This window comes from Aquarana catesbeiana, linkage group LG09 (genome assembly GCF_042186555.1).
Source record: "Aquarana catesbeiana isolate 2022-GZ linkage group LG09, ASM4218655v1, whole genome shotgun sequence".
Lineage (NCBI taxonomy): Eukaryota > Metazoa > Chordata > Amphibia > Anura > Ranidae > Aquarana > Aquarana catesbeiana.
Window position 1 is genome coordinate 207,383,690 of NC_133332.1, and position 288,358 is coordinate 207,672,047.

A 288,358-nucleotide genomic window follows, 5' to 3' on the forward strand; every position below is an offset into this window, starting at 1 on the left:
GGAGGTGAAACACCCTCAGTATTATGCAAAGCATGTGAGGAAGTCAACGCTGGAGAGACTTCTGTCCTTTGTCCAGGCGACCATCCCGGAAGCAACAATGGAGACATTGCTCAAGAAAATTGGGGTCTTGAGGAACATGTATAAGAGGGAGCATAAGAAGATCCAGGAATCAAGGAGATCAGGAGCATCAGCAGATGATGTTTATGTACCCAGGCTGTGGTACTACAATCAACTCCGTTTTCTGGATGACCAGAATGAAGCCAGGCCATCACTTTCAACCCTTCCCTCCACCCTTCCCTCCACCCTTCCCTCCACCCCAGCAGAGGCTGATGAGGAGCAAGCTGGGTCTTCCATCCTGGATGAACCAGATATGACCATCTGGAGTCAGGTAAATTATTTTAACAAATATTTACTGTACTAATATTAATGATGTTAACTGGATGTTATAATTGTCTAAAATAATTTTGCACTCAAAATTGTGTATACATATCAATTGACAGTAGTGGCTAAATATGTTTGGCACCTGCTTGAAATAATTAGGGTGTCTGATTAGACTCTTTTATTAAAGAGATGTATTCAAATTGAATTTGCTATTCATGAGAAGCAAACTGTGTGTCATTGATGAACCCAAAAAAATATACTCAAACTATTGTCCTTTTTTTATACACAGGATGAGTCCATCCAGGAGGAATGTGGGGAAAGTGGCAGGCAGGAGGAGACCGGGCCCATGGACAGCCTGGAGGAGGCCGGATTCACCATCATCCTGGAGGAGGCTGGGCCCAGTGTCAGGCAGGAGGTGGCTGCTCCCAGTGAGGTGGCTGCTCCCAGTGAGGTGGCTGGGCCAAGTGAGGTGGCTGGGCCCAGTAGGAGCCTGACCGAATCCCAAGTGCCTCCCCTCCACCTTCCCAAAAAAAGGGCCAGGAAGGGGATGGTCACACAGGACGCATCCCTGCGCCTCATGCAAGAGGCCACCCGTTTTTTAAGGAGCCCCCCCGAAGCGGAAGAATCCTATGGCTGCTACTTAGCCAGCAGGCTTCTTCAGATGGATTGGGAGCAGCGCCTCATTTGTGAGCGCCTATTTGGGGAAACAATCCATAAGGGGCTGCAGGGCACGCTAACACAAAACACCCAACTACATGAGGCAGCCCCTCCTCCTCCTCCTCCTCCTCCTCCTCCTGCCACAACTGAAACACCAGAGCCACAGCCTCAAAAGAAGGCTACAGGGAAGGCTGCAGGGCAGCGTGGAGGAAAGGCTGCAGGGAAGAGAAGAAAGTGATGACCTGGGTTCAGTCTGGTCTGACAGAAGACGCAGGCTGTTGTAGGACCACAGTCTGGGGACATCTAGATCATCTGCTGGTGCTGTTGATCTCTGGGATTCTTGGACCAGATTGTGCTCCCTCTTATATGGACTCCGCAAGATCCCAATTTTCTTGTACACCGACTTTTTCCAGCGTTGACTTCCTCTTTATTTTATTTTGACCATGAATAAATGGATCTTTTTTGAGTTTAGCAAAAGACTTTATGTGTTTTCTTTTAAATCATTGATTTTACACACAATGTTAAATTAACAAGGGACAACAATCTCATTGAGTTTGGAAAAAACACACCAAAAATACATTACTAATGTTAATAATGTTCAAGTGGTAAGTCTTGAAAATAAAAAAATTTACATAACCAAAAACGGTGCTTTGGGTTAACTTTATCTAAAAACTAAAAAATAATCACTAAAAAAAAAAAAAGAATAATGGGTTCTTTGTGGTAACTTTACAAACCTAAAAAAAAAAAAAAAAAAAAGGGGAAAAAGTATTATTAGTATGGAAACCTTGTTTTTAAAATGCATACTATATCATTCATGAGATCAAAGAGAAAAAGAATCCAGAAATCAGTTTGGGAGAACTCTGATTATGAACAGCAAAACACCTTCGTTCTTTAGAGCATTCGTAAAGAAGAAATAAAATGCGCTGCATTCAACGATCAGAGATTTTGCAGCGTGATGAATGTGCTACCTACAATACGAACACTAGTTTTACTAGACCGAGTGCTTCCGTTTAGTTTTTGCTTATGAGCATGCGTCGTTTTTTTGTCCGTCGGACTAGCATACAGACGAGCGGACTTCGGGGTCCGTCGTAGTTACGACGTAAAGATTTGATGCATGTTTCAAATCTAAAGTCCGTCGGATTTGAGGCTAAAAAAGTACGTTGAAAGTCCGGAGAAGCCCACACACGATCGGATTACCAGCCAGCTTTAGTCCGTCAGCGTCCGTTGGACTTTTGTAGACGAAAAGTCCGACCGTGTGTACGCGGCATAAAGCCCCACATTGCTCCCATCGACTGTTTCCACACATTTTTACTGCCAATGCCCCAGTCAAGAAAAATGGCATCCTTATAGCCATTAACTCTTTAGAGGCCTTTACAATGCAAGAAGTCCACAAAGATCAAAAAGGACAATATATCATTTTAATTTGTAGTATTAATAATGTTCTTTATACAATCATCAACCTATATGCACCTAATGTTGGGCAACTTAAGTTTTTAAATGCTCTTTACAAGAAAATAGAGACGATCCGGAAGAGCTCTCTCCTGCTAATGGGAGACTTAATACTATACAGGCAGTCCCTGGGTTAGGAACACCCGAGTTACGAACGACTCCTACTTACGAACGCCCTCAAATGCCGGCCACTTGTGCTCCAAGTTGGTCCTGGATACCTCTGGACACATCCCATACTGAGTACTACATGTACTGCATGGCCAGAAGAGCCCCAGATAACATAACAAGTGCCCAGAACATTCCACATCCATGCACAGGCGGACGTTACACTTACGAATGCAGTGTTCCGACCGGAAGTTACACTTACAAATGCAGTGTTGCGACTTACGAACAACTTTGACTTACGAACAAACCTACAGTCCCTATTGTATTCGTAACTCGGGGACTTCCTGTAATAGACCAAAAAATTGATGTGTCAAATCCTAGTTCCCCAGTTAGAAAAACACTACAAGTCTTTCTAAGAAGAAACCTTCTATATGACCCGTGGAGGTGTATGCATGCCAATGAAAAAGATTACACCTACTTTTTTTACCTACCTACTTTTTTTTTAGTGTAACTGCAAGACAAAGTTATATTTTATCTTGTTTACTACTTACAGGCTGATTGTAACAGTTTTGTTTCAACTTGTTCATTATCTACCTGCTAATTGTAATTGCAAGGAACCACCTTGTCATCTTATATTGTGTTTGGGCAATTATCTTGTTCTGTGAAAAATACCCAATAAAAATGATTTTAAATGAAAGTCCGGTCCCTGCTTAGCTGGCATAATTTCAATACATCTATGGCCAATTTAAACTGCTGCGCCACTGAAAAACGATCTCTGCTTGGGACACTTTTCAGAGATGTTTAACAGGAAGTGAGGAGGCATCCTTGCTCAACAGAAATTGGTTGTTTGATCAACTTCTGTCAAAGAAGAACAGCACCTGCCACTAGAGCAGGTAAAATTTTTAGGCTTGGCTGGCAGCCAAGCCTGTGTTTTATCTAAGTCAAGTGAGTGATCCAGGGAGGGCTGGTATGACTCAGCAGGCAGCATCTCTGGTACCTCTCCCTACTTCTGGAACTTGCTGGAAACTTCCAGTAGAATGGGAGGGAGGTTAGGAGGAGCTTTCTGGAGTATTCATGAGGGCCCTGACCAGTCCCCAACAGATGGGCTGGCAGGGAGCAGGCCCCCTCAAATACTCTGGGTCAGCCCAGTTGGGGCAGGAGAGTTCAAGTGGAAGATTGGAAATGGAGTGCTAGGAGGCTGTCAGAGACCGTTGAGGGTAACCCCCTAGTCTGGGGGGATGACCTCGGGTCTGAGAGCTTGGGTGCAGGAGGGATCCTTTGAAAACCCAAGGAGGAATCCTGCCCAGTGGCACGGGGGCAAGTTTTTTTTTTTTTTTTTTTTGAAAGCCTATGGCGTGCAAAACACACCCAAAAACTTCACCCGGTGCATAAAAAATGTGCACACACATAAAGAGTGCTCACAAAAAAGTGCAACGGGTACACAAGACGTGCCAATTCCCTGATCCCCCGGGGCGTTAGGCTCCTGCGGGGACAAAGGTACTTACTATGGTCCATCTGGCCGAAACCAGACAGACCCCGTTCTCTGGAGGGCCTGCCGAAACAGGACCCACCCAAGTACTAGGTGAGGCTCCCCCGAAGGGAGACCCCATGAGAGAGGGCGAACTAAGCCAAAAGGCCATGTCCACCCCTTCCCAAGACTTTCAGGGCTGGCCCGAGGACCCGCATCCTTACTCATCACACAGTGAGACAAACGTGACAAAAACAAGACGTGAGACAACACAGGTTTCCAATCAAAATAAATAAAAAGTGGGGGAAGGTATAGTGGAGAGGAGAGTGAAAAGAAGTGGCCATTGTGTAACACAATGACCAGGCCCTCCGGCCAGGAATAAAAAATTCCTCTGGTCCTAGCCAAAAGGGCAAGTGTGAGGACAGCAGGAGCCAGTGAGCATGCCCCAGAGATCTCCAAGCAGAAGACAGCCAGGTGGGCTGGTGAGTGTTACAGTCGGAGAGGACTGGGTGAGAGCAGTCTGAGATTAATGCAGAGTCAGTCTGGGAGGACTGTGGAAGCTTAGCTAGGAGTGCTAGAGAAAGGGGCAGCTGCAGCCAGGTGGACTTGCAGTGCCTGAAGAGGTGGTGCTGGGATCAGCAGCCACAGAAGGACAGCTGGGCACTAAGACTTTGCTACACTACCAAAGGGGCCCGAGGTCCTTGACTGTAAAGGGCATTTGCTACCAATCTGACTGAGCCTTATTGTCAGATTGCCTAACAGTGTGCCAGCTGGTTCTGGGAGTTGCAGTGCTTCAAGCAAGTGTTGTGCTGGAGGAAGCTGAGGAGTGTAAATAGTCTGTACAGAAGAAGTTGTCCCTGGAAAGTTGTACTTAACGCGGAGTTCCACCCATTTAAAAGACAGCAGCTACAAAAAGTGTAGCTACTGACTTTCAATAATCAGACACTCACCTGTCCCACGGTCCAGCGATGCGGACGCACAAAGCCCTTATCCTCTCCCCCTCCTCTCCGAGGCGCCAGCATTCTAACTGTGGGCACTGTGCATGCTGGCTGGGACGTGTCCCAGAAGATTGCAGGGAGGGAGGGGGTAGAGGTGAACTTCCTTCTGGCTCAGTGGAGCCAGAGGAGGAAGTGGGAGCTGGTAGCCCATATAAACAGGGTACCCGCTCCTCCCCCAGAAAAATGACATGCCAAATGTGGCATGTCAGGGGGTCACCTGCACTTAAAGTGGAAGTTCCGTTTTTGAGTGGAACTCCGCTTTAAGTCAAGTGGTCATCCCATAATACCCTTAACCCCATCCAAGTTCAATAGCCCTAAAAATACAAAAAGCTGCAACGACTGTTTCCTGACTCAAGAGTGCTGTGGAAAATTCTGTGTGCCTGGCTGTGCAGGTTGCAATCCCTTATTCACCAGCAGCTCCTGTGGGGGTAGCGCTACATACAGTTCATAAAAGCTATTTTTTCCCCCCTATGTTATCATAAAACAAAATAAGAAAAAAACAATCCAGAATTCTCAACTACAACTTTTGCATTGTAAAAAAAATAAATTTAGCCAACTAAGCTAAGCAGCTGGTACATCGACTAGCTGAACTGGTGCTGTCATATGCAGTTAACTGCTCTCATCACACATGCAGCCTGTAACTGCAGTGTATCCAAGTTGTGGGGTTACATGCTTGAGCGTTCAACAGATGATATATCTACATGAAATCCAGGTATTGATTTTAAGCAGTTCCCATCTGTGAGCTTTATGTTATTCCTATTGCTATAAGGGAACCTGTAAGTGAAGATGTTTAGAGTAAACTGTGAAAAAAGAAAGGGACCGAGAGGGAATGTGGTCATGATGACTTCTAGCTAGAAGCTAGCTAACAACACAGGCTACAAGTAAAAGGGTTCTACATGTCCAATGAAGGGAATATCACTTCCCCAAAGAATTAGAAGCTTAGCCTGTGTGGAGTGTTTATGAAGGAGCTCTACTGAGGATTTTTAAAATGACCCTGTGGAGAGAGACCAGGAAGGAGCTCCAAGTAGAAAGTGTTATCCCTGCCCATGGGAAGAGATTAGGACGGAACTACCCTGAGGAAGTGCAAGCTTAGCCTTTGAAGAGTGTTCACGATGGAACTCTGCCAAGGGTTTGCAAACTCTTGTACCTGTGGGGAGAGATCAGGAAGCAGCTCCCATGGAAAGTGGGAGCTCTGCTTCTAGAAGCAGATCAAGAAGGAGATCCCCCAAGAAAATATGTAGAAGAAGTAACGTGTGTGTGTGTGTGTGTGTGTGTGTGTGTGTGGAGGGGGGGGGGGTGTTTGCCATGGTGTCAGAAAGAGACTTGGCTGCCACATCTGGGCTGAGGAGAGATCCAGTGAGCAGGAGGAAAAGAATATCACTGGTTCAATGAGAAATCGTCACTACAAGGTCCTGAGTTGCCACAAATGCCATTGGTTCCTGATGTCAAAGAGCGGGAGCAAGCTTAATTACAGACTGCAATGTGGTGAGAGGCCAACTCTGTTATCTAGTTCAGTGGTTCTCAACCTTGTCCACAAGTACCCCCAACAGGCCATGTTTGCAGGTTTTCCTTTATCTTGCACAGGTGCTTTAAATCAGAGTCAATGGCTTGGTATTTTGGACAGCTAATTTATCTAAGAGAAATTCACAAAACATGGCCTGTTGGAGGTACTTGAGGACAGGGTTGAGAACCACTGATCTAGTTCACAGACAGCATTTTGATGAGAAGTTGCTGGCCACAACTTGCTTACCCACTTCTTAGACAGTGCAACCTTGTTTTGGGATACAGTTTGGGCATTTACACCCTGTACCATGGGATCCACTTAAGCCTGAGTGCTCCAACGCAAGCACTTTGAGCCCTAATGATTAATAGTACACTGACCAGTGGGAGGGGAAGGACCTTTTAGCTCCCAATACCACCTCTTTAGTTAGGACCTCCCTAGATTTAGAGTTCAGGTGCAAAGATATTTTAAGAGGTCCTCTCATTGTTTATTTGTTTTATGCATTTATTTCAGGTACTTGTATAGCACTGTCAATTTATGCAGAGCTTTACACATATATATTGTACATTCACCTTAGTCTTTGCCCTCAAGAAGCTTACAATCTAAGGTCCCTAACTCATATTCATACATACACACACTAGGTCCAATTTAGACAGAAGACACGTAACCCACCAGCATGACTTTGGTGTGTGGGAGGAAACTCATGCAGGAACAGGGAGAACATGAAAACTCCAGGCAGGTAGTGCTGTGGTTGGGATTCAAACCAATGACGGCAGTGCTAACTACTTAGCCACTGTGCTGCTTGCGGCATTATACAAAATTGTTACCTGCCATTGCTTGTTACTATTTGCATTCTGTATGTTGTTTTGTGAGGAGTATTTCCCAAAAGTAAAACATCTTTCTTTAGTCTTGGTGTGTCAGAGGGTGTGGCATTGTCAGAAGGGTCATTGTCATCTGGAATCAGGGGACTCATCCATCAGTGGCAACCCCAGGGGTAAGCACTAAATGTGTTTCCCAGAGAAAGTAGGAGCTCAGCTAGTGGAGGGAGATTAGAAAGGTGCTCCACTGAAGAAGTGTGAACTTAGCCTTAGTAAAATTTTCCCTCAAAAAAGTGTGAGCTCAGGCTGTTGAGAAAGATCAGGAATGATCTTCTCTTAGAAAGTGTGAGGTCACCCTGTGGGGGTAGGGGGGAGCGATCAGAAATGTGCTCAATTGGGGGAGTGTAAACTTAGTTTGTATAGGTAGGAGAACAGAAAAATGCTCTAGTACTGAAAGAATGAGAGCCTCTTGAGCCCATCGGGAGAGAGAGCCCTGACTGATGGGGGCATGACCAGGGAGGAGTTGCAGTAAAGTTGTTATAACTCAGGATTGGTACAAAAGGGGAAAAGGGTTGGGCCTGAGCTCAGGAGTTTGGCACCCCAGGGGATTATGGTCCTTTTCGGACGGAAGCATGGAAGAGCTGCCCACCCTCCCGCCCTAATTTTGATGGTATGTCACAGCGTGTTGCGGTTTTGGTAACCTTGCCAGCAAATATGGCACCCCTTTGATGCCCGGATGGTAATTGGGAGATTGACGGCCGGTCCAGCACTGATGGTAAGGACAGGCCCCTCCTTCATCTCCCTTTTACATTGGTAGTTGAGTGCTCACAGTACAACTGTGACTGGCACGGTCCAAAAGGTTAATGTTAAGGTTAATGTTAATGTTGTTTTAAATAAAGCTGTGGCCTTGCCCTTTCCAACGTTATTGGTTGTATGTGTGGTTCTTATTGGTTGAGAAGAAGGGGTAAGGTATGACAAGTGATGGTTGGGACCTGGGCTTATTGCACCTCAGCAGTCATGTTTATTCTCAAATACAAATAGCTTACACATACAGTATGTAACACATGAAGTGTTAACACCCAACATTCTCTATAAACACACTGCTATATACACTTACATATTCTAGCAAACCTTTGCATAAAAACAGAGATTCTTGGCTTGCATATACTGTGATTCTTGTGCAAGCAGGCCAGTGGTGCCAAATATCCCCCTCTGGCCAGCCTCTACTGTCTGAAAAACTAGGCAGGGGCCATCTGAGGTCAATGATCGATCTGGCTGGAATAGGCATCTGCTATGTGCATGGTAAATGGCAATAAGGGAACTTTCACACTGCCACACTTCAAAAACACGCTATGCATTTTTAAAAAGCATAGTGCGTTTTAAATGTGTTGTGTTAAAATTTAACGCAAACACATATGCAGTGAATAGCTGGTTGTCAAGGATGCCGTCAGATTCTGGCTCCTTAATAACCAGCTATTTACTGGATGTTACTCCAGTGCCTGCTCTGCTATTCACTGGTTGTTAAGTATCTGGTATCCACCAGCATCCTTTACAACCAGCGGATAGCTACACATACAATGCCCACCCCCATACCTCCATGGTGATCACCCTCAGCTCCTCTATGCTCTTGGCCAGGAGTGGTTGTGCAGGAGTCAGTCTGGCTGGCAGTACAGAGAACAGCCAGGCCAGAGCAAACATGGAGTGGCCCCTGAACACTGTGGGAGGGGAAGGAGCCAGGAAGACTGGGTGGGACAGCCAGGAACAGCTCCAGCGGCTCTGTATATGAGAGGGCAGTTGGACTGGCTCCTCTACATGAAGAGCAGAAAGGAGCTGGGAGTGACCACCATGGAAGTAAGGAGGGGGGCAAGGTATGTATGCTATCTGCTGGTTTTTAAGGATGCCAGCATGTGACCCCAAAAACGCACCTAAAAACACACCCTCAGTGGGTTTTCAGTGCATTTGTGGTACATTTCCATTGACTTTGGTTGTATTCACACAGGAACAGACAGCTGCTGAAGACCTCTATCTCTCTGCCAGCTGTCCATTCCCAACTGCGGTAGAGGGTAGTGTGGTGCGTGATTCAGTGCATCACACACAGCTCCCTTTTTTTTTATTTGCACAAACAAAAGTACACTTCATTCATGTCACTGTAGAGCAGTGTGACAAAGCCATGCAACTCTGTACAGCATGTTCCGATAAAATGCAGAATGTCTGCATTTTATCGTAGCATGCTGCGATGCAGTTCCAGGCTGCATTGCAGTGTGAATGAGACACATAAAAAACAATAGTTTTTTTGTGTGTCCTTGCGGTAACAGGCATGTTACAATGCAGAAAATGCTTAACACAGCACTATGTGTGACTAAGCCCTTACAATGGAAGGTACGCTATTGAAAAGCACACAAAAGATTCAGCATGCAGGACTTTTCAGGCCGCAGCCCAAATGCAGCGCAGCAATGTGAAAAGTAAAATTTTTTAAAGGGGAGCAAGAAATTCCGATGCACTTTTGTCACGCTGGAAAGGTGCTTTCAAGCAGAGGTAAAGCACACCATTGGGAAAGGGCCCTAATGCCGCGTACACACAATCGGAATTTCCGTCTGAAAAAACTTGGATGGTTTTTCAGACGGAATTCCGCTCAAGCTTGCCTTGCATATACATGGTCACACCAAATTCCGACCGTCAAGAACGAGGTGACGTACAACACGTATGACGGGACTAGAAAACAGAAGTTCAATACCCAGCGTGCCACCCTTTGGGCTCCTTCTGCTAATCTCGTGTTTATCTTCTGTTAGTAGAAGTTTGGTGAGAGACGATTCACTCTTTTCAGCTTTCGTACTTTTCAGTCCATTACTGCTCTTCAGTTGGTGCTTGTGGGTTTGTATCTGGTTTTCAGTGCGTGTAGTCAGTTCGTATCTGTTTTTCAGTGCGTTCTTGTCTGCTCATTTCTGATTTTCAGCTCGCTCTTCACAGGCCTTTCTGTTCTTCAGTGCATTCTGTTAGTTCGTTCTGACCAGCTGACCATTTTGAAGCCTTGTTGTGGGTATATGCTCGTCGTAGAATTCGTGCTGTGCAGGGGCATGGTTTTGGGGTTCTTGCTTTGACCCAAGCCCAAGAATTGGTTGCTCCAGCGTGACCAATTCTCTCATATGCCTTTGCTGCGTGAGATCCAGGAGAATAACCCTGATGATTTCAGGAATTTTCTCCAGATGAGGGACCCGCTTTTTCACCGTCTGTTGACTTTGCTGTCCTCCTATATTATGAAGCAGGACACCTGCATGTCATCACTCCGGAGCAGAGGCTAGTCGCCACGTTGCGGTGCTTGGCGACGGGGAGAAGGCTACAGGGCCTCAAGTTCTCTAAAGGCATCTCCCTTCAGGCTCTGGGGATCATTATTCCAGAGACCTGTTCTGCCATCATACAGGTCCTGCAGAAGGACTATATTAGGGTAAGGTTTCTCCTTTAAAATCACATTCTATGTATTTAATGTATGCTAATGTTTTGTATTTCTTCCATCAATCCCTAATTACCATGATTGTAATATGCTGTGAATGTCCCCTTTGTCCTCATGCATGCTGTAAGCTTTTAATGCTCCTTTTTTGTCCGTCACGCATATTTGCCTTCACTAACCTCCCCAGCATGCAATCCTGGGCCCATACACACCTAGCCTAGTCACTTAACAATGTATTTTGTCAGCTCCATTGTAGTGCTTTACCCTAAACACCCCCTAAAATGTGTCCAAATGTTATTGTTGTCCTTAAATTCAGGCAGAGTACCAGAGGCTTTTTTTGGGGGGTCCAAAACTCATTTAAAACCCCCCCCAAAATTTTTCCAATGGGCCATCTGAGGGGGTGAGGAATCTACTAAGTGGACCTTATATTTTTGTCTTTAAATACTCGTTAAAATAAATTATACTGATGTTGGCCAAGAATGTTTGTGTCTAATCTGCTTCAATGCCACAAGAATGGCAGACTGTGGCTTCCCAATATGCTGATTGTTGGGACTTTCCCAACTGCATGTTCACATCGTCCCACCACCCCACTCGGGGTCATACTATTTTAACTATAAGGGGTTTCATAGTATTGTGCTGATGGCGGTGGTGTTGGCGACATACGAGTTTCTCTATGTGGACGTGGGGAAGAATGGCCGGATGTCGGATGGTGGAGTCTTTGCCCAGACCAAGTTCTATCGACGTCTCCAGAGTGGTGGCTTGGAATTGCCACCTGCGGAAGAGAACGTGGAAGGACTGCCATTTGTTTTTATCGCTGATGAAGCATTTGGTCTGAGTGATCACATGATGAGGCCATTCCCCCAGAGGACCCTCACCCCGGAGAAGAGGGTTTCTAATTACCAGCTGGCCAGAGCCAGAAGAGTCGTGGAGAATGCCTTTGGGATAATGGCCAGCCGGTTCCGCCTATTTCTTACCGCAATAAATATGAGTACAAACTTAACCACATAGTTCTAGCATGCTGCATACTTCACAACTTTTTGAAGAGAAATGCTCCGAATTATGTTGCCACAGTTGGGCCTGAGGCCGGACTTCCAGAAAATCCACTGACAGCCCTGGAAACTGGCTGTCCTGGCTTGCCCCCCCAAAGTGCCCGTAAAGTGCGTCAAAAATATGTCGATTATTTTACGGGTAGGGGGGCCATTGCTATGCCAGCAAATTTGTAATTATTTTAGATATTAAAAAAAAATTTGATCTGATCAAATCTTGATTTTGATTTACTGCTTGTGTTTCTTTTAGCTGTCTCCTAGGTTCTCCTAGTGCACTTGTAGTGCCAAGTGGTTTTTCCATTATTAAATAACACCTATTGTCACTGTAAGCACCAACTTAATACAAAAAATGGTATTGAGCATTGAAAGAAGAAGCCACACATTGTTGAGTATAAAACCTTTTACTCCGTGCACATTCACATGTGCGTTGTAAAACTTTTTTTTTTTTTAAATAAACATCTTTTTTTTTAAGTTTTACGTTGAAATTTTTTTTTTTAGTACATAAACAGGCATGTTTCAAAACATAACATACACAACTCAGGAACTTACAAAGTTCAACAATCAGCCCTCAAGCCCTCAAACTGAAGGCAATATCAGACATTATAGTGTCAAAATGTCTTGATATTGCCTTCATCAGATGGGGTGATGTCCCCCTGTAAAAGCCAAATTTTGAAGATGCATACATATTGGGAGTCAAACTGGGGATTTCCCTCCTGATCCCATGCCTAATGTTAACATGTGCTATCTCCCATCATGGGGGATCAATGGGCGTGTTTTGGGGGTGCCTCTCACCTACTTGAGTTACGAGGAAGGGGTTGCACCCACAAAACGTGTACATTGATATCCCCTGATGGCAGATAGCACATGTTGACACACCGTGTGCATCTTCAAAATTTGGCTTTTAAAATGCGTAAAAAAAATTAAAAAATTGATCCCCAAAAATAGAAAATGGTGTCATTTTGTTGTTCTTTAGATTCTTCCTAGTACATCAATCATGTTCTTCAGTTTTTTTTCTATGTCATTTGTTTTTTGCTTGAAGAGGTCTAAATCCTGACTACAAAACATTATGTCCTGGATTAGCCTTTGTGCACTGTCACTCGTGAAATGAGGAGATTGTTCTTCCACAACATGCACATCACCTAAAAGAAAAAAATACACACCATGTATTATAAATATGCAGGCATACATCTATTACCTGAATCTGTGGTGTCAGACACTCACCTGTTGTGGTGACAATCTCAACCACCTCTCCTTCCTCCACATCCTTAGGTTGTGGTGTCCTCTGTTCCCCTTCTTCAGGAGGTGGGGGTTTCCTGGTGTCCTCAGAGAGTCTTTTACTTAGCACACAGATATTTGAGGCCAGAAATAGGAATATGAAACATTGTTTGGAAGTGGGGTACAATTGTCTGTTTTGGCAGAGTTCCAAGCTGAAGACATGATTTTTTCACTTACCAAAGCTGGAATACTTACCTTTTTTGGACAAGTTTCACACATGGAGACACCCAAGTATCCACTGGAGTACCTGTGTGGGACACCCTAAAAAGTTTATTCTTGTGTCCCACACTAGTGCTCCTGAGTCCAGATGTGTAAACAGCTGCTGAGTGTTCTCTCCTTACATTACACTTAATCAAGTATGCAATTCTTTCTAGTTTCAAACACATCTAGACAACAATGTCCTTAAGTTCTTTTAATACAAATTAGCACGATCAAATGTAGTTAACCCTGTATCTGCCCAAAACAGTTGTACTTGGCAAACGAACAATGTTTCCTACGACCGATTACTGTGCCCATGAACATTAAAGTAGCCATTTTAAACTGTACAACAGTAAAGAAAAGTATATGGAGCAGCATGCAAGTAATAATAATAATAATAATAATAATAAATCGGAACACACGACAACTACTTACTTTTTAGAAGCATTTTCTTGATCCTTCTGTACTGATCCTGCTCCCTCAATTTCAGGTCTGACCAGCGTTTCCTCAATTGCTCCTTGGATCGTCGTACCCCAAAATTCCTGTGCAGACTCTTCAAACTTTAGTCATGATCCTGGCTTTTCTCACATTTGGGTTTAGGTACGGTCCATACTTCCCGTCATAGTCAGCCCTCTTCAAGATCTCCACCATCTCTATAAAGGCCATATTTGAGGCCTTAAATCTCCTGCGGGATCAGGATGTTTCAGGCTCCGGACGCAGGTCCCCGATGCAGACATCAAGTTTGTGGATAAGAAAATTGGTAGCTTGAGAAGCATGTATAGGAAGGAGCTTAATAAGGTCCAGGCTTCCATGAAATCAGGAGCAGCAGCAAAGGATGTGTATGTACCCAGTCTGTGGTACTACAACAGGATGCGGTTTTTGGAAGACCAGATTGAAGCCAGGGAATCACTTTCTACACTTCCATCCACCCTTCCCTCAACCCTTCCCTCAACCCCAGCTGAGGCTTCCAAGGACCAACCTGGCCCTTCCATCCTGGAAGAAGTTGAGGAGCCCAGCTGGAGCCAGGCATAGTATTTTTGAACATATTTATTGTCCGAAAATTATTGTTGTTAACTAGATGTTATTATTGCTAACAAATGAATGATTGAACAAAAAGTATCATCAGACAGTAGGGGCCAAAAATGATTGTGACAAGAATGAAAAATGCTGGGATCAGAATGAAAGTCTTTTCTATTTATTAACATTCAATTTGTAACAGTCATGAGCTGAAAATTGTGTGTGTGATTGATGAACCAAAAACTAAAATTATGTCCCTTTTTCATACACAGGAAGACCTCAGCTAGGACGAGGCTCTGGAATGTGGCAGCCAGGAGGAGGCAGGGGTAAGTGTCAGCCAGGAGGAGGCGGGGGTAAGTGTCAGCCAGGAGGTGGCCAGGCCCAGTAGCCTCACCCAATCCCAGGTGCCTCCCCTCCGCCTTACAACAAAAAGGGCCAGGAAGGGGAATAACGTGGAGGAGGCAGCACTGGGCCTTGAAAACACCCCCCGATGCTGACGAGGCCTATGGCTGCTATGTAGCTGCAAAATTGCTGCAAATGGAGGAGGGACAACACTTCATGTGTGAGAATATTATTTTTCAGACCCTTCAGGAGGGGGTTGAGGGGCCAAATTAGTGAGAACATGCACTTATGTGTGCTCGCCCATCCTCCTCCTCCTCCTCCTGCCACAAGTCCACCTCCAGAGCCACAGCCTCCAAGGAAGGCTCCAGGAAAGGCTGCAGGGAAGCGTGGAGGGAAGGCTGCAGGGAAGACAAGAAAGTGATGGCCTGGGTTCAGTCTGTTCTGACAGAAGACGCAGGCTGTTGTAGTACCACAGCCTGGGGACATATATGTCATCTGCTGCTGTTCATGATCTCTGGGAGTCCTGGACCAGATTGTGCTCCCTATTATAAGGACTTCTCAGGCTACCAATTTTTAGTTATGTTTAAGAGTTGATGTGTGGCCTGGGGTACAAAGGCTTTGCAAATTCAAGCAGTTTCTCCAGCGTTGCCTTCCTCCTTATTTTGTTATGAGACAGAATAAATGTAGATTTTTTTATATGAAAATACTTGCCTATGTGTTTTTCTTCAAAAAGGACAGTTTGTTTGTGAGTAGGCAGGTACATTTCAAAAATACAATGTCAAATTAACAAGGGACAACAACCAACCTCCTTGAGCTTTAAAAATACAAGATAATAATGTTGTGGAAACTTGACACACAAAAAAACAAAATTATGGAGATCACAAGAAAATAATTTAAAAATAATCAAAAAAACAGGAGATCTTGATTAAAAAAAACAAAACAACAAAAGATGACTATAAAAAATAATTCTAAACATTATTATGGAGATCTGGCTTTAAAAACAAAAAAGATTATTCAGGAGATCACGAGCAATAATAAAGAAATAAGTTTGTGAGAACTCTGTGTGAATATCAGCAGCAAAACAAATTCATTCTTCTAGCATTATAAAGAACAAAAGAATGCCCTGCATTAAAAGATCCAAAAATTTACAGCGTGACGAATGTGCTATCTCCATTACCAACGCTCGTTTTACCAGAACGAGCGCTTCCATCTCGTACTTGAATCTGAGCATGTGTGATTTTTTGCGCGTCTGAATTGCATACAGACGATCGCATTTTCGGATAGGAACTTTTCCCGACCGAAAAATAGAGAACATGCTCTCAATCTTTTGCTAGCTGGAATTCCGCCAGCAAAAGACCGATGGAGCATATACACGGTCTCATTTTCCGACAAAAAACTCTCATCTGAGTTTTGCTGGCGGCATTTCTAATCGCGTGTATGTGGCATAACAGTTTAAATGCTTTCTACAACAATAATCTGCAGTGTTAAAGAAGATATATATTCAGTGCCATATTCAAACTTAATAATAATGGAAAATAGTGCAAAATAACTTCAGATATTAAGTAATACTCAATAATTCAGTATGTTAGCCTACTAATGGGCTTAACATGATTGCTGCCAACACCTCTCAGAGTGTATCCACATGTGACTCTTAATATTATACTTTAAAACAAATTCAAGTGTAACGCAACCAAAAATAATAATAATAACAATAATAATAATAATAATAATGAATCAAGTCCTCATAATAAGCAAATTCCACCATTGTGCAACTTTAGGTGACAGTTCATAATATCCAGTGACTTCAGTGACCACCACCTTTAGCTTAAATGTCTGCTCACCTCCAAGAGTTGACCCCACTACAGTCATGGATGCCTGTTGTTATATCACTCACTCAGGATACCACGGGAAAACCTCCTCCTGGCAATCCTGGCTACACTGACCTCCTCTTCAACTTCTTGAATGTAGATCCCGCTACAGAATTACACACGCCTGATGATCTCTCTCTTGGGACACCCCAGGAACATGAACATAAGTCCTCTTCCTGGTATCTCTGGGCAGCGCAGACCTCCCCTTGTGATCTCAATCAGTCATGTGTGGCCATATAATGACAAAGACAAACCATAGTGCTCTCTGGTATTGGCATTTATGAAAACTTAACCACTTGCCGACCAGCGCACGCTGATGTACGTCGGCAGAATGCGCTGGCAGGCAAAAGGGCGTACAGGTACAAGTGTACAGGTACAGGCATACAGGTACAGCCGCACGCCCACGGCAGTCTCCATAACCATGACCGCGGGCACCCGGCGGACATCAAGCCCACAGATCGTGTCACAGAGAGGAAGAACGGGGAGATGCTTTTGTAAACAAAACATTTCCCTGTTCTGCCTAGTGACAGGACAGTGATCACAGTTCTCTGTCATAGAGAGCTGTGATCACTGTCCTGTGTGTTGTAGCCCAGCCCAGCTCCCTAACAGTTAGAATCACTTCCTAGGACACACTTAACCCCTTCACTGCCACCTAGTGGTTAACCCCTTCACTGCCAGTGTCATTTACACAGTAATCAATGCATTTTTATAGCATCGATTGCTGTATAAATGACAATGGTCCCAAAATAGTGTAAAAAATGTCCGATGTGTCCGCCATAATGTCGCAGTTCCGATAAAAATCACAGATCGCTGCCATTACTAATAAAAAAAAAAAAAAATTTAAATAAAAATGCCATAAAACTATCCCCTATTTTGTAGACGCTATAAATTTTGCGCAAACCAATCAATATACGCTTATTGCGATTTTTTTACCAAAAATATGTAGAAGAATACATATCGGCCTAAACTGAGGAAAAAAATTGTTTTTTTATATATTTTTGGGGGATATTTATTATAGCAAAAAGTAAAAAATATTGCGATTCTTTCAAAATTGTTGCTCTATTTTTGTTTATAGCACAAAAAATAAAGACCGTAGAGGCGATCAAATACCACCAAAAGAAAGCTCTATTTGTGGGAAAAAAAGGACATCAATTTTGTTTGGGTACAACGTCGCGCGACCGCGCAATTGTCAGTTGAAACGACGCAGTGCTGAATCGCAAAAAGTGCTCTGGTCAGAAAGGGGGTAAAATTCTCTGGGGCTGAAATGGTTAACAAAGGAATTAAAAATACTCACATAAATATGTGACAAACAAGCATATCATCAACTTTGATGTGAACAGAAAAAACGTCCCAAATGGCGGCACCTCGCACCTGTATGCATTTCACTCTCCAATGAGCTTCTTCAGCAGGTGAGGAGCCATCAGTAACTAGAGGAATATATAAACTTCTAACCTCTCATCAATCTCCCACAAGTGTGGACACCTGTGTACTCAGTTGAGGGGGATTACCATCAGTGAAACCAAATTCTGTGTCACATTACCTCATATCCTCTTCCTCCCTGCTCTGTGTCCAACATGTGAATATTTCTGCCCTACTATCAAACCGGAAGTGGTGAATCATCACTATAGACCTATCACCTAGTACTCAGGGAAAACCGGAAGTGACAAAACCGGAAATGACATTCCGGACTGCGCTCTAAACCGGAAATGACGTTCCGGACTCAGTCATAATACTACTATGTACTTCCGCCCATATAGGCAGTCCCATTCTAAGAAAACTGATAGACCCCAAGAGTTACTATGTTATAGACGTTATATAGACGATATTTAAGAAAGGTATTGCCTTAAGCACAAAAACTGTCTACAAACCCACAGATAGGAATAGTTTAATTTCATTAGACAGCTGTCACCAAAGGTCCTGGCTTCTGAACATTCCGAAAGGGCAGTTTATTCGCCTCCGGAGGAATTGTATAGATCCAGAGGACTTTGTGAGACAGTCTGGTATTTTAGAGAAAAGATTTTCAGAGAAAGGTTATGTTTAATATCAGACAGGAAATAGAAAAAGTTAATAATATGGACAGAAGTACTCTTATTAAAGATAAAGACCAAGTAGGGGTAGTCTGTAAACCAGAGGACCAATTTAGGATTATTTTGGGCTATATTGCCCAAAATAAAAAAGTGGAGAACCTTATTAAAAGGTATTGGGGTATTCTACAAAAAGACTGAATCTTGGAAAAGCTCCGGCATTGAGGAATATGTTGGCCCCAGGAGTTGTAGACGCCCCCCCAAGCCGAATAAAGGTATGAACGTTTTTCCTTCTAAGGTGGGTTTTTATGCGTGCGGCAAATGCAAATCTAGTAAAACCTCAAAGTGTAACGAAAAAAGAAAAAAGAATATACAGCCTCGGCCACAGGAAAGACATATATAGGTTTAGAGATTTTTGGGGACTAGAGAAGGTCACTAAACACCGGAGAGGTGGCAATTACATTAGGCAGATCAGCCAACACGAATCCTTCTGGATCTATGAGACTAAGGTCCTAGCCCCCTTGAGTATCAACACAGAATTTGATCTGAATTATTTAATTAGCACAAAATAATATTGCTCTAAAAAGTAGTGCTTCCTAGAGAGATATATGTTTAGGTGGTAAATGTTTTAGATTATTATATCATTTTTTTACTGTATATGTTATTGTATATTTACTCCATATTTTTATTGTGCAGTTCTGATAGCTACCCCAAGGGAGTGGACACTATGTGGACCCGGCTCAGTGTTGAGGATGTTTACAGGGTATGTCACACACCCCTACATCTGAAGCCCTTTAGTGAATGAAGGGGACTGAGATGGAGTGGTTTTGCAATTAGTACTTTTTATAGTTATTTTAGGCATTACATCCATTTTCTTAGAATGGGGCTGCTGTATGGGTGGAAGTACATAGTAGGTAGTATTATGACTGAGTCTAGAACATCATTTCAGGTTTAGAGCCCAGTCCGGAACATAATTTCCAGTTTTGTCCCTTCTGGTTTTCCCTTAGTTCTAGGTGATAGGTCTATAGTGCCGATTTGTCACTCCCGGTTTGACAGTAGGGTGGAAGTGTTCAAATGTTGGACACAGAGCAGGGAGGAAGAGGATATGAGGTAATGTGACACAGAATTTGGTGTCACTGATGGTAATCCTCCTCAGCTGAGTACACAGGTGTTTACACTTGTGGGAGATTGATGAGAGGTTAGAAGTTTATATATTCCTCACTGGAGAGCGTAATGCATACAGGTGTGAGGTGCCATCATTTGGGACGTTTTTTCCATTCACATCAAAGTTGATGATATGCTTGTTTGTCACATAATTATGTGAGTATTTTTAATCCCTTTGTTAAGTTTTAATAAATGCCAATAGCAGAGAGCACTATGGTTTGCCTTTGTCATGATATGGCCACACATGACTGATTGAGATCACAAAGGGAGGTCTGCACTGCCAAGAGATACCAGGAAGAGGACTTATGTTCCCAGGGGGGCCCAAGAGAGAGATCATTGTGCGCGTGTGACTCTGTAGTGGGGTCTACATTCGGAAAGTTGAGGAGGAGGTCGGTGTAGCCCAGGAACGCCAGGAGGAGGTTTTTCCCATGGTATCTTGAGTCAATGATATAACAAAAGGCGTGCAGGACTGTAGTGGGATCAACTCTTGGAGGTGAGCAGGCATTCCAGCTAGAGGTGGTGGTCACTTAAGTCACGGGATATTATGAACTGTCACCTAAAGTTGCACAATGGTGGATATTGCTTATTATGAGGACTTGATTCATTATTATTATTGTTGGTTACACTACACTTGAATTTGTTTTAAAATAATCTGCAGTGAGTGCTGTAGGCACTTCATAGAGGAGGTGTATTATAAAGATATTATACACAGTAGGAGTAAAAATCCACTTAGAGATAAAAACCAATATATGCAGCCAAAAATCCTACAGCTGCATTGGAAAAGAGCCAGAACAAGGCTGCAGAGAATATTTATCTTGAGCTCATGAAGTTAAAAAACACATTATAATATTATTAAGTTCTGTATCATGCCTGACATTATTTTACTGATGGCAACAGTCTATGAATCTGTATATAAAGAGGCCGCCCCCATCAGTCTCAGATTTTCATTTAACAAAGCCCCCAGCACAATATTCTTTTTGTTATTCATTTGTTACAAAAAGAGTTTGAGGTGACTGTGCTTTATTATCACAAAAACACTACTTGTATATAAAATTCAAGTTCAACTTCAAATAGTAAGAAAGTAGTTATTGCTGCTGCTGACTAGTGTACACATAATGTGCTGTTGAGTGTATTCTGGAGCCTCCGTATCTGGGTTGCAAATGGAGTCGAGGACCTCAATGACTATGCTCATTTAATGAGAAGGCAGGTGATAGGCAGCTGCAAGGCTACAGCTTTACAGGTAATGTCACCTCCTGGCTCTGCAGTTTGGTAATCACAAGAGTGGTTTAATAAAATTATAGATATTTTGGCAAGTAAAATAATTCACATATAGGTAGTTATATAGTGTGTTCAGATGCTAACTTGGAGTTACAGTTACATTGAAAATAAAAGTTTGTGGAATCAATTGTAGTTATGCTGCTCCAAAGTTGCCTCTTTCCTTGTACCTCCAGGTCCCATCAGGATCTGAGAATCAAGTCACTTTCTTTCGTTCAACCCGCTGGTTGAACGGAAAAAAAAAAGACTCATGCATGGCCAGCCCTCCCCTCATTTTTTAATAGAAGGGTTAACTCAGTACTTCTCCAATCTGAAAATGAGAGACCTGGAAAATCATTGTATTATGCAGCTTGCCCTAATGCTTTGTGTCGATTATTTGCATGCAATTACCTTATATCACAATATGTACTATTCAGCACAACCTTAATTATAGTAATCAAACATAATTGTGTAGCCTGTATCTGAGCCGGCAGTCCTTCATTCCTGCTAATTGAACCTACAATAAAAGCACTTCTTGAAGCGCTGAACGCAGACCTGCCTGATTATGGCAAGGTACGCGTAATTACAGGGTGTACTAGGAGAATTTATTGAGCCAGATTAAGTTGAGAATACGGCTGCTTGAAACTGAGGCGGCTGCTGACTTCTCTGTAACCTGCCACATTACGACAGAACCCTGCCGTAGAGCACATTAACAGAATGCAACCATAAAAAACGATCGCTGAAATGAAGGGGTGACGGCACCTATAAAAGAAAATGCAATTAATATTTATTATCGCATTTGCTCTCATCTTCCAGCATTAAAGTTTTTCATTAGGTAAAATGCAAGCAAATTAATTTTTATAGGCTAAAATTCACTGTGGTCATTGCTAAATTTATTTAAAGCAGAACTGCAGGCAAACAGCTAATAGATATGTGAACTGTATAACCGCCATTTTTTTTGTAATTCCATTCAACCAAAACATTCCTACAAAGCTTAAGGCATGCCATAGATAATGTGATTTTTTTCCTGTAACCACAGGTTGCAGGAATGAAAATCCCTCAATTCCCCCGTCAACACATTAAGTACCTCTCCTCATTAGTGTCCACTTGTGTCATGGGTGGAGACCTCAAAGTTCTCCCATATAGAAGAGTGTATTGCTCTCATGGTTCAGAGAAGTAGGATCTCCCAATCTATGGATAGTGTAGGACCCACTAATCATGGGGTACTTTGTCACAGTAAGTGGGCTTAGCACCATATAGCAATATGGTGTGACCAAATCCCCATATTTTTTGATAATATTTTTTGAAATTGTCTAGGTGTTTTAAACTAGCCCTGCTGGAGGTAAATGTCTTTTTTGCATGTGTGCGCTGTAATATTTTGCTCTGCTGTATGGTGTTATGGCTGCACTAGCTTTAATGCATCTTTTAGGGTGTGCCCCCCAAATATCTTGTTTGTCTGCTGTGAAACATGACTGCCAGTTTCTTGTCCTTCTGTGGCACTCCCTCGGTGAAGCGAGCGGGCTCACTGTTTCTAACAGCATGTCAAACAACAAGTCCTGCACTCTTAACCCCTGCGGTGCTGCACACTGATAATGCTCCTCCCGCTGATCATACCGACAAGCTGCTCCTTAATGCGGTGTGCTGGCAGCTTTCCTCCATAGATACAGCACTGTTTTGCTTTCAGCCGCCTCGTCAAGGAGGGAGGGGAGGAGAGAACTGGGGCTGCATGGGGAGGGGGATGCTCCAGAACAACACCACCGTACTGGGCGGCACCAGGGGCCAGGGGCCCATTTTCGGCACCGTTATTGGTGTGATTTCCTTTTCGGCATTTTGCCGAAAAGGCCATTTTCGACCGATATGTTTCGGCGGCCTAAAAGTGCATTCCTAGTATTAGATACTGTGTACACCACCAGAAGTGTATTAGGAGGTGTACAACGGCTGCCCTGTATTGTGTACTGTGTACAACACCAGAAGTGTTGTAGAAACTGTACACACTATATTAGATACTGTGTACACCACCTGCACTGTATTAGCAACTGTACAATGGCTGCACTGTATTGTATGCTATGTACACCACCACCTGCCTTTGGCCAATTATGGCTCTCTCAGCAGAGCGCTCTGTGATTGGCCAAAGCATGCAGATCAGGTGCATGGTTTGGCCAATCATCATACAGCAATACACTGCGATCTCGCAGTGGATTATGGGGCGTTCTGCGGTGCTCGAATTTTCTGAAAATGCCCCATATGTTTGGTTTGTTTTCGAAGAAACGAACACCTGATGTTCGATTTTAACTTATGTTCAGTTTGAACAGTGGGCTCATCCCTACTGCTGAGAATTGAACCATCTATGGCCGGCTTTATTGTCAGCAAGGTGACATCACTATTCAGCAATGCAACTCCACAGCTTCCTGTGCCACTTGCCTGTATGATGGATAATAAAAAAAATATTATCAAACTATTGGGCTCACAACCCGCTTTCCTATGCATTCAAGTAACCTTAAGATATGAGTGGACCCCTTAATGCAGCTTCAAAATGGACCTAGGTTCACTTTCAGTAAACCCTTTGAATGGAATTGAAGGGGATTCTAGCCTTAATTAGCCCATAATTAGCCCATAATTAAATAATTCTCAGCTGCTATAATATATTAAAAGTGCTCTTCAGTCAAACTAAAGGAAATAATATCATGGCAATACATACAGTAAACTACCTCCCCAGGGCCAATACGTTGTGTAACAGTGACGGTCTTTCCAGGAACACCTATTTGTGCATTTGTGATTCTGCAAGGCCGGAATTTCCAACTCTGCCTGTTCAGGTCCATCTGCAACCTATGCTCCCCTGATGTACACATTGCATCATGTATATTGGTCAGTAAAAAATGTTTCTTATGGCATACCTTTGTAGTCAGTGGAAACCGCTCCCTGTGTATAGCACATTGGTGGTAAGTGGGTATTGTTTCCTATATACCATACATTGGTACTCATTATGTACATCAGTGGTCAGTGGAAAATGTGTATGAATTAGAGCAGGGGTAGCCCCCACACATTGTAAAAGATGGGAAACATTGTTTGGTTCTCTAACTTTGCTGTAGCTTCGATCGTCAGCTTTTGTGATGGGGAAGAGATTGAGTGCAGTTCTGCTAGGGGGAGGCAGTCCCTGTTTCCAGGAGGAGGAGGACTGTCATTGGCTACTGCTAAAGCCAATCACAGTCCTGCTAGCCCCGTCCACCATCTGGAGGAAGATGACTCACTTGGTTGCCAGTACCGATCTCAGAAAGAAAGGATTTCACTGTGATTGAGAAAACCACAACCAGGTGACAGTTTGTGGAATTATTGTTGAGCTTCTGGGAACTTTGTTGAAATTATTCCTGAACCTTTGTGTCACTTATTACTGAACCCCTGCACTCTGTGTCCCTTTAAGCCACAGCCAGTATTCCGCAAAATGAAAATCATACCCAACTTTTCCTGTGGCGCAGAGCGCTGCACTTTTTCTTAGCTGCGGGGGCCCAACTTATGATCCTGCACACAGGCCCACTGCTTTCAGAAAATGCCCCTGACCTGAGCTCATCATTGTGCATCTATTCCAGATGCTTGTATGTGACATCACATACATCACATACAAGCACGTGGGCTGGATGCGAGAGGTGGATCAGCAGGATAAGTGTGCCAGGATAGGTAGATGTGTTTCATCTCTGCTTCCTTTCACCACTGTGCATATCACGCAGATCATAGATGAGAAGAGGGTACAGCGGTGGAGCAGATGAGCATGAGGGTACAGCGATGGGGCAGATGTGCAGGGAGGTACAGTGGTGGAAGAGATGAGAAGGAGGTTACAGTGTTGGGGCAGATGAGCAGGGGGGTTCAGTGTTGGGCCAGATAAGCAGGGGGTTCAGTGTTGGGCCAGATGAGAAGTGGGTTCACTGGTGGGACAGAAAAACAGGGGGGTATAGCAGTGGGGCAGATAAGGGAAAGGAGGTGTATGTATTGGTGGGGCAGATTAGCAGGGGGTTACAGTGGTGGGGCAGGAGAGCAGGGGGAACAGAGGCGGGACAGAAGAGCAGTGGGGTACAGAGGTGAGACAGATGTGCAGGAGGTACATTGATGGGGCAGATGAGAAATCGGGTTACAGTGGTGGGGCAGATGAGCAGATGGGTTCAGTGTTAGGACAGATGAGAAGATGATTCAGTAGTGAGACAGAAGAGCATGGGGATACGGCGGCGAAGCAGATGTGTAGGGAGGTGCGGTGGTAGGGCAGATGTGTAAAGGGGGTTCATTGATGGGGCAGATGAGCAGGGGGTTACAGTGGTGGGACAGAAGAGCAAGGGGAAACAGTGGTGGGGCAGATGTGCAGGAGGTACAGTGGTGGGAGGGATGAGAAGGGGGTTCAGCAGTGGGACAGAAAAGCAGGGGGGTACAGTGATGGGACAGATGAGCAGGGGGGGTTCAGTGTTGGGCCAGGCGAGAAGGGGGTTACAGTGGTGGGACAGATGAACAGGGGGGGTTCAGTGTTGGGCCAGATGAGAAGGGGGTTACAGCGGTGGGAAAGATGAGCAGGGGGGTTCAGTGTTGGGGCAGAGGAGAAAGGAGGTACATTGGTGGGACAGATGAGCAGGGAGTTACATGAGCAGGGAGTTACAGCGGTGAGGCAGAGGAGCAGTGGGGTACAGAGGTGGGGCAGATGTGCAGAGGGGTACAGAGGAGAAAGGAGGTACATCGCTGGAGCACATGAGCAGGGGGTTACAGTGGTGGGGCAGAAGAGCAGGGGGTACGGAGGTGGGACAGGTGTGCAGGAGGTACAGTGGTGGGGCAGATAAGAAAGGGGGTTACAGAGGTGGGGCAAATGAACAGATAAGTTCAGTGTTAGGACAGATGAGAAGATGGTTCAGAAGTGAGACAGAAGAGCATGGGGGTACGGCGGTGGAGCAGATGTGCAGAGAGGTACAGTGGTGGGGCAGATGAGAAAGAGGTAACATTGGTGGGGCAGATGAGCAGGGGGGTACAGTGGTGGAACAGAAGAGCAGGATGATACAGTGGTGGGACAGAAGAACAGGGTGGTACAGTGGTGGGACAGAAGAGCAGGGTGGTACAGTGGTGGGACAGATGAGCAGGGGGGTACAGTGGTGGGGCAGATGTGCAGGGGGTTACAGTGGTGGGGCAGATAAGAAAGGGGGGAAATTGGTGGGGATGAGAAAAGGGGTACATTAGAGGGGCAGATGAGAAAGGGGCTACATTGGTGGAGCAGATGAGCAGAGTGGTACAGTGGTGGAGCAGATGTACAGGGGGTTACAGTGGTGGGGCAGATGAGCAGGGTAGTACATTGGTGGGGCAGATGTGCAGGGTAGTACAGTGGTGGGGCAGATGAGCAGGGGGGTACAGTGGTGAAACAGATTTGCAGGGGGGACAGTAATCTGAGGTGTGAAGGTGCATGAATTGGGGCTGATCTGAGGTGTGGAGTTGCAGGAATTGGTATTGATCTGAGGCCTGAAAGTGCAGGATCATGATGTTAATTTCTCACTACTAAAGTAGTTTACAGCATTTACTTTACAAAAAATCCTTTTCGTGATTGATAGTGTGAAGTTGCCATTTTTTGTTAAAAAATCAGCACGCTCAATTTCTTTGAAAACATTTTTCGGCACACTGTGCTCAAAAGGTTGCCTACCCCTGAATTGCAGAATTCTCAATTCAATTCATAAAAACACTAGTAAATGAAACAAAAGTGTAAATATTGCAACACACTACATAAATGTGTAAGTACTGAAACAAACCCTAAAATATATTTATAAATTCCATAAATCAAAGTGTGAAATAAACAATGCACTATAATGCCTAAATGGTGCAAAATCAAAAGTCTATGCAATGTGTAAAAAGTCCAAAATATCCAAAACTCTGTGTAATGGTGCACTTCAGGTGAATAGCCACCACCATCCCCTTGAGGATAAACACTCATAGTAATTTACACAGAAATGGCAACCCTCCAGTCTGCTTCAGCCAACATGACTCAATTAAGCTCATAAGGAACAGCTTCAGTAAATATGCAGCAGGGTAAACCATCCAGGGTAAGAATCCCAGTGATAAGGCTCAAAAAATTATAAAAAGCATCATAGTGTTCACCGCCTAAAACCTATTATAATAACATAAAATAGAGCTCTCTTCCCCTGATGACGTTAGCCTGTGATGTCATCATGTCTGCAGGCTGGTTAATAGCAGTGCTATACTTGCCTAGCCTCTCAAATCCATTGTGAGTTTTATTCTATTTAACAAATCCATTGGCTGAAACGATATTATGCTATGCAGTTTCCCATTATTTTATTACTCCATGTGTAGCACCCTCTAGTGTGTGCTAGAAGTAGTGTAGGTTATGTTAGAGTAGGTAAATTCTAGTTAGTTCAGGGCTAAGCCTGAGCTGTGGAATCTGGTTCAGGGTTCAGTGAGTCAGGGCTGGATCACTCATTCTGACAACTCCTCTGGTGCCTCTCCCTGTTTCTGGGACATTGGAGAATGTTCTAGAACTTGTGGGTAGAGGTTAGGAGAAGCTGCCTGGAATATTTATGAGGCCTTGGCCAATACCCAGTAGTGGGCTTGCAGGGGCAGGGCTTACCTGATAAATAGCCATGAGCCATACCAGCAGGGGCAGTCCAGTGCTGAGGAGGCTGTCAGTGGCTCTCAGGGGTGCCCCCTAGTCTGGGAGGAGGGTGCCCTGCCTTGGCCCGGGGCTCAGGTGCTGGAAGGATTCTACCACACTACACAGGAGGAAGCCCTTCCTAGAGGCACGGGAGCAAGAGAGGATAGCATGAGTAAATCAGCACTGCTGGGGGAGACTGCCACATCTAGCCAGTCTCCCTGGGGACAGCAGTGTGCGTAAGTCTTCATCCTTCCCCAGGAGATGTCCTGAGAGTCAGCCAGGTGGGCTGGTGAGTCAGCCGGGTGGGCTGGTGAAGAGTCAGTCAGGAGGACTGGTGTGGAGAGTTAGCTTGGAGAGCTAGTGAAAGGGGCAGCTGCAGCCACGTGGGTTGGCAGTGCCTGAAGAGGTGGTGCTGGGACTAGTAGCCACAGAGGAGAAGTACAAGCTGTTCACTGTATTTTGCTACTCAACAAGGGGTTACAAGTTCCTGCCTGTAGAGGGCCATTACTAAATCTGACCGAGAGCCTGTCAGATCAACTAACAGTGATTCAGCTGGAGCCAGCGTGCAAGTGCTGTGCAGGAGGAAAGTAGAGGAGACTGTATATAGACTGTATATAGGAAGATGTCCCTGAAGTTGTTGCTGAAGTTTTGCTGAAGTTAAGTGGGCATCCCATAACCTCCCATCCCCATCCAAATTAATAACCCTCAATAAATAACAAAAACAAAGTAATGGACTGTTCTCTGACTCTGGAGTGCCTGTGAAAATTTGGTGTGCCTGGCTGTGCAGAAGTGGAGGATCCAAGTTCATCAGCAGTCCTAACGGGAGTGTGCAACACATGTATGATGTGAGTTTCCAGGTTGTTGCTAATGGCTCTGGAAGATCGCATTTGAGTGCTGGTGCTGAATTAATTGTTCTCCTGTGCTGCAGATCTCCTTAAAGCAGACCTTCAGTAATTTTTTTCAACTTTCTATCTATTAAATCTTTTGCACTTGTTGTTTTAATTTTCTATAGTAAAACATTTTTTTCTGCCAGTAAATACCTTATACAGCCCACTTCCAGTTTCTTGTCTGGTCATTAACCTAGGCTTATTACATCATGCACAGCTCTCTCTCTCACTCTTGTGAGAGTTTGCCAGGAAGGGAGGGGGGGGGGCAAAGAAAACTGCAGAGCTGCAGAGCTGGCGGTGTGCCTCTGTGTGTCTTCATAAATCCAGGAAGTGAACAGGCAGCAGCTTCAGCTGCCCACAGTTAAAATGGCTGACTTAGTGGAGGGAGATTTCTGCAGCATATTTAGGAAGTACAGAATCACAGTATATATAAAATAATATGCAAAGTGGTTGGAGGGAAGCTTCAGAATGTCAAAGATATTTTTATTACAAATTATGTGAGCAAACTGCAGTTCCTCTTTAACTAGAGATCATATCCGTCTGATAAGAAGTTGGCCACTTTATTGGTAGTTTGCACAGAGGTTGGTACTGGATTGAATTTATAATTTTTACTCTCACTGGCCACTTTTTAGGTACACCTTGCTAGTACCGGTTTGGACCCCCTTTTGCCTTCAGGACTACCCTCATTTTTCGTAGCCTAGATTCAACAAGGTGTTGGAAACATTCCTCAGAGATTTTGGTCCATATTGACACGATAGCATCACTCAGTTGCTGCACCACATCCCAAAGGTGCGCTATTGGATTGAGATCTGGTGACTGTGGAGGCCATTGAAGTACAGTGACCTCATTGTCATGTTCAAGAAACCAGTGGTGAGATGATTTGAGCTTTGTGACATGGTGCATTATCCTGCTGGAAGTAGCCATCAGAAGATGGGTATACTGTAGTCATAAAGGGATGGACATGATCAGCAACAATACTCAGGTAGGCCGTGGCATTTAAACAATGCTCATTTGGTACTAAGGGGCCCAAAGTGTGCAAAAAAAATATCCCCCACACCATTACACCACCACCACCAGCCTGAACCATTGATACCAGGCAGGATGGATCCATGCTTTCATGTTATTTACGCCAAGTTCTGACCCTACCATCTGAATGTTGCAGCTGAAATCGAGACCCATCAGACCAGGCAACATTTTTTCCAATCTTCTATTGTCCAATTTTGGTGAGCCTGTGTGAATTCTAACCTTGGTTTTCTTAGCTGACAGGTGTGTCACCCGGTGTGGTCTTTTGCTGCTGTAGCCCATTTGCTTCAAGGTTCGATGTGTTGTGCATTCAAAGATGGTATTCTGCATATCTTGGTTGTAACGAGTGGTTATTTGAGTTACTGTTGCCTTTCTATCATCTTGAACCAGTCTGTCCATTCTCTTCTGACCTCTGACAATAACAAGGCATTTTCGTCCACACAACTGCCGCTCACTGGATATTTTCTCTTTTTTGGACCATTCTCTGTAAGATGGTTACATCTAAAGTTAGATCTACAGATGGTTGTGTGTGAAAATCCCAGTAGATCAGCAATTTTTGAAATACTCAGACCTGCCCGTCTGGCACTAACTACCATGCCACGTTCAAAGTCACTTAAATCCCCTTTCTTCCCCATTCTGATGCTCAGTTTGAACTTCAGCAAATTGTCTTCACCACGAGTTGCTGTCATGTGATTGGCTGATGACCAATTTGTGTTACCAAGGAATTAAACAGGTGTACCTAATAAAGTGGCCCGTGAATGTAAATGAACTGTATATTTTCACTTTTGCACCACATTGAAAGGGGTATACGCCTTTTTTTGTATGATATACACTTTTTGCATTATATGCATGTTTTATTTTGATTATTTGGTGAGCTAATAGGAATCCTTGTTTGCATTGTAGTTTAAACAAGCAGCACTGACTACATTACACACAGAGTGAGGCTGTTGTATTATGCCTCATAGGAATTTAGTCATAAAAATTGCCTGAAGGAATGTCACAAGCATTTGCCTACTAGTCACAAATTCTCACTGTATTTTGAGCAATACAGTTATTTGCTATGCTCGCCATCTCCATCTAGTGACCATAATGCGACAACTGGGCAAAAAAAAAAATCAAAAGAGACAGTATCTAGACCCAGAGATATGGGCGACTGAAATTATATTCAAATAATTGACTCTTCTTGTAAAAGTTAGGCTTTTCCTTGCCCCATCCAAACTCCTAAGCCTACATACTGGTCCTTGTTGGCAGCCTTATGTAGGGAGAGGGAGAAGAAAGGAGGGGGAGAAGAAGGGAGGGGGAGAAGAAGAAAGGGGGAGAAGAAGGGAGGGGGAGAAGAAGGGAGGGGGAGAAGGGAGGGGGGGAGAAGGAAGGGGGAGAAGAAGGGAGGGGGAGAAGAAGAAAGGGGGAGAAGAAGGGAGGGGGAGAAGAAGGGAGGGGGAGAAGGGAGGGGGGGAGAAGGAAGGGGGAGAAGAAGGGAGGGGGAGAAGAAGGGAGGGGGAGAAGAAGAAAGGGGGAGAAGAAGGGAGGGGGAAAGGGAAAAAGGGAGGGGGCAAGAAGGAAGGGGGAGAAGAAGGGAGGGGGAAGAAGGAATCGGGAGAAAAAGGGAGGGGGAGAAGAAGGGAGGGGGGAAGAAGGAAGGGGGAGAAGAAGGGAAGGGAGAAGAAGGGAGGGGGAGAAGGGGGGGGGAGAAGAAGGGAGGGGAAAGAAGGAAGGGGGAGAAGAAGGAAGGGGGAGAAGAAGGGAGGGGGGAAGAAGGAAGGGGGAGAAGAAGGGAGGGGGAGAAGAAGGGAGGGGGGAGAAGGGAGGGGGGAGAAGAAGGGAGGGGGAGAAGAAGGGAGGGGGAAGAAGGAAGGGGGAGAAGAAGGGAGGGGGAGAAGAAGGGAGGGGGAAGAAGGAAGGGGGAGAAGAAGGGAGGGGGAGAAGAAGGGAGGGGGAGAAGAAGGGAGGGTTGGGGCCAAGTTTGACTTTTACAAGAAAAGTAGAGATTTCCATACAACTTCAGCTCTTTATATCTCCAGATATATGTGTTGTTTTCACTGATGGCAATTTTCCCTGATAGATATTTGTCATCACATGATCATTTTAAACTGCCCGGGTTTGTGTTGGATTTATTTAAAGAGACAAACGAGGAAACAAATTTCTTGTGACAACCACAAGAAATAGAGAAGGTAATTATGCTGCCAGGGAAAGGAAGAAGAGAGCGGGATATTCTGTGTGACCGATCGTCTCTCTCTTTGGAAGAAGAACAGCTCTCTTCTGCACATAAGGATTTTATGGCAAGCAAACACTTGTGTTAGCCCGCATTACTAATTCACGAGGCATCTGAGATCTCAGCCTTTCTTGGTAATGTTCTCTGGTTCAATATTTTATATGCAAATCTCTGTAGATTTCCATTACTGCTCTCCATTAAGTTTCTTGTTTTTCAGAAGTCAGCCTCTGGGGGGAAGCTGCAGCCCAGATATTAATTTGTTGGTTGCCTTTTACAAGTTCACTTTTACACAGGCAATCCTTTCTGCTTTCAGAACTTAAATAACAACTCACTGAGGTAGTTCAAACAGCGATGATGATGTGTAAACCACAGTAACCAATAGCAACCAGTCTGTAACTATCTTTTATTACAGTACATTCTCTGAAAGAGAAAGCCAATTAATTAGACATGATAGGAAGTCACATGATAATAAAAGGGCAGCTCCATTTAAGCCCTGGTTCACATTGATGTGATTTGGCATGCGATTTGACATGTCAAATCGCATACCAAATCAGCGGCAACTGTCGGCAATGGCACCGCCTGAATCGGCGTGACACCGCATTTGCGGTACCGCACCGTTTCCCAAAAGTAGTTTCTGTACTACTTTTGGCGATTTGGGGGGGGGGGGGGATTTCCATTGACATCTGTGCAGGAACCCACACAGATGTCTCTGAAATCGTCCCCGAAATCAAGACTGACATGCAGGGATGAAATCGTGCGAGATTTCATTCCTGCAGTCAGCGTGAACGAGGGCTTAAACTGAAATTTCAGAATTGCAGGGTTGCTGACAAAATTTTATTTCCCCATTCTAAAATATGGGTGTTTTAGTATGCAGTGCCTGGATTTCATCTTTATGTAGTATCTACTGTGTTGCCTCTCAACCCTTTTGCTGCTAGAGCCATTTTTGCATTTTTTGAGCACACGTGTATGAACAAAAAATATATAATTTTACACCTGAAGATTAGTTAAAAACCCCAAAATATTATTCTTCTTCTGAAACCAGAGACCCCAGAGAATAAAATGCCTGGTAGTTAAAAATTTTTATGTGACACAATATTAGCCCCATGGTTTATCAAATGCAATTTTTCAGTAAAAAAAATGCATCAAAGGTCATTTTAGTCCACACAAACGCAATGTGTTACCCAGTTTTTGAAAAAATGTAAAAAGTGTGCTGAGTAGATAGATACAAAACTTGTTAAACCTTAAAATTGCTCACGCCCATGAAATGACATTGAACGTTGGGACCCAAAATTTTCCAAAGGTTTTAGAGCCACTACAGGTGATCAGTTTAGAGTTAACCATGAACAATGACCCATTAGGCCACTTAACCATGAATAATTATTGCTCTCACTCTTGTATGCTTGCCAACATGTAACGTGTAGGGCAATTGACATTTTTTATATGTAGGCGCCCCAACGCATGAGCTTACATTCATATGTGCATTATCATGGGCTTGGCCTTAAAAAAAATTTGGGAGGGGGGGTTTGAGTGCTTGGGTGTAACTTTAATTTTTTTTATGCTTTTTTTCACTTAATTTTCTTTTTACCATATAGGGGGCCAAAAGTCACCAACTGTATGTGATAGCATTTTGCAGTGACTGGTTCTCTTTAAAGAGACATCAGGGGCCTGCCACTAAAGCTACAGCTGATCAGTGACAGCTCATCTCAGATGTGACATAATGCATGTCCCTTCCAGGTTCATGGTATAGTAAGCTGTAGGCAACAATAACTCTAATATTAAAATCCTAATTACTATAAAAATAATTTAGATTAATTTGAAAACAAACCGCTGAAATGTAACTTTATTATTTTTTTTTTTTGCAATTTACAAATAAAACATAAGCAATAAATACTTTTAACCGCTTCAGCCCTGGAAGATTTTACCCCCTTCCTGACCAGAGCGTTTTTTTGCGATTCGGCACTGCGTCACTTTAACTGACAATTGCGCGGTCGTGCGACATGTCTCCCAAACAAAATTGATGTCATTTTTTCCCCATAAATAGAGCTATCTTTTGGTGGTATTTGATCGCCTCTGCGATTTTTATTGTTTGCGCTATAAACAAAATAAGAGCGACAATTTTGAAAAAAATGCATTATTTTTACATTTTGCTATAATAAATATCCCCCAAAAATATATAAAAAAACATTTTTTTCCTCAGTTTAGGCCGATCGTATTCTTCTACATATTTTTGGTAAAAAAAAAAAATCGCAATAAGCGTTTATTGATTGGTTTGCGCAAAAGTTATAGCGTTTACAAAATAGGGGATAGTTTTTTGGCATTTTTATTAATAATTTTTTTTTTACTAGTAATGGCGGCAATCAGCAATTTTTATTGTGACTGCAACATTTGTCAGACATTTTTTACACATTTTTCGGACAATTGTCATTTATACAGCAATCAGTGCTATAAAAATGCACTGATTCCTGTATAAATGACACTGGCAGTAAAGGGGTTAACCACTAGGGGGCGGGGAGGGGTTAAGTATGTCCTAGGGGAGTGATTACTAACTGTAGGGGGAGGGGCTAGCAGTGTCATTACACTGATCACTGCTCCCGATTACAGGGAGCTGTGATCAGTGACACTTGTCACTAGGCAGAACGGGGAGATGCTGTTTACATCAGCATCTCCCTGTTCGTCTTCTCCGTGAGGTGATCGCGGGTATCCCCGCGGCGATCGAGTCTGCGGGACCCGCGACCCGACTCACGGAACTCCCGGCCAGCGGTGGCACGCACGCAATGGTACGGCGGGAAATTCAAATGGACGTACCTGTAAGTCCATTTGCCCAGCCGTGCCATTCTGCCGACGTACATCGACGTGCGCTGGTCAGGAAGGGGTTAATAATCTATCAAAGTACCGAATATTTCAACGCGACCCAGCCACTACGGCTCAGGCCTAATAATTCATTACTTTTAACAAACGTTATTTCTTCCCCCCCCCCCCTCTCTTTCTACTATAAAAGAGTAAGGGGTCCCACCTCATGATAAGCCACGACAAGGCGATGTGGGGGCGGGGAGCTGTCCTGTTAATCCCCTCTGGTGACTGGCAAAAGCCTGTGTCCGGAGCCCCTTTTTATAGGCGTCCCCAAGAATTCTAGAATCTTCCAGGGGGTCATGTGGCCTTTACTGACCAATCCTGAATGATCCCCTTAGATTTCAGAATGTTCTTGGGTCAGCTGACTTCGATAGCCTATCAGAACCTCCCTAATATTTCGGCTACTTCGGGGAGCTAGAAACTGCCATCGCCTCAATCTCATGAGGAAATGGGAGGGCCTTGAAACCAGCTTTCCCCCCTTTTTTTTCCTTACATTCTAGCTAGGATAAATAGATGTTCACTGGTCTCCCAGACCTTTACCCAGTGGCACCCGCCATGCAGGTCTTAGGTGGAAGAGCAGAGTTAAAACATACGTGCTTCCTTCTTTACAGATTCCCAAGTTTCACTACTCATGTTCTCCATTGGTCTATTAACCGTTGCCACCGTTTGAAAAATGTAACACCATGCATTGTTACTGAGAATGCAGAAAATTATTCATCCACAATATGGCAACATTTCACACTTTTACTTGCCATAGCTTAACCACTTTCCGCCGCCATATTGCAATATTATGTGCGCAAAGTAGTCAAAACATAGCCAAAGTTTGTTATCCTGACTGGATGTCATATGACGTGATCAGGATAACAACCCGGCACACGTCCGCAGGGGCGCGCAGCACGGCGATCATTGGTGCTGCGTGTCAGTCTGACACACCGCAACCCAGCAGTGAAACCTTTCAGTGCCCATCAGTGTCGCCTATCAGTGCCATCAGTGCCACCTATGAGTGGCAATCAGGGCTGCATATTAGTGCCACATATGAGTGCCCATCAGTGCTGCCTATCAGTGCCGCATATCAGTGTCCATCATCAGTGCCACCTCATCTGTGCCATCTCATCAGTGCCCATAAGCGCCGCCTTATCAGTGCCTGTCAGTGCAGCCTAGTAAGTGCCCATTAGTGAAGGCGAAAACTTACTTATTTACAAAATTTTATAACAGAAACAACGAAAAACTTATTTTTTCAAAATTTTTTATTTTATTTTATTTGTTTAGCAAAAAATAAAAACAGCAGAGGTGATCAAATACCACCAAAAGAAAGTTCTATTTGTGGGAACAAAATTTAAAAAATTTTGTTTGGGAACAGTGTAGCATGACTGCGCAATTGTCATTTAAAAAGCGACAGCGCTGAAAGCTGAAAATTGGCTTGGTGTCAGGGCTGGGCTCAGCCCTTCCTTCTCTGAGCTGGCCACTTAGCTGTCGGTTAAATTGCCAGCTCATATCTCTCCACAGTGACTCACCACCTGTTGATGATATCCTGCTCGTCAGTCCTGCTTACTTAAGTTGTCCAGCCCAGATGATCTCTGCCTTCGCCTTGGTCAACATCACAGAGACTTTCTCCTGTGCTCCTGTTAAAGACTTGCTTGGCTGACATTCCTTCTGGCTCCAGATCCTGCTTGCTGTTCCACTACGCTGATTCCTGGCTTCCTGACGTTTTGGCTTGTCTGGCTTTCCGTTCCGGTTACCGAACTTTGGCTATGTTTTGACTATGTTTGTCCTAAACAAGTGTGATTTAACTGTACTTCTGTCTCGGTCTGATTCATGGTTTCTGACAGTAGGCAAAAGCCATGAATTCAGAAGATGCAGTCAATCCACTTGTTGGTAATATTTTTTCCAGATTGGATGAGCAGGATCACCGCATGGATCAGTTTGCCATGACAATACAAACGCTCCTGAGTCGCACGGCTCATCTGGAATCTCCCACTGTGGCTGCCCTGGTACAACCTGTGTTGCAGGCCATCCCTGCTGCTGCTCTAGTCTCTGTGCATGCACCCGCCTTGAGTATTACCTCTAATAGAGGTATGTCTGGTTCCGCTCCACTTCCCCAGCGATTTGGGGGCAATCCAGTCCAATGCAGAGGGTTTCTTAACCAGGTTGATATACTTTGAGATGCTGCCCCTGGTGTTTCCCACAAACAGAAGCAAAGTAGGTTTTGTTATATCTTTGCTTTCTGAGAGAGCTTTGGCATGGGCAAACCCTCTATGGGAGATGCAAAAACCCATTGTCCTGAGTTGTACAAGGAAAAGGCGCAAAAAAACTGGAAAATATCATGCAACATCACAGTAAGCAGAAACTAGAAACTACAATTTTAAAATATATTTTAAAATATTATATATAATATATATTTTAAAATATATTTTAAAAGATACATGTGCAATGTAAAAAGGAAAAAACAACATGAATAGTCCATTAAAGGTCCATGTAACAAGTCTATGTAAAAGAGGATAAATGTATAGTCCACAAGCAGGGCTGCCTTCCAGGGAACTGAAACCAAGCTCCAGAATCTATAGAAAAAAATTGCTTTTAAAAATTAAAAACGGCCTTTTATACTACACCCGGAGGCGCCTCCCTTCCTTGTGTTTTTTCCATTGTCCTGAGTTACCCAGAGTTTGTGGCTTACTTTAAAAGGGTATTTGATGTTCCTGCACACTCCGTTTCTGCTGCCAAGTACCTCATGTCCATCAGAGTACGAGAACTGTTGCTGATTACGCCATTGAATTCCGTACTCTGGCAGCAGAGGTTGCTTGGAACAATGAGGAAGCCTCCTGTACATTTGTCTCCAAGCTTTGCAGTCCCACCCTTGCCTCCCTCACCTCCCATGCCTCCTGGTACCGAGTCGGTCAGTCAGCGAAGGTGAACCCATGGACTTGGGCTTCACGCATCTTTCTGCGGATGAGAGAACCCTTAGGAGGAGGGAGAGATTGTGCCTTTATTGTGGCCAGGCAGGTAACTTTTTGAAGTCTTGTCCTACCCATCCAGGGAACGCCCGAACCTTGAGGTCCTGTCACGGACAGACCTTAGGTGGCGTTGTTTCATCCCGTTATCCAGAAGGATAAGCCCCTGGTTCCAGTTACCCTTTCTTGGGCGAAATTACAGGCTCTGGGGCGGCAGGCCTGTTCATTGATGCTGCCTTTGTATCGAAGCACTCGATTCCGCTGCAGCTGCATGCCACTCCACTTGCCATTGAGGCTCTTGACAGGAGACCTCTACAGCCTGCCCATGTGACTTATGAGACGGTTCCATTGTCCATGGCCGTAGGGGCTCTTCACCATGAGATAATCCAATTCCAAGTTATTTCCTCACCTAAGTTTCCGCTGGTTATTGGTTATCCTTGGTTACAGAGGCACAACCCCTCTTTTGATTGGCTCAGTGCTGAGGTTCTCTCCTGGTCGCCACAATGCAGTAAGACATGCTTCTAGAAGATAGCCAAGGTCCTGTGCACCTCTGCACTCTCCTCCCTGCCGGAGGAGTACCGCGATTTTAGCAATGTCTTTGACAAAGTTCAAGCTGGTAGTTTGCCTCCACATCGGTCGTATGATTTTGCAATTGACCTTCAACCTGGTGCCATACGCCCTCTTGGCCGGGTTTACCCTTTGTCGGTCTTGGAGGATAAGGCCATGGAGAAGTATGTTGCAGACGCACTTTCTCGTGGTTTCATCCACAAATCCTTGTCTCCTGCTGGTGCTGGTTTCTTCTTTGTGAAGAAGAAGAGTGGTGAACTGAGACCTTGTATTGATTATAGGGGTCTCAATCGTTTCACGATTAAGAATGCTTATCCGACTACGTTGATTACAGAGCTATTTGACCGCCTCAAGGGATGAACGGTTTTCACGAAGCTTGATTTGAGAGGGGCATAGAATCTCATGAGGATTAAGGAGGGCGACAAGTGGAAAACTGCATTTAATACCAGAACAGGCCATTATGAGTACCTCGTAATGCCATTTGGCCTTTGTAATGCTTTGGCAGTTTTCCAGGAATTTATTAACAATATCCTTCGAGATTTGTTGCACTTATGTGTGGTGGTTTATGTCGACGATATCCTCATATTTTCCAAGTCCCTGGAGATCCACCACAAAGATGTCTGTCGTGTGCTTCATAAACTAAGAGAGAACAATCTCTATTGTAAATTGGAGAAGTGCGAATTCCATCGTGAACAGGTTAAATTCCTGGGTTATGTCATTTCCACTGCTGGTTTTTCGATGGACCCAGAGAAACTTTCAGCAGTCCTACAGTGGCCCTGACCCATGGGTTTACATCCTCTGCAGCGTTTTCTTGGCTTTGCCAACTATTATCGGAAGTTTATTCATAATTTCTTGTCTCTGGTCAAACCCCTGACTGATATGACCAGAAAGGACGGTAACCCACTGAGTTGGTCTCCAGAGTCCATTAAGGCCTTTGAGAGTCTCAAGGTTGCCTTTGTTTCCGCTCCTGTGTTGGCACATCCTGATCCTACGTTACCTTTTATCCTTGAGGTTGATGCCTCTGAAACTGGAGTTGGTGCCCTTCTGTCTCAACGCCCTACCTACCTAGCGCTATGCATCCTTGTGGCTACTTTTCCAAGAAATTGTCACCTGCGGAGTGCAATTACGAGATTGATGACAGAGCTGTTAGCGATCATTTTAGCCCTGAAAGAATGGAGACATTTCCTCGAAGGTACCACTGTGCCGGTTCTCATTCTTACTGACTATAAGAATCTCACATTCTTGTCTGAGGCTAAACGCCTCTCTCCCAGAAGGGCGCGATGGGCTCTTTTCTTGTCAAGTTTAAATGTCATTCTTGTCATTCTTACCTGGTACTAAGAATTAAGGGCTGACGCTTTGTTGCAACAATTTTCCTCCACATCCAAGATGGAGTCTGTTCCGGTTCCTGTGATTTCTCCTGATCATATTCTGGCTACGGTTTGCAGTCTCACTTCTCCTTTGGGTGACAAAAAACTTGCTGCTCAAGTCCATGCTCCTTCTGAGAAACCTTGTGACTGCTGCTTTGTCCCAGAGAGTCTCCATACTGCTGTGCTCCAGACTTACCATTCTTCTAAGGCTGCTGGCCACCCTGGGTTACCGAACTTTGGCTGTGTTTTGACTACGTTTGTTCTATTTACTTTTATTATTAAACAAGTGTGATTTAACTGTACTTCTTTCTTGGTCTGATTCATGGTTTCTGACACTTGGGCAATGTATCGAAGTGGTTAATACAGGTATCCAGAGACTTCTAGGAACTGTAGAATGAAAGCAGAACTTTCTTCACAGTTTAGATGAAATTAAACTTCAGAACACATAAGCCATCCCCAAGGGCGGGAGTATGTAAAAGAAAATAGCCGGGAAGACACAGGGGAGTCAGAGAGAGACTTTGCAAGAGAAAGGAGTGTATGAGTGCTTGTGTCAAGTCGTGTGGCTGAGGAAGTGACTGTCAAGCCAAACACCATGTGTAAGGAACTGCTTCAGGGAGACCTGCCTGCTGCAGGTGCACTGAGTTGCAGCCACCACCGTTGCATTGTCAATTAAAGGGGGCCCCCCATTAGAGGATACCTGTGTCATTCCAGATTGTCGCATAAGGACTGGGTGAAAAGGTCACTGACCCATACATTGGTGCTACCAGTTACAGCTAGTTAGTTGCCAGCCATGTTTTCCAAAGTTAGACGCATTCTTCAGCATGGGCCTTGTATCAGAGACAAGTACTTCAGCACCCTTTATTGCTGCATACTGCCATTCCTTAGCTGCCAATGTGACCACTGTCCACAGGTTGCTGAAATTAGTCAACCCCTTGATAAGCAGAATCTTTTCCATGTGGCCGCATTCACGTTGGCCCAGGTCATTAAAAGAAGGTGCTTGTCAGGAAGATCCTGCCAGTAACAGGCAATCTACACTTGCTGGTGCGCATTCACGGGCGCCAATACGCTTGGGCGAGGGCCCACTAATGCCAGGGGGGCTATTTAAACCAGACTGACACACAGGGACTTTGCTGTCTGCTCTACAGCATTCGGTGTGTTCCTGATATCTTAAATCTGTTCCTGTACTTTACCTGGCTTGCCTCTGACCATACCTGCCATCTGCCTGCACCTGACTCCAGCCTGTCTGACTTCTCTTCTGCCTACTCCTTTGGTCCTTCTGCTGCCTTCCTGTTAACCGACCCAGCCTGCCTGACCCTTCTGAGTTCCTGAAGGAATCTTCCTGCAGTTTTCTGCACCTGTTTGCTGATCCAGCCTGTTCTAGGTTCCAGTCTGCTGTCCAGCTGTAAGCCAGCTGTTCCAGTTCCAGCCTGCTGCACCTGTCAGCTGTTCCAGGTCCAGACCACTGTTCCAGTTCCAGCCTGCTGTTCTCCTGTGCTGAGCTTCCTGAATTCTGGACTTACCTCCTGCTGTTGATCCTGCCAGGCGCTCGTGCCACTCTTTACTCCTGCGCCTCCTGTTTACTCTACCAGGGGCCTCGAGTCGGAGGCGCAAGGGAGGCCTCCCCCTGCAGTTCAGGCTCGTCTACTAGGTACGTGATAGTGCTCTTGCTGTTTAAGCCCAACCTCATCTCTTAGAGCCCTTTCACACTAACAGCATGGCCGCATAGTGGTAAAGCGTTTTAGTTTAGTCGAAAGTTTTAGCAGTGCTTTACCGTCATTTTAGCGGTGCTTTTCAGCCGCTAGTGTGGCATTTTAACCCCCAAAATAAAGGGTTAAATGCGCCTGAAAAGTGCCGCTGCCGAATCGCTTTGCATGCGCTTCTGCAGCGGTGCCCAGTGATTTCAATGGGCAGGGGCGGTGGAGGAGCAGTGTATACACCGCTTCTACACCACTCCAAAGATGCTGCTTGCAGGACTTTTTCTAATGACCTGTAATCGCACCGCTCCAGTGTGAAAGCACTCGGGCTTTCACACTGGGGCTGCAGGGGAGGCATTTTTCAGGTGTGTTACAGGCGCTATTTTTAGCCTTTTAGCGCCTGAAAAATGTCTCCAGTGTGAAAGGAGTCTAAAAGTGATCCTAGACAACAACCTCATCGCTTAAAGTGAACAGTGTCAGCAGGCTTATCTCTTAAAGTGACCTGTACCAACAACTATGTCTCATAAAGGGAACTATGTTCATTCCACAACTTAAAGGGAACTATCCTATTCATTCCACATCCTAAAGGGAACTATTCTGTTCATTCCACATCTTAAAGGGAAAGCATCTTACATTGTGCACCAACATAACGGCCCCAACTAAGCCAGCAGGGCCCCAACTAAGCTGCCAGACTGCTTACTAATCAGGGTTTATCCAGCTAGCCATATTGGTTTGCAGGCGGTCTAACTAATTTATCAGGCTTAAACCTAGACCCTTCTGACTGAGGGACTACAAGTCAGCTAGCCAGTTCATTTACTTGTTTATTTATACATGTCTCACTTGAGAAATCTATCGTTTATACCCTCAGTCCTGCAGGACATAGGTGGCCATGCTTTAAGGTGTACTTGTCTGTATTGAATTGATTCACTGTATCTATTGTTTAACCTTTTGAACTGCTTTATTGCTTTACTGCTTATTGCTTCCAATACAAGCTGGCTATTCCCTTCTATGATAGTTGGTGTGAATCCTTTTTTGGGGGAACTGGTATTATGGTCAAGGTGTTTTGGTAGTGCCAGCAGAAGTCGGGCTCTGTTCAGGGCCAAGGAAAAATCAGAGGACCCTTCAGGGGGTAGCACTATGAAAAAGCCGTCCCGTGTGACACATGAAGTTATTGTTAGGCTGAAGGAGAAAGCCAGCCATTGATAATGTCCTGCATCTCATCTTCGGCATGCGCTATTGATGGGAGTAGAGTTGGGCAAACGGTTCGGGCTGAGCAAAAGTTGAGCCCCAACATCGCCTGTTTGTCCAGTCAGTGAACACCCAAATTTTCGGACGAACATCCCGCCGAGCACCCCACAATGCACTGCCCGCTGCAGAATGCATTCTAGGGCCCTAATTGGATGAAGCGGTCAGGTCCACCGCAGCTACTCCTGCCATAGCCCCAGCATCATGCATGGAGGAGTCAGCTTAATTATTTGAACACAGCGTCAGCCACTTGCTTCTTGAGGATACACAGACATTACTTGATTACAATGTTGGTTCTGAGGTAGAGTAAGGGAGTAACACGAGCCTACAGAGAGGGGAGAACACTGATAAACAACAAATTGGCACTCATGTTCCCCCAGCTGCAGCGTATTGCCAATTTAGTGCCAGTGATGATGGAGGGGATGATGATGATGAAGTCACTGATGTGATTTGGGTGTTGGGTAGAGCAGAGGAGGAAAGTGAGAGAAGGGAGCAACACGAGCCTACAGAGAGGGGAGAACACTGATAAACAACAAATTGGCACTCATGTTCCCCCAGCTGCAGCGTATTGCCAATTTGGTGCCAGGGATGATGATGATGAAGTCACTGACGAGACTTGGGTGCTGGGTAGAGCAGAGGAGGAAAGTGAGAGAAAGGCACAACCCCAACAAAGCAGTCATCATGGAAGAGTAGAGAACAGCCACCCTATTCCATCAGATTGTAGAGCTGTTATCTCCCGACCCACTTCCCGCAGCTCAGCTGTGTGGACTTTTTTTAAGCACATGTGCAGCCGATTGCACTATTGCAATTTTACTCATTGTGAAAGTAAATAAAAGGTAAAAGCAAAAAAAAAAGCAAAAAAAAGGCTGACGGAAATTTTATTGAAAGGGGGGAAATGTCTGCTTCAAGTCTTGATCTCTTTGGTGAAGTAGTCCTTTAAGCTATTATATAAGAACTGGTCCCTTTCTGGTATATAGTAAAGGGTGTCTAGAACCTACTGCAATAAAAGTAAAAGCAGGAAAAAAAACCCTTCTGATATAAAATTATCCCACATGTTTAATTAAGCAAGGTAGAACAAATAATCAATTTGAAGCTGTAAACGCCCTTGTGGCACCTCGCCGGAGAGGTCCGTTTATCCAGTATTTGTTGTTCCCAGCAGGGAGATTGGATGGGCCTGGTTGAGTCCCCCCCCCCCCCTCCACAATCACAGACTCTTGTAGTGCAGGAAACATTTATATCAACTAGAAATGTCACAGCAGAATGGATGAGGATTTAGCGTGATTGAAATGTTAATATTTTCTCATCAACAGACAGCGGGACGGGAATTAAATTGAATACACAAAATCCGCCATCAAGCAGGCATTCAGCGTACAGATGAACTCGGTGCTTGCCTGCCTTCAGCCACTTTTGGCTTTCTCATACAAGTGGCTTAAATAATTCAGCACGCACACAGAGTAAAAAGGGTTTTAGTTTACAAGTAATGTCTCCATGATACATATAGATCACAAGGCAAAGAAGGTGAATTGAAATGTACAGCATTTTTCTCCATCTCTGCGGAAGGCTGTAAAACACAAAAAGTACATCAGGCTCGCTAAATCTGCAAAGATTGGATATCTTTTTAAATAATGGCAGTAACTTTAAACAACCTCAGCAATCTCTGAGATGTATTTTGTTTACGGTTGTCGACAAAAGCTTTAAAAGGACTCTGCTCTTCGGAAAATGACTTACACCTCAGGTTCTTTAGAAGCGATTTAGCATTCTGGCTTGGTTTGCAAATTACCTATAGTATTTCAGGGAAAATGCCACTGATCCAATTTGAATGTGTAAATGTCTTGGTGCTGGCTCTGTCCCTTGCTCTGTAAAAACAGATATTATCCCACTGAGAATTACTTACAGGAACAAGTGTTAAATGTGGTGCTTCAGTAAAAAGCTGGCCATACACTTATTTTTATTTTTTTTTTGCAGGCAAAATGAAAGAAAACTGGCAGATTCCTCCATCCATACTATACAGGGTGGAATGAACTCCCACTGTGGGTATTGAAGGATAGTTGGATGCAGCTGCTTTTGATGGATGGTTGATAAATGTATTGAATGAACATTGGATGTAGTCACTTATCGGCCAACAATTTTCCACCCAGCTTAAATTTTTATTTTAGGGATGTTGTGTGGGAGGCAGCCAACAGGATATTTTTTGGGACATGGGGAGGAGGTATACAAATTTACAAAAAGGGTTGCTCAGCAACAATTAAATCACTTGACAATAACGCCAGAAATCTCTGCCCATGCCCACAGATCAAAGACCGGTGCCCATTTCAGCCAAAAATGTGAGGATCAATTCATATAGAGCTTATAGGAAGCATTAAACAGTCTGGGTGCCCATTTACTCATCAGGCGCAGACACCCTTAAAAAACAACTCTACCTTTATACACAGTTTACATAGTTCGTTTGGGCCAAGCTGGGCAAATCAAACTATGTCCCTCACTAGTCTGTGAGGCCGCGGGATGTACGGTATAAACTGTATGTAGCTTTCTCATCCCGGAACACAGAAGAGTCTACCGCAGGGGCACTCAGACGCAATGAATACAAAGCTTCCTCTGACTGGCTGAGTCAGAGAGGGGGGCTGATGATGTCACAACCTTTGACTCAGCCAATCAGAAGGAGCTATGTATTCATTGCTAGAATACATTGCTTGCTCTGAGCTGCTGAGCGCCACTGCAGTAGACTCTTTTGTTTTCCGGGAAGAAACAGCTACATCCAGCGGCCTCACAGGTTAGTGAGGGACATAGTTTGTGTGGACCAGCTTGGCCCAAACGAACTATGTAAAGTGTATGGAAAGATGAAGTTTTTCTTTAAACGTGACATTTAACAATATCCTTATTTCCAAAAATATCAATAATCCATAATTTAATGACCCTGTATTCTATTTTCCATAAAATTATTTCTTTGCCTTTCTGCCTCCTTGTAATGTCCCAAACCTCTACTTTTCCCCCTCACTTGCCTTGCAAAAGTATTCACCCCCCTTGGCTTTTTACCTATTTTGTTACATTACAGCCTTTAGTTCAATGTTTTTTTAATCTGAATTATATGTGATGGATCAGAACACATTAGTCTAAGTTGGTGAAGTAAAATTTTAAAAATATATACATAAAACTATTTTTCAGAAATAAAAAAATTATAATTGGCATGTGCGTATGTATTCACCTAAAAAGCTCTGGTGCAACCAATTACCTTCAGAAGTCACATAATTAGTGAAATGATGTCCACCTGTGTGCAATCTAATGCCCTGTACACACAATAGGATTTTCTGACAAGAAAACCGTGGATTTTTTTCCGAAGGATGTTGGCTCAAACTTGTCTTGCATACACACGGTCACAAAAATGTTGTCTGAAATTCCGAACGTCAAGAACGCGGTGATGTACAACACGTACGACGAGCCAAGAAAAATGAAGTTCAATGGCCAGTGCGGCTCTTCTGCTTGATTCCGAGCATGCATGAACTTTTGTGCGTCGGACTTATGTACACACAATCGGAATTTCCGACAACAAAAAATTTGAGAACCTGCTCTGAAACATTTGTTGTCGGAAATGCATACACACGGTCGAACTTTCTGACAACAAGCTCACATCCAACATTCGTTGTCGGAAAATCCTATCGTGTGTACAGGGCACAAGTGTCACATGATCTGTCATTACAGATACAAACCTTTTTAAAAGGCCCCAGAGGCTGCAACACCTAAGCAATGTTGTTGAGAAGTACAAGTCAGGGTTAGGTTATAAAAAAATATCCAAATCTTTAATGATCCCTAGGAGCACCATCAAATCTATCGTAACCAAATGGAAAGAACATGGCACAACAGCAAACCTGCCAAGAGACAGCCGCACACCAAAACTCACGCACCGGGCAAGGAGGGCATTCATCAGAGAGGCAGAACAGAGACCTAAGGTAACCCTGGAGGAGCTGCAGAGTTCCACAGCAGAGACTGGAGTATCTGTACATAGAACGACAATCAGCCGTATGCTCCATAGAGTTGGGCTTTATGGCAGAGTGATCAGAAGAAAGCCATTACTTTCAGCAAAAAACAAAATGGCACGTTTTGAGTTTTTGACAAGGCATGTGGGAGACTCCCAAAATGTATGGAGGAAGGTGCTCTGGTCTGATGAGACTAAAATTGAACTTTTTGGCCATCAAAGAAAACGCTATGTCTGGCGCAAACCCAACACATCACATCATATCACCCAAAGAACACCATCCCCATCATCATGCTGTGGGGATGTTTTTCAGCAGTCGGGACTGGGAAACTGGTCAGGGTTAATGGAAAGATGGATGGTGCTAAATACAGGGATATTCTTGAGCAAAACCTGTACCACTCTGTGTGTGATTTGAGGCTAGGACGGAGGTTCACCTTCCAGCAGGACAATGACCCCAAACACACTGCTAAAGCAACCCTTCAGTGGTTTAAGGGGAAACGTGTAAATGTGTTGGAATGGCCTAGTCAAAGCCCAGACCTCAATCCAATAGAAAATCTGTGGTCAGACTTAAAGATTGCTGTTCACAAGCGCAAACCATCTAACTTGAAGGAGCTGGAGCAGTTTTGCAAGGAGGAATGGGCAAAAATCCCAGTGGTAAGATGTGGCAAGCTCATAGAGACTTATCCAAAGCAACTTGGAGCTGTGATAGCTGCAAAAGTTGACTCTACAAAGTATTGACTTTAGGGGTGTGAATGGTTATGCACATTGACTTTTTGTGTTATTTTGTCCTATTTGTTGTTTGCTTCACAATAATAAAAAAAAATCTTGAAAGTTGTGGGCATGTTCTGTAAATTAAATGATGCAAGTCCTCAAACAATCCATGTTAATTCCAGGTTGTGAGGCAACAAAACACGAAAAATGCCAAGGGGGTGAATACTTTTGCAAGGCACTGTAAATGAGCAGTGAGTGTTAGTTGCAGTCACCTGCACTGCTTTATGCATTCTACAAATCCCATATCCCATATCAGGAGCAAGCAAGAGAAAGTGGCTACATTCCTACATACAGTGGGACAATAAAGAATGAGCGTAGCTACCCTCTAACAGAAAGTCAGATCACAGCAGCAAAAAAAAAAAATGAACTTGGAGATTTGAAGGAGGCTGAGAGCAATAGAAGGTCATTTGTGAGTTAGGTTAGGGAGTCAGTCACCCCTGCATACCGGGACTGCTCCAACAATGTAAACTGAGCTGCACAGAAAAGTTGATTTGCTGGGTAAGACCGTGCGCAGGCAGGTAGGTGTAAAAAGAGCCTGCCTTCTTGTAGTTTGTGACAGTAGAAATGTAGTTCCGCTTTAACTCTTTCTCCACAACTCTGTGGATTCCTGGACAACCCGGGAGAGATATGTTTATCCGTTTCCCTCCCTCAGTAGCTCAGAAAGGCCATACTAGATGAGGCAGTGGTAGCTAGGCAAGTGGTTCGCAACCAGGTGCATATCTCCCAACTTTTTGAGATATCAATGAGGGACACCTATTAGCAAAAATATGTAGACATAGGGCAACCCCCCCCCCCCTTTAAAGAAGAATTATTTTAAAAATGATCAGTTAAACCCACAAGTGTTTTTTTTTAACACTACTATTCCTTTATACTGGCTTATGACATTTACAAATGCAGCAATTTAGAAATTGGATGAGAGGTTTAGCACTGGGAAACATTTTTTGAAACATAAATATTGTTTTTATAAACAACTATATAGATTAGACCAAAATGGGGGACAAATGAGGAGGAAAAAGGGACAGAAGGACTTTGTTCCAAATCAGGGACAGTCCCTCAAATACAGGGACAGTTGGGAGCTATGCAGGTGAGAGACCCTCTGCTGCCAGAATAGGATGAAGACAGCCACATCAGAGCTTAAAGTGGAATTAAACTCACCAATGTAACCATTTCCCAAAACAGTTACATTTAAGGCACCCCTTGAATGATAACTGTAATGCCCCGTACACACGGCCGGACTTTGTTCGGACATTCCGACAACAAAATCCTAGGATTTTTTCCGACGGATGTTGGCTCAAACTTGTTTTGCGTACACACGGTCGCACAAAGTTGTCGGAATTTCCGATCGACAACAACGCGGTCACGTACACCACGTACGACGAGACTAGAAAAGGCCGGTTCAGAACCAAGCGCGGCACTCTTTGGGCTCCTTTTGCTAATCTCGTGTTAGTAAAAGTTTGGTGAGAGACGATTCGCGCTTTTTCAGACTCGTGGCTTTCAGATCGTTTTCTGCCGTTCAGTTTGTGCTTGTGGGTTTGTATCTGCTCTTCAGTGCGTGCAGTCAGTTCGTATCAGAGTTTTCTGTGTGATCTTGCCCGCTCGTTGCTGTTTTTCAGGTCGCTCTTCACAGGCCTTGCTGTTCTTCAGTGCGTTCTGTTACTTCGTTCTGAGCAGCCGACCGTTTTCTAGCCATGTTTCGTATGCGTACTCCTCGTACAGTTCGTGCTGTGCGGGGGCTTGGTGTTGGGGTCCTGACCTTGACACAAGTCCAGTCCATGAACAGGGTGGGGAGGAGTTCATGGACCAGGAATTGGTTGCTTCAGCGTCACCAGTTCTCTCATATGCCTTTGCTCCGTGAGATCCGTGAGAATAATCCTGATGATTTCAGGAACTTTCTCCGGATGACGGACCCCGTGTTTCACCGTTTGTTGGCTTTACTGACCCCTTATATTAGCAGGCAGGATACCTGCATGAGGCACGCCATCACTCCGGAGCAGAGGTTGGTCGCTACCCTGCGGTATTTGGCCACAGGGAGAAGCCTGCAGGACCTCAAGTTCTCGACAGGCATCTCCCCCCAGGCTCTTCTTTGTGGACATTTACTGCTTGTGTTTGTTTTAGCTGACCCTGACAGAAATGTGTGGAGTCCAGAAAATGTCGTGATTGTGTAACCTTATACAAAGCACTGTTGGCTGTTATTTACTAAATGCAAAGACACTTTTCACTACAAGTGCACTTGCAACTGCACTGAAACTGCACTTGTAGTGCAAAGTGGATTTGCCCTTAGGAAATTACCCCCATTTTCTCATAAAACAACAATTACATCACCCCAAAAGTGTTGTAGCGTGAGACAATAATCCACACATTCTTGATGAACAATCTTAATACCTGCACAATCACATGTGCATTTACCAAAGGTTTTTCTGACAAACCAACATGTTTGTTGTATAACAATTTTTGTGGTGTCATTATCCAAAATCAAAATGTGCATTTTATAGAAAACAGGCCTGTGTAAAACCAACAAGAAAGACACAAATCTTGATCTTATAGGGCGTCAAAATGGTGGCCAAATGCATATGGCCTAAACAATGGTATTTTATCGTCCGAAATAAAAATGTTTGATCGGAACGAATAATGTGCCCATGAACATGAAAGTTGCCATTTTAAACTGTACAACAGTTCCTAAAAGCACATGGAGCAGCACGAACGTCATAAACATAAAGAATAGGAACACAGCACAACTACTTACTTTTTTGCAGCACTCTCCGGATCTTTCTGTACTGCTCATGTTCTCGTAATTTCAGGTCCGACCACCGCTTCCTGAGCTGATCTTTCGATCGTCGTACCCCGAATTTCCGGTGCAGACTCCTGACCACTTTCGCCATGATCTTGGCGGACATTGGGGTTGGGGTAAGGCCCATACTTTCCATCATAGTCGGCCTTCTTCAGGATGTCCACCATCTCCAACATCTCCCCAAAGGACATATTTGAGTCCTTTAATCTCTTTCTGGATCGGGACGTTTCAGGCTCCAGCCTTTCCTCCTCCTCCTCCTCGTTGCTACAATTAGCACAATCCTGCTGTCTATCCGCCATGTGCTCTTCCCCCACTGCGCCGAACGAAAAGGGGCGGGGAATAGATTAGAAAGAACGTCAGGGGCGGGCGGAGTTATACGCATGCGCAGTGTGTATAAATCGTAACGCGCGCGTCTTACGTACGATCTGTGAGCGGAGGAAGGAGCATCGGAGACGCCGATCATGCTAACGAAGGTAGGATCTAAACTTGGGCCTATACTGCTTCGAAATGGAAGCCTATATTGTAACAAGATTAGGGGAGTTTGGCCTGACATTAGGCTTTGTCTTGTGTTGTGTCTTACAGAGAAAATGGATGGGTTCAACGACCACAATTTCCTGCCCCTGTTCATAGACAAGTACAGGGAGCTGCCCTATCTGTGGCAAGTGAGACACCCCCACTATAATCACAAACAGAAGAGGCAGGCAGCGCTGGAGAAACTGCTGGAGTTAGTGAAGCCGGTGGTCCCCACAGCAACCATCCCTTATTTGAAAGCTAAAATTGGTGTCCTGAGGAGCACATATCTTAGGGAGCGCAAGAAGGTCACAGATTCCCAGAGGTCCGGAGCTGCAGCAGATGACGTTTATGTCCCCAGACTGTGGTACTATGAGAGACTGAGATTTCTGTCAGACCACACTGAAGTCAGGGAATCCCTCTCTACTCTTCCTTCCACTCTTCCTTCCATACCAGCTGAGGCTTCCGATGTCCAACCTGGGCCTTCCAGCCAGGAAGAAGTGGAGGAGCCCAGCTGGAGTCAGGTATAGCATTCTTCTACTGATTTCTGGGCAATAAATAAATGATGTTTATTAGATGTTATTATTGATCACTAATTGCTGATTAAAAAAAGTGCTTTACATATCAATAGACAGTAGTGGGCACCCAAAATTGGGAAAAGAATGAAAACTGCTGGGCTCAGAAGCATAGTCTGTTATATTTGTTAACATTCAATTTGCAGCAGTCGGGAGGTGAAAATTGTGTGTGATTGATGACTAAAAAACTAAAACTATGTCCCTTTTTCATACACAGGAAGACCTCAGCCAGGAGGAGGCTGTGGAATGTGGCAGTCAGGAGGAGGCGGGGATTATTAGTGTCAGCCAGGAGGAGGCGGGGATTAGTGGCAGCCAGGAGGAGGCGGGGCTAAGTGGCAGCCAAGAGAAGCCTGGGACAAGTCGCAGCCTGACTGAGTCTCAGGTCCCTCCCCTCCGCCTGCCATATAAACGAGCCAGGAAGGCCACTCCAAGTCCCGTGCAGGATTCAGCGTACAGGCTGATCCAGGAGGCTTCAGCGTCCCTCCGAGTCTTCCCCAGTCCTGAAGAGGCCTTTGCCTGCATGGCTGCCACAAAATTGCAGGGCATGCAGGAGGGTCAACGCAAGATCTCTGAGGACCTGATTTATAAAGTCCTTCGTAAGGGGGAGAGTGGGGAACTAACACACAAGACGGATGTCATGGAGAGGGACGATCCTCCTCCTCCTCCTCCTCCTGCTGCCACAACTCCACCACCACAGCCAAAGGCTGTAAGGAAGCGTGGAAGGAAGACCAAAGAGTGATGGCCCTGGGTTCAGTCTGGTCTGACAAAAGCTGCAGTCTCTCGTATGACCACAGCCTGGGGACACAGATGTCATCTGCTGCTGTTCATGATCTCTGGGACTTCTGGACCAGACTGCCCTCCCTTAGATAAGGACTCCTCAGGCCACCAATTTTGCTTTAAATAATTGATGTCTGCCCTGGGGGTCCAAGGCTTCGCCCACTTCTGCAGTTTCTCCAGCGTTGCCTCCCTCTTTGTTTATAGTTGTGACCCCTTAATAAATTTTTTGGGTAAATTCTACTCTCCTGTGTGTGTTTTCATCCAAAAAGGACAGTTTGTTGGTGACGATTCAGGTACATTTCTAAAGTACAATAAGGGACAACAACACCAAACAATCTCCTACAGATTAAATAGAACAACATATTAGTGGTGTTGTGGGAACTTGTCACCAAAAACACACACAAACATTTTCGGGAATACAAATCAAAATCACCAAAAAAAAAAAAGAAAAGAGAAACACAAAAAAAGAATCTACATTAAAGTCCAAAAAAAACAAAAAATGTTGTTGTCAGATGTGAGAAATCAAAATATATTGAGGGAATCCTGATAAATAGTAACGAAATAAGTTTGTGAGAAGTGTGTGTGAATATGAGCAGCAAAACTACTTAATTCTTGTCACATTATAAAGAAGAAGAGAGTGCGCTGTATTAAACCATTTTGAACATTGCAGCGTGACGAAAGTGCTGTATCCATTCCGAACGCTACGTTTACCAGAACGAGCTGTCCCGTGTCGGAATTTCTTCTGAGCATGCGTGGCACTTTGTGCGTCGGAACAGGCCACACACGGTCGGAATTGACGCGATCGGATTTTGTTGTCGGAAAATTTTATCTCCTGCTGTCCAACTTTGTGTGTCGGAAAATCCGATGGAAAATGTCCGATGGCGCCCACACACGGTCGGAATTTCCGACAACACGCTCCGATCGGACATTGTCCATCGGAAAATCCGACCGTGTGTACGGGGCATAACTGTTACTAATGTGCTTATGTCAGCTTTCAACCAAACTGTCAAGCCATCAATTGGCTGGCGTTGTAGCTGATCACATATGCAGCACCATGACAACTGCAGATCAAACAGAGGCTAAGATTGCTGTAACCTTGTCTGTAAAGGGTAGGAGAGTTTAGTTCCACTTCAAAAACATGCAGCTTCGCTAGAAGACCCAACTACCTCTCTTCGAGTAGTCCAGTTTCAGTAGGCTGGTTCCTTGATCTTGAATCCCTCCACCTGTGTTACAAGGTTTTATAATAATCCCAATTCAGATGTCAGATGCTTGTAGGCAGTTGTTAAGTGTGTGTCATGTTCAAGGGGTTAAGGTGGGGTGTGTCATGGGGATGGGTCACCTGGTTGTATGTGTAATACCTTTTTGGGGTGGTGGCTTAGGAAATTGGACAGTTCTGTTAGAAGGGACCTAAATGAAGGACTGCTGTTTGATGTGACAAGCCATTACTGTACATAAGCCATGTTTACTGAAAAGACCCAGCAGAAACAGGATACACCACACAGGAAAAAGTACAAAAGAGATGCACCATAGAGTTGCATTTAAAGAAACATATCATCCATAACATCTCCACCCTTTTAGTGTTAATAAATGAACATTGTGAAATTCAAAAGAGACACAGCAATAACACATTCTATAGGTTAAGTCTCATAGGTGGTTTTGAACATCTACCACTGCGGGTGAAGACTGGCCCTTGTGCAAGGATTCCTTTAGCTCTCTCTGCAGTTACTGGGCTCCTCTCATCACGTACTAGCATGCTCTGCGCTTGACAGCTATCAGGTATACTTGCTTGCTCAGAACTGTCACTGCCATTGGTATGAGGCATTGCCTCTGTACATGCCTCACTGTCAATGGGTGAGTATGTCCTTGTGATACTGGATGAGTATGATCTATCAACGGGATACTGAGATTCAGACTGCTCTGCCACTCTCAAATCCACTTGAATGCGGCGATAGAGAGTTCCTTCAACGTCCACAAGATAGAAGCATGGTGCAACCTTTTGCAGACAAGTACCTATTCTCCAACGGCCTGTGTGATCACCAGGTAATGGTTTCATACGGATTTGTTCCCCAATATTCAATTCTGGCAAATCTCTGGCTGAAGTGTCATATCGTGCCTTTGACACTTGTCTCTTAATCCTTAACTTTTCTGTAACACCTTGTATGACAGAGGGTTCAAGCAGCCTATTTGCTACTGGTAAGGAGGTCTTTAATCACCTTGACATCAGTCTTTGTGTCGGACTACTATCCATGCCTTCAGTCGGAGTGTTTCTCCAATGTAAAATGGCCTTCCATGGGTCTTTACCATCATTTTGTGCTTTCTTGCATACAATTTTAACAATCTTTACAGTTGATTCAGCTTTGCCATTAGCCTGTGGATGACGTGGTGAGGAAGTAACATGCTCAAACTCCCATTCAGTGACAAATTTTCTCATTTGTAAGTTTGCAAACTGAGGGCCATTGTCGGAGATCACTGTAGCTGGTTGGCCATGACGTGCAAACTGAGCCTTGCATCTCTTAATTGTAGCTTCAGTGGATAAGTCAGGAAGAAGGTCTATTTCCTAGAAGTCTGAATAATGATCGACTAATAGCAGGTATTCCTTGCCTGCATAGTTGAATAAGTCCATACTGATAATCTGCCATGGACATGTAGGTATCTCATGTGACATCATGGTTTATTTTTGTTGTAAGTGGGCATATTCATTGCAGGTGGGAAAATTACTGACAAAGTCTTTCATTTCATCATGCATGTTGGGCCAGTAAAGAGTATCACGAGCTTGTCTGTAGCATGCTTCACCACCAATATGACTGAAGTATATGCGTAATAACATCTCTGCTCTCAGTGACTTCGGTACAATGACCCTTGGACCTTTGTACAAGATACTGTTTTGTATGCTGATCTCATCTCTAAAGGACCAGTATTCCCTTACAATTCCAGGTACTGCCTCTTTTTCCTCTGGCCACCCACTCAAAACTTTAGACTTCAAAGTTTGTAAAGTTGCATCACTGAATGAATGAATGATTTGTATAGCGCTGCAGTTGCGAACTGAATCGCCTCAAGGCGCTGGATCCGTCCTGTGTTGTCAAGCTTCTCAGAAGAGGTAGGTCTTGAGTTTCTTTCTGAAGGCCTGATGGTTTTCTTCCATGCGAATGTGAGTAGGTAGAGCGTTCCATAGCTGTGGTCCTTGGACTGCGAATCCTCGTTCTCCCTTTGTTTTGTAGCGGGTTTTTGGAATATGGAGGAGGTTATGGTTATAAGATCGAAGACTGCGATTCGGTGTGTAGCTTTTATTTTCTCGCATAGGTATTGAGGAGTATTTCCGTATATGCATTTGTGGGTGGGGCAGAGGGTCTTGAAGGTGATCCGATTCTTTATGGTTAGCCAATGTAGGCTCCTCAGGGAAGGGGAGATGGATTCCCAGGGTTTTTTTCCTGGTAACAGTCTTGCCACCGTGTTTTGGATGAGTTGTAAGTGCGCAAGCTGATATTGGGGTAGTCCTATGTAGAGGGATTTTGCGTAGTTGAGTCTGGAATTGATGATTGTTCCAACTACTGCTGCTTTGTCCTCTTCTGGCATGAATGGGATGAGTCTACGTAGCAGGTGGAGGAGATGGTGAGATCCGCTGACTACTGATCCTATTTGTGCATCCATTGACATTTCTGAGTCAAAGATGACTCCGAGACTCTTGGCTTTGGTGCTTGGCAAGATGGTCTGTCTAAAGATGGTGGGAGGTGTCCATGGGGTCTTAGTTTTGGAATTTTGGTTTCCGTGTAGGAGAAGAAGCTCTGTTTTTGATCCGTTGAGTTTGAGAGAGCTAGTAGTCATCCAGTCATCTATCAGAGTGAGGCATTTTTCTAGTTGCTGAAGATGGACTTTTTCTCCGGTGATGCGGAGGTAGAGTTGGGTATCATCAGCGTATGAGTGGAAGCAGAGGTCCGATTTTCTGATGATTTTGAGGAGTGGGTAGATGTAGATGTTAAAGAGCACTGGTGACAAGGGTGATCCTTGAGGGACTCCACAAGAGATTGCGCAGGTTTCAGAGTAGAATTCTCCTAGTTTCACTGTCTGAGAGCGATTCCCTAAGAAGGATGCGAACCATTGTAGATCTGACCCTGTGACTCCTGCTACCTCTGTGAGGCGGATGAGTAGAGTATTGTGGTCCACTGTATCAAACGCTGCACTGAGGTCCAACAGTGCCAGGAGACAAGATTCTCCATCATCAGCTGCTTCGAGGGCGTCGTCCCATATTTTGAGGAGTGCCGTTTCTGTTCCATGGCCTGGGCGGAAGCCTGATTGCAGAGGATCCAGGAGATTGTGTGTGTCCAGGTGGTGTTGTAGCTGTTGTACTACTACTTGTTGTACTACTACATCAACTCATACAGCATCACTGTCAGTGTGCTGTATGAGTTGATGTAGTCACTGATCTGTGACATTAAGATCTGCTTGACTGATATCAGCAAAGAAATTTTGTTCCTGTTGCAGCAGACAAATTGTACGATGCTCATGCTCACCTCCAGGTGCCACATTATCTGACGTAGCACTGCTCAGGGTATTGCTGATATATATTTCACATCCTGGCTTGTAGACAACATTGAGGTTGTAATGCTGCAATGTAAGCATCATGCTCTGCAAACGCTTGGGAGCACACAAAAGGGGCTTTTTGAATATGGCTATCAGATGTTTGTGATCAGTTTCAGCTGTAATTAAATCCCGTCCATAAAGATAATGATGGAAACGCTGGCAAGCAAATACAATGCTTAAACATTCCTTCTCAATTTGAGCATAATTTTGCTCAGCTGAGGAAAGAGCTCTGGACGCATATGCAACTGGCTGACCTTTCTGCAAAAGGCAACAACCTAGACCATTTTTACTGGAGTCACTTTGTATCATAACAGGCTTTGCGATATCATAGTATTTCAACACTGGGCCAGAGGTGACCAAGCGTTTTATATCCTCTACTCCCCGATCATGCTTGGGAAGCCAGTGCCAAACTGCATCTTTGTCCAGAAGTCGCCTTAATGGCTCACACACCTCAGATAAGTGTGGCAGGAATTTTGCTAGGTATGTAACAAAGCCAATAAATCTCTGTACTGCTTTGGCATTAGCAGGCTGTGGCATGTCCACAATGGCTTTAATCTTATCCGGGTCAGCTTTTAAGCCTTGTGAAGACAGGATATGTCCATGGAAATGGACTTCTTCCACCTTGAACTGCAATTTCTTTACACTAAGCCTCAGCATCACCTGCCTACAAAGATCCAGTAGTCTAATTAACTTTTCATCATGGTCACGCTCAGCCTTCTCATCTGTATTACCGCAGCCAACTATAAGAATGTCATCAGCTATTGGCTCAATTCAGTGAAGACCACCTAATAGTTCATGCTGCTTTCGCTGGTATACCTCAGGTGCTACAGAGACTCCAAATGGTAGTTTGAGCCATCTCTTTCTGCCCCAAGGAGTCCAGAACATGGTCATGTAGCTACTTTTTTCATCCAGTTTGCACTGTAAAAAGGCATCTCTAGCATCAACAAGTGTGAAGACATGTGGTTTAGGTAGTTTGTGCAAAATATCATCGAGTGTTGGCATTAGGTAGTGTGACCATTTCACGGCCATATTCAGAAACTTGGGATCAATGCATATTCTCATCTTCTCAGGCTTTCTGATAACAACCATGTTACTGAGCCAATCTGTAGGCTCTGATACTGAAGTTAGATGTCCCTTAGCTTCATATTTATCTAGTTGAGCTTTAACCTGTGGCTTAATGGCGATAGGCACATTGCGTGGGGCACATTGTACAGGTTGAATGGTAGGATCAAGTTCAAAATAAACCTCTCCTGGAACAAAGGCTATCGGGCCCTCAAACACATCACTGTAGGCATGAAGAATTTGCTGTTTTGTCAGTGGCCTAGTCAGAGATTTTGCAGGCTGATTATCAATTAGCGGTTTCCGATCGGCGTCAACAATTTCAAAGTTCAGTTTGTGTATACAATCACGTATGCTGCATTCTGTTTGGATAGCCCTAATGATTCCATTAGTTCCCCTGAATACAACTTTAGTTTAGTGCTACTAGGCTGAAGGGGTGCTCTGGGTGCCAGTTTAATTTTGTCCTTTATACTCATGACATCACACGTTGCACCCGAGTCCAGCTGGCGGGGTTGGATTATATTGTTTAATCTGAGGTTTACAAACCATTTTTTGCCCTTTGTGTTTACAGCACCAATGCATTCTGAGGAGTAAACCATATCAGTGCTAAGCAGGTGTGCGTCCTCCGGATCTGACATTTGCTCAGTTGTGTGCAGCTTCCTTGCTTCCCTTTTACTGGACAGACACACTCTTGCAAAGTGATTTGGTTTACCACATGCAGTACAGATTTTCCCATATGCAGGACACTTTTCTTTCTCTCGTACATGCACTTTGCCGCAATACTTGCATGATGCAAGCTTTCTCCCAGGTGAGTTGTGTAGGTGACCCTTGTGCTGAAACTTATGCTGGTGGTTTTTGAAGCTTTGCTGTTGTTTAGAGGTTGCATTGATATTGTCAATCAGTTTATTCTGCTCCATAGCTTTCATATGTTTGTCAGTAAGTTCTGCAGTGTGACATATCTCAATTGCTGTTTCTAGATCTAAATCATGTTTCCTCAATAGGTGGCGACGTGTGCTTTCACTGGTGATACCCAAAACTATTTTATCACGAATAAGTTCATCTCTCAGAGAGCCATACTCACAGCTTGCAGCTTTTTCTCTTAGCCGTGTGACAAACCTGTCTATTGATTCAGTCTTCTTGCTTACAGCAGCCAAATGTATATCTTTCATATATGACATTTTTGGAGGGTCTGAAGAAAGCTTCTAATCCATCCAGAATGGTTTTGGTGTTACTCTTTTGCTCCTCTGTGAGGTTCAGATTATGCTTGTATACATGGAGGCATTCACTGCCCAATACCCTTCTCAGTGTGGCTGCTTGCACTGCTGCAGGCTTCTCATTTAACCCTGTGGCTAGGGAGTAGTCCTCTGCCCTGAAATTGTCCCAGTTACTGCTGACATCTCCACTCACCCTCATTGTCTCAGGCAGTGGAATGCTGTTAGCTGCCATGATGCTGTTTTCCTTGCTGCAAATACTCAGCATCCAGGACAGAACTGCAATTGTTAGGAGGCACAATCAGTTCCTTGAACACTCACATCAATGCTAGCAGGCTCCCAGCATCAAGTGTGTAGAAAGAGCATGGATCCAGAAATCTTCTGACATCATGTTTGATGTGATATATGTAAAGAGACAGCACAAGCCATTACTGTACAGAAGCCATGTTTACTGAAAAGACCCAGCAGGAACAGGAAACAACACACAGGAAGAAGTACAACAGTGATGCACCATAGAGTTGCGTTTAAAGAAACATATCGTCCATAACAACTGCTACTTGAGAAATTTGGTTTTATGGGAAGACTGCATTGCCCCCCTCCTCCTGTTCCTGTAAGCTTTGGTAAAGTAATGGAGAAGAAGGAGGAGTCTTGGCAATGTGCTGTGTTGTTGTAATAGCTCAGTGGGGTTCACGTAAAGCATAACTTTCAGCTAACGGTGTAGAAAATAATTTATTTCAAGAAATCATCAGGTATATGGTATACAGGCCTCAGGCTGACTATGGCTCAGGATTAGGAGCAGTCAAGATGGCTCAACGGCTTGCCAATTCAGGTACAGTATCTCACAAAAGTGAGTTCACCCCTCAAATTTTTGTAAATATTTTATTATATCTTTTCACGTGACAACACTGAAGAAATGACACCTTGCTACAATGTAAAGTAGTGAGTGTACAGCTTGTATAACAGTGTAAATTTGCTGTCCCCTCAAAATAACTCAACACACAGCCATTAATGTCTAAACCGCTGGCAACAAAAGTGAGGGCACCAGATCGACAGGTGGTGCCCATGCCTAACCAGGATGGTGGCTTTCCTTCCAAAGATGAATGGCAATTATCGCCCGAATACTGGCAGTGGGGTCAGAAGGGAAGCTATGAACAAGCCCCTCTGGGGTAGGCTATTGGACACTACTGTTAGAAGGAACCTAAATGGAGGACTGCTACTGTTTTTGTAGGTTTCAGAAAAGTAATTGAGAAGATGGAGGGGGCCTTGACACTGTGCTGTGCTGTTCTAATGCAATGTATACATGGTCGGCCTTGCCAATGGGATAACCTCCGTCGGCATTTCCGACAGAAAAATTTAGAACATGTTCTCTATCTAAGTCCATTGGAAATGTCCACAGAAAAAGTCCGATGGGGCATACACACTGTCGGAATATCCGACCAAAAGCTCCCATCGGACTTTTTCTGTCGGAAATTCTGACCGTGTAAACGGAGCATAACAGCTGATTGTGGTTTAAGTAAAGCATCTGAAAAGCTAACAGTGTGGACAACCATTTATTACAAGAAAGCCTCAGGTATATTGTATGCAGGCCTCAGGCCTGGAGATTATAATCAACCAAGATGTCAGAACGGCTTCCCATGTCAGGTATGTGTGTTTCCTGCCCAAGTCCTGCAGTTAGAAAGGAAAGGAGCCCCACTCGCCACCATGATTGAAGCTGGCAGCGACATGCTATGCATAGGAAGTGATGTTACTTTCTTTCAGTGATGTGAGTCATGATAGAGCTACTTCTTCTATCAATGTCAGGTTGTTGCAGCATCTCAAATCTGAATAGGGATTTTTTTTAGCAAGGTTCTAATAAAAAGCCTTTAAATCTTAAAGGATAATTACATACTGATATGCTAATAATTTCTTTGCAAAGACAGCATAAAGACAGGCATGCAAGAACCTTGTTTGGGTTTCTCTGAACCGATACTTACTAAGATGTAAAAAGGGAATACCATCCAAGTAGGTCATATGAGTTTCCACCATCCCTAATATCAGGAAAAAGAGAGATAACCCCTCAAGAAATTGGTGGGACTTTGAAGGCAACAGAGTAGTAAAAAAACAATTTTATTGATACAAATATACAAAAATACAAATATACAATATAGGAAAAGTATAATACAATTCACTACATAACCAATGAAATTAATAAGGATATGAATATGCTGATGTAGAATTCAAATGTATATTCATGTAGTCTTCCACCTTAGGCCTACGCGTTTCGGGACTACCTATAGAGTCCCTTCATCAGGGGCAACTTGTAGGAGGAATCACACTACATAATAAAATGTAAATTTGAGATAATTAGAGATCATGTGCATTAAACATATTGCTTGCATCCTAGACCATTCTGTATAATTGGACATTAAAAAGAAAATAAAAAAGAAAATAAAAATAAAAATACATACCCTAGCATATTCAATCAAAGAGACTCACTGCCAAAGTCCCGGAGGCGAGTACGTACAAGGCGCCCTAGACATCCAAAGGGAAGTCGGGCGTGTTACTGGCCCCGCCTTATCCGCATTAGTCCCCCTGTGTGACCCCAGAGGAGTGGAGCTCAATGGGGGCAACACTATCCCAGAGGAACCCGGATAAAATGAGAGCCAAAAGGGGGTATCTGAAACAAAGAAAAAAACAAAAAAACACCCAATAGGCTGGTGTCCCTCTGCTAATGAAGAAAACAATATGAAACTGACGACCACAGCGTGGACGCAGATCCACACATCTACCGTGCAGATCCGCGTTCAAGTGGGGCATACAAGTAAAATGAACTTATACATATAGCTTACCCTAATGATGGTGCATAGCAGGAATTAACGAGGGTAGTAGAAAGGGAACCCCAAAGTCAAAAAGCTGAGTGGGAAACCATTAAAAGCCCAGGAGAACCCTTAAAAGCGCAGGAGCTGCCTGTGCTTTTAAGGGTTTCCCACTCAGCTTTTTGACTTTGGGGTTCCCTTTCCACTACCCTCGTTAATTCCTGCTATTCACCATCATTAGGGTAAGCTTTATGTATAAGTTCATTTTACTTGTATGCCCCGCTTGAACGCGGATCCGCACGGTAGATGTGTGGATCTGCGTCCACGCTGTGGTCGTCAGTTTCATATTGTTTTCTTCATTAGCAGAGGGACACCAGCCTATTGGGTGTTTTTTTGTTTTTTTCTTTGTTTCAGATACCCCCTTTTGGCTCTCATTTTATCCGGGTTCCTCTGGGATAGTGTTGCCCCCACTGAGCTCCACTCCTCTGGGGTCACACAGGGGGACTAGTGCGGATAAGGCGGGGCCAGTAACACACCCGACTTCCCTTTAGATGTCTAGGGCGCCTTGTACGTACTCGCCTCCGGGACTTTGGCAGTGAGTCTCTTTGAATATGCTAGGGTATGTATTTGTATTTTTATTTTTATTTTCTTTTTCATTTTATTTTTAATGTCCAATTACACAGAATGGTCTAGGATGCAAGCAATATGTTTAATGCACATGATCTCTAATTATCTCAAATTTACATTTTATTATGTAGTGTGATTCCTCCTACAAGTTTTCCCTGACGAAGGGACTCTATAGGTAGTCCCGAAACGCGTAGGCCTAAGGTGGAAGACTACATGAATATACATTCGAATTCTACATCAGCATATTCATATCCTTATTCATTTCATTGGTTATGTAGTGAATTGTATTATACTTTTACCTATATTGTATATTTGTATTTTTGTATATTTGTATCAATAAAATTGTTTTTTTTACTACTCTGTTGCCTTTAAAGTCCCACCAATTTCTTGAGGGGTTATCTCTCTTTTTCCTGATACTTACTAAGAGGCTTTAAGGTTACATGAATGCCACTGATCCACCAGGGAGTGTCTGGTCACACAGGTACTGCATACAGTTGCCCATAGAGAGCAATGGCTGTATGTGGCTATATGTTTGCACCTGTGCACAGATGCAAAACCCTGTGTCCAGGGTAATATGCCTATACTCATGTGTGTGTTTACGCAAGTACTGGTGTATAACTGTGTAGCGAAGGAGCTGCTTGGTAAATTTGGGTTCTCTGATCTCCACCTCAACCCCAAGAATGACCTCAGCCCCTCTGGCACACCTGGTTAAATGACTGCAAATACATTTAAAGACACATGTGGAAAATACTGTTATCCTGGCTGTGGATTATCACCAAAAACAATCACACACCTGATAGTGATAAACAAATTGAATATATTATCACGGTTTAAAGCATATGGAAGCTTACAACACTGTTAAACCTTTCGGCAAAGAATTAATACATTAGAAAAGCCAACCTTCAATACTTAGCAACTGTAAATTTAGAAAAGGGCAGTAATCTATATGCCCATAACACAGACGCTGAGAGGGAGGAGAGAAGATCTATCAACTTCTCAGCTCCTTCTGGGCCACAAGCACCATTGAAAGTAACAATACAAAAAGAAGAAATTGGTTAACAGGTACAGTAAGCACAGTTCTGTAACGTTACAGGTCCTGTTGAAGTTGAAGGATACTAGTGTCTTCTGCTAGCAAACGTTGGGGCCTTTTGTAAAGAGAGTAGGTTTAATCAATCAATAGTGAGACAGTAATCCTCTAGGAAATCCCGTTAGGTAGTGGTTTTTAAGAACAGAATGGCTAAAAGTGGCAGCTCCAATCAAGCATCCTCTGACAGTAGAAAGGGGAATAGGTGTCTCCATGCAGTGTCTACTGTGCTAAGTAATATGTTGGGTTTACACCCGCTCACCAATCCTCTGGGTGATGACACAACGGAAGTCCCAATTGGTGGTTTAGGCTCCTGGCAATGTTGTAAGGCACTGGATCACCTCCTGTTGGCTGATCAGGGTGGCTGGTAACTGAACTGGCAGGGTGATGGGACAACGGCCAACAGGACACCTGAATGGGTCTTGTAATCCCCGAAGTGGTGTGTGGATTATCTCCGCTGGGCTAGATGGCGCTGAGTTGCTGAGCAGGGTCCCTGGGATGAACGGTGGAGGACCGTGTGGGTGACACTGTTCCTGGCTCCTTTATCCTCTGTCTCTTGGCAGCAGTCTTGGGAAAAGCGTGGCTCATTCTCTCATATGCTGGTAGACAATGTGGCCCTCTCTTTCTTAGGTGGAGTTCCACCGCACAGTCCTGTCACTTCACCACTCCTGTCCTCTATCCCCTCTCCTCACTGTAATTCTCCCCAGTAGTCTCAAGAGAAATGTGGCTTTCTCTCCCTCTGTTGGGTCACACAGTCCCTGGTGTCAGCGTGTGTCTCTCCCCTCCATCAGATGCTGGTACCTCAGACTGCTCTCATCACTCTCCTCAGACAGCCCTCCTATTTACCTTAGCACTTCCTGAAACTCCCCTTTTTCCCAGTGTGGTTTGTATCTCTGAGTTTTCTGGAAGGACAAGTCAGCATCTCTCTGTCTCCATCTTGTGGTCAAAAGGAGAAATTGCATTGCGTCACATAACCTGCTACACCTGCATATAGCCATTTCGCAATATGATTTTTTTTTTACTTAGGAGTGTATTTTTAAATAAAGATTTTTTTTAGAAAGAGAAGGATGGAATTTGTGGAAAAAAACAATTATACTCACCTAGGTGGGTGCAGCATTGGCCCAGTGCTGCATTTGTCCCCCTGTCGGCTCAAGACTGAGAACTGAGTGATCAAACACTGCTGATCACTAAGCTCTCAGTGTTCAGACACTCTCTCCTCTGCCCCTCCAATGCTCACTGGAGCACTGGGCTGTGCAGGGGGGTGTGAGCGGCTGGCCTAAACTCTTAGCAGCTCACTGAGAGGCTGAGCCAGCTACTGGTCCAGGCTTCTGGGTAGATCCTGACTGTAAAGTTGGGATCTTTCCAAAGCCTGAACCAGCTCTGTGATGTTAGCCGACAGTGAGCTTTATCCCTCTGTCCTCTGAAAATGGGTCAGAGCAGTGCAAAACAAACTGCACTCCTGTGATCCATAGGAGATGTACAGCCAGAAAAAGCTTTGGCTTTACTTCTCCTTTTTTGTACATTACCTTGCAAGTGATCAGGTATTTTTTGCAAAGTGAAACTTTACCACATTCACCAAGCAAATTCCCTTAGAAAATGCAATTTCCCTTGCAAGGTGAACAGACTTTAGTAAATCAACCGCTTAGTGTCATCTAGAGTCCAAATGCAGTATTTTACATTTTAAATGAAAGACATTGATCCAACACAGGACATAGCCTAATAACATTTCGTTTTTTGCCCCGTTTGCACTTTCACTTGACAAATTGCATTACTTTTATTTTATGCTGTAAATACGTGCCATTAATGTAATATTGATAATGTGTTACATGATGGGTATACTGTAAATAGCGCTGGAACTTGCTCCTACTAGTCAGACACTTGTTTATAATTTTTAACAGACACTGATGTAAGTTCCTGGCTGCCCAGTTAATGTTAAGTGGATAATCTGCATGTTATCATCACCTGAGCCTTCAGCTATTTACAACACTGTAAGCGCTGACAAGATGGGACTTGTTGGACTGTGGCTGGGAGGAATCTCAGAGGATTCTGTGCGGAACAGGTGAGTGCAGAGGAGGGGGACGTGACAATGTGCACCTGTGTATCTACTTGCACACATAGCCTGAACTCTGCTGACCTCTGCTGGTTGTTCTGACTTGCCCCTTTCTGTTCATTGTCACAACAGTCAACATTTTTAATGGCTACCTGAGGTCAAAGGAGATCGCCATCTTATACCATGATTGTTTCAAATCAATAGAGGTATAAAAAAAAAATAATCACACTTCATCAACATGTATTTTAATGATTGGAAACAATACGCAGCAGCTAGGTCTTCAACACAAGATAGGTATATTAAAATTGACAGTGTACATTCCCTTTATGGATATTTTACTGGACTATACTCCAGGCACCCATTTATTACTGTCACCTGCAGCCTTAGAACTTCACGGGGTCACCTTTACTTCATATGACCTTCTATTTGCAGCAGCATGTTTAGCAGCTATAAAAACACTTCCAATAAGGGTATTGATTGATTGTTTTTCTGTGAGAATCCCAGCAATGTTGTAATAAATAAAAGGAGTGATAGATTGTATCTGTTTTTACACACATTTTCAGCACCTTTCAGATTATCATTAACAATACCAATAACAGAAGTCTTAAAAGGACAGCAAGGAACTAAAACCTTTTCAGACTACATTTATAAATACATACATCATGGGCATTGCTAAATTCCTAAAACAACTGGGCATCCCCAGGGCACCTAGTCTGAACTATTGTGGGCTTGTCATATAACAACAAAAGGCAGTGACCTGCATTTTATTCCTCTTTTAAGTCTCTATCCCTTTTCCTTTTGCACACGCTTTAAACTGAGCCCTAAGCGTAATCACTAACATTTTTACACACACACACACACATATATATATATATATATATATATATATATATATATATATATATATATATATATATATATATATACACACAGTATATATATATATATACATATATGTGTGTGTGTATATATATATATATATATATATATATATATATATATATACACACACATATATACACACACACACACATACATACAGTCAGGTCCGTATATATATTTGGACACAATTCTCATACTTTTGGCTCTGTATGCCACCAGAATAAAATTAAAACAAAACAATCCAAATAAATTTGAAGTGCAGACTTCCAGCTTTAATTCAAGGGATTGAACATAAATATTAAGTACAAATTTTAGGAACTGCAAATTTTTATACACAGTCCCCCTACTTTCAGGGGCTCAAATGTAAATGGACAAATGAATATAATCATAAATAAAATGTTCATTTTTAATATTTTGTTGAGAATCCTTTACTGGCAATGACTGCCTGAAGTCTGGAACCCATGGACAATTTGGACATTACCAAAGACTGTTTCCTCCTTTCTGATGCTTTTCCAGGCTCTAACTGCAGCTGTCTTCAGTTCCTTGTTTGTGGGTATTTCTGCCTTTAGTTTTGCCTTCAGCAAGTGAACTGCATGCTCAATCAGGTTGAGATCGTGTGATTGACTCGGCCATTTCAGAATATTCCACTTCTTTTCCTTAAAAAGCTCCTGGGTTGCTTTTGCAGTGTGTTTTGGATCATTGTCCATCTGTACTGTGAAGTGCCGTCCAATCAACTTTGCTGCATTTGGCTGAATCTGGGCTGACAGTATATCTCTAAACACTGCAGAATTCATCTGACTGCTTCTGTCTTCTGTCACATCATCAATAAACACCAATGACCCAGTGCTTTTGGAAGCCATGCATGCCCATGCCATCACACTGCCTCCACCATGTTTAACATATGACGTTGTGTGCTTTGGATCATGAGCTGTTCCAAGCCTTCTCCACACTTTTTTCTTCCCATCATTCTGGTACAGATTAATCTTAGTTTCATTCACCCAAAGAATGCTTTTTCAGAACTGATCTGGCTTTTTTAGATTTTTTTTTGGCAAAGTCTAATCTGGCTTTTCTATTCTTCAGGCTTATGAATGGTTTGCACCTTGTGGTGAACCCTCTGTATTTGCTCTCGTTAAGTCTTCTCTTGATTGTAGACTTTGACAATGATATACCCACCTCCTGGAGAGTGTCCTTCACTTGTCTGGATGTTGTGAATGTTTTTTTCTTTACCATAGAGAGGATCCTGCGATCATCCACCACTGTTGTCTTCTGTGGACATCCAGGCTTTTTTTATGTTGCTTAGCCCACCAGTGCATTCTTCTTTCCTCAGAATGTACCAAACTGTTGATTTGGCCGCTCCTAATGTTGCTGCTATCTCTCTGATGGATTTGTTTAATTTTTTAAGCCTAAAGCCCCATACACACTATCAGATTTTCTGCAAAATTTTTCCTTCAGATTTACCAAAACCATATAATATGAGGTCAAACCTTAGGAGTTTCAATTTGTATGCAATCAGGCAGGCACTTGCACTACATGGTTTTGGTAAATCTGAAGACAAAAATCAGCAGAAAATCTGATGGTGTGTATGGGGCTTTACAATGGCCTGTTTCTCTTGCGTGGACAGCTCCTTTGAATGCATGATGTAGGTTCACAGCAATAGATTCCAAATGCAAATACCACACTTATGCCCCGTACACACGGTCGGATTTTCCGATGGAAAATGTCCGATCAGAGTGTGTTGTCGGAAATTCCGACCGTGTGTGGACTCCATCGGACATTTTCCATCGGATTTTCCGACACACAAAGTTTGAGAGCAGGATATAAAATTTTCCGACAACAAAATCCGTTGTCGGAATTTCCGATCATGTGTACACAAATCCGACGGACAAAGTGCCACGCATGCTCAGAATAAATAAAGAGATGAAAGCTATTGGCCACTGCCCCGTTTATAGTCCCGACATACGTGTTTTATGTCACTGCGTTTAGAACTATCGGATTTTCCAACAACTTTGTGTGACCGTGTGTATGCAAGATAAGTTTGAGCCAACATCCGTCGGAAAAAATCCTAGGATTTTGTTGTCGGAATGTCCGAACAAAGTCTGACCGTGTGCACGGGGCATTAGAATCAACTCCAGACCTTTTACCTGCTTAATTGATGAAGAAATAATGAAGGAGTAGCCCACACCTGACCATGAAACAGCTTCTGATTCAATTGTCCAATTACTTATGGTCCCTTGAAAAAGAGGGGGTGGCTATTCTTAAGAGCTATAATTCCTAAACCCTTCCTCCGATTTAGATGTACATCCCCTCAAATTAAACCTGAGAGTGTGCATTTTTAGCCCATATCCATTGTATATATATATATTTATTTGTAGGTACTTATATAGCACCATCAATTTACGCTGCGCTTTACATATACATTCACATCAGTCCCTACCCTCAAGGAGCTTACACTGTAAGGTCACTAACTCACATTTGTACATACACATACTACACATCCATGTGTTCCTCCTTTTAGGAGGAACACATGGAGTCTTCTCACCTCGGTTGTGGAGTGTTCGTCTACCTCTCAGCAGACACATGCGTATATGACCTCCTATAAAGAGAGGTCCACCTGATCTGCGGTTGTGGAGTGTTCGTCTATCTCTCAGCAGAAACATGCGTATATGACCTCCTATAAAAAGAGGTCCACCTGATCTGGTAAGCGCATCTGTTTGTCTGTGGTGGAGGATATCGTCACCAATTTATTACAGAATAATTTGTTCCCCTTCCTGTCACGAGGGATCTATCATCTTCCCTTGAACTCTTGAGTCCTTTTAATGTGTTATGGACTTTGTTCTTTTTGAAATTTTTGCGCTGCACTAAATTTGTTTTAACTAGTATTTTTTAGGCTTTGTGATTACCTATACAGTAGTGTTCAGCTTGCATCCAAATTGACGTTTTTTCAGGAGCAGTGATTTTAATAATGCTTAAAGTGAAACAATAAAAATGAAATATTCCTTTAAATACCGTGCCTGGGGGTGTCCTTACTCTGCCTGTAAAGTAGCGCATCTCTCCCGTGTTTAGAACATTACCGCAGCAAAATGATATTTCTAAAGGAAAAAATGTTGTTAAATCAGGTTAGGGAGTCTCCAAACAAAACATTCAGATGAGATAATAGATCCAAATCTTGTAAAAGAAAATTAGGTGCTTTATTCATAAACTGCAGTGGAGAGACACAACACACACCGATATCCAGCTCTACCGGGAGAAGGAAGAAGGAAGTGTCTCTGACTTACAAACATCAAGTTTAACACCATATACTTATGAATATGCACGAGGTCTAGGCATGTTATAGGTGGGACTGTATAGTTTAGTCCAATCAGCATTCATATCTAGCAAGGGAACAGTTAAATGGGTGTATACATCATGTAACTGGCAAAAAAAGAGATTCCAGCAGTATTTGGTAGGTTCAGACTGGTTTTGATAAGAAAGTCATTTTGAGTAGCTTTCTGGGTTCTTATCAGTAGTTTGTGTCGTCACATATCCAACAGTTTCCTTTTCCCAGGAATAGAAACAAAAAACACGCCAAGGAAAGTAAAAGCAGCACAGTGCATTACAAATTCTTAAAGTGATAGTCTCTCTCTCTATATATATATATATATATATTACTCAACATTATCAGACCCCTATAATTCTACACATTTCCCTACTCTTGACCCCTATGGAGGGGTCACTACCATATCTTCCCTACCTAGTATGATACCAGAAGGGCCACAGTACTACTTCACATCTAAGTGGAGTAAAGCTCTTAGGGTGTATGTGGATACATATCTTTACTCATTTACATCACCCATCTCGGCATCATATGAATCTGCTAATCTGATAACACTCTCTCTTCATTGGGGTCATCTTCCTCAGTTCTAACTGTCATTGTAATAATCCTTGTATTTCACATTTAGCACACCTAAAAAAAACAAATAACAAACAATCCTATAACAATGATTCCTATGAGGACAAAAGAATCTGTTGAATCCATGAAAATCTACCATTTCTAAACAAAGTGTAATCTGAGTTTGTCATATTTCCTATCATAATATCACATTGTATACCTCTTCCCCTTACTAAACAAGGGTATATTCCCAAAGGCCTTAAGTTATATTTAGCATAAAATGTATTTTCACAATAATAGAACATTTGTGGTATTTCTAAACATACTGGTATTTGGGCAGCTTTATATTGCTTAAAATCAAAATGAAAGTAAATGAGTACTATGTGTGTGCCTTTTTTTGAATTGTCTGGCCTATGTGAACAGATCTAGCAATTACTCAAATTACTCCTTATGCCTGTTAGCATGTGCAATTTGAACAGGTGATTTTCCTCTATAGCCTTGACTGTTAAGATCAAGCTAAGGCATAACAGTAGTTTACTCATCTTTTGAAATGATTTGTACTTTCTTGCAATGGCTGGCATGTATCCACGTCACTTTACAGCTGTAGCAGTTGTCAGGAGCACTTGGAAGGGTCCTTCAAACTTTGGTCCCAAAGGTACTTTTACATGTTCTTTTACTATCTGGAAGCCCCCTTTAACAAGGAGACCCCCAGATCTTGCCCCCCCCTCCATGGGAATGGGTATCGGTACATTGTACCCCTACACATTCATCCAAAAAGTAAAAATGACAGTAGACAGTTTGGGACAATTCCTTTATTAAAAAAAAAAATGTCCCGCGATGTCCATTCATCTTCGATCACAGCGCAGATGACCCAAGAAAAAAAAAAAAAATACCTGAAGGGCCTCATATGGATTTTTTTTTTTGGGGGGGGGGTGGCCCACGCCATTTTTTTAAAAATCTTGCTACAGGTTCCCCTTAATATCTATACCAGACCTGAAGGGCCTGGAATGGATTTTAGGGGGGACCCCCACGCCATTTTTTTTACATTTTGGCACAGGTTTCCCCTTAATATCCATACCAGACCCAAAGGGCTTGGTAATGGACTTGGGGGGGGGACACCCATGCTGTTTTTTTAATGATTTTTATCTATATTGCCAGGGCCCGGCAATACATTACAGCCGCAAGCAGTTTTAAGTGACATTTTTTCCTTTACAAATGTAATTTTGCTGCTCTCATTCATAAAACTATGTACGGCCGCTATGTAAGCAGCCTAACATAGTGTGGGGCGTGGACTCAGCCCCCTGAGCCATGATTGGCCGAAGGCACCCAAAAGGGCCAATTCCCTTTTTTGGATCTAGAAGGGGAAATTGCACATATATATATATATATATATATCAATACACATAGACATGCACATCTATGGTAAAATGAACAAAATATCATAAATACCAAACTAAATCCCCAGTGAATCAATAAGTACCTGTGTACTCATTCTGTGCTGTATTCACAGTGAGGCTTGGTTTATCCACCCTTCGCTGTGAAATGTATGTCCTGTTGCCAGCATTAGTGCATCGGCAGAGGTCCAACACATGACGTCATCACGCCCCCAGGGGTGGGGCTACACTGCGTACCACTCTGCCGGAGTTTTCTCATCATTAATCAGACCCCATTCACAATGGGGCCTCACGATTGATAATGGTGGAGGGCTCACCTGTGGAGGAGCCTTCCCATTGGCTCTCCCCCCTCTTAAGCATCCATGCAGCAGCCGTCCTCACACAGGGCTCTCTGATCTGCTGGATGGTTGTTTGTTTTTTGAAGCTCATTTAGGGTACGTCCCCTCTCCACACTGTATTTATGCCATGATTTATAGACATGTACTCATGTGTATCCTGTGATAATAGTCATCACAGATATACAGTATATATAGATTCTACATTTATTTATATATAGTTTTTCAGAGTGGATGTTTATTGAGCTTGCAGTACCAACAACCTGGCCTCATTACATATTTGGACTTATCTCCAGCTTGGACTATGTGAATGAAGTGATATTTTACATTCACAGTTGTCCTTTGGGTAGCTCCTTTTTAATTCACTGGCGATTTTGTTTGGTATTTATGATATTTTATTCATTTTACCATACATATGCATTTCTATGTGTATTGAGACATATATATACATATATGCATGCAATTTCCCCTTCTAGTTCCAAGTTCCCATTTGTGACTACACCCATTTCTCAAAATCATACAGCTCCTGTCTCTCTAAGCTGCATTTTGGGGGAATCTCTGCGGGACGTTCTTGAGTAGACCTCTTTGTAATCTTCACGACATGGTTTCATGACATATAACTCAAAATTTGGGTCAGTGCAGTTGCATTATTTGGTTCTGCTCATACAGTTTATATGCTATCATACATAATTGGATATTGATATTAATATGTAACTTTATCCTGTAGAAAGTTATATGTATTGTCAATTCAGGACACCTCTGAAGAAGGAGTTTTGAAAAGAGTCTGTATTCATTCTTTTCAAAATCTGTGTATTGTTGTCATCCAATACCATTTTTACTTGATGTTTTGTATATGTATAGTTTGTAATAAAATTTGATATATTTCACTATCCCATTGACTTTATTGACCAGTGCCGCTATAGTCCCACCCTTTGAGGGATTTCTCCATTTCCATTTAATAGGGATGATGGCACTTATCCACTATAGCCATATTCCTTATCGCCTCACGGTAGGAGTTGGAGCCTGGAAATGCCCAAACACTGATCAGCTGCAAGAAGAACTAGGGGAGGAGGGGTGTCTCAGCTTTGGTGGCTTGTGTGAAGGCAGCACTTCTTTGTTGCAGAGAGCCGTTTATTCTCTTGGGACATTGGCTGGCTGCCGAAGTGCTTATGCTGCTGGAGCCCTGATCATCACATCCGCCTGTCACTCAGCCACAGACAGAAGAAAATGCAGCCCGAGCGGCCGTACTTCATTCAGCCGCTTGGGCAGCTCTGTCTCCTGTCTGTGGCTGAGTAAAAGGCTCAGCCAGGAGGTCACCCGACGCTCGCGGGTGTCTGGGAGCCCTCAGCCAAATGCGGGAGACTCCCATGACTTGCAGGAGACTTGGGATGTCTGTGTTGGCTTTGTATGATGTGACGACTGTATAGTCTGTATGTAGACTGAGGGCCTTCCAGCCACTTCCTGCTTCATCTCTAGCCTAAAACACACCCCTCTGTAGTTTTTCAGACCGTGCAAATGATGTAACTTCCTTCATAGCTCTGATGGTGGGTGGGAATGAATACATCCTAACAGATCCCAGCATCAATAAAAAAGTAAAGCCCTCAATATATACAGTATATACACAGCCTGCTGGGAAAGCTAACTGTGCTGATGCTGGGAGGGATGAATAGACAGCCCTGGTACACAAGCACCACATGAAAGTCACGTGACTTCCAGTGCCACTATCACTATCACACAGAAAATGCTTATTCTTGCAGATTGCCCTGCATTCGGAAACTCGCAGATGTGAAAGAATGATAACCCAAGCACGACGTGCGTTACCACGTGTTTTCAAAATGCACAGCAAAGTACACGTTTTCTGTGCGGGTTGCTGCTCGTTTGGAAATGCACAGATATGGATGCAGCCAATATCACAAGCATGTCGCACATTGCTACACATTTCCAAAACACATGGCAAAGCATGCGTTTTCTTGTGGCTTTCTGTGCATTTGGAAACACGCAGATGTGAACGAATGGTGATGAAAGCACACTGCACATTTTCTGAACGCACAGAAAAGCATACATTTTCTTGCGGGTTGCTGTGCATTCAGAAACACGCAGATGCAAACAAATGTTAACGCAAGCACAATGAGCGTTGCTGTGCGTTTTTGAAAAGCATGGCATGGTGTGCATATTCTTGTGGGTTGCCATGCATTCAGAAAAGAGCAGATGCAAAAGAAAAGTAATGCACGTGCATGCCATTTGATTTTGAAAAGCATGAAAAAGCACATATGTTCTTCGCTGGTTGCTGCGCGTTTTTTTTTTATATGCATGGCAAAGCGTGCATTTTTTATTGCAGGTTGCTGTGTGCTCAGATACGCACAGATGCAAACAAATGGTAATGCAATCAAGCAACACATTGTCTCACGCTTTCAAAGCTCTCACCAAAGCGTGCGTTTTCTTGCGAGTTGCCTGCATTTGGAAACGCGCAGATGCAAACAAATAGTAACATAAGTATAATGCGAGTTGATTTCAAAATGTGATTTCAAAGAAAAGTGCATGTTTTTGTGCAGGATGCAGTGCATGCGTTGCTATGTGTTTTTGAAACGCACAACAAAGTGTGTGTTTTCTGTGCTGGTTGCATTTGGAAATGCGTAAATGAGAATGCAGTCTAAATGGTAACGCAAGCGTGAAACACATTGCTGCTAATTTTCAAAACACATGGCAAAGCATGTTTTTGTTTTTTTTTAGCAGGTTGCTGTGCATTTGGAAACGGGCAGATGTGAACGAATGGTAACACAAGTGTGATTTGCGTATTTGCGTTGCCACGCATTTTTGAAAAACGTGGCAAAGCACGCATTTTCTTGCAGGCTGTCATGCATTCAGTGACGCACAGATGAGAACGCAGCCTAAATATGAAGTGTGGTGTGCATTGTCGCAAATTTTAGAAAGGCACAGCAAAGCGTGTGTTTTCTGTTCGGGTTGCCATGCATTTAGAAACACGCAGATGTGAACCCAGACTATGTGGCACCGTGAGAGCGACGCATGTTTGGTGGGTGTTGTCATGGGTTTTTTCTGTGCGGGTTGCATGAGCAAGCATACATGAGTGCCCTCTTAGCAAGCGACGATGGGAGAAAAGGAGGATCGGGGCTGCTCTCTGCAAAACCATTACACAGAGCAAAGTATGACATGTTTGTTATTTTTTTTTTAAAATTAAGAAAATTGCCTTTAGAACACTTTAACTTTCTGACTAAAGTGCCACTTCTTTCTTCTTCCCTATTCACTGCACAGAGGAATAGAGTGTGGGCGGGGATAACATAAATCCATTACTCCCCAATCACCACCCACATGATGGCCCAGAAACACCCACATTAATTCTTAGACCCGCCCACATCAACTCCCACAGCTGCTCCAAAGTGACATCCATAGGCTGCCCTGAAACTACAGGGGCTCAAAGTATGATGGGACATGTAGTATCAGGACTGGCAAAGGAAGTAAACGTGGAGTCAGAGAACTCTGAAATCTAGGTAGGTGGAGGAGTGACATCACAGACACAGAAACCTGCTGTATTCAGCTAAAGTAGGTAAGTTATACACACACTGATATTGGGGTTGTGATTCATTTACATGCACAATGCATCTTTTGTTTAGGGGAAGAAAAGCTGGAGTTCTTCTTTACGAAGGAATAAAATCTGGAAGCTGTATCTCAAAAAAGGCAAGGAAAGGCCAATGGTGTTATCACAGGTATTGACTGTAGTTTTCCTGCAGCTGATCTTGTCCCCATTACTGATATATGATGTGATGCCTTGTTCTGCACTTTGTCTTTGTGTTATTTTGTTAGAGGCAGGGCTTTGCTTCCTCATGTTAGAGGATCAAGCAGTAAGAACAGTGAGCAGCACAGGGGGGATATCACCAACTAGTCAGAGAAAGCAGTACTTTAGATGACCTCATGCTGCAGATATACAGCTATAAGACTGTGGATAAGGAGTGCCTAGGCACAGTCACATACCAGGAAGTGCACTGCTTTTTTTTAGGAGGTATTTTAGACAGAAAGATACATATTGAAGGGTACTGCTTAGGCACAATTAGCATTTTAAGAAGTGTTCCCAATAACATAGCACATCTTCACTGTTTATGTTCAGTTCTACTTTAAAGTGGTTGTGTAGCAAGGTCTTTTACCTCTTTTGGTCTAATGAGGACCTCCAAGGCCAAAGATAGCAGACATCCTTCAGAATGTGGTGGGATGTGAGGCATAGTGGGTGCAAAGATGATGAAAGTCATTGGGCGCCAGACAATTCTTGGATGTAAAAGAGGTTTTATTTCTTTTGGCAGTCCTTTTTATATATTTTGGGGGAAAGAGGGTTAGGGCCAGGACACCCTTAGATAGTTGCAAACTCAATTGGCAGACTCCAAGATATCAAAAGAACAACTGTACAGGGAAAGGCCCCAGCAAGGCGCCACTTCTGCACGTGCAGGATTGCTGTCTCCTATGGTAACAGTCCTTTAACAGATCCTAATTCAAACGTAACAGTTCTCTCAGCTTTACTACAACTTCTACTTGTAGTTCCTCAGCCCCTTGAGTTCCTGGTCTCTCACTGGACCCTCTGATTCACTGACACTGAATCCCGGGAGCTCCTCAAGGCTTTTGCGGTGGTATCTCCCTCAAGCGTCACCCACGCTTCCCTGCTGGGTCCCTAGCTTGGCACTTCGGAAACCTTCAATCTGCACCCCTGCTGACCGGCTCGGTCCCTATCTTGGCACACAAGGCTGCTCTGCAAGTGTCACCTCTGCTGGTTGGGTCCCTGACTTGATCACCGCCACTTTGCCCTTCATTGAGAATGTGTCTCCGGTACTTGCTTCAGTTACTCACTGTGGTCCCCGTAAAGGCGACTGGTCCCTTCATGGCGATAGCTTCCCTTCTACCTCCGACCACTGACAGGTTCTCCAGTCGGCAGAACCGTCACTTTTGGTTGGACTGCAAGTCGCAGTCCCAACCCTGCGCTGCCCTCTTACTTCTGGATAGGCCCTCACACAGCCTGGCAGCCAGGTGCCCCTGGGATAGGCCCAATCTCCAGCCTAGCAGCCCTGGGCAGATGACACACGTCTAACCAGAACACACGTGTGGCACAGAACACAGATCACCTGACCTCACCCGAATATATAGGCTCTCCCAGCAGGCCAAGGGATTAAAGAAAACCCCTGCCTATTGGCCGGGACACCCACATACCCATAACCTGACCTTTGGTTGCCCTTCTCATATCTAATACCACCAAGTGCCTGGCCACCTAGTGGTAGAAGAGAAAAGTACAACAAACTTAGGGAGAAATCAATGGATCTCTAACAAATTAACTATGGTAGCTACCCCTGACAAGGAATTTGGTGAGGAGCTCCCTGACTAAACCCCATGGCGCCACAGTTGGAAACTCCAAAAAAAAAAAAAAAAACCTGCAAGACAAAGGCATAATGAGCTAGTATGCATCGCATACAATCTCATTATGAAATACTTACCTTAGATCAAAGCTGTTGCAGCAGTCCCGCACACTGCTGTGACCGGCAACATGTCTCCCGGAGTTATTTCTGGGTTTGCGGGCTCTGGTACTGTGATTGGCCAGAGCCGCGATGACGTAACTCCCACGCATGCACGCGACAGCCGCCGGTCACGGCACAGCTCCTGAAGAAACGGCACGAGCGGACCATCTCTTCAGTGCGCATGTGCCGATAACCTCGGCATATGCGGATACAGTGAATATCTTCTAAACAAGATTAGGAGATATTCACGGTACCTACAGGTAAGCCTTATTATAGGCTTGCCTGTAGGTAAAAGTGGTGTAATAGGGTTTACAACTACTTTAATGACATCTCCTGTGAGTAAAGATACTCAGTTCTGTATTTTTGCATGGATGAACACTCCAACCCAGTAGAGATACCGCCTCTGAACCTCTTCAAGCTTTGCTATGTCTGTCTTGTACAGCTTATTTAAGTCCTGGCAAGCGAGAAAACTATAATGAGCGGTTTTATTTGAAATTTTTTCAGCCTGGGGAAAGGGGAACTACGAAACCTATAACCTGCAGTTTACAAACATCATTCAGCTTTACAGCGGTACAGAGCACCACCTGGGTATAAGAAGGTGATGGAAGTGCTGAATATTGCAAAACGCCTCTGGAATTCTGCTGATGCCAACCCAAAACAATGTTATTAAGGATCTGCTTCCTGTCATTTGTTCCCAGAAAAAGATCTTCACTTTAAAGCTTTAAATTAACAGTTAAAATGAAACGTGTCTGTTACAGCAGCAATTATTTCATACTCCACATTATCTTGGGGATGGGGGAGAAGCACATTAAAACTATTCTAGCAAAACGCAGCCACATGGATATGTAGGGCGTAAGAGGCACTGAGGGATACACATTAATAGTTGTGTTTTGGAAAATCTGGTAGGAAGAAAATAACATGGAGCCTGCTGTGGCTATAAAGCTCTCATTTGTAATTGTCTAATCTGACTGACTGGATGGTACTGGCAAGACGCACTTCATCTATTACTATTAAAGGGAAGTGAGTAGGGCTGAAACAACTAATCCATTAATCGGCAACTAATCGATTATGAAAATAATCGATTACTATTTTCATAATCGATTAATCGGCCAGTAACATCATGGGGTTAAAAAAAAAAAAAAATGAACCCTTTATAGTACAAAAAGAGCAAATAATCGCTACTGTAAATATTACTTTCACAGTTCTACAGTAAAAAATGAACCCCTTACAGTAGTGATTATCTGCTTTTTTTGTACTATAAAGGGCTAATTTTATTTTTTTTAACCCTGTTATTTTACTAAATGTCTTACACCTGGTTCATATCTACAGTAAGTGTGTTTTTTGGTGCTTTTTGCAGAAACACACTACAGTTCATTTACATGATTTCCTACAGGACACGTTCACATCTATACTTTTTTCAGCCCCTGCGTGTTTGGAAAGGGTTAGGGACTTTTTTTAACGCAAAACGGTGCTTTTTTGGTTCAATATATTTCAATGGAGAAGCTGCAGAAAAGCATGTAATGCGTTTTTGCAGCAATTTGTGTTTTTTAATCTGCCCAACAACAAATTGGCCAAAAAAATGCAAAAACACAAATTGCAGCAAAATCACGTGTGCAGAAACAGATCACAAGCAAACTGCATAGGTGTGTACCGAGCCTTATGCTGGCCACAAGGATCAATTTTCAGACGAGAATATTCAGACGACAAATCTTTATACATTCGCTGAATGAAAGAATGTTGTTTGAAATTTTCACTTGCTTTTAACATTTCTGTTTAAAATGAATGTAATCTCTGAACGAAAACCACATACACTGTCTTAAAATTCCTTTGACCAAGAAGTTTTCTATTATTTCCAAATTTTCCCGTCGCTGTGGTTGAAAATGAACGTCAATTTGACCTCACTAACAATTAGAAAATCGAAAACGAACGTTCTTAAAATTACATTTTTTTTTGAAGGAAGACATTGTTTGTTTTTTTTAATACAAAAATTTGATCTCTGAGTCTGATATTTACCAGATTCACTCTTTAATAGTATATACAGTATATCTCTTCTGTCTGTTATTCTCAGAGTGGATTAGAGATTTTGCTCCCTAACCATATAGTTGGTTATTTATATTTTATTTATATATTTATATTTACCACTGCATAGAGATATTTAAGAATAAATTGCCTTTTTTTTTTAAAAAAAACTTTACATATTAACTAAATTATACACCACACTTTCTTTTGATGTTATTAACCGATTAATTGATTAATCGAAACAATAATCGGCCAACTAATCGATTATGAAAATAATCGTTAGTTGCAGCCCTAGAAGTGAGTGCCCAAACAAATATATTTTGTGCTTAGAGGGCCTTTTTTAAATTTCAGGGTGATTAGTACAGCAGTCACTTATAGATCCTCCATTGGTAAGCTTTGTTTACAGCATTATTTGAACAAAAAAAAACCCACAAAGTGTAAAAACAATGGGCATCAAAACACGTTACACCATCACCCACATTCCCTATCCCAATAGTAAAATATAACAGTTAAGGATATTTCTAAAATTATGTACAAATGCCAGGCAGGCCTGAAAGCAACAGCAGTGGGGCTGGGTGTGGAGGTAAACAGCGCCAATCAACTACACACGCAGGTACTTCATGCTAAAGTGGTAGTAGTGCTGCTTACAGTGCAGGCCAGGCACTTGTGTAATTTCTTGGTTTGAGTGGTCAACCAATCCAGCCACAGTATGCAGTGGAGACAACTGACTGGCTTACAAAGTCTATGGCATCTTCCTCCAATGGGCACAGAGAAGCCAGTATTTAGATATTATTGATGATGCACCCTCTTTTTCGCCTTCAATAATCCCATCAAATGCCTTTAAGCCAGCTATAAGGTGTCTGCAGAATTAACACTGTAGCAATGCCCAAGTCTTCTTTTCTTTTCAGGGGGAGAACTGGCAGTGGAATGAAAAGGAAGAGAGCTGGTTGAAGACAGTGTGTCAGTGCATACCAACACCCTTGAGGAAACCATGCTGCAGGCAGGGGCACCAAGAAGATAGTAGCAGCCACAGGAATCAAGGGACCAATGGCTGGCATTCTCTGCAAGGTGAGCTCCGAAGTGGTAGTAGCTGATGATGTGGCAGACCACACATGGGTGCCATCGAGCGGGAAGTAGAGATGGAAGCGGCACAGCAATAAAGTGCTGGAAAAAGGAGAAGGTTGATTAAGGGCAGGGACACTTTGGAGTTGACATTAAGGAGGAACTGTTAAAAGTCATATGTCAGCACAGGAAAAGCAGGAGCCAGTGCTACCTTCAAAAAGTTCATGCTCGTGAGAGGCACTAGTGGGGATGATCCAGCTCTATCACCTCTACTTTCTCCTCCCTGTTGTCCTTATTGAAGTCAACATGATGCATTTTTCATTCAGTTGTGTCTCTCTGTTACATGTTAAGAATAAATAACAAATAACAGCAAAATACGCCAAAGCCCAATAAATCCTACAGGGTCCTGAACCTGCATTTCTCAAGGTGCTATATTCCCAAGTATGTAGGCAGGCTGAAATATATGTGTAGTTATTTATCTAGCAGCCGGCCCAGGCAGGGGAAAAGGTTAAACATCTTGGGCTCAGTTCCCGGGCTTTTGGTTTTGGCAGGCCCACCTGTTATATCAATAGGGGGACAGCTAAGCTCAGGGCTGGCTAGCAGCTGGAGAATAGGACGTGGTATAGATAGGGGGTACAAAGACTCACGTGTGGCGCTGAAGATACCAGGAGTCATGGACAGCATCCAAGTCATGGATTTTGCCTATATAGACTCTCGCCTCACGGAGGTATGCCTCGGCCACTATGTTATGTTACGATCAGGGACGTTGTATGTTATTTGTTTTGTATTGCCATGCTGCATTTCAACAGTAAAAGTTACGTTAAAAGTTCTATGCCTGGTCTGAAGTTATTCAAGGCGTGCATGTTGGTTTTGGCATATTCCAAACAACCTTGATCTGTAAAGCACATGTGAGGTAGCATCACTACAAAAAGGTTGAAAAAGAGAGGTGTTGGGATAACGGCGCCAAAGTATAAATCAGAATAATTCCAGTGCTGCACTGAAAATTAGTATAAACGCATACGTCATGAAAAATATAAATAAAGGGCGCAAAGGACAAATAGAACAAGTACCCAGTATAATGAGTTTACAGTGCTATCCAATTAGTAAAGGGTACAAATAAGTAATACATCAAAAATGTCCATGACAAATATATGTGATCAAATCTTCTTGTGTATGCTCCAACACCATGAATCATAAAGTGCACATTGCACTTTATAATAATATACAACGATACTGCAATTTGGGCTGCCTAGGAGGGAAAGGGGAGGGGTGCGGGATGAGGCCATCAGATTACATACAGCGAGAATCTCCTGTTTACTCAGCGGCCTCTGTAATAGGAAGTCCCGTCTCCTGGGCCGGCATTGGACCACTGTTCTGTCTATCATAGAAGCCGGTCCAGGAGGCGGGACTTTGTATTAAAGAGGCCACCGAGTAAACAGGAGATTCTCGCCGCCCCCCTCCCTGTTCCCCCCGAGGCAGCAGTAATCTGAGGTGAGGCTGCAGATGGGCATTGTTCAGGCTGCGTTCATGGCAATGGTCATTGTTCAGGCTGCATATGGGCATTGATCAGGCTGCAGATGGGCATTGATCAAGCTGCATTGATGGGCAATTGTGAGGGTGTAGATGGCATTGATCAGGCTGCAGATGGCATTGATCAGGCTGCAGATGGGCAATGGTGAGCCTGCAGATGGGCAATGGGCAGGCTACATTGAGGGGCACTGACCCTTTTTTTTCTTCAAAGTTCTTTATTTAAAATTCCATTTTTTTTCCTGAAACTTCCCTCCTAAAATGAAGGTGCGTGTTATACCCCTGTGTGTGTTATATGCCGATAAATATGGTAAATATGGCTGTGTACACATTTATATGGAATAGTCACCTAGACTCCCCACATTGTACCTGGCTGCTTCCTACCATAAAGTTGTGTTATGTTGCCATTGTAGAAATAAATGTTGATTTACTTCTTTTTTAAGTCTCTTTAACGAAAAAGCACAGCCCCTTTGTACTATTAGAGTGCCACCTTTAACATGGATACTGGTATTTCTATCATGATGTTATGCGTAAATACAGAATACAGCATTCAGAAGAAAAACATTTTCAGGAGCCCATATTGCTACACAGTGCATTCTCAGAAATATATTAAAAAGCTTCCCCACACAGACAGCAAAATGAATAGCAATAATAACTTAGCTACAAACAACAGCTTTTTATGTACTGTTTGTCCATAGGTCCAGCACAGCGAACACAAGAGGACACAAAGCTATTAAAGTGAAACATGTGCCTTTAAAGGCCATCCTTCCTGAGCTCTGACAAAGCCTTTCTGGATGAAAAAGTGAGCGTTTTTCTCTCCCTCGAAAATGCAAGAGAAGAATGATCTGCTCTCTGTGGGGGCCGGTTCCTGCGCTTTTTGAAGATGGTGCTAAAAACACGGTCCTCCCTCCAATGATTTTCCTACTGCAGCTCAACACAGCACAATTATTTGACATTTTGGATGGTTTAACATTTTTATTGCCTGTATGTAGAAGCGAGGAACACACAGATTAAACACACTTACTGTTCCACTTGTCATGAATATATCACGCATATATAAGCAGCTATCTCATTTATTGGCAAGTGCTAATTAAGAGCTTAGAGCCCAGGTCTGCATTGCAGTTGCTATGGCAGTGCAAGAAAGACGTTCGTTAGATTGAAATTCCTAATACGACACACTGCGCACGCTGAGCATAAGGCAAGGCTGAGATGTATACCGAGTTCCTGGTATGCCAGAGACAACAAACTTTGAGGATAAATGTCTAGAAAAAGAGCCTATGTCTAAATAGAAGAGACATGACACCATGCTAACATACTCCATCATGGGGTATTTAAAAGGCAGATGTGGGTTGAATCAACACAGCATTGGCGCATTTTGTATAAAGTTGATACGGGGGGATCTTGTTGATTAAGAAGCTGTTCAGCTAAAATGATCTACTGTCCAAAAAAAGCAGAAGAAATGGTGATGTGGTCTTCATAGGTTGAAACAAAATGTGCAAGTTGTTGGTGAAGATTGGGGAGAAAGAATAGAGACCTTTAACAAAGTTGGCTGAACCCAAAGAGTGGAAGAAGGAGAGGATTGTATTACAAGGAATTTTGTTTGCAGCTCTTTTAATTATACTAATGCTGCAATTAATTTGTTTTTTATTTCCACAAATAGAATATCTAAAAGACAGAAGCAGGGGAGTGCCTCTAAGGCCTGGTTCATACCTATGCATTTTTTAGTGCATTTTCAGTTTTGCAGAAACACACTACAGTCCATTTAACCTGGTTTCCTATGGGTGATGTTTACATCTGTGCATTTTATGGAAAGGGCCAGGGACTTTTTCAGTTTTTTTGTTCCATAGACTTCAATGCATGAAAAACGTGTATTGAAAAATGCACCTGGAATGTGCAAACTGCAACCTGCATAGGTTTGAACCAGGCCTAAAATTAGCCAGATGGATGCATAATAAAGTGAATCACGTACACTGCTCATCTGAGCTACCTGTAGGCAGGTTGAAGTTCCAACTGCCAGTTTACACTGCCCAGTCAGGAAGCTATAAGATAAGTGTGTTCCCGGGTTTTCTTTTTAGAGCAGTGATTCTCAAACTGTGTGCCACAAGAGATTTGCAGGTGTGCCGTGGGAGTTTTGAAACCTCGAACATATTGAAAAATTAAATGGTAAATCATTGTCGCAATAGGTAAAAAAGTAACAGGAAGGAAGTATACAGGCACAACATAAATAGAAGGTGCTTCCGTGACGTTGATGAAGTTGGTACAGGGCTCGCGCTCTTGGGGGGCCATCTGCAAAGACTGTAACAGCGATCAGACCCAGGGTGGGAGGACTTAATGGCAGTCTGCAGGTGTTGGAGTGCAGCGTGACACACAGCGCCTGCCGTAAGTGGATCACCGGGAGGAAATGACGCCACGCATTTTAGAGCATATGTGGTAGTCCATAGAGAGGCTGCAACGCTCGTTTCTCAGACTCTCTGAGAGCACGAGCCCTGTACCAACTTCACCAGCATCACGGAAGCACTTTCTATTTATGATACTTCCTCCCTCATGTGAGTGGATATTTGTTGATTCTTTTAATAAATGTTGTGAGATACTACACTTAGAGCCGCCTGTCCCCTTTGGTCTACACTACAGTGTTAAGTGTCTGCTTCAACTCTTGCACCAGCAGTCCAGGTGGTTTCTCTCTTTTTTTCCGTCCTTATGAACTTTTAAGAACTGGTTACAAAAATAGATTTTAGCCACATTTAACTGCCGCAGACCTAAGGGGGCAGTGCTTTTTTCTCCTCTTTATTTGCTCTAATTATAATTCACATTAAATTTAAAATTAAATATATATGTAAAAATAAGTAGTTAGTTCATCACAAAAATGGTTAAATCTTTTCAGGTGTGCTGTGAAAAATGTTATATTTTTTTGGTGCGCCACAAACAAAAATGTTTGAGAAACACTGGTTTAGCGGGTTTTGTTGGGTTCGGCCCACTCGTTCTATGTGATATAAAAGGAATGGATGGTCCACACCTGTGAGGGGAGAAGGCCTGAGCCTAAAATAGGAGAAGAGAATAAAGGACGGTCGGAGTGGGACAAAGATGTGGGAATGGAATGCTGCCATGCTGTCATCAGAGTCTAGAGGACCAGAGAATTGACAGAATCCGAATTTAATCCACTATGGATTAATTCAACTATAAACCTAAACTAAGCAGGTATGCTGGGGCAGCCACAAGTCTGTAGTTAGGGACTTAGGATGTTAGGGGAATGTTTGCACTTTATTCCGAACTGTTACCTGTAATGGTCATCATGTTAATTTATTCTTCAGTAGAGCTGTTTGAAACTTTGCCTTTGCCTGGTCTGAAGTTACTAAAAGAGTGCAATGTAAGTAACTGGCACATGTAGTCTACAGCTCGGGTCACACATTGGGGTATGAAGACATCAGTACAAGGAGTTCATACTGTGTGATGACACAGTGGATTCCAAGGGTAACAAAGGTTTCACATGCAGCTTGTGGCTAAGTGTGTACATGTGGCAGGTGAGGGAAATGTTGTCAGCACTCCTTCGACCACAATCCATCTCCCATAGCAACAGGAGCAGATCTTGACCGCATGGGCCCTTAGCGCTAGGTGCATGGTGGGACCCCATACCGTTACTGGGAGTGAGGTAGGGTCGATACGCTGGACAGGTGGAGAGGGCATTAACTCTGTGTGTCCCTCCTAAATGCGCAGGTGATCGTGGTGATGCTTAATACGTCAAAAGAGTTTACTAGAGTTCGTGCATGTTAGTCATCTACCGGGTCGTTAGCGTGGCTCAAGTAAAAGTACCCCATGTGTATGGCAGTGACCCTGTATAAAGTGCCTAGTGTAGCCCAGAAGAACCCATTCTGGGGTAGGCCCCTCATGTGACCTTTGCTTAGAGCCCAATGAGGAGGGAAATATGGAAGACGTCATGACCACATAACCCCCCTACCCTTACATACCAAGGTGGACCTGCCTAAGAAATTAAGAATTTTAAGCATTCATATGGTGGCTCTCGTCAAATACAGTGTTTGTCAATAGTTACTTCTTACTGGGACCTCTGAGCTCCCTTGCATTAGTAAGGTGGTTATAATTACTAAATACATACTTTTTACTTCAGAACAATTAGAATATCTGAACATGGTTAAAAAATAGGGAAAGCTAAAGGATTGAGGTAATGATCAGAAACTAGAGCTTGGCCTTCCAGAAAATTAATGTAAACAAAATCATTTGTGGAAAAAAAATTAAAATGACCATTTAAAACTTTTCAAATTTGACCTCTAGTTAGCTATTAGCTTGTGCAGGCTCTTCCTCTTTTTGTATCCATACCTCCCCGATTGATTTAACCTTGTAAATGCTACACTACCACGCTGCAATCACGTACATTGCATGACGGTTGTTTGCAGTCTTATTGATCTCAAATCGACAAGTTTGACAAGCGGTGACACTTTTCAAACTCTGCAGCCCAAACTAAAAATGCCACGGCGATGGCATGTAGACAGTCCTGTCAGACTATAATGGTAAGATTCATGTGGGTGGTAAAACCACAGCTCAGCTGCCTGTTTTTACCACCGTCCTCTGGCTGTCTGTGTGAAAGAGTCCAAATAGACTGTATGCTCTTCTGCCTTCTATATCCTTCCCTTAAACCCTAATAGATTGTAAGGTTTACCACCTTCTGTTTCCCTCTCTCATACCCTAACCAATTGTAAGTTTTTCACCCACTGTATCATTATTAATGCCCTAATAGACTGTAAATCCTTCCATCTTCTGTATAGCTCCCTTATAGCCTAAAACTGGCTTTACACTGATCGAAAGTCAGCCAGTCCAACAGGGACTGGCTGAATTTCAATCAGTGTGTGGGCTCCATTGCTTGACAGAATCAATTTTTTAATCAACTTCTTTTAAAGGGACTTGTTGGAAAATTTTCAGCCGATCAGCGGCTTGCAGCTACTGATTAGTACATTTATGGGTGCTGCTGTCAGAATACAATGCCCCGGTGGGGGGATTCATCCACTTTGTCTGTGTGGATAGAAGAATCGGTCAGTATTTTTTCATTCCTCTCACTGTGACTAATGAACCCAGAAGCGAAATGTATTATGTCACTTCCAGGTTCACGGCTGTCATTCTTCAACTACTGTAGCATTGGAGGGCATGGGAGACATCTGAGGTCTAAAAGGCTAAAAGCTTCTCCGCCATCTGTATGTCAACCTTATACCCTTATATATTGTAATCTCTTCCACATTCTGTATCCTCAAGTATTCCCTAATACATTGTATGCTCTTCCACCTTTGTAATTCTTCCCTTATACCATAATAGATTGTAAGTTCTTCCACCTTTTGTATCTCTCCTTTATACCATAATAGATTGTGAGCTCTTCCATCTTATGTATCCTTCCTTATGCCACCACATATTGTAAGACTCTCACTAAAAGAATGCATACAGCTCACTTTTTTGGTTTTTGGTTTTTACATGGACCTTCCACTCATAGAAAAGCATGAAAAAGAGCCTTCTTTTTTGGCAAATTACTGTGTAAGCAAAACAAGCCCGATCCCGGCCCCTTAATTCGTGATCAGCTGTCAGCCAATGACAGCTGTTCACGTGATGTAAACAGAAGATCAGAATCGCCTTTTTTTTCCCTCACGCTAACAGCACGAGCAGGAAAAAAAAGCTGATTACTGGCTTCAGTCAAGAGGGACATCGGTCCCGCACACGGAGAGCCATGCAGCTAAGCAGTGCCCACCAGTGCCACCTGCCAGTGCCCACCAGTGCCACCTACCTGTGCCCATCAGTGCCGCCTATCAGTGCCCACCAGTGCCACCTATCAATGCCCACCAGTGCCACCTATTAGTGCCCAGCAGTGCTGTCAATCAGTGCCTCATCATCAGTGCCACCTATCAGTGCTGCCTATCAGTGTCACCTACCAGTGCCTATCAGTGCCACCTATCAGTTCTGCCTATAAGTATCACCTATCAGTGCCGCCCATCAGTGCCACCTCTCATTGCCGCCTTATAAGTGCACATCAGTGCACATTAATGTAGGAGGAAAGTTACCTGTTTGCAAAATTTTATAACAAACTATTTTCAAAATTTTATGTCTTTTTTTAGCAACCCAGCAGTAATTCAATACCACCAAAAGAAAGCTCTATTTGTGTGAAAAAAAGATAAAAATTTCATATGGGTACAGTGTTGTATGACCGCGCAATTGTCATTCAAAGTGTGACAGCGCTGAAAGCTGAAATTTGGCCTGGACAGCAAGAGGGTTTACATGCCCAGTAAGCAAGTGGTTAATAATAAAAAAAAATAACTCTACCAGATGTGTGGGTGACAAACCTCTCATTTGTCAACAAAGAAACATTGCAGAAAAATCATAATTGTAGAAGAAACACATTCCCAAGTACATGTCACTTTACACAATTTCCATACACAGAGTGTTGACACCCAACAACATAACACATTGAAAACCACATATGCCTTTTTTCAATTTTTCTAGTGGCTGTTTTTCATTTAGCAAACATACAGTATTTCTTCTATTAAAACAACTGGTCCTTTTCTCTTAATATAACCTCTACCTAGAATTTGTGTTTCTGACTGTTCATCTCTGTTATAAATAATATGTTCCCAGAGGGCTGTATTAAAATATTTAGCATTCACCCTTAAGTGCCATTGCACATAAAATAAAAAAACTGCGCGGCACACAGCCACATTCCCACTTCAGTCAGCCCCAGGCAAAATGCATGTTAGTGCATCACAGAACATCAATTATGAAGATTATATAAAATCAATTGCCTGTACAGCAGCAATATATAACCTGGACTTGGAGAAAGAGTGTGTTTAGACCATTAACGGCACATAGCCAATAAATCACAGTGGTAATTACTTCGGGTCAGTGCTGGACATGGTGTACATATGTATCATGCTGGATGGTTTATTCATTTTAAGACATCTAAACAATACGAACAAGCTAACATTTACTAGAATGACTTGTTATGTGAATACCTGAGATGGGAAGAAGGTGTGATTTTGTTCTTGCCCCAATATCTTTTAAAGAAGGGAAACACTTTCATTATTGTATCTATAAACCCAACCACTAACATTTAATGTAAACTTTAACACATTAAATAATCAGTATAAACATACAAAGTCACCTCCATGCTGCAGCATCTACAGTATATGAGACTGCAGCTGTCCCACAGTGGCTCTAAGACCCCTTTCACACTGGGGCAGTTTTCAGGGGCTAGAAATAGCTTCTGCTAAGCACCTGAAAAACACCTCCCATTCACTGCAGTATGACTTTTCAGACTCAGGTGGTGCGCTTGCGGAACTTTACCAAAAGTTCTGCAATAAACATCTTTGGGGTGGGTTGGGAGTACTGTATTTAGCACTCCCAAAACACCCTGCCCATTACAATGAATGGGCAGCGCTTCCAAAACACCTTAAAAGTGCTTAAAAGCACTGCACACCGGGAGTTTTTTTGGGGTCTGCTAGCGGCAGAAAAGCGATGCTAAAATAGTGCTAAAAGGCCGCTAAGACAAGTGCCGCTTTAGCGCTAACAGCGGGCACTGTCAGTGTGAAAGGGGTCTTAGACTGAGAACTGAGTGATCACATGACTGCTGATCACTCAGTTCTCAGTCTGCTCTCTGCTCTGCTCTTTCAGCAGTCAGTGGAGCACCAGACTGGGGAGGAGGCGGGCACGGCTGACTACAGTCTTTGCCACATGAAGAGGTGGATCTGTTGTCAATCAAGCAGTGGTGTGTATGCCAAAAATATTGTTGGGATTCTTCCCAAGCCTGGCTCTGTGCCACCATGCACCAGCCCACAATCATCTGACTCTAGGTCATTCCTGTGACCCACAAGAGAAGTACAGCCAAAAAAGCTTTGGACATACTTCTCTTTTAGCCCTGGTTCACATCAGTGCAGCTTTGAAGTTGCGCTACCTCGGCGCGACTTCAAATCCAACTACCAGTGCAATGTAATGTGCCGCTTGCTGACATCTGTGTGACTTCATTTACACAGATGTCAATGGAAATCGCACATAAATAGTGTGGGAACCTTTTTCAAAGTTGCTGCAACTTGTGTCTCAGCAATTTAAACAGTTCCATTGCTGCAAATGGGGTGCAACTTGTCAATTCTTTGAACTGTTAAGTCGCAATAACAAGTAGCACTGGTGTGAACCAGGGCTTAATGTAATTCAAAAGCCATTTTAGTGATTTTAAATTTCATGTAATACCTGGCAATCCTGCTGTGAAGGTCCTTGTTCAGGTATTTTCTCTTGTAGGGTAAGAGCATTCTGTGCCTGTTTCACATTTGTCACCCTGTCACATGGGTTTCTGATGGAGCCCATGTTGTCTCCATCAAGAAACACACACCAGGAAATGGAATGCATCACGAGAAGTGGCTGCAGGAGATCAACACAGCAGTGAGATGGAACAAAGGCTACAAAAAAGTGAAAACAGTATTACATCTTTAAATCTTTAAAAATGACAATTGTTTATTATGTACAGTGGTTTGGCAAAAAGTATATGTAATTCTGTTAACAGTTTAAATCTACTTTAGGACAGAATAGCCCCTCAGGGGGTATTTTGTAATTGCAAACACCTACAATAGTTCTATAATTCTCCAAGCAGGGAACCCAGGGCTCACAATAAATTGCATATTATCTGAGTAATATCTCAAATACTTGGGTTGAAAAGTCTCATTACCGATGCAGAGCTGACAGCACTGTTATTTTTTATTAACTGATTACTGTAAGATTGTGAAGCCTAGATGGGGAAAAAAAATAGTATGTATTATAGACACAAAAATAACAGACGGAGTCAAAGACACCTGCAGCTTGTGGCACAGGGATCTTAAGTTTGATTTCCACATTAGATTGTAGGTTTTCCAGGGGGTAAGGACCGCTATTAAAACCCAACTTCAGCCCAAACTTTTAAACCATGTTTCAGTAAAGTGGGGGAAGCATTAGAATCTATTTTTTTTATTTTTTTTATTTTTTGAAAAATCTTTTTTTTATTGATTTTCTAGGTGTATTACACATACAACAGTAGCCATCGCAGTGGCAAGACCAAATGGTCTCATTTACAAAATTACAGTAAAACACAAAACAAAAACTGAAAACAATAATTCCTAAATTCTTCCCCAATGTGAAGAGTGCACTGTAAAAAATATTGTGCTGGGTCTACTCAAAAAAATTGAGGCAACTATTTGCATCAGCTTTCTAAGTACTGTCAACTAAACTTATTTTTGTCTGACTCATTAGACTTTTCATGTTTTCAACTTTGCTGTTTTAAGTAAAGCCAACTCAATTTTTTTCAGTTTATAGACCATGGTGTTTTAAGTTAGAAATACATACCTTAACTTGTCTGGAACTATAGTTTTAAGTAAAGCCAACTACATTTTTCCAGTTTATAGACCATAGGTTTAAGTAAAGCCAACTAAATGTTTCCAGTTTCTAGACTATAGGTTCAAGTAAAGCCAACTCAAATTTTCCCATTTATAGACCATAGGTTTAAGTAAAGCAAACTCAGTTTTTCCAGTTTATAAACCATAGGTTTAAGTAAAGCCAACTCAATTTTTCCAGTTTATAGACCATAGGTTTAAGTAAAGCAAACTCAATTTTTTTAGTTTCTAGAAAAGTTTAAGATAGGAACACATACATTAACTTATTTAAAATCAGACAGACAATGTGATTGTCTGGATTTGTTTCCACATTTTGTCTCTCATAGTTGAGGTATACTTATGATGACAATTACAGGCCTCTCTCATCTTTTTAAGTGGAAGAACTTGCACAATTGGTGGCTGACTAAATACTTTTTTGCCCCACTGTATAGCACCGTCAATTTACACAGTGCTTTACATATACATTCACATCAGTCCCTGCCCTCAAGGAGCTTACAATCTAAGATCCCTAAATCACATTCATACATACACATACTAGGGCCAATTTACACAAGAGCCAAATACCCTATCAACATGTCTTTGGAGTGTGGGAGAAAACCTACGCAGACACAGGGTAGAACATGCAAACTCCAGGCAGGTAGTGTCGTGGTCAGGATTCGAACCAGCGACGCCACTGTGCTGCCCTATTACACAGTTACTTCGTTTAAGTGATATTAACTTGTAACTTACTCAATTTTTTTAAGTTGATAAAACTTATTTTCCAAATGTATTTGATATATGTTTGAAGTATTTTATATTAAAATAATACAATAATATGTTTTTTAAAAAAGGAATAGTCTCATGAAACAGGCTTTCAAAACAAATTAACATTGAATTTTTTATAAAGTGTTACAAATGTAATATTATTAAAGCAGCATCAAATGTAAATGTAAACATTAAAAAAAAAAAAAGAAAAAAATGCCTCTTTCTCAACTAAGGCTTAATGTACATGGAACATTTTACAACCTCCCCTGAACGATTTAACTTGACAGATAGTAAACAATGTTTAAAAACAACAGTTATGCCGCATTTACCTGCCCCATTTAGCCTTGTTTAGCCGCATTTGTGTTTAGAAGCGTTTTTAAAAAAAAAACATTTAGTTACTACGTTTACATGTGTTTACAAGCTGTTATAGGCATTTGGCGTTTCAAATGCCTCTGAACTTCCGCCCTGAATGCATTTTTTTGCTTTCCAAAAAATGCTTCTAAACTCAACTGCCTAGAAACGACTATAAACGACCTTGTGTACATGTACTGATAAGATAATATGGAGGAGAGTTCAGGGGCAGCTGAAAAAATGCCCAACTGCTCCTAAACATCCATTTACCAGCTGCAGTGTACATGAGGCCTAACAAATCAAACTGAAACACACACATGTAACATACAGTATACCTGTAAAGAACATAGAACACAGAATGTATTAACTTTTTTTTAAGCCTTTTAAGAAAGTAATTTGCACTTTAAAGTGTGAACTTTTGAAGATAGATTCCCCACATCTAGCTCTACAAATATCATCTAGAAAAACTTCAAAGGTACAGTGGAACCTCGGTTTGCGAGTAATGCGGTTAACGAGCGTTTTGCAAACCCAGCACTGTATTTCTAAAAATCCTAACTCGGTTTGCGAGTGTTGTCTCGCAAAACGAGCAGGATTCAGGCCAAAAGCAGTGTGCAGTACCGCTTTTGGCCTGAGGTGGGGGGCGCCGGACCTGAGCAGAACCGAAAGTCGCCGATCGGCGCCGTTCAGAAATGCATGGAAAGGCCCGAGGACAGTTCGGCTGACCGGAACGGAATCTTTCCGGTTTGCCACGGTCAGCCGAAGTGTCCTCTGCCTTTTTTGGCCGTTTCCGAGGCTCTCCGGCGCCCCCCGCCTCTGACTGCATGCAGAGTTGCATCCCATTGAAGTCAATGCAGAACAAATTATTTTCGTTTCCATTGACTTCAGTGGGAAAACTCGCTTTGATATGCGAGTACACTGGTTTACGAGCATACTCTTGGAATGGATTATGCTCGTATTCCGAGGTTCCACTGTATATTTTAGGTTTTCAGGGTATCTCAGGCTAAAAGCATAAAGGAGTCCCATAATTATTCTTTCTGATACAAAATGAGAGTGCTATGTGAAAAAATACACTATACCAATATGCTTGTTTTTCCTGCCAATGCAGCATAAATATGGTATATTTGTTTTTGAAATTTAATAACATAGTGCAAAGTGGGCAGGGCTTTAGGTTACATAATCTAACATTAAATATCCAATATTTCAAAAACCGAACAAACAGAAAGTTTGTTTTTGTGGTACAAATCAGCACAAATGCAGCACAAACAAATTGTATAATTGTTTTTAAAATGTAATAACATGTGGTGCAAAGTGGGGGGGTTCCATCAACTATAATGTGCAATATCTCCGAAACCAAACCAGCACATGCGTTCATTTTTGCAGCACAAATCAGCACAGATGCAGTGCAAACGAATGCTATCTTTGCTTTTGGATTGTAATAACATTGGGTACAAAGTGGGCGGGGCTTGATGTTACATAATCTATATTTGAATTCCAATATCTCAAAAACCGAACTGGCTGAAACATTCATTTTTGTGGCACAAAATAGTTTTTAAGCTTAACAGCTGGCGGTCCGTCACCCTGCATCTTGGTTGCATTCTGCCGCATGCAGTAAGCGCAAACTTTGCGTGTGCCAAAGTGAGTTGCCCCAATAGGTGTATACAACGTACGTATGTCCATTTATTAGACATATATTAATCGGCAAATAAAATAAACATTTTGGATGGTATATTAAGCAACATTTAAAGCATGTGAAAGATAGTTTGTTCAATGTTCATTCTTACCTTTCAGTTGCATTGCATGGCTTTGTAGTGACTTGGAAAAATTCTTGTCACTGGTGGCGCTCTTCTGTCCTGATGGGCCTCAAAAGTATATGGGAACTGCCTTGTGCAGGCTTTCAAAGTTCCAAAGGACGTCAAACTTTTTAAAATATACAGCATCAAAACTTGTGCAGTTGCACGTTTGGAAAATGTATGCGTCCCGCCATTTCAGTCAAATGAAAAGATTTTTTTTTTTTAAGTAAATGTAACTCAATTAGAATACGGAAACGCACTTACCTTAAAAGTTTTGTCTAGGTTACTCAATATTATGCATTATTTTTGTAAATGTAAAAGGTGTGGGGAAAAGTAGTACAGGAAGGAAGATTAAAATCATTTCAGGAAATTAGCGAAGAATATGAAATTTCAAACTGATTATTTTACAGATACCTACAAGTTAGGCACGCCCTGGACACACAATTTAGAAGGAAGGTACCAGAGTTGAGTGAAATGCCCTCTCCTAGGAAATTGGTTAATGCTAAAACATCTGAAGGGTTAATATCTGAAATGTACATGGTAACAGGGTTAAGTGGGAGAGAGATGTGGGGCCAAAAACAGAGGAACAATGGAGGCGGGTCCTGGCTCTAGGACCTAAGGTCTCGCTCTCATCCTCACAGATCGTATCTCACTTATACCTGATACACAGGTCCTATTATACACCTGCAAAGTTGCTTTTGTTTGGGAGGAGACCGAATGCAGAATGCCAAAGATGTGGAGACAGGACAGGCGACTTGGTACACATGATTTGGCGATGCCCCAAGCTGCATAGATACTGGAGGGGAATAATAGGAAAAATAAATGCTGTGTTTGGGACATCGTTGGATACAGAGGCCAATATATGTCTTTTAGGCTTAATGGAAGAGGAAGGAGTACTGGGATCTATGCAAATTGCAGTAACTAGATGATTGTTTCAAGGAAGGAAGTTAATTGCAGGTAAGTGGCAGGATAAGAACCCCCCAACAGTAATAGAATGGGTGAAAGCGGTAAAAGATACGATTGAGAAGGAGAAATATATATACAAAAAGAGAGGTAATTATAGGAAGTTTGTCAAAATATGGAAGCAATGGTTAGGGCTGGAATAACTTGAAACATGTTGATGTGAATGAGTAAGAAAGGAAGTTTGGTTGAAAATGAAAGTTGTATGTAAGGATGTATGGGGAAAGAGGAGGGGTAGGGGGTAGGATGATAAAGGAGACCACATGGTTTGATTTCCTGACCCTTTTTTCCTTTTCTTCTTTATTTTTTTCCCTTTTATCTTCTTTTCTGTTGTTCTTGCACTTTGTGGTGGGAAATGTATATTGACTAAATAATGCGATTTTAAGATTGGATAACGAATGTATTTTTTCAATAAAAAGTATATTAAATTAAATGTAAAGGTGTGTTTTAAGAACTAATACAATTAAGTAAGGTACTGAAAATATCAAAGTAAATGAATTAACATTTATTTATATATTGAAAATGATAACATTTTTATGTTAAAATTACAAGCCAACAAAATCATTTTTATCAGCGTGGGGTCTGCTCTGGTGTATCAAGGCTCAAACAGTGGTGATGAAATCTATTTTAAGCTTATGCTTCTATCTGTGTTTCTGTTTGGAGATGTCTTCTCTCTTCCTATCAGTCAGATAGAGGAGAAAGTAAAGGGAAATCTCCCTAATGGGCACAGAGTCCACAAGTAGAAACAAAAGTAGATTAGATCATCTGGCGTTGACAGACTTTTGAGTTACCAGCGCCACTATAAAGACCTTTCTTTACTTCTTGCTCCGGTAAAGGGAAGTCTCCCCAACAGGGATAGTACAAGAAAGGTTTTAAATCCTCCACACTCCATCCAAGAATAATAAAATGGCAATATATACTGACACTGCAGGCTAGCAGTACATTTATTCAAACATAATGAGATGGAAGTATATACTGACACCACAAACTGGCAGAATATTTACCAAGCATACTAAAATGGCAGCATATACTGACACAAGAGAGTGGCAGAAGATTGACTGAGCATAACAGGGTGGCAGTATATATTGACACTGGGTACTAGCAGTATTTACCAAACACAATGAGCTTGTAGGTAGGTGCAGTTAGCTAGTCTGCCACTAGGTGGCCCTGTCCCAAATTAGTGTGGTAATAGAAAATTATGTAATTGAGTGTTAAAAAGGGGAAGCTCTGCTTGTCTGCCTTCTCCCCCGCTCTGCTGCCACATTTGGCACCTTTTGGGGGGAGCAGGTACCTGGTTTTGACAGGTACTAGCTCCCACTTCCGGCTCACTTTGCCATGGCGAAGTGAGCCAGAAGTTCAGCCCTCCCTCCTTCCCCCAACAACCGGCCCATTCCTAAAGCGCAGTGTGATTGGCCCACGTAGGAAACCGGCTGTGAAGCTGCAAGGCCTCACTGCCGGTTTCCCTTAGCCAAGATGGCAGCGCCAGCACCCAAGAGCTGATTCAAGAATCGGCTATGGAGAGAACACTGCTGGATGCCTGGACAGGTAAGTGCCCGAATAGTAAAAGTCAGAAGCTACGTTCTTTGTAGCTGCTGACTTAAATTTTTTTGGGAGGGGGGCCAGAACTCCTCTTTAAAGCAGAGTTCCAGGCTTTTTTTTACATTCTTTGTAGCTGCTGACTTTTAATAAACAGACACTTACCTGTTCCACGGTCCAGCGATGCGGCCGCACGGAGCCCCACGTTTCACCCACGCCTCTCTTCGGCACCTCCATTGAAACTGTGGGCACCAAGCCGTGACAGCTTGCGGCTTCACGGCTGGGCGCGCACTGCACATGCGCGAGTCGCGCTGCGCTCTCCCAGTGGACAGGCAATCTTCTGGGACCTGTCATGTGTCCCAGAAGATTGCCGAGAGGGAGGGGCCCCCTAGGAGCAGAGTTACTGCAAAGGCCTTTTTTTTGGTATTTCCATAATTTTGTCCAACTCCTATAGATACAAAGCTCAAGGAGATGACAGTAAATACCAACACCATGACCTGGCAGAATATTCACCAAGCATAAGAAGGCGACATATACTGAGGCAGGAGAATGATAGAATACTTGCTGAGCATAACAAGGCAGCAGTATTTAATTTTACCAGGGCCTGTCATTTATTTACCAAGCATAATCAGATGGCATTATATACTGACACCACATCTGGTAGTGCATTTCACAAACATAATGAGATTACAGTATAAACTGACATCACAGACTTGCAGAATATTTACCAAGCATAGGATGGCAGCTAAGATAAGATTGGCAGAATATATATTTTTGAGCAGAACAAGATGGCAGTATATACTAACTCCAGGTCCTAGCAGTGTTAGAATAATTACAAAGCATAATGAAATGGCAGTATACTGACACCGGATATTGACAACACATGTACTGAGATGGCAGTATATTTACCAGGCACAAAGAAATGGCAGTATGTACTGACACCAGAGACTGCCATTGTACTTGTTTAGTATCAGGAATATGCATTATAGTGTCAGAGACACCAGAATTTGCATTATTCTGTTTAGCGATGACAGTGATCAGTACCATACAAGTAACAGGACATTTGGGTCACATATTTCATATTCTACAATCAGTATGAACACAGTTGTTGTGTGAAATATCTCAGGTTGTGTAGAAATCAGAACAGAAGCTGGAAGTTCAGGAATCCACCTTCTCCGCACAGAGATTATTTTTATCAGCACTATAATAGCTTGGATGGAGGATTGCCTTCTGCAGATCCAGCTCAATATTTCTCTTAATAAAAACACAGCCCAGAACGACAGAATTAATAAAGGGAAAACACACATTAAAAACTCACTTAACGTTATTTGCTTTGCTATATCTGGCACAGCGCTGGAAAGTCTTTTTTTTTCTAGCCGCAGAACAAACCATGTTAATAGACGTATTCTTCCCAGTAGGCACAAAAAAACATTTGACAAGGATAAAATTAATGTTCCTGAAATTTAATTAACAACATGCTACATGGAGGAGATTAAATGATGCATTTTATAATCACTGCTACTCTGTCCAGTGTTTCTAATTAAATCTCCGTCTGTTAATCACAAAGACCTCCTCCGTTACATCTCTGTATTAATGGAGAAGAGGGGGAAGTGAATCCCATCAGGTAGGAGTATCACTAGGATATGTCCCATCATTGCTGGCCATGCTCATCCCATTCTGCAGGGATTCAGCTGGTATTATGCAGAAGAGCAGTGATATTTTGGGTTTGGACCTCTTTGCATGTGTGAGGTACTGGCTCAAAGATTGTGCAAATTCTGGTGTCTGTGCAGTTCTTGACTATGTTCACAAACGTCTGACACAGGTGAGCCCTTGTGTTAGCCTCTCACTTTCTGACTTGTTACAAAATTACAATATATAGATCACTGCAGGAGAGGAGACTCAGGAAATGTATTTTTATTTATATATTACAGGTACTTATATAGTGCAGTTTACACAGTGCTTTACATATACAGTATATTGTACATTCACATCAGTCCTTGCCCTCAAGGAGCTTACAGTCTATGGTCCCTAACTCATATTCATACATACACATACTAGGGCCAATTTTGGCAGGAGTCAATTAACCTACCAGCATGTCTTTGGAGCATTCTGCTACATATTTTTGTTAAAAAAAATCCCAATAAGAATATATATTACGTATTTTAGAATAGTGGGCGGAGCCATGCAGATCATTTTGTTCTCAACTGTACATCCAGAACTGCTGGTTTATAGCACAGATTCAGCTAAATATTATAGAACCATTTATTCCACCCACATAAAATACTTTCATGCTTGTCGGCTATCATTTCTGCAGTGCATGGAAACCCTGACATCACTGGAGTAGGCTTTGGGAGCAATGGGTAGATATAACCTAAGCTCTAACAAGCAGGACCCTCTGATTCCTACTGTATTAAAGTGTATTGCATTTGTACTGTCTACCTTCAAGTTGTAAAGCTCTGCGTAAACTGTCGGCGCTATATAAATCCTGTATAATAATAATAATAAAACCTGACAGGCTATGATAAAGTGGACCAAAAGGAATCAAAAACCCCTCCACTGAATCAATGTAAAGCACAGTGCAACATTCTTAATTAATAAGAGCACTTAAGGTGTAACTAAAGGCAAAAACTTTTTTTGTTGACATGTACAGTGAGGCAAAAAAGTATTTTGTCAGCCACCAATTGTGCAAGTTCTCCCACTTAAAAAGATGAGAGAGGCCTGTAATTGTCATCATAGGTATACCTCAACTATGAGAGACAAAATGTGGAAACAAATCCAGACAATCACATTATCTGATTTTTGAAAGAATTTATTTGCAAATCATGGTGGAAAATAAGTATTTGGTCACCTACAAACAAGCAAGATTTCCGGCTCTCACAGACCTGTATCTTCTTCTTTAACCACCTCAATACAGGGCACTTTCACCCCCTTCCTGCCCAAGCCATTTTTCAGTTTTCAGTGCTGTCGCACTTTGAATGACAATTGCGCGGTCATGTTACACTGCACCCTAATGAAATTTTTATCATTTTTTTCCCCACAAATAGAGCTTTCTTTTGGTGGTATTTGATCACCTCTGTGGTTTTTATTTATTGCGCTATAAACAAAAGAAGAGGGACAATTTTGAAAAAACACAATATTTTTTACTTTTTGCTATAATAAATATCCAATTTTTTTTTTTTTTAACAAATTTTTTCCTCAGTTTAGGCCGATATGTATTCTTCTACATATTTTTGGTAAAAAAAAATCGCGATAAGCGTATATTGATTGGTTTGCGCAAAAGTTATAGCGTCTACAAAATAGGGGATAGATTTATAGCATTTTTATTTATTTATTTATTTTTTACTAGTAATGGCAGCGATCTGCGATTTTTATTGTGACTGCGATATGGCAGCGGACATATCAGACACTTTTGACACATTTTTGGACCATTCACATTTATACAGCGATCCGTGCTATAAAAATGCATTGATTACTGTGTAAATGTGACTGGCAGGGAAGGGGTTAACACTAGGGGGCGATTGAGAGGTTAATGTATGACCTAGGGAGGTGATTCTAACTGTGGGGGGAGGGGACTGACTGGGGGAGGTGACCGATCGGTGTCCCTATGTACAAGGGACACACCATCGGTCTCTTCTCCTCTCTGACAGGACGTGGATCTGTGTTTACATGCACAGATCCACGGTCCTGCTCTGTTACCCGGCAATCGCGGGTGCCCGGCGGACATCGCGGCCGCCGGGCACGTGCACCGGGTCCCGAGAGACGCAGCGGGCACGTCATATGACGTCCACCCAGAACAAGAGAAGCCTCATCCCACCGTCATATGACAGTGGGCGGTGGCTTAGTGGTTAAGAGGCTCCTCTGTCCTCCACTCATTACCTGTTTTAATGACACCTGTCCACAACCTCAAACTGTCACACTCCAAACTCCACTATGGTGAAGACCAAAGAGCTGTTGAAGGACACCAGAAGCAAAATTGTAGACCTGCACCAGGCTGGGAAGACTGAATCTGCAATAGGCAAGCAGCTTGGTGTGAAGAAATCAACTGTGGGAGCAATAATTAGAAAATGGAAGACATACAAGACCACTGATAATCTCCCTCGATCTGGGGCTCCACGCAAGATCTCTCCCCGTAGGGTCAAAATGATCACAAGAACAGTGAGCAAAAATCCCAGAACCACACGGGGGGGCCTAGTGAATGACCTGCAGAGAGCTGGGACCAACGTAACAAAGGCTACCATCAGTAACACACTACGCCGCCAGGGACTCAGATCCTGCAGTGCCAGACGTGTCCCCCTGATTAAGCCAGTACATGTCCGGGCCCGTCTGAGGTTTGCTAGAGAGCATTTGGATGATCCAGAAGAGGATTGGGAGAATGTCATATGGTCAGATGAAACCAAAGTAGAACTGTTTGGTAGAAACACAACTTGTCGTGTTTGGAGGAGAGAGAATGCTGAGTTGCAACCAAAGAACATCATACCTACTGTGAAGCATGGGGGTGGCAACATCATGCTTTGGGGCTGTTTCTCTGCAAAGGGAACAGGACGACTGATCCGTGTACATGAAAGAATGAATGGGACCATGTATCGTGAGATTTTGAGTGCAAACCTCCTCCCATCAGCAAGGGCATTGAAGATGAAACGTGGCTGGGTCTTTCAGCATGACAATGATCCCAAACACACAACCCGGGCAACAAAGGAGTGGCTTCGTAAGAAGCATTTCAAGGTCCTGGAGTGGCCTAGCCAGTTTCCAGATCTCAACCCCATAGAAAACCTTTGGAGGGAGTTGAAAGTCCGTGTTGCCCAGCCACAGCCCCAAAACATCACTGGAAATGGACGAAGTAATCTGGATGGCTGCACACCGGACAGATAACAAGTGCCTTTATTAATAAATCTGGATCATGGAATACACAAGACAAGATGAGTAAGCACTTGTCATAAGTGTGAAATGTGTCAACTGATTCCTGTACGTCCCTGTCACAGCGTCTTGTGTATTCCATGATCCAGTTTTTTTAATAAAGGCACTTGTTATCTGTCCGGTGTGCGGCCATCCAGATTACTTCGTCCATTTTCATTTGTCTCAGCATTAGCCAGCACCTGGGGCTCTTTCCACTCAGAGGATTTGAAATTTTTACATCGGTCTGTCGGCCTGGACCTACCTGAGCGGTGGAGTATCTTTCCCAAAACATCACTGCTCTAGAGGAGATCTGCATGGAAGAATGGGCCAACATACCAGCAACAGTGTATGACAACCTTGTGAAGACTTACAGAGAACGTTTGACCTCTGTCATTGCCAACAAAGGATATATAACAAAAGTATTGAGATGAACTTTTGATATTAAAAAAAAATACTTATTTTTCACCATAATTTGCAAATAAATTCTTTCAAAAATCAGACAATGTGATTGTCTGGATTTGTTTCTACATTTTGTCTCCCATAGTTGAGGTATACCTATGATGACAATTACAAGCCTCTCACATCTTTTTAAGTGGGAGAACTTGCACAATTGGTGGCTGACTAAATACTTTTTTGCCCCACTGTATGTACCATTTGGGAGATTTCCCTTCACTTCCTGTCCCATAGCCAAAACAGGAACTGAGAGAAAATCCCTCAAATATGAGGGAATTGCAGTGCGTCACCAGGGTCACCAGAACTAGTGTTCCCATTGTAAGATTTCACTTCTATTATTGTTCTGATGTTAACCCAAAAGGTGAGATTTTTTTTTACTTTCATTTTTGATGATAATAAGAGACAGGACAAAAAGAGAGAGTGAATCTCCCTAATGGGGGTCACAGACAGAAAGAAAAACTGACAGGTGTTCTTTCTCCATCCTATCTAAAACAAAAACAAAATAAAAGGTTTTGCTTTCAGTATTACACTTCGAAACAAAATGTATTTCTCTTTTTTTGTCGCTGTGTCCTGATCTAACCAATTCCACTCTCACCCTTATTAGATGAATACCTACCTAGAACTGCCAGCCATGGCCTTCAAGCATTGCCTACATCTAGTGTTGCAAGCCCTCTCTGTCCTGTCCACACCTGTGCATTACAGCCCCATAAACATCTGTGGGGCTTGTAGACCTGTGCCTCTGACGGAAGACAGCCCTGTAGAATATGGAGCTGCAATAGGCAGGCATGGCCAGGACAGAGAATACTTGAGGCACTGGATGTAAACTGTCCCCGGAAGCTGAGGCTGTCATATCTCAGTATGCATCCGTGGACGGGTAGGGTGGGTTAATTAAGGTCAGGGCACAGGGGCAAAAAGGATATTTATTTCATTTAATAAGGGAATAAAGCTGTTCAAACCTGCCTGGCTATGTGAAAAAGTAATTGCCCCCTCCCATGCTGAATCATGAATGAACTGTGATTAACCACAATTTTTTGGAAAGCTGAGTTAAATTTCACTTGCCACCCAGGCCTGATTACTGCCAGACCTGTTGAATCAAGAAATCACATAAATAAAAGCTGTCTGACAAAGTGACGCATGCTAACAGATCACAAAAAGCCACACATCATGCCACAATCTAAAAAAATTCAAGAACAAATTAGAAACAAAGTACTGTACATGTATTGGTCTAGGACGGGTTTCAAAGCCATTTCTAAGGCTTTGGAACTCCAGTGAACCACGGGGAGAACCATCATTCACAAATGGAGATAACTTGGGACAGTGGTGAACCTTCCCAGGAGTGGCCAACCTATAAAAAATTACCTCAAGAACATGACAATGACTCACCCAGAGAGGGGGAGGAATGAGGAGTAGAGAAGTGACTGAACATAGTTCTTATTTTATAAATATGTGGCGGTGCTAAGTAGTTATTCATATTTGGCCACAAGCATTGGAATACTGTTGGAATTTCTTTTCTTTTTTTTTTTCTATTTTTTCTCCTGGGGAGTAAGAAATGCTCCACTTGTGAGTTTTCTTGATTTTTTTCAAATAGGATGGTCCCAGGATAAGGGGCTTTAAATTCTGCGAGATTATAGATGGGTGGGGGGCTCCAGGTATGGGCTGTATGCCCCTTCCCGGACTCATCTAACCCTTCATTAGTAGATCCCATATGGTAGGATATTTTGTTATTTTTTTACTGTTTTTGTGTTTTTTTGTCTTTTTTCCCTTTTTTTTTCTTTTTTCTTTTTTCTTAGTTTTTGCTTTAGATATGTTTACTCTTTTTCTTTAAGTCTTTATTTTTTCTCAGGTGCATTTGAGGGGGAGATTGTGGTTCAGAGTCAGCCATGGTATTGTATAGGGGTCGTTTCTTTCTTGTTGATGGAAGGGAATGGTATTAAGCATAAGAGACCATATAGAGAATATGCATTTATTTAAGAGTGATACATTAAAAATTGTGTCATATAATGTGAGAGGTCTTAGTTCACCTTATAAGAGGGGTTGTCTTTGGCAGGAACTACTTCGGTTAGCTGCAGATGTTATTTTTTTGCAGGAGACGCACTTCGTGGCAGGGTTCGACCCCACGTCTGCCTTTAGAGCCTTACAATCAATGGTTTCATGCACCATCCCCTATTTTGAAGGCTAGGGGAGTAACGATAGCTTTTCGTAGATCATGCCCCCTATCTCTCATGTCCTTACAAATTGACCCAGAAGGTCGCTACCTTTTTATTAAAGGGAGGTTGAAAAGCCATTGTTATACTTTTGTTGCTGATAGAATTGATTAATCCGAGTAGTGTATGCTATTGAATCTATCACTATTTCAGATCACTCCCCTATAACGATGACCATTCGCCTAATTACAGCGGGGTATATAGAGCAGACATGGCGAATGAATCAATTCTTGTTAGATGATAAGAAGGTCTTAGAAGCTTTATTACAGACTTTGGCAACATATTTTGAGGTAAATGTTCCTGGAGATATGTCTAACCAAGCAGTATGAGAAGCCCATAATTAGAGGCAAATTAATTGCACATGGTTCCCGCATTAAAAAAGAGAAATTTATCGCAGACCTTTTAGAAAAAATCCACAAACTTGAAGTCAGACATAAGGCACACACTGATATCGTAGAGGTCCAACAATTGGAGACTTTGTGATCTAATCTGTCTCAATGTTTGGATCGAAGGACAAAAGATGAATATAGATACTTCGCCCATCGTTTTTATGAGCGGGGGAATAAATGCGGTCGGCAAGATAATTAAAGAAACAACAAGATTCTTGTCATAGACACTCTTTATTGGTAAATAAGAAACAAATAGTAGATACCCAACTAATAGCGGCTGAATTCCACCGTGTTTATACACTGTGTTTATACATCTTTATATAATATTCCCTCTTCTTCTTTGGATGCTTAAGGGGGAGGGCAGGTAGAGGTGATTCGGGCCTATCTTAAAGACACTACACTGCCTGTTTTACCATCTGCGGCCTTTGAAGAAATGGAACGTCCAATTACTATGGAGGAGTTAGGTAAAGTAACAACTACATTACCACCGGGGCCAGGTGGCTTCACGAATATATATTATAAAAATTACTCTCCACTTTAGTATCCCCTCTTTGCAGCTACTTTAATTCTATTACCGCTTCTAACCCGTTACCCCCAAAAGCTTTGGCCCTTTGGCCCATGTGGTGTTTCTTCCGAAACCTGGGAAGGATCCTCAACTTTGCGCCAGTTATAGACACATCTCCTTTCTTCACTCAGATACTAAACTTTTCTCTAAAATATTGGCCCTTAGATTGCAGGATCGCGTAGTGAAATTAATCCATTTGGACCAGAGAGGCTTTATGATGAGTCGTGAAGCCAGAGAAAACACGACCCTTCATATTCTTCACTGGGCACAAAATGGACCCGAGCAAACCCCATGAGTGGTAATATCAATGGATGCTGAAAAAGCATTTGATAGGGTAAATTGGGCTTTTATGATAGAGGTGTTGAGGGGGATGGGCCTAGGTGACGTATGATGGGATGGGTCTCAGCATTATACACTGGTCCTAGAGCAAGGGTTAAGGTGAACGGTACACTTTCGGAGTATTTTGGCATATGCAATGTGACTAGACAGGGGTGTCCTCTGTCCCCATTGCTGTTTGCCATGGTTTTGGAGCCCTTTCTTCATGTGGTCAGGGGAAATTAGGATATATTCGAGGGATTCGTATTGGTTCAATGGAAAATAAGGTAACAGCTAATGCAAACGCTCTATTATTTTATCTTTCCAACCCCCGGGTGTCGCTACCTGCTCTGATGTCCAAAGTCTATAGATATGGGCTTTTGTCTGACTTCAAAAAACATTTTGAGAAATCTTTGCTCTTACCAATTCATGTGCCTTCAGATGTGGCAGCATCTCCGCAGCATTCCTTTTCTTTTATTTGGTGTTTAGACTATCTATTATATTTGGGAGTCTATATTAACCCAGACCCAGGGCTTCTATATGACCTTAACTATAGTCCTTTGTTAACAGGTATAATGAAGGATTTGCAGGGATGGAAGGGAAAATGACATGGTTTGGGAGAGTGAATGCTCTTAAAATGATAATACTACCTAGGCTAATATATACCTTATATACAGTGCTTAGTGCAATACCACAAATTTTTAAGCGTATGCGCAGAGCGTTTTTGACCTTTGTTTGGAATGATAAACAGCCCAGATTGGCTTATGATATATTGCGTAGACATAAGTGGGAAGGGGGGGTTGGGTTTCCTTACATAGCTCTATATTATAAGGCTATGTCCCTAGTACACATGCTAAATTGGTGTCATGCTACTACGAGCAAAATATGGGTTTCTTTGGAGAAAACACTGGCAGGCAGGAATTTGGAAGGGGCACCCTGGATTCCGAAAGCTTCCAGGGGCCTTTTGAAATGGACATCTCCCTTAACTCTGGCATCCTTGTCGGTATGGGATAGAATGAATATAAGGGGCAAATTGGCCCCGCCGACATCCCCTTTGGTCCCAATGGGAGGATATCCTTGGTTCCCCCCGGGGGAAGAACTTAGATCATTGGGATTATGAGGTATAGATGGGAATACTGCATGCGCGAGGTTTGTTCCAGGGGGTAAATTGTCTCCCCCTTTGGAGCTGACTTCGTCTCTTGAGAATATTCCTTTAACCTCATGGAGATATCGCTAGATGGCAGACTTTTTTGATAAGTTGAAACCTAGAGTAAGACCCCTGAGCGCTCTCACCACTTTTGAATCGCTATGTGTCCATATCCCAGAGTCTAGATACCTATTAGCTCAGATGTATAGATAGGTCCTTAGTGGACAATATACTGTACTTTAAGTCCACACTTCATCAGAATATGGGAAAGAGAGCCGGGGTGTAATTTTACATCCTCACAAGTTAAAAGATTGATTAAATTGACCCATTTTTCCTCTATAAGTTCCCATACACAGGAAGTGCCATATAAATTTTTAGCTAGATGTTATGGGACTCCTGTACACCTAGCACAAATATATTCAACAAGAGATGATCGATGTTGGAGAGGCTGTGGGCAACGGGGCACGTACATCCATTTATGGTGGACCTGCCCCAAGATCAAACCATTTTGAGATTCGATTGTGCCATGAATTAAACGATTGACCCATAGAAGTTTCTCCTTTACATTTCCTGTTTCATGGGATGCCCTGCTCTAAAAAGTTCTATAAAAAAGTATTACACCTTATTTGTTGAATGCAGCAAAATCATTGATACCAAGGTTTTGGAACCAGGCGATAGGCCCCACTTTGATGAATTGGAAAAAAGAGGTTAATGTAATAATGGAGGCGGAACGATGGGTACATACAGTCAAGGACCAATATAATAAATTTAAACATACAGTGGGGACGGAAAGTATTCAGACCCCCTTAAATTTTTCACTCTTTGTTATATTGCAGCCATTTGCTAAAATCATTTAAGTTCATTTTTTTTTCCTCATTAAAGTACACACAGCACCCCATATTGACAGAAAAACACAGAATTGTTGACATTTTTGCAGATTTATTAAAAAAGAAAAACTGAAATATCACATGGTCCTAAGTAATCAGACCCTTTGCTCAGTATTTAGTAGATACTTTTGATCTAATACAGCCATGAGTCTTTTTGGGAAAGATGCAACAAGTTTTTCACACCTGGATTTGGGGATCCTCTGCCATTCCTCCTTGCAAATGCTCTCCAGTTTTGTCAGGTTGGATGGAAAACGTTGGTGGACAGCCATTTTTAGGTCTCTCCAGAGATGCTCAATTGGGTTTAAGTCAGGGCTCTGGCTGGGCCATTCAAGAAGAGTCACGGAGTTGTTGTGAAGCCACTCCTTCATTATTTTAGCTGTGTGCTTAGGGTCATTGTCTTGTTGGAAGGTAAACCTTCGGCCCAGTCTGAGGTCCTGAGCACTCTGGAGAAGGTTTTCGTTCAGGATATCCCTGTACTTGGCCGCATTCATCTTTCCCTCAATTGCAACCAGTCGTCCTGTCCCTGCAGCTGAAAAACACCCCCACAGCATGATACTGCCACCACCATGCTTCACTGTTGGGACTGTATTGGACAGGTGATGAGCAGTGCCTGGTTTTCTCCACACATACCGCTTAGAATTAAGGCCAAAATGTTCTATCTTGGTCTCAGCAGACCAGAGAATCCTATTTCTCACCATCTTGGAGTCCTTCAGGGGTTTTTTAGCAAACTCCATGCGGACTTTCATGTGTCTTACACTGAGGAGAGGCTTCCGTCGGGCCACTCTGCCATAAAGCCCCGACTGATGGAGGGCTGCAGTGATGGTTGACTTTCTACAACTTTCTCCCATCTCCCGACTGCATCTCTGGAGCTCAGCCACAGTGATCTTTGGGTTCTTTTTTACCTCTCTCACCAAGGCTCTTATCCCCCGATAGCTCAGTTTGGCCGGACGGCCGGCTCTAGGAAGGGTTCTGGTCATCCCAAATGTCTTCCATTTAAGGATTATGGAGGCCACTGTGCTCTTAGGAACCTTAAGTGCAGCAGAATTTTTTTCTAACCTTGGCCAGATCTGTGCCTTGCCACAATTCTGTCTCTGAGCTCTTCAAGCAGTTCCTTTGACCTCATGATTCTCATTTGCTCTGACATGCACTGTGAGCTGTAAGGTCTTATATAGACAGGTGTGTGGCTTTCCTAATCAAGTCCAATCAGTATAATCAAACACAGCTGGACTCAAATGAAGGTGTAGAACCATCTCAAGGATGATCAGAAGAAATGGACAGCACCTGAGTTAAATATATGAGTGTCACAGCAAAGGGTCTGAATACTTAGGACTATGTGATATTTCAGTTTTTCTTTTTTAATAAATCTGCAAAAATGTCAACAATTCTGTGTTTTTCTGTCAATATGGGGTGCTGTGTGTACATTAATGATGAAAAAAATGAATTTAAATGATTTTAGCAAATGGCTGCAATATATTGGTTAATGGTTATTTTATTTTAATTTGAGATACCCTTTATTGAAGGTGACTATCTTCCAGCCACCTATTTAAATAGATACATGAGGTTAAAGGTAATATGATTGTAAGTAATATGTTGGTTGGAGGAAAGATGAGGTAGATGGGGGCTGTCTTCGAGGATGGGGTCTTGTTTGGGCTGCACCTTCCCACCTTCCCAGTTGCATCTGTAAAGGAAAGGGTGTGTGTGTGTGTGTGTGTGTGGGGGGGGGGTATGGTTGTAGACCCATTGGCGGGGACACCTCCATCTACAAGGGAAGGAGGGGAAGGAGAAGGGAAAAGAAAAAGGGAAGGGGGATTTTTTTATTTTTATTTTTTTATTTTTTATTTTGTGTTTTGTGTTTTTTTTTTAACTGCATTCATCCTTAATTATAACACAATAATTTTTTTTTTCTTTGCAGTACACATATGAGTTTTTGTAGATGAACTGCTTTCATCCTTAAAGCGGAGTGCCGCCGAAAATTTTTTTTTAAAAGTCAGCAGCTACAAATACTGCAGCTGCTGACTTTTCCCTTCTCCTTCCCCTTCTTCCCTTGTAGATGGAGGTGTCCCCGCCAATGGGTCTTAATGCCTACAACCATACCCCCCCCACACACACACACACACACACACACCCTTTCCTTTACAGATGCAACTGGGAAGGTGGGAAGGTGCAGCCCAAACAAGACCCCATCCTCGAAGACAGCCCCCATCTACCTCATCTTTCCTCCAACCAACATATTACTTACAATCATATTACCTTTAACCTCATGTATCTATTTAAATAGGTGGCTGGAAGATAGTCACCTTCAATAAAGGGTATCTCAAATTAAAATAAAATAACCATTAACCAATATATTGCAGCCATTTGCTAAAATCATTTAAATTCATTTTTTTCATCATTAATGTACACACAGCACCCCATATTGACAGAAAAACACAGAATTGTTGACATTTTTGCAGATTTATTAAAAAAGAAAAACTGAAATATCACATGATCCTAAGTATAACACAATCGTTTTTGACACATTAAAGGAAATTGGTAAAGTCAAGAAAGGGGTACAACTCCATTTTTTTTCTCCCTTTTTCAGGTGGGTTGGGGATGGTCTAATTCAACCCCCTATTTTTTTGTGGTTTTGTTTGTTATTTATATATAAATATAGTAGAAAATTATGAGGTATTTGTAGATATTAAAATTTTGTATTAAGCAGACCGACTCACACACCTATACATTCTGCATAGGTCCTATCTCACCCCGACTCGCCTATCTAAGTTCAAACCCGACTACAGTCCGGCCTACCCCAAGTGCGGAGATCCCAAGGGCACATTTTACCACCTGCTATGGGCCTGCCCACGCTCCAGGATTCCTGGTCACAGGTGGTTAAGTTCTTCCATGATCGCATGGGCTCTCCCCTATCTCTGTGCCCTCGCCAATGCTTACTTGGCATCCTCTCTATTTCCGAAGAGGAGAAGTACCTTAACATATTCCTACAAGAATCTCTATTCCTTGCCAGAATGCAAATAGCCTGGATCAAAGTGACCCCCCCCTACCATTCAGCAATGGATAGGGGCAGTGAACGCCACCCTCCCCTTAAAAAAGGTGTTGTACTTGCATAGAGGTTGCCCAACCAAGTACAATAAAATTTGGGACAGGTGGTTGGATGACTCATCTACATGCACGGTTGAATGATAATCCCTAGTTGAGGCACTGCCTCCAGTGTAGCTCACGCATTTGCTTGTTGCCCCTTAATCCGACTGTTTTTATGATCTTGAGTACAGTGTTATATGCTCCCTGCTAACCCTATGTCTATATGGGAAAGAACTACGTGCTACCCCTCCACATGGGCTCATTGGGCCTAGTGGTTGGGCTCTCAGGAATGCCCTAATTAATGTGATCTGACATATGCATCGCTTCTCTGTAGGTTATGTCAAATGTGTTACCCTTTTGTTTAGTGCCTGTTGCACTTAATATTTGTGTATGTACCCTTTTTTATGCTCAATAAACTTCCTTTTGATTAAAAATAATAAGGATTATATGATAATGTATATTAATGGTCTCCTAATTGGAGATATTTATTATGGCACCTCAATTTAATAAAGATATAAAAAAAAAAAAAAACTGCAGGCCTCACTTGCCTCAGGTAAGAGCAGTGTTCATGATTCAACAAAAAGAAAGAGACTGGGCAAAAATGGCATCCATGGGAGAGTTCCAAGCCCAAAGCTACTGCTGACCAAAAAGAACACATAAGCTCATCTCACATTTACCAAAAAACATCTTGATTTTCCCCAAGACTTTTAGACAAATATTCTGTGGACTGATGTAACTTTTTGGAAGGTGTGTGTTCAGTTACATCTGGCATAAAACTAATACAGCATTTTATAACAAGAACATCATACCAACAGTCAGACATGGTGGTGGTAGCGTGATGGTCTGGGGCTGCTTTGCAGCTTCAGGACCTGGACGACTTACCATAATTGATGGAACCATGAATTCTGAGCTCTACCAGAAAATTGTAAAAGAGAATGTCCGGCCATCAGTTCGTGACCTCAAGCTCAAGTGCACTTGGGTTATGCAGCAGGACAATGATCTGAAACACAACAGCAAGTCCACCTCCAAATGGTTCAAATAAAGCAAAATTTAGGTGTTGGAGTAGTTGGCCTAGTCAAAGCCCGGACTTAAATCCAATTGAGATCTGTATCATGACCTTACACAGACCGATCATGCTGGAAAACCCTCCAATGTGGTTGAATTAAAACAATTCTGCAAAGAAGAGGGCCAAAATTGCTCCACAGCAATGTGAAAAACTCATTGCCAGTTATCGCAAATGCTTGATTGCAGTTGCCGCTAGGGGTGGCACAACCAGTTATTAGGTTTAGGGGGCAATTACTTTTTTACATAAAGCCAGGCGGGTTTGGACAGCTTTTTTGCCTTAATAAATGAAACCATCATTTAAAAACTGCATTTTGTATTTACTCAGGTTATCTTTGTATAATAATAAAATATGTTTGATGATCTGAGTCATTTAAGTGTGACAAATATGCAAAAAAAAAAAAATAAAGAATCGGAAAGGGGGCAAATACTTTTCCACAGCATTGTATATAATATTTAGAAAATCCAGCCCTCCAATCCCTTTAAATAACTGTAAGTACTCTATAAAGCCTCGTATACACGCTTAGATTTTCAGACGACCGAACGTCCATTTTTTGTGGCAAGCTAGTCTCATGTTGAAAGTGAAGAGGTTACTACGAAAATTTTCATACAACAGAATACAATGTCAGAAGCAACGTAATGTGCTGAATAGTTTTGTATGTATTTTTTAGTTTCCGAGCATGCATAGTCTTTTTTTTTTTTACGAAAACCGTACTAATGAAATGAAAATCGGACGTTGAGTTCACATCAGATAAAAATTTTATAGTCTGCAAATCCAGCTTTTGTCTGACAAATAAGCAAAATCGGCTGCCGAAACCACCGTACTAATGATCCGAAAATCATCAGACAGCTCGTCATACGAATTTTTCCATCTGATTTTCGTATCGCGTGTAGGACCTTAAGTCAGAACAGAATGAAGGTTTCCAACAAAAACTTGTGTATTCTCACTGTGTGTTTATCAGACTATGCAGACAGTATTTTAATTTATGATGAGAATCCAAATTCCAAATATCCATCACATCCCAAAGTGTTTATGTAAATAACATCAGGCACTCGATACTTGTCAGACAATTTGTAAAGTTTCAGAGAAAATAAAACACTTCCTGACTCCCAAATAGTCTGTGAGCATTCGCGCCTGGCAAGGCAGCCTGACAATTAGTACGGATATGCTAATAAGAATCAATTGTATCATAATTAGACTATTGCTGAGTTCACGTGTTTGCTGCAGCCCTGTCTGGCTTATCAAGGCTGCAAAGGATGGCAAATACATAAGTCAGGCAGTTTAAAGTTAACAGATCTGCCGTTTTAGCATAAGAATGATGCAAAATGTGTTACTATGTTAGTTTTCAACCTCTTACAATTGTATTGGTTAGTTTACTTACTTACAGTTCCCCAACTTACAAAGCATCACTTATATCTCCTGCAAATGTCGAAGTGCACACATCGCCACACATAAATCAGAAAATACACCCTCATTGCCATAGCTGGGAACTCTCCAAAACTGGCCCATATACTCTGACTTACCAATTTGATTACCAATTAACAGACTGGAGTAGTGATGTCATTGTCACTACTCCAGTCACACTCAGCACCTCAGCAAAAGTTGTCACAGCAAAGAAGAGAGCCAGAAGGTAAAAGCTGGAATCTCCCTCTGTTCACTTGTGAGTGGCCAGAGAAAGAAAATTTCTGGAGCCTGGACAAAAGGTGTTGAGGAAGGTAAGCTGTACTATTATTATTATTATTATTATACAGGATTTATATATATATATATTTATATATTGCCTGTTTCTTGTCCACGCATTGTCACAATTGCCTGTTTATTCCTCGCATATTACCATGACTGCCCGTTTGTTGCCTACATATTGTCACAATTGTCTGTTTGTTACCTATTGCCAAATAGCACTCATTGTTTCCTACTTATTACTTCTTGTTTTTTTGTGTACCTATTAAAAAGCTCCCAACTGTTCCTGATTTTGAGGGACTGTCCCTGATTTGGAAGAAAGTCCCTCTGTCCCTCTTCTTTCTTCCTCATTTGTCCCTCATTTTGGTCTCATCTACAGTATATAGTTGTATATAAAATGCACTTTCAAAAAGTGTTTTACCTTTCATCCAACTTCTAAATTCAAAAGCAAGTATAAAGGAATAGTAGTGGTAAAAAAAAAAAACACTTTTGTTAAAAAGTACAATTATTAACTAATAACTTTTTTGGTAGAATTCTCCTTTGAGGGGGCGTGGCAGGGGGTGTGTCCTATGCTACATACTTTTGCTAATAGGTGTCCCTTGTTCCCATCTCAAAAAGTTGGGAGGTATGTTATTACCACAACTGCTTGTTTGTTGCCTTTGTATTGTCAAGTTACCAATGTATTACCCATCTACTGTCAGGATTGCCACTGTGTTGCCTGCATATTGCCATATTGCCACGATTGCCTATGTGTAGCCTGCATATTTCCACATTTGCCCACACAAAGTCAAAAAATTAACAAAACACATTGCAGTGAATCAGTATGAAATAGTACGTATGACAGTTGTGTGTGCTATCATAGCTCAAAAACAGTTGTAGGCGTTAAGTGTACAGAACCCAGATACAAAGAAACACGCATCAGCAGCTTACACATGCCATTCACACCATGCTCTCACCCCCAACTGACTGATATCAAATGTCCGGTGGCCAACACACATTGGACCCCAATTTTTGATTGAAAAATGTATACTTTATTTTGCAAGAAAATATACAAAAAAAACAAATACTTAAACAGGGTACATCCAATCTGTACTGCGACGCAGCGCATAAATACACTACGTAACAATACATCGCCAAGCATACCAATAAATTACATTCATCCTGCGGTATGATGCCTAATGTGTTGTGCAGAGTAATAATACCCCGAAACATCACATCATGCATGACGCCGCATTACCCTGAAAGCATTACTTCAAACATATGTCACAAAAGTCAGGTCATACAGTCTAAATAACATTCAAATGTGCAACGGGTGTGTTGGGGGGGGGGTGGAGAAGGTGGGGTAGGGGAGGGAGAAAAGAGTTCACAGGCCCGAAGCTTTATTTGAACTGCCAAAGGATACATGGGGGGGAGAGGGGGGGTAAATCTTCAGACCTCCTCTTCCTCCTTGAAGTCCATCAAGTGATAGTCTCTGAGCAGACTGTAAACCAGTCTGTGACAGTCCTCGATGGACATCCTCTCCTGCATTGGACAACCTAATACTTCACTTAAAAGATATTTCCACGGAATAAAGAAACAAAGCGTGCAACTGAAAATCAGAGAGTTTGAGAGGCAGTAATGTCAAGCCAGGGCTGCCATATTATAGTGAATTTCTTTGGACATTCTTGACCCTCATAAATTATTTTGTATGTTGGTAACATGGTGTTGGTGACAAACAAAATGTACAGTAAGAGGAGCAGGGTTTTTCCAATTTTGGGAAAAAGAACAGCTGTAAGATTGTGGAACAAAAATATCCAAAATGCAGAGAAGACGGACCTCAGGGGTTTTCAGAGCTGGTAATGCAAGGACATTTTCTAGCAAAAAGTGAAATTTGGACCAGAAGGTAGTTATATTCGGACAATCCCAACACATACATATGTATAAGATTTGCAGAAGGTTCTTCACATCTAGGACAACATGCCCCAGTTTTTGGGGGTGTTCTGTGCTACCTTGGCAAGGGTATAATAGAGATATTGTATAAATTTGAATTGAGATATTTTGTCTGCTGTGCTAATAATATCTTAGGCCCCTTTCAGACTGGGGTGGTGGGGGCGTCGGCGGTAAAACGGCGCTATTTTTAGCGCCGCTTTACCATCATTTTAGCGGCAGTATTCGGGTGCTAGCGGTGCAGTTTTAACCCCCTGCCAGCGGCTGAAAAAGGGTTAAAACCGATCGAATAGCGCTGGGATTTCAATGGGCAGGAGCGGTTTAGGAGCAGTGAATACACTGCTCCTTCACCGCTCCAAAGATGCTGTTTGCAGGAGTTTTTTTTCTCTCCTGCCAGCGCACCGATTCAGTGTGAAAGCCCTCGGGCTTTCACACTGGAGACACAGCAGCGGCAGTTTCAGGTCGGTTTGCAGGCGCTATTTTTAGCGCAATAACGCCTGCAAACCGCCCCAGTGTGAAAGGGGCCTTAGAAACAAGATCCACTAACTTCTTCCCATTCATCCTCTGTGAGAGCCAGAATGCAACGGAGCCATTTCCTGTAAGACAATGCAAAAGGGTTGGAGCCCTCAGTCTGTAGCCGCTCATAGAAGGTGCTAACCAGCTTTAAGTAGTTTATAGTATACATGAGACGTTACGGGGGGGGGGGGGGGGGGGGGATGAGATAATTCTACTCCTACTATACCAAACTGTGCTTTGATAGCATGCCTCAGTAAAAGATATTTGTAGAAAAACATATTGTGAAGATCACATATCAGATTTTCAATGAATACATGAGATACATACATTATTCCTTTGCTAAGCCACCAAGGCGCATTGGGGTGTCTGTAAAGTTCTTTTGAATTCATGATTATATCATAGGAGGGCTCAAGGTGAAACACGGGCGGTGATAAAATCTTTTCCCATGCAAACCATGCCAAAAAGCACATATCCTACGGAAAAAGATTTTTTACACTGGGAGGCCATTGATCTATGTAGGTCATCTCTAAGAATCCCCAATGCCGCCAGCACAGCCAACAGAAGTTTACAGGAAGGGTTGGGCAAGGTTGAGTGTAGCCAATCATAAATATATGTGAGTTGAGCACAGATCAAATAAAAGTAAAAGTTAGGACTGGCTAACCTACAATCCATACCATTTGCCTGGTAGCCCTAAGGATATAAAGTCGTTTTGGTAAATAAATCATTTTTACCAATTTTACATTCAAAATGTATTAATGAAGTTTAACAAAGTCAGTGAATAAATCAAGAAAAATGTACACATGGTCAGCCATAGGGATGGGCCGAACACCCCCCGGTTCAGTTCGCACCAGAACATGTGACAGGCAAAAAGTTAGAGCGAACATGCAAACCCTATTAAAGTCTATGGGGCACGAACATGAAAAATCAAAAGTGCTAATTTTAAAGGCTTATATGCAAATTATTGCCATAAAAAGTGTATGGGGATACAGGTACTACCCTAGCCACTTGACAACTGGGCACTTAAACCCCCTTAATAACCAGACCAATTTTCAGCTTTTGGTGCTCTCACATTTTGAATGACAATTACTCAGTCATGCAACACTGTATCTATATGAATTTTTTGTCCTTTTTTTCACACAAATAGAGCTTTCTTTTGGTGGTATTTAATCACCGCTGGGTTCTTTATTTTTTGCGCTATAAAAGAAAAAAGACCGAAAAATCTGTAAAAAAATTAATTTTTCTTTGTTTCTGTTATAAAATTTTGAAAATTAGTAATTTTTCTTCATATATTTTGGCCAAAATTTATACCGCTACATATCTTTGGTAAAAATAACCCAAATTAGTGTATATTATTTGGTCTTTGTGAAAGTTATAGCGTCCACAAGCTATGGTGCCAATATCTGAAAATTGATCACACCTGAAGTACTGACGGCCTATCTCATTTCTTGAGACCCTAACATGCCAGAAAAGTACAAATACCCCCCAAATTACCCCTTTTTGGAAAGAAGACATTCCAAGGTATTTAGAAAGATGCATGGTGAGTTTTTTGAAGTTGTCATTTTTTCCCACAATTCTTTGCAAAATCAAGTTTTTTTTTTTTCTTTTTTTTTTTTTCACAAAATTGTCATATTAGCAGGTTATTTCTCACACACAGCATATGCATACCACAAATTACACCCCAAAACACATTCTGCTATTACTCCTGAGTATGGCGATACCACATGTGTGAGACTTTTACACAGCGTGGCCACATACAGAGGCCCAACATGCAGGGGAGCACCTTCAGGCATTCTGGAGCACCCAGGCCAATTCTGACATTTCTCTCCTACATGTAAAAATCATCATTTATTTGCTAGAAAATTACATAGAACCCCAAAACATTATATATGTTTTTTTAGCAAAGACCCTAGAGAATACAATAGCGGTCATTGCAACTTTTTATCTCGCACGATATTTGCGCAGCAATTTTTCGAACGCGTTTTTTTTGGAAAAAAAAATGTTTTTTGCTTTAAAAAAAAACAAAACAGTAAGGTTAGCCCAATGTTTTTGCATAATATGAAAGATGAAGTTACGCCGAGTAAATAGATACCTAACATGTCACCTTTCAAAATTGCACACGCTTGTGGAATGACGCCAAACTTCGCCACTTAAAAATCCCCATAGGCGACGCTTTAAAATTTTTTACTGGTTACAAATTTTGAGTTACAGAGGAGGTCTAGGGCCAAAATTATTGCTCTCGCTCTACCGATCGCAGCGATACCTCACATGTGTGGTTTGAACACCGTTTTCATATGTGGGCGGGAATTACGTATGTGTTTGCTTCTGCATGCGAGCACACGGACAGGGGCGCTTTAAAAATTTTTTTTTTTTTTTTTTATTGTTCATTTTACTTTATTTATTTTAGTTTGACACTTTTTTCCCCCAAAAAAATTTTTTGATCACTTTTATTCCTATTACAAGGAATGTAAACATCCCTTGTAATAGGAATATGGCATGACAGGTTCTCTTTACAGTGAGATATGGGGTCAATAAGACCCCAAATCTCACCTCTAGGCTGTGCCTGAAATTAAAAAAAAAAAAAAAAAAAAAAAAAGATCCTGGCATCGATCGTAGCGGTGAGTCGGTAGAAGCACCGGAGGGCGGCGGGAGGGGGGGACATCCCCTCTCGCCTCCCGTAAGAACGATCAAGCAGTGTAACAGCCGCTATGATCGTTCTTATGGTGTAGGGAATCGCCGGTTGAAAAAGATGATATCTGAATGATGCCTGTAGCTACACCCATCATTCAGATATCCCCGCACAAAGTCAAGGACGTCGTATGACGGAAGGCCAGAAGTGGTTAAAACGCTTTTTTTTTTAACACAAAGTTGTCCATTTATACAATATTTATACAAAATAGATTCTCCTACTCCTCCTGAGTACGGCGATACCACATGTGTGAGACTTCCACAGCCTGGCCACATACAGAGGCAGAGTATGGCTGAGCATGGCTGGGTATGGCTGAGCATGGCCGAGTATGGCTGAGCATGGCTGGGTATTGCAGTGTATCGCCGAGTATGACTGGGTATGGCTGAGCATGGCTGAGCATGGCTGGGTATGGCTGAGCATGGCCGAGTATGGCTGAGCATGGCTGGGTATTGCAGTGTATCGCCGAGTATGACTGGGTATCGCCGAGTATGACTGGGTATGGCAGAGTATGACTGGGTATCACCGAGTATTGCAGAGTATGGCTGGGTATTGCGGGGTATTGCAGAGTATTGCAGGTTATGGCAGAGTATTGCAGATTTTTGCGGGGTATTGCAGAGCATGACTGGGTATGGCAGAGTATGGCTGGGTATCACTGAGTATTGCAGAGTATGGCTGGGTATCACTGAGTATTGCAGAGTATGGCTGGGTATCACTGAGTTTTGCAGAGTATGGCTGGGTATCACTGAGTATTGCAGAGTATGGCTGGGTATCACTGAGTATTGCAGAGTATGGCTGGGTATCACTGAGTATGGCTGGGTATCGCGGGGTATGGCAGAGTATTGCGGGATATTGCGGGGTATTGCAGGGTATGGCAGTGTATTGCGGGGTATTTCAGGGTATTGCAGGGTATGGCAGAGTATTGCGGGGTATGACAGAGTATTGCGGAGTATGACGGGGTATTGCGGAGTATGGCGGGGTATTGCGGAGTATGGCGGGGTATTGCAGGGTATGGCAGAGTATTGCGGAGTATGGCAGAGTATTGCGGAGTATGGCGGGGTATTGCGGAGTATGGCGGGGTATTGCAGGGTATGGCAGAGTATTGCGGGGTATTGCAGGGTATGGCAGGGTATTGCAGGGTATGGCAGAGTATGGCAGAGTATTGCAGGGGTATTGCAGGGTATGGCAGAGTATTGCAGGGGTATTGTGGGGCATACCAGAGTACTGTGGGGCATTGCAGGGCATGCATAGTAGTGGGGATGGCTGAGCATGGATGGATGGATGGCTGGATGTCTCTGTGCAGCGCTGTGGGCACTACACATGCAGCCCACAACGCTGCAGCCATCCATCCATCCCCCTCTCCGCTCACAGCGTACCGATCGGTACACAGAGGGGAGGAGAGGAACCGGCGTCATCAGATGACGCCGGTTTGTTTACATGTGATCGCTCCGTCATTTGACGGAGCGATCACATGGTAAACGGCCGCGATCAGCGGCCATTTACCGGGATCTGTGATGCGCCGGGTCCAGAGGATGCTCTCGAGTGCGCGCCCTAGGGGGCGCGCGAGAGCAGAATTCTGGGAGGACGTCCCTGGACGTCCTCCCAGAGTTAAACAACCGCCCTGTAGCCGTCATTTGGCTATGGGCCGGTTGTTAAGCGGCTAGAGGACGTGTATCAATGCAAAAAAAAAGTTTTTAAAATGACTGTTTTTTTCAGATGCAGTGATTTTAATAATGCTTAAAGTGAAACAATAAAAATGAAATATTCCTTTAAATATCGTGTTTGGGGGGTCCCCTTGGTCTGCCTGTATAGTGGCGCATCTGTGTGATATGTAGAACAGTGCCACAGCAATATGATATTTCTAAAGAAAAAATGTCATTTAAACCTGCTCGCGGCTGTAATGTATTGCCGGCTCCTGGCAATATAGATAAAAAATCAAGGAAATCAGAAAATCAGTGTGGGTCCCGCCTCCCCCCCCCAGTCCATACCAGGCCCTTCAGGTCTGGTATGGATTTTATGGGGAACTCCACTCCAAAATGTAAAAAAAATTGGCGTGGGCCCCCCACAAAATCTATACCAGACCCTTATCCGAGCATGCAGCCTGGAGGACAGGATAGAGGGGGTGAGCGAGCGCCCCCTCCTCCTGAACCATACCGGGTCACATGCCCTCAACATGGGGAGGGTGCTTTGGTGTCCCCCCCAAAGCACCTTGTCCCCATGTTGATGGGGACAAGAGCCTCTTCCCAACATCCCTGGCCATTGGTTGTCAGGATCTGCAAGTGGGGGCTTATCGGAATATGGAAGCCCCCTTTAACAAGGGGGCCCCCAGATCCCCCCATGTGAATGGGTATCATTGCACCCCTACTCATTCTCCAAAAAAAGTGTCAAAAGTAACCACAATAGACAGTTTTTGACAATTCCTTTATTAAAAAAAGGAAACAAAATGTTCCAGGAGGTACTCGAAAAATAGAAAACTAAAAAACTCCGACAGCTGTTATATAGGCAAGGGCGGGGCCACCCGCTGATATAGCGGATGACCCCACCCCCTCTGACATCACATGAGGTCAGAAGGGGGCGAGGTTACTCAGTTATGTCAACGGGTGGCCCCGTCCTTACCTATATAACAGCTGTCACAGCCATGAGACAGCAGTCGCTGGGAGGCCTCCCATCAAGGCAGAGCTTTTTTTATTTATTTTTTTTCGGGTCCGTTGCGTAGCATGATTGAATTTTTTATTTTTTAATAAAGAAATTGTCAAAAATTGTCTGTTACCTGATACCCATTCATATAGGGGGGCCTGGGATCTGGGGGTCCCCTTGTTAAAAGGGGCTTCCAGATTGCGATAAGCCCCCTGCCCGCAGACCCCGACAACCAATGGCCAGGGTTGTCAGGAACAGGCTCTTGTCCCCATCAACATGGGGACAAGGTGCTTTGGGGGTGCCATGTTGAGGGCAAGCGGCCTGGTATGGTTAAGGAGGAGGGAGGCTGCTTGCTTGGATAAGGGTCTGGTATGGATTTTTGGGGGGACCCCATGCCAATATCTTTTTACATTTTGGCATGGACTTAAAATCTATGCCAGACCCAAAGGGCCTGGTATTGGTTTTGTGGAGGAACCCCCACTGTTTTTAAAAAAAAATTGGTGTGGAGTTCCCCTTAAAATCTATACCAGACCCAAAAGGCCTGGTATGGATTTTGGGGGACCCCATGCTGTTTTTTTCTTAATTCAGTCATAGGTTCCCCTTAACCACTTGAATGCACTGTATTGCATACTATACACTGACTTCACTATATATATATATATATATATATATATATATATATATATATTTATACTGTCAAGGCTGGCTCAGCCCTTCCTTCTCTGAGCTGGCCGCTCAGCTGTCGGCTAATTACCAGCTCTCATCTCTCTCCACAGTTAACCAGCTGTTGTGGATCTGCTCATCAGTCCCGCTTACTTAAAGATCTCCAGCTCACTTCATTCCTGCCTTCGCCTTGGTCACATCACAAGAAACCATCTCCTGCGTTCCTGTTTAAAGACTGGCTTTGCTGACATCCCTTCTGGCTCCTTATCCTGCTCGCTGTTCCCCTACTTGGATCCCTGACTTCTGGCCTGGCTGATTACCCGTTCTGGTTACTGAACTCTGGCTTGGCTGATTACCCGATCTGGTTACTGAACTCTGGCTTGGCTGACTACCCGATCTGGTTGCTGTGCTTTGACTACGCTTATTCTATTTACCTTTTTATTTTTATTAACCACTAGGCGTCTGCGCTATAGCCGAAAGACGGCTACAGCGTGGACTCCAATTGCCGGGAGGGCGTCCCTGGACGTCCTCCCTTTTACTTCCGCGTTGCGCGCTCCGGGGAAGTTTTGTGCTGGCCGTGTCCCTCGGACACAGCCAGTCACAGATCGCCGTAAACGGCCAATGACAGCGGCCGTTTACAGTGCGATCACTCTGCCAATGAGAGAGGATCTCATATGTAAACATATGAGATCCTCTCTCATCGCCGGCTCTCTCTCCTCACACAGAGACAGCATGTGAGGAGGGAGAGCGGAACCGCTGCGGCGGTGAGTAAACAGAAAAAAAAAAAACGAAAAAAAAAGTGTCAGCACAGTTATCTGCCCCAGCCATCTGCCCCTGCCATCTGCCCCAGCCATCTGCCCCTGCCATCTGCCCAAGCCATCTGCCCCTGCCATCTGCCCCTGCCATCTGCCATCTGCCCCAGCCATCTGCCCCTGCCATCTGCCCCAGCCATCTGCCCCTGCCATCTGCCCCAGCCATCTGCCCCAGCCATCTGCCCCAGCCATCTGCCCCTGCCATCTGCCCCTGCCATCTGCCCCAGCCATCTGCCCCTGCCATCTGCCCCAGCCATCTGCCCCAGCCATCTGCCCCAGCCATCTGCCCCTGCCATCTGCCCCTGCCATCTGCCCCAGCCATCTGCCCCAGCCATCTGCCCCTGCCATCTGCCCCTGCCATCTGCCCCAGCCATCTGCCCCAGCCATCTGCTCCTGCCATCTGTCCCCAGTGCCATCTGTCCCCAGTGCCATCTGTCCTGCCATCTGTCCCTGCTGTCATGTCCCTGCCATCTGTCCCCACTGCCATCTGTCCCCAGTGCCACGTATAAATGCCATCTGTCATCAGTGCCACATAGTGCCATCTGTCATCAGTGTCACGTGTCATCAGTGCCATTTGTCATCATCGCCACGTGTCATCAGTGCCACATATTAATGCCATCTGTCATCAGTGTCACGTGTCATCAGTGCCACGTATTAGTACCATCTGTCAGTGCCATGTATTAGTGCCATCTGTCATCAGTGCCACGTATTAGTGCCATCTGTCATCAGTGCCATGTATTAGTGCCATCTGTCATCAGTGCCACGTATTAGTGCCATTTGTCATCAGTGCCATGTATTAGTGCCATCTGTCATCAGTGCCACATCAGTGTCAGTGCCACGTATCAGTGCCATCTGTCACCAGTGCCACATCAGTGCCACGTATCAGTGCCATTTGTCATCAGTGCCACGTCAGTGTCACATGTCATTGTCCTGGTTCTCCAGGGCCTTCAAAAGTGTAATAGGTAGTCAACAAATTTGATGTGTAATTTATGCTCCTAGAACACTTGATGGCGCTCCCTGCATGTTGGGCCTCTCTATGTGGCCAGGCAGTGAAAAAGTCCCACACACGTGGTATCGTAATACTCAGGAGGAGTAGCAGAATGTATTTTGGGGTGTCATTTGTGGTATATACATGCCATGTGAGAGAAATAACCTAATACAATGACAATTTTGTGGGGGGGGGGGAATCTTCATTTTGCAAAGAATTTTGGGAAAAAATGACAACATCAAAAACCTCCCCATGCATCTTACTAAATACCTTGGAATGTCTACTTTCAAAAAAGGGGTCATTTGGGGGGTGTTTGTACTTTCCTGACTTGTTCGGGTCACAAGAAATGAGATAGACCGTCAGTACTTCAGGTGTGATCAATTTTTTATGATTTGCACCATAACTTGTAGACTCTCTAACTTTCACAAAGACCAAATAATATCCACTAATTTGGGTTATTTTTACCAAAGATATGTAACATTATAAATTGTGGCCAAAATTTATGAAGAAAAATTACTAATTTGCAAAATTTTATCACAGAAACAAAGAAAAATGCGTTTTTTTTTCAAAATGTTCGGTCTTTTTTCATTTATAGCCCAAAAAATAAAAAACGCAGAGGTGATCAAATACCACCAAAAGAAAGCTCTATTTGTATGAAAAAAGGACAAAAAATTCATTTGGGTACAGTATTACATGACTGAGTAATTGTCATTCAAAGTGTGAGAGCACTGAAAGCTGAAAATTGGTCTGGTCACGAGGGGGGTTTAAGTGTCCAGTTGTCAAGTGGTTAATAAACAAGTGTGATTTTACTGTACTTTACTGTACTTCTGTCTCGCTCTGGTTCATGGTTTCTGACATATACACAGTTGTGCTCATAAGTTTACATACCCTAGCAGAATTTATGATTTCTTGGCCATTTTTCAGAGAATATGAATGATAACACAACAACATTTCTTTCACTCATGGTTAGTGTTTGGCTGAAGCCATTTATTATCAATCAACTGTGTTTACTCTTTTTTAATCATAATGACAACAGCAACTACCCAAATTACCCTGATCAAAAGTTTACATACCCTGGTGATTTTGGCCTGATAACATGCACACAAGTTGACACAAAGGGGTTTGAATGGTTGTTAAAGGTAACCATCCTCACCTGTGACCTGTTTGCTTGTAATTAGTGTGTGTGAATAAAAGGTCAATGAGTTTCTGGACTCCTGACAGACCCTTGCATCTTTCATCCAGTGCTGCACTGAAATTTCTGGATTCTGAGTCATGGAGAAAGCAAAAGAATTGTCAAAGGATCTGCGGGAAAAGGTAGTTGAACTGTATAAAACAGGAAAGGGATATAAAAAGATATCCAAGGAATTGAGAATGCCAATCAGCAGTGTTCAAACTCTAATCAAGCAGTGGAAAATGAGGGGTTCTGTTGAAACCAAACCACGGTCAGGTAGACCAACTAATATTTCAGCCACAACTGTCAGGAAAATTGTTTGAGATGCAAAGAAAAACCCACAAATAACTTCAAGTGAAATACGGGACTCTCTGAAAACATGTGGTGTGACTGTTTCAAGATGCACAATAAGGAGGCACTTGAAGAAAGATGGACTGCATGGTCGAGTCGCCAGGAGAAAGCCATTACTACACAAATGCCCCAAAGTATCCCGCTTACAATACACCAAACAGCACAGAGACAAGCCTCACACCTTCTGGCACAAAGTCATTTGGAGTGATGAGACCAAAATTGAGCTTATTGGCCACAACCATAAAGGCTACATTTGGAGAGGAGTCAACTATGATAAAAGGTACACCACAGAGAAACAAGGAGGTGGATTGCTGATGTTTTGGGAAAGTGTGAGCTACAAGGGCACAAGAAATTTGGTCAAAATTATTGGAAAGATGAATGCAGTATGTTATCAAAAAATACTGGAGGAACATTTGCATTCATCATCCAGGAAGCTGCGCATGGGACGTACTTGGACATTCCAACATGACAATGATCCAAAACACAAGGCCAAGTCGACCTGTCATTGGATACAGCAGAATAAAGTGAAGGTTCTGGAGTGGCCATCTCAGTCTCCTGACCTCAATATCATTGAGCCACTCTGGGGAGATCTCAAACCTGCAGTTCATGCAAGACAGCCCAAGAATTTACAGGAACTGGAGGCTTTTTGCCAAGATGAATGGCAGCTTTATCTTTGAGAAGATGAAGAGCCTCATCCACAAATACCACAAAAAACTTCAAGTTGTCATTGATGTTAAAGGGGGCAATACATGCACCCTGCCTTTGGCCAATCATGGCTCTCACAGCAGATCTCGCAGTGCATTATGGGGCGCTCCACTGCACCCGAATTTGGCGCGAACGCCCCATATGTTCGGTTCGTTTGCAAACAAACGAACACCCGATGTTCGAGTCAAACTTATGTTCAATTCGAACATCGGGGCCATCCCTAGTCAGCCACATGAAATAGCCACTATAGTAGGTGGTTCTAACTAAATAGTAGGCAAAAAACGCATTCTGGAAGCCATCATGGTTCTCACAGTAGAGGACACAGTACTTGCGGAATAGGCTGATCTTAACAGTTATGCAAACATAAATCCAAAGAACAGAGGAGAAAAAGACATGAGACCTAGGACTCTCAAATGGTCAAGACAGCATACAATCACAGTTGAGAAGAAGGCAATGGCACATTCATATAGTTTGTCCAAGGTTGCCAAGTTTGGTCAAACATCGATAGTTTACCATTAATCACTCTAGCAATTCTCTCATGTACCATGATTCAAGATACCTTATGTTTGAAACTACATATGGAAACAAAAGAGGACTTCCACGCACCCGCAATGGTGATTATAGCTGCCAAAAGGACAAAGTAAACCAAGCACAGCATAGGTCATGGCAAACCTGGCGGTGGATCATTAAGTAATGCAATATAAACCTGCTGGGCAATCAGAACACCCATCAATTTACACAGCATACAAAAACCCTGTTCCAATATCTGTGTGACCTGGGGCATTTCCACCAAATATGAAGCATAGTGCCCCTCAACACACATCCTCTAAAACACTCCACTGATGCTGTAGGATACATGCTGGCCAGGCGATTAGGGACCAAATACCACCTCGTCAGGACTTTAATACTAACCTCTATCAAAGAGACATTTAATATTCCTTTATAAGAAATCTGAAGCCTGGTATGCCAGTCCTCCGGTTCCAACTCACAAGCAAGGTCCCTCTCCCAGACCATCATATACAGTATGGGTGCTATTGAGGAGAGGTCAGCAGGGATGCCTATGCCATAGAGATGCTGCCCCTGTAGCCCTGATACACCACTTCTCGTAGGCCGTTAACCACTTCAGCCCCGGAAGATTTGGCTGCAGAATGACCGGACCATTTTTTTGCGATTCGGTACTGCGTTGCAACTGACAATTGCGCGGTCGTGCAAGGTTACATCCAAACAAAATTGATGTCCTTTGTTTCCCACAAACAGAGCTTTCTTTTGGTGGTATTTGATCACCTCTGCGTCTTTTATTTTTTGCGCTATAAACAAAAATAAGCGTCAATTTTGAAAAAAAACAATGTTTTCTACTCTTTGCTGTAATAAATATCCCCATTTTTTTTTTAAAAAGCAAATTTTTTCTCAGTTTAGGCTGATATGTATTCTTCTACATATTCTTGGTAAAAAAAAAGCAATAAGCGTATATTGATCGGTTTGCGCAAAAGTATTAGCTTCTACAAAATAGGGGATAGATTTATAGCATTTTTATTATTATTTGTTTTTACTAGTAATGGCGGCGATCTGCGATTTTTATTGTGACTGCAACATTATAGCGGACACATCTGACAATTTTGACACATTTTTGGGACCATTGGCATTTATACAGCGATCAGTGCTATAAAAATGCATTGATTACTGTAAAAATGTCACTGGCAGTGAAGGGGTTAATGCTAGGGTGCGATCAAGGGGTTAACTGTGTTCCCTGGGAGGTGATTCTAACTGAAGGGGGAGTGGACTGACTAGAGGAAGTGACAGATCATGGTTCCTAGCTAATAGGAACACACGATCTGTCATTCCTCTCAGAACAAAACACGGATTTGTGTGTTTACACACATACTTCCGTGTTCTGTCCCTTGTGCTCGCGATTGCTCGTGGCCGGCGGTCATTGCGACCGTCGGCCACGAGCATCGGCACCCCCACTGTGCAGCGGGCGCACTAGCGGTCGAATAGCGCCACAAAATTGATGGTAAAGCGCCACTAAAAATATCGGCACTTTACCGCCGACGCACCCACCGCCCCAGTGTGAAAGGGGCCTTAAAGAGGAGCTTCAGGTTGTAAACAAAATTGTAAAAGTCAGCAGCTACAAATATTGTAGCTGCTGACTTATAAAAAACACACACTTGTCCCAGGATCCAGCGATGTAATCACCTGACACAGGATCTTTGCCTGTCTTGTGTCTCTGCAGTTTTTTATTGGATAAATATTTCTTTCTACTCATTTTTTCTGGCTGTAGCTTTAATAGCATTACAGACATCAATTATATCAGAAATGGGCAGCTAAAATGGAAACGTAGTCTTCATTCCCACAACCTGTATTGGTATTTATGGGAACTGACCTTACATTTTTGACAGAAAGTGATGTTTATGCTCTCTTATAGACCCCTCTATTCCCCACGCAGTTTGAAGGTTAACCAGAGGTTGTGTCAGCAGATTCATTATATAGTCTTCCACAAAATATGGCTTTTACCAGTATAGAGGCCGATTGTGTCTAAAAAATATTCTCCACTGGGATTCGGTCTAGAAAAAACAGTACCATAATTTGGAACTGAGACATACAGTAACACACAATAGAAGAATAGAAGTACAAACATTTAAACAAAATAAAGTAAAAAAACATTAGTAGAGTCTATAAAACAAAATGTATTCTGACTCGAAAACTGTTTGTGTCAATTTGCTTGATTTAGGTGCCATGAATCCATCCCACAGTAAGATGAAAATGTCAATTATTTTGCAGTTAAAGACAAAACTTTTTTTTTAATTGTCTGCTGGGCTTCTGATTTCAGTAACAACATCCCAGTTACACAAAAACTACAAAACAGACAAAAAAAGAAAAAAAAGCAAGAAGAAATATGTGTGTGTTGGCTCGTGTTTAACTCAATATAACAGCAATAATGGCAGATGACCCAGGCCCCCTAGTTATCAGGATACAATCAAGGAGCAAAAAATCATATTCTTTCCCAACCTCCATGCCCAGTCCCAGTTATATACAAGGACTATGCAGTAGGGTCATCTTCCAACAACTTGGCCCAGATTTTGTCGAACTTCCAGAAGCAGCCCCTATTGGCATAAGTAGTTTTGTAGAGTGATAGCTGGGAATTTACTAGTTGTTTCCAATAAACAATTGTAGGGGCCAAGGTTTTTTTTTCCAGTGAAGCATGAGAGCCTTTAAGGCCCTCAACTAAATCCAGCAAGCAGATTTTCTGAGAAGAGGTGAAAGGTATCTGTGCAACCTTGCTGATAATATCAACCACAGCTTCCTAGAATGGCTGAGTAACTGGATATTTCCAAAAGATGTGAAAGAAGTTCCCCTCGGCCCTGTCACAGCGCCTGCATGTGAAAGGGATGGTGAAGTTAACCAAGAGGCGTGTAAAGTAAACTCTGTGGAGGATCTTAAACTGTATTAGCCGATCCCAGAGTGAGACCAATTGTTTGAATGGAGCATCTGAAATATCTGTCCCGTCCTCATCATCCATATTTGGGATATCAAGTAGCCACTCGGGCACTGCCACCATTAAAAGATGAGAGTACAATGTTGAGCCTGGTTTGTCAAGTGAGTATGAAAGAAGGAGGGCCTGTAGATTGGAACACTTTAGGTGTATGGACTGGTGAGTATTTTGGCTGCCTGAAAGCTTGAGCAAGCTGCAGGTGTCTGAATAAATAGTGGGATGGAACATTATATTTGGACCGTATGAGAGCAAAGGACATCAACTCTCTATTATCTACTATGTGTGAGATGGATCTAATATTATCTTTAGCCCAAATCTGTGCATCTGGCATGGTGTAGAAGTGCTACAAGAGGGGGTTGTTTCAGAGGGGAGTATGAGGGGACAGAATGAAGGAGTCACATTTTTCTAGACTAAGCCCCAAATTCCAGCCTTTGATCGTGGTCATCATGGAGGGGGTACGGGGCCTTAAGTTCACGCTATAATAACAGTTGCAAGGCCTTTAGTGAGCCCAAAATAGCAGCTTCTAGCATCGAACAAGAGTTAGATAATTCTGGTTGAAACCACCAACGGGCAGTTACCAGTTGCGTTGCCAAGAAGTACTTTTGACTATCAGGTAGTGCTAGCCCCCCATGCAAAGTTGGTTTCATTATTTCATTAAAGTAGTGAGTTTATAGTGTGGAGCCTGGGGGCCCCATAAGAAAGAGAAAAACTGTCTATTTAATTATACAAAAAAGTATTTAAGGATTTTAAGTATTTTCATTTTCAGAAGATTGATATGCCCTATTAGTGGCAGCGGCAGCTTGCCCCATGCCTTCAGCCTTGCCTTGACCTCCTGCATCACCGGCAGTAAATTGAGAGAGACATAATTAGAAGCTTTACAAGAAACAATTACCCCAAAAAAGCAAAATTTATGGACCCACTGTAATGGAAGATCTTTTGGAGTGTATATTAAAGCACCATCATCAATAGGAAATAAAACTGACTTCCCAAGACTGACTTGCAAATTCCCCTTTAGGCCAGTGACATTTGAGAAGGTATCAAGGATCCAAAGTGCTCCCAGGAGGTAGGGGCCCGCATCATGTAGGAACAATAGCATGTCATCAGCATACAAGGCCACCCGCTCCTCTCGTCCTGAGCCCCCGAATATCAGAGGAGATGCGTAAAGCCTCTGCAACAGGCTCAATGGCAAGGATGAAGAGGGCTGGGGAGATAGGGCAGCCCTGCCTGCTGCCACGGGCCAGCCAGAAAGAACTTGACAGGCTACCTTCTAGCCTAATGGAAGCGGTAGGCTGGGAATACAGAATACGTATCCACTGAATAAAGCAGATAGGCAGTTCCATTCCAGAGATAAGACCATTCTATCGTATTGAGTGCCTTTTTGATGTCTATTGATGCTACTACTCATGTACCAGTGTGAAGATGTGCATGTATATTTGTAATAAGTCTGCGGATATTTATATCTGTAGACCTTCGAGTCATAAAACCTGTCTGATCTGAATCAGAGAACTAGTGGCCTTGCTGAGTCTGGAATTCAACAACTTCTTTAGAATTTTTAGATCACAGTTTAAGAGGGCTATAGGCCTATATGAGGCGCAGTGTACAAGGTCCTTCTGGTTTTTATAAATTAATGTGATGTGTACTGCCTGCATAGAAGGGGGCAGAGAGTCTGCCCCTAAGCAAAGTATACAGCGTTGCCAGTCTTGGGGCCAGAACATCACTGTGGGCCTTATAAAAATCCATAGGGATGCCATCATGGCCAAGAGCCTTCCCCGAGGGGAAAGACATAATTTTACATCGCATCTCCTCTGTGGTAATGGGGCACACTAGGTACTTCCTCTCCCCATCTGATAGCCAACCTAGACCCAGTGGGTCAAGCAATTCCATGAGTCGTGATAGTTCAAAATGAGGGGGTATAGAGGAAGTGTACAAATTACTATAATACTTGAAAAAACTCTTCTAAAATCTAGTCAGTAGAGGAGACAATAGTGTCCTTTGGGGTATGAATTTCAGAAATAGGTATGATAGGTTTATCATTTTGAGCAAGCATGGCTAAAAAAACTTTCCTGTTCTTATCCCCTTGTTCAAAAAATGCCTATTTACTGGCTTGTAAATCTAATCTAGTAACCTCAGTCATATGTATCTGCAGGTCCCTCATGTCTACCTGAAGACCTCTGTCCTCTGATGTAGGCCTTAAATGCATCCCACACAAGACATGGAGAGTTAGAACCCTCATTTATCTGCCAATAAAGCTTAATCGCTGCAGGTACTTCTGTTATGGCCCTAGGGTGTATGATTCACTGCGAACCCAACCCCCACAAGGACGCATTATGTGTTTCTTATGACCTGATAGTCAAAGACAGTGGATTATGGTCTGACAACCCGATGGGTAGGTATTCAGCTGCTTGAACATCTGCTAACATAGAGGTATTTGCAAATGCTAGGTCTATGCAGGATGTTGTTTTATGGGATGTAGAGAATCAGGAATATGCCCTAGTAGAGGTATTTTCCCACCTCCACACCTCTGTCAAGTCTGCTACCTGCGCCTAAACTCCAAGCTTTGCATAAGTAGACCTCGGAGGTTGAAGTCCCATCAAGTTCTTGGGATAATGTAGCATTAAAGTAACCCATAACTAAAAGTTTAGCAGGGAAGTATGAGGAGATCTTTTTCTAATACTACATCAGCAAAAAGGGGCAGAACATAAAGAGACACACATCACAATCACATATTTCTGGCCCACATTCTTAGAACCATTATAACATATTTAGCCAAAGGGTCTGTGTGAACAGCATCTACCACGCAAGAGAGTGATTTGCTTATTAACACAGTAACACTCCTAGCAAAATTTGAATAATTGACCTGGAACACCTTCTATATCCAAGGCTTCTTAAGTGCCATAATTTTGCTGCCCAAGAGGTGCGTCTCCTGGAGTAGTAATATCTGCGGGCATAGGACTTGACATAATTAAACATCAATGCTCCTTTGAATTTAGAGTTAAGCCCCAGCCATTCCACGAGAGGACAGTAAAAGTCCCCAGGTCTTTACAAATCATGGGTGTCCGAGGGGAAGGAGAGTTGGAACAGCAGAGAGGATAAAGGACGGGGGGGATGTATCAGAATATTTACCGTGAGGAAAATAGGCAATGGTGCCTGTTTAACGAAAAGAGCTATAAAAGGATTTCAACAACGAAGGGTATCAAAACATTGAACATAACTATGTATGAAGAGGCTCCATAGGAACTTAGTTACCATCCAGCCAGGCCACAACAGCATCTGCAGTTTCAAAAAAAAGGGAACCGTTGCTCTATCAACTACCCAACTACTAGCTTACTTGGAAAAAAAAGGCTGTATTTGACACCTTTTTCTTGTAGTTTTTCGGACCTCAGTAAAAGTGCATCCAGGAAGATCGAGATTTTCACTTTTTTGTACCGAAGGTCTGGTGAGTTTCTAACAGCTGCTAGGATCATATCCCGGTTTCTGTAATTAAGGAGCCGGAGAAGAAATGGGGAGATGTTGTACCAGGTATTAGAGGTGTGGGGGCACTCGGTGGGCCCGCTCGACCACAAAGGTAAGTGGCAAGTTTTGTAAACCTAATGCCCTGTACATACGGTCAGACTTTCCAACGGAATATGTGCGATCAGAGCTTGTCGGAAATTCCGACCTGTGAGGGCTCTGTCAGACTTTTTCCATCGGAATTTTCAACACACACAAAGTTTGAGAGCAGGCTATAAAATTTTCCGACAACAAAATCCGTTCGCGTAAATTCCGACTGTGTGTGGACAATTCCGACGCACAAAGTGCCACGCATGCTCAGAATAAATCAAGAAATGAAAGCTACTGGCTACTGCCCCGTTTATAGTCCCGACGTACGTGTTTTACGTCACTGCATTCAGAACGATCGGATTTTCCGACAACTTTGTGCGACCGTGTGTATGCAAAACAAGTTTGAGCCAACATCTGTCGGAAAAAATCCATGGATTTTGTTGTCGGAATGTCCGATCAATGTCCGATGGTGTGTACAGGGCATAAGAGGTTAGTCAGAAATATCTCTGCAAACTCAGCAGGCTTTCCGCCTTCCGCCTTTTCTGGAAGGCACAAGATCCTGAAGTTATTGTGGCGTAGGCGATTTTCGGTGTCCACGGCTTCCTCCTGTAGGGCCTTAACCTACCTTTGCAGGGCATGCATTTCTGTAGAGTCTGTGTGGACCACATCCTCCACCTGAGCAATCCAATCCTCAACCTCTGACAGGCAAGAGCAAAACTTATTCAAATCATTGCTGATAAGGCTGACGTCAGTGGAGACATATTCCGACAGGCAGGACCGAAACTTATCCAAATCATTGTGGATAAGGCTGATGTCAATGGAGACATATTCAATTTTAGTGTCTCTTTACAAGCAGTGATAGCTGCTAGGAGATCAGCAGAGGAGGGTTTCCGGCGAAGCTGCGTCAGAAGCAGTGGTTTGTGTGCCTACAGACACGGTGGACTTCAGGGACCTCGTGGGCAAGATGGCCATCGCGGCCTTAGTGTGGGGAGTACTCACGGATGAGCGTCCGAAGCTGGGCTCGCCGGGAGACGTAGGCGGAGCCAGTTGTGAACCAGAATGTCAGAGAAAGATGCCGGTGTCCAGTGCTCAAAAAATAATTATAGGCGCTGACAGGATCAACATAGGAGAAGTACAGGAGCGGAGCTCATGAGCTGTGTGGCTTCTCTGATTCACATCCTGGCCAGGCCCCACCAACAAGTCTCTTCTTAACTGCCTTGGAAGCTCCAAAGACCAGGGCATTATATACGCAAAATCTTACTTTTAAGCCAAATAGCTGAGGCCTCATTAACACACACACTTCTTACACATCTAGTGGTTTATAAGGATGCCCATTGTATTGATGCAATGCCACATCAATGTATCAGTGCCTTACATCTCTGACTATAGTGAACATCAGAAAATGATAGTATGTGGTCTCATACACAACACGACTGAGCTGGTGAAGAGGATGACTTTACCAGCTGACTTTGAGGAAGTGTTTCTTTTGGTAAATTAAAAATAAATATATGAATAAAAGCCAGAATACTGCTAATTCCAACGCCTTTGAAATGTATGGGGTGCAGATTTAGTCAGATTTCCAGAGAAGCAAATTACAGACAACTGGCTCATCTATAGTTATGAAAATCCTCTACATTCAGAGAGTTTTCTGTCAGCACTACAGTTGCCTAGCCTATGGCCCTTATTCAATTCTGCTCTTTTTTGACTTGCTCTGTTCAGTTGTGCTCTTATAACTTTCTTACTATTGATTTTTCCAGCCATGTAATAGGAGCTGAAGAATTCATCATAAACGAAAATATACATGTTCTTTTCTGAACAAAACAATTATAATTTATATTGATTGTGAATGCCGGAAATGATAGGGGATATGTACCCAGATGTATGTAGGTTAACCACTTCCCAAGCATTGTAAGTCTTTTTATGAGACTGGTGGAGGCCCCCGGGGCTCCATGTGCCCTTCTATGCTACCTTGGCAGCCCTTGTGATTATGGTCTTTTTTGAAAATATGAATTCTGTGAATCTGTTTTCAAGCTTTTGATACAGAGATTTCTGTGTGGATAGAGCTAGAGTGAACCTTTAACAGAATAGGTAATCTATTGAATGACTGGGAGTAACTGTAACTTGCAGTGCAAAGTAGATCAATAATGCAAAACAGGTTCAGGATGGAAAAGAGCATGCAGTAAAATACAAAAGAGATTATGAAAGCTGTACAAACAATGGACTTTTCACAGCAACAAATCTATGGTTCAATAAGTGTCTGGTGCTTATCCCAGAAGAAGCTGCTGTGTCCTTGGGTTCCCTGTTCCCAGTACCCACAACTCTGAAAGCAGCATTGCATTTCCTGACCCACCTGTGGCTTTAAATTGGTTTCATGAACAGGCAAAAGCCCTGCAGGATAGACACAAGTGGAGCAACCAACGATAATAGTACTCAATAGTGCATCTAAAAGCAACACACAAGGTGATCTGAATGAGAGTTAAAGAAACACTATCTAAACCACTGGCCAGGGAGTCTGGGTGGCGTAAGCTGGCGTTGGAGCCCTAGCTATCCCGTTGGAGCGTTCACTCTCTTACACTAGAGTTTTTATGTTCCGATGGGAAAAAAGTCAAAAAGTCCCACAGTCAAAAATGAATTCATTTGCATCTTCAGGAGGCATGTCAAGGGGTCATGCTACATGCCCAGGGTTTCCCCCTCAGTACAGTGTTGGATGAAACTGCAGCCTTTCCCCACCTTCATTTTGTGACAATACATTGTCCCAGAATTGCCCCCAGGGCCGATCTGATGCCCCCTAAAAATGCCGCTGCTGTCACTCACTGCCCGGTGTACTGCTGGCCGAGACCCGCTTTATTATTAACCACCAGGCACTGTCTGACTCACTGCCCATACAACTGGTTGCAAGCCGCAGCCCGCTGGCTTCTAGAAGCCAGTAACATCATGACGAGGGGGAGAGCGGGGCCCCAGCATTCAGAGCAAGTCTGAGGAGGATTTAACTTCCTCCTCATGCCTAAGCGCTACAGTCATCCGTACCTAGGACCGCCAGCTCCGCCCCTGACTCTGTCCCCTGACTCTGGGTTTCGCCTGAAGGCTGTTCCTGCCGCTGGAAGAGAGATAGGAGAAATGCTCCCTGCAGTGCCCCGAGGATGCCCATGGCCACTCTGCTCCCTCCCATACACTGCCCCCTCCAGTCATGCTGTACAGTTCCCCCATACTGCCCTCCACTATCCCCCTCCCACCTTACTGCCCTCCACTACCCCCTCCCATCATACTGCCCTCCACTGCCACCCCTCCCATCATACTGCCCTCCTCTGCCCTCCCTCCCATCATACTGCCCTCCACTACCCCACCTCCCATCATACTCCTCCCATCATCCCATCAGTAGGGCAGTGGACATGGTCAGTAGGGCAGTGGAGGGCAGTATGATGGGAGGCGGGGTAGTGGAGGGCAGTATTATGGGAGGGAGGGCAGTGGAGGGCAGTATGATGGGAGGGGTGGCAGTGGAGGGCATACTGCCCTCCACTGCCACCTCTCCCATCATACTGCCCTCCACTACCCTGCCTCCCATCTTACTGCCCTCCACTGCCCTACTGACCATGTCCACTGCCCTACTGACCATGTCCACTGCCCTACTGACTGACACCATTCACAGTCCACACTGACAGAACTACCACTGGTGGAACTACCAGCAAAGGTCGCACTTGCAACTGGGCCCTGGCCTTCTGCCACCATGGTGGGGCCCAAGACTGCAGGACTGCACGACATGTGATGGGGATCCACTGTGGGACCATAAAGGGTCATGGGTTCAGTGGGAAGGGCTCTGGGCTTGGAGGGAATGGCCCAGGCCGGAGGTCGGGGGCCCCTTATGGTTTCTTGCACCAGGGCCCTGAGGGATCTAATTTTGCTTCTGCTGCACCCTGTATAAAGCTCATCCCAAAACCCTGCACCCTGTATATAGCTCATCTAAGAACCCTGCACCCTGTATATAGCTCATCTCAGAACCCTGCACCCTTGTATATAGCTCATCCCAGAAGTTGGGAGGTATGGACATGAGCAGCACAGAGCTCCCGGCAGCCTTTCCAAACACAGATCCTGGTGACCAGCACTTGCAGGCAATGATAGCAGCTCCTCAGTCCTCACACCTGTCAGCACACAGCAGGTTTGGACAAAATGAGTCTCAGTACTCACTGTTTCCCTCACTGGGTCCTGTAACAGCACAATAGTAGACAGGCCAGGAAGCTGGTCTCCCTACAGCAGCTCAGTCCACACAGGCAGGTGGGCAGCATAGAGCCCTATGCCTGGGTTCACCTACCTTCTCTCCAGCAGCAGCCGGCCAGAGATCCTCTTCTGATTTTCTCCTTAGTCTGCAGCACCCTGCACAACCTGTGCCTGCAGCCTCTGTATCCCCACATGTGCTTTTTTTCCACTCAGAATCTCCTTCTATTTCTTCTTGCTTTGCCACCTCTCCCTAAGCACCCTGGGTATTTTAGTTTGTCCTTTCCAGCTACCACTGCTTTCCACAGGGCTGCATCACAGCATGAAAACTACATCTCCCATCAGCCCCAGGTCCTTCCTGCAGGCATTTTTCATTCCCAGGAGGCACAGCAACCTATATCTTCTTTCCATGTGTTCTCTGGGTGGTAAGTGGCGCTTAACCCAGCTTCTCGCAGCCATATAGTGACAGTGTTCTATCTTTCTTACTGCAACCACTCTTGTCCCTCTGTCAGCTGCAGCGGGGAAGGAGGGGGGGGGGGGTGTAACAGAGACACTGTAAGCTGACAGCAAACCTCAGGATCCATGGCATCTTTTTGGAGCCTTGGATATTAATGTGGAAGTTCAGGAGTCAGCCACCACTGAACCTCTGGTAGCAGAGACGTTTATGGCTCACAAACTTGGACAGGTTCTCTAAAAATAATTTTGTCGGCCTCTTTGAGGGGCTCAATGGATTTGAGGAGTTTACTGGGCAGGCATCTCAGATTTTCTTGAGTTTATTCTCCAAGGATATCATAGATTGGCATGCTTGAAATGTGCTGTTGTAGGACAATCCAGGGACTTCTTTCCATTATGTTTCCAATTTACCCTACTGGTGTGCCCCTTTATGTTGGACTAGCATTCTGTCCTCAGGTTGAAGGTCTGATGCTTCCAAAGTCTAATGCTTTCAACTCTCCTTGCTCCACACAACAGGTCTTTAAAAACTGCTGGATTTCAGACAGGTGTTGTTTCCACTCCCAAATCCAGGAAGTCAGAGTGTGTTGGAGTTCGTCTGTGGGCACTGAGGGCCAAAGTTCTGTGGGCCCCTTAAGAATATGGCCAATCATACCATGGCAGAGTGAGCGGCCTGTCAAGGAATGTACTGTATGTTTGTGATTCCAGACCACTTTTAATGAGTAATGGGTCCATTTACTTAGTTACTCACAAGCTAGGCTTCTCAGCAGATGTATCAGGGTGAGATTGAACCTTTTACTTGCACCATTGCCTTGCGGGTGGTACAGGCAATGTATGACTTTTAATGCTTAACTCACTGTGGTGCCATTTTTGGAACAACTCACTTTGGAAAAAAAATACCTGGTCTAGATGTATCTTCTGCAGGCAAGAAGGAAGGAGAAGTGTTTTCACGCCTTCTAGTAGACATGGGCCGAACACCTCCCTGTTCGGGAATTCTGCCCATTTTGAAGGCTTATATGCAAGTAATTGTCCATAAAGGGGATATGGGGGTATGGGTACTGCCCTGGGGGACATGTATCAATGCAAAAAATATTTTTAAAAACAATCGTTTTCTCTGGAGCATTTAATTATGCATAAAGTGCAACAATAAAAATGAAAACTTCCTTTAAATACAGTTGTGCTCATAAGTTTATATACACTGGCAGAATTTATTATTTCTTGGCCATTTTTCAGAGAATATGAATGATAACACAAAAACTTTTCTTTCACTCATGGTTAGTGTTTGGCTGAAGCCATTTATTATTAATCAACTGTGTTTACTCTTTTTAAATCATAATGGCAACGGAAATTACCCAAATGACCCTGATCAAATGTTTACATACCCCAGTTCTTAAAACCTGTATTGCCCCCTTTAACATCAATGACAGCTTGAAGTCTTTTGAAGTATTTGTGGATGAGGCTCTTTATCTATTCAGATGGTAAAGTTGCCCATTCCTCTTGGCAAAAAAGGCTCCAGTTCCTGTAAATTCTTGGGCTGTCTTGCATGAACTACATGTTTGAGATCTCCCCAGAGTGGCTCAATGATATTGAGGTCAGGAGACTGAGAGGGCCACTCTAGAACCTTCACTTTATTCTGCTGTAGCCAATGACAGGTCAACTTGGCCTTGTGTTTTGGATCATTGTCATGTTGGAATGTCCAAGTACGTCCCATGCGCAGCTTCCTGGCTGATGAATGCAAATATTCCTCCAGTATTTTTTGATAACATACTGCATTCATCTTGCCATCAATTTTGCCCAAATTTCCTGTGCCTTTGTAGCTTACACATCCCCATAACATCAGCGATCCACCTCCGTGTTTTACATTAGGAATGGTGTACCTTTCATCACAGGCCTTGTTGACTCCACTCCAAATGTAGCATTTTATGGTTGTGGCCAAAAAGCTCAATTTTGGACTCATCACTCCAAATGACTTTGTGCCAGAAGGTTTGAGGCTTGTCTCTGTGCTGTTTGGCGTATTGTAAGTGGGATATTTTGTGGCATTTGTGTAGTAATGGCTTCAGGGCCGATCCTAGGGTCACCGGCGCCTGGGTGCAGAAATATTTCTGGCGCCCCCACATGGGCGTGGTCATCTTACCAACTCCTCCCCTTTACAAACGATTCTATGGCAACGACTCAAATACAGGGCTGCTCCTCTAAGAAGTCTTCGTTACCCTGAAATCCTCCCATGATCTCTTAACAATAAAGAAAATACAGGAAGAGAGAACACTAATGAGACCTGGAGGGGAGTCTCTCTGATGCACACAGAGAGGGCTTCTGTTAGAAAGAGTCCCCAGACATAATACAGGATACGGTCAAAGACTGCAGACATGATACAAGAGATGGTCAGAGACTGCAGACATAGTACAGAAGATTATCAGAGACTGCAGACATAATACAGGAGATGATCAGAGACTGCAGACATAGTACAGGAGATGATCAGAGACTGCAGACATAGTACAGGAGATGATCAGAGACTGCAGACATGGTACAGGAGATGATCAGAGACTGCAGACATGGTACAGGAGATGATCAGAGACTGCAGACATGGTACAGGAGATGATCAGAGACTGCAGACATAATACAGGAGATGATCAGAGACTGCAGACGTGGTACAGGAGATGATCAGAGACTGCAGACATGATACAGGAGATGATCAGAGACTGCAGACGTGGTACAGGAGATGATCAGAGACTGTAGACATGGTACAGGAGATGATCAGAGACTGCAGACATGGTACAGGAGATGATCAGAGACTGCAGACATGGTACAGGAGATGATCAGAGACTGCAGACATGGTACAGGAGATGGTCAGAGACTGCAGACATGATACAGGAGATGATCAGAGACTGTAGACATGATACAAGAGACAGTCAGAGACTGCAGACATAGTGCAGGAGATGGTCAGAGACTGCAGACATAATACAGGAGATGATCAGAGACTGCAGACATAGTACAGGAGATGATCAGAGACTGCAGACATGGTACAGGAGATGATCAGAGACTGCAGACATAGTACAGGAGATGATCAGAGACTGCAGACATGATACAAGAGACAGTCAGAGACTGTAGACATGATACAAGAGACAGTCAGAGACTGCAGACATAGTACAGGAGATGGTCAGAGACTGCAGACATAATACAGGAGATTATCAGAGACTGCAGACATAGTACAGGAGATGATCAGAGACTGCAGACATGGTACAGGAGATGATCAGAGACTGCAGACATGGTACAGGAGATGATCAGAGACTGCAGACATAGTACAGGAGATGATCAGAGACTGCAGACATAGTACAGGAGATGGTCAGAGACTGTAGACATGATACAAGAGACAGTCAGAGACTGCAGACATAGTACAGGAGATGATCAGAGACTGTAGACATGATACAAGAGACAGTCAGAGACTGCAGACATAGTACAGGAGGTGGTCAGAGACTGCAGACATGGTGCAGGAGATGATCAGAGACTGCAGACATAGTACAGGAGATGATCAGAGACTGCAGACATAGTACAGGAGATGGTCAGAGACTGTAGACATGATACAAGAGACAGTCAGAGACTGCAGACATAGTACAGGAGATGATCAGAGACTGTAGACATGATACAAGAGACAGTCAGAGACTGCAGACATAGTACAGGAGGTGGTCAGAGACTGCAGACATGGTGCAGGAGATGATCAGAGACTGCAGACATAGTACAGGAGATGGTCAGAGACTGTAGACATGATACAAGAGACAGTCAGAGACTGCAGACATAGTACAGGAGATGGTCAGAGACTGCAGACATGATACAAGAGATGGTCAGAGACTGCAGACATAATACAGGAGATGGTCAGAGACTACAGACAAGATAGAATAGATGGTCAGAGACTGTAGACATGGTACAGGAGATGATCAGAGACTGTAGACATGGTACAGGAGATGATCAGAGACTGCAGACATAGTACAGGAGATGATCAGAGACTGCAGACATAATACAGGAGATGGTCAGAGACTACAGACAAGATAGAATAGATGGTCAGAGACTGCAGACATAGTACAGGAGATGATCAGAGACTTCAGACATGGTACAGGAGATGATCAGAGACTTCAGACATGGTACAGGAGATGATCAGAGACTGCAGACATGGTACAGGAGATGATCAGAGACTGTAGACATAGTACAGGAGATGATCAGAGACTGCAGACATGGTACAGGAGATGATCAGAGACTGCAGACATAGTACAGGAGATGGTCAGAGACTGTAGACATGATACAAGAGACAGTCAGAGACTGCAGACATAGTACAGGAGATGGTCAGAGACTGCAGACATGATACAAGAGATGGTCAGAGACTGCAGACATAATACAGGAGATGGTCAGAGACTACAGACAAGATAGAATAGATGGTCAGAGACTGTAGACATGATACAAGAGACAGTCAGACACTGCAGACATGGTACAGAAGCTGGTCAGAGATTGCAGACATGATACAAGAGATGGTCAGAGACTGCAGACATGATACAAGAGATGGTCAGAGACTGCAGACATGATACAGGAGATGGTCAGAGACTGCAGACATGATACAAGAAATGGTCAGAGACTGCGGACATGATACAAGAGAAGGTCAGAGACTGCAGACATGATACAGGAGATGGTCAGAGACTGCAGACATGATACAAGAGAAGGTCAGAGACTGAAGACATGATACAAGAGAAGGTCAGAGACTGAAGACATGATACAGGAGATGGTCAGAGACTGCAGTTCCTATGGACGTTAGTAGATAATGGCCGATCGCCCCTCTCACCTGACCCAGCGATGGTTCCTCTGATCAGGAGTCAGCTCACTCTGAATTGCCCATGGTGACTCCGCTGGGTAGAACCCAGATTTGTATTCTGTCAATGACTGCATTCCTTTCTCTGCCAGGGATGGCACCAGGCTGTGTGTCTTTCCCTCTGCTGGCGCAGGGCAGTGGGGTTTCCTCTCTGATGGTGTTCCCTCAGCACTGCCCTCTCCCTCTGGAGTCCTGGGTGTACTTCCCTGAAAGCTTTCCCAGGCTCCTGTATCTCTCTCTCTCTCCCATTCAGCTGAGCCTGCTGTGTGGGCTGCAGTTTCCGTGTTACAGTGGGGCTGCCAGTCCTCGGGACTACATGTCCCACAATCCTCTTCTCCTATTTCTATTCTATTTTTCCCTGGCTGTTATAAAGGCGGGGGAAGAAACATAGTGGGAGGCTGTGCTGGCCAGCGCCGCTCACTAGTATAGCAGTGCACGTGCGGTGGGGAGGGAGAGGGAGGGGAAGGGGCGAAAGGAGAGCCCGCAGTTGCAGTGACGTCACTAGGGTTGGTGTCACCAGGTGCGGTATAACATGGTGTCACCCTCCTTCCACCAACTTTAGTCGCCCCTCAGTACAGACTCCCCCTCCACTAAGTATAGACCCCCCTTCGTCAGTGCAGACCCCCCACTAAGTATAAACCCCTCTCTCAGTACAGACCCCCTCTTCATCAGTATAGACCCCCCAGGACAAACCACCCCCCCTCCATTAGTAGACCCCCACCAGGACAACCCCCCCTCCATTAGTACAGATCCCCCCCAGGACAAAGCCCCCCTTCATTAGTACAGACCCCCCACCAGGACAACCCCCCTCCATTAGTACGGACCCCCCACCAGGACAAACCCCCCTCCATTAGTACAACCCCCCCCAGGACATCCCCCCTCCATTAGTACAGACCCTCCTGGACAAACACCCCCCTCCATTAGTACAGACTCCCCCAGAACAACCCCCCTCCATTAGTACAGACCCCCCCAGGACAACCCCCCTCCATTAGTACAGACCCCCAGGACAAACACCCCCCTCCATTAGAACAGACCCCCAGGACAAACACCCCCCTCCATTAGTACAGACCCCCAGGACAAATCCCTCCATTAGTACAGACCCCCCAGGACAAATCCCCCCCTTCATTAGTACAGACCCCCCAGGTCAACCCCCCTTCATTAGTACAGACCCCCCCAAGACAACTCCCCCTCCATTAGTACAGACCCCCAGGACAACCCCCCCATTAGTACAGACCCCCAGGACAACCCCCTATTAGTATAGACCCCCAGAACAACCCCCCCATTAGTACAGACCCCCTAGGACAACCCCCCCATTAGTACAGACCCCCAGGACAACCCCCCAGGACAACCCCCCATTAGTACAGACCCCCAGGACATCCCGCCCATTAGTACAGACCCCCCAGGACAACCCCCCATTAGTACAGACCCCCAGGACAACCCCCCATTAGTACAGACCCCCCAGGACAACCCCCCCATTAGTACAGACCCCCCAGGACAGCCCCCCATTAGTACAGACCCCCAGGACAACCCCCCCATTAGTACAGACCCCCCAGGACAGCCCCCATTAGTACAGACCCCCAGGACAATCCCCCCATTAGTACAGACCCCCAGGACAACCCCCCATTAGTACAGACCCCCCAGGACAACCCCCCATTAGTACAGACCCCCAGGACAACCCCCCATTAGTACAGACCCCAGGACAACCCCCCCATTAGTACAGACCCCCCAGGACAACCCTCCCATTAGTACAGACCCCCCAGGACAGCCCCCCCATTAGTACAGACCCCCCAGGACAGCCCCCCCATTAGTACAGACCCCCAGGACAACCCCCCATTAGTACAGACCGCCCCAGGGACAAACCTCCCTCTATCAGTACAGACACATAACACCCATGCGGCAGCTAGAGAGGACAGTGTGAAGCCGCGCCGCCCGGGTGAATAACAGATTGAGACAGGCAGCAGCTTAGGCGGGAGTGAGAGACAGAGGAGAGAACCTGTGTCAGGCTGCAGGCACGGGCCGCCCCCCCCTCCTCCCCCCCCTCCTCCCCCCAGTGAAGTCACTGCGCGGCTGGTCTCTCTCAACACAGAGACCAGCGGCTCCGATCTCCGGAGGCTGCTCTCCTCTGACAGGAGGAGGAGGGAGGGGGGACGGGCTCTAGCAGTGAAAAGCACAGCGGCCGCTCCGCGGCGGTGACCTGCGGACAGAGCTATCCAGAAGTAGATCCAGAAGTGTCCAGAAGCACGGAGGGGAGAAGGAGGAGGGAGGGGAGCACTCTGGCGCTTCAGCGCCCCCACCTCTCTGGCGCCTGGGTGCACTGCACCCTGTGCACCCGCCTGGGACCGGCCCTGAATGGCTTTCTTATGCAGCCCATCTTTCTTCAAGTGCCTCCTTATTGTGGATCTTGAAACAGCCACGCCACATGTTTTCAGAGAGTCCTGTATTTCACGTGAAGTTATTTGTGGGTTTTTCTTTGCATCCCAAACAATTTTCCTGGCAGTTGTGGCTGAAATTTTAGTTGGTCTACCTGACCGTGGTTTGGTTTCAACAGAACCCCTCATTTTCCACTGCTTGGTTAGAGTTTGAACACTGCAGATTGGCATTCTCAATTCCTTGGATATCTTTTTATATCCCTTTCCTGTTTTATACAGTTCAACTATCTTTTCCCGCAGATACTTTGACAATTCTTTTGCTTTCCCCATGACTCAGAATCCAGAAATGTCAGTGCAGCACTGGATGAAAGATGCAAGGGTCTGTCAGGAGTCCAGAAACTCATTGACCTTTTATACACACACACTAATTACAAACAAACAGATCACAGGTGAGGATGGTTACCTTTAATATCCATTCAAACCCCTTTGTGTCAACTTGTGTGCATGTTATCAGGCCAAAATCCAACCCGCAGGATCACCTAATAGGAGGACAGGATCTTTGTTATGCTTGGAAGGCCTTCTCTCATGCCAGTATATTGTTCATGGCATTCCTTATCCCTAGTGATTGTGTTGGTCTGTTCATTGTTTCCTGAGCTGAGAGTTTGATTACTCCCACCTACCTCTAAAAGAAGTTTTCAGAGCATAGGACAGGGAGATTCAAGTGATCAGTTGAATATTTATCATGCCCCAGCCAATCACTGGCAGGAGGCATCCAAAAGGTGGCTGGGGAAGTGATAGGATGCCTAAGCTGATGGAACTTTCCCTCAAGGGAGGGATCCATTACTCTTGGGGCTGCTGTAGGTTTTGAGAGGCGTTTTTCAGCTGTAAAAACGCTCTAACTCTGAAAAACGCCAAGAAACACCGAAAAACATGGCTATTCTGTGTTTATCAGTATTTTTGAGCCATAAGCTATTGTGCGAGTATAATTTTGTTAAAAAAAGCTAAAAAAAACGCTACAGCTAAAAACGCTGAAAAACTCATTCTACAGCTACAGCTTTCTACAGTTAATGCTACTGGCTTTTTTTTAACATCCAGTGTGCATGAGGCCTAACACGTAATACGTATTCCCTAAAAATACAGTATACTGTCCCTTTAACAGTCATCTTCAGTTGGGAAAATTTGTATCAGAAATTGAAGCACTAAGAAGAGTGTGTCTGTGTTATCTTCATCTGCTATGTGAAATGTTCAATTACTGTTTTAATAAAACTGTGCAAGGATAGCGACAAGAGCGTCCTTCTGGGAACAAGAGACTGAATTGAATCAGTGTGTGTTTGGATGAAAATTCTCATCTGGGAGGATCAGCTGGAATAGAATATCAGCGGGTATATTTCAGAAAGTTAAAGCAGGAACTTTGTAAGTCTCAATTTTATACATTTCTACTATGTCACAATATGGAGAAAAAATATATTATTTGCCCAAAAAAGTACCCTTTACTGTAGAAAAAAAAGTTCCTGAGCTCCAGGCAAGTGCCTCTCCCAGGAATGTGAAAGAATGATTTTTATCATTTTTTTTTGCACAAAATAAGAAGCATTTCCTTAGTCTCCACTCCCCTAGTGATCCCTGTACCTTGGTATATATGTTCGTACCAATTTTTGTACAAAAAATTGTGAAAAAATCTACTAGTGTATTGCCCAGTATTATGCCCTGTACACAGTCGGACATTGATTGGACATTTCCGACAACAAAATCCGTGGATTTTTTCCGACGGATGTTGGCTCAAACTTGTCTTGCATACACACGGTCACACAAAGTTGTCGGAAAATCCGATCGTTCTAAACGCGGTGACGTAAAACACGTACATCGGGACTATAACGGATTTTGTTGTCGGAAAATTTTATAGCAAGCTCCCAGACTTTGTGTGTCAGAAATTCCGATGGAAAATGTGTGATGGAGCCCACACACGGTAGGAAATTTCCGACAACAAGGTCCTATCACACATTTTCCGTCGGAAAATCCGACCGTGTGTACAGGGCATTAGACATTTGTCACCAGAAATGAATGTTGAAAGATTTTCACTTAAAGTGATTCTAAACACACACTTCATTTACATTGTCCATTTTATTTCTGTATGTGGATGATAGCACTGTAATTATTTTAATAAAAAAAAAAAAAAAACCTAAGTACCTTTTTCCTAATTGATATACAGCTGTCACATGACCCAGATCTTTCCCAGCCTTTCTGCAGGAAAACATAAGCAGGAGGAGCTTCTACTTCTTTGCTGCTGGTCACATGTTCAAAAAAACAAAAAAAAACAGCCTTTGGAATACAGAGTGAAAATAAATAATTAATATTAGTAAACTGTTTTAAATCGTCATACTCATATATATTTGAAATGAAATTGTTATTATTTTGTAGCAGTAACATGGTGTGGGCATATTTTTGCCAGCCACAGGCTGTGTCACGCCCCTCCAGCCTGTGTCTTAGAATGAAGCCTCCAATAATCTACATGTGATACCTGCCTCCATTCTGTTAGTTGGTTAGTGGGCATGGAGGAGGAGGGAGGGAGTGGGCTGTCATTTACCACTGTGTATAAGCCCACATATGTAACTCTGTAGTCACATGAGCTGCTCAGATATGATAAGGAGGAAATGCTCAGCATAGATACTCACTGAAAACTGAGCATGTGCATAGTTGGCACCACAGCTGCAAAATCCCTAACAGCAGGATCAACCAGGTTTTGTGCAGAATACAGAAAATAAATCCCATAGTCACTGAGTGATTTTTTTATGATGTGGGTTTAGTGACACTTTAACTCCTGTTCCAGTGACACATGTAAAATAGTACTGTAGAAATGGTTTCCGAGACAAATAAAGAGGGTGAATCTTCACAGCAATGACAAAGACAGTCTTACAAAACAGACAGGATTTCTGATTGTTCCACACTCCATCCAAAGCTGCATTTACAATGATTGAGTTTTCAGAGTGGTTAGATGCAAAATGTTTATGTTTGATTATATTGCCTACAATTTCTAAAAACAAAATGCTGAAATGAACGTTTCGCAGCAAAGCCAACATCCTTTCATCCAAACATCATTGTTCCAGACTGATCATGAAAAACACGATGAAGCACAAGACTCTTTAAAGTGGGAGAATAATACTTGACAAGCCCAGTGAACCTGTTGGGTGTTGATACCAAGACTGACCAGAAGGTATCTGATCTCTATCTTTGTTCTTTAAAAAATACAATAAAAAGCTTTCAGAGGCAAAAAGGTTAATCAGATAAATCATCAGTTGGCATGTGTCATCTATCTAATGCATATTTAAAGCAACCAGGGAGGCGATGTTATCCCAAATGCAATTTCCACACGTTAATACGTTTTGCAGCCCTGTACACAAAATGTGTAATTCCTTGGATCATCCCGACAGTATTTCAGTTACTAGAAACTTCCAAGGATAAATAAATCTATACATAGATGTGAGTTCACACCCTGGGGCAGTTTTAGATCTTCAAATGTAGGAGAATGTTGCTCATTGCCCCTACAGGTTACAGAAGCCCGGAAGGAGCCAAAGGTTCCAGCTCAACTCTAGAGAAAGTAAAAACATAAATCTCCTGAGCAACTGTAGCCAATTATGCCAGAAAAAAGGGGCATTATAGAGCACACAAATGTATCCAGACTGTTTCCTGGATCAAAACATCTTCAAGTTATCCTTCAGTGGTTATAACTGTGGATACTCTACCTGCAATCAGGAGAGGAAGCAGGGTGTTATAGGCAGCACAAAGACAATTATCCAGCAGCATAGAATATTTCAGATGGGGATAGTTGACAGAGCAGAGCTCTTCAGCAGTGCAGAGTACTTAAAGCTGAACTCTAGGAAGAAATACAGTGCCTTGAAAAAGTATTCATACCCCTTAACATTTTCAAAATGTTGTCATGTTACAGCCAAAACCGTAAATATATTTTATTGGGATTTTATGTGATAGACCACCACAAAGTGGCACATAACTATGAAGTGGAAGGAAAATGATAAATGTTTTTCAAATTTTTTACAAATAAATATGTGAAAAGTGTGGCGTGCATTTGTATTCAGCTCCCTTTACTCTGATACCCCTAACTAAAATCTAGTGGAACCAACTGCCTTCAGAAGTCACCTAATTAGTAAGTAGAGTCCACCTATGTGTAATTTAATCTCAGTATAAATACAGCTATTCTGTGAAGCTCTCAGAGGTTTGTTAGAGAAAACTTTAGTTAACAAATAGCATCATGAAGTCCAAGGAACACACCAGACGGGTCAGGGATAAAGTTGTGGAGAAGTTTAAAGCAGGGTTAGGTTATTCAAAAATATCCAAAGCTTTGAACATGTCACAGAGCACTGTTCAATCCATCATCCGAAAATACGAGTATGGCACAACTGCAGACCTACCAAGACATGGCCGTCCATCTAAACTGACAGACTGGGCAAGGAGAGCATTAACTCAAATGTAAACAAAATATCGGTAATCGATTTTTTTTTTCTCCTCACGCTGACAGCATGAGGAGAAAAAAAAAGCCAATCACCGGCTTCAGTGCAGGGGACATCGGTCCCGAAGAGGAAGAGGTGAAACCGCCTCATCTGTGCCCACAATACCGCCTTCCAGTGCCTTCTGCCAGTGCCCACAGTGCCACGACTCTGCATAAGTGCCAGCAATCAGTGCCACCTATCAATGCCCACGAGTGCCACCTATCAATGCCCATCAGTGGTGCCAATCAGTGCCTCATCAGTGCCACCTATCAGTGCTGCCTATCAGTGTCACCTACTAGTGCCAATCAGTGCCCATCACTGCCACCTATCAGTGTCCATCAGTGCCAGCTATCAGTGCCACCTATTAGTGCCCTTCAGTGCCACCTATCAATGCCCTTCAGTGCCGCCCATCAGTGCCACCCATCAGTGCTACCTATCAGTGCCCACCAATGCCACTTATCAGTGCCACCTCATCAGTGCCCATCAGTGCCGCCTATTAGTGCCCACCAGTGCCGCCTATTAGTGGCCATCAGTGCCGCCTTATCAATGCCCATCAATACAGCCTATTGGTGCCCATCAGTGCAGCCTATCAGTGCCCATCAGTGCAGCCTCATCAGCTTACATCAATGAAGGAGAAAAATTAACTGTTTGTAAAATTTATTAACAAAATATAAAACGGTTATGTATTTTTATTAAAAATTTCGGTCTTTTTTAATTTTTTTAACAAAACATAAAAACCCAGAGGTGATCAAATACCACCAAAAGAAAGCTCTATTTGTGGGGAAAAAAATTATAAAAATTTCATTTGGGTACAGTTTTGTATGACCGCACAATTGTTGTTGACAGCACTAAAAGCTGAAAATTGGTCTGGGAAGGAGGGCGTTTAGGTGCCCAGTAAGCAAGTGGTTAATCAGAGAAGCAGCCAAGAGGCCCATGGGAACTCTGGGGAGCTGCAGAGATCTACAGCTTAGCTGAATCTGTCCACAGGACAATTTTTAGACATGCACGCCACAAATCTGGCCTTTATGGAAGAGTGGCAAGAAGAAAGCCATTGTTGAAAGAAAGCCATAAGCCATAAGAAGTCCATTTGCAGTTTGCAAGAAGCCATGTGGGGGACACAGCAAACATGTGGAAGAAGGTGCTCTGCTCAAATGAGATCAAAATGGAACTTTATGGTATAAAAGCAAATGCTATGTTTGACAGAAAACTAACACTGCACATCACCCTGAACACACCATTCCCACCGTGAAACATGGTGGTGGCAGCATCATATTATGGGGATGTTTTTCCTCAGCAGGGACAGGGAAGATGGTCAGAGTTGATGGGAAGATGGATGGAGCCAAATACAGGGCAATCTTAGAAGAAAACCTGTTAAAGTCTGCAAAAGAGAACGGTCAGAGGTTCACCTTCCAGCAGGTCAACAACCCTAAAAAAATGCAGCCAGAGCTACAATAGAATGGTTTAGATCAAAGCATATTCACGTTAGAATGGCCCAGTCAATGTCCAGACCTAAATCCAATTGAGAATCTGTGGCAAGACTTGAAAATTGCTGTTCACTGATGTTCTCCATCCAATCTGACAGAGCTTGAGCTATTTTTCAAAGAAGAACGGGCAAAAATGTCACTCTCTAGATGTGCAAAGCTGGTAGAGACATCCCCAAAATGACTTGCAGCTGTAATTGCAGCGAAAGGTGTTTCTACAAAGTATTGACTCGGGAGGGCTGAATACAAATGCACGTCACATTTTTCACATATTTATTTGTAAAAAATGTTGAAAACCATTTATCATTTTCCTTCCACTTCACAATTATGTGCCACTTTGTGTTGGGCTATCATATAAAATCCCAATAAAATCCATTTATGTTTTTGGTTGTAACATGACAAAATGTGGAAAATTTCAAAGTGTTTGAATACTTTTTCAAGGCACTGTAAAAGACACACATTACTATAGGTGTCTAATCATTAATGGATCACTAAATGTATTTTTAAACGCAAGCAGTGTGAGTGCCTGACCTGGTATTAGTGACCTACATTTCCTGCAAAACATGGCTGGAGTGCAAGAAGAAGTACAAGGAGCCAATCAATGCATGTGCTGGCAAAAAGCAAAAAGTTGACAAGTGGAAAGAACAGAGTGACATAGAGATGAGCTCATCACTGTTCTGCTTCTCTTTTTACTGTCCAGTCACAGGCTTGGAGCAGGCCCAGGATGGCCCTGGGTTTAGAGGATATAGGTTGAATAATGCTGGCAATTAGATTGAGGACATCTAGAAGCAGCAAAAAAATAGATAATGAAATTGGAGGTAATTAAGACCTACTTTAAGTTGGTGTACAGAAACAAGCAGAGTGCCTAACCCTTACACAGTGTAGCAGAGTTGTCACTGCTACCCTCTCCCTGGCACTGGTTGCTTTTTTTTTTTTCAGGAAAAAAGCTTTATTGAAACAATTATAAAGTTTACAAAGATAAACCATGCATTCCAGATCATACAGTGCAGTTTTTGAGACTATACCAGGACACAAATAAAACAAAAGTACATGAACCAACAGATAGCTGTTCAAATACTGATTAGGGCAGTGCCCTGCTACCCAGTCACAGAAAACTCCCCCAGCAATCTGCCACTCATACGTGTACCTAAACAAAAAAAAACCTTATAATAGTTGAGCCCAAAAAGGGAATATGACACTGTAAATAAATATATGTAAATTAATGTCAACCAAACAATCAATCCATAACCTAACACTGGTTGGTAACAGCCAGTGACACTGAAGTGGGCGGAGCCTGATAGGGAAGCTGAGACACTAGTTTCCTATCAGGTCTGCTCTCACCTTGTAATTGACAGCAGGCATGACGGCAGGTGCATACATAGTTATATTTAATGTTGCCCTGTTAATTATTGGCTGGTGCTACAGAGTTTACATATTTCTTTCCGTGACATGTCTACCCCGTGCACATTATGTGCCACTTCCCTTCTGGAAGTGATAAATAGAGGGGTACACTAACCTCATCAGCATGGGTGTGGTGTCGCGAGGACCAGTGCTATTATGTGATCTGTTTTGGTGGCAGTGTTATCATTTAATGCATGTGTCAAACACAAGGCCCGCGGGCCATTTCATGTGGCCCTTGCACCTTTTCTGCAGCTGCAGCACCCCCCCCCCCCCATCTCAGCAGTCAGCAGCAGAGAGGAGGACAGAACTCCTGCTACAGATCCTGCATCTCTCTGTGCAGTTGCAGCATCCCATCGTCTCCCCCTCACCTTGTCCAAGCATTCAGCTAACTCCAGCCCTCCTCCAGACCCTGCACTTTCTGCTTTCCAGCTCCACCCCCAGCTTCTTCCTGGCAGTAGCACAAGGTAAGGGAGGTGCGATGTGATGTAAGGCAGGATGGGGGACTCTTGACCTCTGATGGTGGTGGGGGGGGGGGGGCGCTCTGGACATTTATTGTAAGGGGGAGGGTGCTCTGGACATCTGCCTATAAATATTTTGAGAATATAACAATTTTCTGACAGTTTAAAAGGAGAGTCGCACACCACTGATACCATAAGTTAATACTAAAGCCAGTAATAATCAAATGCAGATGCAATTATTTAAAATAATAAAGAGTAGATACATTTATTTAGTCATACAGATTTTGAGGGTAACCATAATACTGATGGGGCCCATGATGAAATTGAGTTTGACACCCCTGATTTAATGGGACCTAATGACAGGCTCCCACAAAAATGTATTCTAAGTTCTAAACAATTGGAGAGAGACTTTATTCTTAATATAAGGTAAGGGCAGCCCCACAAAAGGGGGATAGCACAGCCAATCGCAAAGCCTAGCCAAATGTACTGTAATGCATCTTAAAGACAGTGCTGTGTTCAAGAATGTTTTGTTGTCTAACTATAGTCTAACTATATTACCTCAGCATGTAATTACTATTTTTTTGTTTACAAACTTTTTTATTTGGTATAAAGTGGTGGTACAAGCATGTAATTATTATGTGTATTGAGTAAATTCAGTTCTTGTCAAAGAAGCAGTTGCCTGGTCTCAATGATTTAATAAGGAAACCAAGTATGATAATAACAGGTGTACTCATGGTGTATTCGAAGAACTGGGGAATAGTGAGTAACAGCCATGGTTTTCCCGCTGGGTTATAAAGAGTGTACAGCAAAGTTAACCCTGTGAGAAAACAAAACAGTGAAGGGACAGAAAATGCCACTGAATCAGTGCAGTATTTTTTACACCATCTGTAAAACAAAAGCAAATGCACTCACACAATAAATAAAGCGTAATCATACAGCAGATGGCAGTCCAACCTTCACCCAGCAGTGGTGGATCAGCTCTATGAAGGAACGCTGGGAAGCCGCTATGTATAGGATCGCTGGAAGCTGCGGAACAGCAAACCAACCTGAACGAACAGGATGACGTCACATGCTGTAGAGGGTGGCTTTACAGTGATTTCTCTCCCTTCTCTGGTTTGCCAGCAGGAGCAAGAGCAGGAGTCACCCAAGATCCTGCTCATGAGGAGTGGATGCAGACGCTGTCAGTATTTAACCTTATCCATTCCAACCAATTTATGGACTTTTTAAAATTCTATTAGGACTTTTGGCAATTTTGTATTTCACTCTTGGGTGATATACAGTGGGGCAAAAAAGTATTTAATCAGCCATCAATTGTGCAAGTTCTCCCACTTAAAAAGATGAGAGAGGCCTGTAATTGTCATCATAGGTATACCTCAACCATGAGAGACAAAATGTGGAAACAAATCCAGACAATCTGATTTTTGAAAGAATTTATTTGCAAATTATGGTGGAAAAAAGTATTTTGTCAATATCAAAAGTTCATCTCAATACTTTGTTATATATCCTTTGTTGGCAATAACAGAGGTCAAATGTTTTCTGTAAGTCTTCACAAGGTTGTCACACACTGTTGCTGGTATGTTGGCCCATTCCTCCATACAGATCTTCTCTAGAGCAGTGATGTTTTGGGGCTGTCGCTGGGCAACACGGACTTTCAATTCCCTCCAAAGATTTTCTATGGGGTTGAGATCTGGAGACTGGCTAGGCCACGCCAGGACCTTGAAATGTTTCTTACGAAGCCACTCCTTCATTGCCCGGGCGGTGTGTTTGGGATCATTGGCATGCTGAAAGACCCAGCCATGTTTCATCTTCAATGCCCTTGCTGATGGGAGGAGGTTTGCACTCAAAATCTCACGATACATGGCCCCATTCATTCTTTCATGTACACGGATCAGTCGTCCTGTTCCCTTTGCAGAGAAACAGCCCCAAACCATGATGATGCCACCCCCATGCTTCACAGTAGGTATGGTGTTCTTTGGTTGCAACTCAGCATTCTCTCTCCTCCAAACACGACGAGTTGTGTTTCTACCAAACAGTTCTACTTTGGTTTCATCTGACCATATGACATTCTCCCAATCCTCTCCTGGATCATCCAATTGCTCTCTAGCAAACCTCAGACGGGCCGTGACATGTACTGGCTTAATCAGGGGGACACATCTGGCACTGCAGGGTCTGAGTCCCTGGTGGCGTAGTGTGTTACTGATGGTAGCCTTTGTTATGTTGGTCCCAGCTCTCTGCAGGTCATTCACTAGGTCCCCCTGTGTGGTTCTGGGATTTTTGCTCACCGTTCTTGTGATCATTTTGACCCCACGTGGTGAGATCTTGCGTGGAGCCCCAGATCGAGGGAGATTATCAGTGGTCTTGTATGTCTTCCATTTTCTAATTATTGCATAGTTGATTTCTTCACACCAAGCTGCTTGCCTATTGCAGATTCAGTCTTCCCAGCCTGGTGCAGGTCTACAATTTTGTTTCTGGTGTCCTTCGACAGGTCTTTGGTCTTCACCATAGTGGAGTTTGGAGTGTGACTGTTTGAGGTTGTGGACAGGTGTCTTTTATACTGATAACAAGTTCAAACAGGTGCCATTAATACAGGTAATGAGTGGAGGACAGAGAAGCCTCTTAAAGAAGAAGATACAGGTCTGTGAGAGCCAGAAATCTTGCTTGTTTGTAGGTGACCAAATACTTATTTTCCACCATAATTTGCAAATAAATTCTTTCAAAAATCAGACAATGTGATTGTCTGGATTTGTTTCCACATTTTGTCTCTCATAGTTGAGGTATACCTATGATGACAATTACAGGCCTCTCTCATCTTTTTAAGTGGGAGAACTTGCACAATTGGTGGTTGACTAAATACTTTTTTGCCCCACTGTATATACACTATATTACCAAAGGTATTGGGACACCTGCCTTTACACGCACATGAACTTTAATGGCACCCCAGTCTTAGTCCATAGGGTTCAATATTGAGGCGGCCCACCATTTGCAGCTATACCAGCTTCAACTCTTATGGAAAAGCTGTCCACAAGGTTTAGGAGTGTGTCTATGGGAATGTTTGACCATTCTTCCAGGAGCGCATTTGTAAAGTCAGGCATTGATGTGGACAAGAAGGCCTGGCTTGTAGTCTCTGCTCTAATTCATTCCAAAGGTGTTCTATCGGGTTGAGGTCAGGACTCTGTGTGGGCCAGTCAAGTTCCTCCACCTCAAACTCACTCATCCATGTCTTTATGGACCTTGCTTTGTGCACTGGTGTGCAGTCATGTTGGAAGAGGAAGGGGTCATCCCCAAACTGTTCCCACAAGGTTGGAAGCATGAAATTGTCCAAAATGTCTTGGTATGCTGACGCCTTAAGAGTTCCCTTCACTGGAACTAAGGGGCCAAGCCCAACCCCTGAAAAACAACCCCACACCATAATCTCCCCTCCACCAAATAATTTGGACCAGTGCACAAAGCAGGGTTTATGAAGACATGGATTAGCGAGTTTTGGGTGGGGGAACGTGACTGGCCTGCACAAAGTCCTGATCACAACCTGATAGAACACCTTTGGGATGAATTAGATCAGAGACTGCAAGCTAGGCCTTCTCAACCACAACAGTGCCTGACCTCACAAATGCGCTTCTGGAAGAATGGTCAAACCTTCCCATAGACACACTCCTAACTAGACATGTGCATTCGTTTTCGTCCAAATGCATTTTCGTCCGAATTTCAGGTATTTTCGTTATCGTTTTAACAAACGATAATGAAAGTGCAGAGTTCGAAAAACGAAAGATCCGACATAAACAAATGCTTTATTTTCGTTTTCGCTGCTACAACAGTTCGATATAGATAGGAGATTCGACATGATGATGACAATAACAATCTGTGTCCATCAAACCTGTGGTCGAATGTGCCTAACCTTAACTCTATTAGTCCAAGATTATTCTACATAGAGAGAAAAGATTCGACGTAGAGAGAAAAGATTCGACGTAGGGGAGGAAAGATTCGACGTAGTGGAGGAAAGATTCGACGTAGGGGAGAAAAGATAAATAAAAATAATGATGATGATGAATGTTATTGGCTGATTGTAACCAAAGAGGTGGAGCAGTAAAATAGCTAGAACTAAGTACACACGTACTTTGGCTTATGGTGTCTGTTGAAAGTTCTAAGAAGATTCGACGGAGCAGGTAAACTATACGGCATTGTACAGTTTAGCTGCTCCGTCGAATCTTCTTTGAACATTCGACAGACACCATAAACCTTCAATGACAGATTCGACCTTAATTTGGATTTTCGGACGAATGCAATTTTTAACGAAAAACGAAATAAATTAAAACGAATTTCGGGAGTAACTAAATAAATTTATTTTTCAGACAAAAACGAAATTCCGAAACGAAATATTTCAGTGTGCACATGTCTACTCCTAACCTTGTGGGCAGCCTTCCCAGAAGAATTGAAGCTCTTATAGCTGCAAAGTGTGGGCCATTAAAGTCCATGTGCTTGTAAAGGCAGGTGTTTGAACAAAGTTAACCCTTGAGGTTATGGAGTAGAGTATAACAAGAAGGAGAAGCAGCCAGCTTGGGAGAGGAAGCGGTGGTGGCTGGTGACAGAGGTTCTGTCATTGAAAAGTAGCTTTGTATTTTGTGCACCTCACTAAGGGGCAAGGTCTCTATTGTGAAGCCCACTGCGGAACAGAACACTCCTGGAGACACTGAGCCTGTAAACCACAGTGTTCAAGACCTTGTAAGTAGAAGAAAAGTGGCTTCCCTCTATGCCTTGGGGCTGCACAAGGTTAATGGTAGCGTGTGGGAGGGGGTCCCCATGACACCTACTATGACCAGTACCATTATAGCAATAGGGATGAGGAAGATTATATGAGGACACCATATAACCATCACTACTCGGGCCCGCCCTAACCTTTGGGTTTTCACAGGCCTACCCACAACACCTCTCGAAGAGGCTCCAGAGGGGGGTGGCGCCTCCAAAAGAGGAAAAAGAAAAAGGACACACTAGGTACGGGCATTCTAAATCTTAGTAAGTCTGCCCTCACAGTGGAAGAGAAATACATTTTGGATAAAGGACTGAAATACATTCCCCCTAGGAAACTGAATAAATTTTCAACTTTCGTTGACATACAGAAGTATGTCCGAAAGCTGAATATCCTGAGACATTTTTTGTCCTCACTTTTGGGAGATACAAGAGAGGAGGGACAGGGTGCTATTTTGCATTCTGGTCTCTCCAATCCATCCCTCTTTAATCCCCCCGTAACACATCACATTCGGTTAACGTTTTAAAAAATTTGGTCTTACAAGACTTGGATAGACTACCCAATAAAAGACCTAGGACCCAGCTATCGCACAGGGACTAAAATCCCTATGCGATAGAAAAGATCTTATCATCCGCTCCACGAATAAAGGGGGTGGAATAGTTGTTTTAGATAAGGAGGATTATGTTAAAGAAATGAAAAAACTGCTGGACGATCACGTTACCTATAGTGTACTTCCCAAAGACCCTACTAAGGATTTCAAAAGGGCTTTGACTGAAATAGTGGATGAAGGCTTTTCTCTGTCCATACTCAACAAGAAGGAGAGAGATTATCTCATTCCTTTGGCCCCTCAGATACCCACCATCTACTATTTACCGAAGGTACACAAAAATCCTGTTACACCCTCCCGGTCGCCCAATCATTACCACGATCGACTTGGTGACCTCTAGGATCGAACGGTACATAGACTTTTACCTTCAAGCGCTAGTTAAACTTGTTCCATCTTACCTTAAGGACACCCGGGACACCTTTAAGTTGTTGGAACGTGTCGAATATCAAGATGACCTTCATTTGGTTACAGCGGATGTTTCTGCGCTTTATACGTCCATTCCACACAACTTGGGTCTTTAGGCGGTTGAGCTGTTTCTGTCCAGGAATTCCACCCTTCCCCTGATTCATAGAAATTTCATTATGGAGCTGCTGTGTTTTGTTACTGGACACAACTATTTTTGGTTGCAGGGTGTGTTCTATTCACAAATCAGGGGAGTGGCCACGGGGGCTAAATATGCCCCCAGTTTGGCCAACTTATTCATGGCCTAGTGGCAGGAGGATGTTGTCTATGCCCTCAAGAGACCGGAGCTGGTCTTGTGGGCTAGGTACATAAACAACATCCTCCTCCTCTGGAGGGGTGACAGAGATTACTTGGACAATTTTATGTCTCTATTGAACACCAAACACCGTGGTATAGTTCTGAAATGCGAGGCTAGTCTCACCACCATCAATTTTTTGGATTTAGAGATTTCAGCCATCAACGGTCATTTGGTGTTCAAGACATATTTGAAGCCAACCAATAGAAATGGTTATATTTCGGTGGACAGTTGCCACCATAGCCAGTGGTTGAATTCCATCCCTCGAGGTCAGTTCCTCCGCCTCAGGCGGAACTGTACCAATGTCAGTGTTTTTCTTTTGCAAGGGATATAGACCCACTGAGCTTGATGCTGATATTCAAGCGGTTTCTCAGGTGGACAGAGTCTCCCTATTAAATGATCGTCCTAAAGCAGAAAAAGAGAATACATTTAAGTGGTTTTTCTTCACCTCCTACTCTATACAACACAGAGAAATCAAAAAGATTCTTAACAAACACTGGAAAATACTGTTGAATGACAAGGTCCTGGGGTCTTCTCTCCCTGATTGGGCTGGCATCATCTTTCATGGTGCTCGCTCCATTCAGGGTGAGATTGCCCCTAACACTCTGGATCCCCCATGTGCTGTTTCTTTCTTCCAAGATTGTAAGGGATATTTCCCATGTAGAAAGTGTAATGTGTGCCTGCATAACATTTGTGGCAGACGTAAATCTACCACTTTTGTCTCTATGGTCATCATGCAGAGCTATAACATGAAACACTTTACTACATGTGCTACCAGGTTCATAGTATATCTAATTACATGTCCATGCAAAAAACAGTACGTGGGTCATACGATCAGGACCTTTTCCATCAGAGTAAATGAACACATAGCTAAGTTAAAACAAGGCTGCATTAAGCATAATGTTCCACGCCACTATTTGGAACATCACAACAGAGACCCCACTCGCACACAATTCCAGGTTATAGACAAGTTTGTCCCCCATTGGAGGGGTGACTCATTTCTCCAGAGATGTCACGGCTCGAGACATATTGGATCTATGAGCTCAAGTGTTACTCACCCCACGGTATGAATGTTGAATGGGACATTAACTGTTTCAGTGGATGCTCTAGTCGCGGTGCCCTCACTGCGAGGCTTGGAGCGCCGTGGTTCCGTCCTGTCGTTTCTGTCTCGGCCAGCTCTTATTATATGCATGTCCCCATGCGGATATCAATATCGCTGTTGGGGATTTATGTTATTATGAGGGAGGGTTCATGTCCAGATAGATGTATTCTAATAAGGTTTTGTCATAGAGGCTTGAGACGCACGCCGTCCTCGCTACTTCCGGTCCCGCCATGATGGGGGCGGTCCCTCCTCTTTTGTAACATTATAAATTCAGTAGCAATGTGGAGAGGCAAAATGATGCCCCAGTTGAAGACCTCTTGAGCTGAAACGCGTCAGGATTGCACATTTTTGCCTCTCACATTGCTTTTATATACTTTTTATCGCATCTGTGATCACTTTTTTACTGTTTATCTTGCAAATCCTTGTAAGATTTTTTATGCCCAAATAAACCATATCTGGTTGACCTGCACCATATGGAGCACCCTTTTTCTTTTATTATTCACTTTATATTTTGACACTGCTGATCATCCATCCATCATCATTACGTGGATGGGTCTTGGACCCCTTTGGCTGCCGGTTGTCGGTCCTTTCCGGTTTTGCGATTTGGAGTCGCTTATTCATCATCGCATCCAGCGTGATATTCCCAGGAGGACTACGAGCTCGTTTGACCCACTGCCGTACGGTATGTGTGTCCACCATGGCTGGTAAGAGTACCCTACCTCTTACATCTTATCCTTCGGAAGTGTCCATAGGCATACCAACTGGTTCACCAGGACCATATATTAGTCAGCTCATTTGGAAAAGGGGCTTTAAGAACTTTCTCCACTTCTCATGCACTCATCATATGGACTATGTTCTACATCCCATTGTGTCTCACCAGTACAATTAGTGTTTATATCTTCTTCATTTCACATTACTTCATTTTTGTGTATTGATTGTTTTATATCTATCACAATTGTATTAGCATCACTATTATTTGTTTATGTGTACTGATTAACTTTTGGTCACTCAATCTCATGTTTTCACCTACATGGTCACATGTTTTTAGCGCTACACATATTTTTCCACATAATGGTAGCATGTACTGTGTCATGAAGAGCTAGCTGGTGGAGACAAATTAGTGTTCCCCGCTACTTTCTCTAAATAAACATCATAGTCTAGGAACGGACCTATGTTGCTGGTTGAAGAGAAGGCATGGACCAAAGAGTGTAATTAACCCACACAAAGTTTATATAATCTGTGAAAGGCTCAAGTGTGAAGCTCCCTGAAGTGGCCTCTAGGGGATTCTATAGCTAATAGCATGCTGTCTATTGACTAAGGATCCGTCCACTGCTTGCTATCATTCTCAGAGAAGACTTGATGTGGAACTAGTTTCTGAAAATCCACATCAAGCTGCACCCCCCCAATACAAAATTTTCATCCACTGTGGTATGTGGTCCATATGGACACTCCGGCTTCGGTGTGCCTCCACATGTGGTGCATACCCTAGATTTATACACTTGTCTACAACAAGTACACAAATCTGTTATCTGCACTCACATTTGTTGTGTGGAAGCACATCAGAATTCTGAATTCCCCTGACTGTTCTGTAGTAATTAAGTTAACACTTTTTATGCTTCTATGTCATTTTCATGGAGCAATAAACAAGTATTAAAGCTGTTGTATACCCGCACATCTAAAAAAAAAAAAAAACCCTTCAAGGCTAAGGCATAACGAGCTAGTATGCACCGCAAGCTTCCAAAAAAGATTACCAACAAAATAACTATTAAAGAGCAGAGTTGCTGATGGCTAATTACCAGACCATTATATGGAAAAGCTCTTTAATGCACTCAGGATAAATGATAATGACACTCTCATTATCGATGGACATTTCCTAAGAAGGAAAAAAGATATGAGTAATAGGATCAGGAGAAAAATAATTCTTAATTGTACAGAATGAACCATTTTCCTTTTTAAGAAGAACCCTAGGAAGAAAAAGGTTTTCCACAGGCAGATGAGCCTACTTTGTTAATCTCTGCTTCTTATTTACAACCTACTATTATACCACAATTGACATTACCAGCGGTGTGACAACCCCAAATCAGGAATTAAATGGCCATAAACAGGTTTCAGTGGAGAAAATTGGGATAAATTGGCCTGCTCGTTACACTGAGGATTTTCTCATACTGAGTTTTGTTGCATAGTCAATTCAAGCATTGTGATTTCATTATTTTCCTTTAATTGGTCTACTAAGATAAAACCCTCTTTTCCATGTAAATTCTGCATAAAGTAGAAGGAAAAAACTAATAAGATGCAAAGGGAATTCACTGATATATATAACCCTCTAATCACATTTTCTGGACCAAGCCATAGTAATTTTATTCACTTCAAGTATATTTGGGGTAATGAATATATAGCAGCGCACAGTAATCAGTGCGAGTTATTTTCTGCTCTGGGCCTTCATATATACAGATAAACTTGTGAGAATGTTAAGGTTTAACTAAAGGCAAAAATTATTTTTTTTTGGACAGAGTGCAGGGGGATTAGAACACATGTGGGAGGGTGCAACATGGTGCAGCGGCAGTAACTCACACACAGTCCAGTTGCAATAGAGAGAACTTGTATTGTAGTCAGAATATAACAATCCACAACAAGCCCATCGAAGGGCACCCTGACTGGGAACACTCAGCCGAACTGACAGCGTCTGTCTTGAGGGGTGGAATGCGGCTTGGCCGGTCCCAGCCCAAGCGAGGAGGTTTCCAGGAGTAGTGGCGGATCCCTAGTCTTTCTCCACCCATCTGGAACCTTTCCCTGCACTATTACTGTCCCTGACAGGCAGGTGACCTGTCCCTACATTACCCACACGCTAAATGTGCACCAAACTCAGAAGCCAGGATCTTAAATAGACTCTGCCTGACCCGAGATGGCTGCCAGAGTCACATGGGCTGTCATTATCCAACGGGATTGATGCCCCAAAGACCCAGGAAACCATAGAGGAGCCATGTTCCTCATGACTTCCTCTCCCTCTGCACTGCCACTGCAGTTGAGCGCCACCTACAGTGGAGAAAATAGACTGCCTATTAGGTTTTTATTGCTGTCTGTGTCCCCGATAGGGAAATTCACCCTCACTATTTGTCCTGTTTACCATTATCATTGAAAGTGAAGGTACAGAAAAACCCAAATTTTGGGTTGTCCCCAGAAAAAGTAATAGAGGGGAGATCTCCAAGGGATTCCCATTTATTTGCAGGGATTTCCTTCATTACCTTTTTTATCTATGGGACAGTGAAGGCAAGTGAAGGTAAATTTCCCCAATAGGACACAGATGGCAAAAAAATAAATAAAAAATAAATCTGAAAGGGGTTATAATCCTCCCTAACTCTATCCAAAATGAAAAAAAAAGTTTTGTCTAAAGCTCTACTTTAAGACTAAATCCAGGCGAAAATGTAGCTTTCAGTAGGTAATGCCCCGTACACACGATCGGACATTGATCGGACATTCCGACAACAAAATCCATGGATTTTTTCTGACGGATGTTGGCTCCAACTTGTCTTGCATACACACGGTCGCACAAAGTTGTCGGAAAATCCAATCGTTCTGAACGCGGTGGCGCAAAACACGTACGTCGGGACTATAAACAGGGAAATAGCCAATTGCTTTCGTCTCTTAATTTATTCTGAGCATGCGTGGCACTTTGTCCGTCGGATTAGTCTACACACGATCGGAATTTAAAGGATCGGATTTTGTTGTCGGAAAATTTTATATCCTGCTCTCAAACTTTGTGTGTCGGAAAATCCGATGGAAAAAGTCCAATGGAGCCCACACACGGTCGTATTTTCCGACAACACACTCCAATCGCACATTTTCCGTTGGAAAATCCGACCGTGTGTACTGGGCATAAGAGCCAGGACCACTGTCATTTTTTTTTTTCTGTATTTTACTTCAATGAGGAGATTTTATCTCACTACCTGTTTTAGTGGAACCAAAAAGAAGAAATGAAAATGTCTTGGTGTCACTAGGGAAGGAAAACAAAAGCAACCTGATGGTTTAACTCCTCTCTGCTCTACTAAATAAACGTGCTTTTGTTGCTGTCTCTGTCTCCATCAAAGAAATATCTCACAATGTTCTGTCTTTGTTACCTGCTGTCATTGGGATTGGAATTTAGAAGTGAAGTTAAATCTCCCAAACATGGACAAAGACAGCAAAAAAAAAAAAAAAATCTGACTGGTTTTAACCAATCCCTCTCTGTATAAAACTAAATTCAAAAATATGTTTGCTCAGGTTTACTTTTAAGGCCTCATGCACAAAGGCATAAACAATTCTGCTTTTACAGGGGTACAGCATATTTTTTTATGCCTTTGAGCGCAGTTCTATGTTAGCCTATGTGGCCATGAACATTACGCATTTAGATCTGTATTTTAAGAATAGCGTTTAAAGACATGAAAAAAATGCCCAAAGATGTGTTCGAAGAGGAGTTTATGAGCATAACTGCGCATACATTTATTCCAGTGGTCAGGATAAATTCATATTCTGGCCAGTAGAATGAGTTTAAGCTCAAAGCCATGTGCTTGTAAAACATGCATAAATGCTCGTAATTGCGCACCAAAGCAAGTATTTTTTATGCTTGATTTTTTTTAATCTCCTGGCAAAAGAATAAGCATAGATATGAGTATTTTAATACAGCCGTGTGCATAAGGCCTAATGCCTATTTCCAGGATTCCAATATTAATGTAAATTTAAATTGCCCATTGCAGTTATAAGTAAAAGCTGGATTTGGGCTTCAACATTTTTAGCTTGCTTTCAATTGTTTGACATTATTGTGAGTCTAATACAGGGGTCTCCAAACTTTCCAAGCAAAGGGCCAGTTTACTGTCCTTCAGGATTTAGGGGGCCATACTGTGGCTAGTGGGAGTAGATAGTGCCCCAATGTTATCAGTACGATAAATCGTGTTTTGATGGTGTCAGTATGGGGAATGGTGCCCCATCATTTGTGTCAGTTGCTGGAATAGTGCCCCAAGGGTCAGATAAGAGCAAATCAAAAAATATTGCTTAGTTGCCTGGATCAACCTCCAATAATTACCTAAAGTTGGTTAACAAAAATGTACATAAACATTCATCCACACGACTGACGTGGGATGCAGTTCAGGTTGCCCTATTAGCATACAGGAAAAACTAAGAGAATAAAGTTCTCTTAAGAGGGCAGAGAAAACCCAAACACTATAGAAAATACAACTTAAATTTTATTGTTACAAAAGTTATGAACACCACACTAATAAATCAAATAAGAAAAAAAAGGGGGCAAACATAAGTGGCTATCAGAGACCCATTAAAATAAAGACATTGTTGTCTAAAAATTAAAAACAGGGGGAGCCGCGTGTGTACATCACGCATGCATAACACAGTCACCATACACAACTGCCGATGACACAAGGGTTAAAGGGATATAAGTGTACAAATCAGACTCCTGATGGTAAGGGTTCCCTTAATCATCAGTCATGAACATGGTATATAGAGTATATGGGTGAGTGGATGCAGTGTGCTAGTGGAAGTTCATAAACGGTATGAATTCAGCACGGTCTGTTAGGCATAAAAACCCAGACAGTAGTTAATGATCAGAGTTAACAGCAGATACAATCAGCAAACCAGCTAGTTCGAAGTGCAGACATTGGGTAAGTAGCAGAGAGACAGCGGCATAATGGTTATAGCAGAAGCAGCAGGGGGAGTGCTAAGAGCTGACACATTCATGTAAGCAGATGTAAACTGGATCAATACTTTCTCACCAGCTGGAAGGTGTCCGTAGTCCTCATATAGCAAGACTCTACCCCAGGAAACTTGTAGCTGAAGATATCAGTCCGTATTTAGCTGTGCTGCTGCCAAAAGGTATCGCCCCTCGCTGTGTGTTGATTACCGCACCTAAGGTTGCGCAACCGTCCGAGGTAGGGAAAAGCCGGTCGTCAGCTGTTCATATCATGCTGACACTCCATCCAGTACGTCCGTGGTTCTGGAGTGACGTGCTGACGTCACATAGCTGACGCATTTCTCCAGCCAATAGACGCTGGTTTCTTCAGAGGGCAAGCAAAGGGCAACACTGGTCTAATACATATCAATAGGCCCTCGCATTACATGTGTAGCATGTGTGGTGTGCTACTAGAGTTAGTGCAGGCAAACCTATGTTTTGACTCATGGTTAACTTGTGAGTCTGAATTAGGTCAGGGTTTACTGCAGGTCAGACTGGATGACTCACAGAGGCAGGCCTCTGGTGCCTCCCCCTGGTTCTGGAAATTTGGAGAAACTTCTAGAAGTTAGTAGGCATAGGCCAGGAGGGTTGATCTGCATACTTAGGGGAATTTGGCCAATCCTCAAGCAGTGGGCCTGGCAGGGTGGCTGAGTCAGCCCTCAAACATGGATGAGCCATGCCAGCAGGGGAGTTGGGTGGAAGATGGAGTGCAGAGGGAGGCCTTGGAGGTGGCCTTGGAGGGGGGTCCCTGTGTCTGGAGGAGGAGCTCTGCCTCAGGCTGGGCTCAGACTGGCTTGGGAAGATTCTGACAGCAGTGCAGTTTGAAAGGAATCTTGCCTAAGAAACAGCAAGGAGGACAGTGGGAGTAGATCAGCACACCCAGGATTCACAAGGGGAGAAAATGACATATGGCAAGTGGCAAGTAGCAAGTAGCAAGCCTTTCAGGAGGACAGCATTGTGCATACCCTTTCCTATTTCTTGCCCTGGGAGATCTTCGGAGCAGCCGGGTGGTCTGGTGAAGAAGCAGTCAGGTGGGCTGGTAGTTCCTACAGGCAGTAGAGCTTGGATCAGTCTCTACAGTGGAGTTGGAGATACTCCTGGTATGCAGCCTACAACACATTGTGCTACTTTCTAAGGGACTGAAAGTTTCTAGTCCTTATTTTAGATTATCAGAGACTGTCAGTGTCCAGGAAGGAGGACAGTTCAGGATCGTGTACATAGAGAGGAAGTTGTCCCTGGTTATTGTTGCAGTCAAGCTGGGCATCCCATAATTCTGTTTCCCCATCCAAGTTATTACACCTAATAAACAACAAGAAACAATCTCAAAGTCTGTTTCTTGTGTCTGGATGGAAGTGGAAAATGCTTGTTGCCTGGCTGTGCAGGAGTAGGGAGACCAGTATCACGCAGCCCACACGGGGGTGGTGCTACACATGTTTTATCCTGGCTTATGACTGAACATACATACGCCAAATATACAGTATATGAGTCATTTTGAAGGAATGTGTGTGTGCGTTTACATTTTTTTCCTACTATATCATAATTTTTATTATACCCCCAAGTGATAGCACCTCCTCAGTGCAGTTTATATACAGGAGGAGCAGCTGCCAGGAGGCTGGGCTTTCATGCTATACAGGGAACGCTCACACAGAACATGACACCCCAGCCTCCTGGCAGCTGCTCCTCCTGTTCTGAGAACTGAGTAAAAAGTAGCTGGGTGTGGGTGGAAAAGATCTGTGCTGGGATTTGGAGGGAGCGTTGTATTGGGGGAGAACTCTGTATTGAGGAGGGGGATGGGCGATGAGTATTGATGAGCTCGAGTGTGTTCTGACATGAGTCTCAACCCACCTGAGCTATCCCGCTGGGAAGCTGTCAAAGTCAAACCATAGCAAATCATAGGCGGCAGTGGATTCCTTATAGGCACAGGGAAGCACTGGTGAGGGGACGTGCTGGACATCTTTACTGCCATGCTGCTGTATGTTGGGAGGCCAGTGCACCCCCGTGCCTTTAAGGAGGGGTGGGCTCCCTCCAGCTCACCTGCCCTCTGCCTATCCTTTATAATGTATGTGCTTCCACTGTGGAGGCTCTCAAAATTTAGAGTTAGGACTACAGATATTGGGGTGCCTTGACAGGGCTCCGCAGCTTATGCATGTATTTGCAAATGTATGCAAACTAAACCCCTGTTTTTAACGCACACTGTTAGCCAGGAAAATTCGGTTGGTTAGCAGACTGGTCGGAAAGTTGAGCCGGGAATTTCTTTGGTTTTGTTATATATGTTTTCCTTCTGTAATGTTAGCCTCATATATGTGCACCGATTTTAAACTTTTCAGTTCATTGCAGTGTATCACAAACATTGGTACTATTACATTGCATGCCACAAATATTGTGGCATACACCGCTTTTGGCCCCATTCTCTTCTCTATCTAAGTCTAAGCCAGTGCACATGGCAGCATGTATGTGGAGGGACTGCTGGTAATTCACAGAGGAGGTGCTGCCTCTACGGATCCATTTGGCAGATCCACGTATGTGAGATGGTGAGGTCTGGCCAGATATTGAGAGTAAATTATGGGGGGTATGGCAGGAAGGTCGGAAAAAGTCTGAGTGTGGTGGGGGGGCTTAGGTTGCAGGAGCTGTGCTGCACTGTATCCTACTGGGGGACCTGAAATAGGGGTATTTAAATAATAATGAATAATTAACCACTTCCCACCCCCCATACAGCAGAATGATGGCTGCAAAGTGGTCAAGTTATCCTGACTAGGCGTCACATGACGTCCAGCAGGGTAAGCCACTCGTGCACACCCACGAGGGTTGCGCAGCACGGTGATTAGTAGTGCAGTGTGCCACTCTGACACACCGCATCTCCGATCCTGGTAAAGAGCCTATGACGTAGGCTCTTTACTATGTGATCAGCTGTGTCCAATCACAGCTCATCACATGCTAACCAGGTAGTGCTGTTTATCGCAATTTTCTCTACTCGCGCTGACAAGATGCGAATAGAGGAGAGCCGATCGGCGGCTCTCCAGACAGGGGGGGCCTGCGCTGATAATCAGTGCCTTGATTATCAGTGCTGACCCACCAGGGATGCCCACTAGAGCCCACCAGGGAGGCCAATCAGTGGCCATTAGGGATGCCTATCAGTTTCCATTAGTGATGCCTGTTAGTGCCTCCTCATCAGTGCTGCCTATCAGTGCCCATCAGTGACGCCTATCAGTGATGCCATTCAGCGCTCCCTTTAAGTGCCCATCAGTGCAGCCTTTCAATGCCACCTATGAGTACCCATCAGTGCCACCTATGAGTGCCCATCAGTGCTGCATATCAGTGCCACCTATCAGTGCTGCTTATCAGTGCTGCATATAAGTGCCTCATCTTTAGTGCCAACAGTGCTGCCTCATCAGTGCCCGTCTATGCAGCCTCCTCAGTGCTCATCAGTGAAGGAGAAAACTTATTTACAAAATTTTATAACAGAAACTAAGAAATTTTTTTTTTCAAAATGTTTGGTCTTTTTTATTTGTTTTTTTTTTTTTTTTTAACAGAAAAGTTTTTTATTGAACAAATCAGTATCACAATTCAGTCAGCTTCCGACAATCAAATCTTGCTTAGTTACAGTATCTGTTTGAAATATCCATATTTAGCATCCTACAGAACCATATAAAATATTACTTTTCCCATTTCTCAACCAGTGTTGATTCCCAATTAAATTCCCATCTAGATCCGACCCATTACATCTCTAGGGTACTCGATACCTTTCCCCTGTGGGGGGGGGGGGAGGCCGCCAGCGTCTCGGCCAGTGCATTAGAATGATTTCCCTTGGCATGGTCGAGTGTCACCCGGTGGGAAGGGGGGGGGGACAACCCCCTTGTGGAAAAGGGGGGGAATCCGTCATTTGGTCCCCCACCTCTCCGGCTCCTCACCCACTCGCGTCCACCCATGCAGCCCACACCTTGTCAAATTTAGCCGGACATTGCCTGTTCTCGTAGGTGAGCTTGTACAGAGGGAGTACTAACGCAACCGCTTTTTGCCAGGATTTCAGCGTGAGAGGTTCGGCTGACTTCCAGTGGATCATTATCTCCCTCCTGGCATAAAATAGCGAGAAAAAAACGTAGAGTTTAGCATACCTGTCCCCCTCAACCTCTCTCAAGTAGCTCAGCAGGAGCACCATTGGTTCCCTTGGCACCAGAGTCCCCAGCAGTTCGCTCAGTTTCCCTGCTATGTGTTTCCAGTAGGTTTGAATTTTAGGGCAGGCCCATACCATATGCCAGAATGTGCCCACTTCTGTTTTGCATCTGGGGCATGAAGGGTCTAAGTTTGGGTATATGTTGGCCATCCTATGTGGGGTGTATCTGTGAATAAACTTCAGCTGTATAAATCTGTCCTTGGCCGCTATCATAGATGGGATAAAGGTTGATATACAGTCCTCCCATTCGTCTTCACCAAGGGCTGGGATGTCTCCCTCCATTTGTCGAATGTGTGTGTGGGTCTGGTGTCATAGGCCACCGTCAGGTACAGATATAGGGTGGAGAGGGGTTTTCCCATTACACTGGAAATGAGCAGGCGCTCAATGGAGTCGGATTCAAGTGTCAGTACCTCCGGGAACTGAGCCTTCATGGCATGTCTCAGTTGTCAGAACCTAAACTCTGAGGTGTTGGGAAGAGAATAAGTGCGCCTCAGTTCCGTGAAAGGCATAAGTTTCCCGTCTTTTATAACGTGTTTCAAGGTGGTTATTCCCCGCCCGGCCTAAAATGACGGGTCTGGAATATCGTTTAAATGGGGTATTGTGAGGTTGCCCCATAGTGGAGTATGTGGGTATAAACAATTTGGCTTGCGATAAACTGCTCTGGCCTCCCTCCATACCCTAAGCGTTGTTTTCTTAGGTACTGTCAGGTCGTGTGGGGCCCTGAGCCCCCTAAATGCAAGGTTGCTCAATGCCGCATAGGACCCCAGTATAGCCGCCTCTAGTCTCACCGCTGGATTTTGTCTGGGCTGGGAGAACCACCACCTGACCGTGACCAGGATTGCCGCCCAGTAGTATATGAGGAAGTTGGGCAACGCCAGTTCTCCTGCAGAGAGAGGTAGATACAAAATGTGTTTTGCCACCCTGGGTGGCCTCCCAGCCCACACAAACGAAGTCACTATACCCTCAAGGCGCTTAAAAAAGGCCCTGGGGATGTGCGAAGGGGTAGTTAGAAAAAAGTATAAGAATTTTGGGAGATATACCATCTTCAAAAGATTGACTTTGCAGACTGGGGTCAGTGGGAGTGTACGCCATGCTGCACATTTTGCTGTCATCTGGGACAGGAGGGGTTTGACATTACGTTCTATGAATGATTCCGTCGTGCTAGCATGTGCCCCGCTCCAGGGGAAAACTATCCGAGAGACAGCTATTCATGCGTATTCTGGCCCTCGGATAAGCATACAGCATCCGTAGCCACTTCATGAATCTAGGGCCAAATCCAAACCTGGAAAGCACCTCCCAGAGGTAGCCCCACTTGAACGAGTCAAAAGCTTTCTCCTCGTCGAGTGAGGCCACCACTCCTGCCGTGTCTGGATGGGCTCTGGCCATGTGCGTGAAGAGTCTCCTAATATTGATGTCTGTGCCCCTCCCTGGCATGAACCCCATTAGGTCCGGGTGCACCAATACAGTATAACTGTATTCAACCTGGTGGCCAGAACTTTGGCCAGCAGTTTTGCATTAACATTTATCAATGAGATTGGGCGGTATGAGGAGCACAGAGTGGGGTCCTTCCCAAGCTTAGGAATCATTACCACCTCCGCTTCGCACAGAGAATTCGGGAGTTCCTCTGTCTTGTGTGCCTCCTGTAGCATGGTATGTAATCTAGCCACTATTTCCTCAGCGTACTGTTTATAAAATTCCACTGGTATGCCATCAGGGCCAGGAGTCTTGCCAGATTGGAGTGATTTTAGGGCCTTTAACAGTTCTTCTACCGAGATAGGCGCGTCAAGCGCATCTCGGTACTTTTTTGTCAGGACCAAGATGTCAATAGGGGCCAAGTATGAGGTCAGTTCGTCCTGTGTGTAAGTCGCCTTGGAGCTATAGAGGAGGCGGTAGAAGGAGACAAAGCGCTCATTAATTTTGTCGGGGGTATAAAGGGGTGCATCATTTTGGTCCTGTATATGAGATATGCATATCCCTCCCGCTTGCTCCCGTGCCAGCCAGGCCAACAATTTACCTGATCTTTCACCCTGCTCAAAATTGCGTTGGGACTGGACTAGCATTTGCTTCTGAGTGAGAGTGGTGCGTACACGCAATACCTCACCAGTCAGAGCCTGTAGTCTAATGTAATCCTGAGGGTCTCCAGTCCTGATGAATCTTGCCTCCTGTAGTCCCAACACCCGTTCTGCGTTAATCAGTTGAGCCCGCCTCTCTCTGCGAACCTTGCCTAGAATAAGTTCGTATTGGCCCCTAGTATAAGTCTTGAAGGCGTCCCACACCACCAGCGGGGATGCTGAGCCGGGGTTGGTCACCCAGTACTCCCAGAGAGATCCCTGAAATTGACCATCCACCGCCTCATCCCACACCCAGAACCTGGAAAGCCGCCACAATGTGGATTCTGGGGCGGAGGATAAATCCATACTCAGGAGCAGGGGTGCATGGTCAGATATGCCCCTGGGGAGTATGTCCTTTGCCCTGGGGAGGACCGCCCTCCCCACATAGGCCAAGTCTATCCTTGATAGGGTGCGGTGGGACGCAGAGTGACAGGTGTAAGCCCGGGTCTGAGGGTGCTTCCAGCGCCACACATCTGTCAGGCCGTATGTCTCCGCCCACTCCACCAATCCCGGATGAGAACTACCAGTCATGGATAATCTGTCCAGGCGGGGTCAGGAACCAGGTTAAAATCCCCCAGAATAAGGATATTGTCATTAGCAAGTTTTGAGGTGATTTGAGTTAGAAGAGTCAATGATGCGGGTGGAGGCAAGTAAAGGCCTGCTATGACCCACCTCATTGATCCCACCTGAGCGTGAATTAATACGTATCTGCCCTCCGAGTCCAGCACCAGGTCCAGAAGTCGAAATGGGATAGACTTGTGTACTAGTATACTAACACCCCTTGCAAAGGTGGAGTACGTAGAATGGTAATGATGGCCAATGCAGGGCTTTTTTAGGGACATGTTTCTACCACCCACTAGATGAGTCTCTTGTAGAATGCATATGTTTGGGTTGTGGGCCTTGATAAACTGGAACACCAGGGGTCTCTTAACTGGCGAGTTTAACCCCCTGGTGTTCCAGGACATAACGTTAAGGGATGTCATCTTCAAATTGTTGTATGTGGTTATACGGAGTAATCGTGTGTGCCCTTCTGTGGGGCCCTAGCTGGACCCGGAGGGAACTGAGAAAGCAGAAACTCAAAGCTGGTAATTGTAATACAGTAGCAGGAATTAGCAAGGTGATTGGCAATACTGACACATGAAACTTAATAATCATGAATTTTAAAAAGACATTTGGGTAAAAAAAACAAAAAATAAACATAACCCCAAAAAGGAACAAACTGGCCTGGATCGGGCAACAATCCCCGCCCCCCCGCCCAACTCCTTAAAACTGAGGAGGGCATTCATCCCAAACAATTTCAGCTAGCCGGCTGCAAAGGGGGTCCGTGTAAGAGGCGAACTCAACCCCCCCTGACACTTCCAGGGGGTCAAGCAGCAGTCCGAGCAGCTCTCTAAGTGTTAGACATCCGCTGACTCTATGCAACAAGCTGTAAGGGACATGGGTCCAAGAGGAGAAAAAGAAAACTGGAATGCGTCCCTTCAGTAAAATCGATCCATTAATAGGTGGGCATACATAGTATGGCCCCTAATGCCACAGGAGGGGAGGGAAGCGGCAGGCTGCAATGTTCTCCTGACTATGTCTCTGTCAGGGGTGCTAACTTGGATTCCCCCATCAGGAGGGGGGCTAACCTCCACTATTGGAGCAGTGCACACCATGGATACAAACTTAGCACAACAGGTGAAACAAAGGTGTGAGCGCCCCTCCTGTGGGCTAGTCTGTGATCTACACAGGCCTAGGCCCGAGCAAAATTCAGTGCAGGTGAGGTTGTCATGTGGTACATACCATGCGCTCGATCAGCAGGCCTGCAGCAGTGAATCCAGCCAGATGGATGCTTCTCTGGGGGTGTTGAAGAAGCGGGTTGCCTCTCCGTCTTGGACTCTTAGACAGGGTGGGAAGAGGACACTATAGCGGATGTTTTGCGCCCTCATTGCCGCTTTAACATTGTCGAATGACTTCCCGAGTTTCTGGGTCTCTACCGAGTAGTCAGGGAAAATCATCAACTTGGCATTCTGGTAGCGTAGGTCCCCCACATTCCTGGATGTGTGAAGAATTTCGTCTCTGTCCCTGAAGTTGAGCAGGTGGAGAATGAAGGTTCGCGGGGGGGGCTCCAGGAGGTACCGGTTTAGGTGGTATGCGATGCTCCCTCTCCACCGCATAGTGGGGTGACAGGTGGGCGTCAGGGAGGAGGTCACGCAGCACACCCTCCGTGAAGCACGTGGGATTGTTCCCTTCTGCTCCCTCGGGAAGACCGACTATGCGAAGGTTGTTACGGCGGTTTCTATTTTCAGCATCTTCGGCTCTATACTCCAAGGCCTCCACTTTGGTTTGGAGAGTGCGGAGCGCTGCGCCATATTCTGCGACCGTATCTTCAGTACTGCTCATTCTTTGTTCGGTCTCTGTGACTCTGGTTCTGAGTTTGTCCATATCTTGGTGAATGAGGCCCACGTCTATCTGTACTGCCTCTATTTTCGCTGTCAGCGTGGATTGGCAGGTGGCAATGGCTGCCATGATGTCCGCTAGCCAGGGGGGTCGAGATTCAGCCGACTCCATGAGACCCGTCTGTGAGGCCCTGTGGGTCCTCCGGGTGGTACAGACCTCGACTCGAAGTTCAGTGGGGGTTCTGGTTGTGATGGGAAGGTTAGTCTTTTGCCCCCTTTGCTGAACTTTGCGCCTGAACTCCGACGCCTCATTCAGGTGTCTATACTGCAAGCAGCGTGGAGGGGGTCTAGTAGTGGGGTCAGCGGGTTCCCGGGGGAGTCTTTTAGGTGGATGGGGCCCCCAGACAGTTAATCCCCCCTTACCACAAGCCCGCAGATAGAGCGGTGCGGCTTTGTCCCATTCCGAGGCTCCAGGGACTGTCAGGAAAGGCTGTTCGCACCACGTCTGCAGCCTAGGCACACGAGGGGGATGAGCCGCCACCGCCGGAATTACAGCCACCTGGCCCGGCGTATGTATCCTCCATCTGCCCAGAGGCTCCCGCAGCGCAAGGAAGGAGTGCAGAGGATCTTTTCTCCGCCCCGGAGCCCGTCAGGAAAGGCCGCGGCTGTGGCCTAGTAGCACGAGGGGGCCGGGATGCGCCCTGGGACGAGCCGGCAACGCCGGAGTTACAGCTTCCGGCCCAGCACCTGTGTTTTCCGCCTGCCTTGGGGCTCCCGCAGCGCTAGGAGGTGCAGAGGGAGTCTTTGCTCCGCTCCGGAGCCTCAGAGCCGGTCAGGAAAGGCCGTGGCTGCGGCCTCGCAGCACGATGGGGTCATGGAGCGGTCAGGGAAGAGCCGACGGCCTCCGGTTTGGCAGCTTTGCTTCCCGCCTTGTCTCCCCTGCCTCTCTGTGCTCCACCCGGTTTGCAGGGGTGGATAAAACGACTTAAATCAGCCCAGGATCTGGATTTTTGCTAAAATGCAGCGGAGCTCTCCTAGAAAGCAGCCGCTCACAGTGCCATCTTGGCCATGCCCCCCCCCCCTTTTTATTTGTTTAGCAAAATATAAAAAACCTAGTGGGAATAAAATGATAAAAATTTAATTTGGGTACAGTGTAGCATGACCGCGCAATTGTCATTCAAAATGCGACAACGTTGAAAGCTGAAAATTGGTCTGGGCAGGAAGTGGGTGAAAGTGCCCTGTATTGAAGTGGTTAATAATGTATTTATATTTTTTTTAAATAAGTAATTATTTATTACAAGATGCCCCCATGAGACTAGGGAATCTAGTAACCAGCACTGTAGGCTTTTTAAAAATAAATCACTGCAGGGTCTGTTAACTCTTAGACATTCTGTCTTTAACAGACTCATCAAGTCAATGGAAGGGAGTAGGAGGAATTATTTCTATGTCTCATCAGCTGTTTGTGTAAATTTCAGCTTGAACTTAAAGCGGAGTTCCACCCAAAAGTGGAATTTACGCTTTGAGCATTCCTTGCCCTAGTACATGCCACATTTGGCATGTTTTTTTTTTTTTTTTTTGGGGGGGGGGGTACCTGTTTGACAGGTACCCAGCTCCAACTTCCTGTTCTCATCGCCTTGCCGCCTAGGCGACTCCTCTTCTCCTTCTCCGCAATCTTCGGGACACGTCACAGGTCCCAGAAGATTGCCTGGCCACTAAGAGTGCGCAACGCGACTCACGCAGTGCACACCTGCCCGTGAAGCTGCAAGCTGTCACAGCCGGGTGCCCACACTTGCAATGGCGGCGGCGTGGAGAGGTGGGGGAGAGGAGCAAGGCTTCGGGTGCCCACATCGCTGGACCGTGGGACAGGTGAGTGTCTGTTTATTAAAAGTCAGCAGCTACACTTTTTGTAGCTACTGACTTTTAATAAACTTGCAAACAAGTGAAACTCCACTTTAGGAGCTTTATAAAAAGTAGATTTTTATTTTTCAGAAAGGAGCCAAGGAGTCCCTAGAAAATACCAGAAAAAAAGCTAAGAGCCAAACCTGCTGGTTGAATATGAGAATACACAATATTCAAACCTGACCTATTTTTTAAGTACATTCTATTAGAGGAATACTAATAGCTACATTTAGGTGGGAAAATGGACTGAACAACAGAAATACTAAATTATTCATGGGGTGTAGCCACTAATAAAATTTGAATAAAGGTGATGTGTACAGCTGCATGAAACTGACACTTCTGTTTTTGAAAATTATTAGGAACATTGCTTCCCAGGGGCTTTAAACGCTGCTTAGGTATGTGGCAATACAGGGAAAAAAGGCAAACTTACAGTTGCCTTTAGGAGGACATTGTAAAAAGAAAATGCAGCTATGAAAGAAATAATGAAAAAAGTGCACAAAAGAGCTGAATAAAACTCATACAAAACTGTCTGTCTTCTCAAATACAAACAGAGAATCTCTACAGCCAGCCAGCAGCTTGATTCCCGGAGCAAAGCTTTTACCTAAACTTGTCAAACTACACAAAAAAGGATTTTTAACATTTAATACAATTTGAAATATGTCTTCTTCACCAGATATGATCTACTATCTCCTATTCTGTGTTCTGATTTTAAGAGCCTCGTTCTTGTTCTATGCCTGAGGCTGCTGTTCTTTGATATCAGAGGGCAGGTACGTTCTTCTCTGTCAATACAAAAGCTTAAACACAGGTGAATATTCTGCAGACCTTTGAAAAGCGTTCCCTTTTAAATACCATAGTGGATGCGATAGAGCCCTGCTGAGAAAAAAAAGTGCGGTGAGCCTCCAAAAAAATCTCATTATTCCTTTCCGGTGTCAGCCCATTGCCTGGAACTGAACAGCCTTAAACTCGCAGGTCTGCGGGGATGTGTTGAATTAGGTCAGCGCTCAGCATTTCAGCGCAGCACGAGGGACCAGATTGCTAACATGGAGACGCATAAATAACCAACGCAGAGGCCCTACGCTATTTTACCACGTATGATCAGAGCAAAGAGACTGAGCTCATAGAGCACATAGAAAAAAAAAGGAAATGTAACTAGAAATCAAATAGCCACAAAATGAAAAGGAAAAAATTAACAAAAAGAATGTAAAGAAAAAAGTTTTATTTTTCTGCTTCATTTTATTAGGGGATTCTCTGGAATTTAGGAAGCTGCTATACGCTATGTTATCCAACCAAAAGCATGATAATATTGGGAAGTACTCCATAGCAGTATTCGTATAAATGTGTTATCTTGTCAAAGTTTAAAATCCCGGTGCAGAAAACTTTAGAACACATCAGCATCCTTTGTAATTGGAGAAAAATAGCTTAAACTCTTCATGCAGAAAGGGTTCTTTACCGTTATGACCCGTACACACGATTGGACTTTCCGACAACAAAACCGTGGTATTTTGTTCGAAGGTTGTTGGCTCCAACTTGTTTTGCATACACACGGTCACAGAAATGTTGGCCAACATTTACGAACGTTGGAAAGCAGGTGACGTACAAGACGTACGACGAGCCGAGAAAAAGGAAGTTCCATAGCCAGTGCGGCTCCTTCTGCTTGATTCCGACCATGCCTGAACTTTTGTGCGTCGGACTTGTACACACAATCGGAAATTCTGACAACAAAGTTTTGTTGGCAGAAAATTTGAGAACCTGCTAGATAACATTTGTTGCCAGAAAGTCCGACAACAAATGTTCGATGGAGCATACACACGGTCGGACTTTCAGCCAACAAGCTCACATCCAACATTTGTTGTTGGAAAATCCGATCGTGTGTACGGGGTATTAGAGATGGGAAAATGTGGATTATTCCACATCAACTGTTTATAGCCAAATCAGTGTATTTCTCTAAAAGAGCTGAGAGTGTGTTTAAATGTACAAAATATAAATGGCCAATAATATTTATAAGAAGTAACAATGTGGATTGTTGATCCAAGGTGTGCTTAGCAATATGTTTCATGTTACACCCTAAATACAGGTGTAACGTGTGGAATGTTGCAAAAGATGGAGTTAGCCTTTAAATAACCATGCTAGGGGATGCCACAGGCTACTTACAACTTGACATCAAGAGACTTTATGGTCGATTTATTAAAGGCAAATCGACTATTCACATTGCAAGGGAAAATGCACTTTGCAAAGCAATTTTCCCCCAAAGTTAACATCCTATTTGCCTTTAGCAAATCAACCCTATTGGCCACTGAGAGAAGCAGTGAGCCAATTACAGAGGTAGGTGGATTAGTTTCAAGGAAACTGAAGACTGCTGCCATTGTTGCATAGAACAGAAATGAGAAAAAGAAAATGACCAGTTATACATAGAAAATCACAGGTGACATACAGTTAAAATTATAATCACATTAAATGTTAAAATAGCGTGGTATTCATTTTATATGTGACCCCAGCAGAACTAGAGTTTCTCGGGAATGGATATGAAGGGCTAATTTAGGAAAATCAGGAGGGCATTTTTAATATACATTAGGTTTAGCCTATGAGAGTTTGGAAAGTACCCTTAAAGTGTATGTGGACCCTTACAAGGAACTTCTCTTATTTGCTTTCTTCTGATCTGTTTGAAATACCATTGAAAACACTTTGCTGTATCTGTTGTGCAAAAGAAATACCTGCTAATCCTGCCAAAATCCAGTAAGTTGACAACCCAATGATTATCAGCCCTGCCCGGGTTACATCTTTGAAACTACAGAACACTGCCCCTCTGTGTTATGGAGATGAGAAAGGGGTGTTCTGTAGTCCTAACACACATTCTGTCCTACACTGGCAACACTGCTCCTTCATAGATCCAGTACAGTGAGTGGCTATTGTCACAATAGGACAGAAAAAGTGTAGTCAGGTGCAGTCTATTTTCTCCACTGTAGGTGGCGCTCGACTGCAGCTGCATTTCAGTTGGAGGGGGAGTCAAGAGGAACATGGTTCCTCTATTGTTTCTTGGGTCACTGGGGAAGCCATTCGATTGGATGCTGCTGCCATATGTGACTCTGGTGGGCCAAATTGGGTAAGGCTTGCATGTGGGTAGTATAGAGACAGGTCACCCGTCTGACAGGGACAGTGATTAGCAGCAGGGGGAGGTTCTAGATGAGTAGGGAAAGGATGGGAACATGCCACCCTTCCTGGAGACCTCCCCATTTGAATACGGACTGGCCAAGCGGAGATCTGTTCTACTACACATCACTGTTATAATCTGTGAGTGTTCCCGGTCGTATGCCTTCCCTCCAGGCTTGTTGTGAATATTTTACAACTTTAACATTAATACAAGTTCCAGTGGTGGCCCATTCATTGGGGGCGCCCCCTCTCTCCACACCACCAACTATATGCAATGGATAGATTCATGCATAGCATGAATCTATCCACGGCCGCCGCGGCCGCCCCCTATTCATACATCCGGCCACTTATTCAGGGCACCAGTTGCATGAATTACAGTGGCCGGGTTTTTTTTTTTTAAAGCATTTGATTAGAGCCGGAGGCTCTAATAGGCTTCAAAATTGGGTGAGCTTGGGTCGCAGAGAATGCACTCCGATACCACCCACACTGATCCTCAATCCGGCCAATCAGAAGCGTGTGTGAGACCCGTTTTCCGATTGGCCTGAAAAGAGAAGACTCCCGATTGGCCGCCGAGGAGGGAGGAAACGGAAGCCGCCACCGCCGCGAAAACCCGTGTAGAGCAGGAGAACGGGAGGCAGCAGAAGCTGCCAGTGATGGGGTAAGTGCTATCGACGGACCGGGGGGGTGTTATACTGTTTGCTGCCCCCCCAAAAAATTTTCTAACGGCCGCCACTGACAAGTTCTGTTCTCTGCAACTAGAGGGTGAGTGTTTGCTGCTGCACCACGCTGTACCTCCCCACAAGTGTATTACTGACAGAATCATCAGGAAAAAATAAAACGAATGTAGCTACCACATTTAAGGACCGGTAAGCTGCAATATATTACATTTTTTTGTTTTTGATATCGATATACTTTGAGCCAATTTCCAGAAAGTAGATCATGTATTTGGATATATATTTGTTCACAATGTTATCTATTCACAGGGGTACCTGGACTTGTGGAAGTAAGCGATGACATTACCTGATGAGATACAATACACAAACAATACACAACACATAAAGAAGAACTTTTTAATAAAATTCTGGAAGACTTAAAGATTCTCAGAAACACACTGTTCCTATTATAAATGCATTAGCCATTTCATTTATGCAAAGAGTCTTAAATTAAATTGCTCCAGACACAAGTTAAATCTAATATTCACACAGCGTCTGTTATTAGCTTTAGTTGAAAAGAGAGAATTGTCCTTCATTTAATTCGTTCAAACCTGATGAAAACAAAAAAGTGAAACAGCCTATTGATTGCATGATAAATAAATTGTGTGGATGGGGTTGAAAATTAGCCAGCAGAGTGTGAGACATTGTATTGAGTTTTAGGGGAGTAGAGTTGGGAGGCCCAGTGAGCCTCACCCAGAGGGACCTTGACAAGGCCTTTCCATTTGCATTTTGCTTTCTTTACATCTTTCATCGAAAAGTCTCAGTCAGAGGCCTACTGACCCCTACTGGCTATAAAACATAAAAACTTGCTCAACTATTCCCACAGTTCCTATATCTTATAGTGTGTGTGTGTATATATATATATATATATATATATATATATATATATATATATATATATATATATATATATAATTTTTTTTCAGTGTTGTAAAGAGAACATTGACATCAGACTGTGTGTCAGAGGAGCTTGCAGTCTAATGTCTCACCAAAGTCACACACCATTACTATTATACATTTATATTTCACAGTGTTGTACAGAGAACACAGAGCCATTCAAATCAGTGTATCAAAGGAGCTTACACTCTAATGTTCCATTATAGTCACACACTATTATTATTATTAAACATTTGTATAACTCGGATATATTCTGCAGTGTTGTACAGAGCACATTAAGCTATTCACATCAGACTGCACCAGAGGAGCTTACACTCTAATGTTCAAACACAGTCACACACCATTACTACAGTATTCTACCTGGATATATTTCATGGTGTTGTACAGTGTGAGCTTACACTCTAATGTCTCCCCTATAATCACACACAATTAATATTATTATGGATTTATAAAGCTTTGACATATTCTGCATCATATTGGTCTAGGGCAGGGGTGTCAAACTCAATTTAATTGCGAGCCGCATCAGCATTATTGTTGCCCTCGAAGTGCAGGTTGTATCTGTAGGACTATATTAATTTATCCAGGTTTTTTTCTCTCAGAGAATGAGTGCAGGAGCCCAAACACCCCACCTGCCGAAAGGCTTTGAATGGTGGGTGTGGCCAAATTGTACTGAGAAGAATTTTTTAAAGGGGCAATAAATACCAGGAGTACGTTATGTGTGGAGTTCAAGGATGTGCTATATACAGAGTGCAGTTTCAGGGGTGCCCTATCCACAGAATGCAGCGTTAAGGGGTGCGCTGTGTACTTATTAGGTTTTTATCAAAAACATGTAGCAGAATAAATTTTGGCCAAAATGTATGAAGAAATTTGATTTTTTTTTCAAAAAATATAGTTTTTTTCAAAATTTCTGTCTTTTTTCATTTATATCGCAAAAATGAACAACCCAGTAGTGATCACTAGGGATGAGCTCGATGTTCGAGTTGAACGTAAGTCTGACTCGAACATCTGGTGTTCACCCGTTCACCCAAGAGCGAACATTTTGGGGCGTTTGCGGCAAATTTGAGCGCTGCGGAATGCCCCATAATGTACTGCAAGATTGCTGAATGATGATTTGCCAAAGCATGCACCTGACTTGCATGCTTTGGCCAATCACAGTGCGCTCTGCTGAGAGAGCCATAATTGGCCAAAGGCAGGGTCCCTTTGGCCAATCATGGCTCAGGGGGACAAAGTCCACGCCCCACACTATATAAGGCTTACATAGCGGCCATGTGTAGTGTTGGTGGCTTGGACAGAAAGATAGCTTGAGTTGGATTAAGCAGGCAGGTTATTTAGTTAGTGGCAGTGTATTTGATTTGATTTATATATATATATACAGTCAGTCTAATATATATATATATACTCTGAATTTAGTGTAGCCTATATATACAGTGCATTCGGTGGTGTATACAGTATATAATACAAGGTGTACAGTTTCCAATAAACTTCTGGTGGTGTACACAGTATATAATACAGTGCAGCCATTGTACAGTTTCTAATACAGTGCAGGCGGTGTACACAGTATCTAATACAGTGTATACAGTTTCTAATACACTTATGGTGGTGTACACAGTATATAATACAGTGCAGTGGTTGTACAGTTTCTAATACAGTGCAGGCGGTGTACACAGTGTCTAATACAGTGTGTACAGTTTCTAATACACTTCAGGTGGTGTACACAGTATATAATACAGTGCAGCCGTTGTACAGTTTATAATACAGTGCAGTCAGTGTACACAGTATCTAATACAGTGTGTACAGTTTCCAATACACTGCAGGCGGTGTATTAATATATATATATTGTAGGGGATCAGAGGGGTGAACAGCTGGCTCACAGACAGTCCAGTAAAATAAAGTGGCTTTATTCAGCAAAAATGGCAAAATAAACATAAGACAAGACAGACTTGTCTTGTCACACGGTTGTGCAGACAGGTACAGTTCAGCAGCACATTTACAGGTAATAATTCATGACTCCGATCAGAGCTACAGTCTTTATGTGGTTAAGCTCACCCAGCAGGTACACCATCCAGCAATGGACATTTTCACACAGATCCAGCAATGGACCTTTTCACACAGCGTGCTGCTGTGTCTCTCTCTCCTACTCAGACAGCTCCTCTCTGACACTTTCAGCACACCTGACAATAAGCAGGTCTGAAGGGGAAATACCTGCCCTCCTCGATTAACCCCTTCTTAACCCTGCCCCAGGCTGACCCTCTACAATATATACAATATATATATATATATATATATATATATATATATATATATATATTATACAGTCTAGTGTGTATATATATATATATATATATATATATATACTCTGCATTCAGTGTAGCCTATATATACAGTGCATTCAGTGGTGTACTGTTTTCAATACACTTCAGGCGGTGTACACAGTATATAATACAGTGTAGTGCTGTGTTACAAAATAATCATGTCCGGAAGGCCACCAAGGAGAGGCAGACGCTCACAGGCCATTAAAAGAGGGCAAGCAGCCTCTGTGTCTACAGTCAACAGTGGTGGTCGTGGACATGGTGCATCCTCTGCAGGTGGCCGTGAGGAACACTTGTCCTTTTTTTCTTCTGCTGGCCGTGTTATTGAGCCACAACATGCAGAAGAGTTGGTGGAGTGGATAATGAAGCAGCCCTCATCCTCCTCATCCTCTGTCACCTAGGCTCAGAGTAGTTTGCCTTCCAACGCAGCTGCCAAAGTGGCCTATTCCACCAGCTCCTTGTCCACAGTCACTCTTTCCATAGCCCCACCATTATGCATGGAGGAGCCCCCAGGATTATTCGACCATAGTGTCGGTTACATGCTGTTGGAGGATGCGCAGCAATTTAAAGGCTCTGATGTTGGTTCTCAGGTTGAGGAAGGGAGTTACGTGAGCCTAGAGTGAGGGGGTGCCATAGAAGGACAAGAAACTGGCAGTCATGTTCCCCCAGCTGGAGTATACTGCCAAGTTTTCTCCAGTGACGAGGAGGGAGGGGATGATGAGTTCACTGACTGTACTTGGGTGCCTAAGAGAAGAGAGTAGGAAAGTGAGGAGGAAGAGGCACAACTTCAACGAGCCAGGATGTCCTCCAGGGGGCAGCTTAAGGGCAGCCACCCTATTGCATCACACCGCAGAGCTCCGCAGGTGCAGGGCGCTGCTGACTCCCCACTAACTTTTAAAAGTTCCTTAGTGTGGGCCTTTTTCGACACGTGTGCAGCAGATCGCACCATTGCTGTTTGCATACTATGTCTGAAGCGGATCAAGCGTGGCCAGAACAGTAGCCGCTTGGGCACCACATGCTTGACCAGACATATGACAACCTGCCATGCAGTCAGTTGGCCACAGCACTTGAAAGACCCATATCATAGAAAAAGGCGGACTTTTCCTTGCTCAGAGGCCACACTGGTGCAAAGATTCTGTCAGCTCTACAGGGGAAGGCTCAGAGGCAGGCTACGCCGGCTTCAGCCAGGAATGGTGGTATGTGACAATGGCAACAACCTTCTCTCCGCCCTCTAACATGGGACACTTAACCCATGTTCGATGTTTGGCACACATCCTGAATTTGGTGGTGTAGCGTTTCTTGACCAGGTACCCAGGCTTACAAGATCTCCTGAGGCAGGCCAGAAAAGTCTGTGGTCATTTCCGCCGGTCATACAATGCCAGTGCTCAGCTGGCTGACATTCAAAGGGAATGGAACCTGCTCACCAACTGCCTCATTTGTGACATGCCCACCAGGTGGAACTCAACTTTGGTAATGCTGTAGTGGCTGCACACACAGCAGAGGGCCATCAATGAGTACCTGTGCGAGTATGGCACCAGGACAGGGTCAGGGGAGCTTGGCTTCTTTTCGCCACATCAGTGGCTACTGATTAAGGATGCGTGCACTGCCCTGTCACTATTTGAGGAGGCCACAAGGATGGTGAGCAGCGACAATGTATGCATCTGTGACACTGTCCCTCTAGACTTCCTGCTGGAGCTCATGCTTCGTGGAATCATGGACAGGGCACTTGAGGCAGAATAGCGGGAGGAAGAGGAGGACTTCCTTTCCTCTCAAGGCCCCCTTTATCCAAATAGCATTCCTGCGGGGCCGCCAAACACACAGAAAGAAGAGGAGGAGGAGGAGGATTGTGTCAGCATGGATGTAGAACATTACACGCAGCAGTCTTCAAGGTATGGTTTTCAGTCCCCAGAAACCCAAGGAGTTGTACATGGCTGGGAGGACTCAGAATCAAATGCCTCTGCAAACTTATGCTGCATGGCCTCCCTAATTCTGCAAAGCCTGTGAAAGGAGAGGGATCATTACTGGCTGGCAACCCTTCTTGATCCACGTTACAAGGGTAAAGTTGAAAGTTGCAGAACTCATCCTGCCATTGCAGAGGGAGCAGAGGATGAAACATCTTCAGGAGGCCTTGAAGAAAAGTTTGTGTAACACATTTCCAGACCCTTGGAGTTTACCATTTCCTGGTGCTGGACAATGTGTTTCTGAGGCTTCGTTCGGTCAGAGGAAGAGCGGTGGAGATTGTGGCCGGCTGACCGATGTCTTTAAACAATTTTTCAGTCCTCAGCGTCAAGTTCTGTTCATGCAACCATCGCCAGCGCCTGCATTATATGGTGCAGGAATATCTAGGGGCAAGAGCAGACTTGGAGACCTTTCCAACAGAGCATCCACTGGGTTACTTGGTCTTGAGGATGGACCACTGGCCAGAACTTGCTCAATCTTCAATTGAGCTACTGGCTTGTCCTGCTGGAGGGTTTGTAATGGATCAAAGAGTGCGCCTGTCCACAGACTCCGTTGATAGGCTCACATTTATAGAAATGAATCAGTCCTGGATCAGCAGCTATCATGCACCTGATGCTGATGGAACTGATTGATTGAATTTGCTATTGATCTGGGATCCCTTGAAGACTGCCTATGCTGCCTATCCTATTCATCCTGAATCTTGATGATGCTAGCTTCCAACAATATTTTTGGTTTAGGGGGCGTGGCTTGCGCGCAACTGTAATGGCCGCTTAAGCCGTTAGCTCTGTCAGAGACCAGGGAACGATCGACACAACCGGAGGGATACAGAACCACCGGAGCCCATACGGTGCTCCTACCACAAGTCGGAACCTGTCCTCATGCTGTCCCGCAAACGAAAAGACACAAGACAGCCTAGAAAACTCACAGACTTCTTCACAATGCCGGCCTCAGAAGGGGAGACGTGGCAAGATGGCGGCGGCAGCGGCGAAACTGCACAGGCCTCATCGTCATACACTGACCTGCCTGACGAATCTAATGGAGACTGGGATGACGGAGTGAGACAGCTATCATCCAGGAACCCTCCATCACACAGCCCGCTCTCCAACAGCCCTGCCAAAGCTCGGATGAGGCTGGATCCGATCGCACAGGCTCCAGGCGCAGTGAGTAACTTTCCCCACACAGACGCTGCAGGCCTCACTACACAGTCATCCATTGCAAGCTTTCCAACCTCCGGCCAGCCGGTACTAGACACAGTAATGAAAGATATGCTACTTTCTCTACAATCATCCCTGATGGTCAATTTCTCCACACTGATACATCAATTTACAACTGAGATGCAAGGCATGGGGGAGAGGGTTCAGCATATCGAACACAAGATGGATGAATGCTCTCTGACAGTGAATGACCTCATACCGAAACCCAAACACCTTGAGGCATCCGTACCTAGGGACATTCTGATGAAGATTCACTTTTTCCCTACTAAAGAAAAGCTTCTAGCAAAAGCCAGATCTGCACCTGATCTCCCAGCACCGTATCAAGGCATTCACCTGTATGCCGATCTCTCCCAGTACACCCTTACCATGAGAAGACAAATGAAAACCGTCACTAAAGCGCTTAACAATCATAAGATCCCTTACAAATGGCACCATCCGGCCACTGTGGTGATTACCAAAAATGGTACAACGCACAATGTGTTCAATCTCAAGGAAGGCCTCCGACTACTACACACATGGGGCATTATCCCAGACCTTCCAAGCAAGGAGCCACCACTCACTCCTAACCCATACAACTCAGGCCCACCGCCACTAGGCCGCCAAAAGCGAGAATTCCGAAAACATAATGAAAAATGATGTATCCCCTGGCAACCACTACCAGAACACCTTACATCCCTGGTCTGACTTCACGCTAAGTCATTCTTGATTTGATAACCAGTTTGAACACTGCCTCCACTCCTGGTCAGTTACATATTTAACACACTGACCTTTCTCTTATTTTACCACCAATTGGTAAAATCTTTTTACCATTTCCTTTTACTTTAAAAATTTTTTTTTTTCTTTTTCCTTCTTGGTTGAGTAGCGGCTGCTTCACAATAGCTGCCTGTTCCACGCTGCTGCTTACAAGTCTCTCAGGCGGCCCATAACTCATGTTTACTGTTCTTTTTTGTTTTTGTTTTTGTTTTTTGTTTTTTTTCCTTTTATCTGCTTGATCTCTTAAGCAATAATTGTTTTATATGCTTTGTTGACCACAGACTATACTCTTAAGGGGCGCAGGCTCATCCATTGATACCAGGTCTCCCAAGGAACTGCCATCGGTCATCCAACTCCGGAACCATCAACAGCGGACATCTTCCTACTTAGAGATAAGTAAGCCTACATTATTGCACACTACTCCTACACTACCACTAATATGGATATCAACATATTATCCATAAACGCGAAAGGTCTGAACCATCCTGCAAAGCGAGCATCGCTATGGAAGACAGCATTAACCCACAATAGTGATGTCATATGCGTGCAAGAAACGCACTTTGCCCAAGACAAGATCCCCAACTGTCAACATAAAAGGTTTCCTCACATCTACCAAGCATGCTACTCCAAGAAGCAAAGGGGAGTTCTAATTGCTATTAGGGACACTGTCAGCTTTCAGCTACAGAACAGCATTCTGGACCCAGAGGGAAGATTCGTCATCCTAATATGCACTATAGAAAACACAGTGTACACTATTGCATCTATTTATGCCCCTAACCAGAGACAAATGTCATTCCTCAAAACCACATTGAAAAAAATCCACAGTGTACAGCAAGGTCACTTACTGATCTGTGGAGACTTCAACTTAGTACCGGATAATGACATGGACTCCTCTTTGGGTCCCAAAAGATTTGCATCCCCTTTAAATTCTTTTATGACGAATAATGAATTGTATGATGTTTGGAGGTGCTGTCATGCGGCTGAGAGGGATTATACATTCCTTTCCCCGCGTCACAACACTTACTCCCATATAGACCTGTTTCTTGCAGATAAGTGGCTTCTACAAAATATCCATAATTCCTGCATCCATACCATCACCTGGTCAGACCACGCTCCTATCAGCATCCAAATTACTAACAAAAACTCCAAACCACAATCCTACTTATGGAGAGTGAACAATTATCTACTACAGAATCAATCCAATGCTACTTTTCTATCCCAAAAACTAGAAGAGTTCTTCACCACTAATGTGGGATCTGTGGCTGACCCGGCGATCTTGTGGAATGCTCATAAGTCCTTTATCAGAGGCTTTTTCATACAGCTGGGGTCCAACCTCAAAAAACAAAGAATGCAGAAAATACAGGAATTAACTACATCTCTTGCAAATACAGACAAACAAAACAAATCACATCCATCACCAGCAATGCAAACCCAGATCTTTAAACTAAGACACGAACTTAGAACATTACTACTTGATAGCTTCGAAAAAACACAACGTAAACTTAAAGCTAGATCCTATGTTACCAATAATAAAGCGGGGAAGGCTATGGCAAACAAAATCAAAGGTCACCGCATAAAATCCAGAATAACACATCTTTTCCATCCAAAATCCCATGACAAACTTCTAAATCCTCAAGAGATAGCAGACGCCTTCAGCACCTATTACGGAGAACTTTACAACCTCCAAACAGATTGCAACACTCCCCAACCTGACCAAATAGAGATTAATGCATTCCTAGACCATATTAAACTTCCAACGTTAACGTCTGACCACCTCGCCACACTAAACCTACCTTTTTCAGTAGAAGAAATCCAAAAAACTATACAACAACTCCCACACTCCAAATCCCCAGGCCCAGACGGCTTCACTGGAGAATATTTTAAGTCCTTCCATTCACTCTTGGCCCCTCATCTATGTTAACTTTACAATCACGCAACATTATCCTCACACTTTCCAGCAGAAATGTTATCAGCCTTAGTTATTACCTTACCAAAGCCGGGGAAAGAACCCACCTCTCCCCAAAACTTTCGACCCATATCCTTATTGAATCTTGACCTTAAAATATATGCCAAAATGATAGCCAACAGACTCATGGACATTATGCCATCACTAATACACAACGATCAAACAGGTTTCACTAAGGGTAGGCAAACTTCGGACGCAACTAGAAGACTGATCAATATTATCCACCACACAAACTCATCCGGAACGCCTTCTCTGCTCCTGTCTTTGGATGCAGAGAAGGCGTTCGATAGAGTCAATTGGAGTTATCTATCCCTTACACTACAGAAATTTGGTTTTCAGGGCCGAATCCTACAGGCCATACTTGCCCTATACACTAACCCAACAGCACGAGTATACACATCCAACCTCTTATCTACCCCATTCAATATTACAAATGGAACAAGACAGGGTTGCCCGCTTTCTCCACTAATCTTCAATCTAATAATGGAACCTTTAGCTGAACATATAAGATCTAATCCCAAAATAACAGGCGTCAAAATAGGATCTATAACGCACAAAATTAGCCTATTTGCGGACGATGTGATTTTGATCCTAACACATCCTACATCATCCTTCCCAGCAGTCCAACAAACCCTAAACTGGTTTAGCAACGTCTCCTACTATAAGGTAAACACAACTAAATCTCAAATACTAGATCTTGGAGTTGATGCTGTGAATAAAATCCTCCTACAAAATCAATTTCCCTATATATGGGCAGACTCCAGTATTACCTACTTGGGCATCCAGCTCACAAAATCCACTAACCTCCTTTTTCAACATAACTACATTCCCCTAAGGTCCAAAATCCAAACCGACCTTCAAAAAACAGCCAAATTTGAACTTTCTTGGTGGGGAAGACTTGCAGCCTTCAAAATGATACAACTTCCACAAATTCTGTATCTCTTCAGATCTCTCCCCATACCAATCCCAAACAGCTACTGTAGATCCCTACAATCCTTACTTTCAAAATTTGTTTGGAATGGGAAGAGATCCAGGTGCTCTCATGCCAAACTCATCAAACATAGAATGTCCGGGGGGGTAGGTTATATAGATTTTCAGGACTACTACTCTGCTTCTATACTGACACAACTTAAAGAATGGTTCTTGACACCTCCAACCACACTATGGGGATCCATTGAGAGAGAATACAGTCCTCATCACCCCTTAAACATATGGCTTTACAGCACTCACCTGGGAGCAAAAATACCATCCCACTTCTCCCCTACAATGATTGCCTCAATCAAAACCTGGCTGAAACTAATACGGAGCACTCAACAACATGAGCACAATACACCTCTGAAAATTCCTTTACTAACTCTCCACCACCTCATAGCCCAGCTCTCCATCGCAACCTGGACTAGAAAAGGTATCACACACCTACACAACTTATATGAATCAAATGCACTTAAATCATTCCAAGACATTCAAAAAGAATATCACATACCTCAACAAGACCTGTACAAATATATGCAAATTAAGCACTGCCTTAGGAATCTAACAAACATCCATCACACTATACCGACTCTAGCATGGAATTTTTTAACGTCAAGTACGCCAATGAAAAAAGGTATCACCCTTTTTTACAATTTGTTCCAACAGAAAACCTCATTCTCCAAATCTATCTCCCACCTGCAGTGGGAAATTGATTTACAACAAGACTTCTCCCTTCTACAGTGGCAGAGGGCGTGTAAGATAACTCAGAGAGCCACTAGATGTTCCACACTGTGGGAACTCACTGTTAAGATAACATTGCGATGGTACATCACTCCTGCTAAACTCTCCAAATTCTATCCGACTCATAGCGATAGGTGTTGGAGACACTGCGGACTACCTGGTAATCTTCTTCACGTTCTATGGCAATGCCCTAACATTCTTCAATATTGGTTGGAGATTTTCAATATCATATCTGACATTGCCAAAACAAAAATTTCACCTAACCCAGCACTCGCTCTACTTTCCATTGGCATTGAGGCCTACCCTCCTAAACTTCACAACACCATTATAAACATACTTCTAGCGGCAAGATTAACACTAACCAGACACTGGAAAAACCACATACCCCCAAAAGTCTCTGAGGTAATAGATCTCATTAATTTACACTGCTCACACGAACAGATCATGATGACCAGCTCTGGACACGTCCAATCCTACACCACTCAATGGTCTCCTTGGTCCTCCTGGTATCTCAACACTGGTTTACTCCCTCTCCAATGATAACTCCTACTGATACTCCTGGTAACAATGAATACGCTGAGTTCTCTTCCAATAAACTGGATCCCAATGGGGATCTAGGGAGAGAAGACCCAGCCCACAGCATGGATTCCCTGATTACTGTTGGTAAACCTTGAATTTGCTTAACATTGTAAGCTCTTTCCTGCACCACCCCTGGTATTGGGACCTGAATACTGGTCTCATAGTTATCTTTATGCTTGTACTCTAATCCTTTATGTAACTGTTTAAACGACTTATTGCTACTGTATGTTACTGCCTTTCAATGAAAATAAATAAAAATTATTGAAAGAAAAAAAAATATTTTTGGTTTAGGGCACCACCACCACCCAAGGCCTAATTTTTCTGCCCCTGTTTAACAGGGGCATGTAAATACAATTTTTGTTATAATATTTAACAGCAGGGCCCATTCCTGTGTCCAACAAGAGTAACTGTGAGGAGTTACAGTGTTGTGGCACCACCACCACCACCCAAGGTCCAATTTTTCTGCCCCTGTTTGACAGGGGCATGTAATTACAACATTTGATATAAAATTTAACAGCAGGGCCTGTTCCTGCGCCCAAAAAGAGTAACTGTGAGAGATTATAGTGTTGTGGCACCACCACCCAAGGCCAAATTTTTCTGCCCCTGTTTAACAGGGGCATGTAATTACAATTTTTTATATGATATTTAACAGCAGGGCCCGTTCCTGCACCCAACAAGAGTAACTGTGATGGGTTACAGTGTTGTGGCACCACCACCACCACCCAAGGCCAAATTTTTCTGCCCCTGTTTAACAGGGGCATGTAATTACAATTTTTGAATAATATTTAACAGCAGGGCCCATTCCTGTGCCCAACAAAAGTAACTGTGAGGGGTTACAGTGTTCTGGCATCAACACCTAAGGCCCAATTTTTCTGCAGAGTATATAGTGCAGTCCATATAGTATATATACTGCAGTTCAGAGTATATAGTGCCTGGGGGATCCCCACGCCATTTTTTTTTTACATTTTGGCGCGGGGTTCCACTTAATATCCATACCAGATCTGAAGGGCCTGATATGGATTTTGGGGGCACCCCCATGTCATTTTTTTTATTTTGGTGCGGGGTTCCCCTTGATATCCATACCAGACCCGAAGGGCCTTATAATGGACTGGGGGGGGGGGGGGGCACGCCGTTTTTAAATTTTTTTTTTATGCATATTTCCGGGATCCGGCATTACAGCCGCAAACAATTTTAAATGACACTTTTTCCTTTAGAAATTATGAACATGGGAAAGATGCGCTATTTTACAGGCAGGCTAACGGGAACCCCGAGGCATGATATTTAAAGGAATATTTCATTTTTATTGTTTCACTTTAAGCATTATTAAAATCACTGCTCTTGGAAAAAAAAAACAGCAATTTTTAAAACTTTTTTTTGCATTGATACATGTCCCCTGGGGCAGTACCCGGGTCCCCATACACTTTTTATGGCAATAACTTGCATATTCAGTTTTGCTCATAAGTTTGCATACCCTGGCAGAATTTATGATTTCTTGGCCATTTTTCAGAGAATATTAATGATAACACAAAAACATTTCTTTCACTCATGGTTAGTGTTTGGCTGAAGCCATTTATTATCAATCAACTGTGTTTACTTTTTTTAAAATCATAATGACAACAGAAACTACCCTAATGACTCTGATCAAAAGTTTACAGACCCTGGTGATTTTGGCCTGATAACATGCACACAAGTTGACACAAAGGGGTTTGAATGGCTATTAAAGGTAACCATCCTCACCTGTGATCGGTTTGCTTGTAATTAGTGTGTGTGTATAAAAGGTCAATGAGTTTCTGGACTCCTGACAGACCCTTGCATCTTTCATCCAATGCTGCACTGACGTTTCTGGATTCTGAGTCATGGGGAAAGCAAAAGAATTGTCAAAGGATCTGCAGGAAAAGGTAGTTGAACTGTATAAAACAGGAATGGGATATAAAAAGATATCCAAGGAATTGAGAATGCCATTCAGCAGTGTTCAAACTCTAATCAAGCAGTGGAAAATAAGGGGTTCTGTTGAAACCAAATCATGGTCAGGTAGACCAACTAAAATTTCAGCCACAACTGCCAGGAAAATTGTTTGGGACGCAAAGAAAAATTCACAAATAACTTCAGGTGAAATACAGGACTCTCTGAAAACATATGGTGTGGCTGTTTCAAGATGCACAATAAGGAGGCACTTGAAGAAAGATGGGCTGCATGATCGAGTCGCCAGAAGAAAGCCATTACTACGCAAATGCCACAAAGTATCCCACTTACAATATGCCAAACAGCACAGAGACAACCTTCAAACCTTCTGGCACAAAGTCATTTGGAGTGATGAGACCAAAATTGAGCCACAAACCATAAACGCTACATTTGGAGAAGAGCCAACAAGGCCTATGATGAAAGGTACACCATTCCTACTGTGAAACACGGAGGTGGATCGCTGATGTTTTGGGGATGTGTGAGCTACAAAGGCACAGGAAATTTGGTCAAAATTGATGGCAAGATGAATGCTGTACAGTATGTTATCAAAAAATACTAGAGGAATATTTGCATTCATCAGCCAGGAAGCTGCGCATGGGACGTACTAGGACATTCCAACATGACAATGATCCAAAACACAAGGCCAAGTCGACCTGTCATTGGCTACAGCAGAATAAAGTGAAGGTTCTGGAGTGGCCATCTCAGTCTTCTGACCTCAATATCATTGAGCCACTCTGGGGAGATCTCAAATGTGCAGTTCATGCAAGACAGCCCAAGAATTTACAGGAACTGGAGGCTTTTTGCCAAGAGGAATGGGCAGCTTTACAATCTAAGACAATAAAGAGCCTCCTCCACAAATACCACAAAAGACTTCAAGCTGTCATTGATGTCAGCAAACGTGGTGCATTTTCAATGCAGCGCAATGAGAAAAAAAAGATAAGGGAATTCTTTCCCTGAGTTTCTGCAGGGCAGCCAACGGAAATTAATTTTCTGCCCTATCAGCACACAGCTGCACAGATGTGAACCGAGGGATTATTCCTATGTGGGGTTGAGGGACAGTAAAACCACACGCTTTAGCTGTGTTTTTACCACCCCCAACGGCTCCCCCTTTAGCTGCAAAAGAAGTAGCTGGGGGTGTACACATGCTGTGGCTGCGGCTGGAAGTATACCCCCAGGTGAATGGGGCTCTGCTGCAATCACCCCGTGACTGTGTGCACTGAACACATTTGCAGCATAGTGATGATGTATTTAGAGGTTCAAAACAAGGGGGTGAGGAGGCAACATTTTGCCTCTTCACTGCCTGTCAAATGCCTCCGAAAGGCCTTTTCTTGCTGGTATTTTGAACAAGCCGTAAAAAAAATCAGTTCTGGTCATACAGAAATAGGAGGTTAGGATTAAAACTATTACTTTTGTGAGCTTGAATATATATATATATATATATTCAAACACATACATAAATACATACATACATATATAAACACACACACAAACATGCACACACATAATCACACACACACACAGAAATAAACACACATACACATGCACACACATAAATAATCACTCACACATGCACACACATAAAGACACGCATACAATCAGCCTTTTGGAAAATCAGCATTACTTGCTTTCACTCTCCCTGCCGGGTACTGCACTGTAGGGGGAGGCAGAGAGCACAGCTCACACTGTGCAGGACACTTCTATCTTGCTTTCATTTTAGAAGGTGTAAACACAGTCTGATCGAGTTCCCAAAGTGCAGATTGACAATTCGGCTGAGGATTGGGGAGCTTGGTGTCATGTGACAACCTTTCTCTGTCATGTCCTGTCATGCTTTTTTTTCTATTACAAGGGATGTGCACATTTCTTGTAACAGGAATAAAAGTGACACAATTTAAAAAAAAAAAAAAAGAACAGAGTAAAAAAATAAAATAAAAAGTAAAATAAATAAGAAAAAAATAAATACATTTTTAAACGCACCCGTCCCGCCAAGCTCTCGTACAGACGCGAGCGCATACGCGAGCAGGGCCCGCATATGAAAATGGTGTTTAAACCACACATGTTAGGTATCACCGCGATCAGTAGAGCGAGAGCAATAATTCTAGCCCTAGAACGTCTCTGTAAGTCTAAACATGCAACCTGTAGAATTTTTTAAATGACGCCTCTGGAGATTTTTAAGGGTAAAAGTTTGTCGCCATTCCACAAGCGGGCGCAATTTTGAAGCGTGACATGCTGGGTATCAATTTACTCAGCGTAACATTATCTTTCACAATATATAAAAAAAAAATTGGGCTATCTTTACTGTTGTCTTATTTTTTAACTCAAAAAAGTCTATTTTTTCCAAAATAAGTGCGCTTGTAAGACCGCTGCGTAAATACGGTGTGACAGAAAGTATTGCAACAACCACCATGTTATTCTCTACGGTGTTAGAAAAAAATATATAATGTTTGGGGGTTCTAAGTAATTTTCTAGCAAAAAAAACTGTTTTTAACTTGTAAACACCAAATCTCAGAAAGAGGCTCGGTCCTTAAGTGGTTAAAAAGCAAAAACAATAAAAATGAAGCAACTGCCACTAAATAGTGCATTTACCATACCAAGTACAAAATACAAAAGAAAAAAACTGTGAAGGACTCCACAATGTAGAAGTCAAATACAAATATATGAATAAATATACAGCGGGTAAAATAAGTATTAAACACGTCACCATTTTTCTAGGTAAATATATTTATAAAGCTGCTATTGACATGAAATTTTCACCACATGTCGGTAACAACCAATGCAATCCATACATACAAAGAAACCAAAAGAAATATGTTCAGAAATTAGGTTATGTGTAATAAAATAAAATGACACAGAGAAAACGTATTGAACACATGAAGAAAGGGAGGAGCAAAAAGGCAAGGAAAGTCAAGACACTAGCTGAAATCTATCAGTAATTAGAAAGCAGTCCTGCCCCTTGTCAGTGCAAATTAATATAATGTGTTTCAGTCTTAACTGATGGCCTATATAAAGATGTCTCATTACCAAGGTGTCATACAAGAAACATCTTATGATGGGTAAAAGCAAAAATCTCTCTCAAGACCTTCATTAAAATCTGCTGCCATCTACCAGGATGATGAAGATGAAACAAGGGTGGACATTTCAGCAAGACAATGATCCCAAACACAAAGCCAAGGAAACTCAAATTGATTTCAAAGAAAGAAAATAAAGCTGCTAAAATGGCCCAGTCAATCACCTGACTTGAATCCAATAGAGAATCAACAGAAAGAACTAAAGATCAGAGTTCATAGAAGAGGCCCACTGAACCTTCAAGATTTGAAGACTGTTTGTGTGGAATAATGGGCCAAAATCACACCTGAGCAATGCAAGCGACTAGTTTCTTCATACAGGAGGCGTCTTAAAGCTGTCATTACCAACATAGGATTTTGTACGAAGTATTAAATACATTTCAGCTAGTGGAGTGGAGTGGAGTGGAGGTCCACCCACTGCTGCAAAAAATTAAAAGCCAGCAGCAGCACATACTGCATCAGCTGACTTTTAATAATCGGACACTTACCTATCCTGGAGTCCAGCGATGTCGGCACCGCAGCTGATGTTTTCATCAGCTGTCGGGTGCATGCCGCCTCCATTGCGAGTAGGGTAACCTGGCAGTGAAGCCTTATGGCTTCCCGCCGGGAATCCTACTGCACATGCGCGAGGCTCCGCTCCTCTCTCCTACTGGCACCGCGGCCGGGGAAGGAGGAGGGAGCCTGGGCGGTGACGTCAATACCTGCGGCTGAGGCTTCCGGAAGTGGGAACAGGATACCTGTGAAAGACAAGTATCCTGCCCCCCCAAAGGTGCCAAATGTGGCACCTGAGGGGGGAAGGAGTACAATGAGCAGAAGTTCCACTTTTGGGTTTAATTTCTAATAGCTGAAGTTAGAAGCTGATTGGTTACTATACACAGCTGCATCAAATTCTATGTGCACCAATTTTAGTAAATCTCCCCTTATAAGAGAAGTTTTAGTCCATATAGAACCCTCTTGCACTTATTTCCCTTCTAGCACTTGCATACCCAGTCCGGAGCAAGGTTATTACTCACAATGTCCCAGGAGCTGTCTGCCGCCCAGCATCGACAGGTAGATCCTCAGTGAAAGAGACAAAAAATTCTTCTCCAGACCAGGACTTTAGAACAGTGCTCTCCAGCAATCTTCTCCAGTCCCTCAGTCCAGCACCTGCTGAGGCCCAGACTGCATTTTCTTGTCTCGATAGCTATCTTCCAGGAGAAGTGGGACCCTCCCTAGAGTGTAAAGAACACTCCCAAATGTTTATCACCTCCCCAGACACCTTCTAGACACCTCCCTCCAGGGATTGGCCAGAGCATGATAAATATGCTGGTCATTTGACTCTCCCTACCCTGTATTTTGGAAGCTTCTTGTAGGTGGCAGGAATCAACCCAGCTTAGGAAAGCCTGACCTGACAAAAACAAACAATCAGTTGCTGCACCACTGATTACAGCAAGGCAAAAAAACTAAATTTAGCCTAGCATACTAACTAGAGGAGGGTGCTACATACAAAAAATGATAAGACATGAAAATGATGCACTTGATTCTGCTGCATACTGGTAGAAGGTGGGCAACTCAGACTTATCGTAGAAGAGGAGAGATAGGCGTTAGACAAATGAGACATTAATACTAAAAGGCAAAAAGAGAGTGTCCCAGCTTTGTGCAAAATCTTTAGTATAACTTTATAAATAAATACTTCTCATGCCCACAAAGTTATTAGTACAAACAGCCTATGAAAAATTACTTCCATCCAAGTATAATTCCCTCACTGGAGGTAAATGACCCCCTGCAGAACCCATTCAGCAACCCCCTGTTGCTGCCTCAATTGTCCGGTTTCCTCCTCATTAGAGATTTGCATGATGGAAAAAATGTTTTTTGTTTTGTTTCAAATTAATTAGTTAAAGTACTTGTAAACCCTTTTTTCCCTTTTTTATAAGTTATCACATTCCCTCTGTTCTCAGCTGCATAAGAGCTGGAGGGGGACAAACAGCAGCACACTGATCTTCCCAGTGAATGGCTATGTGGGGAGGGGGGTGTCAGGACAAGTCTGATCATTGGAGGAGAGCAGTCTGAGTTCCCAGCATAGCTAGATAACTTACCATGCTGTGCTCTCATGCCTAGTGTGGTCAGTTTTTATTATGAAAGCAGGAGAAACTAGCAGGAACACTAGAGATTTCACATAAAGGAAGCAATACAAAGAGAACATGATACTTTTTCATAAAAGTACTTGGTACAGCAGGTACATATCAGGAATATGAAATGCTGAATTTACATACTCTTAAAGTAAATTATTTTGTTTTGTCATATTTGTTATCGTTATGTTAGAATGATTTATTTTTGGAATTTGTTTCATGTATTTGGACTCATTTTGTATGATCATTGTGCTAAATCGATTAATATTTTCGGAAATTATTTCATGAGATTGGCTATATTCGTATTACCGTGTTAATTCGTTATTTTGGGAGATTACATATGCACTCTAAGTCAGCCTTGCTAGTCCAACCCACAAAGAGAAATGCAATGCCATCCTTTGAGAGAGTTGTGCCGCATCCATGACTTCTGAGCATATAAGTGGGAGTGACATCATCGCGGCTCAGCCATTCAAATGGCTGGAGCCCACAAACCTGGAAAGAAGACCAAGTGAAGATGAAAGCCCTGTCAAAAGTTTTTTTGTTCGCGGTTTATGGGTCCTTATATAGGCTTATATCCCATCCATTATTCTTCTAAGTTGTCCAAAAAATATCCTTTTCCTTTACAAATCCACTGCTAAATGCAAAGCTGTGTCTGGAGTACTGCTTTATTCAGTGACTAATATTGTAAATAACAAGGTGAATGGAGAGTTTGGAGCTCAGGTATGAGCATGCAGCATCTTTACCTGTCTCATCACACAGAAATCTTCCATGAATACATTAGTGATGCTAATCACAGACCTTTTGCTTCCCGCTGATGTTACACACAATGCAATCCAGCTGATTGCAGGGAATAGAAGCGCCAGTGATCTGCACTATAATTTAATTTAGGCTCACAGCCACAGAGGCGGCTGCGGGAGGTTCAGGCCTGGTGAGATCTAATTCTGCTGATTTAAAAATTGGAGCTGAATGGAAATGCAAATCTGGGTGACATCTCACCTCTTTGATTGCACTACAACAAAATGTATTTACAGAAGGGAAGAGTACAAAAATGTATTTACAAGAAGGAAGAATACAGAGCCTGCAATGCTGGCACACAAGTTTACAGGTCTACTCCAGCCAGAACCAATATTTCTGTTTCTGGCAAAGAATGGCAAGTTGAGGGTCCGGCTACGGTACTGAGTTTTCTTGGTATTTTGATTCACACTGTGGCGATGGAATGCCACCTCCCGGAAGACAAGCTGACGGATATCCGGGCGGCGGTGGTCTCAGCATGGGGGGGCTCGCAAGCTGACCCTGCGGCAACCTCAGTTGCTTCTTGGGAAGCTCAACTTTGCTTGTTAGATCATGCCGATGGACAGAGTTTTTAATCGCTGGCTGGCGGCGGTTACCGCAGTGGTTTGGGCTCCTGGCCATCACATTTGCCTAACCCGAGAACACAAAGCAGACCTGCTGGTTTGGGAGTCCTTTTTGGATTCTTATAACGGCAAGCCTGTGTGGATGTCTGAAGCTATGTCCAGTTTTGATTTGGAGCTCTTCACAGATGCCGTGGGATCGGCTGGCTATGGTGCATACTTTGTGGGTCAGTGGAGTGCGGGCCCGTTGCCGTTGGAATGGCGGGAGGCTGGGTTCACCAGGAACTTGGCACTGTTTCTAATTGTGCTCACTGTGGAGCTTTGGGGTTCTGTCAGGGCTGGGCTCAGCCCTTCCTTCTCTGAGCTGGCTGCTCAGCTATCGGTTGATTGCCAGCTCCTATCTCTCCACAGTTACTCAGCTGTTGATGATATCGTGCTCGTCAGTCCTGCCTACTTAAGCCGTCCAGCCCAGAGGATCTATGCCTTCGCCTTAGTCAACATCACAGAGATGCTCTCCTACATTCCTGTTAAAAGACTTGCTTGGCTGACATCCCTTCTGGCTCCAGATTCTGCTTGCTGTTTTACTACGCTCATCTCCGGCTCCCTGACGTTTGGCTTGTCTGACTATCCATACAGCCGGAGTTGCAGGCCATCTCTGCTGCTGCGCCAGTCTCTGTGCAGGCACCCGCCTCGAGTATTACCTCTATAAGAGGTATGTCTGGTTCCGCTCTGCTTCCCCAGTGATTTGGGGGTCATCCAGTTCAATGCAGAGGGTTTCTCAACCAGGTTGAGATATACTTTGAGACGCTGCCCCAGGCGTTCCCCATGGACAGAAGCAAAGTAGGTTTTGTGATATCTTTGCTTTCTGAGAGAGCTTTGGCCTGGGCAAATCCTCTATGGGAGACGCAAAAACCTGTTGTCTTGAGTTACCCTGAGTTTGTGGCCTCCTTTAAAAGGGTATTTGACGTTCCCGCATGCTCCGCTTCTGCTGCCAAGTGCCTCATGTCTATCAAACAGATTACGAGAACTACGCCATTGAATTCCGTACTCTGGCAGCAGAGGTTGCTTGGAACAATGAGGCCCTTGTGGCTGCTTTTTCTCATGGTCTCTCGGATTCCATCAAGGATGAGATAGCAGCCTGAGATATACCCAGTGAGCTGGAGAAGTTGATCACGTTTGCCATCCTCATTGACTCAGAGAAAGCCTCTTTTTTAAGGAGCGCTTGCAGAAGCCTCCTGTACATTTGCCTCCAAGCTTTGCAGTCCCATCCTTGCCTCCCTCACCCCCATGCCTCCTGGTTCCGAGTTGGTCAGTGAAAATGAACCCATGCACTTGGGCTTCACGCGTCTCTCTGCGGATGAGCGAACCTTTAGGAAGAGGGAGAGATTGCGCCTCTATTGTGGCCAGGCAGGAAACTTTTTGAAGTCTTGTCCAGCCCGTCCAGGGAACGCCTGAACCTTGAGGTCCTGTCACGGACAGACCTTAGGTGGCATTGTTTCATCCCCAGTTATCCAGAAGGATAAGCTGCTGCTTTCGGTCACCCTTTCTTGGGCTGAGTCGTTCGTCGAGCTCTAATCGACTCTGGGGCTGCAGGCCTGTTCACTGATGCTGTCTTTGCACTCGATTCCGCTGCAGTTGCGTGACACTCCACTTGCCATTGAGGCTCTTGACGAGAGACCCCTACAGCCTGCCCATGTAACACATGAGACGGTTCCGTTGTCCATGGCCGTAGGGGTTCTTCACCATGAGATAATCCAATTCCAAGTTATTTCCTCACCTACAGTAAGTTTCCACTGGTTATTGGTTATCCTTGGTAACAGAGGCACAACCCCTCTTTTGATTGGCCCTGTGCTGAGGTTCTCCCCTGGTCGCCACAATGCAGTAAGACATGCTTCCAGAAGGTAGCCAAGGTCCTGTGTACCTCTTCACTCTCCTCCCTGCTGGAGGAGTGCCGCGATTTTAGCGATGTCTTTGACAAAGGTCAAGCCGGTAGTTTGCCTCCACACTGGCTGTATGATTGCGCAATTGACCTTCAACCTGGCCGGGTTTACCCTTTGTCATTCTTGGAGAATAAGGCCATGGAGGAGTATGTTGCAGATGCACTTTCTCGAGGTTTCATCCACAAATCCTTGTCCCCTGCTGGTGCTGGTTTCTTCTTCGTGAAGAAGAAGAGTGGAGAACTGAGACCTTGTATTGATTATAGGGGTCACAATCAAGTCACGATTAAGAGCGCCTATCCGATTCCGTTGATTATGGAGTTATTTGACCGCCTCAAGGGAGCAACGGTTTTCACAAAGCTTGATTTGAGAGGGGCATACAATCTCATGAGGATTAAGGAGGGCGAAGAGTGGAAAACCGTGTTTAATACCAGAACAGGCCATTACGAGTACCTCGTAATGCCTTTTGGCCTTTGTAATGCCCCGGCAGTTTTCCAGGAATTCATTAACAATGTCCACCGAGATTTGTTGCAGTTATGTGTGGTGGTTAATCTCGATGATATCCTCATATTTTCCAAGTCCCTGGAGAGCCACCACACAGATGCCTGTCGTGTGCTTCAGAAACTAAGAGAGAACAATCTCTATTGTAAATTGAAGAAGCGCGAGTTCCATCGTGAACAGGTTAAATTCCTGGGTTATGTCATTTCCACTGCTGGTTTTTCGATGGACCCAGAAAAATTTTCAGCAGTCCTACAGTGGCCCCGACCCATGGGTTTACGTCCACTGCAGCGTTTCCTGGGTTTTGCCAACTATTATCGGAAGTTTATTCGTAACTTCTCATCTCTGGTCAAGCCCCTGACTGATATGACCAGAAAGGTACCGACAGAGTTGGTCTCCGGAGTCCGTTAAGGCCTTTGAGAGTCTCAAGGCTGCCTTTGTTTCTACTCCTATGTTGGCACATCCTGATCCTACATTACCTTTTATCCTTGAGGTTGATGCTTCTGAGATTGGAGTTGGCGCCCTTCTGTCTCAACGTCCTACATCTGAGAGTGCTCCTTGCGGCTACTTTTCCAAGAAATTGTCACCTGCGGAGTGCAATTACAAGATTGGTGACAAAGAGCTGTTGGTGATCATTTTAGCCCTGAAAGAATGGAGACATCTCCTTGAAGGTACCACTGTACTTGTTCTCATTCTTACTGACCATAAGAATCTCTCATTCTTGTTTGAGGCTAAACGCCTCTCTCCCAGAAGGGCGCAATGGGCTCTTTTCTTTTCAGGTTTCAATTACATTGTCTCAATCTTAACCAGTACTAAGAATGTAAGGGGTGATGCCTTGTCATGACAATTTTCCTCCACTTCCAAGTTGGAGTCGGTTCTGGTTCCTGTGATTCCTCCTGATCGTATTCTGGCTACGGTTCACACTCACTTCTCACTTCTCCTTTGGGTGACAAAATTTTTGCTGGTCAGGTCCATGCTCCTCCTGAGAAACCTTGTGACTGATGCTTTGTCCCAGAGAGTCTCCGTACTGCCGTGCTCCAGACTTACCATTCTCCCAAGGCTGCTGGATTTCATTGTGGCGTTACCCAACTCCCAGGGCAACACAGTTATCCTTATGGTGGTTGACCAGTTCTCAGAAATGTCTCATTGCATTCCACTTAAGAAGTTGCCCACTTCTAATGAACTGGCTTCCATTTTTGCTCGGGAGTTTTTTCGCTTACATGGGCTACCCAAGGTGATTGTCTCAGACAGGGGTAGTCAGTTTGTGTCCCTGATCTGGTGAGCCTTTTATGCACATTTGGGAATTCAGCTTGCTTTTTCCTCACCCGCAGTCTAATGGGGCCACAGAATGAGCCAATTAGTCCTTGGAGCAATTCCTACGTTGCTATATTTCTGACCATCATAACAACTGGTTAGACCTATTACCGTGGGCAGAGTTCACAATAGTGCCTTGAATTCTTGTCCCCGTTTATGGCTAACTATGGTTTCCAGCCTTCCATGTTGCCTGACTAATTTGTTCCACAAAGTATTCCTGGGTTAGAGGAGCATCTCCATGGTCTTCGTTCGACTTGGGCACAAGTCCAGGAGGCTTTGCGACATGCTAATGATAGGTACAGACTCCATGCTGACCGCAGACGCCTGCCCACCAGGTTGGGGACAGGGTCTGGCTGTCCTCTCGCAACCTCCGACTTCGTGTTCCCTCACTGAAGTTTGCACCTCAGTTTATTGGACCTTTCCGTATTCTTCACAGGATTAACCCAGTGGCTTACGCATTAGACCTTCCTTCTAACATGCATATTTCGAATGTATTTCATGTCTCCTTATTAAAACCTTTGGTCTGCAACCGCTTTACCACCTCGGTCCCACGTCCTCATCCTGTACAGATTGAGAACCATGAGGAGTATGAAGTACAGTCCATTGTTGATTCCCATAGGTTCCGTGGGCGCATACAGTACCTGGTGCATTGGAGGGGGTACAGTCCGGAGGAACGCTCTTGGGTCCCATCCTCGGACGTATTGCCCCTGTCCTCTTCTGTGATTTCCATAGACGTTTTCCCCTCAAGCCTGCTAGTCCTCTGAGGGGGAGGGGTTGTTGAGGAGGGGGTACTGTCAGGGCTGGGCTCAGCCCTTCCTTCTCTAAACTGGCCGCTCAGCTGTCAGCTAATTGCCAGCTCCTATCTCTCCAGTTACTCAGCTGTTGATGATATCTTGCTCGTCGGTCCTGCCTACTTAAGCCATCCAGCCCAGAGGATCTCTGCCTTTGCCGTAGTCAACACCACAGAGACACTGTCCTGCATTCCTGTTAAAAGACTTGCTTGGCTGACATCCCTTCTGGCTCCAGATCCTGCTTGCTGTTTTACTACGCTCATCCCTGGCTCCCTGACGTTTGGCTTATCTGACTATCCTGTTCCTGAACTCTGGCTATGTTTTGACTACGTTTGTTCTATTTACTTAAATTATTAAACAAGTGTGATTTAACTGTACGTCTGTCTCGGTCTGATTTCATGGTTTCTGACAGGTTCTCAGTTCAGTAACAAGAAGATCCCTTTTAATTGCGATAATATGGCTGTTGTGCAGACAATTAATAGCGTGTCAGCTTCATCGCCTCTTTTGGCGTGTTTGCTGTGGCATTTGGTGTTGGCTAGTTTACGTTGCAATGCTTTTGTATATGCTGTTCATGTCCCGGGTTGCACTAATTTCTTGGCCGATGCTCTTTCTCGTTTTCAGTGGGACAAGGTTCGATTGTTGGCTCCGGGAGCGGCGCGACTGGGAGTTCCTTTGTCCAGCACAGCTGTGGCGGATTGCCTTGGAATGACTGCAACGCTGATTCGGTGGTCAGTGAGTGAGGCTACATGGTCGAAGTATTCGAGAGTTTTGGAGGAGTGGTTTGCTCTGGTCCATGGTTTGTGTGGTGCGGTAGTTGCGGGTGATAACGGCTTCTTGGTGTTGTATTTCATAGGTCGGAATATGGGGCGCTGCGCATTGGGGAATTGGTCTGTTCTTGTAGATGGGGGTTGGACGGTTTGCAGTTGGCTGACATGCCATGTAGTGACAATTCTGTGTTTTTTTGGATAGGGAGATCCAGAATGGATCAAGGCGGGCGGGGTGTGCGAGTTGCTGTTGTGCAGGCAATTAATAGTGTGTCAGCTTCATTGCCTCTGGTATGTTTGTTGTGGCATTTGGTGTTGACTAGTTTACGTTGCAATGCTTTTGTATATGCTGTTCATGTCCCGGGTTATACTAATTCCTTGGCTGATGCACTCTCGGTTTCAGTGGGACAAGCTTTGATCGTTGGCTCCGGGAGCAGCGTAACTGGGAGTTCCTTGTCCAGCACAGCTGTGGCGGATTGGCTTGGAGTGACTGTGACGCTGATTCAGCGGTCAGTGAGTGAGGCTACATGGTCGAACTATTTGAGGGTTTAGGAAGAGTGGTTCAGTCTTGTCCATGGTTTGGGTGGTGCGGTAGTTGCGGGTGATGACGGGTTCTTGGTGTTGTATTTCATTGGTCGGAATGTGGGAAAGGGGTGTCGGTGTTGCATAGTAAGTTGGTGGGCTTGGCATTTTTCTTCAAGTTGTTGGGTCGTAGGGATTGTACGAAGGATTTTTTGGTTCGGCAAGCGGTGAAGGGCTACCGCAGGGGGCGTCGACCGGTGGATGGTCACCGTCCGGTGTCTTTTGAGTTATTGGGTTTGTTGTTTCAGGTGCTTCCTGATGTGTGTTTGTCAGCCTATGAGGGCCTTTTCCTTAGCATTTTTTTGGGCACTGAGCATTGGGGAATTGGTCTGTTCTTCTAGATGGGGGTTGGACGGTTTGCAGTCGGCTGACATGCAATGTAGTGACAATTCTGTATTTTTTTGGATACGGAGGTCCAAGACGGATCAAGCCAGGCGATGTGTGCGAGTGGAGTTTGGCGTTGCGGGTTCGCCGGCTTGTCCGGTGCAGGTTGTTTCACGTTTTTTGGAGTTACGCCCAGGTCGCGTCGGCCCCTTTTTATTGCATGCGGATGGTTCGGCTTTGTCTCGGTATCAGTTCACGGCGGTGTTCAGGAGGCGTTTGGTTGTCTTGGGTTTTTGTCCATCCGACTTTGCATCTCATTCCTGTCGAATTAGGGCCGCAACGGAGGCAGTGTGTTGGGGGTTAAGTGAGGCAGCCTTACAGCGTATTGGTAGGTGGGAATCTTGGCGTTATTGCCTATATGTTCGTCCTCATTTGTTATGATTTATGTTAGTCTATGTGGGGATTGTGCCTGTATGTTGTCCTGTTTGTCTCCTCTTGTTTTCAGGGGAGGCTGTCTTTATGTTCTCGCTTCTATGTGTGTGGTGTTTTTGTTGTTTTTTTCTTTACAGGGAAGGGCTCCTACTTGATCTGGATATTGGGCCACTCATACGTCCACTGGGGAGCGAGAAGAGCTGATGTAGGCATTACTAGGGAGGAGGCGGTGGTTCGTTGGATAGGGATGCCCGGTCTATTGTAGAGTAGAGTGGTTCCTGAGTTTGAGCGTTATGCTTGGTTTGATAGAGCCCCCGATGTGTTAGTGATACATGCTGGGGGGGAACGATTTAGGGCTACGGTCCATGAGGGAGCTCATCCGGGATGTTAAATATGACTTTCTTCGGCTTCGCTTAGCTTACCCGGACTTGTTGATAGTATGGTCAGATATGGTGGCCCGTACACAGTGGAGGGGGACTAGGTCAGTTACGGGTCTTAACAAGGAAAGGGAAAAGTAAATTGGGAGGTGGCACCATTTCTTATGCGCAATGGGGGTTTGGCTGTACGCCATCATTGAAATTGGAATCTTGGCGTTATTTACGGGGGGACGGCGTTCATTTGAATGCTGTTGGTATTGACATGTGGTGTCTGGGTTTGGAGGAGGGTATCCCGAGGGCCCTGAGGGCGTGGAGGTCTGCATGGTGGGTGCAAGGTCCTTTTAGGTCATATGGGCACAAAAAGGTATGGTGTAGGGACCCGTCTGAGGTACAGCTCCCAGTTGGTGTATGGGTACCTGTGAGTTGTCTCAGTAGTCAGTGGTTTGTGTGACTGGAGGCCTTAGAAATGACTAGCAGGTACGGTTTGGTTTTATGCCTATTGGGATCTTGGGCTCCTTTCTTTAATAAACTGGATGTTATGTTTTGATATGTTATGCCATGTTGATTATTGGATATTTATATTTTGGTTAATAAAAATGGCTGCTATGGCCAATTTACTCCAATTCTGCGTGTTGTGGTCATTAGATGGAAGGGTGGGATTATTGGCATAGCAGGTAACAAGCCATATTTAATACCATAGTCATGCCCAGCATGTATGGTTAGTCACAGCAGCATCTGGGTGCAAACACTTACAGCCCATGAACATGGGAGGAAGCATCCTCTGTGCCAGGCTTTTTCAATGCATAGTTAAGAGGTACAGCTTCCAGGTACTGACATCTATAGTGATCAGCTTTTTAAATAGCAGCAGTATAGCATCGTTAGCATGGCACCTAAAATTTGGCAATAGGAAGGGAAACAGCAGCATCATTATGTAATATAGAGGTAAAAAACAAAAAACAAATTTAAAGGAGCATACTGTGAATATACAATATATCAATATAATGGCAACCTTTCAAATAACAGTTTTTCATCTTAGCTTAGAGTTCTGCTTTAAAAAGCCAAAAAGTTTTTGGAAATGCATATTTCAGTCAAATTTTTACTGCAACGTTTATGGAATGAGGTCATCTGATATCGCTGTTCATGCATCATAAATGGATGTTCAAACAATAAAGTCTCGATTTTAGGCTAAGATTTTGGCCACTTTTACTATTTATCTCAATTCAACAGGGTCAGTTAATGTCTCATCAATGCCAACAGTCAGTCAGTAATTTCACTGGGGCACAGATACGTCTGTTCAGACGTAACAATAATATCTCTCCTACAACACATTGCTCAGGTCTCTGAACTTGAACAGACAATTATTAGTGAGCTCAGTATTCACATAATATGGCCCATATTTTGGTTGTACTACTGTATAACATTGTCAAGATACGTACAATAAGTAAAACATAACCTGAATGCTCACAGCCAGGATATGTAACATGTAAACTCATGAACCAGTGATCAGTAAATGCCAGTAGGTCAAGAAAAACAGATTTTTGGAAGCAAACATTCCAATTCTCGTCCCCAGCAGCCACTGAGATCCCTCAGATCTTATCCGGCATTTTCTGAAATTGGAATAGTGATTTTAGGAGTGCAGCGGAACTGAAGCTTTGAGCCAGAAACAGTTCGGGAAAAGAGCTGAATTGGCTGCTTTGCAGTTTTCTTAGAGTAATTTAATTCCACCTTTTGAGCTTGTAGGAATAAAGGGGTTTAAGGAATTCAATTGTGTTCAACCGAGCACAATTCACAAATAATAATTCTATCCACAGAATGTGTGAGGGTTTTTTTGATGGTATGATAAAAGATTTCAGTGTGTATTATGTTAATTTTCTTACATTGTTAAAGAATAAAGGTACACAACTATCAAATCTATAACAATGATTACAAAGCACATATAAATTGTGGAGACTTCTGACAAGTCAAGTGTGTTTTATACAGCTATTTATAAACATTTTTTTAGAAAAATACATTAAAAAAATAACTGGAGATTTATTTTATGTTTAAAGGTGTTTTTGCAGGTTAAAAGTGACACTAAACTCTGGTTTAAAAAAATAAATTATATTCAGATATATAGTCTTAACTCAATAAAGTACCTTCTGTTGCCTCCTCCAAATGTCTTTTTTTTTCTTGCTGTGATCTGGCTTCCAGTTGGAGGTGGCTACATCCATTCTCTATGGTCCCACTATGATCAGGAACATACCGTAACATATAGACTATGGGAATTGTAGTGTACATAGAGCTGCGCACATGACTGCACCTATTGTGCACTGCTCATTTCAAACAAACGGAATTGGGGGGGGGGATAGGTTCATGAGCATACAGAGTATTTTAGGGGGGCAGAAAAACACAGTAAGAAATTATTTCATGAAAAATAGATCACAGGGCCGTTAGAGTGATAAGTGATATTATACAGAGAAGTGTTAATCACCATAATTAATTCACATAAACCATATATATATATCAATCATTCCACTGGATTTTGTTTTATAAAAAAAAAAAAATCCTCTAAGTACCGTATTCCTGCAGCGCTGTTGTGTGGTCACATGATCTTTTTTTGTTCTTTGGCATCCTTTGGGAAAGATCCTTGGGAGAGGCTTCTATTACTCTGCTGATGTACAGTATGCTCTCTACAGTGTGGGTATGTGTCTGGGCAGCCCTGATTGGTGCTGTGCCAATCACACTAAAAAATTAAAACAGTTTCAGAAGAGCAATTCAAATTAAATTATACATATCAAAAAACTTTTTTACGCCTCTCTATGAATCCATATTGAAAATCAGATGTGTATTTTTTGTGCAATAAGATAGTGTAGGCAGAGTCAGAGTTGACTGACACTAGCTTTTATTTTATTCCAACAGCATCTGCATTCAAGGTTCTTTTTTTACTTTACAGGTATTAGTAGTTACATTTGAAATTTGTAATACTGATTTATATTAAAACTAAGCACTTGTATGAAAATTCTAGTAAATGGAATCAATCAGCATACTATATCCCACCCCCATAGTGTTTAGCAAAAGGAGGACATGAAGGAGGAGGGAGGGAGGCAACTGTCATTTACCACTGTGTATGTGCCCACATGTGGGACTCTATAGTCATGTGGGCTGCACAGATAAGAAAAAGGAGGAAATGAAAAGCTTAGATGGGAACTAAAATTGAACATGCTCTGTAGAGGATACCAGCCGATGTACAAAATCTTAGGCTGAAATGGGGACACAGAGAGAATAAGAGGGACAGCTGAAGGCAGGGTCAACCAGGTATTTTTCACTCCACACAAAACAAATGCTTTAGTGGCTTTGTAAATTTGCACATACTGTTATATAGCATTATGTAATGAAAGTTTTTCATAGTCTGGGTTTAATGACACTTTAAGTAATTGATGTATTTGGATTGTTTTTGAAAATAAAGATATTGTTTATTACCAGTAGAATGTCTGGCGGCATAAACCGATTCAATAGAAACCGTCTGACATTCGGCACGTGTGTATGGCAGCCGGTTCGACAGAAATGGGCCGTTCGCCTGGCTTCTGTAGAAGGGTCATGACCGAAAAAGGTCTGCCGACCAGCTCCTGATCAGCGCTCTCGGCCAGTGGGGAGTGTCCCGCTGTCAGAACACAATAGCACAGCAGGGGAGATCGCTATACTAACATTGGATCATTGGATCGTTAGTACAGCGGCACAGGCCTGAGCTGTCACTTTAAAGAGGATCCATAGTGAAAGAAAACCTGTCAAGGGGATGGCTGTACAGAATGCCTTCTCTTCTGCTAATTGGCTGCTGTGCTTAAAATTATTGTAAAGTCTAGTTTTTCATTTAACCACTTCAGAAATATGACGTCGGGAAATTGGTTCTGTTATCCTGACCGGATGTTATACGACGTGATCAGGATAGCAAGCCGCGTGGTGATCGTTGATGTGGTGTGTCAGTCTGACACACTTCATCTCCGATCTGGGTAAAGAGCCTCTGACGGAGGTTCTTTACCATGGGATCAGCCATAACCAATCACATACAACACGTACAATGAGCCGAGAAAAATGAAGTTCAATAGCCAGTGCGGCTCTTCTGCTTGATTCTGAGCATGCATGGAATTTTGTGTGTTGGAATTGTGTACACACGATCGGAATTTCCGACAATGGATTTTGTTGCTCTCAAATTTTTGTTGTCTGAAATTCCGACAAAAAATGTCCGATGGATCCTACACACGGTCGGGATTCCCGACAACAAGCTCCCATCGAACATTTGTTGTTGGAATGTCCGATTGTGTGTACGCGGCATTAAAATTACATGGTAGATGCAGAACTCAAGATAATGTATTGAGTAGGATCGTCTGCATGAGAATGAGTGCATCCAAGTTATCCCGATGCGTTTCGTGAACAATACCACTCTTCAGGGGCAGGTGCATGCAAATCTATAAAAAACAAAACATGAGTCGACCATTATGATCCAATGTTGGGGAGGATATGTACAAAAAGAAAGGGAGAGATTTACTCATCCCTATGTGTACTTACATTGTAATAAGTCTGGAAAATGGGGGACAAGGAGTCAGAGGCTGTCCAAATTGTCTGTACCGGGAGCTGTGGAAGGGACCCGCAGAAGAGGGACCGGGTGCATAAACATGATCCCCAAGAAAACGAACTATAAAGATCCAGATAGTGGTGTGAGTGGGCTTCATATCTAAAAATATATGTTGGGTATACTGTAAATACTCTATATTGTGGGAAGTTGCTAGAGCCCAACACCAAGGTTCAGGTGAACAAGTGAGTGTAAAATAGTGTGTGAGGAGGAAAGAGCAGATCAGAGATAAAAAGAAAAAAGAAAACCATGAAACAGGTATGGATGACAAAAATAAGAGTGAGCCTCTGTGAGCATGAACAGGAAAAGAATAACCACGTAATTACCTGTTACTGATGTAGAAAAGTGAATTCCAAGTAGTGTGCATTGTGCACAAAAAGGTGCTGCCATGAGGACTGGACAGAGTGAGGATGTTAAATACACTTGGCACACCCCACGGGGTCCTCCCAACATCATACAGGTGCATCAAGAGAGGAAGAGAGGCACCCAAGCCCGAGCAGTAGCCACCGCCCATGGAGGCTGGAGATGCCCTCCTCCATATGGTGACACCAGATGGAAAAACTCAAAAACGCCAGCACCAGGAAGCCCTGTGGGGACATCACACACATGACATGGAAGTGTGACGCCGATTTGCGGTAGAAGCAAACCCACCCGATACCCCCCCGCATCATCCGATGCAAAAACAGACGCGAGTAGAGGAGAGCTGATCGGTGGCTCTCCTGACACGGGGGGGGGGGGTCTGCGCTGATTGATTATCAGGACAGCCCCCCTGAGGATGCCCACCCAGGATCACCAGGGATGCCACCAGGACCACCAGGGATGGCCACCACTGATGACCACCAAGTATGCCACCCATGGCCACAAGTGATGCCAATATGTGCCCACATATGATGCCAATGTGTGCCCACATATGATGCCAATCAGTGCCCATCAGCAATGCCTGCCAGTGCCTCCATAGTAGTGATGTCCATCAGTGCCACCCATCAGTGTCCATCAGTGCCACCCATGAGTGCCCATCAGTGCTGCATATCAGTGCTCATCAGTGCCGCCTATCAGTGCCCATCAGTGTCGCATATCAGTGCCCATCAGTGTCACATATCAGTGCCCTTTATCAGTACCACCTCATCAGTGCCGCCTTATCAGTGCAGCCTCATCAGTGCCCATCAGTGAAGTAGAAAACATACTTATTTACAAAATTTTATACCAGAAATGAAGAAAAACTTTATTTTTTCAAAATTTTCGGTGTTTTTTATTTGTTTAGCAAAAAATAAAAACCCCAGAAGTGATCAAATACCACCAAAAGAAAGCTCTATTTGTGGCAACAAAATGATAAAACATTTTGTTTGGATACTGTGTAGCATGCCCGAGCAATTGTCATTTAAACAGTGAAATCGCTGAAAGCTGAAAAGTGGCTTGGGCAAGAAGGGACAAAAGTGCCTGGTATTGAAGTGGTTAAATAACAAACATGTTATACTTACCTCCTCTGTGCAGTGGATTTGCACAGAGCAGCCCAGATCCCCTCCTTTTTAAAACAATGCCTGTAAATACCTTATCTTTGCTCTTTCATGGCCGGTCACGTGACCTCTGGCTGCTGTATTCTTCCGATCTACAAGCTATAGAGGGAGGGGCTGAGTTCCCCCTCCGATGTCAGCCAGGAAGGTCATGTGACCTCTGTGAATGGCCAGAAGAGATTAAAAATAAGGTATTTGCAGGCTTTGTTTACAAAAACATTTAAATAAGGAGAGATTAGTATAAAAGAGGAGCTGGCTGTAATTCTTTACTTTTACTGCCAGCTATTAATTGCGGCAGTGGTGGGGGGGGGGGCAGAGAGAGGGAGAGATACACACAGGAGCTGACAGACAGGGAGGGAGAGGGAGAGAGGAGAGCACCAAGATGACGGAGGCACGTAAACTGACCATGGTAATCAGGGCTCAGCAGCCCTGATTACCGTAGTCAGCACACAGAGGGGAACACAGGAACAGGCAGGATCAGCCAGGTTTTTTACAGCTTAGAGAGGGATAGATTGGACAGCACAAGCACTGTGCTACTTAATCTGCTATGAGGGACAGGAGCTCTTTTATTTATTTATTTTTTTTATTTTTTATTTTTTTTAGGGTTGCAACCACTTTAATCCTGAGTCACAGGAAAGCAAAACTAAGTGCATTCCTGTGACCCAGAAGAGAAGCATGACCAAAAAAAAGCTTTGGTCATACTTCTCTGTTAATATGGAATACACAATGATGGATGCCAATTTGTTTTGTCAGTTTGAAGATATTTCACAGAAAATTGTTGGTTCTACTTATTTCTTGAAAGAGTAGCAATAATTTGTCAAATTAAGTTAACGTTTGAGGCCCTCTGAGGTCTGACAGTTGCTGCTTTGTCAACAAGCTCCTGTCTATTTTTTTCTATCTGTTTATATAACATAAGTGAGATAAAATATAGAGAGAGGGAAATCCCTGTCACTGTCCCTATGGGAAGAGCTCTTCTTTATTCCGGTTCTGGCGACAGTTCAAATTTTGGATCATCCCTCACTTTTAGTGCCAATGACAATGGTCACCAGTACAAGTAGGGAGGGTGAATCTTCCTAGTGGTCCCACAGACAGCAATACAACCCTAACAGGCCATATGTTAAAAAAAAGTATGTCACCACAGGGTGGAGCTGTGGATATACGACATATAAAACTGTGCCACGTCCTAACAAATTAAACCCAAATGCACATCAAACATAATAAAATGATGCGCCCCATATGAGGTTGACTGGGCCCCCCAACAAAACTGGTGAATGATAGTATATATATATATATATATATATATATATATATATATATATAATATATTATTATATATAATATCGCTGGCACTGTACATAATGCTGGAAGTGGGAATACAAGCCTACATACACTAGGGATCTGCCGTGATGGATGACACAGATATCATAGCGAGGCTTTTGCTGATCCATCCAGCCCTTGATTCCTTGTATGCTGTTGTTGACCTCACTATAATTTGAGGGTCAATAGGATCTGGTAAGCAGGCTTGCCCACCCTTACAGTGGTGACAAATGCATGCACATCCTTTCTCACAGAAGTTGGTATGGGGATTTTCTTGCCATCATATATATTTATATATTTATGGTTGAAGACCTTCACCCAAGACAGACATGAACCACATAAAGACGCCACAAGACTTACAACATAACATAGACCTGAGGTGTGCCCTGGTCGGCTGATCGGTATGCCAAAAAAGGAGGCATACCTAAGATAAGTAATGGATGATTGTGGAGAGAATGTGTTTGAGAAGTGCCCTGAAAAGGAGGAATGGGTGGGAGAGTACTGCGCACTGGAACTGACAAGCACCACAGGTGAGTGGTCTGCTTATATAGCCCCCGACTCCTCCCATAAATTTAGGCCACCATACTGGCCTTCTGAAGGCTTGCTTAAGGCTTGTGACATTTCTACCTGAGGGTTCAGAATGTACTGGGCGAAGCAGGCGGATTTCCACCTGCCTAACTTCTTGATGACATGGTCCGGCACCCTGTGCTGAGATGCGGCTGAAACCGCTCTGATCCGAAAGGAGTGTCCAGAATACCGGCCGGGGTCAAGGCCTAGGTTGATCAAGAGGATCCTAACGTGTCTGATGAACTGGCTGCTACTCAGGGGGCTGGTAGGAAAAGATAGCAATGGGCTGGATTCCGACTGGTTGGGCAGATGAGACAATAACTGGTCGAGAATCACTATTCGGCACCAGACGTTGTGGGTCTGGAAGAGCTTGATGTCGACCCCAGGGCTGGACTTTTGGATTTTGGACACCGCGAGGTATAGAACAAAGTGACCTTGAAGGCGAGCCAGGTGGCACCTGCGCAGTATCTGGCAGCTGGGGCCACTAAAGGGGCACGAAGCCGTAGAAGGCCAGGTAGATGACCGCTTGGATGACCAAGCTGTCTAAGAACCCAAATGGGGAACGTGTGAGGATGGCAGACATGTCCCTGAAGATGGCGTTTGTGATGGGTAAGTGCTTGCTATTGGCTATGGGCTTATGTCTCTGAATGCCGCGTAGGATGGATTCGACTGCGTGGGCTGTGAACAAGGATGGCTTTCCAGGGTCCTTTAAGTACAAAGATTTTGGATGCTGGCTAAGTACAGCCTGATGGTGTTATGAGATAGAGCTAGCTGCGTGTGGCAATATGATATAAAGGCCAGGACGTGCTTGATGTCTCCTGCTGCCGCCCCGGGGTATGAGGCTAGAAACCTGTTGTAGGCATTCCTGGTGGTATGATAGGCCTTCAGTGTGTTGCGGGACAGCGACTGGTTAATGAGATGGGTCGCACTCTGAAGGTGTTCCTTTAAACCAGCATCAACTGCGACCAAGAAGGGATAGGAGAAGTGGTTGGGTCAGCTCCGGGTTTCTGCAGAAGGAATGAAGTATAGTTAAAGCGGGACAGTGCGTCTGCTGCGATATTGCACTTGCCCGCGATATAAGTGCAGTGCACATTGAAATGATGCTGCAGGGACAATTTCACCAGCCTACGCAGGAAGGACATGATGGCTAGCGATTTGGACCTGCCTTTGTTTACGATTTTGGCCACTGACCACTGTTTGCCCCATCCAGGTACAGCCCCAGACCTGAGCTGCTGCCACGATGGGGTAAAGTTCAAAAATGAGGATGACTGAATAAAAAACCCGGGAATCTGGAGAATTTCTGGTGGCCATGGCCCTGCGAACCAGTGATGGCCAAATATTGCAGCGAAGCCTGTGGAGGCTGCGGCGTCCGTGACTACATGAGGTGATGAGGCCGTTCCAATTTGTAAGGAACTCATCCCACATTGTCAAATCCGCTATTGCTGCTGGGTCCAGCCTGAGAATTTGATCGGGGTCCTGTACTTGAGAGAGGAAAACCAAGAGGCGGAAAATGAAGGACCGCCCCTGAGGGACAATACTCATGGCAAAATTGAGCATCCCAAACAGGCATTGTAGCGGTAACTTGGTACACTCTTGTGAAAGGGTAAAGGCGTTAATAACCGACCTGATCTGGGCCAATTTGTCAGGAGGTAGGCTGGCCTGCATGGAGTGAGTGTCTAGAGTGATGCCTAGGAAGGTAATGGACTGCGCTGGGCCTTCCACTTTATGTTCTGCTATGGGCACTTTGAGATTGCCAAATACCACTCTTAACCTGTTCAAATAAAACGGGGGCTCGCTGGGCCGTTCGATCAGCAGGAAGTCATCGAGGTAGTGAATGACTTTCTGGCATTGTGCTTGTGCGACAGGATCCAGGTAAGAGACTGGGCGAAGGTATCAAACAGCCACGGGCTGCTTTTAGTGCCGAAAGTCAACTTGGTGGCAAAGTAATACAAACCATTCCATTTGATGCCATGCCACCGCCAGAGGGATGGCTCAATGGGCAGTAATTTGAACGTGTCTGAAATGTCCGCTAGGTCAACCGATGCATATTTAAGGGAAAACTCCTCGGAAGGAATTAGGGAGTTTAAACTTGGGATGTGAGAACAATGAGGCGCAGACAAGTCGTACAACAACCGAACTTTATTTGAAAACTTGCCCTTGACAAGTCCAATAGTGTTGACTCTCCAAGTAGTGAAAGGTGATTCGGCAAAGGGGCCGATGATGAAACCCTGGTCCAGTTCGGACTGCAACAAGGTATCAATGGCCAGCTCGCCGTGGCAGCTGAAAGGAGGTTCCTGCATTTGTGGGTCGAGTGAGGCAGCGTGATGAGGCTGGTGTGAAATCCTAACATGAATCCATGTACCAGGAAGGCAGCCAGTGAGGGAGTTACATGTGAGGAAAGGTAAAACCCCAGCCACCAGACATCCACTCCGCCTAGTCATGATATGTTGTGCTGCTTAAGGTTGCACGTGACTTCAGGATACACTCTGTGGCACGAGACGCATTGGCTAAAGTTGCAAGTCTTGTAATTGAAGTTATTGCAGATTGATGTGCCCCCCACTGACAGGACAGGCAGTCCCAATTTGTCCACCTGGGGCAACTGTGTGAGGGTCAGCAAGCCTTGTCCGAAACCAGAGGTGGAGGGGAAGTTGAGGGGGCGTCTAGCACCTGTATTGGAGCACCAGTTCGCAGTATGGGTGGCAGACTGACAGATGGCACAGAGTGGGGAGCGTAGACCCGCAAAGTGGCAGCAGAACAGCTCTGTATCGATGATACTCCAATTGATTGCATGGCTGCTGCCTTAGCTAAAAATGACTGGTGGCAATCGTAGAATGAAATCCCCCATATTTGTAACTTAGGTCAACCACTGCGTGGAGGTACAAATCCTGCTCTTCCCTCCTGCTCCTCCTAACCATCCCAAAGGCCAGCACAAACTCTGTGACAGATAGCTTGCAGTTGAGCCTGGGGTCTTTAGATTTAAGGACCACTGAGACGCTCCCGCCAGGTATATGATTTGTTCTCTGCCACATTGTGGACCGATATAAGGAGGGAAGCCAGATTAACGTCCTTGCCATCCAAGATGTCCTTCCTGATGCCGGCAGGGAAGATGGTAGTGCAGATCTCTGGCAAACCTGCAGGTGGAGGCTTCAGGACAAAAAACAGCGACCAAGCCCGGAAGGGCCGCAGCTGGGCGCACTTCCAGGACTTCCAGGACTCCCATTCTACCCTAGACGTCAGAGACTGCTGTGGACAATGTGGTGACCATGGAGTGGAGCTGGGCAATAGCCGAGGAGATCGATTGCAGGAATGCCTGCTGGGTGCCAGGCTGAGCTGCCACTAGCGTGGGGAAGAGCAGCCTAAAGAGCTCAGCTTTCCTGGCTGTGGCGGGGTAAAAATTGCCCCTATGCCGTAGCTCCGCTGTGAGCTTGGGGATGGTCCAAGCCCTGAGGGACTGAACGCTGCTGCTTTCTGAACCCGCAGAGGGTGACAGAGGGGCAGAGGTGAAGTCTTCCCTGCCGGCCTGCGACATGGCTCCAGCTAAAAGACAAGAAAAGGGGAAATGCATGTGTTAAGATGAGTCATAAAGGCAGGAAGGGACAGAGAGGTTGCGTACAGAAAAAAGACAAGAAGGAAAACGAGAAAGGCAGAAAAAGGAACGACAGGTGCAGTGAAGAAGCCAGTTTGCGCTCTGAAGCATTGAGCGCTGATGAGTGGAAATTTAGAAAACTCAAAAGAGTGCGTGGAAACCGAGGTGAGGCAGGCAGTGATTGGCCAGGTAATCGATATCTTGGGTGCCCGTCTGTGCTGAGCTCAAACCTGTGGACCAGAGCCCCAGGGTTCACTGGGGCGAGAAACTGAAGTCTGGTACAGCCTAAGTAGGAATGTTGCGTTCTGTAGTTCGTGATGTGTGTTAGGTCTACAAACGCTGGCACTGCCAGCAAGCTTAACATTTAGCGACCTTGTCTGAATAGGTGAAGGGTTGCCCTTCGAAAACAGAGTGTAATGCAAAGAAACATTTGACAGTAACTAACGCCCGATGAGCAGCACAAACATGTATGTGAGGTGAACGTAGTAAAGGGTTCTGCAGGGTGATGTGAGGGACAGGGTGTAACTAGAAATAGCAGGGCCCCATAGCAAAATGTTGTATGGGCCCCCCCTGCAAACAGCCCCCCCCCACAGCTGCCCTAGTGTCAATGCAGCGTGACCTGTGCCCAATGCAGCGTGACCTGTGCCCCATACAGCGTGACCTGTGCCCATACAGCCTGGTTTGCCTGTGCCCCATACAGCCCCACCTATGCAGAGGAAGAGGCAAGCCACCCGGATCAGCAGAGATTGCCCGCTGTAATAGCTTTCATTTGAATTTCCTGTCTTCCCGGGGCTCATCATCACATAGCCCCACCTCATGGCCCAATGCCTTTGATGACGTCACATGTCCCGCATTGGATCAGCGTTCTGTCTATCAAAGGCACCGGGCCAAAAGGTGGAGCTATGTGACGTGAGCCCCGGGAACACTGGAAGTTCTAATGAAAGCTCTTACATCGGGCAATTCAGCTCTCTGCTGATGCGGACAGCTCGCCTCTTCCTTTCCTCTCTCTTCCCCTGGCTGGGAGACTGTGCCGGCAGTGCTCTTATCCTCACTGGGCCCCACTCGGCTGCGGGCCCCATAGCGCCCGCATGGGTCGCTATGGTGGTAGTTACGCCCCTGGTGAGGGAGGAACCCATGTACTACACCCCTGACTATACGCCTTAGTTTGCGAAGTCCTGGTTGGGGTCGAGAACTCAGTCAACCGGGAACCTATAGCAAGGTGACATAGAAGTCCAGTTTTAACCTGATAAAATGACCTAACCCGCCCCTTGAACGTGACTGGCCCCCTGGTAAAGATGTGAGCCCTATGTCTGTTTGTGTGTTTCTTTTTTTCTTTTTTAAGCTTTTTCTTTCTTTTTTTAAGATTTTTTCTTTTTTTTTTTATCTGAGGAAATAACGTCCAACCTGGTGCAGAATGAAACAACCTGAAATCGACTGAAATAAAGGAGAAACAACAGACAGAAATGGTGAGCGGCCCATATGCCATTGGAGCCGATGAGTGGCCGGATTAAGTGCCACTGGAGACGTGTGTAGCCAAGTCCCGGGCCCCCTGAGGCCCGATAGTGACCTCCAGAGTTAGGGACAGCTGACATCCTTCTGTGTAGAGTGGGTTACATGGCATGGTGGGTGTAATGCAAGGTAGATTGATGGGCACCAGACACTTCTTGAATGCAAATAGATTTATTGTCTCTTAAATAGAACTGTGGGAGAGAGGTTTAGGTCCAGGACACCCTTTAGTAGATGCAACGTTAGTTGGCAGACTCAGAGACTTCTATAGGCAGACAGCCATGTAGGGAAAGGCATCCAGCTAGACACCACATCTGCATGAGTAGGACCGCTGTCTCCTTTGACAACAATCTTGTAACAGTTTCTAACACGGTTGCAATAAACTCCTCCACTTTTTCTACAATCTCCTATTGTAGAACTTCACTCAAATGAGCTCCCAGTCTTTCACTAGACTAACAGATCCACTAGCCACTGGATCTCCTAAGCTCTTCCAATCTTCTCACTCAGTATCTTCCTCAAGTATCACCCCCGCATCCCTGCTGGGTCCCTAGCTTGGCACTCACAGATACTGCTCAAGCATCACCCCACTGGCTTGCTTGGTCCCTGGCTTGGCACACGATAATGCTCCGCAAGCAAAGTGGATGGTCCCATAGTGGCGACAGCTTCCCCCTCTACCTCCGACCACAGCTGGTTCCCCGACAGGCAGAACCGTTGCTTCTGGTTGGACACAGTCCCAACCCTACACTGCTCTCTTGCTTTTGGATAGGACCTCAGACAGCCTAGCAGCCAGATGGGGCATTACAACACATGTCCCCCCAGACAGACATCCAAGTGGCACAGAACCCCGATCACCTGACTCCACCTAAATAAACAGGCTCTCCCAGCAGGTGAAGGGAGTCAAGAAAATGCCTGCCCATTGGCTGAGACACTCCATTCATTCCTAATCTGTCCTTGCAATACCCTTGTCTTATCTAGTGGCACCAGATACCCGGCCATCTGGTGACAGAAGAGAGAAGTGCAGCAATTCCAGAATTAGGGTGAAATTAATTGGCCTCCTATCAACTGGCCAAGGCAACTATCACTTGGCAAATAAATTTAACAGCAACCCTGCCTAAACATCAGGGTGCTACATGTGCTTGCAATGATTGCAAGAAAGCAGCCTTATCAGGAAGGCGAAAACAAGGACAGTAGAAAATTAGGGCATGTGGGAATGAGCTGTGATCATGAGTGTGTGGAAACAAATCGTGCCAACTTGTGTCGGAGTTAATGAAGTTGCAATTTTTTTCAAAGATTGTGAGTATGTACAAACGTACGAATGGATGGGCTGAGTGATGACTGATAGCTTGTGGCAGGTGCCTCACGGTGGAGACCGAGCTGCAGAAGCTGTGTGACAATAGGATCGTGTTGTGTCGTGCTGAGGATTCGAGTCGTTGTGCCGCCAACACGACTAGCTTAGAATCAGGCTCTAGAGTGTATGAATGGACCTGATTTGAATTGTTGTGCCGCCGACGTGACTAGATTGGAATCGGGCTATAGATTGTATGAATAGACCCTTTTCGAATTGTTGTGCTGCCGACATGACTAGACTCGAATCGGGCTGTAGAGTGTACGAAAGGACCCGATTTGCATTGCTGTGCCGCTGATACGACTAGACTTGAATCGGGCTGTGGGGTGGGTGAATGACTGGGAAATGCAATGTTTTTGCTGAGTGGTACGATGATTAAGTGAATGACTGAGCTCGGGGATGTACGAATGATTTGTAAGTCTGTTCGCAAGAGGGGAACAACAAGGCATCGGAAACCTTCGAACCTATGGTTATGGTAACTTAATGAATAGGAACGTGATGAATCAAAATAATGCTTGATACAAGAAAGGTTTATGAATACTACGTGCGACAGTGAGCAAGAAATGATCAACGAAAAACCACGAACGGGGAAAACCGCAACACACTGGAATTCGAATACACAGACTTACAAACATGCAGTGAGCTGGCAGATTCAGTCTGGTGATGTAATACCGCGCACTGGAACCGACAAGGACCACGGTTGAGTGGTCTGCTTATATAGCCCCTGGACTCCGCCAATAAATTCAGGCCACCATACTAGCCTTCTTATATATGTAGACTCTCAAGTGATGTTTCTAGAGACTTTTGAACATTGAGTTAGCACTGCACTTTTTCTGTATTGTGAATGATAGTATAGAAGACTTAGAATTATCACTCGGTTGGAGAAGTGCTGCAACCTTGGGTATCTAAAGCCAGCTTGCTTAGTCTGAAAACACATCGAGCTGAATCTAGATACCCAAGGTTGTGGCACTTCCCTGACCTAGTGATACTTCTATGCCTTCTATACTATCATTTACCAGTTTTTTCGGGGGGGCCCAGTCTACCTCATATAAGGCAGATCATTTTACCCTTGTTTGATGTACATGTGGAGTTAATTGGTTCTTATATGCTGTTTTATACCCAATAATGTGGAATAAAGATAGTTGATTTTAATCTAACTGTATTTCTATTGCTTTTAACCACTTCAGCCCCGGAAGATTTGGCTGCTCAATGACCAGGCCATTTTTTGCGATACGGCACTATGTCGATTTAACTGACAATTGCATGTTCGTGCGACGTTGTACGCAAACAAAATTGACGTCCTTTTTGTCCCACAAATAGAGCTTTCTTTTGGTGGTATTTGATCATCTCTGCGGTTTAAATTTTTTGCGCTATAAACAAAGAAAGAGTGACAGTTTTGAAAAATAACACAATATTTTGTACTTTTTGCTATAATAAATATCCCCATTTTTTTTAAAAAAAAGCTAATTTTTTTCCTCAGTTTAGGCCGATATGTATTCTTCCACATATTTTTGGTAATAAAAATCACAATAAGCGTATATTGATTGGTTTGCGCAAAAGTTATAGCATCTACAAAATAGGGGATTTTTATTATTATTTTTATTTTTACTAGCAATGGCGGTGAACAGCGATTTTTATCGAGGCTGCGACATTATGGCAGACAGATCGGACACTTTTGCCAAATTTTTGGGACCATTGGCAATTATACAGCGATCAGTGCTATAAAAATGCACTGATTACTGTGTAAATGTCACTGGCAGGGAAGGGATTAACACTAGGGGGCGATCAAGGCGTTAACTGTGTTCCCTAGGGAGTGATTCTAACTGTGGGGAGAGGGGACTGTCTGGGTGAGGAGAGCGATCATTGTTCATACTTAGTATGAACAACAGATCGCTCTCCTCACCCCTGACAGCACGGAGATTTGTCTGTTTACAGTGACAGATCTCTGTTCTGTCCCTGTGTGGAGCGATCGTGAGTGCCTGGCGGTCATCGCGACCGCCAGGCACGTGCCTCCTAGTGGTCAAAAGGCGAACTGACTTACAGCTACGTCGTTTCGCCCAGGGGAGCCAACCTGCCGCAGTACAACTGCAGTGGCTGGTCGGGAAGAGGTTAAAGATCATTTTTCTTTTTTGGTAATGTTGTGTGGCCAATCCTAACAGGGGTTCTAACCCATCATTAGTGTGCATCCAGGTCCACAACTTAAAAAACATTTTGGCCTGAGATACACTTTAATGCCGCGTACACACGATCGGATTTGCCGACAACAAAACCCATGTTTTTTTCCTGACGGATGTTGGCTCAAACTTGTCTTGCATACACAAATCTTGTCGGAAATTCCGAATGTCAAGAACGCAGTGACGTACAACACGTACGACGAGCTGAGAAAAATGAAGTTCAATAGCCAGTGCTCTTCTGCTTGATTCTGAGCATGCGTGGAACTTTGTGCATCGGAATTGTGTACACACGATCGGAATTTACGACAACAAATTTTGTTGTCGGAAAATTTGAGATCCACATCTCAAATTTGTTTGTCAGAAAGCAAACTGTTCCTTAGACGGTTCACTTTTATTATGTTTTTCTCACAGCACACAAGGCTATTCATTAGCTGTCTGATAAGATTTTTTTTTTATCAGTTGTAATGATAGAAGCTGTTCAAACACCTTTGGCGCTAACAAGCCCTTGCATTAACTGTCACCAACAGCAGCATTAGATCTGTCTATAATGTTTCTCCTCGGATAAAATAACACAATTAAACTATTCTGATTTACAGTTAAGTGACGTTAAGCTACGCCGCCTGTCAGTCAGCCTCCTCATACAGGCACTTGTGTGAAATTAGGGCAAAGTGCTCCAAGGCGCCTTCAGGCCTCCCCCTGCTAAGATATGGCCATAATATAATATCAGACACATTGCATTTATCAAAGCCATTTTCTGAAACAAGACGCTACGGAGCCATCTATGTAATCAATCTGGCAATAATTAGATTTATCCATCAGACATTTTTTTCCTAAACTGAAATGGAGTTATGATTGAATTTCAGAGCACTTTTATTTTTTAATTACTGTTTTTTTATTTTTTTTATTTCAGGCATCCCACAAGTTCTATTTTTTGAGAGCACATGAATAGAGACCGCAGGGTGAGAGTCTCCGATGACAAGTAAGAACAAATAACATTCTTTTTAAAGCTTCTTCTTTTTTCACTCAATATCCTTTTGTTTCTCACTCCATTTTCATTTGCTTTTATCATTTCCTAGCGTGTCAGGCAATTTCCAGCGCTCCTTGCAGTCTCCTCGAATGTGGCATGTTGTTTTACAAATAAATAATTCAGTGCCATGAACTCCTAATGACTTGGAACAGAAGGAGCAGAAAAATCCTTTCTTATAGTGGAAGATGTTTTGTTAACCTCTGCGTGGAACCGTGCTGTACAATCACCTGCAGATGAGGACAATCCTCGTGCGGTAAAATGGATGGAAAAAAGTAAAAGCAATAAATGTAGAGGTTTTGTTTTCTAAACTGGAATTAGACCGATTAGAAGGGACCTGTCAATAAAATCCACACATAACAGCTGAACTCTTGCACTGTCTTCAGTCTTACACAGGTTCCTCTCCTGTACTGAAACTTCTTAAGGTGGCCATACACGCTTTGATAAATGATTGATTTATTTTCTGAATGATCTCTTCCGATAGGAATAATCAATCTATGGTTAACAACCCATTTAATTGATATGGCAAACACGGAAAAGTGGATTTCGATCGATAATTAGGCATTATCAATCGCACCTCTGTTTCCACCATGTAATCTCATAATGTGATCATTCAAAATACAACTGGATTCATGAACAAAGAATTTCAGTACCACCAATTGATAAAACAAAATTCATAAATTTCTGGTTTGGCGGATTGACTCAGTTTGATTGAATCCGATCTAAATAGAGTTTAAAAAATAAATCAGAAGAGAAGTTGTGGCTGTTCAATTGTTTGCAGATTTGATAGTTTTGATTGAATTGCAAATTGATTGGATAAAAAAACAGAAGCATTAGTCTGATTATCTGCATGCTGTGAGCTTCCTACAATGTACATTAGAACCTGCAGCAAATCAGATAGTGCTTGTCACATTTCCTGGCTGGAGGATGTCAACCATCGTTTACCCCTTTCCTCTCCAGTAGAGCTTTCCCTGGCCTGCCCCTACCATTCAGCTTATTTCACTCAATCAGTGAGGCTCAGGATCACATGCAAGCATTGACTAGGGTGGTCTGCTGGCAAATACAGCCTGCCTAGGGATGCCCACTCTCCAGATGCTTCATCTTGGTATTTGTAGAACTCCTCCAGGAGCCAGACCACTGTTTCCATCAGGTTTGAAGGCTCTTGGCAGGTGTACTGAGGCAGCAGATTTCAATGCACAATTCCCAATGCATACGTTCCTGAAGAAATGGCTGCATGTGTAAGCAGGTGCTGCAGCAACCATCAGAGTGTCAAAGCAAGAGAACATCAAAAAGTACACCATGGATATCCAGAATGGGTCCAAAGCTTTATTCAGCGATCACATTATTACAGCAGAAGCAACATTTTGCAGCCTCACAAGACTCCTTCATCAGCAGATCGTGGGTGCAATATCAGGCTCCTGCAGACTGTCCGTGTAGCTGTTTGCCTGTCCTTCTGATATGGGCAGGCAGTTACTGCAGTCCAGGAAGATTAAATGAAACACGAGGAGGCTCACCAGCTCCTCCGTACTTCATTGAAAACTGCAAGCCATCAGCCGCAAAGGCAGTTGGTACTTGTAGTCTATTAATTTACAGAACTCTGTGAATGAATGACATGGTCATGTGGGGGAGCCCTGCACAGCCACACTCTTTTCAAATCGTGACGGCGGGTGCGGGGAGAGGATCCCTTGTCCACTGTGACAGGGAGGAGGGGACCGGGGGGAGGGAGCTGCAGGAGCAGGAACATGTTATATGCTCCACCCTAACAATGGGTGGAACATGTTACATGGTCCCAAAGGTGAACTTATCCTTTAAGAGCTCAGACTTAAAACAAAGACCACATTGTTTCTGGATACCAGGAGTATTGTGGATGTTTCATGTCATTCAAGGTCACAGCGGGTCCAATGTTCCCAATTGGCTGATCACTCATATACATAACTGGAAAAAAAACATACATTCATATGACTATATTAGTATTTTAAGCAGGGCATGGGAAGACTTTCACTATTCTGGCACTTATTTTTATATTTAAATTTATATATTTTGTATATTTTAAATTTATATATTTTCTGCCTACTCGTTCAATCGTTATCTGACATCTATGGCCACCATTAGCCCTCATGCACACAGGCTGTTAAAAAAACGTTATGAAAACGCCAGTATCTTTGCAGTGATTTTTTAAAACTTTTTTCAGCTTTTTTCAGCGTTTTTGCAATAGCGTTTTTGAGCGTTTTTGAGCGTTTTTCCGCGTTAGCGTTTTTGAGCGTTTTTTTTTTTTTTCAAAATTTTTTTTTTTTTTTTCAATGGATCAAAAACGCTAAAAAATGTTGGTGAATGACGTTTTTGAGCGTTTTTGTGCGTTAGAGCGTTTTTACAGCTAAAAAACGTCTTTCAGAACCCACTGGTCCTGGGTTTTTTTTACAGCTTAAAAACGCCTATGCCACTTGCAGCTCAAAAACGCCTAGGTGGGCATGAAGCCATAGACTAACATAGACAGGCCTTTTTAAGCTGCAAAAAAAGCTCAAAAAAGCAGCTGTAAAAACGTCCGTGTGCATGAGGACTTAGAAGGAAGCTGTACCCTCTCTGTGAACTAACTGAGTTTATCTCAGCATTAAAGTAGACAAGTCACATAATAAAGCAAGAGTTTTTGTTTTTTTCCAAAAGAACTCATCATTAAATTATGTATTTGCTCTACAATCCATGACTTTACCTAGGCTGATATAATGATATCAGTCTGCTGCAAACAGGAGGAAGCATTTCCTCAATTATCTCTCTGCCAGTCATCATTCAAACTGTACATTTGTAATTTTGCAGCAAGTCAAATAGTGGGAAGCATTTGTAAACACAGCCAAGAACTACACAGGCACCAGGATCAGGGTTACCCACCGCCAGTAAATTTACTGACAGTTTGTAAAAATCAGTGATTTTTTTTTACAACTGGCAGTAAATATCAGGGTCTTATAATTTCATGCTGTGTTGACTTTTTAAGTGTAAATCAAGCAAATTACTTCGTTATAAGTATTGTCAGTGTTTCCACATCATGTTTATACTGTTTAATTATTCGTTTTCGATAGGTGTTCTGTAATTTCTCAGGTTGCCAGTAAAAAATGTGCTCCACGAGTAAATTTCCCATGTTTTGTCAGTAAAAAATGCTGCGGGAGGTTGGTAACCCTGACCAGGATTTACATGATTGTGGGATCTCTGTGTAAGCATTTCAGTCCAAGAAGTAAATGCTGACCTAGATTATGCCTAAACAAACATGGTTCCAGAAAAGCAGACAAATGCATGGTCAGGGGAGAACTGTAATGTCTCTGAGAGGTAAAAAATACCTGCAAGTGTAACACTAATACATCATTTGGCATTAATATAACACGAACAAATATATCTAAATTACAGTACGTCCACTTCACATTACAATTGGTAATCTCATTTTCTTAATGTAAAGTGCATTGCAAGAGGGGAAATTTAAAAAACTGTTCATGAAACATAATAAAGAAAATATGGAGCAGCAAGGAAGTAAAACCTGAACATTACAACTGTTTTATGAGACAGATGTCTTCTGTAACTGATCACCCACACAAACCACTTTACTATCATCTACAGAATATGGGATTGTATATGTCAGGAAAAGAAAGCTGGTGATTACTGGTGTTTGAAAAGCTAAGTACGAACAAGGTGGTCACAAGCATCATGCTGCATGACCTGAGAAGGCTTTGAACACCATTGATGGTAGACATGGGTCACCCTAGGCTACATATTCTTAAGTCTTCACTCCAGCCGGAGGAAGAAGGGATGGATTTTACTGCCTGCTAACTCAAAGTTTGACCCATGGGTGATGACAAATTCACCAAAAGGCAGATGAGTGTGAAGCTAAGCCAAATCTGGGAGGATGGGAGAGGTCTAAGCAGGGTATTTAACCAGCAGGCATATTAAAGTTTTGAAGCAAAAACCTACATTAAAGCAGAGTCAAAGGAGGATAAGCTAGGATCAGTTCAAAATCGAGAAATACACAAACAGCAGATGTGAGAACTAATGAGGGAGCAGCGAGACTGTCCAGCACTAGGCACACAATGTGGCAGCCTTGGCAGGCGTAAATGCTTCATCAGCACATGCATGTGTCAACATGTTCATCCTCTGCTGAAGGTGAATGCATTGCTGCATGAGTGGCGTACCAGTAGTGCAAAACTGTGAAAGAAAGCTGTGTGTTTCTTGCCAATAAACTACTGAAGACTCAGACCTGACTAAGATGTCACACAGGAACCTAATCGCACGTTACAAAATATTAATGCAGCCATGTCAGGCACAGACATACGGTACTGTATATGTATATTTATTTATTTATTTATTTATATGTATATGTATATATTTATTTTGTAGAAATAAGGGGAGAATTTGATTGGTTTGTAGGTGAAACATTTTTTTCTTTGGAGACATAAAATACATTTCCCACAAGCAGTGTTTTTTTTAGATGGAGATAACTAGGGAACAAGAGCTTTCAATTTCTTGCCAGAATTAATTTAGAGGAACCTCTCAACAGCTGAAATAAATGTCTCAGCATTTGCATTCTTGCATTTTACTGCTAAATGTCACTACTGTAATTTGTCACACGGAACATGGGAAAAAAACAATTACCATGTAATTCCTTTTCATAAAACTGTTGCTGTGTTCCCCCTGAAAAAATAACAATACATATATTCCTGTCAAAACAAAATATTAGAGGACTTTTTGAAAGACTGAGGTTGATATTTTTATTACTTTTTTTTTCGTTTGTATATTTTTGTTCTAAAGTATATCCATTGTTTAACTACATACAGTGGCAAGAAAAAGTGTGCAGATCCCTTGGAATTAACTGGTGGTATGCAGTAATTTGCCACAAAATGTGATCTGATCCTTATCTAAGTCAGTAGACAAACACAATGTGCTTAAAGCAGAACTAGACCCTCCTATCCTTTTCAGCCAAAAAAGTTGCCATCTTAGCTTCTGTTTGATTTGCAACTGCCATGGTGCTTCACATGTGATCAGTTATGCCACCAGCTATTTGATGGTTTGACAGTTTGGTTGAGAGCACAAGCAAATTGAAATTGTTTGTGTTTTACTCAGTCATGCAACACTGTACCCAAATGAAATGTGCGCCCTATTTTCACACAAATAGAGCTTTCTTTTGGCAATATTTAATCACTAGTGGGTTTTTATTTTTGTGCTATAAATAAAAAAAGACCGAACATTTTGCGTAAAAATGCCTTTTTTTTTGTTTCTGTCATAAAATTTTGCAAATTAGTAATTTTTCTTCATACATTTTGGCCAAAATTTATACTGCTACATATCTTTGGTAAAAAAATAACCTAAATCAGTGTATATGACTTGGTCTTTGTGAGAGTTATAGAGTCTACAAGCCATGGTGCCAATCATTGAAAATTGATCACACCTGATGTACTGACGGCCTATCTAATTTCTTGAGATCCTCACAAGCCAAATGACCCCTTTTTGGAAAGTAGACAATCCAAGATATTTAGTAAGAGGCATGGTGAGTTTTTTAAAGTTGTCATTTTTTTCCCACAATTCTTTGCAAAATTGAGATTTTTTTTTTTTTTCTTACAAAATTGTCATATTAACAGGTTATTGCTCTCACACAACATATTCATACATGTAACTACACCCCAAAACACATTCTGCTACTCCTCCTGAGTATGACGATACCACATGTGTGAGACTTTTTCACAGCCTGGCCACATACAGAGGCCCAATATGCAGGGAGCACCATCAGGTGTTCTACGAGCATAAATTACACATCTCATTTCTCAACCACCTATTACACTTTTGAAGGCCCTGGAGAACCAGGATAATGGAAACACCCACAAAATTACCCCATTTTAGAAAGAAAACACCCCAACATATAATCTATAAGGCATAATGAGTCTTTTGAACATGTCATTTTTTTCCAGAAGTTTTTGGAAAATGTGAGAACAAAAATGAAAACGCATTTTGTTTACACAAAGTTGTCCATTTATAAGATATTTCCAACACATCGGATGTACATAGCAAAAATGACACCCCAAAATACATTCTGCTACTCTTCCTCAGTATGGCGATACCACATGTGTGAGACTTTTACACAGCCTGGCCACATACAGAGGCCCAACACCCAAGTAGCACTGTCGGGTGTTCTAGGAGCATTAATTACATATATAATTTCCTGACAACCTATCATTTTTGAAGGCCCTTCATATTTCTAATGCCCCATACACACGGTCGGATTTTCCGACGGAAAATGTGTGATAGGACCTTGTCGGAAATTCCGACCGTGTGTAGGCTCCATCACACATTTTCCATCGGAATTTCCGACACACAAAGTTTGAGAGCAGGATATAAAATTTTCCAACAACAAAATCCGTTGTCGGAAATTCCGATCGTGTGTACACAAATCCAACGCACAAAGTGCCACGCATGCTCAGAATAAATAAAGAGATGAAAGCTATTGGCCACTGCCCCGTTTATAGTCCCGACGTACGTGTTTTACGTCACCGCGTTTAGAACAATCGGATTTTCCAACAACTTTGTGTGACCGTGTGTATGCAAGACAAGTTTGAGCCAACATCCGTAGGAAAAAATCCATGGATTTTGTTGTTGAAATGTCCGAACAAAGTCCGACCGTGTGTACGGGGCATTACAAATAGCATGTACATACCGAGAATTACAATCCAAAATAAATTCTATTGAGAAAAGGATAAAAAAAAAGTATCGCCTGTGGTTTTAGTAGTGTCCACAGAGGAGAGCATTGGTCCAGGCAGCAGGCAGGGACGTGCTTAGTGACAGCAATAGTAATTATCCAGGCAGCAGGCAGGAATATTGTCTGTAGTCAGTACAAGGATATTGATAGCACAGCCAAAGCATTTGTCCATAAGAATTGTCCAGGCAGAGACAGCCAGCACAGCCAAAATATTGGTCCTGTATACTGTTACCTGCAGACACTCATTATTGTACCACTCTCCAGCCCTTCATAAACATACTGCCTCTGGCTACAGCTAATTATTTCCAAAGTACAGGTAGAAGGTAAAGGTGTGGTCAGTTCATGCGGCAGGCAGAGGCATGATGGCAGTAAGTCAGCAGCAGGCTGAGGGCCTCAGTCAGGTAAGACCTGGGCACAGGGGTAGAGGCTTCTCCCACCCAAATATCTTTGAAGCCTCTGGACTCCAGACCCTAATCCGGAAATTACGAAACCTGGAGAAAACACAAAAAATTGTTTTCTCCATCCGGAAAATCAATTCTGGAGCCCCTCGCATATGTGAGACCCCTGTGTACTACAGTAGCAGGGCAACAGATCATTCCAAGTGGTAGGAAAAAGCATAGTCTATAAAACAGGCCAGGGTCAGTCCACGTGCAAGCAGTCCAAGAGGTGGGCAGAAGCGTAGTTGATAAAACAGGCCAGGTTCAGTTCACATGGAACCTGTCAGACTTCCACGTAGCAGACAGGCGAGCCCGATGTAGCAGGGGAAGGCCTCCCTTACGTATCTGGTTCCCGGCCCCTGGTAATATGGACAGGAGGCACGGGAGCACAGAATGGTATGAGAGCCTGGCGGTTAGCTGCAGAAGGATCCCGGTAAAGGTGGTTATGGAGATCTCCAGTAACTGAAGCACAGGCAGCAGATGTAGAGCAGGAGTGGAGCAGGTAGGTCGGGTCACAGGCAGAGGTCGGCAACAGGCAGGCAGCTTAGTACAAAGGAGCAGGCAGATTCGTAGTCAGGACAGTCCGGGATCAGTGGCAGGCAGCAAGCAAGGAGGAATCAAAGACAGGCCGATGGTCAGGAGATCAGGTTCAACAGGAAACAGGAAACAGGAAGCAGGTGCAGGGATACAGGAAGCTGAAGATCGGACAGCACCGAGCCCCCTGTGCAGACGGCCTAAATAGGCAGGTTGGCGCCAAACACTGGACGCGCGTGCACGCCGACGCGCGCCAACGCAACGCGATGCCCACCAACAGCGCGTCTGCCCAAGGGAGCTCTCTGACAGTGCCCCCCCCCTCAAGGGCAGCCTCCGGATGTCCAACTGTGCCAATCTGGCGGCATGAGTACTCCTGAAAGTCCTCAGAAGCTCTTCGGCATGTAAGTTGCCCTCTGGCTCCCAGGAGTTATCCTCCGGTCCGTACCCCCTCCATTTGATCAGATACTGCAACTGGTTGCGTCTCCTCCTACAATCCAATATAGCCTCCACTTCAAATTCTTCTTTGTTATCAACAATTATGGGCTCCGGTGGGTCAGTACTTCGGCCAGCAAAGGTGTTGGGTATAACAGGCTTCAACAATGAGATGTGGAAGACCGGATGAATCTTCAGAGTACTGGGTAAGTTGAGTTCATAGGCCACATTGTTAATTCTCTTCTTGACTGAGAACGGGCCCATGAATTTGGGACCCAATTTCCTTGAAGAACAGGCCATTCTTACATTGGTCGTGGACAACCAAACCTGGTTGCCAGGTTCCAGGATGAGCTCTCCCCGCCTCTTCCTGTCAAACATCCTCTTATTATACTCTTGGGTCTTGGCCATGGTTTCCTGCAAGAGTTTGTTGTTAGAAAGAAAAAAGTCCATAGTGTCAGAAACTGCAGGGATCGTACATTCGGGTAAAGACCTGGGCAGGAAGGACGGGTGGAAGCCGTAGTTGGCAAAAAAGGGTGTTTGCTTAATGGCCGAATGTAGAGAGTTGTTATAAGAGAACTCCGCAATTGGCAGAAGAGAGACCCAGTCGTCCTGTGAGAAAGATGAAAAACAGCGGAGGTATTGCTCCAGAGTTTGATTAGTCCTCTCCGTCTGCCCATTAGTCTGGGGATGGTAAGCAGAGGAGAGTGCCAGCTCGATTTCCAGGGAATCACAGAGAGCCTTCCAGAACCGAGAGGTGAACTGAACACCACGATCCGATATAATATTTGCTGGGACTCCGTGTAACCTGACGATTTCTTTAATGAAGACCCTTGCTGTCTCCATGGCCGAAGGCGTGCCCTTCATAGGCAGAAAGAGAGCCATCTTGGTTAACCTGTCTACAACGACAAAAATGGTAGAGAAGCCTTCTGCCTGAGGAAGCTCTACAATAAAATCCATTGATATCATCTTCCACGGTCTTTCCGGGACGGGTAACGGTTTTAGCAGACCCCAGGCTCTAGTTCGGCTATTTTTGCTTCGAGCACAGGTAGTACAAGATTCGACATAGTTCTTGCAATCGTTTGCCAACAGAGGCCACCAAAAAGTGCGCTGCACTAATTCGGTTGTCTTTAGCACACCGAAATGTCCAGCCATCTTGTGATCATGGCAGAGCTATAGCACTGCCACCCTCAAATCTTCAGGGACCACGATTTTACCCTTGTGCCAAAAAAGACCATCCTGGGCCCTCACTTCCTCTCCGGAACTTGGGGTCCAATTTGCAGAGGCTTGTTTTATGCGGGATAGTAGATCTTCTTGGAGTAACAGAAAATTTCCGGATGGAAGGATAGTGTCCGGATGCACAGGTCTGCCGGAATCAGGGGACAGAGCATCCGGCTTGGTATTTTTGGAACCAGGTCTGTATGTTATATGGAACTGAAATCTGGAGAAAAATAGGGCCCACCTCGCTTGCCGAGGTTTCAGTCTCTTGGCTGTTCGGAGATACTCCAGATTTTTATGGTCCGTATAGACCAGGATAGGATATGCTGCACCCTCCAGTAAATAACGCCACTCCTCCAAGGCGGATTTGATGGCCAGAAGCTCCCGATCACCCACATCGTAATTTCTCTCCGCAGAAGAGAGCTTGCGGGAGAAAAAGGCCACTGGGTAGAGAAGGGTCTTTGGGCCTTGCCGTTGGGACAGAACAGCTCCGACTGCAACCTCTGAAGCATCCACTTCCAGGACGAATGGTAGGGCAGGATCTGGGTGTTTCAAGATTGAAGCAGAAGTGAACAGCTCCTTGAGTTTTTCAAAGGTGGATTGTGCCTTAGGGGACCACTGGAATCGGTTCCCTTGTTTGGTTATTTCAGTGATGGGGGCAATTATTGCAGAAAAGCCCCTAATGAACTTCCTGTAAAAGTTCGAGAAGCCAATGAACCTTTGAACCCCTTTCTTATCGGAGGGAGCGGGCCACTCCAGAATGGCTGATACCTTCTGCGGATCCATTTTTATACCTTCAACGGAAATGATTAGGCCTAAAAACTGGATGCTTTGAAGTTCAAACTGGCATTTTTCTGGTTTAGCGTAAAGTCCATGCTGCCTGAGACGAGCCAACACATTTCTGACGTGCCTGCGATGATCTGAGACTGAGGAGGAGAAGATCAAAATATTGTCTAAGTAGACAATAACATATAGATCCAAGAAGTCACGAAAAATGTCATTAACAAAGTGTTGGAACGTAGCAGGTGCGTTGCACAGGCCGAAGGGCATAACAAGGTATTCGTAATGTCCAAATCTGGTGCGAAAAGCTGTCTTCCACTCATCTCCTTCACGAATACGGATCAAGTTGTAGGCACCACGGAGATCTAACTTGGAAAAGATCACTGCGGATCCCAGTCTCTGGAAAAGTTCAGGCACTAAAGGCAAAGGGTAACGATTCTTGATTGTTACTTTGTTCAGCTCCCGATAATCAATACAAGGACGTAAGGAATGGTCCTTTTTCTCCACGAAGAATATACCAGCCCCGGCCGGAGAGGTAGATGGACGGATAAATCCCTTCTTCAGGTTCTCATCGATATATATTTTTAAGGTGTCCAGCTCCTGCTCTGTTAGTGGGAAAATCCTCCCAAAGGGAACTTCTGCTCCAGGTAATAGCTCGATTGGGCAATCGTAAGGCCTGTGGGGAGGTAGAATCTCTGCTCCTTTCTTACTGAAAACGTCCAGAAAGTCCCAGTAGGGTGCAGGGACCAACTGTTGTAACTCGGACTCAGCGTCTAAACAGAGTAGTCGGGTAGTCTCAGAAGGAGTGGTATGAAGACAGTGTTGCCGGCAGTAGTCAGAAAGGAACTTGACTTCTCCACTAGACCAGTCAATGCTGGGGTTATGGGCCTGTAACCATGGCATCCCAAGTATGATGGGGAAAAGAGGAGAGGAGATGGCATCCAGGCGCAGGAGTTCTTGATGGTTAGAGCCCATGGTGGCTAACAAAGGGATGGTTTCCTGCGTGATGGGACCGGAACGAAGAGAGGAGCCATCAGCGAGGTGTACAGAAAGTCCCCGAACTTTAGACTGGAAAGGGATGTGATGGTTGGCAGCGAAGGTTAGGTCAATGAAACAGCTGCAGGCTCCTGAATCAATTATGACTGTAGCTGGCATAGTCTTTCCTGGGAGCTGTAGGGTGATAGAGAGAGCAAGATGATTAGCAGGTTTAGAGAGAGCAGAAGCACAAATTGAAGATATTGGCAGCGACTTAGGTGACTTACGTGTCTTGTTTGGACAAGACCTCACATAGTGTCCAGGCTCCCCGCAGTACATGCAGAGGTTGTTAATTCTTCGGCGTTGGCGTTCTTCTGGATTGAGAGAGGGACGGAACAGACCGAGTTGCATTGGCTCAGAGGTATCAAGAACCGGTGCGGCCGGTGCCGGGAAGGACTGGCTGGGAGAGCTTGGAACCTTGGGTAACATCCAGGTAGGACGGAATTGGCTGGAAGACCTCTCGGAGCGACGCTCTCTGAGGCGTCGGTCGATCTGGATAGACAGGTTGATGAGTTCATCCAGGGTTTGGGGTACACCGACCCGTGCTAACTCATCCTTCAGAGGATCAGACAATCCCATGCGGAATTGGTAACGTAAGGTCGCATCATTCCAACCTGTGTCAGAGCTCCACCGCCTAAATTCCACCACATAGTCCTCTGCGGCTCTACGCCCTTGTTGAAGGGCGTGCAAGGCGGCTTCAGCAGTCGCTGTCACCTGGGGATCCTCATACAACTGGGACATGATGGTAAAGAAAGCATCAAGGTTGTCCAGAGCTCCAGATTTCTGCTCCAGGAGGCGATGAGCCCAGGTCTGTGGTTCACCTGATAAGAGGGAGATTACGAAGCCCACCTTGGTTGCCTCCAGGGAGAAGGTGCGGGGTTGCAGGGCAAAGTATAGTTCGCAGGCATTGCGAAAGGCCCGGAATTTACTGCGGTCACCGGTAAACCTCTCGGGTATGGGTACCCTAGGCTCCGGGGGTAGCATAACTACTGAGGGTGCGGATGTTGCTCTGGCCGATGAGGAGGCTTGCGGACGGGTTGGAGCCGACAGGACTTGGACTTGTTCTTCCAACCTTGTGTAGCCTTCCTGGAGGCTCTTCACGGCTTGTGTAAGACCCGCCAGGTGTCTACACAGTTCCTCCATGGGGGAGGTCCCCTGCTCGGGCTCGGACATGGCTGTCCGATACTGTCAGACTTCCACGTAGCAGACAGGCGAGCCCGATGTAGCAGGGGAAGGCCTCCCTTACGTATCTGGTTCCCGGCCCCTGGTAGTATGGACAGGAGGCACGGGAGCACAGAATGGTATGAGAGCCTGGCGGTTAGCTGCAGAAGGATCCCGGTAAAGGTGGTTATGGAGATCTCCAGTAACTGAAGCACAGGCAGCAGATGCAGAGCAGGAGTGGAGCAGGTAGGTCGGGTCACAGGCAGAGGTCGGCAACAGGCAGGCAGCGTAGTACAAAGGAGCAGGCAGATTCGTAGTCAGGACAGTCCGGGATCAGTGGCAGGCAGCAAGCAAGGAGGAATCAAAGACAGGCCGATGGTCAGGAGATCAGGTTCAACAGGAAACAGGAAACAGGAAACAGGAAGCAGGTGCAGGGATACAGGGAGCTGAAGATCGGACAGCACCGAGCCCCCTGTGCAGACGGCCTAAATAGGCAGGTTGGCGCCAAACACCGGACGCGCATGCACGCCAACGCGCGCCAACGCACCGCGATGCCCACCAACATAGCGTCTGCCCAAGGGAGCTCTCTGACAGAACCAGTCCAAATGGTAGGCAGAGGCATAGTCGAAAAACAGGCCAGGGTCAGTTCACATGGAAGGCAGTGGCATGGTTATTTGAGGAAGCATGGAAAATGGTCAGCACAGATGATGAAAACGGGGAAATGGTTAAGAATATGGGCTAGTATTTTAGGGATGTGTGATAAAGTCGGAAGTATTCACCAATGCAAAGGCCAGGTTGGGAGGGACACTGAGGGCAATGGTAGCTGGTATCTCTTCGAAATCCTCTTTTGCTGCATACGCGACATCTTTTTTGGTGTCTTTGGCCTGCTTCAGATGGTGGAATGTTGTCCGGGATGTGGCTCTCATGAAGTAGGCTAACAGCATCAGAGCAAAGGTTTTCTGGGGGGGGTCCTTGTTGATAGATGAGGGACGTGACAACTTCTTCCATGAATTTTAGAAAGGGGGTGGGGCTTTTTGGTGTAGATTATGTATGCATTATAAATGGCTAAATGGATGAGATAAATTGCTACTTTCTTGTACCAGAAACGGGATCTCCTTATTGCCAAAAAGGGCTGAAGCATTTGGTCATTGAAATACACCCCCCATGTAGAGATTGTAATCTCTGACACATGTTGGCTTTTCAATGGGACCTCGTCTTCTTTGAATCTCAACTGTAGTGTCATTATGGATGGTGGACATCATGTACACATTTCTGCTATCCTTCCACCTCAAGGCCAGCACTTTGTTGCTTCTTTCCCCCTTTGCAGCTTTTTGTTCGCTAGAGATTGTGGGAAGCCCTTCCTGTTCTTTCTGGAGGTTCTGCAGGCCAGGGTTTTAGCAAGGTATAGATGTTTCAAAAGGGGCAGGCTGGTGTAATAGTTATCAAAGTATATGTGATAACCCTTGTTCAGCAGTCGGAAGGCAGCTATGTTGGATTGGCAGGATCATCTGGGAGGTATGTAGCGGCCCTGGCTCTTGGGGGATGTAATACTCTAGTGCTAGTAGTGGGGGGATTTGAAGTTCCTGTGCTGGTACTTGGGTGTGATATGGCAGCGTTGGCACTGGGCCTTGGCATTTGTTCCTGGCTTTTGTTTTTAAGTGACAACGTTGTCAGTTTTTACCATGTGCAATCTCCTATTGTTTATGCTTTCCTTTCAATGATAAATCATTTTTTCTACTAATTGTTCTAATAAAATTATATCAGGTTAAACCGCAGTTTGTTCCTTTTCCTTCACTGAAGGTAAGGACACCTTGGGTCCTATTCCCACTCCCCTTTTATTTTGACTACTTGTTTTGATAAGGAACACCACCCTATTAGGTGAGCTGGTAACCTGTTACCTGAATTGACCAACGATACTGGTCAGGACCCCGCCCATTGCGTTTTTTACTACCATTTGTTCCCGGGGCCTATCGCTATTGCCTGGTTTCCAGAACGCCATGCTCTTTTAGGAGGGACCCATTCTTCCCCCTGATTCATTTGCCGATCCGCTGCTATCAATCGGTTCAAATGCTGAATTTGATTCGGAATCATAATCGGCATTGGAATCTGATGAGAACTCCCCGCTGCTCTCATCAGTCATGGAGAGGATCTGGAATGCCTCCTCACTGCTATATACTTTTTTTGACATTCTGCTGATGGCTGTGTGATGAGTGGCAAGTGAGGGTCACTGATGGGCTGTGCGATGGGTGGCAGGTGACAGTCACTGATGGGCTGTGCGATGGGTGGCAGGTGACTTCACTGGTGGGCTGTGCGATGGGTGGCAGGTGATGTTCACTGATGGGCTGTGCGATGGGAGGCATGTGACGTTCACTGATTGGTGATGATGGTCTGACTGATAACTGTCACTGATGGGTAACTGGCGATGCTCACTGATGGGTGACAAGTGACTGGTGATGGTCACTGATGAGTGACCGGTGACAGGCGATGGTCACTGATGGGTGACTGGCGATTGTCACTGATGGCTGACTGGCGATGGTCACTGGTGGGTGACTGCCGATGGCCAGTGATGGGTGACAGGCCACGGTCACTGATGGGTGACTGGCAAGGGTCACTGATGGGTGACTGGTGATGGTCACTGATGGGTGAAGGGTGACTGGTGTAGGTCACTGATGGGTGACAGGTGACAGGCCACGATCACTGATGGGTGACGGGTGCACCACTGACGGTTACTGATGGCAGTCTCTGATGTGACAGGTGCACTTTATGGGCACTGATGGGTGACAGGTGCACTTTATGGGCGCTGATGTGGTGACTGTTGGGCGACAGGTGCAATGGGGGGGCGATGTGACAGGTTCGCTTTATTGTGGAGTGTTTGTGCAATACAGTACACACACAGATCGGTAACTCATTGCTCCTGGCTCTTCTCTCCTCACACTGGAAACGATGTGTGAGGAGGGAAGAGCCAGTAACAGCTAGTTACTGGTCTGTGTTTACATTTGTGATCCATTCACAGCCGATCAGGTGGGAAAAGCCGCTGGCCAATGGCTGTTTACCAGTGTCGGTGATGAGCAGTGTTCCCGGGAACATGCCGCCACCGACATGCATGCGCAGCGTGCTCGCGATCGCGCCGCCATGTGCAAGGGGGAGTACCATCTGTGATCGGCCATGACTAGATCATGGCTGATCATGTGGTAAACAGTCATGCCCATTGGCTGTTCACCCCCCGTCGGTGACGTACGGTGTCTCGGCGACACGCCACCACCGACAGTACAAGGCTGCGCGCATGCTCTGTTTGAATGGGCCGATGTCATATGAAGCCTACCCAGAACGAGAGCCGCACCGCCCCTCCCTCATTGGACGGTGGGTGGGCGGCAACCAGTTAAAGAGGAGTTCCAGCCTGTGGCAAAAAAAAATTCGAAGTCAGCAGCTACAAATAGTGTAGCTGCTGACTTTTAATATAAGGACACTTACCTGTCCAGGGAGCCCGCAATGTCGGCACCCCAAGCTGATCCGTCCGTCAGCTCTGGGTGCAGGTGCCGGCATCTTCACTAAGGGAAACAGCAAGTGAAGCCTTATGGATTCACAGCCTGTTTCCTACTGCATGTGCACGAGTTGCGCTGCGCTTTCTGAATGTTCACGCTGTCTTCTGGAACTTGTGTGTCTCCCAGAAGGCAGCGGGGGGGGGGGAGCAGGGGCCAGAAGTTTCATAGCTCGCCGCACAACAATGCAGCGATCAAACACAGAAGTGGGAGTGAATACCTGATTTTGACAGGTATCCACTCCCCCCTACCTGAGGAAGCAAACAAGCAGAGCTTCCCCTTTTAGGTGGAGCTCCGCTTTAAGCACACTGTGTTTGTCTACTGTTGTGACTTAGATGAGGATAAGATCAAATTTTATCGTAAATGACTTTGCTTTTTTATGCATTCTTATTTTCAGGAAATACAGATGATAGAAAAAAATACATTTATATTAGTACGATATGACGTACAGGCACACAGGTACAGCAACACAGAATGGACACAGGGTGAACATGTGGATCATATACATATATAAATATATGTGTATGTGTACCAAAAGACGCACATACACACACACAGTGCAGCGCTACCACAGTGAGAGGAAAAAGTATTTGATCCCTGTTGATTTTGTACGTTTGTCCACTGACAAAGAAATGATCAGACTATAATTTTAATGGTCGGTTTATTTTAACTGTGAGAGACAGAACAACAACAAAAATATCCAGAAAAATGCATTTCAAAAAAGTTATAAATTGATTTGCATTTTAATGAGTGAAATAAGTATTTCAACCCCTATCAATCAGCAAGATTTCTGGCTCCCAGGTGTCTTCTATACAGGTAACGAGCTGAGATTAGAAGCACTCCCTTAAAGGGAGTGCTCCTAATCTCAGCTTGTTACCTGTATAAAAGACGCATGTCCACAGAAGCAGTCAATCTGATTCCAATCTCTCCACCATGGCCAAGACCAAAGAGCTGTCCAAGGATGTCAGGGACAAGATTGTAGACCCACAGAAGGCTGGAATGGGCTACAAGACCATTGCCAAGCAGCTTGGTGGGAGGGTGACAACAGTTGGTGCGATTATTCGCAAATGGAAGAAACACAAATACAGTGCCTTGCAAAAGTATTCACCCCCCTTGGCATTTTCCGTGTTTTGCTGCCTCACAACCTGGAATTAACATGGATTGTTTGAGGATTTGCATCATTTAATTTACAGACCATGCCCACAACTTTGAAGATGTTTTTTTTTTAATTGTGAAGCAAAGAACAACTAGGACAAAATAACAGAAAAAGTCATGTGCACAACTATTCACCCCCCTAAAGTCAATACTTTATAGAGCCATCTTTTGTGGCTATCACAGCTCCAAGTCGCTTTGGATAAGTCTCTATGAGCTTGCCACATCTTACCACTGGGATTTTTGCCCATTCCTCCTGGCAAAACTGCTCCAGCTCCTTCAAGTTGGATGGTTTGCACTGTGAACAGCAATCTTTAAAGTGATTGTAAGGGTTTGTTTTTTTGTTTTTTTTTAAATAACAAACATATCATACTTAGCTCCACTGTGCAGCTTGTTTTGCACAAAGTGGCCCCGAACCTGCTCTTCTGGGGTCCCCTGGAGGTTCTCACGGCTCCTCCCCACATCAGATAACTCCTTAGTAGAAGCGCTTCCCCGAGGGGGTTACCTTGCGGGCGCGCTCCCGAGTCCAGCATTTGGTGTCCATAGCCCCGACACCAGTGTCATTGGATTTGATTGACAGCAGCGGGAGCCAATGGCTGTGCTGCTATCAATCTATCCAATCAAGAGCCGAAACACTGGGCAGAGAGACAGTGCGTCCCCGGTGGGTCAAGTTCCAGGTCTCAGGTAAGTAAAATTGGGGGGGCTGGGGGGGCGGTCACTACCAGGTTTTTTTCACCTTAATGCATAGGATGCATTAAGGTGAAAAAACACGAAGGTTTACAACCTCTTTAAGTCTGACCAAAGATTTTCTATTGGATTGAGGTCTGGGCTTTGACTAGGCCATTCCAACACATTTACATACACACACACACACAGAGTGGTACAGGTTCTGCTCAAGAATATCCCTGTATTTAGCACCATCCATTTTTCCCTCAACTCTGACCAGTTTCCCAGTCCCGACTGCTGAAAAACATCCCCACAGCATGATGTTGCCACCACCATGTTTCACTGTGGGGATGGTGTTCTTTGGGTGATGTGATGTGTTGGGTTTGCGCCAGACATAGCGTTTTCTTTGATGGTCAGAAAGTTCAATTTTAGTCTCATCAGACCAGAGCACCTTCCGCCATACATTTTGGGAGTCTCCCACATGCCTTTTCGCAAACTCAAAACGTGCCATTTTGTTTTTTGCTGAAAGTAATGGCTTTCTTCTGGCCACTCTACCATAAAGCCCAACTCTATGGAGCGTACGGCTTATTGTCGTCCTATGTAAAGATACTCTGCTGTGGAACTCTGCAGCTCCTCCAGGGTTACCTTAGGTCTCTGTTCTGCCTCCCTGATTAATGCCCTCCTTGCCCAGTCCGTGAGTTTTGGGGTGCAGCCATCTCTTGGTAGATTTGCTGTTGTGCCATGTTCTTTCCATTTGGTTATGATAGATTTGATGGTGCTCCTAAGGATCATCAAAGATTAAATATTTTTTTATAACCTAACCCTGACTTATACTTCTCAAAAACATTGTCCCTTACTTGTTTGGAGAGTTCCTTGGTCTTCATGGCAGTGTTTGGTTAGTGGTGCCTCTTGCTTAGGTGTTGCAGCCTCTAGGGCCTTTCAAAAAGGTGTGTATATGTAATGGCAGGTCACGTGACACTTAGATTGCACACAGGTGGAAATCATTTCACTAATTATGTGACTTCGGAAGGTAATTGGTTGCACCAGAGCTTTTTTTGGGCTTCATAACAAAGGGGGTGAATACATACGCACATGCCGATTATCAGTTTTTTATTTCGGAAAAATAGTTTTATGTATATATCTTTCTAATTTTATGTCACCAACTTAGACTATTGTGTTCTGATCCATCACATATAATTCAGATTTAAAAAAATTGAACCAAAGGCTGTAATGTAACAAAATAGGTAAAAAGCCGAGGGGGGGGGGTGAATACATTTGCAAGGCACTGTAACTGTCAATCTCCCTCGGTTTGGGGCTCCATGCAAGATCTCATCTCGTGCAGTTTCAATGATCATGAGAACGGTGAGGAATCAGCCCAGTACTACACGGAAGAATCTTGTCAATGATCTCAAGGCAGCTGGGACCATAGTCACCAAGAAAACAATTGGTAACACACAACACCATGAAGGACTGAAAACACATGTACAGGCCTGTCTGAAGTTTGCTAATGAACGTGTGTTGTAGTCAGATGAGACTTCGACAATCGACAATTGAGACAAATCAAGCTCTTTGGCATCAACTCAACTCGCTGTGTTTGGAGGAGGAGGAATGCTGCCTATAACCCCAAGAACACCATACCCACCATCAAACGTGGAGGTGGAAACATATGCTTTGAGGCTGTTTTTCTGCTAAGGGGACAGAACAACTTCACTGTATCAAAGGGACGATGGACTGGGCCATGTATCATCAAATCTTGGGTAAGAACCTCCTTCTCTCAGAAAGGGCATTGAAAATGGGTCGTGGATGGGTATTCCAGCATGACAATGACCCAAAACACACAGCCAAATCAACAAATGAATGGCTCAAGAAGAAGCACATTAAGATCCTGGAGTGGCCTAACCAGTCTCCAGACCTTAATCCCATAGAAAATATGTGGAAGGAGCTGAAGGTTCAAGTTACCAAACGTCAGCCTCGAAACCCTAATGACTTGGAGAGGATCTGCAAAGAGGAGTGGGACAAAATCCCTCCTGAGATGTGTGCAAACCTGGAGGCCAACTACAAGAATCGTTAGACCTCTGTGATTGCCAACAAGAGTTTTGACACCAAGTACTAAGTCATGTTTGGTGAAGGGGTCAAATACTTATTTCACTCATTAAAATGCAAATTATTTTATAACTTTTTGAAATGCATTTTCTGGATATTTTTGGTGTTATTCTGTCTCTCACTGTGAAAATAAACCGACCATTAAAATATTGATCATTTCTTTGTCAGTGGGCAAATGTAAAAAAATCAGCAGGGGAGCAAATACTTTTTTCCCTCACTGTAGATTGATTTTCACTTTTACTGACAGTATAGCTTTGACTGTATCTAAAAGGTGCCTGAGTGCTGAATGCTTTTAGTTTATGTGAACCTTCACCTAAAAAAGTTCTTTCTAATTTTAGATGGACTGAGAAAAGGTTAGAATCTCTGTCGGGTTTTTGTTACTGTCTGTGCCCCCATTTGAGGAGTTTTTATCTCACCTCTTGTCTCTCCCTGTGATGGGAAGTAAGGTTAAATCTCCCGACTGGGGACACACACAGCAATAAAAACCTGACAGCTGGTTTTATTTCCTCCCTCAACCTGCCAATCGAAACAAAACTTTTTGAAATGATTCCTTATAGAGATAATAAATACTTCCACCCTATCACAGCATTTTTTGTTATAAAGACTTCTAGAATAGGAAAATGAGCAGCTTTTATTGAATCTGAAAATTCTCCGCATCTGGAGTAAAGTATTTACTGGGGCAGCTTATATTCGGCATAATAATGTTCCACTAATTGTGAAATGCAGCTCTAATGGAGGGAAGAACAAGAAAACAGAAGTTATGATGAGAATATTGATGGATTACAACAATTGTTCAAGCTGTAATTAGCCGGAGAATGAAGCATGGAGCCCCTTTCAGAAGGTGGCAAGGAAAAAAGCTGACGCAAATTCTGGAAGGCTACAGGACACCTTTTGAGTGAATATTTATAGGCAATAACAGATCTGAAATGAAATGTTCAATAGGAACCTTCAGTATAATACCTTCTCATTTGTTTACACACCAGTGCACTGATTTTTTTTTACTTCCAAGTTGAATATTCAGCAGTTTTTTAATATTAATGTAAACAGTATGCAGAGAACAAAGGGAAAGTTGCGTTGTGAAGCTGCATGTGCCATGATGAGGGCTGAGTATTTACATATTTACAACAGCCACCCATGACGTGACAGTTACCCAGTCTGGCTTTTTCTGGCTGGATAAGGTGATGATTGTACATCTATACAATCAATATGGCCAGTGCTTATTGAGGCCATTTAAAATAGCTGAAAATGGTGTTAATGACTCCTGTCTAGTACCCTAATGTAAATTACATAATGAAGAGGAGGGGCAATCGCACCTTTTTTGTTTTGGAAATGTTGGAGTAGAAGAAATGCGGAAGGTGGTGTAGAGACAAAGGACATTGAACGAGAAAAGAGAGATAACAAGTAATAAACAAGTAAAATAAAGGATTTGGGGTGGATGTGAAGTAGACAATGCCATGAAGATGAACCTTGACTTTAAAGAATTATCAAAGAAGGCAAAAGCACAGTGGCAAAGTGGTGAGCACTCTTGATTTTACAGCTTAATGTTTAAATCCTAATTTGGACCATATCTGAATGGAGTTTGTATGGGGTTTCTCAGTTAAATGGAGTCACATACTCCAGACATTGTGCGGCTGTAAGGATATGTCTAAGTAGCTTCTTGGATGGTTTGGCAATTTGTAATGGTAACACACCAAGCAGGAAGAATTTTGGCATCATGGGGACCTGTACCTAAAAGAGGTGGGACAGTAAGCACTGCATCGTAGTCCAGAAGGGTACTATCATGGGGCAACTCCAGTAAATATGGTAGAGGGTACCTTTCTCCCCCTGACAGCGCCAGCTCTGATCAGAGCTAGAGGGATAGATAACGTGGAGTACGTCCGGTGTCAAGTACAAAAAATAAAGGATTTTATAGGCATTTTCCTTGTAGAGCAGTAGTACAAAAGGAGATCTTAGCCACCTGGCACCAGATCGCCTGCCACGTTATCTCAATGAAAAGAATTTTGATGCATAGAGAGGTCTATTAATTACATTTTCAACCCGGGTGGCAAAAATGCTAGGTATGCCACTGGCAGATAATGACATTGTAGTTGATAAAAAAAAGCATGTTTTAATATGTTTTGATTAAATTACTTTACTGCATTATCTCTGGTTCTTCATTTTCAATGCAATGTTTTATTGTAATTTCTTCTGTGCTTGGCATGTGTTCAGTCAACTGAGACACAGGAGACATGTTGCTGCATCAAGAAGTATATTTCCCATCCAACAGGAATAGCCCAGACTGTAGGATTTGACAGAGTAATCTTTTTTGGTGCCACCTGTTGTTCACCATAATAGTTTACAATGCACATTTGTTAGCTATTTACTTATTACACCACAAGAGAGGTAGTGTAATACTAAATGTTATTGCTTAATCTTCATAAAACTCTCCGATGTTTGTTCATTTATTCCCTTTTGTCCATCGTCATCTCGGGTGCTAGCCCGTCACTGAAAAACCAATACAAATTGTACGTTCTAGCTCACTCTCTGCAGCAGCCAAACACAGTTTTTTTCCCCCTAATAAAAATGTCTCTCTCTATTTTTCACTTACATGGCTTATGTCAGCTTTGGTCCTGCAGAGGATTCCCAGAGGAGGCGTTTTCTCTATCTCAGAATTCACTGACCTCTCCAGTGACAATTTAAACTGGCAACTGTATATTATACTGGAGACTCCGCCACCGGTCTCTCAGCTCACATACGGCTCTATTACATAGTTTAGACGTTTCACTTTTAGTAGACCTGTTTTTATTCTCTGCCGTTTTAACACAACAAAAGGTTTTAGGACTAAAAACAACTTTGTATCTATAGCTGCGTTTAGACTTAGGTCGTAAAAATTCATCTTTCTGGGTTCACAGTAGGGAATTTTATTTGTTTTGTGACAAATACAGAATTTTCTTATATGTGTATAATAAGAGATACTGTGTAACCACAATGAGCCCTAAATGAACCTAGAGTGGATAATGGTCCCTAGGACCTATTTATGCATAGGTGGTCCCTTTTGTGCGTTAACACACATGTATTAATGTGCAATTTGTTGCATATTATGTTGCACGTTAATGCGCATTGCTTTAAGGCAGCCCATTCCTTTGAATTGGCAGACAACACACTACAATGGACTCAAAATATAACATGCAAGGATAACTGAATAATATACAAATACAAATCTTTGTAACTGTGCATTTTTTTATATTATTTTATTTTATAAATAGACTTTCTAAGGATGGTACTGCAGTGACTGCATCCCTTTAAATCAGAAGGCATTTATTTATTGAACCAGAAAGTGTTCATCTGTAATGGCCCCTCCACTTTAACGCTTTTAAATAATGCAAGTCACTTTTCTAACACGTGAGGGAGCAATCTGGCGATCTAAAAGCGCTAACAGCCATTGTGTGTCTCACCTTCCTCCCTGAGACCAGTGTGGCGGCTTTTCAACTAATTTTATCCTTAATAAATAAAACATGCAAATTTTCATTTCCCAAAGTGAGAAAATGCATTTAGAAAAAGCCTGGGAAAAAAGGCGGCATTAAAAAAGCATTAAGAACTTTGCCAGAGGCTCAGCTGCAAAAAAAAAAAAAATAGATATATAAATAAAAATAAAATCCAGTTTGAGGTCTGTTCCCCTGTGGGCCAAGACATATGCATAACTCCTGAAGAGGATGTGGCGTGGACTCAAGTTTTAAGCCACCAGACAAATTCAGGACAGGCTTAAGTAAATCCTCAGGGCCTACGGCTGTGTGAATAAAGAAAAGTGCAGAGCTAGCAATGAAATTTGGGTCTGCTGCTACCATGGCTGGGTTCGAAGTGAACCCTGCATGCTCAAGGTTCACAGTCACAGCAAACTAATGTGGGAAGTCGCTAGACCAAATTCTTTGTAACCATATTGCACTACCTGGCATCTGAACTTACAATAGATCAGCTTGGCTGCCTTAGAATGGCTAATAAGGGGGGTTTTAAATAAAAGAGTGAAGTCAAAGCAGCCATGTTGACAATGTGGTTTAGCTGTGAAACCATAGTGAGTGGTTTAGCTAGAAAGAATAAGAAGCGCTGCTAACAAACCACATAGTGTGAGATTTTTGTAGAGCTTGTAGGCACTGGCAAGTCTGATAAACACCTACTGAATGTCACGTAGGTAGCAAAATGCTGAGTATCTTAGAGAATTTGGCAGTGTTAGGAGAGAAGTGTATTTACCTTTATTTTACATTTATTTTGTTTTAAAATCTTAAAGTGGTTCTAAAGTAAGAAGTAGAGATGGGCCAAACGACCCCTTGTTCGGTTCGCAGCAGAACTCCTGAACAGGGGAAACGTTTTAACCCGAACGGCAAACCCCATTAAAAGTCTATGGGAGCCGAACAGGAAAAATCAAAGGTGCTCATTTTGAAAACTTACAGTGCCTTCAAAAAGTATTCATACCCCTTGAAATTTTCTACATTTTGTTATGTTACAACCAAACATCAGTAAATAAAGTGCTGCGCAATTCATAAGAGTCCATAAATTGATAAAAAACACAAAAAGAGTTGGTGTAGATAAACGAACAAATTGAAGTGCAGGTGACAAACATGGGAAATGGATCTCAAAACGGGTGTCAGTGATCCCTCCACTGCACACAGATGGCGTGGAGCACGCTGATGATGTCCCGCCTATGGACGTAACACGTACGGGGGTCAGGTGTTCGCATAACGTCACCTGCGGCCATCTCGTCTACTATCACTTTCGTTTGTCTGCCGGCACTCGGATCTGAGTGCCGTTATATGTAAGTGCAACTTATCTTTTTCTTTACCTAAATAAAAGATTGAACATACAGAGAGCATTAGATCGCTTTGTTATCTCTTTTCACATGCCATATTATGCTGACTGAGATGCATCCTGGAGCGGCTATGTTTGGAGTGTTTGCCTGGATTGCTGTGTCAGTTACACTGACTCTCGTTATGTGACCGGTGTAACGAGCCCCTTTGCTCGCTCGGTTCCACTCTCCCGACACTCCTCTGCAGCTATTGAATCAGATTGCAACGTCTGATGGTTCGGTCATCCAATGCTCCGGGATTAGAACTTCAGCTATGTGCCGTTCTAACCCAGTTGTGTAGCTCAGAACAAACACCAGGCAGGCACCGTTCCCCCAAATGCAAGGGCCCCCGATCGATCGGCAAGAGGCTAGCATACAGTCCCCTCCAAAAGTCTGTCACATTTCTCCCCTTTTGGCAGGAGACTAACACAGGAGGAGACCCCAGAAGTTAGTCAGTAGTTCCAGTCCTCTAATGCCTGTACCCACACAGTACCCCAAACAAATTGTTCCAAATAAAGCATTACTCACCCAGCCAACCTCTGCCTCTCTCAGAGAACATATCTGCCGCTGGGGAGAGGCCTGGACTGGCCCTTCTTCCTGGAGTCCTTTCTGCCGCTGGAGAGAAGACAGGGTGTCTGGGCTCACTCCGTCATGCTGTTGGGGATCTGGGCCGACTGCCCAGCATCCCTGGGGTATACAGGTGGAGACTGAAGTCCCATCCACCTTCACAGGACATCCATCCTCTGTTAGTAGAGGGCAGAGTCCAGCAGTACTCGGCCCTGTTGCCAGCCCTTCTGCTGGAAACCACACACCATCTGCTCCGGCTAACTGTTGGGGAGGGATGACGAACACCTCCTCTCCCTTCTCCCCCTGTATCCTGATCTGCTGCTGGGACGTGACCACCTCCTTCTCACCCTGAGCCTCCGGAACCGCCGCAGGTGTAGGGCAGAGATCTTGGACCCTCTGTCCAGTTGCCAGCGCTTCAGCTGGGGAAGTTCCTTGTGACTTCACAGATACTTCTGTTGATGCTGGGCAGACCATAGTGAAGTTTGGCCCTAATAACAGCTCTTCTTCTGCTGGAGGCTCACCAGGTTGTTCTTCCTCAGCAGAAAAGTCTATCAAATCCCCTGTCTCTGCAACTGGTGTCTGGGGATAAAGGTTCACCATCTCCTCTCCGTGGAACCCAGAAGATGCTATCAGTGCTGGGCAGAGGTTAGCAGAGCTCTGCCCTGTTGTCAGCACTTCAGGTTTGGGGACGGCAATCTTCAGATTTTCCACTGCCAATTCTCTGGCATTCTGCTGGACAGGCACATTCCTCCATCCAAGATCATCCAATGCAGAAACAGGTTCATCAAGGTCAGTCAGCACTTGCTGCATCCGCCATAAGACCTCTGCCTCCATAGCTGCGGGTGCAGGTTGGCAAAGCACACCGTTACTCTGCCACATTGTCAACTCTTCAGCCAGGATTTCAGAGTTGTCAACTGGTATTTCCTGATAGTCCCAGGCAAAGGGAGCACCACCCTGCTGCTGAGCATAGTCTAACAGCTGTTTGTAGGCGATCTCCAACTCCCATTCCTGAACGGCCAGAAACTCCAAATCTTCCAGTGCCCAGTGCACTTCTGAGACATTCAGTCTCCGCTCTCTGTGCTCCATTATTTCCTCCAAACGCCACTCCCGATCACTTCCAAAGTCAGGGTCCCTGGACAGCCTCCAGTATAACAATCCCAGGCCATCATAGTCAAAGCCTTCCGTGGGGCTGTCATCCGCTGTCCATGGGCACACTTGGGCTACATACCACTGGAGGGCTCTGTAGCTCTCGTCCAACCGCATTTCTGCCCGGATCAGCCTGCTTAACTCGGCTGTCCACTCCTGGTTCGGCTGTTCCTCCAAAAACAGCATTCGCACTTCATACTGCGACCAGTACCTCACATGGACGGAGGGGAGAACTTTTCCCTGGTGTCGTTGCTCACGGGCTAGCGCTTCCTTCCAGAGCTCAAAGCGGACAGAATCAAACCATCCTAGCAGGACCTGCTCTGATACTGGTCCTCTGTGCTGTATCTCCTCTCGCAACCTCCTTCTGAATTCCTCATCCATGGTGGCTGGTATCTCTCCTCTCCTGCTATCCTGCTACCTTGTATCCAGGTGATGGTTTGGATGTGTTCACGGCAAGGAAGCACGATCCCACCATTCCCTCAAGTAAGTCTTTCAGCGTGGCTCTCCTGCAGGCTGGTTTGGAGTGTCCCAGTAACTGGAGAGCAAATCCCACGGCTGCCAACCAATGTAACGAGCCCCTTTGCTCGCTCGGTTACACTCTCCCAACACTCCTCTGCAGCTATTGAATCAGATTGCAACGTCTGATGGTTCGGTCATCCAATGCTCCGGGATTAGAACTTCAGCTATGTGCCGTTCTAACCCAGTTGTGTAGCTCAGAACAAACACCAGGCAGGCTGTATGTAAGTTCAACCAGGAATCTATCTTTATTGACAAAATACAGGCTTTTATACACTCAAAGTGGAGGTGCAGACCTCCTGCTCATATTACTCTAACAATACAGCTGTAACCTAATTAACATGAGCTAATTAACTAATCCTTTTAGACAGCCTAGATGACTCAGACATGACCGTTAGGCCAGACTGGCCATCTTGTAGTTCAGAAAATCCAATCAACATTATCACAATCAACATAGACTCTTCACACAATAGCAGAGTTAATTAACACAAATAACAATGGGGATCTAATGACTCTTAGATCCCATAGTAGACTTATTTACAATACACATTTTAGCAGACAATAGACAGACAGGTGTTGGAATTTACATCAGCATCTCCTAACAGTATCTGTCCCAGCATTATGAATCAGCCACTATTCCAATATGGCAAATCCAGGGTCCCCAGAGTCTGTGTGTCCTGGGGGACCAGGACCCGAATCCACAGTAGTACCACCTCAAGAGTCCCCAGGCATACAGCTCACAAAGAGCACCGTTCCCTCAAATGCAAGGGCCCCCGATCGATCGGCAAGAGGCTAGCATACAGTCCCCTCCAAAAGTCTGTCTCCCGGCTAGGTCTGTCACAACCTGTTTCAGGTCGAATTTGGCAGGTGAGAGGCCATCTGTGTGCGGTGGAGGGATCACTGACACCCGTTTTGAGATCCATTTCCTGTGTGTGTCACCTGCACTTCAATTTGTTCGTTTATCTACACCAACACTATTTGTGTTTTTTATCAATTTATGGACTCTTATGAATTGCGCAGCACTTTATTTACTGATGTTTACATTAGGTTTTTATTGAATTATCCTTTAGCGCCTGCTAGCAGTTTATTATTGCCTGGGTCCTCCTGGGTCAGCGCTGGATACTCTTTCTTATGTTACAACCAAAAACCTAAAAACTAGTCAATACTTTGTAGAACCACCTTTCACTGCAATTACAGCTGCAAGTCTTTTTGGGAATGTCTGTGACATTTTTGCCCATTCTTCTTTGCAAAATAGCTCAAGCTCTGTCAGATTGGATGGAGAGCATCTGTGAACAGCAATTTTCAAGTCTTGTCACAGATTCTCAATCAAATTTAGGTCTGGACTTTGGCTGGGCCGTTCTAACACATGAATATGCTTTGATCTAAACCATTCCATTGTAGCTCTGGCTGTATGTTTAGGGTCGATGTCCTGTTGGAAGGTGAACTTCCACCCCAGTCTCAAGTCTTTTGCAGATCCTGCACCTCTCTGTGCAGTCGCAGCACCACCTCGTCTCTGCTTCCCCCTGTTCTCAGAATTCAGCAGACTCTGGCAGCTGACTCCATGCTTATGCTGAGGACCAAAACCTGGTACTAACATGCAGCCAAATCCATCTCCACCATCAGGAGCTCTGGTTAATACAGGTTAGTGGTTGGACTTTGTGCCTAGGGTGAGCCCGCATCATCCACCAGGGTGACCTGCTTGTGTACTTATCCTACTGGTCGTGGGAGACTCTATTGCTACATCTCTCCTTCTTTTGGGGATCAGAGGAACATTCATTGTCAGAGGGGATCCTGCCACCATCAGGAAATTCAGCCACAAATTGCCTGCATCAGAGGACTCAGTGTTCCTGAGGACAACACTGTCCTCAAAAATCTTATCCCACCCACATACAACTGCCAGGCAAATGATCCTGCTGGCCTTTGAGACAACAGCAAGTCCTCCTCTTTCTCCTGCTGTTGTGCTCTCAGTGCCTGTTCATTCAGGTTTTGAAGTGTGTACTCCAGGGAAAAGGAAGGTTGAATGCCTGGAGATTGGCGCAAGTGCATATTACAGCTTGTGGTCTGCTGCATAGGGTTACAGCTGTGCGCGCAACTGTGCTTGCATGTTAGCATGAATAAGCGTGCACATCTAGAACTAGCTGTGGCACCAAGAGCCCCATTTATAGCACAGCACAACTGAGGGGAATTGCTGAGTGGTCTGACCTGTGGGCTAGACCTGCATTCTGCTATCCTTTGTTGAACCTTGCTTGTCTCTTGACTCTGCTGTATTTGGGTCTGCTATTGCTGGCCTTGGCTCGCATCCTGACTACACCATCTGCCTTCTGTCTTGGTACCTCTGCTCTTATCGACCTTGGCCTGGACTTTAACCTTGCTACTTCTTCTAAATTGGTTCCACTGTTGCCCAGCTGTTGCTCGTTCTGTCTACAATTATTTTCATTGCACCAGTAGTTTTCAGATTGTCTTCTGATTTTCTGATGCATCTGGTCCCAAACTTATGGGGTAATGGGCAGGAGGTGCAAAATGCTGCAATTCTGCGCTCTTTCTGAGCCATTAATGCAGTGAAAAGAACCCGCACTCCTCCAAGCCTGTCTTCATGCTAGAATAGCACAGGTACTCATTGATAGCATGCTGCAGATGGTACAGCTGGTGCAGAATGGCCAAAATTGATTTTTAGCTTGGGGGGTGTCACAGAGGAGGCAGGTAGCAAGCAACTGGTGTTGAAGCAGTATTTCTGCCAGGCGAAAACTAAACTGGTTGCAAACCCTTCTGACGAAGGACCTCCTGGAAGCCAAGGTACTTTATGGTAAACTACTGCACCACCCAGTTGAGCACATGTGCCAGGCAAGGAACAAGTATGATTTTTCCGAGGCAAAGGGCAGCCAATAAGTTAATGCCATTCTTACTCATGACCATGTGGCTCTTGTTCCCCAGGCATATGAGCTATAGCACAGCACTGCTGCGTTTAGCCTGGTACCTTGCATATGCTTTGGGGTGATTGAGTGGGGCTGCTGATTCCAAAAAGTTAGAGAATGAGGTTTGTAAGGAGAAGGGAGTACAGGTAACAGTGCTATCACCATCAGACATGTTGCAGCACCACCAGCCCCAGCTGTGTGTCCTGTCCTGCATGCTTTCCAGCTGCCATAATATTGACTCAGTGTTCTTTGAAGCATATTTAATGCACTTACTGGACTACATGGCCATGGTCATGTGTACAATGCCACTGATAACACGGTACAGCAACACAGACACATTACATTTCACATGCTGGTGGAGGGCAAGGCTGGCCTTCTGGGCAACATAGTGGCAGCTGGGTACTTGATACTGTGGTGAAACACAGGCCATACACTCTCAAAAGGGGGTTGATACTGTGAGCTGGAATGGGAGAGACACCTACCTTGAGTACGATGCTGCAGGGGAAAGCAAGGTTGGTGTACAGAAATGTTTGCACAAGTTCAAGCCAGGGGGCATACATACAGGGGTCATGATTGCATAGTTAGTCAGGTTGGAAAAAAAAAATCTAGTTCAACCAATTAAAAAAAAAACACAACCATACAATCCCATATTTGCAATCCTATACCCACAGTTGATCCAGAGGTAGGTGAAAAACCCCAGCAAAGCATGATCCAATTTGCTACAGCAAGGGAAAAAATTTCTTCCTGATCCCCCGAGAGGGAATCGGATATTCGCTGGATCAACTTTACCTATAAATGTTAGCATCCAGTTATATTATGTACATTTAGGAAATAATCCAGGCCTTTTTTAAAGCGATCTACTGAGCTGGCCAGAATCACCTCTGGAGGGAGTCTATTTCACATTTTCACAGCTCTTACTGTGAAGAAACCTTTCAGTATTTGGAGATTAAATCTCTTTTCCTCTAGACGTAAAGAGTGTCCCCTTGTCCTCTGTGATGACCTTAAAATGAATAACTCAACACCAAGTTCACTATATGGATCCCTTATGTATTTGCACATTTTGATCATATCCCCCCTTAATCTTCTCTTCTCAAGCGAGAATAAATTCAGTTCCTCTAATCTTTCCTCATAGCTGAGCTCTTCCATGCTTCCATCCTTATTAGTTTGGTTGCCCTTCTCTGTACTTTCTCCAGTTCCCAGATATCCTTTTTGAGAACTGGTGTCCAAAACTGAACTGCATATTCCAGATGCTCCAGGGGGCTCATGAGGCCTCATGCTCATGAGGCCCGTGCGACCCCCTGTACACCTGGATAGGATGGCCCGCAGAGGTGGCAGCATGTACTGTAGAGGAACCGATCCCTCCATGCAGCCTCGGAATGCCCACTTCTCCTCCTCTCTCTCTCCCGCAGACATTCAGCGGCTGCAGGAAGGAAATGGAGGGTATTGGTTGTTCTACATGCCGCCCCTGCTGCCTCCCTATCCATGTCCTGCTGCCCCAGGGCCCCTGTGTGTTCCCCTGGCCCCCCTCACCCCCATCCCCCCCCCCCCCGCAGCACTGCTGGGTTTTCCCTCCCGCCAGCTGCAGTAGAGGATACTGTCAGGATTGAGCGGGGTAGGGGTCGGTAAATGTGGAATTTACCTGCCCCTACCTTATCTTAATAAATAAATACATTAATAACGACCACTGGCTTTTTTTTTCCATTCATATCTGAGGTATAGTAAACTGAGTTATTTGGATTTGTTCCACAACCTCTGCATGAGACTATAGGTCGGGTATTTTTTATGTGGCTTTGTAAAGGTACCAATGAGGAGTTGCAGTTGTACTGCTAGGTAGTATAACCAGGGGTTGGGCAAAGCCAACCAGCCATCACCCTTGGGTCTCTGTAGGTGTTCTAACTTTATCCTGGGAGGTTTATCATTCCATATAAGGGTACAAAAGATAGTATTCACTATTCAGAAAATCTTCAAATATATAACCACTGGGGCATTGTAGAGGAAATAAAGAAGTTGTTGCATGAGTATACAAAGCAAGTTTACTTTCCCTGCCATCGATAGGCAAAGGGCATTCCACGTTTTAACCTTGTCTCTAAACCTTTGAAGGAGAGGGGGAATATTTACATGGCTAAAATCCCACGGGTTTGAGGTAACTTGAATCCCCAAATATTTGAAGGATGTAGTTATGGGTATTGGACACACAGAGGCCACCGGTTGTGAGGCATTACCATCCATCAGCAGTAAGGCTAATTTTTGAACAGTTTATTCTCAGTCTTGAGAAGTCACTGAATTTTATAATATTCGCCATGGCCTCCTGCAATGAAACATCTGTGTCACCCAACATAAGCAGCGTGTCAACAGCGTATTAAAAGCACCTTTTCCTGCCATAGCAAAAGCCCACAATTCGTGAATTAGCCCTAATCCCGATGGCTAGCGGTTCAATAGCCAATGCAAAAAGAAGAGGGGACAACGGGAATCCCTGCCTAGTCCCCCTCCTTAGGGCAAAAGTATGGGACAGATTGCCAAAGGCTCGAATAGCGGCCTGTGGTCAATTGTACAGAAGGCGCACCCACGATATTTATGTAGGACCGAACCCGAGTGCTTTCACACTGGAGTGGTGCGCTGGCAGGACGCCAAAAAAAGTCCTGCAAGCAGCATCTTTGAGGGGCGGGGTATACCCCACTCCTAAAGCCCCCCTGCCCATTGAAATCAATGGGCAGCGCCGCCGAAGTACCGGCAAAGCGCCGCTGCAGCGGCGCTTTGTGGGCACTTTTACCCCTTTTCCGGACTTTAGCAGGGGTTAAAAGCGCCCCACTAGTGGCCGAAAAGCGCTGCAAAAAGGACGGTAAATGGCCTCTAGAAATAGCAGCGCTTTACCGACGACGCCCCCAACACCCCAGTGTGAAAGTAGCCTTAAAACAGAGCCAATCACCCATGAAAATGAAGCTCTTCGATCACGTGCTTTAACACTGGCTTCTCATTATTCAATGATAAGAGGCCAGCTTGTGAATAATAGCTCAGGCAGCTGATGGCAGGCATCACTGTGAGCTGGGAATGGGAGTTGGCAGCTAGGAAGCAAAGACAGGGAGTGCAGGCCATGGGGCGAAAGGTGCTATTTTTTGCTAGCTTAAAAGCCCACAAATATCCTGCAGAAGGTGGGAGTTCTCAGGGTCTATTTCATTTCATTTCATTCGCATAATATAAAGCTCTGGGGGTTTGTGATTCCCAATCACACCAATAACTAAAGGAACATACACCTCAAGATTCCCACAATAATCTCCTGGTTTCAGTTTACAATCTTACTTGCATCTTTAATATTCAACATGTAGGCTATATTTAATCCAGCATTGCCCAGTGTTATAAACACAGTAGGCATCATGACTGGAGACAGTTCCTTTGAAACAGCACATTGGTGTAAAAAGGGTTAAGCAATGGCTAAAGCCGCGTACACACGATTGGATTTTTCGACAGGAAATGTGTGATGACAGGCTGTTGGTGGAAAATCCGACCATTTGTACGCTCCATGTTGTCGGATGTTGTCGGATTCGGACAAATGTTGGATGGCAGGCTTTAAACTTTTACGTGGATAAATGTCTGTTGTCGGATTTTCCGAGCGTGTGTACACAAGTCCGTCGGACAAAAGTCCAAAGTACAAACATGCATGCTCGGAAGCAAGGACGAGCTGGAAGTGGTTGGTCTTGTAAACTAGCGCTCGTAATGGAGAATTAACATTCGTGACGTGGCAAATTATGAAATCTCCAAATGCAGCCGAAATTCTCTTCTTCTTTAAAGGGATGATAATGAAGCTGCTTTACTGGTGATACTGATGGAGTTATTGCAAACAAATTTTCAAAGGCTTTTTTTTTCTAGTGATATCAAAAATGATATTATTATGCTTTTTTTTGGTCAAGTTACCACAACATCATTATCCTGTAGTTTTTATAGTTTTTAAGATCAAAGATACAACTATGTTGGTGTCCCTTGTCAATTTTACATTGTATTTTTTTAAATGTAACTGTAGATGCAATGTACTCCCAAACTGTCATTTGAAGTAAAACACATAGCCAAGTATTATTCTACACAATTTCTTTATTGTGCATTAAAAAAAGAAAACAAAAAAAATTAGACATGCTATCTGCCAATAGAACTTAACCAAAGAGCATTCTATGCATCCAAAAATATAGAAAAAATAACGAATCAAATCATTATTCAACCAAAAAATAAAATAAAAGCATCATGCATGTGTCCTGCTTCTTAATATAGGGGGTCAGCAATGCCAAGAGTTGGTGAAAGCAGGGGTCCGTCATCCGGAGATAATTCCGAAAATCATCTGGATTATTCTCCTTGAGCTTCCGCAGCAAAGGCATATGACATAATTGCTCATGATTAATAAAGCAACCCCAATTTTTGATCCAAAAAATCCTCCTCCTCCTGTTCTTGGACTGGACTTGGGTCAAAGCAATAACTCCAAGGCCAATAATAAATAACACGTTATCTCCTCCGATTCCGCAACATGTCTGGTTGACGAACGACCATTCAGAAATAAACTGAAAAGCATGAAATGAAAAGCGTGAACTGAAAAGCGAGAACTGAAAAGCGCGAATCAACACTCACCAAAGGGTGGTGCTAAAGCGCTGAAAAACCACATAGTACGTCACTAAGTTTGTGCTTGTTGGCCATCAATTTCTTGCTGTTTGTATGCAAGACAAAATCCAGGCACACGCCTTCGGACAAAAGTCAGAGGTTTTGTCTGCGGAAAATCCAATCATGTGTACGAGGCTTTACGGGTGGTATAAATTTGGTAGCAGGTTATTGGTGGGAAAAAATAAAAAGGAGGAGACTTCTGCATCACGTGAATTAATGATCCCTCAGTCTGTACAATTCTTACGAAGGAACAAGTCGCACCCCCCTTCTCTCTCCTCCTCCCCCCTTCTCTCTCCTCCTGCACTTCTACCTTCCACGTGCTTCCACACCCCCCCCCCCCCCACCTCTCGGTACAGACCTACCTCATGATGGAGCAACTAATCTCTCATCTCTGGCAGGAAGTTGTGCAGCGTGGTGAAAAATGGCTGCGGGGTCTGGTCGCAGGACTATACCTCTCGTCTTCTGAAGCCTGACCACACCAGGTCCGCCGCTCTGCTCAATGACTCCCCTCCCCACCTCGGGCTGTGCAGTGTTTGGGCTCCAAGGGTCCCCGTCCAGGCTCCAGGCGCAGGAGAAGAGCAGCAGCGTCTCACCCCTCTGCCTCTGCCCAGAGAGATGCTTCTGATGATCAGCATGTGTCCCGGGAGCCAACCAGAGCTTCAGAGGGCAGAGCTCCTGCCCTGTCAGGACTCGGTTCAGTGCTCCTGGCTGCTGGCTCTGATCAGCCCAGGATGCAGGGAGTGAAGAGAGCCGCACCACATCCTCCTATGGTGTCTCCAGCAGGTCGGCAGGTCTCTTCCACGTGAAAAAAAAAAACAAAAACTGCCTCAGACATCTCCTGTGCTTCCCTTTGGCTCCCCCTTTTGGCTGGTTCCTGATCAGCAGCCACCAGCTAGTAATGTTTTAAGTATGCAAGACAGCTCTCTCCTACTCTCTGTGTCCCAGCCGCCCGTCACCCATTCATATCAGGCTCCTGATGGATTAATGTCACCCCCGCCCCCCCTTCCCGGGGGACATTGGGGCGGTCCTATGATGGAAGTTATGGGGGCACCCCGGTTGTCCCGCTCTCTTCTTTGTTTCCACAGGTTTCAATGTCTGTAAGGATTGGCATCTGGCCTCAATCTACACCTCCAAAGACTTCTCCACAGCGCATCCAGAGCAGCATGGTGGTGGCCTCTGATTCATCGGGCACCAATGGACCAAGTCTAGATCGTACGGTCGGCAGGAGCGATGTGCCTGCACCTCCAACAGGTGAGCTCTCACACTCATTGGCTCGCACACGCATTCCCACCACACAGGATGGGGAGGTTCACAGGTTCGCACAGGGTATCCGGGCCCTGCTGGAAGGTTTGGAGGCGGGGTCTAGCGGTGGAGCTACGAACCCTAGTGTGGTCTGGGATTCCTACTATGGCTACTACAGTGGGCATGTCATCTGTAGCTGCCCAGGCCACGATGGTGGGGGCTTCTTCCTCAATGGCGGCGGAAACGGTGGGGCCAGGTAGTGCCAAGCAGCCTGACAAGCCTGCCCCTATTTCTGATGCGGCAAAAGGGCACTCATATGTCTTCTATGAGGGTCCTCTGGGTGCTCATCTTAAACAGTTGGTTAGGGAAAAAATCCAGAAAAGGGAATATTTTGACATTTTCACATTACTCCCATTGGAACGCTTCCCATTAGAAAAATGGGAAAAGGGCAAGGAGCACCGCAAGGAGGAGGATGGTGACAGGAGGCGCTATCAAGTGATACCCCTGTACCTTTGGGAATTGGCTTCAGGACTTTACGATATTGGAGAGTGTAGTGGGTGAGAAGCAGCCGGAGCTCTGTTCGATGCTGTTTTGCTATCTTGATTCCATTTGGGAGGCCCATAGGGCTTATGGTGGAACAGCTTGGCTTAGGTATGATGAGCAGTTCCAGCAACGCATGTCTGTTCGCTCTGACCTTAATTGGGATTATCCCTTGCGACCTCCCTCCCACATTACAATCATCCCGTAATTTGAAATCTGCTAGACCAGTGGTCATCAACCCTGTCCTCAGGGCCCACTAACAGGCCAGGTTTTATGTATTACCTTGGGGAGATGCAGACTAGAATACTGCAATCACTGAGCAACAAATGATATCACCTGTGATGTATTTCAGTTATCTTGCAAAACTGGCCTGTTAATGGGCCCTGAGGACAGGGTTGATGACCACTGTGCTAGACAACATCCTGTGGTTTTCCGGGAGAAGTTGGCCAAGGGTGTCTGTGGATTGCCTGTTGACAAAATCTCAGATCTGATCCTCAGCATCGAATTAGCCTTGCAGGTTAGGAAGGTCACCCAACGACAGTTACAATCGCTGCTTGGTAAACTCAATTTTGCTTGCAGAGTTTTGCCGGTGGGCTGAATTTTCTCACGCCGCTTGTCTTTGGCCATGGCGGCGGTTCGGGAGCCGTACCATGTTATCCGTTTAACATCTCAGCATAAGGATGATTTACGGATCTGATCTGGCACAAATTTTTGGGTACTTTTGATGGTGCTTCTTATTGGCTGGAGTCCCCCCAGACTAATGCGGGCTGTCATTTGTTCACTGATGCAGCAGGATTTTGGGTTTTGGGGCTTTCTACGCAGGTAGGTGTTGTGCAGCTACATGGCCTCAGCGTTGGGTTGATGCGGGATTTATAAAAAACCTGACACTTCTAGAGCTCTTTCCCTTAGTGGTGGTGGTTGAGATTTGGGTCCTTTTCTATGCAATAAATCGGTGCTATTTCATTCTGAGAACATGGCAATGGTTTCCTCTGTCAATACTTTGTTGGCCTCTTCTCCTACTGTGGTTACCCTATTGAGACAATTTGTCCTATCTTGTTTGCATTATAATTTGCTGTTTAAAGGGATTTATGTTCCTGGGTTGCTTAATGACATAGCCGAGTCTCTTTCTTGCTTCCAGTGGGACCACTTCAGGAAGTTGGCCCGGAGGCACGGGAGGAGAGCGACTCCTTTACAGACTGTTTATGGACCCTCGTCTAACAGGTATGTGGGCATTTATTTGGTGTTCACTAGCCCCGTCTACCTGGTCGGCGTATGTTAAGGTGTGGCTGCAATGGTTTTGGACGGAGAGTATGGCTGGTGATTTGCACTCTTGTACTAGCCGACAGGATCTGCTTCTATGGTTTGTAAGTGACTCATTAGCTCGGGGCGAATCACCTGCAGTGATTGACAGAAAGCTGGCCGCGCTGGCCTTTCTTTTTAAACTAATGGGATATCCTGACTACACCAAGTCTTTCATAGTTCGTCAGGCATTGAAGGGGGTGGAGAAGGATGCGAACGCGTCCAGATCACCGTAGACCAATCACCGAAGAAAGTTTGCATAACATGATGTGGGTGCTACCTAAGTTATGCCATTCCCCCTACGGAGTTACCCTTTTTGCTTTGGTTTTTTCCCTAGCATTTTTTGGTGCCTTTCACATAAGCGAACTAGTTAGCCCCAACAAGCGGACGGCAGGAGGGCTCCGAGCGGAGTATTACAACAGAGGCGTGATAGTATTGACATCACACTATGTTCTTCAAAGACTGATCAGCTTCATTGGTTTCTATTCCTTTATTCACACTGCCTGGATGTGTGACGTGTCCTGTTACTTGTTTGACATCCTTTTTAGCGATTCGGCCTACTGTTCGGGGCCCTTCTTTTGCATGAGGATGGAGTGTTCCTCTCACGTTTTCAGTTCACGCGCATCCTGCGACGTTGTTTATCTGAAATGGGTCTGTCGGCGTCAGACTATGAAACACACTCCTTCCGCACTGGGGCTGCCACGGAGGCTGCCAGAATGGGCATGTCCAGGGATGTGGTTCAGAGGATCGGCTGGTGGGAGTCTACTCACTATTGCACATATGTGGGGCCTCACAGAATGGAAATATGACCAGTTCGGAGGGCGACTCGGTACGATCGGGAGGTATCGGAGTTTTTTGACTGCTGCGCTCCGGGTTCCATCTGTTGAATTGCTACGTTGCTGTGTTGTATTTGTTTTTGTTTTTTTGCAACTGGGTTTCCCGGCATCCCAAGTCAAATTGGTGTGGCTGGGGTCCGAGGTATGCTTTGGGCCGAGGTTCCGCCCTTACTTCACAATCGTGTGATGCTGGAGGGACCTCCAGATTTTTTGCTGATGCATATCGGGGGTAATGACCTTGAGGTTGTTTCCTTCCGAGCATTTTTTTGGGCGATGCGTCATGACGTGCCTTTTTGGATGAACATTCACATGTTTTTCTGGTCTGGTCGGAGATCTTCCCGTGTTTTTTCTGGCTTCATGCCAGGAACTTCAGAGCCCTTGATAAGGCGCGTATTAAAGTGAATAGGGCAATTTTCAAGTTTACCACTTCAAGGAATGGCCTGGTCACTCGTCATGGGGATTTGGAGGGTAGGCGTTGTTATTTTCGTGCGGATGGGGTCCATCTAAATGACGTGGGCCTTGACATGTTCAATTTGTTACTGGAGGACCGGATTGAATGGTCTTTGTGGCAGTCAGGGAGTCGATAAGATATTCATCGATCTCCTGAAGGTGGCGGTTATCCCTTTTGCGCGCTGAGGTGGCAGGTGGCTGATGGAGTCGGTTGAATGGGGAGCAGAAAGCCCTTAGTAATCCCCCTGAGTCTAACCTGGACAGTTGGGGGCTGAATTGGCTCCTAATAAGTAAGGAAAGTTGAGATTCGCACTGCTAAAGGGATCTGGTGTTGGCTATACACGTATATGTTTACTGGTTTGATAGGTTAATTTACAGTTGGCAAGCTGTGGCCGATACCTAAGTAATAAAAGTATCAACCCAGTCGAAAAAGAATTTTGTTGCCCATGTGATTATTTTAGATTAATCTTAAGAAGAAGTGAACAGTGGACCAGTCATACCCTTGCATTTTGACATTTATACATGCATATAACATTTTAATGGCATCTCTAAAGTTTATCGGCATTGCACCAGATGAGCCTGGAGGGGAAAAGTGTCTCTCTCTACACAGTCTTGTACCTTATTTATTACATTTCTCTCACCTTGCAGACACCTGAATACATTTATAGAAAACGGCACTACTGCCAAAGGATCTCAGGGAAAAAGGAGATAAAATCACAGATAATCACTCAGATCCATTTACATTCAACTGCAGAAATTCAAGCAGAGTCAAATAGGCCTAATGCACACAGGCCTTCCGTATTTAAAGCAGGAGAAATTGATCTTGTAAGTATAAACAAACGTTGTTCTTCCCAATTCCGTCTCTCTTGCGTTTGGTGTATTTGCATTTACATACCTGTGTTAAGCTGCATAATAACAGACCAAGGCTACATGCACACTGGCCATCTAGCCCCTGTGTGACCAATCCCAGCATTTTTGTGCACAGCAGAAGCACAAGTGCAGCGCCCAGCCATGCTGCCTGCAGCCTGTCAAAGGCAGGCTGAAATATGCTGTAGCTTGATACTGTACTGAGTGATACCTGATTAGGTACAAGCATGTGTACCAACTTGCAAATTATTATTGTTGAGGAGGCTGTGGCTGAATATGGGCGGTTCTCATATAATTAGGACTGCAAAGAAAGAGGGTGTGATCTGGGCTGGAGCACCAGGAAGGGGGTTGTGTTATGTGTAGGTCATTGGCAGGTGTGACAGTGTCCCGGGGACTGAAATTAGGATGTTGGCAGGTATATAAATTGCTTAGAATGGTTTAAAGTGTAACATGGAATAAAACACTAGGAGACAGTAATGTTCCTTAATATTCACAATCAGAGATGGGTATAGGTACATCAGTAACAGGTGGATGTCAGTCTGGAGGAGTGGGCATTTCTAGACATGTTGCATTTGACACACAATCCCATTGATGGCGATGGGGTCAAAAATGCCTGATTACTCTAAAAGAAATTGATCCTGTACTTCTTTGAGTGTAGGGAGTAAAGCATATGGGTGAGTGAGCAATGAAATGTGAACAGACACAATTATATTCAATTGATTACTGCGTGGTAAAGTGGTTTTAAATGCAGAAGGCTTTTTACCTTAAATTGGATGTAAACCTGAAAAAAAAAATGTAATGAAGACTTCTACCTGGTACAGTAGAGGATGTTAAGTCATCTGTGGCCAGTCTTGCCACGATGAGTTAATCCAGCTTTGAGCAATCCTCCTGCCTTTTTTTACTAAGCTAAAAAATGACACACAGATAAATGTGTTGCCACTTCCCCCACTGCTGTGATTGCCATCTCATTTCCTTCTCTTATACACGAACATGAGAGCAGAGGGAGTGTGTCTGATTAGCTGTCAAAGCGGCGCCAAGTAGATACGAAATGCGCACAATGGTGGGGGCCGTGAGCGCGCTCTGCTTGTGCTGTGCGCAATAAGGACTGATCTGCGGGCACTTTCCATTCTCCAGGTGCAAGGTTTGGCCTTGCGACGCTGCCTGGCGACAGGGAGTGTAGAGATGGGTGGGGAGTCATGTGACGTCAGGGCTTCACCCTCAAGCACCGGCAAAGAGACCCGCCCACCGATTCCCGAGTTTTGGGAGGCTCCTACACCCGAAGGGAGTAAGATTGGAAAAATAAGGATACATGCAGGAGGTTTATATGTATGGACAGCTTTATATTCTGCCTTTAGTTTAATCTGGGTGATCAGTGGGTTTACATCCACTTTAAGGTAATAAACCTTTTGTTTTCAGCCCAGTCCCCCTAAATATTTACCTGAGCCCCATCTCGATACAACGCTGTGCCCAAGAGCGTCAGCTCTCTCCTCTCTCTCTCTCTCCTTACTGGACATGAAGCCATTGGCTCCTGCTGCTGTCAATCATAGCCTGTGAGGAGGGAGCAGGGGGCAGGACTGAGCTGCGGTGTGTGTGTGTCAATGGATCAAGCCCGCAAGACTGCCCCCATAGCAAGCGGCTTGCACAGAGCAGGTAAGTATGTCATGTTTGTTATTTTAGGGGGAAAAAAATCCTTTACAATCACTTTGAGCATTGTCAGTTATTGGGAAACACTACAAAACGCTCAAGTGTGAATGGTAGCTTATAAAAATGCATCTATGCATGCAGGAATGGCCAGCTAAATTTAAAATACTTACTAGCAAAGTAAGTGAACCTGTAGCTGGGCTATGGAGCATTTACATATTCTAATTATATTAATAACATTTGCAAATTAAACTTAAAACAAGCCTTCACTGACCTCTAGCTGCAGGTACTGTAGAAAAACGAATCCCTAATGAATAAGCTTACAGCACCTGCTATTTGTTTCCGTTAGAAGGCTTGTACGCTACTAAATTCCTAGTGCTAGAGAAAAGGGAGGTAAGCTGCAATTTCAGGGCCTCGATTATAAAATTTGAGGATTATTTCTCCACAGCGTCTACTGCAAAGGCTTGCTTTACAGACAATTTACACTATGGTGCTTTGCAGTAATGCAGCACCAACACAAAGCATGCTGTAGTATTGTGGAACACTGTGCTACTGCAGCCAATCCATTCTAAATGGTCTCTAACACAAGTAAAATCATTCATGCAAATTTTTTCTACCATAGCAAATTGCAATGTACATCATGTGTTGTGGTGAACTGCAGAGAAAGTGTGTTGTGCATCAATGCGTTGGGATGCTGTTGTGTCCCACCTGTGATGTTATGTTATGTTATTGCTATGTCTAGCATTCATATTACTAATATTATTAACTATGCTGACATCTAGTATTAGATTATTGCCATAGAAACATATTTATGTAGCATTTGTTATGTTCCTTCTCTTTTCTCCTCCTCTAGTGCTATACGGTACAGTTTTAGTTCACCCCTCCCCATCATTTTCCACAACATTTTCCACATTCCTTCAGTAAGGGCTATAAATCGAATTCAAAAACTCGCACTAAAGTGTTAAATCAAAAATAAATACAAATGAAAAATGAATACAAATGGAAAATGATGAGACTGCAGCTGCTGCACAAAGGTGCTAGAACCTTGAAGCAATATAAAGTATGAAACAGCGCTGGCAGCCTATATCAAATAATATACATCCTAATAAATGGTGCCTTATACATCAATGTAATTGTGACATAAGAAACAAATATACACAAAATCTGAAAAGTGCTTGGTGCTTTTGTAAAAAGTGCAAGGTGCTCCAAAACTTTGAATGAGTGAGGTGACTCCCCCTTCGGTGACCCCACTCACCAGAAATATTAGATCCTCGGCTTTGCAGTCTGGGATCAAAAAAGCAGTGATCTAATGATCTGGAGATATGCAGGATGGTTCCTCAGCACACTCTTCCAAGAAGATATTTTATGACAAGAAGGATATACCACACTCCATAGATGGGAAAACAGAGAAAGAACTCATAGTGAAATACCATTTAACATGAGTTATTAAGCGCATTAAATGCGCAACTTACAGGATATTTGACAAAGACAGGCATCAGTAGAAAACATCCGAGTTCGCCCCTGTGTGGCGTGCGTTCTACGCAGGCCGAAATTGCATCACTGGTTAGCACGAACCAGAAGTACTATTGACGCATTGACGCCCTGATTACAATAGTGAAAAATAATGTCACCATACAGTGCCCACCAATGCCCACCAATGCCAGCGATCAGGCCCACCAGTGGCAGTAATCAGTGCCCACCACTGTCCACAAGTGCCACCAATCAGTGCCCATTAGTGATGCCAGTCAGGGCTGGCAATCAGTGCCGCCTATCAGTGCTGCCCATCAATGCCCATCACTGCTGTCAATTAATGCCTATCAGTGTCACCCATCAGTGCCACCCATCAATGCCCATCAGTGCCCATCAGTACCACCTATCCGTGCCACCTATCAGTGCCCACCAGTGCTGCCTATCAGTGCCCACTAGTGCCGCCTATTAGTGTCCACCAGTGCCGCCTATCAGTGCCCACCAGTGCCGCCTAACAGTGCCTATCAGTGCCGCCTAACAGTGCTCATCAGTGCCACATATCAGTGCCACCTATCAGTGCCCATAAGTGCGGCATATTAGTGCCTCCTCATCAGTGCCCATAAGTGCCGCCTCATCAGTGCCCATAAGTGCCACCTCATCAATGCCCACCAGTTCAGCCTATCAGTGCCCATCAGTGCCGCCTCATCAGCGCACATCAGTGAAGGCGAAAAATGACTTAGTTACAAAATTTACTGACAGAACAAAAGTGAAAAACATTTTTTTTCAAAATTTTTGGTCTTTTTTTTTTTGTAAAAAATAAAAAACCCAGCAGTGATTAAATACCACCAAAAGAAAGCTCTATTTGTTTGAAGAAAAAAATGTGTTTGGGTACAGTATAGCATGATGACCGCGCAATTGTCATTGAAAGTGTGACAGATAGGGATGAGCTTCGACTCGAACATTGGCTGTTCGTCCGTTTGCCGAATTCCAAACAATATGGGCCGTGGCGCGTCACGGCCCATAATTCACTGAGGCATCGCAGTGCATTGCTGGCTGATGATTGGCCAAGCATGCACTATGACCCGTATGCTTGGCCAATCACAGCGCCGTCGGTAGAGAGAGCTGTAATTGGCCAAAGCCAGGGTGGCTTTGGCCAATTTTGGCTCAGAGGGTTTAGAACACGCCCGACACTATATAAGGCCGCCTGCACGGCGGCCCTGTGTAGTGTGTGTTTCGGCGTTGAAAGAGAGATAGATAGACAGAGAGACAGTGTCATTTCATTTGAGTTAGATAGATTAGGCAGGACAATCAGTGAGTTAGCTGCACTTACAGTGTATTGTGTATATATATGCATCCCAGGTGTTGCATATATATATATATATATATATATATATATATATATATATATATATATATATACACACTGTATTCAGTTTAGCTAGATCCGTTCCTGTTATCTTCTTACTGACAGGCAGGCTTTTCTTGTTACAGTATTTACAGCTACCTGAAGAAAATTGCTGGTGTTCTTTTGATCCTATTAGTACCACAGTCAGGCAGCTAGACTATTTACAGTTAGTGCAGTGCGTCCTGCTCACAGTGTTCAGCTAAAACTACAAGTTAGTGTGGTGCGTTCTGCTCACAGTGTTCAGCTAAACCTACAAGTTATTTTTTGCGAGCTCTGCACAGTGTTCATCTAAAGCTACAAGTTAGTGCAGTGCGTCCTGCTCACAGTGTTCAGCTAAAACTACAAGTTAGTGCAGTGCGTCCTGCTCACAGTGTTCAGCTAAAACTACAAGTTAGTGTGGTGCGTCCTCCTCACAGTGTTCAGCTAAAACTACAAGTTAGTGCAGTGCGTCCTGCTCACAGTGTTCAGCTAAAACTACAAGTTAGTGTGGTGTGTCCTCCTCACAGTGTTCAGCTAAAACTACAAGTTAGTGCAGTGCGTCCTGCTCACAGTGTTCAGCTAAAACTACAAGTTAGTGTGGTGCGTTCTGCTCACAATGTTCAGCTAAACCTACAAGTTATTTTTTTGCAAGCTCTGCACAGTGTTCATCTAAAGCTACAAGTTAGTGCAGTGCGTTCTGCTCACAGTGTTCAGCTAAAACTACAAGTTAGTGTAGTGAGACCTCTGCACAGTGTTCATCTAAAGCTACAAGTTAGTGCAGTGCGTCCTGCTCACAGTGTTCAGCTAAAACTACAAGTTAGTGTGGTGCGTCCTCCTCACAGTGTTCAGCTAAACCTACAAGTTATTTTTTTGCGAGCTCTGCACAGTGTTCATCTAAAGCTACAAGTTAGTGCAGTGCATCCTGCTCACAGTGTTCAGCTAAAACTACAAGTTAGTGTGGTGCATCCTCCTCACAGTGTTCAGCTAAACCTACAAGTTATTTTTTTGCGAGCTCTGCACAGTGTTCATCTAAAGCTACAAGTTAGTGCAGTGCATCCTGCTCACAGTGTTCAGCTAAAACTACAAGTTAGTGTGGTGCGTCCTCCTCACAGTGTTCAGCTAAAACTACAAGTTAGTGCAGTGCGTCCTGCTCACAGTGTTCAGCTAAAACTACAAGTTAGTGCAGTGCATCCTGCTCACAGTGTTCAGCTAAAACTACAAGTTAGTGTGGTGCGTCCTCCTCACAGTGTTCAGCTAAAATTACAAGTTAGTGCAGTGCGTCCTGCTCACAGTGTTCAGCTAAAACTACAAGTTAGTGTGGTGCGTCCTCCTCACAGTGTTCAGCTAAAACTACAAGTTAGTGCAGTGCGTCCTGCTCACAGTGTTCAGCTAAAACTACAAGTTAGTGTGGTGCATCCTCCTCACAGTGTTCAGCTAAAACTACAAGTTAGTGCAGTGTGTCCTGCTCACAGTGTTCAGCTAAAACTACAAGTTAGTGTAGTGAGACCTCTGCACAGTGTTCATCTAAAGCTACAAGTTAGTGCAGTGCGTCCTGCTCACAGTGTTCAGCTAAAGCTACAAGTTAGTGCAGTGCGTCCTGCTCACAGTGTTAAGCTAAAACTACAAGTTAGTGTAGTGAGACCTCTGCACAGTGTTCATCTAAAGCTACAAGTTAGTGCAGTGCGTCCTGCTCACAGTGTTCAGCTAAAACTACAAGTTAGTGTGGTGCGTCCTCCTCACAGTGTTCAGCTAAAACCACAAGTTAGTGTAGTGCGTCCTGCTCACAGTGTTCAGCTAAAACTACAAGTTAGTGTGGTGCGTCCTCCTCACAGTGTTCAGCTAAACCTACAAGTTATTTTTTGCGAGCTCTGCACAGTGTTCAGCTAAAGCTACCTGTAGAAGGTTGGTGGTGTTTTCCTGATCCTATCACTACCGCAGGCAGCTAAAAAAGCTACAAGTTAGTTTTTTGCAAGCTCTGCACAGTGTTCAGCTAAAGCTACCTGTAGAAGGTTGGTGGTGTTCTCATACTACAGGCAGGCAGTTGATTTTGCTAGTTGCAGTATCAGTACATATATATATATATATCCCAGCTTAGTGCAGCTACAGGCCATTAGTATGTCTGGAAGGCCAAGAAGGAGAGGAAGACAGTCACAAGCCAATAAGAGAGGGCAAGCAGGCTCTGTGTCTAGTGCTGGTCGTGGAGACGGTGCATCCTCATCAGCACGTGGCCGTGGGACACGCTTGGCCTTTTTTTTTGGCAGCTGGCCGTGTTGAGCCGCAACATGCGGAAGACTTGGTCGAGTGGATGACCAAGCCGTTCTCATCCTCCTCATCCTCTCTCACCCATGCTCAGGGTACTTTGTCTGACAAAGCAGCGGCCTCTTCCCTCGGCTCAATGTCATCAGTGACTCCTTCCCTAGCCCCACCATGTCCTCCCAAGGAGTCCCTCGAACTGTTTGACCACAGTGTTGGGTACATGCTCCAGGAGGATGCCCAGCGTTTGGAAGGCTCTGATGATGATACTGAGCTCAATGAAGGCAGTAACATGAGCACGGACAGAGGGGGTGCCCAAGAAGGACAGCAATCTGGCAGTCATGCTCCCCCTGCTGCAGCATACTGCCAGGTTTGCTCCAGTGATGAGGAGGGAGGGGATGATGAGGTCACTGACTCAACGTGGGTGCCTGATAGGAGAGAGGAGGAGGAGGAGGAGACGGCACATCACCAACGAGGCAGGATGCCCTCCAGGGGCCAGCCTAAGGGCAGCACATTGACTGCATCACACCCCAAAGCTCCACATGTGCAGGGCGCTGCAGTCTCTGCGCGTTATTCAAAAAGTTCTTTGGTGTGGGCCTTTTTTGAGACGAGTGCATCAGATCGCACCGCTGCTATTTGCAACATATGTCTCAAGCGTATCTCGCGTGGCCAAAACATCTCCCGCTTGGGTACCACATGCTTGACCAGACATATGTTGACCTGCCATGCAGTTCGTTGGCAAGCGTATCTAAAAGACCCACACCAAAGAACAAAGAGGACCTCTCCTTGCGCCTCATCAGCTGAGATCTCCAACCCCACTATACCTTCAGTCCTCTCTGAGACCTGCACTGAGAGGAATGAAGGTGTAGAATTAGGTGTGTCACAGCCAAGTACTTGTGGGCAATCTGCTTTCGGTACACCGACGTCAGATTGTACCAGGCAAATTTCCCTGCCCCAGCTGCTGCACCGCCAAAAGAAGTTCGCTCCCAGCCATCCACATGCCCAGCGGTTGAATGCTAGCTTGGCAAAATTGCTAGCACTTCAACTGCTGCCTTTTCAGTTGGCAGACTCTGCCCCCTTCCGTGAGTTTGTGGAATGTGCGGTTCCTCAGTGGCAGGTACCCAAACGCCACTTTTTCTCACGGAAGGCAATTCCGGCTCTCTACCGGCATGTGGAAGGCAATGTCCATGCCTCGCTGGACAGGGCGGTCAGCGGTAAGGTGCATATTACCGCTGACTCATGGTCCAGCAGGCATGGACAGGGACGTTACCTAAGTTTCACCGTGCATTGGGTGACTCTGCTGGCAGCTGGGAAGGATGCAGGACAAGGTGCAGTAGTGTTGGAGGTTGTTCCGCCACCACGCCTCCAAAATGCCACTACTAATGATTGTGACACACCTCTCTCCTCCACCCCCTCCTCTTCTTCTTCCTCCATGGCCTCTTCCTGTGCTTTGTCCTTGGAACCAGCGGTGCTCCGTAGCTGTTCAAGGGGCTACGCAGGTACGCAGGCCAAAAGATGCCATGAGGTGCTTGAGCTGGTGTGCTTGGGGGACAGGAGCCACACTGGGGCAGAGGTTCTGTCAGCTCTGCAGGGGCAGGTTCAGAGGTGGTTGACGCCACGCCAACTTAAGGCAGGAATGGTGGTTTGCGACAATGGCACCAACCTCCTCTCTGCCCTCCGACAGGAACAAATGACCCATGTGCCCTGTTTGGCTCACGTCCTTAACTTGGTGGTGCAGCGGTTCTTGGGCAGGTACCCGGGCTTACAGGATGTCCTGAGGCAGGCCAGGAAAGTCTGTGTGCATTTCCGACGGTCATATAATGCCAGTGCTCGGCTGGCGGACCTCCAAAAGGAGTTTAACCTGCCCAAGAACCGCCTAATCTGTGACATGCCCACCAGGTAGAACTCAACGTTGGCCATGCTGCAGCGGCTGCACACGCAGCAGAGGGCCATCAATGAGTACCTGTGCGACTATGGCACCAGGACAGGGTCAGGGGAGCTTGTTTTTTTTCCCCACGCCAGTGGGCCATGATCAGGGATGTTGGAGCACACGCTGCGTGGAATAATGGACAGGGCACTTGAGGCAGAACAGAGGCAGGAAGAGGAGGACTTCCTTAGCTCTCAAGGCCCCCTTTATCCAGACAGTGTTCCTGCGTGCCCGCCGATCACACAGGAAGAGGACGAGGAGGGGGAGGAGGAAGATTGTGTCAGTATGGAGGTGGAGCCTGGCACTCAGCATCAGCAGCAGCCTTTAAGGAATCAGTCCCAAGAAACACATGGACTTGTACGTGGCTGGGAGGAGGTGGCTGTGGACCATGTCATCCTTAGTGACCCAGAGGACTCCGGACCGAATGCCTCAGCAAACCTACGCTGCATGGCCTCCCTGATCCTGCAAAACCTGCGTAAGGATCCTCGTATTCGTGGTATCAAGGAGAAGGACCAATACTGGCTGGCAACCCTCCTTGATCCACGTTACAAGGGTAAGGTTGCGGACCTTATCTTGCCATCGCAGAGGGAGCAGAGGATGAAACATCTTTGGGAGGCCTTGCAGAAAGGTCTGTGCAACGCCTTCCCAGAGACTGGGAGGTTACAAACTCCTGTTTCTGGACAACGTGTTGCTGAGGCTTCGGTCAGTCAAAGAAGGAGCCGTGGAGAAGGTGGCCGTCTGACCGATGCGTTCAGACAATTTTTTGGTCCGCAGCCCCAAGGTATGATCGGTTTCAGCAACCATCACCAGCGTCTGTTTTACATGGTGCAGGAATACCTAGGGGCAAGATCTGACTTGGACACCTTTCCCACCGAAAATCCTCTGGGTTACTGGGTCTTGAGGATGGATCACTGGCCAGAGCTTGCACAGTATGCAATTGAGCTACTGGCTTGTCCTGCATCCAGCGTTCTTTCGGAACGCACATTCAGTGCTGCTGGAGGCTTTGTAACCGATCACAGGGTGCGTCTGTCCACCGACTCGGTCGATCGACTGACCTTCATAAAAATGAATCAGTTTTGGATCACCACCAGCTACCAAGCACCTGATGCTGATGTAACCAAATAATTTTTTTCAGATCCCTTCAAAGACTGCCTATGCTGATGCTGAGTGACTATCCCTGAGTAATTATCCTCTTCCTCCTCAATGATCACGCTGATAGCTTGTAAGAACATTTTTGGTTCTGGGCGCCACCACCAGTGCCTAAGGCCCAATTTTTCAGCCCCTGTTTAACAGGAGCATGTAATTACAATTTTTGATGCAATACTTTGCAGCAGGGCTCGTTTCTGCGTTCCAACTAGAGTATCTGTGAGGGGTTGCAGTGTTGTGGCACCAGCACCAGTGCCTAAGGCCCAATTTTTCAGCCCCTGTTTAACAGGGGCGTGTAATTACAATTTTTGATGCAATACTTTGCAGCAGGGCTCGTTCCTGCGTTCCAACTAGAGTGTCTGTGAGGACTTACAGTGTTGTGGCACCACCACCACCACCAAAGGCCCAATTTCTCTGCCCTTGTTCAACAGGGGCATGTAATTACAATTCTTGATCTAATATTTCACAGCAGGGCCCATTTCTGCACCCACCAAGAGTGAGTGAGGACTTACAGTGTTGTGGCACCAGCACCACCACCACCACCAAAGGCCCAATTTTTCTGCCCTTGTTCAACAGGGGCATGTAATTACAATTCTTGATCTAATATTTCACAGCAGGGCCCATTTCTGCGCCCACCAAGAGTGAGTGAGGACTTACAGTGTTGTGGCACCAGCACCACCACCACCACCAAAGGTCCAATTTTTCTGCCCCTGCTCAACAGGGGCATGTAATTACAATTCTTGATCTAATATTTCACAGCAGGGCCCTGTGAGGGCTTACAGTGTTGTGGCCACAACAACACCTAAGGCCCACATTTCTGCTGAGTATATAGGGCAGGCCCCTACTTTCAAACATCTAACTTACAAACGACTACTACTTGCAAACGGAAGGAGACAACAGGAAGTGAGATGAAATCTACCCCTAGGAAGGGAAATTCTCTCCTGTAAGAGTTAATATGGGAAAAACATTTCTCCTTTCCACTGATGCTTTCCAATCCTCGTTCCACAAAAAACCCCAAATTTTCAAAAAACATTTGTCATTGGGACAAAAAGTGAGATGAAATCTTCTGAAGAGGAGGACAGACAGCAAAACAAATGTCACAGGGGTGATAACCCTTCCCTATGTTTTCCAAAAAGCTTAAAAAAGATTTTTTGGCTGGAGCTAAACACGTTAAAAATGTACCCGTTCAAAATTACAAAGAGATTCTACTTAGTACTTAACAACAAACCTACAGTCCCTGTCTTGTTTGCACCGCCTGTATACTGCTGTTCAGAGTATATAGGGCTTGGTGGCCCCACACCTTTCCTTATTTTAATTTGGGTGCGGGGTTCCCCTTAATATCCATACAAGACCCAAAGGGCCTGGTAATGGACTGGGGGGTACCCATGCCGTTTGTCTCACTGATTTTCACCCATATTGCCAGGACATTACATTAAACCCGCAAGCAGTTTTAAATGAGATTTTTTCCTTTAAAAATGACATTTTGTGCAGGGATTGTTCTAAACACGGGAAACACGCGTCACTTTACAGGCATACTATAGACACACCCCAGGTACGATATTTAAAGGAATATTTCACTTTTTTTTTTTTTACTTTAAGCATCATTAAAATCACTGCTCCCGAAAAAACGGCCGTTTTTAAAAGTTTGTTTTGCATTGATACATGTCCCCTGGGGCAGGTCCCGGGTCCCCAAACCCTTTTTAGGACAATACCATGCAAATTAGCCTTTAAAATTAGCACTTTTGATTTCGAATGTTCGAGTCCCATAGACGTCAATGAGGTTCTAACGATCGTGCGAATTTTCGGTCCGTTCGCAGGTTCTGGTGCGAACCGAACCAGGGGTGTTCGGCTCATCCCTAGTGACAGAGCTGAAAGCTGAAAAATGGCTTGGGCAGGAAGAGGGTGTTAGTGCCTGGTAGGCAAGTGGTTAAGATTCTAGCACCTTTGTGCAGCAGCTGCAGTCTCTTCCTTTTACATGTGTATTAATTTTTCATTTGTATTTATTTTTGATTTAACATTTCAACAGGAGTTTTTGAATTAGATTTATTGTTTTTCTCTCATTTGGGAGTTCACTCAGCAGCTATGGAGATTTTCACATTTGTTCACAATAGAAGTTTTAATGCAGATGTCTTTTTTCACAAACAAATGATAATTCTGATGTGAACCAGCATTTTAAACATCTCAAAAATGCTTTAGATAAGCAAATTAGAACTTGGTGGGATGTGTTTACCCTTGGCAAATATGTTAAGGATAAAATTACACCTAGGAGGTTAAGATGGGACATTGCTCCCAATGACGGTTTAGTAGATAAAGATTTAGAGGATGAATGGTTTTCTTTTTTCAATCACTCAGAAAGAAAGCTATTAGAAATGTTAATAGCAAGGAAAGAGAAAAAGTTATGGCTCATAGAGGCTAATATTAACGCCATTAAATCCAAATTAGATCCTTCAATAGCATCAGGGGAGCACAAAGATAAATTGAAACAACTTCAAGTCTATAGATGGCAGGAAGCTAATGAAGATCAAAGCACCATTTCTAGAGCCTCAACTGAGGATAGGGAATCCATTCCAGATAATCCCAAAACCCCCATTCGGAAATATGATGGATCTCGGAGAGACTATGAGAGGGGAGACCACCATGGTGGGGAAAATTCCAAACCAGGGACTCCCCAATATGGAGTTCCAACTTATAATATATTTGAACCCCTCAGTTATGATCATCCCCATCCATCCAATCGAGGGTTTTATAACCAGAGAGGTTATGACCATAGGGGAGGCTATGGTGGTCCTTCTTGGACTCCCAACCATTCCAGTTACTACCCTCCCCCTAATAGGGGTGGAGGATGGTATCCTATTCCTAATAACTATCAATGGGATTTTCAAAGGAGAGGCTCTGGGGGGCCACCCATGAGGGGAAGAGGGGGACTGACTCCCAGGGGACACGGGAAGGATTACAATCCACAATCCAGGAAAGAGGAGGAATGGAGACCATGGTATCCCATGGCACCTCAAACGTATCCAGATGGGGAAAGAAGAGAATGACAAGAGGATGCAAGGGAGGCAAAAGAAAAAGAGAAACGTAATGGAAGGAATTTTCGATTTGAGCGATGCTACCTTCCTAGAAGATGAGCTCAAAGTTTTAGAATTAGGTCTTAAATATGTGTTAGACAGGAATTTAAACAAGTTTGATATTTTTATTGATTTCCAAAAATATGTAAAAAAATTAACATTAAAAAGTTTTATGCTAAGAGTAGTCCACCAGTGGATCAATCTATTGAGGAGTATCAGCATACCTCTTTAAAAAACAATTCTATTTTTAATACCAAAATTACCAACAATCACTTTGTGGGAGTGTTAAAATCCTTGGTTGAGCAAGATTTGGATAAACTAGATATTCATCGAGGTAGATGTAAGGCCTCTTTCACACGGGGCAGATCAGTCATGATCCGCCCCGTGAACACACGCTGGCTCAGCGGGGATCGCTCCGCCGATCCCCGCTGAGCAGGAAGATGACAGGTGCATCGCTGCACGCTGTGCAGCGACGGACCTGTCAGAGCGCCGCTCTCCCCTATGGGGGGATCGGATGATGACGGTCCGTAGTGTCCGTCGTCATCCGATCCGATCCGAAAACGGAGGAAAAAGTAGGTTTTTCCTCCGTTACACTTTTCGGATCGGAGCGGGGTCGGATGTCAGCGGACATGTCACCGCTGACATCCGACGCTCCATAGGGATGACTGTATGTCCGTTTTTCATCCGAAAACGGATGGATGAAAAACGGACATACGGATCATCCGTGTGAAAGAGGCCTAAAAAAAGATTTAGAAAGAGGTTTAGAACAGTTGGAAAAGAAAAAAGGCATAGTTATTAGATCAGCTGACAAAGGGAGGGGTTATTTTAAATAAAACTGATTATTTGGAAGAGTTGGACAGATTAGTTGGAGATAGTGAGACATGTGAAAAATTGAAGGGGAATCCTACGAACAAATTTAGAGCCAAATTGAAGAGACTAATCTAAGGAGCACAGAAGGATGGCATTTAAAAAAATAAAGAAGCAAGATATCTTATCCCAGATGCATCTAAATTTACCAGTTACCCAAAATGCATAAGAATCCAATTAGACTCCCAGGCAGACCTATAGTCAGTGGAGTTAACTCGCTGTTCTCTAGACTGGGGGAATATTTGGACTGTTTTTACAACCACTTACCCATAAATGTCCTCCATATCTAAAAGGCAGTAAACTGAATTGATTAAACCCATGACTATAGATAAAGATCACATTTTAGACAGTGTCGATGTAAACTCCCTTTACACCAATATCCAGCAGCATCATGCCTTGAAGGCTGTTGACTGGGCATTGGGAAGTATGAATATTAAACAGAAACAGAAGGATTTTCTCCTAGAGGCTCTTGACCTGGCAATGAGCCATAATTTCTTCTGACATGAGAAGAATTATTATAGACAGAAAAGGGGTGTGCCTATGGGGGCTAAGTACGCCCCATCAGTTGCAAACCTCTTTATGAGTCTGTGGGAGAAGGAGGCATCAATGTTAGAAATATACTAGAGCTTAGACTCTACAAGAGATACATAGATGACCTTATAATAGTATAGGCAGGATCAAAGGAATCGTTCTGTAGTTTTTTGGAGAAAATGGGAGACAACTCCTATGGTATTTCTTTCTCAGAAACCTATAGTCATCAAATGGTAAACTTTATAGATCTTACTATATATAAAGAAAATGAAAAATTATTTACTTAGACTTTTTTTAAGGATGTAGATAGAAACGGCTATATTCCATTAGACAGTTGCCACCACCCGAGATGGTTGGGTGGCATTCCAAAAAGCCAGATGTTGAGAGTAAGAAGGAATTGCAATAAAAAAGAAGATTATGATGCAGAAGCAGAACTGATTCTGGAACGATTTCATGAAAGAGATATAATTTAAAAGATTTAAAAAGCACTAAAGAAACCATTGGTGAGATGGATAGGTAAAATTTGTTTCAAAAGAAAGTTAACCCTTTCATGACTAAGCCTATTTTTGAAATTTGGTGTTTACAAGTTAAATTACTTAGAACCCCCAAACATTATATATATTTTTTTAGCAGAGAATCTAAAGAATAAAATGGCAATTGTTGCGGTATTTGTGCAGCGGTGTTTTAAATGCAAATTTTGGGGAAAAGGGACACTTTCATGAATTTTACAGAGGAGGTCTAGTGTTAGAATTATTGCTCTCGCTCTGATCGCGGCAATACCTAACATGTGTGATTTGAACACCGTTTACATATGCGGGCGTGACTTCCGTATGCGTTTTCTTTGCTGCACAAGCTCGCGTGGACGGGGGTGCTTTAAAAACATTTTTTTTTTCTTATTTATTTTATTTATTTTTCTTTTTATAAATTGTGTTTCAAAAAAAAAATTTTTTTGATCACTTTTATTGCTGTCACAAGGAATGTAAACATCCCTTGTGACAGTAATAGGTGGTGACAGGTACTCTTTATGGAGGGATCGGGGGTCTAAAAGAGCCCCGATCCCTCCTTTGCACTTCACAGTATTCAGATTGCCGAAAACGGCGATTCTGAATACTGTGTATCTTTTTAAAACCGGCACCATTGGCAGCCAAGTAAACGGGAAGTGACGTCATGATGTCGCTTCCGCGTTTACAATTAGAAGGCTGGAATGAAGCCACCCACAACTTCGTTCCAGCCCGCCCCCAGCCGCCGGAGGCAGCCGATTGGTCGCCGGGCCTCCCGATGGCACGGGAGGCCCGGTAAGAGCGGCGGGAGGCGGCGGGAGGTGGGGACGGCCCCCTCCCGCTCCTCCGGTATAACAGCCGAGCGGCTTTTAGCCACATCGGTTGTTATACTCGGATAGCTGATCGCCCACTGTAAACAACGTTACCAGTATGATGCCTGCAGCTTCAGGCATCATCCCGGTATAACCCCAGAAAGCCATGTACGCACATCTGTGTATGCTCGGCGGGAAGGGGTTAAAAAGAAGAAAGATTATGGTGTGGCCTTTTTGGCTGGATATAACCAACAGTATAAACAGTTTGAAAAAAAAATAGGGAACACTGGCTTCTGCTATTGGAAGACAGAGAGCTTTAAAATGTTTTGCCCGCCCAGACCAGGTTTATTTATACTAAACCACCAACACTTAGGCTAAAACAGGCACATAATGTCATCAATCCCCCCAAGAAGCTATTTACCTTTTTAAACCAAACTGTTTTTTTCAGTTGTGGAAAATGTGTGATGTGTAAAACCTCCAAACATAGGAAAAGGGAAAATTACCCACTTTAGCTCTTTTTCTCAAGGAAAGTCTTTTGAAATTAAAAAAATCATCACTTGTGGGTCGACACATGTTACCTACCTTTTGTTTTGTCCCTGTGGCCTCCAATATGTGGGGAGGACCACAAGGAAATTGGGGGTAAGGCTCAGCACCATGGCCTGTCCAATCATTTTAGATTGTTCCATAATAGAGATCCAAGAAGCCTTACATTCTGTGGGATAGATAGGGTAGAGGAACATTGGAGAGGTTCCAACCTCAAGAGAGCTATATCACAGAATGAGACCCAATGGATCCATAGGCTCTGGATGCTTAGTCCTCATGGCCTTAACATTGAGTTGGATCTCAACTGTTTTCTGTCCAACTGGTAATATTACTTGAGAAGTGCCCTTTTTCTAATTGTTTGCATTTTATTTTATTCAATTTTATTTTTGTTTTTATTTTATTTTTTTTTATTTTTATTTTTAGAAAATAAATAAAATAAAAATGAGAAATAAAAGTAAAAATAAAATAAAAATAAACAAACTAACAATAAAATAAAAATGAAAAAATATAAAAAAAAAAAATTATTATTTCTTTTTTTTTTTTTTATTTTATTTCTTTTATATTTTTCTTAATTGTTTATATATATTGTTGACCATGTATTAGAAATCTTTTGCATATGTCTATAGCATTATGTTTTTTATTGTAGTTAAATAGCTGAACAGGCAATTTTGTCTGTTTGGGCTTTTGTTGTTATTAAAGTTTTATATTTGGCAACAGGAAATGATGTAAGAAGAGGAAGTGAGTGGGTGTTTTTCACACACTGATCGTAATTGGTCGTTTCATCCTCCCCAGAGGGAGGAGTGATCTTCCCTTGGGTATAAATAGAGTGTAATGGAACCGGAAGTGATGTCCTTTGATGACGCCCTGGAGGAGGGGTGAAACACATTGACGTAATTCCGGTTCATGCTAACTAGTGACACAATTTCCGCCTCCGTGGAACACACGCCACACAGCGGCGAACTCGGATGTTTTTTCTATTGATGCCTGTCTTTGCCAAATATCCTGTTAGTTGTGCATTGAATGCACTTGATAACTCATGTTAAACGGTATTTCACTATGAGTTCTTTCTCTGTTTTCCCATCTATGGAGTGTGGTATATCCTTCCTGTCATAAAATATCTTCTTGGAAGAGTGTGCTGAGGAACCATCCTGCATATCCCCAGATCATTAGATCACTGCTTTTTTGATCCCAGACTGCGAAGCTGAGGATTTAATATTTCTGGTGAGTGGGGTCACCGAAGGGGGAGTCACCTCACTCATTCAAAGTTTTGGAGCACCTTGCACTTTTTACAAAAGCACCAAGCACTTTTCAGATTTTGTGTATATTTGTTTCTTATGTCACAATTACATTGATGTATAAGGCACCATTTATTAGGATGTATATTATTTGATATAGGCTTCCAGCGCTGTTTCATTCAGTAAGGGCTAGTTTACACTTGCTTCAAAACATGGCTTCGGACACGCTTTGTTAAAGCACTCTGTCACTAAATAGAATGGTTAGGTTACAGTCCCGTTTACACCTTGCTTTTGCTTGGTGCTTCGATGAGGCTTCGGAGAGGCTTCAGTGGGGCTTCAAGTGAGCTTTGGCATAGACTTCTATGGAGGCTTTGAAGATGCTTTGAAGCACCATGAAAGCTACATGGGATATAATTTTTGAAGCGAAGCCAAAGCAAAACACAGCAAAAGCAAAGCAAAAGCAAGGTGTAAACAGGACTGTAAGCTAATCATTTTATTTAGTGACAGCATTTAGAGAGCTTTAACAAAGCCTGTCCGAAGCCTTGTTTTAAAGCAAGTGTAAACTAGCCCTTAATGTGTGTTGAAGCCGAAGCAAGTGTAATTGAGCCCTTAGTTTCTTAATAACAGACACAATGCTGGGTGAATCATTGGGGTTGATTTAGTAAAGACTTAGGGGTTGATTCACTAAAGGAAAATATACTGTGCGCTGCAAGTGCACTTGCTCCAGAGCTTAGTAAACAAGGTAAAGTTTCACTTTGAAAAGCATACTTAACCTCCCTGGCGGTATGATTATTTTGGATTTTAGGTGCTGAAAGCGTTACAATTATTTTGCATGGAAATTTGGCGTTTTATATTGTAGGCTTGTAATTCTTTTTTTTTTTTTGAAAATCTTTTTATTGAGTATAAGACATACAAACAATTAACAACAATTAAACCTGCCACAGCATTGGGACTAGACCCACGCAGGAGTCAGTGCCAGCCGGCCATTGGGCTGCATCCAGCATTAATATCATACATCTGTAGCATGTCCGAAAGAAAAAAAACAATAACAAACAAACCTAGTGCGGTATTGGCTCCTGCTCAATTAAGTATTTCAGGATCAGATTTATCAGCTGAGATTCATGGGACAATATTAGATGTCAAATAAACCCTTTTCCGAGGTTACATTACCATAAAATCAACCAATGTATCAGTATCACTTTCTCCCGTAGACTGGTATTATGTACCTGTTCAATCAGTCTGCGGTTGCCGTGGAGGCCTCAGCTAGCCATTTGGCCCACACTCTATCATATTTTTTGGGGCATCCCCTATTTTGATAGGTTTCCTTATAGAGTGGTATTACTTTATTGACATGTGTTTTCCATAGCAATATGGATGGCGGGGCACGTTTTTTCCAGCAGAGAGTGATCATTTTCCTTGCATAAAAGAGCAAGAGCCCTATGAGGGTTCTCTCTGCTATCTTGGGGGCTAATTCTTCCACTAAACCTAGAAGGCAGATCTGCGGGGTCGGGGCTATGTCTGTTTTTACCACTTCTTGTATTACAGATATTACTTCTGACCAGTAGTTTTTAATTGCTGGACAGGACCAGAAAATATGTATAAAATCACCTGGATCCCCAGTACATCTCCAACACTCCGAGGACAGGGAGGTTCTCATCTTATGCAATCTATATGGGGTGAGATATGCCCGATGTAGTATTTTGTATTGTATGAGACGGTCTCGAAGTGAGACCAGGATTTTGAAGGGGAATTCCCACATGTCCTCCCAATCCTCGGAGTCCAGTGTCGGGATATCCTGTGTCCATTGCTGCCGGAGCTTTGACAGATCTGGAGAGGAAACTCTTAGGAGATGTGCATAAAGGACTGAGGTCGGTTTCTTGGTACATTCATATCTTGTGACCCTCTCCAGATCGGATTGCACTATTTGCGTGTCGTTGGGTATTATTTGGGCTTTGAACGCATGAGACAGTTGCATATAGCGAAATAGGTGCGAGGGAGGCACATTGTATTGGGATACCAGGTGATTGAAGGAGTGTATGGCGGTGCCGGTGGTGAGGTCAGATATCAGTTTAAGACCGCATTTGGCCCATATTTTAGGGTCTGGTAATGAGTAGAGATGGGGTAGGGTAGGGTTGTTCCAAAGGGGGGTGTGCGGGGAGACTGCATTTCGTGGGAACTTCTCGAGTTCCAGTCCTGCCCTCCAGGCCCTTAGAGTCGTGTGCATGGAGGTGGTCAAATCATATGGAGCCTTGGGACCTCGAAGCGGTAAATGTGTAAGGGCTTCCACAGAGCGAACCACCGCAGCCTCCAGAACCGCAGCGGGGTTGGACGCATCCGGTACTAGCCACCAAACTGCCGTGACCAGCTGGGCTGCCAGAAAATATTTCTGGCAGTCTGGGAATGCCAGCCCCCCCTGCGACACCGGACGCATTAGTGTGGAGAGTTTAAATCTAGGGGGATATGGACCCCAGAGGAAGGAGGAGAAAATTTGGTTCAATTTCTTGAAAAATGAGCGAGGTATCCATTGTGGGGAATTACGAAATAGGTATGTAAATTTAGGTATGATTTTCATTTTAATTAAGTTAATGCGGCCCAATAGGGATAGAGGAAGGTTCTCCCAAGCTTTGAGTTTGGCCTTGACTACCTGGACTACCGGGTCTAGGTTAAGGGGGATAAAGCTGGATGCGTCTCTCGAGACGCGTACCCCTAAGTACACCAATTCGTCCACCCACTGCATCTGCAGATCCTGCGGGGCCAGTCTTTTTGCCTCAGTGTCAATAGCCAGCAACTGGGATTTTGTCCAGTTCACCCTTAATCCTGTTACTTTGGAGAATTCAGTCAATACTTGCAGCGCTCCTCTAAGAGAGGAGTCCGCGTCATTCAGAAAGAGGAGGAGGTCGTCCGCATACAGAGCTACCCTCTCCTCCAGCCAGGCTATTTTTAATCCTTTTATATGGGGTGAGACCCGCAGTGCCTCCGCCACTGGTTCCATAGCTATTGCGAATAATGCCGGAGAGAGGGGGCAGCCCTGCCTTGTACCCCTGGACAGCGGGAAGGGGGGAGAAACATTTCCTCCCAATCTGATTGCTGCCTTCGGGGATTTGTATAAAGTTTGCAGCCAGGCAATAAAAACCAACGGAAATCCCATCCTCCGCAGGGTTTCCCAGAGAAATGGCCATTCGATTGAATCGAATGCCTTTTCGATATCGAAGCTAACCTCTGGGTGAATGCGTCCCAACTGAAACCCACCCGATGAGTGTATTTAGAGCCAGGGCCAACCGCACATAACATAGAAAACATAGCAACCAATTTAAATCTTCCCAAGCACCAGGTGCTTATCCTACCATTTCCCAACATCCCCCGAAACAACATGGGGGAGGTCAGGAAGCGGCCTATACCCAAAAAAAACAAAAAAAACAAAACACTATGCCTGTGAACCTGGTAGTCAGGTCACAGTGCAGTCTTCATTAGCACTGAGCTGAATTTAAGCTCGACTTGAATAGTAAATGTCTCTTACTGGAGGCTCAAAATTCCTGGGATCGCCCCAGCTAGTGTTCAGCCTCTAACAGTAGGTGAGGGTTAGGGGATATGTATCCCAACACAGCCAGGAGAACCAGGTGATCTGGAGCAGTTGTATAGTACCGCCGGTTGGTGGAGTTCTCCAGATAGGTAGAAAAAAAAAAAAAAAAAAAAAAAAAATCAAACCCGGCCCTCCGCTCTGAGAGATAAGATCAAAACTAACAAAAAACAAAAAACTGGGAGGGGGGGGGGGTTACGTGTAGAGGTACACTTGAGGTAACTCCGATGTTTACAGACAGTTTAGTAGGATAGATCAAAACCAGGATGTGGAAGATCCGTGCATTAGATGACTTATTGAGGAAAAACTTTTAGCGCAAATTGGTCAGCCAGTCGTCAGCATCCGCTGGGTTGTCAAAGAAGCGGGTCGCTCCATCATGTTGGACTCGTAAGCGGCTTGGGTAGAGCATGCCATATTTAATGTTCTTGTCTCTGAGTCGTCTGCGGACATCATTGAAGGTTTTCCTCTTCCTCTGCAGATCGGCCGAGAAGTCAGGGAAAAGAAGAATAGAGGAGTTGCAATGTTTGAGCGTGGGGTGTTTGCGGGCTTCCGAGAGAATCCTATCCCCGTCCCGATAGTTAAGGAAGCGGACCAAAAAAGGCCTGGGAGGACTTCCTGGGATGACACGGCCCGTGGGCACCCGGTGGGCCCTTTCAACAACGTATGTAGGAGGAACGTCCGTGAAGCCCAATAGGTTTTTAAAGAACTCCTCTGCGAATACAGCAGGGTGGTCCCCTTCTTCTCCTTCAGGCAGACCCAGGACTCTAACATTATTGCGCCTCAGCCTGTTTTCGGCGTCGTCCGATTTTGCGACAAGGGACTGTACTGTGCGCTGCAATTCGGCAATAGAGGTGGCATGGGTGGCCGTAAGATCTTCGGTGGCAGATACTCTGGACTCGGTTTCGGTCATTCTCCCCCTTATTTTATCGAGGTCGTTCCGTATAAGGTTACACTCCTCAGCGAGGTGGTCGATGCGTACCAGCAGCGAGGTCCTACTTCGCTCGATCGCATCAAGGATCGTGGCCGTACTGTCTTGAGGCGGTGGAGCTGATCCCTCTGCCATTGGAGCCGGACCAGGGTCCATTTCCAGGTCGGCCAGCAAGGCCCGAAGCCGCCCCACTAGTATTGGGTCGGTCTGTGGGGAAGATGACAGCGGTAGCCTGGACTGTGCGTCGGTCTTTGTGGTTTTGGAGGACCCCCTCCCTTTTTTGGAGGAGGAGGACATCAGACAGTTCACCCCGAGAGCCCTCTATATGGGATTTTTATCCGTGCCCAGGTGAGCGTGCAGGAGGCAGTTAGAGGGCGATCAATCTGGCAGCAGGCGCTGAGCCCCAGGAGCGAACGCGCTGGGCCGGTCGTCAGTGTTCACCAGCAGCTCCTAACTTCACCGCAGACACAAGGCAAGGACCAGGTGGTGAGGATGTGAAGCTGGGGGCACTAGGGTGGAGAGGGTCCAGGGCAGTGAGAGAGGCAGAAGAAGGCAGATGATATACACTAGGCCCCTGGAGTTTTCAGCCGGTTCAGGTAAGCAGTCTCTGCTGGGCAGCACACCAGGCCTTGGCAGGGGGGTGGATGGATGGCAGGAGTGTGGATGGATGGCAGGGCAGGAGGTGACAGATGGTCCACGCGCCCGAGTCCGCGCAGGCCGGCCGCGGCGCCCCCCCGGCGGGGTAGCGGCTCAGGAAACACCGGTGCTTTGTAGGCTGTACTAGGCCGCGCTAGGCCGCGGCCGCCACGGACGTCCCCAGCAGCCAAACGGGCCTCCGGACCGCACTAGGCAGGTGGATGGGCAGGCAGATGTGGATGGATGGATCCCCGGCGGGATGGCTTCTCAGGAAATGCCGGTGCTTTGTAGGCCGTACTAGGCCGCGCCAGGCCGCGGCCGCCACGGACCTCCTCAGCAGCCAAACGGGCCTCCGGACCGCACCAGGCAGGTGGATGGGCAGGCAGATGTGGATGGATGGATGGAGGACAGTCCCTTACCTCCAGTCCGGTCGGGATCAGATCTCCTCCGAGTGGCTCAGGCCTACAAGATGGCGGCGGCCGCAGGTGCCTGGAGTCTATGGTGAGTAGACGGCCCCAGGGGGGATAGACTCCGCAATTTTGCCCCAGGACAAGGCAGGGGACACCAAGGAATGGGCTGGCAGGGTGTCAGCCTGATTTGACAAGTCGGATGCACGGATGGCGAAGGATTACATCAGGATGCCCGGAGCTCCCCAGATACACGTCTTCCTGTGTTCACATCAGGACACGCCCCCTCCTAGGCTTGTAATTCTTAACAATAACACACTTAAATCTGTCCACCAAGAGTCTAGTAGATATCCCGGGTATGATGAAGTTTGAAACACAAAATCATAAATTATAATATAATAAATAAATATAAATAATTAAAAATAATAATAATATAATGATAATAAAATATATTTCCCCACGATTCACTATCGCTCAATTCTGCAAGTGTTCTAATTTACTATCGCTGTTTTCTAGCTGGTCTAAAGCCACTTTTGATGTAAAGGGACACTTTTTGGTTGCTATGGACAATCTCAAGTTTCCAGGCAGAAAGAACAGTATTTATAATATAAAGCTGCATGCAGGGCATTGGACAAAGCACTGGGGACAAAAGGGATGTGAAATTATTTCATACAGTACTGTAATCTGTAAGATTACGGTACTGTATGTGTTATGATTTTTACATTCTTTTGAATTTTCCGCCAGGCTCCGCCCCCGTGCGTCGTGACGCTCGCAGGGAATGGAGCCTGGCACAGAGAGGCTTCGGGAGGAAGACAGAGCCAGCAGACAGCACAGGGGGACATCGCAGGACTGGGGACAAGGTAAGTATACCGCACCAGGATCCTACAATGCAATCCTGGGCTCGGGGTTACCGCTAATGGTGCTGAAATTTAACCCCGAGCCACACTTGGGATTACCGTCAGGGAGGCTACTCAGATGCAAGGAAAATAAAAAACAGCATTTTTGTTTGTACATGATTGGATAATTAAACCAGCAGAGCTTCCCCTCAGATCTCCAGCAACTACACTTAAAGTGCACTTGCAGTGGACAGTGTATTTGCCTTTAGTAAATCAACCTCTGCGCACTTTGCAAGCCCACTTGCACTCTGCTCCAGAGCCTAGCAAATGATGGGAAGCTCAGCTGACTTTCATTATCCAATTATGTGCGAGCAAAAATTATTATTTTTATTTACCTTGTATGAGACTGGGTATTCCTTGAAAAGTGAAGTTTTACCTCGTTTACTAAGTTCTGGAGCAAATTCCCTTGCAGAATGTAACTGCACTTGCAAAGTGCATAGTCTATTTGCCTTGGATTCTGTGTTGGATTCAAAGCCTGTGTCTTTTGGGAGAGTTTAGCTGTCTGTGGAGGGTACTAAGTCAACAGGTGACCATACTGTTCAGAAAAAGATCTATGGAGGTATGTCAATGCATAAAGAGGTATTTAAAACAGAGCAGATGGCA

The 288,358-nt window shown here is 44.2% G+C and overlaps 1 long non-coding RNA gene across 1 annotated transcript; it reads left to right on the top strand.

Annotated features, from left to right (window-relative positions):
* Positions 1-112,818: 112,818 nt before the first annotated feature.
* Positions 112,819-224,688, top strand: LOC141107267 (uncharacterized). Its single transcript, XR_012235850.1, has 3 exons — positions 112,819-113,296; positions 224,217-224,285; positions 224,383-224,688. It is a non-coding gene; the product is annotated as an uncharacterized lncRNA (long non-coding RNA).
* Positions 224,689-288,358: the final 63,670 nt, after the last annotated feature.